At 42.5% G+C, this 259,108-nt stretch overlaps 7 protein-coding genes and 2 pseudogenes across 21 annotated transcripts; 5 read left to right on the top strand and 4 right to left on the bottom strand.

The window, feature by feature from the left end:
• Positions 1-6,382: 6,382 nt before the first annotated feature.
• Positions 6,383-10,535, bottom strand: LOC112228755 (transmembrane protein 79). Of its 2 annotated transcripts, none has more exons than XM_024394383.2 (5): positions 10,408-10,535; positions 8,979-9,853; positions 8,521-8,715; positions 8,184-8,400; positions 6,383-7,983 (listed from the first exon to the last, which is right to left on the bottom strand). In XM_024394383.2, exons 2-5 carry the CDS (start codon positions 9,679-9,681, stop codon positions 7,782-7,784), a joined length of 1,317 nt encoding a protein of 438 aa, XP_024250151.1. In that variant the 5' UTR covers positions 9,682-9,853; positions 10,408-10,535; the 3' UTR covers positions 6,383-7,781. The 2 variants fall into 2 exon arrangements, with proteins under 2 accessions (XP_024250151.1, XP_024250140.1); XM_024394372.2 differs by having other exon boundaries at positions 10,403-10,535.
• A 14,111-nt stretch (positions 10,536-24,646) lies between these two features.
• LOC112228771 (death-associated protein kinase 2) lies at positions 24,647-40,798 on the top strand. 2 transcript variants are annotated; one of them, XM_042310959.1, is made up of 12 exons: positions 24,648-25,089; positions 35,581-35,709; positions 35,993-36,214; positions 36,963-37,101; positions 37,274-37,403; positions 38,121-38,169; positions 38,286-38,312; positions 38,574-38,726; positions 38,834-38,879; positions 39,039-39,128; positions 39,355-39,441; positions 39,785-40,798. In XM_042310959.1, exons 2-12 carry the CDS (start codon positions 35,648-35,650, stop codon positions 39,863-39,865), a joined length of 1,086 nt encoding a protein of 361 aa, XP_042166893.1. In that variant the 5' UTR covers positions 24,648-25,089; positions 35,581-35,647; the 3' UTR covers positions 39,866-40,798. The 2 variants fall into 2 exon arrangements, with proteins under 2 accessions (XP_042166898.1, XP_042166893.1); XM_042310964.1 differs by lacking the exon at positions 38,574-38,726 and having other exon boundaries at positions 24,647-25,089.
• Positions 40,799-41,274: 476 nt separating this feature from the next.
• Positions 41,275-97,737, top strand: LOC112228789 (rho guanine nucleotide exchange factor 2-like). Of its 5 annotated transcripts, none has more exons than XM_042310932.1 (25): positions 41,275-41,378; positions 49,348-49,604; positions 51,764-51,953; positions 52,416-52,656; positions 53,677-53,716; positions 53,900-54,095; positions 84,207-84,369; positions 89,921-89,988; positions 90,122-90,185; positions 90,396-90,528; positions 90,643-90,896; positions 91,155-91,405; positions 91,650-91,775; positions 92,716-92,833; positions 93,054-93,302; positions 93,462-93,538; positions 93,751-93,923; positions 94,100-94,167; positions 94,337-94,528; positions 94,943-95,041; positions 95,147-95,205; positions 95,326-95,418; positions 95,551-95,937; positions 96,128-96,299; positions 97,363-97,737. In XM_042310932.1, exons 1-25 carry the CDS (start codon positions 41,325-41,327, stop codon positions 97,422-97,424), a joined length of 3,786 nt encoding a protein of 1,261 aa, XP_042166866.1. In that variant the 5' UTR covers positions 41,275-41,324; the 3' UTR covers positions 97,425-97,737. The 5 variants fall into 5 exon arrangements, with proteins under 5 accessions (XP_042166866.1, XP_042166872.1, XP_042166881.1 ...); XM_042310938.1 differs by having other exon boundaries at positions 52,422-52,656; XM_042310947.1 differs by lacking the exon at positions 41,275-41,378 and adding an exon at positions 41,582-41,842.
• Positions 97,738-99,679: 1,942 nt separating this feature from the next.
• Positions 99,680-108,543, top strand: LOC112228799 (annexin A2). 2 transcript variants are annotated; one of them, XM_024394446.2, is made up of 13 exons: positions 99,680-99,826; positions 104,323-104,389; positions 104,575-104,677; positions 104,854-104,948; positions 105,120-105,233; positions 105,793-105,883; positions 106,050-106,129; positions 106,586-106,645; positions 106,743-106,833; positions 106,934-107,029; positions 107,374-107,432; positions 107,659-107,769; positions 107,872-108,543. In XM_024394446.2, the coding sequence occupies exons 2-13, from the start codon at positions 104,342-104,344 to the stop codon at positions 107,932-107,934; spliced, it is 1,011 nt and encodes a 336-aa protein (XP_024250214.1). In that variant the 5' UTR covers positions 99,680-99,826; positions 104,323-104,341; the 3' UTR covers positions 107,935-108,543. The 2 variants fall into 2 exon arrangements, with proteins under 2 accessions (XP_024250214.1, XP_024250222.1); XM_024394454.2 differs by lacking the exon at positions 104,323-104,389 and having other exon boundaries at positions 99,707-99,826.
• Positions 108,544-110,528: 1,985 nt separating this feature from the next.
• Positions 110,529-136,238, top strand: LOC112228813 (tropomyosin alpha-3 chain). Of its 8 annotated transcripts, XM_024394488.2 has the most exons (10): positions 110,529-110,796; positions 112,022-112,147; positions 122,187-122,320; positions 122,847-122,964; positions 123,137-123,207; positions 124,644-124,719; positions 126,726-126,788; positions 126,901-126,970; positions 127,137-127,215; positions 128,318-128,687. In XM_024394488.2, the coding sequence occupies exons 1-10, from the start codon at positions 110,683-110,685 to the stop codon at positions 128,319-128,321; spliced, it is 855 nt and encodes a 284-aa protein (XP_024250256.1). In that variant the 5' UTR covers positions 110,529-110,682; the 3' UTR covers positions 128,322-128,687. The 8 variants fall into 8 exon arrangements, with proteins under 8 accessions (XP_024250256.1, XP_024250265.1, XP_024250246.1 ...); XM_024394497.2 differs by lacking the exons at positions 124,644-124,719; positions 128,318-128,687 and adding an exon at positions 123,875-123,950 and having other exon boundaries at positions 127,137-127,219; XM_024394478.2 differs by lacking the exons at positions 124,644-124,719; positions 127,137-127,215; positions 128,318-128,687 and adding exons at positions 123,875-123,950; positions 134,779-136,238 and having other exon boundaries at positions 110,530-110,796.
• On the bottom strand, positions 135,689-138,640 carry pmvk (phosphomevalonate kinase). The gene is made up of 5 exons (XM_024394541.2): positions 138,436-138,640; positions 138,261-138,324; positions 137,889-138,041; positions 137,507-137,636; positions 135,689-137,406 (listed from the first exon to the last, which is right to left on the bottom strand). Exons 1-5 carry the CDS (start codon positions 138,522-138,524, stop codon positions 137,258-137,260), a joined length of 585 nt encoding a protein of 194 aa, XP_024250309.1. The 5' UTR covers positions 138,525-138,640; the 3' UTR covers positions 135,689-137,257.
• Positions 138,641-139,111: 471 nt separating this feature from the next.
• On the top strand, positions 139,112-145,715 carry LOC112228853 (annotated as a pseudogene).
• An 8,000-nt stretch (positions 145,716-153,715) lies between these two features.
• LOC112244947 (calbindin) lies at positions 153,716-172,482 on the bottom strand. The gene is made up of 11 exons (XM_024412846.1): positions 172,188-172,482; positions 171,622-171,698; positions 166,432-166,506; positions 163,862-163,942; positions 163,668-163,724; positions 157,326-157,403; positions 157,118-157,173; positions 156,967-157,006; positions 156,796-156,849; positions 155,454-155,525; positions 153,716-154,690 (listed from the first exon to the last, which is right to left on the bottom strand). The coding sequence occupies exons 1-11, from the start codon at positions 172,264-172,266 to the stop codon at positions 154,559-154,561; spliced, it is 801 nt and encodes a 266-aa protein (XP_024268614.1). The 5' UTR covers positions 172,267-172,482; the 3' UTR covers positions 153,716-154,558.
• An 11,850-nt stretch (positions 172,483-184,332) lies between these two features.
• LOC112244954 lies at positions 184,333-203,569 on the bottom strand (annotated as a pseudogene).
• Positions 203,570-259,108: the final 55,539 nt, after the last annotated feature.

Raw genomic sequence — 259,108 nt, forward strand, 5'->3', positions numbered from 1 at the left:
TATCAGTTTTGCACATCGAGAGACTGACATTTTTTCCCATTCCTCCTTGCAAAACAGCTCGAGCTCAGTGAGGTTGGATGGAGAGCATTTGTGAACAGCAGTTTTCAGTTCTTTCCACAGATTCTCGATTGGATTCAGGTCTGGACTTTGACTTGGCCATTCTAACACCTGGATATGTTTATTTTTGAACCATTCCATTGTAGATTTTGCTTTATGTTTTGGATCATTGTCTTGTTGGAAGACAAATCTCCGTCCCAGTCTCAGGTCTTTTGCAGACGCCATCAGGTTTTCTTCCAGAATGGTCCTGTATTTGGCTCCATCCATCTTCCCATCAATTTTAACCATCTTCCCTGTCCCTGCTGAAGAAAAGCAGGCCCAAACCATGATGCTGCCACCACCATGTTTGACAGTGGGGATAGTGTGTTCAGAGTGAGGGGCTGTGTTGCTTTTACACCAAACATAACGTTTTGCATTGTTGCCAAAAAGTTCAATTTTGGTTTCATCTGACCAGAGGACCTTCTTTCACATGTTTGGTGTGTCTCCCAGGTGGCTTGTGGCAAACTTTAAACAACACTTTTTATGGATATCTTTAAGAAATGGCTTTCTTCTTGCCACTCTTCCATAAAGGCCAGATTTGTGCAATATACGACTGATTGTTGTCCTATGGACAGAGTCTCCCACTTCAGCTGTAGATCTCTGCAGTTCATCCAGAGTGATCATGGGCCTCTTGGCTGCATCTCTGATCAGTCTTCTCCTTGTATGAGCTGAAAGTTTAGAGGGACGGCCAGGTCTTGGTAGATTTGCAGTGGTCTGATACTCCTTCCATTTCAATATTATCGCTTGCACAGTGCTCCTTGGGATGTTTAAAGCTTGGGAATTCTTTTTGTATCCAAATCCGGCTTTAAACTTCTTCACAACAGTATCTCGGACCTGCCTGGTGTGTTCCTTGTTCTTCATGATGCTCTCTGCGCTTTTAACGGACCTCTGAGACTATCACAGTGCAGGTGCATTTATACGGAGACTTGATTACACACAGGTGGATTGTATTTATCATCATTAGTCATTTAGGTCAACATTGGATCATTCAGAGATCCTCACTGAACTTCTGGAGAGAGTTTGCTGCACTGAAAGTAAAGGGGCTGAATAATTTTGCACGCCCAATTTTTCAGTTTTTGATTTGTTAAAAAAGTTTGAAATATCCAATAAATGTCGTTCCACTTCATGATTGTGTCCCACTTGTTGTTGATTCTTCACAAAAAAATACAGTTTTATATCTTTATGTTTGAAGCCTGAAATGTGGCAAAAGGTCGCAAAGTTCAAGGGGGCCGAATACCTTCGCAAGGCACTGTATATATATATGAGATGAGTAATGCAAAATATGTAAACATTATTAAAGTGACTTGTGATCCATTATTAAAGTGGCCAGTGATTTCAAGTCTATGTATGTAGGCAGCAGCCTCTGATGTGCTAGTGATGGCTATTTAACAGTCTGATGGCCTTGAGATAGAAGCTGTTTTTCAATCTCTCGGTCCCAGCTTTGATGCACCTGTACTGACCTCGCCTTCTGGATGATAGCGGGGTGAACAGGCAGTGGCTTGGGTGGTTGTTGTCCTTAATGATCTTTTTGGCCTTATTGTGACATCGGGTGCTGTAGGTACCCTGGAGGGCAGGTAGTTTGCCCCCGGTGATGCGTTGGGCAGACCGCACCACCCTCCTGAAGTCCACGATCAGCTCCTTTGTTTTGTTGACGTTAAGTGAGAGGTTATTTTCCTGGCACCACACTCCCAGAGCCCTCACCACCTCCCTGTAGGCTGTCTCGCCATTGCTGGTAATCAAGCCTACTACTGTTGTGTCGTCTGCAAACTTTATGAACTTGATGATTGAGTTGGAGGTGTGCGTGGCCATGCAGTCATGGGTGAACAGTGAGTACAGGAGGAGGCTGAGCACGCATCCTTGTGGGGACCCTGTGTTGAGGATCAACACGGCGGCGGCCAATCAGGAAGTCCACGACCCAGTTGCACAGGGCGGGGTTCAGACCCAGGGCCTTGAGCTTAATGAGCTTGGAGGGTACTATGGTGTTGAATGCTGAGCTTTAGTCAATGAACAGCAATCTTGCATAGGTATTCCTCTTGTCCAGATGGGATAAGGCGGTGTGTAGTGCGATGGCGATAGCGATTGTATCGTCTGAGGATCTATTGGGGCGGTAAGCAAGGCGATATGATCCTTGACTAGTCTCTCAAAGCACTTCCTGATGACAGATGTCCCACCAGGGCGCAATAGTCATTTAGTTCAGTTACCTTTGCTTTCTTGGTTACAGGAGCAATGGTGGCCATCTTGAAGCATGTGGGGAGAGCGCACTGGGATAGGGAGAGATGAAATATGTTTGCCCAAATTTTCTGGGGCGGGGCTTTATTGAAGGTTCAATTAAATGAGAGATGCGTGTGGTAGTTTGTTGTAGGCTTTTGCTACTTCGGGAATATGAACCCATCATGGCCAGAAAAGGTGACACATTTATTCCACAATGGTTATGAAAATATGGATTGCGTATAAATGCAATATTGTCTCCTCGAGAAATGTGAAAGTACAGTATTCAGAAGTAACCTACAACCAACCGCCTGTTCCACCGTTAATAAACTGCGCTTCAGATCAGATGGCATAGAGCAAAATCCTTGAAATAGCTTATCTATTTACTACTATGAAGTGGGTTCAATTAAACCAGAGATGGGATGAATGGTATCCTTGTTGTAGGCCTATGCTTCCTCATGAGTATGTAAACATCACAGAAAAGGTGAGGAATATATTATGCAATGATCATGGAAATTAAATAAATAATAGCTTTGGAAATAAATGGCTATTTCTAATTATTTTCAAATGCAAAAACAAACTAAATAGATTTTCTCTCTTCTCACTAATGGCAAATGATTGTATCTTGTTATTAACCTGTTTAACCTGTTCATATCCTCCATTTGCAGAAAATACTAATCTACTTGCCTGCTTGCAATGCAGTACTTCAACCACTAGAAACTGTGCTTACGCATGGTCTAAGGTTTGTGGGAAGGTGCGCACATTTTCATGTCAAGTTCATTTTTTATAAATGCCAACTTTTGTGTGAAAACTGGCACACGCATGTTTCATTTCCAGAATCATTGCATAATAAATGTCACACCTTCTCTGTGATGGTTTCATACTCATGAGGTAACATAGGCCTTTTATTTATTATTATTTTTTTTTTACTTCAGTTTATTTTAGTAAATACTTAACAATTTTTTTTCTCAAAACTGCATTGTTGGTTAAGGGCTTGTAAGTAAGCATTTCACTGTAAGGTCTCCCTCCACCTGTTGTATTTGGCGCACGTGACAAATCAAATTTGATTTGTGGGGTCTTATTTTGTACATTCGCATGGTTTATAAATGATGCCCCTGGTCAGTCTGTAATGAAAAGAGCAGTTGTTCTTAATGTTTTGTATACTCAGTGTATGGCTCTGTGAAGCACTTCCCAATAGCATACATTCTTCCTTACTTCAACAAAACAATCACTGATCTGACAAGCTGCAGAGGTGAGAGCAATGTTCCCAAAATATTGCTCCCATTTATAATAAGATTATCAGAGAGATTGAGAGAGGTAACTTCTAATAATAACCAGTAACTACCATATCAAGGCTCCTGATAAAGGAGGTCAGTTAAATATGAGCCTTTGGAGACCATTCAACAAGACATTTGGAAAGATGGCCATACAAGTGTTTTAATGGTCTTACCAATGGGGTCCTGTGATTGGTGGGGACGGTAAATAGACTGATAGGAGGGAGGGAGGGGCTCTACATAGATGGTGCTGATAGGTCCGGTTTTGGATGCAGAAATGGGGTGCTTACTGAAGTCTCCCCAACACACCCCACCACCAGCCGAAGATGTGGCTGTAACATCTGCCAAAAGGAACATTTTAAAAGACAAGTATCAATACTCTGAAGTGATTTCCTCTCCTTATCTAATTTCCTTCATCTGCACTGATGTGAAATAACTGGACTGGTGAAAGCAATTTTCAGAAGTTAGCTTAAACGATTGTACTTCAAATTATTGTCAGATCAGTCCAGCTGAAGGAGAGCAGGAAGCATGCAGTAAGCCTTTTTTACACTGCTGACATGCACACAACCTGGGCACCCAGCTCTTGACAGCAAGTGCAACTAAAGTACTTGACATGAGGTGTTGAGGTGTAGGCGTAGACTAGTGCTGTTACTTTCGAACAGGTATGCCAATCCTGATGGACAAGTCTTGAGCAACCGCATGATAGGTTGGGACTAAATGTTGCCTTGCTACATTGGCCCCCAACTTCCTCAAAACTGTCGCAAATAATGGAGGAGCATCAGCATTGGCAGTTAAGAACACTGACTACTTATTTTAAAGCCACAGACAGATTTCCAGTCATTTCAACTAAGGCAATATAGCCTACCCCTTAATTTGGAAGAATATTACTTATTATTCATAATTTGATACAGTAGTCTTAAGTACAGTAGTCTTATCATAACAGGACATACTACTCCATTGTTTATGTTTATATTAACATAAAATGTATACTGGTAAACAAATGATGTAATGTTTATCTTCTATAATGTTATTCCTTCAGCACTATTATAAACGTGTTTGCCTGTGGAAAAATCGTTCCCTAGCAAAAAATTGCTCCCTTGATATACACATTTTATAGTATAGCTTTTACAGTAAATAAAACTTTAAAATGTAATATTATTTATAATAGGCCTACCCCTAATGTATTATCAGGCTATAGCATTTAGGCCTATAGAGCCCACCAAACAAATTCAATAGACATTTTACTGTCAAATTCACAGTGCAAGGCCGACAGGGATCTAACTTCCTGGGTGGTATAATTCGTCTATAGGTTAATTGTATGCATTTGTATAGGCTATATATTTGTATCCATCAATTCTTGAAAATAATCATGTTCTTACCGTAACACCTGTTTTTCCTAAATTTCCGCAATGGACAATTTTCTTTGATTCGAAGCAGACACGCTCCGTGTTTTCTTCTAGCTGGCGCAGCTGCCATATTTTACTCGTCTTGACCCTTCACCTTCGATAACTTTAGTGGTAAATACCCCTGGGGTACAGATAAGATAGGCCTACTTTGTTATAACTGACGTGCAAGGGGTTGCTTTCTTGTAATTCGGAACCCAGACTTCCCTGTGGCCAGACCAATAAATAAACGAGAAGTTTGGGTGGATGTGAACAATATTTGACCTCCGACAAAAAATGGGAGCCGTTAGTTCAGTCGAAAAGTGTAGTCCTATCTCATATGCTCGATGTTATGACGTCTTCAAAACAACTGGGAAGTCGGAAATCTCCGACTTCTGACCGTTCAAAACAACTCGGGAAAAAACGAGCTCCAACAGGGAAAACCTTTTTTTATCAGTCATCCAACTCGGGCCTCTTTAGAGCTGACTTTCTGAAGTGAAGATTCCTGAAGTCATGATCTAACCTCGTATTTTACAGAGTTCCCAGTTGTTTTGAACATGGCAATTTGCTCCATTCATAACCAAGTGGGAAGGTGGTAATTACCAGTTGTGGCGTTGTAAATACCAGTTGGATGCATTCACATGCTTTGAACTCGTTGACAAACGCCGGATGGCTAATGGCCAACAAGCTGCGTCAACCATAAACTAAAAGTACAGCGATCATGCATGCAAACAAATTATAGTTTTCAAAAAACATATCAATAGATAACTTTTTTATGTTTTGTTACATTTAACTGCCGAACATGCTGTTATCAATTTGGGTGATGTCTGTGATCAGGGGTGATAGAGGAGTTTCCCACAGAGATAGAGGCCTCTTGTGACCAAAAGCAAATTTTAGCATGGGCAGCGCCTTTTAGAATTTTTACCATTTTGAAGTAGTCAACTGGGTGGGACTTCCTACTGGTTAAGGAAAGATTATATATTTCCATCCAGGTCATCAGGAGGGATCAGCCAATGAGTTACATTTGTGAGCAAACATTTCATAACTGCAGGTGGACAGTAAATTGCCAACTTTGGCTTTAAACCTGTTCAAACAACACACTCCAGGTTGCATGAATTCACCCTTCAGTTTGTTAACCAGCTCGGAGTAGAAGAAAATGTACTACTTCAAAATGGAGATGGCCTCGAGGGCGCAGCCCATGCTGTCACAGATGCCATAATTGGACCGATACCATGTTGTGTCCTCTAACTATCTCTATGGTTTTCCACTAGTAATTACGAGTTGGATGGGTGTTCAAGTGGATTTCCCTGAGTTGTATGTGATAAATACCACCTTCCCACTTGGTCACAAACACAGCAATAACACAGTCCAAAAACAGGTGCCCATTCAGAACAACTGTAATGCACAAAGACCTTCCTTAAATGCTTGCTAATTTTTATTAGCCACTAAAAGGCTTTCATACCAATAAAAATGTGTCATCTTCACTAATGAAGCAAATGAAAACCCAATAAAAACATAACTTGTTACATATAAAAAAAATGTTTTAAAATATATAAAAAGTTAAAGAAAATCATAAGAAAAGACAATGATAGACATGAAATAGACTCTCCAATTTGTTTCCGCTTGATATTAGCTAAAGTTGACTTGGAAACGTTGAAAGAAATCAGCGTAGTTATACATTTCATAGTCTATGCCTACACTAAAAATCTGATTTCATACATTACATTTTAAAATAGGTCTATTTTAAAATACAATAACAACTCCATTCACAATCACTCTTACAGAGCTGTGCTGTATTGTGAAAGGATTCGTTTTCAGAGATGAAGGCATGGAGGTTGGGCCACCTGTGCAGGTAGGTTTTTTTTGTTGGACAGGTTTGATTTCTATAACAAGGTTGCCATTTTTGGGGGCACAAAAAGCCATGCAATCCACCTTCTCCAATAATGAAATGGTTCTCAATATCAAAATCTTTGTACTAAATCAATTATCTTTAAATGATTTGTTAGCTCTTATAATGACATGGCATTGCTCATGTGTGGACTTCCTTTTAAAAGGCAAATGAAATTATGAGACAAAATGTCCACTCAGTAGTCGATGACCTTATCACAGAACATGATTTTGTGTTTGGTTGTATTGAACATTTTCAATAGGAAATTGATTGACTAGAAGGTCTAGAGGAAGTCTTAGTTTTTCCTCTATAAACCTGATATTAGGTACCAAATGTCAATGCAATTAATGTTATTAGCCTGTAATACCAGATTCACAACCAAATGCAAAACAATAGATTACAGGATGCCTCAAGTACAGATAATTGTCAAACCAAACAGTACAGTTCAGCAAACTATTTGTGGGTGTGCAGGCCTAGCTAGATATTTCTGAGGAAGGCAATGGTTTGGTTATTGTAGACACTTCCCCAAGTGGCACAATTCTGTGTGGAACTACAAACTATTTTCATTAACTCTGCATTGAGCCGACAATTGTGATTTCAACATTATTCCATGGTACTTAACAGTCATTCTGTCGATTAGCAGATCTTTTACAGAATGCATTCTACTGTTTCACCAATGTGACGGTATAATGCCATGCAAGAAAATGAATTATAACATAGAAACTATCACCAATAACTGTTTTTATAAGCTCTATCACTGACTACCACTGCCCAGTCTATTCTACACATCATCAGTGTGGTTTAAAAATCACACTAGCACGATCCACTACAGTTTACATAGTAACCCTTTGAAAGTTAAATTCTACCAGTTGGTAAAACAGATCCTGTCCCTCTTCCCCATCCTTGCATTCCTTCAGCCTTTCCTCCATCCTCCTATCCCCAGAACCTCTGGCGGGAGGCTGAGGGTTGGTCTTGTTGGTGCATCACATCCTGGGCAAAGATGGTGCCCCCAGCGTCCATGGTGAAGATGAAGTAGAGATTGGCACCCAGCATGGCCACAGTGGGCAGGAAGGACAGGCCGAAGCCAAAGCCCCGAACACTGCTGCCCAGTGCAGCTGCCACCCAGTACATCAGCCTATTGGCACAGAGGAGAGATGGACATTAGGCAGATGCAGTCATTTCTATAGTCTTCCCAGACTGCCTTATATTGAGATCACATGCCATATAGGGATATGACTGACTGGGCACTGAAATTGGACAATAGATTTCACTGCATCTCTCTGGTGTATGTGATAATAAAATAAATATGTTTTTTTTGCATTGTTGTTTCTTTACCTGCCAAAGGCGAAGATGATGGTGAGCAGGGGCACTAGTTTGAGCAGGTCCTGGCTCAGGTAGGGCGCCATTACGGCCAGCTGCAGGAAGTAGAGCAGAAAGAGGGTGACGGAGTCATCCACATAGCGCCGGTGCACACCTACTTCCCTGGCCTCCAATTCACGCAGCGGCTTCACATCCCCCAACCGCATCCTGGAGACACCCAGCACCAACCAGCCTGGGAGGACAACACAAGTGTTAGCTTGTGATGTTAGTGTTGTTGTTCAATCCACCTTGCTGTTCACACCGGAGTAATTCTGGTAAAGAACATCTGCTGAATGACCAATGAGCCACTCACCCAGTATGATGGGCACCACAGCGAAGACAGAGCAGCGCAGTGTGTAGACCAGCCTGAGGGGGGCACTGTCCAGCAGTGGGGCATCAAAAGGCAGGAAGACATAGCCCCCCCACACTAGGAGGGGGAAAATCAGAGCTGCGGTGAACACAGACACCCCCACTTTGAGAGCATCCCTGTTGGCACAGTCACAACCACCTGGAGGGGAGAGGAAAGGAGAGACTTAGCTTTCTTTTTACTTCAGAGGGCAGAAAGACTAATGTAAACATTACCACTTATAGACCTGATTACCTCAAATAAGGGAGAAGGGGAAGGATGAATTTGCACTCGCAAAATTATTTGAGCTGAACCACAGTGGCTGAATGAACAGGGGAGAAACTAGCAAAGAGAAAGACAGACAATGAGAGAAAGAGGTTGGAGGCCAAAAGACAGAAAGATGAAATGTTGGTGCATTTCTTTACATTTTGAGGACCCCCGCTCCACTGGCCAGTCGTGGTAGTAGCCATCAGGTGGGGTTCCCTGGGGAATGAGGAGGCAGCTCTTCTCTGCGTCCACATCCCAGAATACCTCCCTTCCGCCGGGAGACGTCGGAGCACTAGAGGAGTGTAGGATGGTGACGGATGGGTTGAAGACCTGCGCTGCCTTCTCAGGCAAATAGTTCATATCATCTTCCACCTCTATCTGTACCCGCACCTTCTTCTCTATCTTACACAGCCCTGGGTCCTGCACCTCTCTCCCCATCCATTCTTCCTCTGTTCTCATTCTCTCTGCTCCCAAACCCAGCCCTCTCTCACTCTCCATATGCCTTTCTCCTTCTTGAAGAGAGGTGCACATGGAGTACACACTCTTCCTTTCTCCCTCAGAGTCATCCCCCTTTCCCCTTCCCTCATCTTCTTTCGCAGTCAATGCACTTCTGTTCTTTGTAGTTTTCTCTACATCCCTGTCACCTGGCCATTGCAGAGTGGTAGGCTCCAATTTAGCCGAACTAACCATATCATCTTCCTCCACCACTCCTTCCCTCCTCTTTTCCAAATCTTCCCCCAATTCTTTAATCACCTTCTCCTCTTCCCCCCATGTTGGGGGTTGGGGTTCAGCAGTCACCCCGCTGGTTTTGGAGGGGCTGTCTTCTAGCAGCTCCAGGTTTAATGGCAGGATCTCAGACATTGTTTTATTTTTAGGTGTTCAATGTCTCCAGACTTTGTCCGTTTGTCTTGGTGAATCTGTCAGTGAGTCTGTGCTTGATTGAGTGTTTTTACTTTGACTGAAGTCACATCACATTGTCTGTTTCTTTCTTTGTGTCCCAGCTCTATTGGTTTGATGGTAAACAGCTCTTCACCTACAAAGAAAAGTACATTTACAGAGTGCACATTCTGTAGGTCATACATGTCCTCCCACGCAAGAGCCGATGCCTCAAACCCGACAAGATGTAACTCCAGACAGCATTCTAGTATCATTAATCAAACAATAGTCTCTAAAGTTGAAAATTTTCCACGACAGGTAAGGTAAGCCAAGAACGATAAGACAAGTAGAATCCCTCCCTGCCCCTTGCCAACAAAGCTCCGCCCAATGCATCTCATTATGGCCTGTGCTGAGTAGTCGAAGAAAATAAAAGCCCTATTTACGCATGACTACCGAAGAAAATACTCTTGCAATAGAAAACCACTAAATAAAAATATTTGATATACAAATAGAGTTATAAAGTTGCCTGTGTTAACTGTCCAGACAAATGTTGAAAAGACCTTCAAAGCGCACTCCATATCACAACACGGAAGTTTCTCATACCAGCGAACTAGATAAAATGTTGGGCTTTCGGCCACGCAAGAAGACTGCTAGTTAAACAAAGCTAGAAAACACAACGGAAAATACATAAAAGTGTAATACTCACCTCACCTCAACGATTATCAAACAATGGATTTGGGAATTTTATGGAATGTCTCTTACATCGTTTTCCTACTTCTATTGTTATTGTGTAACAACTTTCAGTGGGTGGAAATTCAGGTGTGTCCAGGTAAATTATTAAAGGGTATGTTGCTAAAAAAAACATTAAAGGGAAAGTACGATAGGAACTGTCAGTAGGATAATATTTAGTTCCTATCGCACTTTCCCTTTAATGTATTTTAGAAACATACCATTTAATAATTTAATGTAATAATTTAATGTACAAAAAAACAGCAACGTGTGTATTTCAAGCAGTCTTATATGTGACTTTCTTGGGATGAAAATAATTAGTGAGAAAATGTGGCTATAGCCTACAGTAAAAGTTTTGTTTCATGTTACGTGTTTGTTATTGGATTGATGTGTACTATTTTACGTATTGGTGTGTACTATTCACCTTATGTTGATTACCCTTTTTGGGATCTAATTCCAAAAGCAATATTGGTTGAAACACAGCCCTGTCACTGACAGAATGAAGTACAGAGAACCGAGAAATCTAAATGTTGGTATAGGCTTCAAGAGGCCTATCTATTTAGTTGCCTAGCATTTAAAGGGATAGTTCACTCAAATTACAAATTTGCTCATTATTTTCCATAAGTAGTCTATGGACAAGGTATGACAGCAATCCATGCTTTGGTTAGTTAGTTTACCTGACATTGTTTCTAAATGCATTTGTGGCACAAATCCCATTCAAGTCATGGGACTATTAGCATTTTTTTGCGCATCATTGCTTAAATAATAAGTGACTTTGATAAGCTTCACGATACAATTTTTATACTTTGTATGATTTGTACATGATGCACATGTAATGGATGTGAAACGGCTAGCTTAGTTAGCGGTGCGCGCTAAATAGCGTTTCCCTCGCTCTGCAAGGGCCTCGGCTTTTGTGGAGCGATGGGGAACGATGCTTCGTGGGTGACTGTTGTTGATGTGTGCAGAGGGTCCCGGGTATGGGCGAGGGGACGGTCTAAAGTTATACTGTTACACACAGAACATGCTTATTATCGTCTCCATGATTTTAATGGGATTTGTGCCACAAATACTGAAACATTAGCATTTGGAAACCAGGGAAATAAAACCAAACACCGGAGGTTGGTGGTACCTTAACTGGGGAAGATGGGCTTGTGGTAATGGCTGGAGCGGAATAGGTGGAATGGTATCAAATACATCAAACACATGGTTTGTCCTCTCCTCTGCAGCCTCCACTGAAACCAAAGCACGGATTGCTGGCATACATTGTCCATAGACTGCTTACAGGGTAAGGAAACCAATGTGTCATTTTGTAATTTGTGTGGACCACACCTTTAAATAGGCCAATTAGGCAATATTCCCGCATATAATTTATATTTTCGGGAATACATTTTTCCTGTAACTTCTAGACTACTCTGTTTGATCAATTACTATTGAACACAACCTAGGTTTATGCATGGTAATACGATTTTATTGTGGATAGCTTCAAACTACTTTCTCTTCAGATGAATCAAATGCCCCAGCCAAACACTTTCCATACCCATCATTGATGATATACTAGAGGTATTATACATAAATGGATATATATAATGTATATAATGTATAATTATTATACATAATAATAATTATTATACATAATAATTCGTCCACCATGGTGTTATGACCTAATGAAACCAGTAGAGGTCGCAAGAGCGTTACCTGAACTTTACACACGGGGGGGGGGTTTCTACAGTATTTTCATTTCATTTTTCAAGGAAAGAATTCCATATATTTACATATTTTGTGTAGTGGGGGCTGTAACATTAGAACTTTCTAAAAATGATACTTTAAGGAAAATGTTTTTATATATTAAAAATATATATATTTAGCTCACATAATATTATTTAAAAGTATGCATTAATGTATATCCCGCTACACCCGCAATAACATCTGCTAAATATGTGTATGTGACCAATAAAATTTTATTTGATTTATATGGAATATAATAAACATGGCAAAATAAATGTAGACTTTAATAAATGGATTTCTATAGCTCCCCCCAAAAATGTACACAGTCATCTAGAATGTGTCAGTCATCTAGTGCATATTTAAATCATTGTCTGACATGTGACTGGACTTTTGACTGGTATGAGTGTTATGAAAGGTGAGATTAATTAATTAAATGCCATGCGCTTTGGATCAAATGTATAGGCTACACATAATAATAGTGCACTGAGGGGCCTGTTCCAAAATCGAGGTCATTTGGTTATATACTGGGAATACTAATGTTCATGTGTGTTGTGGAGTAGAAACCATACAGACTATTCTTCTGAATAGGTTATAATACCTGAAAGACTCACACAATTCCATTTGGGCACAGTGTCACTGATGAAATTTAATTCTCACAACTCGGGAAGCATATAGTCTACTCTTCCACAGTGCACATCCTCTTATGTTTGTCAAGCATTTCCATCCAGGGACGACACTTCCATAACAACTTTTGTTTATTTTCCTAGGGTTTCCTAGGGGAGGGTTGGCTTGTATATTTCATCTCTCCTCCTTCGCCTTATTTGGTGCAATGAAACGATTTCTGAGAGAATTGATTATAGACAGAGAGGAGGTCCTAGAGAACAGCCCAGGGATATTTTAGGCCTTGTCTACATGTAGGCAGGGTTGAGGAGTAACTGATTACAAAAAAACAGTAACTGTTATCAGTGACGTTAATCGCAAAAATAATGTAATTGTTTTTTATTAGGGTTGTACTATTTGAACTGTAGTTGTATAGGCAGAGCATCATGGGTAATGTGTGTTGAGATGAGCACGTTCATATAAATGGATGAACTGAATTCCTGTTTCCGTCTCATCATTATTGAGTTGTTATAAACACGTGGTTATGAAACCCACGAGACATAACAATAATCAGATTACAGATACCTTTGAAAAACTAGATTACTGTAACAATTGTCATCGGGAGAAGGAGAAGAGGACCAAAGTGTAGCGTGGTACGTATTCATAATAATTTTAATAAAGATGAATACTGAACAAAAACAACAAACCGACAAACAAACAGTTCTGTAAGGTGCAACAAAAACACTAAACAGAAACCAACTACCCACAAATCATAGTGGGAAAACAGGCTGCCTAAGTATGGTTCTCAATCAGAGACAACAAAAAACAGCTGCTTCTGATTGGGAACCATACCAGGCCAAACACAGAAATACAAAACATAGAACAACACATAGAATGCCCACCCCAACTCACGCCCTGACCAAACTAAAATAGAGACATAAAAAAGGAACTAAGGTCAGGACGTGACAATTACTCCTTGGTTAACTTTTCAATTCAGAAATGACGCACTAAGTTTAAGTTTGTTCCACCTAAGAATGTAAACAAATCCTGTATATAAACCCTGGATTGCTGATGCTATGTATTGGCCATTGAGAGGCCTTGAAGCCACCGGTCGGCCATATTGGCACTCCCCAGTAGGAGCAGTCCTCCATAGGAATGAATGGAATTCTACAGTATTTCAATGAAATGTTTTATTTTTTGTTATCATGTGGACATTATTCCATTTTCCAATTTTCCAATTTTATTTAACTGTTATTTTACCAGGTAAGTTGACTGAGAACATTTTACAGCAATGACCTGGGGAATAGTTTAAGGTAATTGAGGGGGGATTAATGAGCCAATTGGGAGCTGGGGTTGATTAGGTGGCCATGATGGTATGAGGGCCAGATAGTAACATTAGACATCTCTAAAAATTATACTTTAAAGATGTCCTCTAGTTTAAAAAAAATACTTTTACTGTTGAAAAGCAACATCCCAAATATAAATACAGTAAAGTGCACACAATAAAGGGCAAACAAATTAATTCGTGGCGCAGCGGTCTAAGGCACTGCATCGCAATTCCTGAGGCATCACTACAGACCCAGGTTTGATCCCGGGAATTGTCGCACAATTGGCCCAGTGTCGTCCAGGTTAGGGGAGGGTTTGGCTGGCCGGGATGTCCTTGTCCCATCGCGCTCTAGCGGACCATAAGATTTGTCTTTTGTTCAATAAATCAGGTGTGAAATGAAGTGAAAAGGAGATATATTCAAATATATATGTTTAGCTCACATAATATAATTGAAATCAAATCAAATGAAATTGTATTGATCACATACACATGGTTAGCAAATGTTATTGCAAGTGTAGCCAAATGCTTGTGCTTCTAGTTCTGACAGTACAGTAATATCTAACAAGTAATCTAACAGTCCCACAACAACTACCTAATACACACAAATCTAAGTCAATGAATGGAATAAGAATATATAAATATATGGATGAGCATCATAGGCTGAGATGTAATAGATAGAATACTGTATATACAGATGAGTAATGCCAGATATGTAAATGTTATTAAAGTGGCCTTTATTAATGCATTAAGGTGTGTGTAATAGAATAAATGAGGCAAAAACGAATGTAGACATTAATAAATGCATTTCTATAGTTTCCAAAATATTTTCCCAATGGTGGGGGGCCAAGATGGAGGCATGGTGGCTTCAACACAGAGCCCCTATCAGTCATATGGTGTATATGTGATCACCTGACCACAAGTCAGAGACACCACTATGATGACACACCAAATGTGTTTGATGGATCCTTTTGGTCTTCTTCTAATGCTTCTTTAAGGCCAGGCACCACAGGCTAATTGATTTTCTTTTCTTCTTTTCTCTCATCAGACTGAAACTTTACCAGTTGAAATTATACATAAATACAAGATATTGTATTACAAATATGTAAGTATAAAAAAGTAAGTATAAAATATGCAAATGAGTCAAACCGACCATAAATATGCACTAATTTGCATATTACGGGAATCTAATTTTAAACACATTGCTTCAAGGCAGAGTTTTTGTTTTGTTTTATTGTGATAAGACACTCAATGGTCAGACTTTTACAGATCAGTTTATCAAAATATTGTCATTTCATGGAATTATCAAAAAAACACTTCACATGAGGCATATTTTGGATATATATACCCATAAAATGGCACAATCAAAACGACACAGGATATTAAAAAAAGCTTCTGTAAAAGTCTTGACTATAAGACCTAAGAACCTGTGTGTAAAAAAATAAAAAATAAACCTGTGTGTGGAATAATGGGAATGTACGTCCTTTGAAGGCGGAGAAAAATGAATTGGCGAACAGGGAACATGTCATTTTAAGAAAATGTCCGATAAAGATGGGCTAATGCAATTCAAATGTACTTTCCATAAATATGACTAAGTATGTCACATTAATTAAACTCTTATTCATATATCACTTCTAAACTGACAAACATCAAATACATTATCACGTTTAATACATTTGTTTCAAGCAATAGAAAATATGCTTTGAATAATGGTCTGTTGGACAAATATGCAGTTTTGGGCAAATTCTCATATTACTTTGCTCAACTTGTCACATACAAGGATTTTGTAAGGCTGTTGAAATGTGCAGAACAGTAATCAGCTATGCCTGCCCGATATGTAAGGCCCTCGTTGAATTGTTGCTGGTGACGCTTTACTTTCTTGACTGTGTCATGGGACCAGGGCCTACGCTTGGCAAACTCCATTGAAGAAGCATCAGCTCTCACAACTCCTCTCTGATTGCTCCAGTGTCACCAAAGTGCTGCCAAGCCACAATTTGGTCATCACATTTGTTATAGCAGTGTCTCCCTCATTGAATGTGGCTACTGCCATAATGGTTGCTCCGTCAATGCGGCTTTTGCCCACGAAGACAGATTTGGGGCATCACAACCATATTACAGAGTTCAGACATTAATTTGCATCCTGGGTTCCTCCGTGCTACATTATTTTGAGGACGTTATCATTTGACATATTACATACAGGTGCCACTTTATGTGCAACCTCTATTAAAAAATGTATGGCCTCCAAGGTTTTTGTGACAGTGTGGATCTTCACCATTTTCTATGGCTCGCTGGTACCAGCACCAATGCACACACCTAACCCGTAGTTGAAAGTGAATCCTCTCGTTCCAAGTGCCATCGAAGGATAAGTCAATGTCTATGATTGTAACGATGTGCGCTGAGAGTCGGGAAGCAAGTTCAGGGAGTTTGTGTTTTAATAAATTAACGTAACATAATACAAACGCAGAAACCACGAACAACGCACAGACATGAAACAGAAACAATGACGACCGCCTGGGGAAGGAACCAAAGGGAGTGACATATGTAGGGAAGATAATCAGGGAAGTGATATAGTCCAGGTGAGCGTAACGATGGTGACAGGTGTGCGCCATAACGAGCAGCCTGGTGACCTAGAGGCCGGAGAGGGAGCACACGTGACAATGATCTCATCCTCCTTCAGCAACTCTGCTATGTCTGGGTCTATATCTGCGTATGCTCTTCTAATTATCTTTGCAGCACTCTCCATTGACTGTTGCCCTGTCTGAATCTCTGCAACTAAAGTGGGTGGGGTGGGGGGTACTTATTATGTTTGTCGATATTACAGACATAACTGCAGGACTAAATATCAGTATGTTACCCTATGTAAATATTAGCATATCAGTATGTATTTACTTTATGTAAAGCTAATTTCTCACTAATCACATTAGGCTTACAGCCCTATGACACTGTAGGCCCATTTTACAGTCTAATTGTATAGTTATGTTTTCCTACCAGTCTTTTTTTTTAACGTTGAATACATTTGCTGGAGCAAGGAAATAAATATTATTTATACACATTAAGTCACCTGATAATGATGGGCTACTCTCCCCTTTTATTTACCTGTCATTCTCCTCTCATGTCTCTGATATGAACTGAGACGCAAGGAAGGAATCCGTAGGACTTATTTTCTTTAGAGCTGCATAACCAAGTCCAAGTTCGTGGGCTAGAAGAACCATCCTCACAGTCATATCAAATGCCACATCTCCCCTGGAGCACTCCTGCAGCCTGGAGGAAGTGTAAACACTCCTCCTAAATGCATCACGACCACCTTCACAGTCTGCACATTCTATCATGACATAATTACCTAATCACTGGTTGGTCTATGGTGATTTTCTGTCCAGTGTTTAGACACTTAGGGCAAATCAGGTACAGGTTGATTTATTTGAGACATGTGAAATCAAATCAAATCAAATGTATTTATATAGCCCTTCGTACATCAACTGATATCTCAAAGTGCTGTACAGAAACCCAGCCTAAAACCCCAAACAGCAAGCAATGCAGGTGTAGAAGCACGGTGGCTAGGAAAAACACCCTAGAAAGGCCAAAACCTAGGAAGAAACCTAGAGAGGAACCAGGCTATGTGGGGTGGCCAGTCCTCTTCTGGCTGTGCCGGGTGGAGATTATAACAGAACATGGCCAAGATGTTCAAATGTTCATAAATGACCAGCATGGTCCAATAATAATAAGGCAGAACAGTTGAAACTGGAGCAGCAGCACGGCCAGGTGGACTGGGGACAGCAAGGAGTCATCATGTCAGGTAGTCCTGAGGCATGGTCCTAGGGCTCAGGTCCTCCGAGAGAGAGAAAGAAAGAAAGAGAGAAAAAGAGAATTAGAGAGAGCACACTTAAATTCACACAGGACACCGAATAGGACAGGAGAAGTACTCCAGATATAACAAACTGACCCTAGCTCCCCGACACATAAACTACTGCAGCATAAATACTGGAGGCTGAGACAGGAGGGGTCAGGAGACAATGTGGCCCCATCCGAGGACACCCCCGGACAGGGCCGAACAGGAAGGATATAACCCCACCCACTTTGCCAAAGCACAGCCCCCACACCACTAGAGGGATAACTTCAACCACCAACTTACCATCCTGAGACAAGGCCGAGTATAGCCTACAAAGATCTCCGCCACGGCACAACCCAAGGGGGGCCGCCAACTCAGACAGGAAGATCACATCAGTGACTCAACCCACTCAAGTGACACACCCCTCCTAGGGACGGTATGAAATAGCCCCAGTAAGCCAGTGACTCAGCCCCTGTAATAGGGTTAGAGGCAGAGAATCCCAGTGGAAAGAGGGGAACCGGCCAGGCAGAGACAGCATGGGCGGTTCGTTGCTCCAGAGCCTTTCCGTTCACCTTCCCACTCCTGGGCCAGACTACACTCAATCATATGACCCACTGAAGAGATGAGTCTTCAGTAAAGACTTAAAGGTTGAGACCGAGTTTGCGTCTCTTACATGGGTAGGCAGACCATTCCATAAAAATGGAGCTCTATAGGAGAAAGCCCTGCCTCCAGCTGTTTGCTTAGAAATTCTAGGGACAATTAGGAGGCCTGCGTCTTGTGACCGTAGCGTACGTGTAGGTATGTACGGCAGGACCAAATCAGAGAGATAGGTAGGAGCAAGCCCATGTAATGCTTTGTAGGTTAGCAGTAAAACCTTGAAATCAGCCCTTGCCTTGACAGGAAGCCAGTGTAGGGAGGCTAGCACTGGAGTAATATGATCAAATATTTTGGTTCTAGTCAGGATTCTAGCAGCCGTATTTAGCACTAACTGAAGTTTATTTAGTGCTTTATCCGGGTAGCCGGAAAGTAGAGCATTGCAGTAGTCTAACCTAGAAGGGACAAAAGCATGGATTAATTTTTCTGCATCATTTTTGGACAGAAAGATTCTGATTTTTGCAATGTTACGTAGATGGAAAAAAGCTGTCCTTGAAATGATCTTGATATGTTCTTCAAAAGAGAGATCAGGGTCCAGAGTAACGCCGAGGTCCTTCACAGTTTTATTTGAGACGACTGTACAACCATTAAGATTAATTGTCACATTCAACAGAAGATCTCTTTGTTTCTTGGGACCTAGAACAAGCATCTCTGTTTTGTCCGAGTTTAAAAGTAGAAAGTTTGCAGCCATCCACTTCCTTATGTCTGAAACACAAGCTTCTAGCAAGGGCAATTTTGGGGCTTCACCATGTTTCATTGAAATGTACAGCTTTGTGTCATCCGCATAGCAGTGAAAGTTAACATTATGTTTTCGAATGACATCACCAAGAGGTAAAATATATAGTGAAAACAATAGTGGTTCTAAAACGGAACCTTGAGGAACACAGAAATTTACAGTTGATTTGTCAGAGGACAAACCATTCACAGAGACGAACTGATATCTTTCCGACAGATAAGATCTAAACCAGGCCAGAACTTGTCCGTGTAGACCAATTTGGATTTCCAATCTCTCTAAAAGAATGTGGTGATCGATGGTATCAAAAGCAGCACTAAGGTCTAGGAGCACGAGGACAGATGCAGAGCCTCGGTCTGATGCAATTAAAAGGTCATTTACCACCTTCACAAGTGGAGTCTCAGTGCTATGATGGGGTCTAAAGCCAGACTGAAGCATTTGGTATACATTGTTTGTCTTCAGGAAGGCAGTGAGTTGCTGTGCAACAGCCTTTTCTAAAATTTTTGAGAGGAATGGAAGATTCGATATAGGCCGATTTTTAAAATATTTTCTGGGTCAAGGTTTGGCTTTTTCAAGAGAGGCTTTATTACTGCCACTTTTAGTGAGTTTGGTACACATCCGGTGGATAGGGAGCCGTTTGTTATGTTCAACATAGGAGGGCCAAGCACAGGAAGCAGCTCTTTCAGTAGTTTAGTTGGAATAGGGTCCAGTATGCAGCTTGAAGGTTTAGAGGCCATGATTATTTTCATCATTGTGTCAAGAGATATAGTACTAAAACACTTGAGCGTCTCTCTTGATCCTAGGTCCTGGCAGAGAAGTGCAGACTCAGGACAACTGAGCTTTGAAGGAATACGCAGATTTAAAGAGGAGTCCGTAATTTGCTTTCTAATAATCATGATCTTTTCCTCAACGAAGTTCATGAATTTATCACTGCTGAAGTGAAAGCCATCCTCTCTTGGGGAATGCTGCTTTTTAGTTAGCTTTGCGATAGTATCAAAAAGGAATTTCGGATTGTTCATATTTTCCTTAATTAAGTTAGAAAAATAGGATGATCGAGCAGCAGTAAGGGCTCTTCGGTACTGCACTGTATTGTCTTTCCAAGCTAGTCGGAAGACTTCCAGTTTGGTGTGGCGCCATTTCCGCTCCAATTTTCTGGAGAGCTAGCTTCAGAGCTCGGGTATTTTCTGTGTACCAGGGAGCTAGTTTCTTATGAGAAATGTTTTTAGGGGTGCAACTGCATCTAGGGTATTGCGCAAGGTTAAATTGAGTTCCTCAGTTAGGTGGTTAACTGATTTTTGTCCTCTGGCATCCTTGGGTAGACAGAGGGAATCTGGAAGGACATCAAGGAATCTTTGTGTTTTCTGTGAATTTATAGCACGACTTTTGATGTTCCTTGGAACAAACGTAATAAAATGGTGGTCCGATAGTCCAGGATTATGAGGAAAAACATTAAGATCCACAACATTTATTCCATGGGACAAAACTAGGTCCAGAGTATGACTGTGACAGTGAGTGGGTCCAGAGACATGTTGGACAAAACCCACTGAGTCGATGATGGCTCTGAAAGCCTTTTGGAGTGGGTCTGTGAACTTTTCCATGTGAATATTAAAGTCACCAAAGATTAGAATATTATCTGCTATGACTACAAGGTCCGATAGGAATTCAGGGAACTCAATGAGGAACGCTGTATATGGCCCAGGAGGCCTGTAAACAGTAGCTATAAAAAGTGATTGAGTACGCTGCATAGATTTCATGACTAGAAGCTCAAAAGACGAAAACGTCTTTTTTTTTTTGTAAATTGAAATTTGCTATCGTAAATGTTAGCAACACCTCCGCCTTTGCGGGATGCACGGGGGATATGGTCACTAGTGTAGCCAGGAGGTGAGGCCTCATTTAACACAGTAAATTCATCAGGCTTAAGCCATGTTTCAGTCAGGCCAATCACATCAAGGTTATGATCAGTGATTAGTTCATTGACTATAATTGCCTTTGAAGTAAGGGATCTAACATTAAGTAGCCCTATTTTAAGATGTGAGGTATCATGATCTCTTTCAATAATGACAGGAATGGAGGAGGTCTTTATCCTAGTGAGATTGCTAAGGCGAACACCGCCATGTTTAGTTTTGCCCAACCTAGGTCGAGGCACAGACACGGTCTCAATGGGGATAGCTGAGCTGCCTACACTGACTGTGCAAGTGGTAGACTCCACTATGCTGGCAGGCTGGCTAACAGCCTGCTGCCTGGCCTGCACCCTATTTCATTGTGGAGCTAGAGGAGTTAGAGCCCTGTCTATGTTGGTAGATAAGATGAGAGCACCCCTCCAGCTAGGATGGAGTCCGTCACTCCTCAGCAGGTCAGGCTTGGTCCTGTTTGTGGGTGAGTCCCAGAAAGAGGGCCAATTATCTACAAATTCTATCTTTTGGGAGGGGCAGAAAACAGTTTTTAACCAGCAATTGAGTTGTGAGACTCTGCTGTAGAGCTCATCACTCCCCCTAACTGGGAGGGGGCCAGAGACAATTATTCGATGCCGACACATCTTTCTAGCTGATTTACACGCTGAAGCTATGTTGGTGATCTTGGTGATATCTGACTGTTTCATCCTAACATCGTTGGTGCCGACGTGGATAACAATATCTCTATACTCTCTACACTAAAGCCACTGTTGTCTGGATTAGAGGTCGACCGCTTATGATTTTTTTTAACACCGATAGCGATTATTGGAGGACCAAAAAAGCCGATACCGATAAATCGGCCAATTTTTTATTTTTTATTTGTAATAATGACAATTACAACAATAATGAATGAACACTTATTTTAACTTAATATAATACATAAATAAAATCCATTTAACCTCAAATAAATAATGAAACATGTTCAATTTCGTTTAAATAATGCAAAAACAAAGTGTTGGAGAAGAAAGTAAAAGTGCAATATGTGCCATGTAAGAAAGCTAACGTTTGAATTCCTTGCTCAGAACATGAGAACATATGAAAGCTGGTGGTTCCTTTTAACATGAGTCTTCAATATTCCCAGGTAAGAAGTTTTAGGTTGTAGTTATTATAGGAATTATAGGACTATTTCTCACTATACCATTTGTATTTCATATACCTTTGACTATTGGATGTTCTTATAGGCACTTTAGTATTGCCAGTGTAACAGTATAGCTTCCGTCCCTCTCCTCGCCCCTACCTGGGCTCGAACCAGGAACACATCGACAACAGCCACCCTCGAAGCAGCTTTACCCATGCAGAGCAAGGGGAATAACTACTCCAAGTCTCAGAGCAAGTGACGTTTGAAACGCTATTAGCGCGCACCCCGATAACTAGCTAGCCATTTCACATCGGTTACACTAGCCTAATCTCGGGAGATGATAGGCTTGAAGTCATAAACAGCTGTGCTTGCGAAGAGCTGCTGGCAAAACGCACTAAAGTGCTGTTTGAATGAATGCTTACGAGCCTGTTGCTGCCTACCATCGCTCAGTCAGGCTGCTCTATCAAATCATAGATTTAATTATAACATATATAACATAACACACAGAAATACGAGCCTTTGGTCATTAATATGGTCGAATCCGGAAACTATCATTTTGAAAACAAAACGTTTATTTCAGTGAAATACGGAACCGTTCTGTATTTTATCTAACGGATGGCATCCCTAAGTCTAAATATTCCTGTTACATTGCACAACCTTCAATGTTATGTCAATATTACGTAAAATTCTGGCAAATTAGTTCGCAATGAGCCAGGCTGCCCAAACTGTTGCATATAACCTGACTCTGCGTGCAATGAATGCAAGAGAAGTGACACAATTTCACCTGGTTAATATTGCCTGCTAACCTGGATTTCTTTTAGCTAAATATGCAGGTTTAAAAATATATATACTTCTGTGTATTGATTTTAAGACAGGCATTGGTGTTTATGGTTAGGTACAGTCATCAAACGATTGTGCTTTTTTCGCAAATGCGCTTTGTTAAATCATCCCCCTGCGTTGCATCAATTATATGCAATGCAGGACACGCTAGATAAACTAGTAATATCATCAACCATGTGTAGTGAACTAGTGATTATGATTGATTGATTGTTTTTTATAAGATAAGTTTAATGCTAGCTAGCAACTTACCTTGGCTTCTACTGCATTCGCGTAACAGGCAGGCTCCTCATGCAGTGCAATGAGAGGCAGGTGGTTAGAGCGTTGGACTAGTTAACTGTAAGGTTGCAAGATTGAATCCCAGAGCTGACAAGGTGAAAATCTGTTGTTCTGCCCCTGAACAAGGCAGTTAACCCACCATTCCTAAGCCATCATTGAAAATAAGAATGTGTTCTTAACTGACTTGCCTAATTAAATAACGATTTCCGATTGTTATGAAAACTTGAAATCGGCCCTAATTAATCGGCCATTCCGATGAATCTGTCGACCTCTAGTCTGGATGCTGTCTGATTGATCGCTGCCAGTTGTCATCTTCATCTCAACTAATTTGAGTCTCAAAGCACTATTGCGGCCTACCTCCTTTTCCTCCTCAACCTGTACTGTCACTGCCTCGATCAGCGGATCAGGCACGTCTTTTCTTTCATTCACTGCTTTTCTTGCATTGGCTAACTGCGATCATCTACTTTATTCACATACTGTATGTATATATTCTATATTCTATCTTTATTCACATACTGTATGTATATATTCTTCTACATTTTCGAATTTAGTCTCTCTTTATGTTGATTCTTCGCGGGAGATGCTTTCAAACAAGAAAGTGCTGTGCGGCTCGAGGCATTTTAACCAATCAGGTTGCCGGAAGGGCCATTAAATGCCAGTAATCAGTCGCATGTCAGGGCATTTCTCCTCTTTCAGCACTACGTCTGCAAAGGCTATAGCAATGTATGGACTAGCTAATGATATGCTCCGGAAAACAAGCTTTTGAATTATATATGATTCAACATGGAGAGTTTTAAAAATAGCGATTGAAGTTCTACATGAAACATGCTATCAAGAACGATATTTATGGTAGGTGTAGTTGACGAAGTTAATATAAAATTATACAAATAAAGTATTTATATACATTATTGCCGATGTATTTGTACATTTTTTGAAAGTATATAAGTTATAGTTGCAAAATATCCCAATATCTGAAAATTGACAGATGAAGCAAAATCACAATTTTTGCGTATGGCCTTAATGGGAAAAGATAATCCAAAAGTAACTGAAAGTAGCCTAATCGGATTAAGTTACTGAGTTTGGGTAATACAAAATTACGTTGATTACAATGTTGGACAGGTAACTAGTAACTAACGGATTACATTTAGGGTTACCTACCCAACCCTGCCTTTAGGGTACTTTTTTACCACATCACACAGTAGGCTACAACTCCAGTGCACTGTGCAGTAGGCCTATTTGCAAATGGCACGCAACATATCCAATACATTTGATTGTAGTAGACTAATCAGTGGATTGATTCAGGGCCACCACAGGCACCTTTTATAGTCTACATGAATATTGAGGTTTAAAAAAAAAAGTATGCGAGGGCTTTCCTTGGTGTATGTCGCGTTTCTCTAGCTCCCCTGTAGGCTTGGGTAACCAAAGCGCATTGAAATAAAGGGAGCCGTCGAACCAGTCTGCCTACTACTCTCTCCGGCACGGAAACCGGTTGCTGTCGGGAATACGGCACAACCTAATTATTTCATTTCAAGGGAGACAAACTTACTTTAAATTCGGGCGTTCGTAAAGCCTACTACACCGTTGAAGAAGTAGAAAGTTGTGACACGCCTAACCCCACATCAAAACTGCGCCCGAGATGATCGTGAATTTATTTGGGTGAGTAGCTTTAACTATAACCACCGTCTACAGACGTTTTTCTCAAACGAAAGATGACCCAAAATCAATTTATTTGAGTAGGCTTGTTTATGAGGAGCCATTTCCCTCTGGTCTGTCTGTTGGTTCCATTTGATGAAAATCAAGCGGTGTTGGCCATTTAAAACATTATTTTTTAAATATTTTTTTTAGGGATGTGTAATGTCATACAAAACCCATGGACGCTGCTTTTACAATGTCACAAATTACGCATCAACTTTTCCATTGTCACTTGTTTCAGGCTTGAATGGATGATGCCACGTTAGACTCTATCCTTCACACACAAGTGGCCAAAGCATTCCCCTCCCATTCTTCATGTCAATTCTCACAATTGTTTGATATAAATAACTCACTTCTCATTCATGCACTCTCTCTCTGCTCTCTCTGTTTTATGGGACATAGCTGTGGTGATACCCTATATGTGTCCTAATCTCTGGGGCTATACAGATGCCATATCTTAATTTGATCATCCCGTTGCAGTAATGTTCCTCAACAACAGGAAATGCAAACTTGTAGTGTATTCAATGTTTAAAAGGGCTTTTAAAATTTGTAATTTCCACATAATCTCAGACTTGGTTTGCCTTAATGAAAAATGTATCAACCACAGGAGGTTGGTGGCACCTTAATTGGGGAGGATGGGCTTGTGGTAATGGCTTGTGCGGCATTAGTGGAATGGTATCAAACGCATGGATTCCATTTGTTTGATGCCATTCCATTTGCTTCGTTCCAGCCATTATTATGAGCCGTCCTCCCCTCAGCAGCCTCCTGTGGTATCAACCCCTACAAAAAATGTCCATTGATTATAACAATTAACATTTCCTGTTGCTCCAGGATTATATTCCTGTTGTGTGAAACTGGCTCAAATTAAGATACAGCATCTGTATATGTTTTTCCATTTGGACAGTCAGTCCTTGACAATGGATGTACTGGAGTAGACGTTTTACTAGTGTTACAGTAGTCTAGTAGTGGACCAGAATAGGTCATGCATATGACATGCAGTCAAATACACATGCACGTACACAGTCACATGCACACAGTCACAAGTTCACACACAAATTAACTTTCAGGCACACCTGTTTAATTGAAATGCATTCCAGATAACTATCTCAACTGTGAAAAGTGTAAAACAAATCAAAATATATTTTAAATTTGAGATGATACAAAGTAGCCACCTGTTGCCTTGACAGCTTTGCACACTTGAGGCATTCTCTCAACCAGCTTCATCTGGAAGGCTTTTCAAACAGTCTTGAAGGAGTTCCCACATGCTGAGCACTCGTTGGCTGCTTTTCCTCCACTCTGCGGTCCAACTCATCCCAAACGATCTCAATTGGGTTGAGATCGGGTGATTGTGGAGGCCAGGTCATCTGATGCAGCACTCCACCACTTTCCATCTTGGTCATATAGCCCTTACACCGCCTGGAGGTGTGTTGGGTAATTGTCTTGTTGAAAAACAAATGATAGTCCCACTAAGCACAAACCAGATGGTGTGGCATATCGCTGCAGAATGCCGTGGTAACCATGCTGGTTAAGTGAGCCTTGCATTCTAAATAAATCGCACAGTGTCAACAGCAAAGCACCATCACACCACCTCCATGCTTCACTGTGGGAACCACACATGTGGAGATCATCCGTTCACCTACTCTGCGTCTCACAAAGACACCGGTTGGAACTAGACATCTAAAATTTGGACGACTCAGACCAAAGGACAGATTTCCACTGGTCTTAATGTTCATTGCTTGTGTTTCTTGGCCAAAGCAAGTCTCTTCTTATTATTGGTGTCCTTTAGTAGTGGTTTCTTTGCAGCAATTGGACCATGAAGGCCTGACTCTCGCAGTCTCCTCTGAACAGTTGATGTTGAGATGTGTCTGTTACTTGAACTATGAAGTTTTTATTTGGGCTGAAATCTGAGGTGCATTTAACGCTAACTTATCCCTTGCAGCAGAAGTAACTCGGTCTTCCTTTCCTGTGACGGCCCTCATGAGAGCCAGTTATATCAAAGCGCTTGATGGTTTTTGCGACTGCACTTGAAGAAACTTTCAGTTCTTGAAATTTTCTGTATTGACTGACCTTCATGTCTTAAAGTAATGATGGACTGGTGTTTCTCTTTCCTTATTTGAGCTGTTCTTGCCATAATATGGACTTGGCCCTATTTGGTAAAATACCATCTTCCTTATACCATCCCTACCTTGTCACAACACAACTGATTGTAGCAAACCCATTAAGAGGCGGCAGGTAGCCTAATACTTAGTGTTGGACTAGTAACCGAAAGGTTGGAAGATCGAATCCCCGAGCTGACAAGGTAAAAATCTGACCTTCTGCCTGACTGACTTGCCCAGTTAAAAAAATAATAATAATAATTAACAAGGCACACCTGTTAATTGAAATCCATTCCAGGTGCCTACCTCATGGAGCTGGTTGAGAGAATGCCAAGCTGTCAAAGCAAAGGGTGGATACTTTGTAAAATCTCATATATTTTGATATGTTTAACACTTTTTGGGGGGGCTCCAGAGTGTGCAGCGGTCTAAGGCATTGCATCTCAGTTCTTGAGGCGTCACTATATACACCCTGGTTCGAATACAAGCTGTATCACAACCGGCCGTGATGGGGAGTCTCATAGGGCGGCTCACAATTGGCCCAGCGTTTGGCCGGTGTCGGCTGTCATTATAAATAAGAATTGGTTCTTTACTGACTTGCCTGGTTAAAGGTTTAAAAAAAATACAAATACATTATTACATGATTCCATATGTGTTATTTCATAGTTGTGATGTCTTCACTATTATTCTACAATTTGGAAAATAGTAAAACTAAAAAACCCTTGAATGAGTAGGTGTGTCTAAACTTTTGACAGGTTCTGTATACACGTCACATGTCCTGCCATTGTCTCCCAACAAAGGCATAGACACAAACACCCTGTCATCAGACTCTTCTCTTTTCAAACTAGCACACAGACACACTGTCATTTCACACATGCATGCATGCACACCACACAGACACACACATCCTGTTTTTTGTACCATATTTTTCCAGTTTGCATCAATGCATATTGTCAGACAAATGCACCGGTGTGAGCGAACACACGCACAGACAGAAAAATAATTGTGAGCCCATAGCCGCACGAAGGTGTTTGGGGGTGCGTAATTACAGGCAATATCCACACTGAGCTGAAGACCAGGGTTACGGCTTACAAGGAATGGACATGGACGCATACAAGAAAGCCCGATATGACCTCAGACGAGACATCAAACATGCAAAAGAACAATATAGTAGGAATCCTATTACATGGGCTCCAACTCTCATTTTATGTGGCAGGGCTCGCAGACGATAATCGATTACAAAGGGAAATCCAGCCGTTTAAACGTTTTTCTCACATTGGCCATGGAGAGCGAGATCACACAATAATCCTAAAAACAGGGGCTTTCACGAAGGGAGCATAAAAAGATTGTGTGATCTCGCTCTCCATGGCCAATGTGAGCAAAACGTTTAAACGGGTTAACAATCACAAGGCCGACCTGCCATACAGAATACCAGGGTTCGTTCTCAAAGCATGCGCAGACCAGCTGGTGGGTGTCTTCACAGACATTTTCAATATCTCCTTGTCCCAGTCTGTAATCCCAACATGTTTCAAGCTGACCAACATTGTCTAAATGACTATCGCCCTGTAGCACTCACATCTGTAATTATGACGTGCTTTGAAAGGCTGGTCATGACACACAACAACATCATCCCAGACTCCCTAGACCCACTCCAATTTGCATACTTCCCCAATAGATCCACAGATGATGCAATCTCAATTGCACTTCATTACTGCCCTCTCCCACCTGGGCAAGAGGGGAAATGACTGTGAGAATGCTGTTCCTAGACTACAGCTCAGTGTTCAACAGCATAGTCCCCACCAAGCTCATCACCAAGTTATGGACCCTGGGACTGAACCCATCCCTCTGCAACTGGACCCTGGACTTCCTGACAGGTCGAACCCAGGCGGTGAGGGTAGGCAAGAACACCTCCACCACGATGTCCCTCAACACGGGCCCCCCCCCATGGGTTTGTGTTTAATCCCCTCCTGTACTCCCTGTTCACCCACGACTGCGTGGCCACGCACAACTCAAACACCATCAAGTTTGCTGACGACACGACGGTGGTAGGCCTGATGATAGACGCCGATGAGTCAGCCTACAGGGAGGAGATCAGAGACTTACCAGTGTGATGCCAGGACATCAACCTCTCCCTCAACTTCAGTAAGACCAAGGAGCTGATCATGGACTATAGGAGAAAGAGGGGAGAGCACGCCCCCATCCACATCGACAGGGCTGTTGTGGAGCGGGTCAAGAGCTTCAAGTTCCTTGGCGGCCACATCATTAATGACTTAACATGGTCCACACCTGCACAGTCGTGAAGCAGGCATGGCAGCACCTCTTCCCCCTCCGGAGGCTGAAAAGATTTGGCATGGGCCCTCGGATCCTCAAAGTTCTACAGCTGCACCATCGAGAACATCTTGACTGGCTGCATCACCACTTGGTATGGTAAATGACAGCAAAGCACTACAGAGGCTGATGTGAACAGCCCAGTACATCCCTGGGGCTGAGCTCCCTGCCATCCAGGACCTTTTATATCAGGCAGCGTCAGAGGAAGGCCCGAATTGCCATATACTGTTCACTCTGCTACCATACAGTCGTGGCCAAAGGTTTTGAGAATGACACAAATATTAATTTTCACAGTCTGCTGCCTCAGTTTGTATGATGACAATTTGCATGTACTCCAGAATGTTACAAAGAGTGATCAGATGAATTGCAATTAATTGCAAAGTCCCTCTTTGCCATGCAAATTAACTGAATCCCCAAAAAACATTTCCACTGCATTTCAGCCCTGCCACAAAAGGACCAGCTGACATCATGTCAGTGATTCAATCGTTAACACAGGAGTGTTGACAAGGCTGGGGATCACTCTGTCATGCTGATTGAGTTCGAATAACAGACTGGAAGCTTCAAAAGGAGGGTGGTGCTTGGAGTCATTGTTCTTCCTCTGTCAACCATGGTTACCTGCATGGAAACACGTGCCGTCATCATTGCTGTGCACAAAAGGGCTTCACAGGCAAGGATATTCCTGCCAGTAAGATTGTCCATAAATTAACCATTTATCGGATCATCAAGAACTTCAAGGAAGAGCGGTGCAATTGTTGTGAAGAAGGCTTCAGGGCGCCCAAGAAAGTCCAGCAAGTGCCAGGACCATAACCTAAAGTTGATTCAGCTGCGGGATCGGGGCACCACCAGTACAGAGCTTGCTCAGGAATGGCAGCAGGCAGCTGTGAGTGCATCTGCAGGCACAGTGATGCGAAGACTTTTGGAGGATGGCCTGGTGTCAAGAAGGGCAGCAAAGAAGCCACTTCTCTCCAGGGAAAAACATCAGGGACAGACTGGTATTCTGCAAAAGGTACAGGGATTGGACTGCAGAGGACTGGGGTTAAGTCATTTTCTCTGATGAATCCACTTTCCGATTGTTTGGAGCATCCAGATAAAAGCTTGTCCGGAGAAGACAAGGTGAGCGCTACCATCAGTCATGTTGTCATGACAACAGTTAAGCATCCTGAGACCATTCATATGTGGGGGTTGCTTCTCAACCAAGGGAGTGGGCTCACTCACAATTTTGCCTAAGAACACAGCCATGAATAAAGAATGGTGCCAACACATCCTCAGAGAGCAACTTCTCCCAACCATCCAGGAACAGTTGGGTGACGAACAAAGCCTTTTCCAGCATGATGGAGCACCTTGGCATAAGGCAAAAGTGATAACTAAGTGGCTCGGGGAACAAAACATCGATATTTTGGGTCCATGGCCAGAACTTCCCAGACCTTAATCCCATTGAGAACTTGTGGTCAATCCTCAAGAGGTGGGTGGACAAACAAGAACCCACAAATTCTGATCAACTCCAAGCATTGATTATGCAAGAATGGGCTGCCATCAGTCAGGATGTGGCCCAGAAGTTAATTGACAGCATGCCAGGGCGTATTGCAGAGGTCTTGGAAAAAGAAGGGTCAACACTGCAAATATTGACTCTTTTTAAATCAACTTCATGTAACTGTCAATAAAAGCCTTAGACACTTATGAAATGCTTGTAATTATACTTCAGTATTCCATAGTAAAATCTGACAAAAATATCTAAAGACACTGAGGCAGCAGACTTTGTGAATTAATATTTGTCATTCTCAAAACTTTTGGCCACGACTGTACATTGATCTGGTACTCCCTATATATAGCTCCATTCTTGTGTATTTTCTTCCTCTTGTTACTACACTGCTCAAAAAAATAAAGGGAACACTTACAACACAATGTAACTCCAAGTCAATCACACTTCTGTGAAATCAAACTGTCCACTTAGGAAGCAACACTGATTGACAATAAATTTCACATGCTGTTGTGCAAATGGAATAGACAACAGGTGGAAATTATAGGCAATAAGCAAGACACCCCCAATAAAGGAGTGGTTCTGCAGGTGGTGACCACAGACCACTTCTCAGTTCCTATGCTTCCTGGCTGACGTTTTGGTCACTTTTGAATGCTGGTGGTGCTTTCACTCTAGTGGTAGCATGAGACGGAGTCTACAACCCACACAAGTGGCTCAGGTAGTGCAGCTCATCCAGGATGGCACATCAATGCGAGCTGTGGCAAGAAGGTTTGCTGTGTCTGTCAGTGTAGTGTCCAGAGCATGGAGGCGCTACCAGGAGACAGGCCAGTACATCAGGAGACGTGGAGGAGGCCGTAGGAGGGCAACAACCCAGCAGCAGGACCGCTACCTCTACCTTTGTGCAAGGAGGAGCAGGAGGAGCACTGCCAGAGCCCTGCAAAATGACCTCCAGCAGGCCACAAATGTGCATGTGTCTGCTCAAACGGTCAGAAATAGACTCCATGAGGGTGGTATGAGGGCCCGACGTCCACAGGTGGGGGTTGTGCTTACAGCCCAACACCGTGCAGGACGTTTGGCATTTGCCAGAGAACACCAAGATTGGCAAATTCGCCACTGGTGCCCTGTGCTCTTCACAGATGAAAGCTGGTTCACACTGAGCACATGTGACAGAGTCTGGAGACACCGTGGAGAACGTTCTGCTGCCTGCAACATCCTCCAGCATGACCGGTTTGGTGGTGGGTCAGTCTTGGTGTGTGGTGGCATTTCTTTGGGGGGCCGCACAGCCCTCCATGTGCTCGCCAGAGGTAACCTGACTGCCATTAGGTACCGAGATGAGATCCTCAGACCCCTTGTGAGACCATATGCTGGTGCGGTTGGCCCTGGGTTCCTCCTGGGTTCCTCCTAATGCAAGACAATGCTAGACCTCATGTGGCTGGAGTGTGTCAGCAGTTCCTGCAAGAGGAAGGCATTGATGCTATGGACTGGCCCGCCCGTTCCCCAGACCTGAATCCAATTGAGCACATCTGGGACATCATGTCTTTGTTCCATCCACCAACGCCACGTTGCACCACAGACTGTCCAGGAGTTGGCGGATGCTTTAGTCCAGGTCTGGGAGGAGATCCCTCAGGAGACCATCCGCCACTTCATCAGGAGCATGCCCAGGCGTTGTAGGGAGGTCATACAGGCACATGGAGGCCACACACACTACTGAGCCTCATTTGGACTTGTTTTAAGGACATTACATCAAAGTTGGATCAGCCTGTAGTGTGATTTTCCACTTTAATTTTGAGTGTGACTCCAAATCCAGACCTCCATGGGTTGATAAATTTGATTTCCAATGATAATTTTTGTGTGATTTTTGTTGTCAGCACATTCAACTATGTAAAGAAAAAAGTATTTAATAAGAATATTTCATTCATTCAGATCTAGGATGTGTTATTTTAGTGTTGCCTTTATTTTTTTGAGCAGTGTATTTAGTTATTAATATCTTTAAACTCTGCATCGTTGGGAAGGGCTCGTAAGTAAGCATTTCACGGTAAGGTCTACACCAGTTGTATTCAGCGCATGTGACAAAATGTTGCTTTGGTATGTAGTGATAGAACTTCCCATGACTGAGTGTGAGGAGTATGTTGACGTATTATCCGACTATTGATTGGAACTCATGCAGTAGAAACTCCCAGGCCCTGTAGACGGGCCACATAGGGGCATATGGACACACCTCTCTGTCTTTCTCTTTTCACAGAATGATTCTCATCTGTGTTGCGGTTAAGCAGAACACATTGGCCCGTGGTTAGTTAGTGTGTGCGTGCTGACAGCACATTGGGGTGTTCACTGATAAATTAAGGATTTTTCTGGGGATATGTAAATATTTACAGATCCAGAGCATGCCTTTGTGCTCCAGCATCAGCATGGAAGGATGTGTGTTGGTGGTTGTGCGTGAAGAATAATTATTTAGTTTTCGTTGCTAAATCAAAAAGCCATAATGGAACATTTGTTAAGCATTCATTAACGTGACGTAACATCTCTATTACCCATTTAACATTCATAAACAACTTCCATACCTCAGGCAAGGTGATGTCGAGACACACACACACACACACACACACACACACACACACACACACATATGTGTGTATATATATATATATATATATATATATATATATATATATGACACGCAGCAGAAAATGTCTGTTCTATATAAAACATCCGGATAAGGGCGCTGTCAGTGGCTGCCTTTGTTCAAGTTATCAGTGTTAGTCCAGGACTAACCATCAAACACACACATGAAATACAAGGAAGCTGTGTAGTTAAAAAAAAAACATTTTTAGGCTTTTCCAATCGCTTTGGTGATCTTTTCGTGGTGAATTTTCTAATCTCTTAGTACAAAACTCCAAACTGGTAAGACTTGTAAAACAGCAAATCTTATATTCAAAACCTTTTTTATTTTGTATTCATTTTGTTTGGAGACTTTCACCACACAAGCATTGATCCAAAATATATGTTTAGGGAAAGAGGGATACCAGTCAGTATTACAACTGAAGTGTGTCATCCCCACTGAATCAGAGGTGCGGGGGGGTCTGCCATAATCGACATCTATGTCTTCGGTGCCCGGGGAACAGTGGGTTAACTACCTTGCTCAGGGGAACAGTGGGTTAACTACCTTGCTCAGGGGAACAGTGGGTTAACTGCCTTGCTCAGGGGAACAGTGGGTTAACTGCCTTGCTCAGGGGAACTGTGGGTTAACTGCCTTGCTCAGGGGAACAGTGGGTTAACTGCCTTGCTCAGGGGTAGTTGTTTTTAATAACCTGCCCAGGGACTGCGGTTGAAAATTAGCCGGCTGGCTAAAACCGGCACTTTTACTGAAACGTTGATTAATGTGCACTGTCCCTATAAAAATAAACTCAAACTCAGGGGAACAGTGGGTTAACTACCTTGCTCAGGGGAACAGTGGGTTAACTACCTTGCTCAGGGGCAGAATGACAGATTTTTACCTTTGTCACTTCGGGGATTCGATCCCGCAAACTTTCAGTTATTGGCCCAATGTTCTAACCACTAGTTTACTGTGAAATACCATGAACATTGATTTCATCACCAAAATGCATCATGATATCTTCTCAATTTAGTTATTTTAACTAACAGTTAATCTAATAGCAGCAAAATTGCCCTTTGAATGTAATATATTATACATTATACATTATATATACAGCAATGTATATTACACTGTTTTCACATTAGGCAATAGACTGGCACTACCCATAAAAATAGACTGAAAATGTACTTAATTTCTATCCCATGCGTGATTTAAATTTAAAGGGACTGTTCCCACGTTCAGGGAGACTGCATTCACAGTAAATGCTGCATATGTCGCCTCAGTCAGAAATGACCTTTTAAATTTCAATCACGTTATAGCTCTGAACTTTCACAATACAAATTGAATTGGGGCCTAGATGCTACAGAGCAGATCTTCAGCATGAAGTATTGCATCGAGTCAATTGGAAATGTGCTTAGAGTTTTGAAACGACTGCCTTTTTGAGGATCTGTTTTGTACTAACCGTTGTGACATTCTTGTGAACATATCACCCAAGCGATTGAAAAAACTGTAATGTTATACAAATCATGGGGTTTGGCTGTTTTCTTGTGTTCGTAGCTACGCGAAGTAGGGATGATAAATACATTTGAAAAAATCCCCCCCCCCCCAAGCCAACCTAACACATCTGGAAAGGGAAAGGGGGATAGTTGGTCAGTTGTTCAAATGAAATGTGTCTTCCGCATTTAACCCAACTCCTCTGACTCTGCCAGCGAACACTGTTGTTTGCCTTTTTTCAATTTATGTCCACGTCTGTTTCCATTAGTTTATAGTTTATCTACTTTGGTCTTGCTGCTATACGCTTGTCATAATTCTATCTACACACAGAGTTCTGTTTATTGTCCCGGCATTCTTCCATGGTTCCTGACGCTGTCTGGTGCCTTTACTTGCTTCTGTCTTTGAAATACATTTTAGTTTACCTTCCACATCTGTTCTGTCATCCCTCTTTTCTTCCCTCACTTCTACAGAATGCAGTAGCTCTGGGAAACACAGAAAAAGAGTGTAGGGGGGGAAAGAGGGAAAAAGAGCAAGACCATGGCTCAGATTAAGCTGCAGAATGTGGAGGACTACTATGAGATTGGAGAGGTTCTTGGCAGGTGAGTGAAGGTTTGGAGTAAAGAATGAAATGGCGCTAGACTTGAATTTACATTCATCTGAATTGATTTGAATTTAACTTTACGTAATTTACTTATAAAGCTAGGGATACACTGCTAAGTAAATGGTACTAGAAAGGTGCAATGCCCCTCAGTTTCTCTCTCTCTCTCTCATCTCAAATTCAAACAAGCTTTTGGCCTATTAGCGTCACAGGAGTAGTTCAGTGTAATATCGAGCACAATGCAAAAGTTCTCTATGATAACATCCCTCTCTGCCCCCCTCTAGTGGTCACTTTGGGCAAGTGCGTGCGGTGCTGGAGCGTGCATCCGGGGTCCGCTGGGCGGGGAAGTTCCTGAAGCTGCGTCGCAGTGCCAGTAGTCGCCTGGGCCTGGAGAGGAAGAGTGTGGAGAGGGAGGTGGAGATACTGCAGAGCTTGCAACACGCCAACGTCATGGCCCTCAGGGACGTGTTTGAGAGTCGCGCTGAGGTGGTGCTCATCGTGGAGCTGTGAGTCAAGTGGGGACAGATGGAGGGAGGGGGAGACCTCTGCTGGTCTCTGTCTGTCTGTCATCCCCCCTCAGCCCACAGCAGGTGGGATGGAAATAGTTGCGTGGAGCACCTATCTCACTCCCACCCTGTTTAATGGGAACACAATGAGAAGCACTTGGTCCCGTCAGCCCATCTAATCCTCCTATCAATACTAGCACTAATCTAATAGTCCAGGCCAGACAGACCACTCAAAACTATTAATATAACTGAACAACCCACAGACACACACAACTGCAATCAACCTGGTGCTGTACTCCAAGAGGCAAGAGTGTGCATGAATAAAAGATCTTGAAGCAAATTTTTAGGCTGATTCGCTTTTGAGTAAGTTTAATAGGAATGACTGAGATGCCATTTTTATAAGTCGATAGATGTAAGATCTTAATTTGAGCCAGTTTGATACAGCAGGGAAACAATTCTGCAGCAACAATAAATTTTTATTATGTGGATTATCATTAATGGACATTTATGAAGGGGTTGATACATTATTCATAAAGGAAAATCAAGTCTGAAATTTCAAAGTGGAAATTAAACTTCAGAAGCCTTTTGAAGTCTCAAATATATTAATGGTTTTAAATGTTCTCCTGTAACAGGATGCTCAAAGATCCTACATCTGTATGTGAGAAAGATATTCTACTGACAAACTTACATCTATTTAATTATATTTATGTTTTTGCTCTCCTCCACTCCCCTTCCATCTCTGCTCTAGTATCAGTGGTGGGGAGCTGTTTGATTTCATAGCAGAGAAGGAGAGCTTGTCTGAGGAGGAGGCCATAGAGTTCCTGAAGCAGATCCTCAAGGGAGTTGGCTTTATGCACACTAAGAACATTGCCCACTTTGACCTCAAGGTGAGACACACAAGGATAGCAATAGTGCTGATAGAAAGCAGTGTTGCCCCGTTCCGTGAATTAGGTGGGACGGGCCCCTCCTTTCCTGACCCTTGACTAAATCCATTTGGGCTGTTTTTCATTCCGTCAGGATTTGGCATTGTTTGTGTAACGCTCTCTGTTTTCCATTTAGCCAGAGAACATCATGCTGGCAGACAAGATGATGCCACACCCCCACATCAAGATCATTGACTTTGGACTGGCCCATCGCCTCAAACAGGGGGAGGAGTACAGGAGCCTCTCTGGGACCCCACAGTACATCGGTAAGTGGAACATTCCACGTGTTTACTGTCTGTGTTTGGTGGTGGAAATTGTGTCAGACAGTATGTGTGAGCATTTTGTTAGTGTGTGATAATGGTGTGTGTCTTCCTGTCTGTTTTAGTTTTTATTTAGCCTGAGCCTCTAGAAAGGTGCTTTAGTTTCCATGGAGACAGTTTCCAAGGGGTAGTAGTGTGGCTGTGGACAGGATGTGACATCAGAGCACGTGGTGGGGCACTGGGGGTAGTGAGAGATGTGTGACTAGGTGAGAAGTTTCAACAGGCCTGAAGTACGTGATGCAACCTGAGTCGCCAACACAAAGAGTGTAACGGAATGATTACTTGCATGGGGATTATTGTAGGGCCATGGATTCTACCATAACCCACTCATTCCCCAACTAGTTGCCCATTTTCATGTGTTTTACTGTAAGAATTTAGAGCATTTAAAGTCAGTTAGAGAATACCATTCTACTGTGCAACAGCAGTCTTAACATCACCCAGTGTTTCCCTAACACAATGACACAGTGACTGTTGTGACAAAAGGAAGTGACACGCTCCTCTATTGTATTCTCAGGTCCTTACAAAATATGTCGCTCTATTTTTTTGACTATCTGTTCTTTTCATCTCTTACACATACTCTGTTTTTCTGGATAAGGCTGGATTGTGTTGTGTGTATCTCATGATTTCTCTCTTTCTCGCTCTCCCTTTCTGTTCTCCTCCCAGCCCCTGAGGTGATTAACTACGAACCCCTGAGCGAGGCAGCCGACATGTGGTAACTATTACTACAATGTTATTCATTAGAAAAACAAAATGTCCCAGCTGCCATGACTGCTGGGGTAAATAGTTTTGTGTACAAAGTCACTCATCTCTCTTCTCTTTCCTCTCCAGGAGTATTGGTGTGATAACCTACATATTGTGAGTATACAGAACAAGTGGACAATTTGAACTTGACATATCGTAGCTACCAGTGGAGGTTGGTGGGAGGAGCTATAGGATGACGGGCTAATTGTAATGTCTGGAATTAAATTTATGGAACAGTATCAAATATGAAACCACGTTTGACTCCCTTCCATTTATTACATTGCAGCCATTACAATGAGCCTGTCCTCCTATAGCTCCACCCACCAGCCTCCTCTGGTAGCTACACATATTCTCTAATACCCCCCTATTCTACAGGTTGAGTGGTTTGTCCCCCTTTCAAGGAGATAATGATGAAGAGACACTAAAGAACATCGTGGGGATGATCTATGAGTTTGAAGAGATCTATTTCAACCAGACCAGCGCCATGGCCAAAGACTTTATTGAGAAACTGCTGGTCAAAGACCCAATGTAAACAAATGGTCACGCATTCATTTATTAGTGTAATTGATATGGTTGTCTATAACGTCTGTATACTATGCAACAGTCTATTACTTAATGATGTGTCCCTCCTACAGAGAGAGAATGACAGCGAATGAATGTCTAGTACACCCTTGGATCAAGGTGAGATAGAATTGTGATTTGATTGGGGTAACTTTAATACATAAGCACATTATAAGGTTTGAGTAGGAAAGTTGTGAGTGATTCACACTGGAAAGCATGTCACTTTGGATAAAGGCTAAAGTGTCTATTAAAATATCACGTTAATTCCTTGTTTATCAGCCCCTCACGCGCAAACAGGCGGCTAACAGAAGTCGATCATCCATCAACATGAAAAGCTTCAAGAAGTTCAACGCCAAGAGGAAATGGAAGGTAAGTGCCAGTGGTGCATCTCAATACTCCAAAGTAGCTTCCTCTTCTTTTCTCTTACCCTGTATCTGCATTGGTGTGCAGTAGTCCTACAATACTGGTGAGAGGGGGACACCTGCTGGTCCAGACATTGTATTGCACCATATTTTCCTTCTTAATCTTTCAAAAGTACTGCTTTCCTATGGACACCTCTTTTCATACCCTTCTTAACACCCCCCCCTCTCTGTAGATGTCGTTTAACATGGTGTGGGCGTGTAACAGATTATTTCGCCTGCAGTTGCAGTGTAAAAGCAGGCCGCAGGAGGACCCGGAACTGGTAAGAGAGCAGAAAGGACTGGGTCTAGACCAGGAGAAATGCTGGCTTCTGCCCTTTTATTAAAGTCTGACTAAGACCTGTAGAACTAACTGTGTGTACTGTCTGGGCAATCAATAACGCCAATTTTAATCAATCGTAATATACTAATCAATTACATGCCATGGAAGGAACAAAAACAGGAAAACTACACCCCTAGCAGATAAATGTTGCACCCATATTTCATAATATTACTATACCTTTTATTTGAACTGTTATAAAGCCTTTATTATCCTCTCAATATCAACATATTGATGAGGCTGTTGATATGCTTATATCTGACTCTCTGCATTTGTCCCCTTGTCAGAGACAGTGTGAGAGCGACCAGGAGGACACGGAGACCAAGCCTGCTTCTCTCATTCGCCGTAGACTCAGCAGCAATTCCTAAATAAGACCCCTGGGGTCACTAACACAGCCTCAGACCACCTCTATCCATCCCACCATGGGGAAATGGAGAGAAGTCTTTTGTGAGTGATGCACCGGTCAACAATACTCTAAGTTACAGAATGACTGACTATGGCAGTGACGATACGCGTAACGAACACGTGATGTGCAGGTGCCTAAAGCCAGTGTTGGTCCACAGAGTTGAATCTTAATGTCCCAGACATGGTTCCTGATAAAAACCAGTGTAGTTTACAAACCGCTTCTGTTGCACCTCACCCCCATTTGACCTAAGGTGTAGCCATTTTCTGAAATGTATTTGTCCGTGCCTTTTAAGTTTGACATATTTATTTTCTGAAAATGCCAAAACCTTTGTTTTAGGTTTGATGGTTTACAGGATCGAGTTTGTCCCACTTATAGCTAACCTCAATTGCAATTATTCTGCCTTACAATATTATGTGGTTATTATTTAGCCTCTGATATTGTTGACTGCTGTGTGCCTATCAAAGGTCAAGATTTTTCCAAACTGATTTAATTGAATTTTCTTCGACATATGCATTTCATACAATTAACTAGAAAAAGTACTTGGTAACATACATTATTTGATTCTATCTTGATATAAGCTTATACAGAGCTACTGTACTATACACAGTTTTAGCCATGTTTGATATTAAGTGTTTGACACTGACACGTGTAATGTGGTCTTAGTGTGTAGAGCCCTTAAAAGCCAAACTTCATCTTAGATATACTTTGTTGAACATTTCAACTATCTTTGGCATGTCAAATTTACAGTTGTGTTTTTTTAAATGGAAAGCTTTTTTTATAACCTTGTGTAGGCTTGTTTTATATATATAATAATAATAAGAGTTTAATACTGACAACCATGTTTTGTGAATTGTGTGATGGTGAATAAACAATTGTTTGTCTGATGTTAAAGCTATTACAGTATATACGTTTGTTGCTTTGAAAACACACCATTTTTAAAAAGACAGCAGACTATTTGCACTGGGTTGAGTCATCAGTTTCTGTGGCACATGTTACCATATTAGAACCATGAGATCAAGATAGTCAGTGAACTGCAACCTGTATCTAGCTTGATCTCAGTGAACCTAAAGTGAACATCACAATCATTGTGAAAGTTCATTGTAACAGACTAACAGTTTAGAAGAAGTGAAGCCTACAAACTTCAGTCTTTCGGTTCTTGTTCTAAATTGGTTCGGGGCTGTCATCCTCATGTTCTTATCAAAGGGTGGGAAATTGTTGCCATTTTCCTCTGGGTTTATACAAGGGTATGGAGGTTTTGAAACTGGGGGTTGAATAGTTGGCACTTCCAAGATGAGCAGGATCCAAGGAGTCAGCAGCATTCTTGGAGAGAGGGGGCCAATGAAATAAAGAGCTTTCACACACTGTAAATTCCTGAATCTGCCCATGCCTTCTCTCCTTCCAATGTGCACCCTACAGAGCGCATGCCCGTTGCCATAGAAGACTCACAAACAGACGCACTCGAGTATGCAAGAGAGGTGAGTTTGGTATTAGGTTACCATTAAAACTGAATTAAAAGTGCATAATGTAATAGGTATACAGTATTTTGTCATTCGCACGAACACCCACACATACAGTTGAGAGGAGATGCGAAACTGAGTAACAGGATACACACTTACGACTAGCCAAGCATTATCGTGGGAGTGGCGACTCAAACACCGAGCAAGACAAACAAAACGTCAAACTGGTTTCCTCCTCGAGATCAAGTGACACATGACACGTTACCTGTAGACGTTAGGGCAATTCGGATGGTCTGTATTTCTTTTTATTAATTGGACAAAGTAAAATGTGTTTTTTTTAAATCAAGACTTATAATTAAACGGTTATTATGCTGTAGTTTTTCCTGATTAAACCGTGGAAGACGTGAAAAGCATAGGACAATCATTGCATCTGCGCGCTGATTGGAAAGTTGGCTATCGCAGCAGGTGCAGCCACCAAACCGGTGAGTCATTTGCAAGTAATTTATATATATTTTTTTACCTGACCATGAACTAAATGTCAGTTAAAAAGTCTAAAATGTAGGTTTAAATTAGACCTATTTGTTAAATGTATGTATACTGAACAAAAATATAAACTCAACATGCAACAATTTCAAAGATTTTACAGAGTTACAGTTCCTATAAGGAAATCAGTCAATTGAAATAAATTCATTAGGCCATAATCTATGGATTTCACATGACTGGGAATACAGATATGCATCTGGTGGTCACAGATATCTTTAAAAAAAGGGTGTGGATCAGACAGTATCTGGTGTGACCACCATTTTCCTCATGCAGCAAGACACATCTTCACATAGAGTTGATCAGGCTGTTGATTGTGGCATGTAGAATCTTGTCCAACTCTTCTTCAATGGAGGTACGAAGTTGCTGGATATTGGTAGGAACTGGAACACGCTGTTGGACACTTCGATCCAGAGCATCCCAAACACGCTCAATGGGTGACATGTCTGGTGAGTATGCAGGCCATGGAAAAACTGGGACATTTTCAGCTTCCAGGAAATGTGTATAGATCCTTGCGATATGTGGCTGGGCATTATCATGCTGAAACATGAGGTGATGGCGGCGGATGAATGGCATGACAATGGGCCTCGATCTTGTCACGGTATCTCTGTGCATTCAAATTGCCATTGATAAAAATGCAATTGTGTTTGTTGTCTGTAGCTTATGCCTGCCCATACCATAACCCAACCGCCAGCATGGGGCATTCTGTTCACAACGTTGACATCAGCAAACCACTCCCCCACACGACGCCATACACGTGGCAGCAGTTGGACTTACTGCCAAATTCTCTAAAACAATGTTGGAGGCGACGTATGGTAGAGAAATGAACATTCAATTGTCTGTCAACAGCTTGGGTGGACAGGCCTACAGTCAGCATCCCTGTCAACAGCTTGGGTGGACAGGCCTACAGTCAGCATCCCTGTCAACAGCTTGGGTGGACAGGCCTACAGTCAGCATGCCAATTGTGTGCTCCCTAAAAACTCGAGACATCTGTGGTATTGTGTTGTGTGATAAAACTGCACATTTTAGAGTGGCCTTTTATTGTCCCCAGCACAAGGTGTAATGTTCATGCTGTTTAATCAGCATCTTGATATGCCACATCTGCCAGGTGGATGGATTATCTTGGCAGAAGAAATGCTCACTAAAAGGGATGTAAACAAAATTGTGAACAACATTTTAGAGAAATGTTTTTTGTGCATATGGAATGTTTCTGGGATCTGTTATTTCAGCTCATGGAACCAACACTTTACATGTTTTGTTCAGTGTATTTTCAATGTGTGGCCTAGTTTATTTAGTCATGGGACATTCAAGGCATCTAGCCAGGTTCTGCAATAATTTTGTAGCAGCCTACCAAGGGGACCATACTTTTCTAAAATGGGTTGGAAATTATATTTATTTCATCACCATGGTTCGCTTGACACAATTTAAATATTCAAATGACACCATTATCAGACATGATAACATCTATCAGTACGACGACACATCTGTATCACAGGCAGCCTACTGTATTTACCGTATAACCAGGGAAGCATTGTTTTTAAACATCTCATATTGACTGAAATATATTTTAAAGAACAAATGAACTGGGACAATGTAGTTTGGTTTATTCAAGTTGTGTTAACATTGACAGAAACATGACGTGTTTCTCCCCATCCTTCCCAAAGGACTTCATGACTCAAACTCATGCCTGGTTGGTCTGTAAGAACTTAGGTAATGATTAAAGGTAGACATATCTCAGAGGTATATCAAGTGTGTTTGCATACTTTCAAGTTAAGTATTAGGTGGGTCACAGGAGTCATAAAAACGTCCCAATTGATGGCACTGATGGATGGGATGTTGGGGATGGGAGCTTTCTTCATGAGCCACAAATGTTTGAAGTTTTAAAAAAGGACAGTGAAAAGAGGAACAGGGCCAACAGGAAAGCTCAAGATATATATATGGTTATATGGACAAAAGGTCACAAACATTTTCAGCATGGTTGTACGTATGGTCCCAATAGGCCTATGTAACTCCAGTTAATAAGCTTAACCTTTTTAATTAGGCAGATAAAGTCATTGATACAATGACTTCAAAGGATGCTGGGTAGTACAACACATTGTGCATGTGAAGCAACTGTGTAAGAACATTGGAGTGCATCAGAGCACCCTGAATGTAAAGCTGGATGAAGAGACACAGTTGAAGTCGGAGGTTTACATACACTTAGGTTGGAGTCATTAAAATTCGTTTTTCAACCACTCCACAAATTTCTTGTTAAACTATAGTTTTGGCAAGTCGGTTAGGACATCTACTTTGTGCATGACGCAAGAAATTTTTCCAACAATTGTTTAGACAGATTATTTCACTTATAATTCACTGTATCACAATTCCAGTGGGTCAGAAGTTTACATACACTAAGTTGACTGTGCCTTTAAACAGCTTGGAAAATTTCAGAAACTGATGTCATGTCTTTAGAAGTTCCTGATAGGCTAATTGACATCATTTGAGTCAATTGGAGGTGTACCTGTGGATGTATTTCAAGGCCTACCTTCAAACTCAGTGCCTCTTTGCTTGACATCATGGGAAAATCAAAAGAAATCAGCTAAGACCTCTGAAAGAATTGTAGACCTCCACAAGTCTGGTTAATCCTTGGGAGCAATTTCCAAACGCCTGATGGTATCCCGTACAAACAATAGTACCCAAGTATAAACAGCATGGGACCACGCAGCTGTCTTAACGCTCAGGAAGGAGACTCGTTCTGTCTCCTAGAAATGAACGTACTTTGGTGCGAAAAGTGCAAATCAATCCCAGAACAACATCAAAGGACCTTGTGAAGATGCTGGAGGAAACGGGTACAAAAGTATCTACATCCACAGTAAAACGAGCCCTATATCGACATAACCTGAAAGGCCGCTCAGCAAGGAAGAAGCCACTGCTCCAAAACCGCCATAAAAAAGCCAGACTACAGTTTGCAACTGCACATGGGGACAAAGATCGTACTTTTTGGAGAAATGTCCTCTGGTCTGATGAAACAAAAATATAACTGTTTGGCCATAATGACCATGGTAATGTTTAGAGGGAAAAGGGTGAGGGTTGTAGGCCGAAGAACACCATCCCTACAGTGAAGCACGGGGGTGGCAGCATCATGTTGTGGGGGTGCTTTGCTGCAGGAGGGACTGGTGGACTTCACAAAATAGATGGCATCATGAGGTAGGAAAATTACGTGGAAATATTGAAGCAACATCTCAAGACATCAGTTAAAGCTTGGTCGCAAATGGGTCTTCCAAATGGACAATGACCCCAAGCATACTTCCAAAGTTGTGGCAAAATGGCTTAAGGACAACTAAGTCAAGGTATTGGAGTGGCCATCACAAAGCCTTAACCTCAATCCCATAGAAAATTTGTGGGCAGAACTGAAAAAGCTTGTGCGAGCAAAGAGACCTACAAACCTGACTGAGTTACACCAGCTCTGTCAGGAGGAATGGGCCAAAATTCACCTAACTTATTGTGGACGCTTGTGGAAGGCTACATGAAATGCTTGACCCAAGTTAAACAATTTAAATGCGATGCTACCAAATACTAATTGTGTTTGTAAACTTCTGACCCACTGGGAATGTGATGAAAGAAATCAAATCTGAAATAAATCATTCTCTACTATTATTCTGACATTTCACATTCTTAAAATAAAGTGGTGATCCTAACTGACCTAAGACAGGGAATTGTTACTAGGATTAAATGTCAGGAATTGTGAAAAACTGAGTTTAAATTTAGTTGGCTAAGGTGTAAGTAAACTTCCGACTTCAACTGTACATGTTTGAGGGCTTGAAGAGCGGATGACACGTTCTTTAGAAAGAAACTTGACATGCCTGTTGTTTCACCTCCAACTGTTTACATTCCTGGACAGAGTCCTCTCTGGTTAGAGATGAGGAATGTGAACAATGGAGGAAGGGGAGTAGAGATCTAAGGGGGAGGGAAGGAGAGAGATGGTATATGGAGAGGGGAGAGACAGTAGATGGCCAGTTATTCAATTCAGTCCTCATGTCTTAAAGCAGATATCCACAGACTTCCAGTCATCGTGCTAATGCTAGTTAGCATTGGCTCCTGAAACTACCTCTAACTTCCTTAATAATGGACAGAGACATAAAAATGGTATCCACAAGTTCATCTGACTCTGGGGAAGTAGATCTCAAAGTATCCCTTTAAGACCTTTTGGTTTGACGAAAGAAAAACAGTTTTCTCACACATTGTGGAAAAGGCAGATGAATTAAGAGGAATGTGAGAAATGGAAGAGAGCAAAAATATAACTGGGGAGAAGAAGACAAGGCAGCTAGGCACAGAGGTACAGTGACATTGTTACCTACCTTTAGCCCATGCAGAGGGAGGCACCTGTCTGTTAATGCACTCAATCACTTCATGGCACATGTATATTTAATCACTCTTGTTTTCAGTCTCTCAACTCATGCTCAAGCCAAATTTCTTCAGCCTCCTGAGGTTGAGGAGGCCCTGTTGCGGCTTCTCCACCACACTGTCTGTGTGGTTGGACCATTTCAGTTTGTCCGTGATGTGTACGCCAAGGAAGTTAACGTTCCACCTTCTCCACTGCTGTCCCGTCGGTGTGGATAGGGGGGTGCTCCCTCTGCTGTTTCCTGAAGTCCATGATCATCTCCTTTGTTTTGTTGACGTTAAGTGAGAGGTTGTTTTCCTGACACCACACTCCGAGTGTCCTCACCTCCTCCCTGTAGGCTGTCTTGTCGTTGTTGATAGTCAAGTCTACTACTGTTGTGTCATCTGCAGACTTGATAATTGAAGTTGCATGGCCACGTAGTCATGGGTGAACAGGTAGTACAGGAGGGGGCTGAGCATGCATCCTTGTGGGGCCCCAGTGTTGAGGATCAGCGAAGTGGAGATGTTGTTTCCTACCTTCACCACCTGGGGGTGTCCCGTCAGGAAGTCCAGGACCCAATTGCACAGGGCGGAGTTCAGACCCTGGGCCTCCAAACTTAATGATGAACTTGGAGGGTACTATGGTGTTGACGCGGCTAGGGATGCCATCTGGGCCGGCAGCCTTGCGAGGGTTAACACATTTAAATGCCTTACTCAAATCGGCCACAGAGAAATCAAATTTATTTATATAGCTCTTCTTACATCATCTGATATCTCAAAGTGCTGTACAGAAACCCAGCCTAAAACCCCAAACAGCAAGCAATGCAGGTGTAGAAGCACGGTGGCTAGGAAAAACTCCCTAGAAAGGCCAAAGCCTGGGAAGAAACCTAGAGAGGAACTGGGGTTGCCAGTCCTCTCCAGTCCTCTCATGGCTGTGCCGGGTGGAGATTATAACAGAACATGGCCAAGATGTTCAAATGTTCATAAATGACCAGCATGGTCAAATAATAGTAATCGCAGTAGTTGTCGAGGGTGCAGCAAGTCAGCACCTCAGGAGTAAATGTCACTTGGCTTTTCATAGCCGATCATTGAGAGTATCTCTACCGCTCCTGCTGTCTCTAGCGAGTTGAAAACAGCAGGTCTGGGACAAGTAGCACGTCCGGTGAACAGGCCAGGGTTCCATAGCCGCAGGCAGAACAGTTGAAGCTGGAGCAGCAGCACGGCCAGGAGAACTGGGGACAGCAAGGAGTCATCATGCCAGTAGCAGTGATCCAGTGTTTTTCCAGCGCGAGTGCTACAGTCAATATGCTGATAGAATTTAGATAGCCTTGTTCTCAAATTAGCTTTTTTAATATCACTAGTTCCAATAAATGCAACCTCAGGATATATGGTTTCCAGTTTGCATAAAGTCCAGTGAAGTTCCTTGAGGGCTGTTGTGGTATCTGCTTGAGGGGGATATACTAAACGGTCGGCATTGGATTGATGAGTCGTTAATCATGAAACATTCACCCCCACCCTCACGTGAGTGTGTCATTGAGGGTGGTCCTCAGTGTGGGGCAGTGGTGAAAAAGTACTCAATTGTCATACTTGACTAAAAGTAAAGATACCGTAATAGACAATGACTCAAGTAAAAGTGAAAGTCACCCAGTAAAATACTACTTGAGTAAAAGTCTACAACTATTGGGTTTTAAATATACTTAAGTTCCAAAAGTAAATGTAATTGCTAAAATATACTTAAGTATAAATAGTTTCAAATTCCCAAATCAAATTCCCAAAATTTACCAAACCAGAAGTCACAATAGATTTTGTATTTTTTTGTATTTAATAATAGCCATGGGCACGCTCCAACACTCAGACATCATTTACAAACTAAACGTTTGTGTTTAGTGAGTCCGTCAGATTAGAGGCAGAAGGAATGACCAGGAATGTTCTCTTGATAAGTGTTTGAATTGGACCATTTTCCTGTCCTGCTAAGCATTCAAATTGTAACCAGTAGTTTGGGGTGTCAAGGAAAATGCATGGAGTAAAATGTACAATATTTTCTTTAGGAATGTAGTGAAGTAAAAGTACAAGTTGTCAAAAATATAAATAGTAAAGTACAGATACCCCAAAAAGTACTTTACAGTACTTTACACCACTGGTGTTGGGGTGTGGTTCGGTACTGTACCATGCAGGGCTGGAGTCTGTATCAGTGTTATCTAAACCTCATTACATGAAGCATGATATACTACACATAGTTGAAGGAATTCATTAAGTATACCACCTCCCTACTACTCTCTTGTCTCTTGGCATGCAGCACACACACACACACACACACACACCACCCGGTAAGGATTACATTTTTAAATGTTTCATTTTTCTGTCGTCAAAAGGAGGCCGATAGATTGTGATGTCGATGACCTTGACAAGACATCACCTTTTAGAGGTTGCTGTGACTACATTATTCAATGGGCTCTGAGCACAGTCCTACTCTCATACATATGGTATGGATGCCATCTTGTATTTGTTCATGCTCAGCTAGAATAAAGAAGAAACAGACCAGGAAGTAGGCAACAATTTCAGGCGTTTGACACACTGCTGTTCATTTGGTTCCCAATGCAGATCATCTTAATGATTCTTCAGGTCTTTATCCTTCTTCATCTCATTCTAGGTGTTTAGGACAGTGATGTCAATGAGAGTGTGGCATCTATGAATCAAACTTTTCACATTGTTCTTGTAAAATACAGAAGGTTGAAACAGGATGTGGCTGCTTTTGTGCTTTCACCTTTTCTCTGAAGTGCTCTAGTTGCGGTATCTTTTTGCTTTGACGTGACCTCATCTTGTTTCCATGACAGCATAACAAGCCCAACATGCAAACCACCTAGAATGAGTTAACAATTTAGGAGCAACTTGAACTTTTGAACTCCTCCTCAAAATCTAACATGTACCAAATTGTCATTATAATCTAATAGTTGATTCTGTAGCTGCCATGAGGTGTATTTTGTAAATAATGAATTGCAGTGAAAGTATGAATAAAGGCCTTTACATAACATCTGTCCATTCTTTCTCACCCTTCCTCTCCCTCACCCTTCCTCCCCCTGTCTGCCAGATGATCGCGACACCTCCTCACTCCCCTCGTCTCCCAGGCTCCCCGTCATATCTGGGAGGACACTGCGTCCCCTGTCCGGCCCCCCCACCATCCTCCCCTTGCCCCTCCCCTCCCTCCTCTCCCTCCTCTGGAGGGGTCACACTACGTCGGACCCCCCCCTCCTCCTGTCTCACACACACTCTGGACCACCTCCGCAGGCACAGCTGGCAGCCTGGAGCCATGATGTATGGCTGCCCCCCACAGTACCAGCAACGCAGGTAGGGGGCGCACTAACGACCAATACTTACTAGTCCAGTGGTCAACAACCCGCTTTAGGTACAAGACTACAAGTTGCCCGTAGACACAGATCTAGGATCAGCTTACCTTTCCCAAATCCTAACCTTTATCATTAGGGCGGGGAAACCCAAGGCTGACGTCACATCAGTGTTGAGGGTAAAGGCTGACAAGATGGTGCCGACAGAGAAGGGCGACATATTACGAGTTCCAACTCAACTTTGCTATATAGTGACTTTCAAAGTGTTTATCTTGACCTTTTTTGTACAGAAAGTTCATACTATTATTACATATGACCGCCAACCACTTCTGGACATCAGTTACTCACACACACTACATTGACACTCCCACACACATTCACATACACTACACACACACACAAGCTCACACACACACGCAAACTCACACACACACACTTTTACACACATAATTTGCTGCTGCTACTCTCTTCTTTATTTTACTCTTATTATTATCTATCCCGATAACTAGTCATTTTACCCTGCCTTCATGTATATATTTACCTCAAATAACTCGTACCTTTAAACTGCATCGTTGGGAAGGGCTCGTAAACAAGTATTTCACGGTAAAGTCTACACCAGTTGTATTTGGCGCATGTGACAAACAAAATTGGATTTAGATTTTATTTGAGAGTGAGATAGTGATTTGAGGTAAATGCACAGCTTGCAACTCAACCATGTTCCTGGAGGGCTGCGGGAATCTGGGAGTGAACTGTGTAGGAGTATGCTTGCTATGTTCTAATATTTGTTTTAGGGATTGGCTGATCTAAGACCAGTGCTACCAGTATATAACTTCCCACACATATAGTCAATGCTGTTGTTATCTCTGGCATTCCTGCTCTAACTGCTGGTGTTCTTATCAGTGCTGTTTTAGCTGGCCCTCTCCTACTCTCTTATTTGCTCATCTCTTCTGCTTTTAATTCACTGAGCACGGCAATGTTCTTTCTCTTTTCCTGTAGCTTGTCCCTCTCTCTCTCTGTCTTTATCTATCTTTCTTTTTTTCCACCCATTTATCCAAGATGTTGGTTTCAATTTTTCAATTTTTCATAAAAATAAATAAATAAATTCACTAACCCTTCCACCCCTCCCCTAATTGGAGTAAACGAATGAACAACAACACTTAGGCTTCTACTTCCCGCTTATACATACTATATAAATGTTATGGACACAATCAATTTTACAATAGTTATCTTTTGATTGTTTTTACTCCTTTCTTTCCTCTTCTTTCCTCTACCCCTCCCATCTATTTCTGAACACCATCCAGTTTGATTTCTATTTGCCTTATATTTGTCACTGTGCTGTTTCACAAAAGTTTTGAACCTATATACACTACCGTTCAAAAGTTTGGGGTCACTTAGAAATGTCCTTGTTTTTTGATTGTTTTTACTCCTGTCTTTCTGCCAGTTTTATTGCTTCTTTAATCAGAACAACAGTTTTCAGCTGTGCTAACATAATTGCAAAAGGGTTTTCTCATGATCAATTAGCCTTTTAAAATGATAAACTTGGATTAGCTAACACAACGTGCCATTGGAACACAGGTGTGATGGTTGCTGATAATGGGTCTCTGTAAGCCTATGTAGATATTCCATTAAAAATCAGATGTTTCCAGCTACAATAGTTGTTTACAACATTAACACTGTATTTCTGATAAATTTGATGTTATTTTAATGGACAAAAAAATGTGCTTTTCTTTCAAAAACAAGGACATTTCTAAGTGACCCCAAACTTTTGAATGGCAGTGTACATTTTACGGACACAGGCTACAATTTGGTTTCCATGGTCTTTTTCCTGACATCTGACATGCAAATGGATTTTAACAATCTTTTGGAGAGAAAGCAGGAGAGGGGGAGGGAGACAAAGCAGAAGTATAAGTGCAGCCGCCAGCGAATAACGTCAGGTCATCAACACAACGTACTCTCAAAAACAAGAAGAGAGTGAAATCACTAAGCTACAGCCTCACACACACACACACACACACACACACACACACACACACACACACACACACACACAAGCAGGATGACTGACTGCTGCTTTCTCCACTAGACCTCTACTCCCCTCCTCTCTACTCAACTACTCTACTGTGACACTACCCTCTCTCTCCCCTCCCCCCCTCTCTCCCCCAGTGTGAGTCTGGAGGGTTTTGACCCAGAAGAGATGGAGCGGGTGCTCCTTGGAGCCCTGGAGGGGTCCAGCAGAGGGGGGCGGGACCCTCGCCGAGCCCCCATCACCTCCTTTGGCCAAGAGCTGGGCTCCCTGCTGTCACTCACGGAGGAGGAGGCGGGCTGCCAGACCCCGGTCTTCTCCCCATTGGAGGTGAAGCTAAGTCCAGACTAATGGGATTGAAGCATCATGTGTGTGTGTGCGCACGTGTTTGAGTGTGTGATAAATATAATTTGCTAACATGAATGAAGATGGAAGACTTGAGATAAAGTAACCTTATTTAGAGCACAGACAGTAACACACACACACAGTCACATGCACACATGTCTCCTGCAAGCAGTGGCAAGCACGTCTTGGGTTATTTTGTTGCAAATACACACAGCCTCTCACTGATGCTCTTGTCTTTGTTTATTATGGAAAGAGCCGTTTATACACTCAAGTCATACACTCTCTATCTCTCTCTCTCCTCTCTCTCTTGCTCTCTCCCCTCTATCTCTTCCTCTCTCTATCTCTCCCTCCTCTCTCTCTTGCTCTCTCCCCTCTATCTCTTCCTCTCTCTATCTCTCTCTCTCTCTGACACACTGTGGCCCTTGTCTCTTGTCTGTGGTGTGTTAGGAGCAGTCGTCTCAGCTGCAGGGCTTCAGTGCCTCCGCTCCCTCCCTGTGTGCCAGTCCCAGTCTGCGCCAGCTACCCAATGCCAACCTCCACCCTCCAACCCACACAAACACTGATATACACTCTCCGACACCTCACACACACCCCTACACACACTCACAAAACCACCAGCATCATCGTCATCAGCCTTGCCATCGCTCCTACTCAAACTCCAATTCCATCTCCCAATGCCACTACCAAGGTAGGACAGTAGGACTCTTCATTTGTGAGTGTGTGGAGACTCTCATTACTGTTTGAAGGGCAGATAGTGTGTGTGTGTGTGTGTGTTCCTATCTGTGTGCAGCTATGCGGAAGTCTTCTTCCTGTGTTTGTTCTCACTGGGGGCTGCTGCTGCCGTCGTTAGCCACGGAACAGAAAGCGCTGTGTTCTCAGGCTCTCCTATCTCCTCTCTCGCTCTCTCCATTTCACCTTTTGCATGTTCACTATTCATCCTTTCATTCCACGGCATCAGCAGAGATCGTTTTAATCACGCCTTGGTGTTAAATCAACTGTCTCGTGTTGTTTCATCCTTGTCTGTCTTCATGCATTTGTTAACTCTTGGTCACAGCCATCGTTTGGATTAAACTTGTTTGCCAAGAACCTGCAGAGCAGAGAGAGAGGTTTGTCACTTATCAGGCGATGCACTTCAATCTATCTGGGATCTTAGGTCTATGTATGTATGTATGTATGTATGTATGTATGTATGTATGTATGTATGTATGTATGTATGTATGTATGTATGTATGTATGTATGTATGTATGTATGTATGTATGTATGTATGTATGTATGTATGTATGTATGTATGTATGTATGTATGTATGTATGTATGTATGTATGTATGTATGTATGTATGTATGTATGTATGTATGTATGTATGTATGTATGTATGTATGTATGTATGTATGTATGTATGTATGTATGTATGTATGTATGTATGTATGTATGTATGTATGTATGTATGTATGTATGTATGTATGTATGTATGTATGTATGTATGTATGTATGTATGTATGTATGTATGTATGTATGTATGTATGTATGTATGTATGTATGTATGTATGTATGTATGGAGGGACGGTTTTGAGGTAATGGGATGACTAAGTTTGTTTCTGCTTTCTGTCTCTCTCTTCCTCTCTGTATCTATCTGTCTTTCACTTTCGCTCTCTTTGTCTATGTCTGTCTCTGTCTCTCTCTCTCTCTCTCTCTCTCTCTCTCTCACAGAGTCTTCCCTGGGCTCTGTATTTGGGGGTTCCACACAGAGGTGAGTTGTCTCTCTCTCTTCCTGATAACCTGTGTTCACTAACAACCCTATAGAGCACATGATCTCATCTGTGACTGACTGCTTTTTGACTCACATCCCCATAGTAACACACCTTTTCCTCTAAGCTAGGCTGAATGCAAACTCCGTCTTATGGAAGGATGTTTCTCTTCACCTCTTTCTCAGTGTGGATACGGAGCTTGGTGAGTTGTGGGGGCAAGAAGAGAGGCAGCGGCTGGGCGAAGAGAGAGAGAGGCGGAGGGAGGAGAGAAGGACGGAGGGACTGAGGGGTGCTCCCCCCGGGGAGGAGAGGGGGGAGAAGACGGGAAGCCCTTTGGGACGCACCTTCAGCTTCCTGCGCAAGATGGCTGGCCAACGCAAGGTGAGAGAGTGAGAAAGAGGAGAGTGTGGGTGTGTGTTTCAGCGTGTCTGTGTTTCTCTGTGGTTGTGGGTGCATGTGGATGTGACCCTGTCACAGCTGTCACTATGCAGTAGAGTACTTGAGTAGAGTGCAGGACCGTCGACCGTCTCTAAGGACAGAGAGTTGGAGTTTGGTAGTAGGCTAGCTTTCCCCTGCAGTGTCGAGTCCCAGAGAGGAAGTGACAGTATCTGCTTTATTTAGATTCACCTGTGAACCACCTCCGGTAACAGTTTTGGCAAACATATGCTGTTTGCCAAGAATAACACAATGTTACAGCACTGATACGCAGTTGAAGTCTGAAGTTTACATATACTTAGGTTGGAGTCATTAAAACTCATTTTTAAACCACTCCACAAATTTCTTGTTAACAAATTATAGTTTTGGTAAGTCGGTTAAGACATCTACTGTGTGCATGACAGAAATAATTTTTCCAGCAATTGTTTACAGACAGATTATTTCACTGTATCACAATTCCAGTGGGTCAGAAGTTTACATACACTAAGTTGACTGTGTCTTTAAACAGCTTGGAAAATTCCAGATTATTATGTCATGGCGTTAGAAGTTTCTCATAGGCTAATTGACATCATTTGAGTCAATTGGAGGTGTACCTGTGGATGTATTTCAAGGCCTACCTTCAAACTGCCTCTTTGCTTGACATCATGGGAAAATCAAAAGAAATCAGTCAAGACCTCAGAAAAAATTGTAGACCTCCATAAGTCTGGTTCATCCTTGTGAGCAATTTCCAAATGCCTGAAGGTACCACGTTCATCTGTACACACAATAGTACTTAAGTATAAACACCATGGGACCACGTAGCCATCATACCGCCCAGGAAGGAGACGCGTTCTGTCTCCTAGAGATTAATGTACTTTGGTGTGAAAAGTGCAAATCAATCCCAGAACAACAGCAAAGGACCTTGTGAGATGCTGGAGGAAACAAAAAGTATCTATATCCACAGTAAAACAAGTCCTATATCGACATAACCTGAAAGACCGCTCAGCAAGGAAGAAGCCACTGCTCCAAAACCGCCATAAAAAAGCCAGACTACAGTTTACAACTGCACATGGGGACAAAGATCGTATTTATTTGGAGAAATGTCCTCTGGTCTGATGAAACAAAAATAGAACTGTTTGGCCATGATGAACATGGTTATGTTTGGAGGAAAAGGGGGAGGCTTGCAAGCTGAAGAACACCATTCCAACCGTTATGCACAGGGGTGGCAGCATCATGTTGTGTGGGTGCTTTGCTGCAGGAGGGACTGATGTACTTCACAAAATAAATGGCATCATGAGTAAGGAAAATTATGTGGATATATTGAAGCAACATCTCAAGACATCAGTCAGGAAGTTTAAGCTTGGTCACAAATGGGTCTTCCAAATGGACAATGACCCCAAGCATACTTCCAAAGTTGTGGCAAAATGGCTTAAGGACAACTAAGTCAAGGTATTGGAGTGGCCATCACAAAGCACTGACCTCAATCCTATACTGAAAATGTGTGTGCGAGCAAGGAAGCCTACAAACCTGGTTCAGTTACACCAGCTCTGTCAGGAGGAATGAGCCAAAATTCACCTAACTTATTGTGAGAAGCTTGTGAAAGGCTACCCAAAACGTTTGACCCAATTTAAACAATTTAAAAGGCAAAGCTACCAAATACTAATTGAGTGTATGTAAACTTCTGACCCACTGGGAATGTGATGAAAGAAATAAAAGCTGAAATAAATCATTCTCTCTACTATTATTCTGACATTTCACATTCTTAAAATAAAGTGGTGATCCTAACTGACCTAAGATGGAATTTTTGCCCTTGATTAAATGTCAGGAATTGTGAAAAACTGAGTTTAAATGTTTTTGGCTAACGTGTATGTAAACTTCGGTCTTCAACTGTATGTACAACAATGTTGTCAAAGCAGTAACCACAACAGTATTATTCATTATGTTGGGCGAGGCGCTCTCTCTTGTGCTGCTTAGATTATTAATGACGATATCTGGCTGAATTACAACAGGATCTTTTTTTTCTTCTTTTTTTTCTTGAACCTTTTACTGAACGAGGCAAGTCAGTTAAAGAACACATTATTATTTACAATGACGGCCTAGGAACAGAGGGTTAATGACAGATTTGTACCTTGTCAGCTCAGAGATTCGATCTAGCAACTTTCGGTTACTGGCCCAACGCTCTAAACACTACCAGTCGCCACACCTCTTGATTTCTTGAAGAACATTTTTAAGTGTTTGTTCTAGTGGGTAGGCAGTGTTTACTGTGTGTGTGTGTGTTTGTCATTACAACAATCTTTAAACAGCAGGGGGAGACTCTGTTCTGTGAGTTGGATATGAGAAGTGAAGTGGAATAAGCAGCACTGTGGCCCTCAGCAGGATGATGTATGGCCAAGTTGATGATTTAGGCATTCCACACTTGAACTGAACTTGGGTACAGCTGGTATTCTTGTATGTGTGTTTTTTGTGTCCTACTAATCTCTGGTGGACAGACGGACGTCTCATAACTAGCATCAAGCTTCTGATGCAATTACGCAGGATTTAAATTCTGGGTTTCAGAGATTACTGTCCTACTAATAAGCCCGACCAAAGAGCAGTATGCACCATCACACTTTTTGGCAATTGTATATTTTCTTTTGACATGTAACACCCTCGTATACATCAAGTTGATGTATTCTTGTCTGTATATTGTTCAATAATTTAAAAAAACTAAAAACAAGGGAGACAAAAAAAAGTAATTCATAAAAGCCCTACCAGCCCCTCTGACCACTCTTGTGTGCGTCCCTGATTTAAGACCCACTGGGTTGCCAGATTCCTTAGAGGTCCTAATCATGGGGGTTGCCAGATTGTGCCCTCCATCTCAACTGATTAGAAGTCTCAGTGATGTCACAGGGGTGTGGCTGTGATTTTGATGATTATTAGTTCATTTACGCGATGACACCATCGCCTCCGACGGCCTGTTAGAGACCGATAGCTGCTGGCCCTGTTTGACGGAGCTATTTCTGAAACATCATCCAACCTCTCTCTCTGTGTGTGTGTGTGTGTGTGTGTGTGTGTGTGTGTGTGTGTGTGTGTGAGAGATGTGGTGTAACCAGGTATGTGGGGTTTGTCCACACCCTTGGTGCTGTATGTTTAGTGGCTCCTGGACTCCAGACCATAAGACAGAAAAGAGACAACAAGGGAGAAAACCCAGAAGAGTGAAAGAACAGCAGTCAGAAAGAAAGAGACTGAGCTCACTTTTCCAGACCTTTCCTCTCTACAGCAGTTATGAGCTCTCTCTCCCTCAGTCTCTCTGTCTCTCTCGCTATAACATGTGACGTCTCAAGAAGTCAGCATACTCTGGAATGTGAATCAGTCCTGTGTGCTTCTGCTGTGTGTCTACAGGACCGTCTGTATTTCTACTGACCTCAGTGTTGTATAGAGCTGGCTGATCTGGCTATGGATTTTAGACAGAGACATCTGGTGGCTTTAGATTAAGCCCAGTACTCTCATAATGATAATATGTCATGTCTTTCAGACTGGAGGGAGCTGAGAACAGAACACATTACAAGATCACAAGTCTGTTATTCATACACTCTTAGAAAAAAGGGTTCCTCGGCTGTCCACATAGGAGAACCCTTTTTTGGTTCAAGATTAAACCCACATTTGGTTCCTGGTTAAAATCATTTTTTGGTTCCAGGTATAACCCTTTTTTGGTTCCAGGTATAACCCTTTTTTGGTTCAAGGTTAAACCCTTTTTTTGGTTTCAGGTATAATCCATTTTGGCTCAAGGTTAACCCCTTTTTTTGGTTCCAGGTATAACCCTTTTTGGTTCAAGGTTAAACCCTTTTTTTGGTTTCAGGTATAATCCATTTTGGCTCAAGGTTAACCCCTTTTTTTGGTTCCAGGTTAAACCCTTTTTTGGTTCCAGGTATAACCCTTTTTTGGTTCCAGGTATAACCCTTTTTGGTTCAAGGTTAAACCCTTTTTTTGGTTTCAGGTATAATCCATTTTGGTTCCAGGTTAAACCCTTTTTTGGTTCCAGGTATAACCCTTTTTTGGTTCCAGGTTATAACCCTTTTTTGGTTCCAGGTTAAACCCTTTTTTTGGTTTCAGGTATAATCCATTTTGGCTCAAGGTTAAACCCTTTTTTTGGTTCCAGGTTAAACCCTTTTTGGGTTCTATGTAGAGGCCTCGGTGGAAAGGGTTCCACATGTATTTAGTTTAGCTTATTAATTTGACAATTTAAAAAAAAAACAGCACATAAAAGTGGGCTGTTATATAACCTAATAGAATCTGGGACTTATTTCAATTGTGGTCCTCTTGAGACAAGATGGCGAGGCAAGATCGTACACAGTTAAACACAGCATGGCAGTGAAATAATAAAACAAAAACAGACAAGAAGAACATCTATCTCATCATTGCTGTTACATCATAGGGGTTATTCATATGGTCACAGAAGACATCAAACACATTTTTACTTTATTTTTAAAGCTACCCAGGGAGGACGTTGTTTTTTATGGGCAGAGGCAACCCAAACGGGTTCTACATGGAACCAAAAGGGTTCTTCAAATGGTTCCCCTATGGGCACAGCCAAAGAACCTTTTCAGGTTCTAGATAGAACAAAAACGTTCTAAGAGTGTACCTGTACAAATATGTATTCTACTACTCTGAGCAAAAATATAAACGCAACATTCAACAATTTCAAAGATTTTACTGAGTTACAGTTCATATAAGGATATCAGTCAATTTAAATCAATTAATTAGGCCCTAATCTATGAATTTCACATGACATGGGTGGGCCTGGGAGGGCATAGGCCCCCACAAAAGGGCTTTATTAAAGAAATAAATCAGCTGTCCGGGTGGCTGGTCTCAGATGATCCCACAGGTGAAGAAGCCAGATGCGGAGTTCCTAGGCTGACGTTGTAACGGCTGTCATAGGTGGAAGAAGGTGAGGACCAAGGTGCAGTGTGGTACGTGTTCATACTTTTAATAGGTGCGGACTCCGGCCGCAAAACCTGGGGAGGGTCTGGGTGGGCGTCTGTCCGTGGTGGCGGCTCTGGCGCGGGACGTGGACCCCACTCCACCATAGTCTTGGCCCTCTTAAGTGATGCCTTGGGAGCGGCGACCCTCACCGCCGCCTCGTACTGGGGACCCTAACAGCGGGCCCGAATAGACGGGAGACTCCGGCAGCGCCGGACAGGCGGGAGTCTCCAGCAGCGGCGTAGTGAAGGGCGACTCCGGCAGCGCCTGACAGGCGGGAGTCTCAAGCAGCGCCGTAGTGAAGGGCGACTCCGGCAGCGCCTGACTGACGGGCCGCTCTGGCAGCTCAGGACAGACGGGCGGCTCTGGCCTGGAGAGAGAACTTGGAGGGAGGAGAAGGAGAGAAAGCCTGGTGGGTGGGGCTGCCACAGGACCCATCAGGCTGGGGAGACCTACAGGAGGCCTGGTGTGTGGAGGAGGCACCGGATGGACCAGGCTGTGGGGGAGCACTGGAGCCCTGGTGCGCAGCCTTGGCACCACTCCTCCAGGCTGGATGACCACTTTAGCCCTGACCATCCAGAGTGCAGGCACAGGTTGAACCGAGCTGTGGGTGAGCACTGGAGATCTGGTGCATACTACTCGCACCTCTCCCTTAGGCTCAATGCACACATTCGCCTGGCACGGGCCGGAGCGTAGGCATAGGGCGCACTGCACCCTCCCAGTAACCCGGAGACACAGCACGCAGAGCCGGCGCAGGATAAGCTGGGCCGAAACGGCGTACCGGAGACCAGACACTCTGAGCCGGCACAGCACGGTCTGGCTGGATGCCCACACTCGCATGGCACTTGCGTGGGGCTGGCCTATAGCACACCGGGCTATGAGCTCATACTGGCGACACTGTGCTCTTGACCGCATAACACGGTGCCTGACCAATACTGCGCTTCCTCCGGTAAGCACGAGGAGTGGGCTCAGGTCTACAACCTGATTCTGCCACACTCCCCGTGTGCCCCCAACATTTTTTGGGGGTGGGGACTGCCTCTCGTGTCTGTCGCGCTGCCGTGCTACCTCCTCATATCGCCGCCGCTCAGCATTAGCTGCCTCCAGTTCTTCCTTGGGGTGGCGATATTCCCCAGCCTGTGCCCAGGGTCCCTTGCCATCTAAAATCTCCTCCCATGTCCATGAGTCCAGAGAACGGAGCTGATCGATACCACACTGCTTGGTCCTTGGTTGGTGGGTAGTTCTGTAAGGGCTGTCGTAGGTGGAAGAAGGTGAGGACCAAGGTGCAGCGTGGTACATGTTCATACTTTTAATAATGGAACTGAACACTGATTAACAAAACACAGAGAACAACCAAAACAGTTCTGTCTGGTGCAGACACAAAAACAGAAAGCAAACACCCACAAACAAAATGGGGAAAACAGTATGATTCTCAATCGGAGACAACGAACGACACCTGCCTCTGATTGAGAACCATACCAGGCCAAACACATAGAAATATAACCACATAGAAAAAAATAACATAGACTACCCACCCCAACTCACACCCTGACCAAACTAACACAAAGACATAATTAAGGAACTAAGGTCAGAACGTGACAGACGTGGTTACAAGTAGTCTGCGATTGTGAGCCCGGTTGGACGTAATGCCAAATTGGAGGTGGCTTATGGTTGAGAAATTAACATTCAATTATCTGGAAACCGCTCTGGTGGACATTCCTGCAGTCAGCATGCCAATTGCACGCTCCCTCAAAACTTGAGACATCTGTGGCATTGTGTTGTGTAAAAAAAAAGCTCATTTTAGAGTGGCCTTTTATTGTCCCCTGTACAAGTTGCACCTGTGTAATGATCATGCTGTTTAATCAGTGTCTTGATATGCCACACCTGTCAGGTGGATGGATTGTCTTGGCAAAGGAGAAATGCTCACTAACAGGGATGTCAACAAATTTGTGCACAGAATTTGAGAGAAATGCTCTTTTTGTGCGTATAGAACATCGTATGGGATCTTTTATTTCAGCTCATGAAACATGGGAACAACATTTTACATGTTGCGTTTATATTTTTATAGTTGATATTTGTTGAGTAGGAGGAAGTTAGGAAGAAGTTATGTTTGTAGATTGACACGTACCTCGCTTAAGAGCAAACGCATCTGGGTAACATATATCTGGGTTTTGTTGGTGTGTGTCCACTGAGTCCCATAGAGAGAAAGAGGAAGTGTGTGTGTGCTCAGCATCATTTATTGGTGTTGTGTGTGTGTGTCTCTGTGTTTAACAGTGAATGTACTTAACAGTTTTACGTAAAAAAAAAAAAGGTATTTAATAGCTCATGGCCAAAGTCACACCTCTATTTTCCCTTCATTCCTCATTCCCCCTCTCTTTTCCCTGCTTTCTCTCTCTCCATTAGCTTAATCTCTCTCTCTTTCCCAGCTGGGCAGTTACTGCTTCGGGTGGCAGGATTGCATCAGCAAGCCGGCTTTTCTCCTCCGCTATCCCTCTCTCCCCAGCCCCCCCCCCTCTCTCCATCACTCCACCCCCACTCCTCCGTTCATTTGTCTCAATCCCACCCCATTTTCCTCCCTTGCTCTCAATGCCTCCCCTTCTCTGCGTATTCTCTCTCTTGCACCCCTTTCTGTTATTCTTCTCTGCCGTCCCTTCTACAGTCCCCACTCCATCTCTCTCCCTTTGCTTTTCTCTTCACCCTTTCATATATCCACTTCTTCCTCCATCTTTCCATCATTTTCTATTCTCCCTCTCCCTCCCATCTACAGTGTCTGATAATCTCTCTCTGCTTCATCTCTCTTCATCCCCCCTTCTACCCCCCTCATTCCATCTCGCTATCTCTCTCTTCACCTCTCTTTATCCCACCCCTTCTACCTCCCTCATTCCATCTCTCTATCTCTCTTCACCTCTCTTTATCCCCCTTCTACCTCCCTCATTCCATCTCTCTATCTCTCTCTTCACCTGTCTTTATCCCACCCCTTCTACCTCCCTCTTTCCATCTCTCTATCTCGTTCTTCACCTCTCTTTATCCCCCCTTCTACCTCCCTCTTTCCATCTCTCTATCTCACTCTTCACCTCTCTTTATCCCCCCTTCTACCTTCCTCTTTCCATCTCTCTCTCTATTTTCTACTTTTATCTCCCCTATTCCAAATGTCCATTCTGAGGTAGTAGGAGTTTAAACAAACTGAGGCAGGCAGAACAGCGGATATGAAACCCATAAAGAAGCCTGCGGAGGTCCAGAGAGTATTAGCCAAACAAATATACCCTTCCTGATTAAAGCTGTCCCCCTATCGCACCACATCCTTTCCATATCGTCTAATATCCTATCATACCAACATGTTTCCTACTAACTGCTCTTCGTCTCTCTCCTCTGTCCATTCCCCATCGTCACTCTCTTTATCCCTCGCTCTCTTTGTTTTCCATTCGTCATATCGGAAACTATGCGAAGGGGGATGTCATGTTATAGATGCTTATAACTGTTTATGAGGACTTTTTCGCTAAATGACGTGCTCCTTTTTTTGGTTTTGAAAGGGAATACTGTTGCCCTCATCACGCTGTTATACATTTTCTCATTATCTAACACACACACACACTTTTTCTCTCACTCACTCTGTAATGTGAGGCGTTGTTGTCTCCCTCACAATAACTCTTCAGAGGGTTAGTGTGTGACAGTGACACTTGGTGTGTGTGTGTGTGTGACAGTGACACTTGGTGTGTGTGTGTGTGTGTGTGTGTGTGTGTGTGTGTGAGAGAGTGATGTTGGGTGACTATGGTCAATAGAAGTATTGTACTGTATCCAACACCTGTGTGCTATCTCATATCATACCACCCAAGTGCTGCCAGGCATCGCACGCACTCACTCACGCTTGCATGCACACACACGTGTGTGTTTGGCCATGTCGGAAGGCAATTGGTATCAGATGAGGACTCATGAAGAGAAGATGATGACCTGAGAAGATGGAGAAGGAGCTGGAGAGGATCACAGTGGAGAAGGAAGGATGAAGATAGCCCTCAACTGAACCAGAGAAGAAGAAGAAAGAGAAACAGAGAGTGATCATACATTGTGCATGCTCAGAGAGGTGGAGACGGGGAACGTCCAGTAAAGTAGAAATTGTGTTGAAAGCAGAGCAAGAGACTGAAAACAAGTGGGAGGATGAAGAGGCAAGGTCACACAGGCACAGTCCTGTTAGAGAGAAGGAATGGTGTGATATTGCAGTTTGGAGGACAGAGTTGTACAGAGATCCATTGGCTGTGGGTGCACGGTTGGGCGTTTTCCTCTCTTGTTGCTCTCTAAATTTAGCCCCAGGTCACTCTTAAGTGCCTCCTTGATTAACCCGCCCTTCTCCCCTTCTCCCTCTTTTCCTCTCCATCATAACAGTCCATCTATTCCTTTACTATTCTTCTCTTTTCCTTGTTATATTCCCAAATACATGAACCATTTCCAGTCCACATTTTGCCTTCAAGGCATCACCTCCCAACAGATGGTTCCTCTTCCATGCATTGCCCAAATGGGAGGTTTTCACGATGATGTGTTTGCCACGTCAACAGGCCAACTCACATTATGTGGCTCAAGTTGCGCAGCTTAATAATGGAGATTTCACACAATCTGAAATGTGCTGTAAATGTACAGTAAACCATAGGGGGCAACCATAGACTGTACAGGGGCACAACTCATTTAGCGAACCCCTAAACATGAAGCCTAGGTTTACACACCAAGCAACCTTCACCTCTAGAGGTGTGGTTCAAAAATATAGCCACAATCTGATTATTGGCTTTTGATTACGTCTCTTTACCCAGTGGGCGGGTTAAGTACTCAATACTCATCTGTGGTTGGTGAAAAGAATGAAAGGGGGTGTTTTGCTCTGAATGTTCGCTCCTCCTCCTGAGTGCTGAGTTCGAGTTTCCTGCATGAAAAACTGTTCAGTTGTTCGTCGAGGCGCGTACTCCGACATATGGAGAAAAGTTAACGGATTCGCCCTCCATGCGCTATTATCTGACGCCGCCTGTTCCACTGGAAACATCTAACTGTCATTTTATCAACGTTTATGAAAATATTGTAATAAAGGGAAAGAGAAGGATAGGAGATCACCTTTGATTTAAATTGAGGATCATTCTCTGTTGATCCCGTCCTCGTTATGTCCCGTGTCACTGAACCGCTGCCAAAAACGCGTCAAGAGAGAATGAAAGAAATCAATTTACGGGTGAGTGAATAGTCATATGGCTAAATAACTGTTCAATAAAGTATTCAATAGCATAGATAATACATTTACATTTTCAATAGCAATTTGTTCAAATGTAGTAGGCCACTAGTAGCCTATATCAATAGTTCTGTAACATGGGTTATTCTAACATGTATAATAGCCTACATGTGTTTATTATTTAAATAGATCATGATGATGTCTTTACAGTAAAATACTGCAATTACTTGGAAATCCCCCATTTACTTATCCCGGGTATACCAAGATGAGTGGGGGAAACGAGAGCGCTCTCTCGGACTCCTGCTTTGTATGGTAGCAACTGGCAATGTAATGAAACAACCTTTTAATAATGATTTAGACTATTATTAAGGCTAATGCTTTTGTCTTCTTTGTCAATGTTTGTCCTTGCATATCATAGAAAACCATATCGCTTGGCAAAAGGGTTGCATAGTGCGGCACAGCAGCCAAAGCTTGAGACCCCGAACATGTTGTCGGTGATAGAGGAAATCGCTTGGGGGAGGGGGGAAAACCGCAAGTGTGTGTGTGTGTCATTGGTCTAGTCGTGGACTATACGGAATATTACGGATCAATAATATGTCGAACAGTAATTGCAATACGATGCAGTTATGCTATTAGACTCATGACACGTATTCAAAAATTGTAATATTGTTCAACTGTTTTCTGAGCGATACCGTTGCAAATGCTCTACAACGTTATACGTCAAAGAGATGCCTATTCTTATAATCATTGGATTTGTTATAAGTCTCCCGGCCTCTGTTGTCTGTCTTCGCCATGTGATTTGGTTGCTGCAGCATGATGATAACGATACATTGTCTCTGTTTCGCAGTAATTGTATCAAGCACTCTGAAAGTGACGAGTGGAATATAGCACAGTTGTGGATGTGTGTTGCCGTCATGTGCTGCATAGTACTAGGTCACACACAGATACTGACATATCCAAATTGAAAAAGTAGTTTCTCAAATACACTTATAAAAAAAAGGTGCTATCTAGAACCTAACAGGGTTATTTGACTGTCCCCGTAGGAGAACCCTTTGAAGAACAATTTTTGGTTCCAGGTAGAACCCTTCCCACAGAGGGGACAGTCGAAAAAACCCTTTTGAATGTCGTTTTTTCTGAGTGTATGGTATGGCTAAAAGATCAGAACGTTGAATGTGTTTGTGTTTACTGATCACTCCTTGTCTTGTGTGTCTGAGTTCTACTAAACACGTGTGGTCATGCTGTTTACTGTCCCTTCACACCTGTTTAAATCAGAAACATTTCTACAAGTTTAGCATCCGTTTAGTCCACATGATCTGTTCACTTCCCTTTCCCAGCCTTCTCTTCTGCTCCACTTTGGATCCAGATCTGGACCAGCTCTTATCTTCCACAAAGTCCCCATAGTATCATTTTAATGCATGAAATATTTTGGCTCTATTTTATAGTCTTAGAACATGGCAATAGTACATATCCCTCCTCTCTCCGCATTAGCCTGCCTACCCCCCCTGTATAACCTGTTGACTTGTGTACCTGGTCTTTGACAGGTTATGCAGGTGTAATATGCTCCTCTTGCTTTATGCCTATCATTATTGCAGCAGTTTTAATTCATCTTACTGCTTCCTGATCAGAAGGTAATGTGTGTGTGTGTGTGTGTGTGTGTGTGTGTGTGTGTGTGTGTGTGTGTGTGTGTGTGTACAGTGAATGTGTGCTACTATCTCTGTGTGATGTGTACTGTGAGCTTGGTCTGTGTGTATACTATGACACCTTATCTCACTGCTTTGTGTGTGATTGAAGTCAGAGCTCAGATGTTTACAGGTAAGTTCCTATGGAAACACAAGTGTCAATGTAGTTCTGTCTTGTGTAGCCTTTTGCTTGGTTAACCTTTAATGGGGAAGGCCACAACCTGACTGTGGGATTTCAGCCTTTTGGCCAAAGCTAATTTAGCATCTCGGTGTTGTGACCCCCACCCCCACTAGAACAAGCAGACCCAAACACATACATGCCAACAGATGTGACTGGCGGAAAGGCATGAGGGCTGGCATGCATAGTCACACGGAGCCACATGCCAATACAAACTCCTAGTGCCAGACAGTCACATATGAAATACCCCAGGGCTCAATGTCTACACATACACAGACAAATGCGCACACACACACACTTCTGGTCTGTGTGTATGTGTGAGAGAAAGAGATTTGGCATTGGCATACATTCAGATCAGCCAGAAATCCCATGTTTCATGCATTTCACAACCCAACCCTTTCTTTTCTCTTGGGGGTTTCATTGCTGTTCATTGGACCCTATGCACCCCAGCAAAGTTGCACATCATTGGGTAGAATGTGGGGCAGGACAGAGAAGGGATTGTGACATATACAGCCCTGGGGGAAGATGAGAGATGGGGTCTGAGTGAAAGAGATGGAATGAGAGGGAGAATCGGAGAGGTTGGGAAGGGATAGCGGACGATAGAGAATGATATTGTGCGTGTGTGAGAAAGAGGGAGGAAGCTCTCTTGTCAGTTGTCACAGGGTCTCCATTGTACCAGTTGGGGAATGGCTCTGACTGGTGGGCTTTAACCACATCATCTCTCCCTCATTGCTGTGCCAATAACTCACTTCACACCGAAGTTACTTTAGATATATTCTATATATTTAGGGCTTTGTTATTGCCATTTCGTATATCAGAGTTTTAAATCTACCTGGAAGACTAATATTATGAGATGTGAAGTTGGCTGAAAGTGTCTGGGTGAGTCAGAAAGACAGGAGGTGAGTCAGTCCTTACCCTTTTGGTAATCACATTTTGAGGGCGAGTGTTTCATTTGTGTGGGTTGCTCAATGGGTAGGCAGGCATTGGGCACTTGTGTTGTCGTATATCTGTTTGAGACAGGTGAGGAGTGTCTGTTTGATCAGCCTGTTGTAGTCTCATTATGTGCTCCAGTGGTCGGTGCCTCCAGGAACAATAGCCGGGAGTCTAAATGGAATACCTACACTCACTCTCACGCACAGAAATGCGTGCACGCACACACTCCAGTTGTCAGACTGACACACTGCGCTCTGTCCTTAAACCCAAGGCCATAAGCTCCCTAATCTTAACGAAGCCTTTGATCATGTGACCTCAGAAACCTGCAATCTAACCCTCACTCTTCACTCCCCCCGGTATGCCAATATGACTTATGACCTGTAACCTTTCCTTCTTCAGATCTGCAGCCCAATGAAGGGAGACAGACCGACACCATTGAATTACAATGGATAGAACATACCTTTTTTTTAGGGGTTGATGCAAAAACAATTGTTACAGCAAATCAAGTCTGACATTTGTTAAGTAGAACACATTAACTTTAGAAGCCTTTTTAAACCTTGAATACACGACAACTTTGCATTTCCTGTTGTGCAGAACAATTCTCAGCAACAAAAAAATTATCAAATTAAGATCCTACATCTGTGTGTGACATGCTGAAAGACCACCAGACAAGCAGGGAAACAAGTGAGCGGATGCCATTATTTAATCTTTAAACCAAATATATATTTAAAAAAAATAATGTTCTACCTAGTCAAAGTGGCATGTAGCCTTCCAAATGGTTATTTATTTAGGTTAAATGGTGACCTGTTGGTTCCATTCATGGTATTTTATATGGGCCCAGTACTAGATCAGCTTCCATTTCAGACAGTGCCGTAGAGGGGCCATTCTTCAGACTCATAAAGCGGGCATGCATCATATGTCTGCAGGCCCAGGAATAAGGAGTGCCCAGTTAATGGGCCTGAACCGCTCAGTCATGTGACAAAATGGAGAGGGAAGGTTAAGGGCAGAGGAAGAGAATGAAAGAGAAAATAGGAAATAAACATCAACATCTCGGGCCACGCTCCCTAGTGAGAGTGAGAAGTGGTGTTAAAGTCATTGAGAGGAAAGAGATGGAGAGCTGGTCCAAGGCTTACTGGATAATGGTTATGGTTCGGATTGGGCAAAGGTGTGTTTGGGAAGATAGACTGTAGGCTTGTAGGCCAAGGGAGGTCTGGGTAGAAAGGAGCAGCTGAAGGTTATTGATTGGTTATCAGATTTACTAGTTCAAATCCTATAACCTGAATTACCTCATAAAGAAGACAATTGGCCTGTATCAATGAACAAGGCCTTTCTTTGTGTTTGGTGGGGAACATGCTTGGTTTCAACTCTTCCAGCTTTTACAGACCAATGAGGATCAGGTAAATGTAGCATGTTTTTTTCACTCTATTTGTGCAAATAGAGTGATATAATAACTGGTGTGCTTTCAGAGCTCTAGGGACAGCAAGGATCCGGTTACAGGCTAGTGTGTGACTGATGCTGGCAAAGCACCTCACCTGTCCCCTCTGCCCCCCCTCTCGCTCTCTCACCCTATCTTGCTCTCTCCCTCCATACAGCACCTCCCTCTCTGCCCACCTCACCAACACACACATCTCCACAATGGCTTTCTCAAAGGTTGTAATATGAGAGGAATGAAAAGTAAATTAGAAAAAGGAACAGAGAGGGAGAGAGGTGATGTGGCAGAGGGAATTAGAGAGTGGGTGGTTTGGTTATAGTTGGGGTGGGTAGGGGGTCGGGGGGGTGGGTAGGGTGTCGGTGGGGTGAAAAGCCAGACAAACAGACCATACACTATACAACATGCATGCACGCACACAAACACTTGTGTTCATGGGTTACTACTACACACACACACTTTAACACCCAACAGAGACATAATCACAAACACATGGACACACCATCTCACCTTCTGTCGACAGATCACACACTGTCATTGTGGTCACCAGTGTGTGACTGCACCTGTGTCAACAGTGTTGCTTTTAGGGGGCTGTGAAAACGTTCTTCCAGTCAGCCTGGTAACAGACCATGGGTTCACCTCACAGCTGTTGACTAGACTGGCAGGGGAATGGACCAATCACATGTGGAGGGAGGAGAGAAAGTGAGAGAGAAGGAGGATTAGAGATTGAGGAAGAGGAGAGCGACAGGTTTGGCTGGCTACTCGGCCACAGGCTCCAGCCAAACGCCATGCTCGTTTCTTCTCGGCGGTCATAGAGCAGGGGGGAAGACTCAGTTGTCAGGCTAGCGAGTAGTTACAAAAGAGCTGGAGGAAAGAAAACATTTAGGAGAAATAAGGATAGGTGGAGGGGTGCTTAGTAGTCTGTAGGTAAAGGACTTTGTGTAGGGGGTTTGGGTGTTGCAATAGCTAGCATTTTATTACAGGTGTTTTCTTTGGAGTCTTAGCATTGCCTTTGTGAAACCCCCACTAGAGGTGACTGAGTGGGGGTCAGGCGTGGAACCCAAACTAACTAAAGCCAGAGTCACAGGAAGTGAACTCATCAGAGAGCTTCTTAAAACAAACAACACCCTGTGTGAACCTGATGACCAGTCAATAGCCCCAGTGCCCCCCTCACACTCCCCCTGAGTGGCTGCTACTGGGTTGAGTCTGCTACAGTAATTACCCAGCAGACTGAAATACTGTAGCTTCATCACATTATCCTGGCTTTCATAAGCACTGATCTGAATAGAAGCCGTGTGGTGCCAGGACAACAATCTCTCCCTCAATGTGATCAAGACAAAGGAGATGATTTTGGACAACAGGAAAAAGAGGACCGAGCACGCAGTGGAGCAGGTTGAGAGCTTCAAGTTCCTTGGTGTCCACATCACCAACAAACTATCATTGTCCAAGCACACCAAGAAAGTTGTGAAGAGGGCATGACAAAACCTATTCCCCCTTAGGAGACTGGAAAGATTTGTCATGGGTCCTCAGATCCTCAAAATGTTCTACAGCTGCACCAAGCTTCCTGCTATCCAAGGACCTCTATACCAGGCGGTGTCAGAGGAAAGGCCTAAAAGTGGTCAGACTCCAGCGGCTCTGCTACCGTACGGCAAGCGGTATCGGAGCGCCAAGTCTAGGTCCAAGAGGCTTCTAAACAGCTTCTACCCACAAGCCATAAGACTCCTGAACAGCTAATCAAATGGCTACCCAGACTATTTGCATCCCCCCCTCTTTTACACCTCTGCTACTCTCTGTTGTTATCATCTATGCATAGTCACTTTAATAACTCTACCTACATGTACATATTACCATATTACCTATCCGGTGCCCCCACACATTGACTCTGTACCGGTACCCCCCTGTATATAGTCTCGCTATTGTTATTTTACTGCTGCTCTTTAATTACTTGTTACTTTTATTTCTTATCCATATTTTTTTTAACTGCATTGTTGGTTAGGGGCTCGTAAGTAAACATTTCACTCTACTAATCAAATTTGATTTGATTTAGTTGATAGTTAGCAACATTTTTTAAGGATTAAATATGTTTATTGATTATGAAAACAGATTTCCCCAGATTAAGATGCTTCTGTTATTTTATGTTGTAGTGGTAGAAACAAGACCTAGGGGAAATAGTTGTAACCATAAAACACTGGTATGTGGACTCCTACTGGGCAACAACTCTCTCTCTCTACTGTTTATGAGTGCCGTACCTTTTGTAAGGAATTGTTCCATAAGTCAGTTTGTGTGTGTGTGTATAATATGTGTGTGTACAGATGTAGGATCTTAATTTGAGCCAGTTTGGTACAGCAGGAAAATAATCCTACAACAATAGGAAATGTGAGTTATTATGTAGATATAATGAATGGACATTTTTGTAGGGATTGATATGTTTTTCGCAAAGGGAAAATCAGGTCTGAAATTTCTAAGTGGAAATTACAAACTTCAGAAGCCTTTTAAACCTCAAATACATTTCAAGTTTTAAATGTTTAGCATTGCAGGAAAGTTCTCCTGCAACAGGGTGATCAAATTATGATCCTACACGTGTGTGTGTGTGTGTGTGGGGGGGGTGTAGCTGTACTTGTTATTAATTAATGTGCCCTTGGGACAGTCAGGTGCTAACTAGGGGGCAGACATTTGTTTTCCCACATAACTGTGTGGGCTCGCCTCACATCATCAAGGTCATAGTGTACTAAGCCTCATGATGGATGCCATCTGTCTCTGATACAGATGTAGGATCTTTATTTGATCACTCTTTTGTTGCTGCAAATTTTAAATGCAAACTTGTAGGTTATTCAAGGTTTAAAAGGCTTGATTTGCCCTACAAAATATTTCCATGAATTATGATCCACATTTTCTGTTCATGCAAGGTTATTTTCCTGGTGTAGCAAACTGGCTCAAATTAAGATCCTACGTCTGTAGTCTCCTCACCTACAGGAACATGCAAAGGATGGACACGTTCACGCTATTATAATCACCACCTTCCCCTGCTACCACACACATACAGCACAAAGATACTATATCCTTGCCTCCCCTTTGCTGCCACACAAACACACACACACATATGCATGCACGTACTGAATGCACACACATACACACTAAGATGAGAACTATGGATCCACACACTCAATGTATTTTTCCAATACATTTAGTAACCCTTAGGATAGAGTTCTAAACACATCCAGTAGTTCCCTTCCCCAGTGTCTCCAGTTTCTCCATTTCTCTTTGTGTTCTTTGTCTGCTCTCTATTTCTTTGTTCCTCCATCAATACACGCTGAAATCCAGTTACCTGCTAGGCTCTCTCGCTGTGTCAGGTATTCTCTTCTCCTCTTTTGTTTCCTCGCCACATCACTCTCTCTATCTCTCTACCTCTCTCTGGGGCTCTCTCTTCCCCCTGTATCCGTTTCTCCATCTGTCTGATTTTTCTCCCCCCCCTTCATCCCAGGCCCATTTATTTCTCACTTAGGTCTCTCTTTTTCTCCTTCACTCTTTTCAGCCTCCTGCTCTCGTGGGTTTTCCCCTCCAAGCCTCTCCCTCTTTCCTAGGTATCCCTGTTTCATTCTCTCTCTCCCTCGTACTCACTCTCTCTGTTAGATGACCTAAGAGGAGATGGAGGAGGACTTTTTGTATAGACAGTGAATACCTTTAAACCCCCCAAAAAAGGAGTGAAGTTAGGCAGAGACTCTCCATGTTGCTATTGACGATCTGATCAAGCTGTGACACTTCGTAGTGTAGCTATTCCATCACTCTTTTTACAAATCAAATCAAATCAAATTGTATTTGTCACATACACATGGTTAGCAGATGTTAATGCGAGTGTAGCGAAATGCTTGTGCTTCTAGTTCCGACAATGCAGTAATAACGAGCAAGTAATCTAACTAACAATTCCAAAAAAAACTACTGTCATACACAGTGTAAGGGGATAAAGAATATGTACATAAGGATATATGAATGAGTGATGGTACAGAGCAGCATAGGCAAGATACAGTAGATGATATCGAGTACAGTATATACATATGAGATAAGTATGTAAACCAGGTGGCATAGTTAAAGTGGCTAGTGATACATGTATTACATAAGGATGCAGTCGATGATATAGAGTACAGTATCAACGTATGCATATGAGATGAACAATGTAGGGTAAGTAACATTATATAAGGTAGCATTGTTTAAAGTGGCTAGTGATATATTTACATCATTTCCCATCAATTCCCATGATTAAAGTGGCTGGAGTAGAGTCAGTGTCATTGACAGTGTGTTGGCAGTAGCCACTCAATGTTAGTGGTGGCTGTTTAACAGTCTGATGGCCTTGAGATAGAAGCTGTTTTTCAGTCTCTCGGTCCCAGCTTTGATGCACCTGTACTGACCTCGCCTTCTGGATGGCAGCGGGGTGAACAGGCAGTGGCTCGGGTGGTTGATGTCCTTGATGATCTTTATGGCCTTCCTGTAGCATCGGGTGGTGTAGGTGTCCTGGAGGGCAGGTAGTTTGCCCCCGGTGATGCGTTGTGCAGACCTCACTACCCTCTGGAGAGCCTTACGGTTGAGGGCGGTGCAGTTGCCATACCAGGCGGTGATACAGCCCGCCAGGATGCTCTCGATTGTGCATCTGTAGAAGTTTGTGAGTGCTTTTGGTGACAAGCCGAATTTCTTCAGCCTCCTGAGGTTGAAGAGGCGCTGCTGCGCCTTCCTCACGATGCTGTCTGTGTGAGTGGACCAATTCAGTTTGTCTGTGATGTGTATGCCGAGGAACTTAAAACTTGCTACCCTCTCCACTACTGTTCCATCGATGTGGATGGGGGTGTTCCCTCTGCTGTTTCCTGAAGTCCACAATCATCTCCTTAGTTTTGTTGACGTTGAGTGTGAGGTTATTTTCCTGACACCACACTCCGAGGGCCCTCACCTCCTCCCTGTAGGCCGTCTCGTCGTTGTTGGTAATCAAGCCTACCACTGTTGTGTCGTCCGCAAACTTGATGATTGAGTTGGAGGCGTGCATGGCCACGCAGTCGTGGGTGAACAGGGAGTACAGGAGAGGGCTCAGAACGCACCCTTGTGGGGCCCCAGTGTTGAGTATCAGCGGGGAGGAGATGTTGTTGCCTACCCTCACCACCTGGGGGCGGCCCGTCAGGAAGTCCAGTACCCAGTTGCACAGGGCGGGGTCGAGACCCAGGGTCTCGAGCTTGATGACGAGCTTGGAGGGTACTATGGTGTTGAATGCCGAGCTGTAGTCGATGAACAGCATTCTCACATAGGTATTCCTCTTGTCCAGATGGGTTAGGGCAGTGTGCAGTGTGGTTGAGATTGCATCGTCTGTGGACCTATTTGGGTGGTAAGCAAATTGGAGTGGGTCAAGGGTGTCAGGTAGGGTGGAGGTGATATGGTCCTTGACTAGTCTCTCAAAGCACTTCATGATGACGGATGTGAGTGCTACGGGGCGGTAGTCGTTTAGCTCAGTTACCTTAGCTTTCTTGGGAACAGGAACAATGGTGGCCCTCTTGAAGCATGTGGGAACAGCAGACTGGTATAGGGATTGATTGAATATGTCCGTAAACACACCGGCCAGCTGGTCTGCGCATGCTCTGAGGGCGCGGCTGGGGATGCCGTCTGGGCCTGCAGCCTTGCGAGGGTTAACACGTTTAAATGTCTTACTCACTTCGGCTGCAGTGAAGGAGAGACCGCATGTTTCCGTTGCAGGCCGTGTCAGTGGCACTGTATTGTCCTCAAAGCGGGCAAAAAAGTTATTTAGTCTGTCTGGGAGCAAGACATCCTGGTCCGTGACTGGGCTGGGTTTCTTCCTGTAGTCCGTGATTGACTGTAGACCCTGCCACATACCTCTTGTGTCTGAGCCGTTGAATTGAGATTCTACTTTGTCTCTGTACTGGCGCTTAGCTTGTTTGATAGCCTTGCGGAGGGAATAGCTGCACTGTTTGTATTCAGTCATGTTACCAGACACCTTGCCCTGATTAAAAGCAGTGGTTCGTGCCTTCAGTTTCACACGAATGCTGCCATCAATCCACGGTTTCTGGTTAGGGAATGTTTTAATCGTTGCTATGGGAACGACATCTTCAACGCACGTTCTAATGAACTCGCACACCGAATCAGCGTATTCGTCAATGTTGTTGTCTGACGCAATACGAAACATCTCCCAGTCCACGTGATGGAAGCAGTCTTGGAGTGTGGAGTCAGCTTGGTCAGACCAGCGTTGGACAGACCTCAGCGTGGGAGCTTCTTGTTTTAGTTTCTGTCTGTAGGCAGGGATCAACAAAATGGAGTCGTGGTCAGCTTTTCCGAAAGGGGGGCGGGGCAGGGCCTTATATGCGTCGCGGAAGTTAGAGTAACAATGATCCAGGGTCTTTCCACCCCTGGTTGCGCAATCGATATGCTGATAAAATTTAGGGAGTCTTGTTTTCAGATTAGCCTTGTTAAAATCCCCAGCTACAATGAATGCAGCCTACTGTTACTCATACGTGCTATGGCAACTGGTGACCGTGCTTGTTCACAAAGGTCGTTCTGAGGATATTTAATTAATCATTAGATATAATTTTTTTTCACTCTAAGCTGTTGATGCCATCTGAAATGAGAAAGACAACAGACAAGCATTGTTTATGGCCCATTAACCAGGGCTCGTCTCTCTCAGCCTCTCTCTCTCTGCTACAGCGGACAGTAGCAAGCACACTCTCTCCCATAAGACCCCCTTCCTCCTCTCCTAGAACAGAGGCACTGCCATTAAGCCTCTGCTCTTCACGCACGACACAGGGTTAACTTGAAGGAGATCCTGGGCTTCCGCAGACCGATTGTGTCGCAAGCAAAGGCAAAAGGGCTTTGTTCTCCCAGTGTATGTCCACATGCTGACTACCACTAACTCTGTTATGGCATGCCAAGGGGACGTTCCTGTGATGTCGCAAGGACAGCCCTTCCTGCCCGACACACCTTGGTTTAGTTTGATGAACTCAAATAGAGGCCGACTGCACAATGGTTTTTGATTGTTTACATATGTAATTTGAGGAACATAATCTCATTGGGGACCACTGGCATATGTCCCCGTAAATTTCAAACTATATCAATAGTGTCACGTTTACATTTGTTTTCAGATTCAACTTAAGTTTCTGTATGCAGGTCATTCTAGTGTGGTATTCTGGGAATCCTTTGTGCACTAATGACTTTCTGTCTCATCATTAGTTAGTGATGTCATTCTGAGGTTACTTGACCACTTATTCACACCTCAGATTAGACTGCGCTGATCTCGCTTCAGTGAGCTGGCGTCACACGGTTGAACCCTTCTCTCCATCAGGTTTTATGCTCTCTCTACAACCCTCGGTTGAAAGTGTGTCGGCAAAAAGAATACATGACACATAAACAGAGGAGAGGACACAGCCGACGCTATTCAGTCAACCGGAACAAGGATCAGCCAAGCTTGTTATTGTCTGGCTGTAATAACGTATGACTACACTCTGTGGATAATGAGTTACTTAAGGGAGAGCAATAGTGGGCCTACACATCAAAACAAAGCTAGATCATTTATTTTAGCATTGATTCAGTGTTATGAGCAACATGATGTGCAATACATGATGAATGTATTTACAGTCTTAATGCATTTTTAAACATTGTTTTATTGAACTTTTTATTTGTTATAAGTTAATAAACATTTATGTTTACAGCATCCATGCTATAGTTACCAGTCATATAGTTAGTAGAAGGCCTATGGTTCAAATTCCTAGTTGATTAGAACTTCCCACTGGGCACAGACGTCATTTCAATGTCTTGTTTTGATTTACATTTGGTTGAGTTGTCAACTAACTTGAATTCAACGTGAAATCAACAAAAAATGTAACCATGTCTTTGGATTTATTTAAAAGTTGGGTGGAAAAAGCCGAAATTCTGTCACGCTGATGACTTTTTACAAATCCAATCAGTTTCCCATGTTGATTAAATGTCATTACATTGAATCTTAGTGTTAAAATGACATGGAAGCAATGTTGATTCAACCATTTCTTTGCCCAGTGGGTTGTCACTGTTCTTTACTTAACCTACATTCACTACATATCCAGTTATATGACAGAAAAAATGCCTAAAATGTCTGCTAAGTCAGTCAGACTGAACAAAATAGTTTAACAAGCTCAACTCTGGCTCCACTGCCTTATCCATGAAACAGGAAGTCGGTAATAATGAACTTCCGGTGTGTGATGTCAACACTGAAGCACTAGCATGGACATTTTGGCAGAATTACTGAGAAAAAAACTGCTTTTTACAAAAATGTCTGGACTGTGTATACAAACCCATTTCCAAACTATGTTTTTCAGGCACATTGTGAGTTTTGTTTCTCCCTTTCCTGTTTAGTTTTGTTGTGTCTGAGTCTCTGAGGCTGTTTGGTTCCAGGAAGGGGAGTGAATGACATGTCTTCATAGAAGCTTTTAATAGAGGGACCAAAAGTGAGCACATTCACATTCTCAGGCATCTGCACATGTGTTCAGTCCCCTGAAAACAACAGATGCCAGTATCGCAGTCTGAAAGGGAACAGAGACTTCCTGAGTCTTGTCGCTTCCAGATAGCACCCTTCATAGAAATAGAAAGGGAAGAATCTATATGGCTCTCTGTCCATCTCATCTGAAACTCCTCTGACCTCATCTGTCATGGCAGCCCAGTAAAGTGCATGCTAGACTTTGTAGAAGTGTCATGATAAATATGAAGTGTTTATTGTTGCTGCAGGAAAACTGGTTGCCGCTTGGAAACTGACTCATCAGAAATGGGCGTGTGGCATAAAAACATTTTGACAATTGCTTTAAATAGTAATGTCCATTGTATTTATTATATACTGAACAAAAATCTAAACGCAAAATGTAAAGTGTCCCGTGTTTCATGAGCTGAAAGATCCCTGAAATGTTCCATACGCACAAAAAGCTTTTTTGCCTGTAATAAAGCCCTTTTGTGGGGGAAAACTCATTCTGATTGGCTGGGCCTGGCTCCCCCAGTGGGTGGGCCTTGCTCCCAAGTCCAATGGCTGCACCCTTGCCCATGTGTTATAGTGGGGGTGCTGAGGAGTATTTCTGTCTGTAATAAAGCCCTTTTGTGGGGAAAAACTCATTCTGATTGGCTGAGCCTGGCTCTCCAGTGGGTGGGCCTATGCCCTCCAAGGTCCACCCATGGCTGTGCCCCTGCCCAGTCATGTGAAATCCATAAACTGGGGCCTAGTGAATTGTTGCAATTGACTGATTTCCTTCTATGAACTGTAACCCAGTAAAATCTTTGAAATTGTTGCATGTTGCATTTTTATATTTTTGCTCAGTATATGTCTTTGCATACACACAGAACTCCATGTTAACTGCCTAGCACTGTGTATCTGTATCTATTTGGCTAGATTCTTGGTCATGCCAACCTCTTGGTTAACCATTAGCATCAATAAAGCCAGATCCCAGCAGCATACCCAAGCTTCATTGCTTACAGTAAACCAATTACGTAACTTCCTTCCATCTAAAAAAAAAGTTATACATGCCACCTTATATAGACACCAGTGCCAGTCTAATACGAATTTACCAAACAAAGGATTAGCCATGCTACTGGCTGGCTGGCTGAATTTGGCCAAAGGTGCTCTTCGACCACTGAGAGACAAAGTCTACGATAGACTCCCCCATCCAAAATAACAAGGAACGTTGCCCTCATCATACATTTTTCTGATCACTCCCCTATAGCAGGTTTATTGACCTGCTGGTAGTTTGTGTTGTTCACCACAGCAGCATGTTAACAGCTCTTTTATCTCTGTCTCTTATCTGTCTGGGGTCAGAGTTCAGACTGGGATACTGTTAAATGGCATAGTGGTGGTTAGGGTAGAGGCTTGTGACCTAAGGGGATACTGGTTCATAATCCCCAGGTGAGATTTGTATACTGCTTTTATGGCCTTGTGCAGGATACTCATTCTCTGTAGACACACCTGACGCGCGTGTGTAAAGTATCTCATTTTAGATTGAAACATGGATGTAAAAATACAGGTATTATGATGTAATCTTGGTTCAATATCCTGTTTGGTGGTGATAGCCTTTTTTTCAGTGTACGAAGTTCAAAGGAGATATTTCTCCCAGTGCGGGTTTTCCGTAATACAATCAAACATTCCATAGTACATGTTTGATTGAATCCCTAGCCCTTCATCTGATCATCATTGAGAAGTTGATCCTATGACGCTTGTACAGCCAAATAGGGTGTTATCTCAGGGTCTTGTGGTTGGGGGTGAGATCTAACGGTGGTAGGGCCATGGACCCTAGAGGCCTCCTTAGGCTGATTAACTCAACACACTGTGATGTGGTCTCCTCTCAGACTGGCCAGGAGCACGGGAGAGGCAGTTTAATAAACAAGTCGACTACCGATTTTTACCAGTAGCTCTCCTCTGGCGTCCAGACAGTCTGAGGGTCAGCCAAGGACAGATATCTGATACAGGGGAATCCTATGAGAGAGGAGGAGGGGAGGGGGACTATACACTGTACATTGAGTGTACAAAACCTTAAGAACACCTGCTCTTTCTATGACACAGACTGACCAGGTGAAAGCTGTGACCACTTATTGATGTCACATTGATGTCAAATCCATGTAGATGAAGGGGAGGGAAGCGGTTAAAGAAGTATTTTTAAGCCTTGAAACAATTGAGACATGGATTGTGTATGTGTGCCATTCAGAGGGTGAATGGGCAAGACAAAATATTTAAGTGCCTGGCGCACCAGTTTGAGCGTGTCAAGAACTGCAACGCTACTAGGTTTTTCATGCTTAACAATTTCCTGTGTGTATCAAGAATGGTCCACCACCCAAAGGACATCCAGTCAACTTGACACAACTGTGGGAAGCATTGGAGTCAACATGGGCCAGCATCCATGTGGGACCCTTTCAACACATTGAGTTCATGTCCCGACTTGAGGCAGTTGTGAGGGCAAAAGGGGGATCAACTCAATATTAGGAAGGTGCTCCTAATGCACTCAGTGTATATCCTTTTTCAGAAATGTTGGTAAATTAGTTTTTATTGTTGTAAAGAAATTATGGAAGAGATTGGAGTGATTTTCTTCAGTCTGTGTTCATGGTATGGTGTTGTTCAATGATAGACATGTATTCGTTTAAAATCTATCACTTGATGGTTTCATTTCAGAAAGACAAATAATGCTACTTTTTTTGGCAGATTGCTACATATCCACCTCACTCTCAGAGAAATAAGTGCCACTGCTAGGTTAAAAGAACTGTACAAAGTATGCATTTGTGGCATCAATATAAAATGAATGAATGCATTTCCCACCCAATACAGTTACAGTGGCAGGAAACAGTAGGTGAACCCTTTGGAATTATCTGGATTTCTACATAAATTGGTCATAAAATTAGACATCATCTTCATCTAAATCACAGCAGACAAACACAGTCTGCTTAAACTAATAACACACAAATTATTGTATTTATATTGTCTATATTGAATGCATCATTTAAACATTCACAGTGTAGGTTGGAAAAAGAATGTGAACCCCTAGGCTAATGACTTCTCCAAAAGCTTATTGGAGTCAGGAGTCAGCTAACATGGAGTCCAATCAATGAGACGAGATTGAAGATGTTGGTTAAAGCTGCCCTGCCCTTTAAAAAACACTCACAAAATATGAGTTTGCTATTCACAAAAGCATTGCCTGATGTGAACCATGCCTCGAATAAAAGAGATCTCAGAAGACCCAAGATGAAGAATTCTTGACTTGCATAAAGGTGGAAAGGGTTACAAAAGTATCTCTAAAAGCGTTAATGTTCATCAGTAAGACATCGTCTATAAATGGAGACAGTTCAGCACTGTTGCTACTCTCCCTAGGAGTGGCCATCCTGCAAAGATGACTGCAAGAGCACAGCACAGAATGCTCAATGAGGCTAAGAAGAATCCTAGAGTGTCAGCTAAAGACTTACAGAAATCTCTGAACAATACTAACATCTCTGTTGACGAGTCTACGATACGTAAAACACTAAAGAAGAATGGTGTTCATGGGAGGACACCACAAAAGAAGCCACTGCTGTTCAATAAAACCATTGCTGCACATCTGAAGTTCGCAAAAGAGCATCTGGATGTTCCAAAATATTCTGTGGACAGATAAAACTTAAGTTGAGTTGTTTGGAAGGAACACACAACACTATGTGTGGAGAGAAAAAGGCACAGCACACCAACATCATAACCTCATCCCAACTGTAAAGTATGGTGGAGGGAGCATCATGGTTTGGGGCTGCTTTGCTGCCTCAGGGCCTGGACAGCTTGCTATCTTCGACGGAAAAGGGAATTCCCAAGTTTATCAAGACATTTTGCAGGCTAATGTAAGGCTATCTGTCCGCCAATTGAAGCACAACAGAAGTTGGGTGACGCAACAGGACAGTGACCCAAAACACAGAAGTAAATCAACAACATAATGGCTTCATCAAAATAAAATATGCCTTCTGGAGTGGCCCAGTCAGAGTCCTGACCTCAACCTGATTGAGATGCTATGGCATGACCTTAAGAGAGCGGTTCACACCAGATGTCCCAAGAATATTGTTAAACTGAAACAGTTTTGTAAATAGGAATGGTTCAAAATTCCTCCTGACCATTGTGCAGGTCTGATCCACAACTACAGAAAACTTTTGGTTGAGGTTATTGCTGCCAAAGGAGGGTAAACCAGTTATTAAATCCAAGGGTTCACATACATGCTTACACGGTGTGTTCAAAACAGACATGAAAACATATTGTTTGTGTGTTATTAGTTTAAGTAGACTGTGTTTGTCTATTGTTGTGACTTAGATGAAGATCAGATCAAATTTGATGACCATTTATGCAGAAGTTCAGGTAATTCCAAAGGGTTCACATACTTTTTCTTGCCACTGTATATGAGATCTGTCTGTAGAACATTCACCATTGACATTTTATTCATTTAGCAGGTGCTCTTAAGTGCATTCATTTATTTTAATGTTTTTATTTAACCTTTATTTAACAAGGCAAGTCACTTAGCTATTTTAAGATAGCTAGGTGAGACAACCACGTATCACAGTCAAATATACAGGATATGAACATTCCATTCCAGCTAAACACATGTTCATATAATTCTAAAATCTATGAATGAAAAATCTGAGAACAGTAATATTTTACACACACATGACGGTACCCAGAAGCAATCTTTTCTGATGAAAACATTTGTGGATATAGCGTCGTGGAAATGAACTCTTAATTTCTTCATAGTACACACTTTCCCAGTCTTACTTCCTAGCCTTTTCCTTGTGATATGTCTATTGTCATGCAATAAAGACATTTGAATTGAGTAGTGGGAGAGAGAGACCAAATAGAGAAAGAGCAAGAAGGCCTTGTCCTCTGCTCATCCACCAAACAGTGTAAATTCCTCAGTGGAGTAAGGTTCGATATCTGGAAGGCTTGGGCAGAGGTTAAGTCTGTTGCCTAATCTGCCCCTTAATAGTATCTTCTAATCCCTGGTCTATGACCGCAGCTTCTCTCTTCCTCCCCACTGCCCCACCCTCTTTTCATTAAAAAGTCATTACGCCCATTTGGTAACAATTTACCAGCAGCGCCGCTCTTCAAAAACTGCAATGTGGCATTCTTTCACTCAATTAAATGCTTTTAGCAATCTCACTCACTCTTCTCGCTCTCTCTTCCTATCGCTCACTATCTATCTTTCTCGTCTTTCACACCATCCCCTATCCGCCCTGAGTCAGAGGATTCTAATCCAGTCTGTTAATCCACTATAGAGGAGTGTGATAAGGAGGGTAGGATAGAGAGAGACAAGAAGAGAGGGAGAGGGAGAGAGAGAGAGAGGGAGTGAGTGTGTGAGAGCGATGGATAGGGGGAGGGGGGAAATTCAGTCAGTGTGCCAGATATCTAGCGTAAGAGTCAGTTCTATAGAAAAAGGTCTTAATAAGGTGGTCTTGACTGATGGAGCTGACTGTGCATTAATAATAGCGAGGGAGGCAGTTTGGTAACAGTCGACTAACCTACCTCTGCTCTGCGGGGGACAGAGTGGATTAGAGCATGCTGCCGCAGTGCTCATCCTACCGCCATTAAAGCCATCCCGCCTCAGACATACTGTACAGGAGTTGCTAGGCGATGGACGCTACATGGATGCAGTTAAACTCTATGGATTAATTCTTCCCGAGAAGCTTAGAAAGATTTACCAAGCATTGGCTTGGTACCCAGTGCCAAATTGTGCACCTGTTTTCATCCTCTTCAAACCGGAGTGAATGTAAATGTGGTTTACTTACTGTCCATACTGTGTGTGTTTAGACATGAGGGTCTGAAAGTGGACCCGGTGTCCTGGACCTAAGCTGTCTCCCTGCCCGTCTCACCTCATTCCACCGTCATTACAGCGTCACAACTGTAGCTAGTCATCACACCAGCATGGTGCATGTGTCAGTGTGTCCTATATGTCCTTACCCTTGAGTCTCTTTCCGCCACTTTCACCTCAGATCAAAATCTTGGCGGGTTGCCTTTTTAATTAGCTAATGTAAATGGATGGGTTTGAACTCCCCTCCCTTCTTCTTTCACTCCATCCATTCCTCCATACTCTGCTTTCTTTCCTTTGGGTGTGTTTTACATACCCCTGAGATGGTGCCATGGAGGACATGTCCTGAATGAGTTCCTCACATTGGGGCCCCCAGGCCTTTTGTTTAGGTTCTCAAAGGAACCCCTGACAAATCCCTCTTTTCGTTATTTCTCTTCCTCTTTCCGATAACATTATAGTTGTGTGGCACGTTCCGGTGAGTTTAACCCCTCTGCTGCCCATTATGATAAACCAACCGGGTTAGCTTTCCTTATGTGTACGTCAAGGGTCTGAAGTCTGCACTCTTAGAGAAAAGGGTTCCAAAAGGTTTCTTCAGTTAGAACGTTTTTTTGGGTTCAATCTCATCGTAACACCATAATTGATAATTAGCTGAGAGCATTTAGAAAAACAGAGAGTGACAAAGCCACTGAAGATGGACTACTTTGTCTGTGTTCACAACATCAGGAGATTAGTTTGTGACTAAAAGGCCACCGGCTGTGAAAGGCTGTTTGGTACCTGACCATTCTGCTTACTTAGCAGCACGGCCAGAGTCACAGCCAGCAGCATAGACTGGTGCTCTGGTCTGGACACAGATAGACAGGCTGCCATTAAAATGTGTGGTATAAAATAAGGCACCATGCTAGGAACAGCTGGATGTTACAGAGGCGAAGTAATACTGGAACATTCACATTTTAGTCACACCTACACAATTGCAAATGCACCTATACTAATTAGCGTAGTGCACACACACACACATTCTTAGATGCACAAGGACACATGCAGGCGCAATTGCTTAAATACAGACTCACACTGAATACACTTGAGTTATGCTGAGGCAGCATGGAGAGCCCTGTAGTGTAACAATGGGATTAAAGACAGTCCCCAGGCTGTCAATCTCCTTGAGTGGGAGGGAGAGAGATACTATTCCTGAAAACACCACATTTACAATTCCTCATGCACCAGCTGTCCTCATTCAGTGAAACTTACTCTATGAAACAAAGTGCATGCTGCATATACAGTATGAGGAGACCTGAGTACCAGACAAGCATCTCACAGCTGTAGAATATCCAGAACGGTTGACAGTGTCAGATGAGCGAGAGTTAAAACAGTTCATATCCACACAGATTGCATCGGTTGGCGCTGATTTGTGTGTTTGGTTACAGAACAAAGAGAAGGAGCGGATGAAGGAGAGGGAGAAGGAGGCGCGGGAGCGGGAGGCGCGCTATAGCAACGGCCACCTCTTCACTTCCCTCACCGTGTCTGCCACCACCCTCTGTTCCGCCTGCAACAAGAGCATCACCGCTAAAGAGGCCCTCAGCTGCCCCAGTGAGTACCACACACACACACACACTATTGTAGGCAGTACATACATTCACAAGGCCCAGACAAAAGCCTAATGTTATTAGCGACAACATTATTGGGGTATTGATGTATTGATGCATCACCAGATCAGGACCAACAGACATCTTGCCCCAGGGTTGTCATATTGAACTGTTAGGAAGATTACCTTTTTGTGTGTGTATGTGTGTCTGTGTGTGTGTCTGTGTGTGTGTGTGTGTGTGTGTGTGTGTGTGTGTGTGTGTGTGTGTGTGAGAGAGAGAGAGAGGTTAGTGACTGTCTAGTGTGACTGTCTCTCTTTCTTCTTGGGAAGAGAAAGGGTGAACAAAAGAACAGCAGGAGGAAGCAGGAGAGAGAGATTGGGGCTAGAAAAAAGGAGATTCAAACAATATGGGTGGAGAGAGAGAGGTGGGGTAGGACGTGTGGGTCAATAAAGATAAAGGTAGAAGAGACATATGAGCCAAAGAGATGGATCAAAAGAAGGAAACAACTGAGAAAAAGAGAGAAGGAAACAGAGAGAGTATTTTTCTTTGCTTCCCTTCGTTCTCCCCTTCCTTCCTTCCCTCCTTCCTTCCTTCCCTCCCTCCCTTTGAGAATCAATCAGCTGTTGCCTTCTAGGAGAACCCTCTCCCTTCCCCTGCCCGGCCCAGACAATAGTGTTAGTGTGTGGGGAGCACAGATCAGACGGCCTGCCCCTCTCTCCACTGGCCTGGAGGAACAGCTGGGGGAGAAAGAGAGAAAGAAAGAGGGAGAGAGGGTGGAGTGGGAGAAGGCAGACTCCAGGGCAAACGGGGCAAACAAATAGAGGAAGATCCAGAGAGAAGGGTGGACAGATAAAGAGGGGGAAAGACAGGTACAGGGTCGAGGTAGAGGAGAACATATTGAATAAAAAGACTCCTCAGGGGCCATCAGTTCTCAGGTCAAGGGAGACAGAGGGGAGGGAGAGATATTAGTTCACAAACAAGTGAGCCAGAAAGACAGAGTAGGAGACAAAGCTGTATAGAGTAGGAGACAAAGCTGTATAGAGTAGGAGACAAAGCTGTATAGAGTAGGAGACAAAGCTGTATAGAGTAGGAGACAAAGCTGTATAGAGTAGGAGACAAAGCTGTATAGAGTAGGAGACAAAGCTGTATAGAGTAGGAGACAAAGCTGTATAGAGTAGGAGACAAAGCTGTATAGGGTAGGAGACAAAGCTGTATAGAGTAGGAGACAAAGCTGTATAGATGATGCATGATGACATTGACAGACAGAGAGGAGTTTGCCTGAGATAGAGGAAGTCCATACTGTGAATTGTATTTTTGTTTTGCTTACCCCATTTTGAAATGAGCGTTATACAATGCAATAACACTACACTGCCCCCACAGCAGCAGCAAAGACAATTCAATTGACAGTCATAGTCGATTGACATTTGTATTTATCATTAAATCATTAAATCAATCCAAACGTACATTCCTAAAGGGAAAGAGGGATGCTTTTTGTCTTCTTATCAAGCCCTATTACCTATTTTGATTGAATATTGATGTATGGATGAAGTTTATTGTCCTTCAAGTTGAGGAAATAGTGGCTCCATCTTCGACCTCGTTACCTTGACCCCTACGGCTCTGAAGACCAGGTTCAAAGAGAGAAGAGAGAGAGAGAGACAGACAGACAGAGAAGGGGAGCACAGAGGGAGGGAAGGGGTACAGAGGGGCATGGGGGTGGGAGAGGGAAGGCTCTTGGCATGGGGTTTGATTACACATGTCTGCTGCCGAAGAGGGGGGGGTTGTGTGCACGTGTTTGTGTGTGTGAGAGAGAGAGAGTTCCGGTACTTGAGAATGAGAGAGACGGTGGGCACAGAGATTGCAGTGGGGGGTAAGAGGTACAACAGCTGTAGTTTAGATAGAACACCGATCATAGGCTATTGATTTGGGTTGGGGGCATAATTATATTCAGAGGGTCAGCTCTGGGTGTGTATTTGTGCGTATTGGGCTGAAGGGGGCATGAATTCATTATCATTGCAAATTACACTGGAGAGATGGAGAGAAAGGGGAAAGGAAAGAGAGCGGATGCCTAAGTAGGAGAGAGGACTGAGGTGTGAGACTATTTCAGGTTGGGAATACCATTGTTGGCTTCTCTGTTCATATATTTACATTCTGAGCCAGTTAAGATATTTTCAGTCGAGCGTCTATTTGATTTAGATTAGATAAGAATTTAAATTGGTTTAGGCAGCATGCCTTGGGTCAGTCATAGTCAGTTTGTCTTGGAGGTTTATGTGAAACTGAACTAATATTTTTCACAGTTTTTACCTTTTATTAATTCCTGTGTTATCGTGTCACTGTCATCTCAGTTTGCTAATATGTTATAATCAGATGCAACACAACCATTAGACCTGTAAGACTCACTATAGAGATGGAGAATGACAAAGTAGCTATAGTGTAAATACAGTACAGAATGCAGGCTCAGGAGATTATACAGTAGGTCTATGATGAAACCCACTGTCTGTTGAGAGAGGGGCTTTTCTCTTTGTTTGGTGGATGCCCCCCCCCCCTTGCCCCAATACACAGCTGCTACCTCGCTCCCCGACTGTAATCTGAATCTGGAAATAGTGCATCTGGCAGTTGGAGTGTGGGAGATTAACAAGCAATCTGCCACACTGACGTGTGTTAACACACACGTACACACACATATGCATGCACACATAGACGCACACACACTTGCGCACATGCACGCACACATAGACAAACACACATAGGCAGGCAGGTCTGCATGGACGCACACACACAGACACAGTCCCAATCCCTCTTCCTCTCTGTGTCCACAGACATTAGTGGTCCCTAACAGTAATAATGATGGATGAGCTGAGGGTAACACAGTTATCCCACTCCCGTTTAACACAGTGGTCTGATAGGGAGCCATATTGCCTCAGAGACCCAGAGACGTTTTAATACGGGGTCATAACATTGTCCTACATCGGGATTGCTATCTGAGGTCCCCTGTGAATTGGGGAGACATATGTTTAGGCTGGGTGCGGGGGAGTGTGTGTGTGTGTGTGTGTGTGTGCGTGTGCGTGCATGTGGAGTAGGTAGCACCGCCTGTTTTGGGAAAATCCATTGATTTCATGTCTGAGTGGATGTTTCCGGTTTGGAGTCACTAGGGAGGATTTCTCGTCAATGCTTTTACAATGTTGTCTATGTATTCAATCAATTAAGTACATCTTCTTGTTTTACATCAATGTTTGGCATGAAATTGAATGAAGTCCACAAATATCTTTTTATTTATTGTTATTTATTTCAAATTCATTTCAGGGACCCTTTATTCCATTACTGCAGAGAAAGACATTTTGTTTTTGTTTTCATCAACATTTGGACTCATATTTATTTCCTGCTTCACCTCTTATTGTTCTCTGCATGAACGGATAACTGACCAATAGGAGCCCTGCTTGGTGTCCAGCAGGGTGTAACTTAATGTGTGTAGCCTCTGTGTAGCTCTGTGTCAGTACATGTGAGATTACCTCCTCAGACACAGATAAAGACTCAGATTAAGACGAACAGGCCATTGTTGTTTGGCTCATTTTGACGTAATCTGAGGGCCCTAGATTACACAAAATATTAAGAACCTTCCGCCCTTTTGCCCTCACAACAGCCTCAAATTGTCAGGTCATGGACTCTACAAGATGTCAAAAGCGTTCCACAGGGATGTTGGCCCACGTTAACTCCAATTCTTCCCACAGCTGTGTTAAATTGGCTGTATGTCCTTTGGGTGGTGGACCATTCTTGATGCACACGGGAAACTTTTGAGTGTGAAACCCCAACAGCTCTGCAGTTCTTGACACAAACGGGTGTGCCTTAGTACCTACTGTTCCATACCCCATTCAAAGGCACTTAAATATTTTATCTTGCCCATTCACCCTCTGAATGGCACACCCCTACCCAATCTATGTCTCAATTGTCTCAGGGCTTAAAAATCCTTCATCTACACTGATTGAAGTGGATTTAACAAGTGACATCAATAAGGGATCATAGCTTTCACCTGGACTCATCTGGTCAGTCTATGTCATGGAAAGAGCAGGTGTTCATAATGTTTGTACCCTCAGTGTACAGTATCATCATACAAATAAATATGATAATTAGCTAAAGACAAGTGAGCTGTAAATAATATAGGGTCATATGGAAGGGGGGATTCTAGGCAGTATTTGAAACCCCCAAAGCATTTCTAGGTTGTAGATCCACTCTGTATGGACACATCTATAATAGTGTTCCATGACACTTGTTGGGTCTCCAGTCTAGTTTCCGAGCAGCAATGTTGAGCTTTAGGGGAAGGGTCTAACAGTACTTGGAGAAGGCAGCCATGTTGGTTTAGTGAGCAAGGGGCCTAGTCTGTTTGTTTTAGCATCGGGACATTATCTACTGGATGTGTTTGTCCTTCCGTAAGGAGTGGTGTGTGAGTAGCTTTGAGTATGTTTAAATAGTTTGTAGCGTGTGTGTGTGTGTGTGTGTGTGTGTGTAAGGGTCTGCATGTGTTGTGAGAGTTTGAGTGATGAATGAGCCACAGTGTGCCTCTCATTTTGAGGTTTAAGTAGAAAGCGTGTTAGCTGAGTCCATGCTCTGTAAAATGTTGGCTTTTATGGAGAACACACCCTGAAAAGAGTGTATTTTTAGCCCTGTGTTCCCTCTCATGTGCGTGGAAACTATTGGTTGAAAATAGGAACGGCACCAAGGAAATGCACCCCACCAAAGCAAAGCATACTTCTGACAAGTGTTTTGGCTGTATTTAGCCTGCTTTGGTAGCAAATGTGTAATCTGGGCAGAGACATGGGAAAGACTAAAGTAAAGGAATATGTAGAGTTTTGTAAGGGAGATTCTGCTTTCTCTCTCTCTGTGTGTGTGTGTGTGTGTGTGTGTGTGTGTGTGTGTGTGTGTGTGTGTGTGTGTGTGTGTGTGTGTGTGTAGCTTTGGGCTGCTCTTAGAACAAAGACAACCCTGTGTAGTGGGCAAGAACTCTCTTAAACACTTCTATGCCGTTTCATATTGACGCAACAACACTCCCAGGACTCAGAACACACACACACACACCGATAACCTGCCTCAGACATCCCTTCAACCTCCCAGCGCCATTCCAGGAGAGCTTCCTGTCAAGAAAACATGTACCAGGAAGTGGAGCCACTCTAACAATGAAGAGAGAGTAAAGCTGGGGGAAGAGAGGAGGGGAGAAGAGGTGTTTTGAAACATAGGAGTGATTTAATAACAGTGTTAACATTTTACTTGGTGTTGGAAAGCATAGGTTTCAAGGGTTATTTGTCACATGAAATTCAAGTCAGTGCCAGTATCAAATGTACAATGTGTCATTGATAACCCTATGTTGAACAGAAAGAGTTGGCACCTTTCATAACCTTTCACCAGTCATGTGTATCACTCTGTAAGCAACTCATCTTGACCGTAATGACAAGTGCCTCAAAAATAGTCTCGTGATTTCATGAAGTCAGTTACCATTCTTATCAACAGTGCATATGCAGATATTGTGGAGTGTCGGGGAAATTGATCTTTGTGTTTCTGTGTTGCAGCCTGCAATGTCACCATCCACAACCGCTGTCGAGACACACTGGCCAACTGTGTCAAGATGAAACAAAAGGTAAGAGAGGGGAGAGAGGGGAAAGGAAAAAAAAAATGTGCGTATGAAAAGCAAAGTTGGGCCTTTATTCTTTGAGAAGTTGATTGTTGGATGAGACATTGGTCTGAATGTGTTTTCTCTGTGTGTTTTGCAGCAACAGAAGCTAGCCCTGGTGAGGAACAACTCCGCGCTGCAGAACGTAGCTCTAAGGACCAAAAGTCAGTATCTTTTTTCCTCAACAACTTCTATCCTATTTCCTCTCCTTCTTTCACAATTAATGCCTCCTGTCTGCATGTGAATATAGTGGTGCTGCCACCTGTTGGCTGGTCTATGCCACTGCCATATGGATGAAGTACTGACTGCATCATATGGATTAAAATCCTTTTGGACAGGAAAAGTTCAATTGAACCCCTTGTCTCTTTCTCCAGCCCCTATGATGAAGGAGCGGCCCAGCTCAGCCATCTACCCGTCCGACAGTCTCCGTCAGTCCCTGCTGGGCTCCCGTCGTGTTCGCTCTGGCCTCTCCCTCTCCAAGAGTGTCTCCACACAAAACCTCGCAGGGTGAGCAGGCTGCTGTGTAGAGTCATCAGTTGGTTTACCTATATGCGAGTAGGGTGCTGATATGAAGTTGTTTGAAACGTTGTGTAACTGTTGTGTTTAAAAATGTGTTTCCAGGAATCTGAATGACGACTCACCGTTGGGGCTGCGGAGGATCCTGTCTCAGTCCACAGACTCCCTGAACTTCAGAAACAGAGCCATGTCAATGGAGTCCCTCAACGACGAGGGGGAGGTGTACTATGCTGCCATGTTGGAGGAGCTGGAGAGGGAGGGGAAGGACTTTGAGGCTGACTCGTGGAGCCGGGCCGTAGACCCCTCCTACCTGCAGACGCACCGCAAAGACGTCATCAAGAGACAGGACGTCATCTATGGTGAGAACACCTCTCTTCCTCACTCTTTCTCTCGCTTTCTCTCTCTCTCTCTTCTTCTCTCTCTATCTCGCTCTCGCTTTCTGTCACGCTCTCTCTCTCTCGCTTTCTGTCGCTCTCTCTCTCTCTCTCGCTATATTCCTTTCTATTCCTATCTCTTTCTCTTTCTCTATCCCTTTCTTCTCTCTGTCTCTGTGTGTGTGTTATGTAAAGGTACTGTGTCCATAACTCTGTCTGTTCTCCTCTCTGTGCCCCTCTCAGAGCTGATCCAGACAGAGTTCCACCACGTGAGGACCCTGCGGATCATGGAGGGGGTGTTCCGGCAGGGCATGCTGGACGAGGTGCTGCTGGAGCCGGGCGTGGCGCACGCTGTCTTCCCCTGTCTGGAGCAGCTGATGGCACTACACACGCACTTCCTTTCCCAGCTTATGACACGACGCACACACAGCCTGGCCGCCGGGAGCAGTACCAACTTTACTATCAACCAACTGGGGGATATACTGACTGAACAGGTAGGAAACACTGGGCACACACACTCAGACGTAAGGACAGACACCCACACACACACATCCACAATCACACACACACATCCACAATCACACACACAGAACCCTAGACGCATGTACCAACTTTGCCATCCATTAACATTAGAATGCATTCATACTAAACACCCAACGAACATATGCATAATCTAAACATATTATACACACATGCACAGACACACTGACTGAGTTGATACTCATTGTGTGTGTTCAGTTCTCAGGTCAGTGTGCAGATGAGATGAGGAAAGCCTATGCTGAGTTTTGCAGCCGCCACCCCAAAGCTGTGAAACTGTACAAGGAACTGCTGGCCAGAGACAAGAGGTTTCAGCACTTCATACGGGTGAGTGAGTGAGTGAGTGAGTGAGTGAGTGAGTGAGTGAGTGAGAGAGTGAGTGAGAGAGAGAGAGAGAGGGAGAGGGGGAGAGAGAGAGAGAGAGAGGGGGGGTCACAGGGAGGGAGAAGAGTCAGAGGTACAGAGAAGGGGAGAAGGCCCAAGAGCATGCTTAAAATGTGTGCTGTGTGTGTGTGAGCTCAGCAGTCCGTGTCAGGAGGTGCCAGCTGAGGGGTGTCTCATGTCTTAGCTAGGAGGAGTGCTGAACAGATAACACTGAATGGTAGAAACAACTATCACATTGTAGATGTTCTATTCAAAAAGGAGTCATGAACAAGTTATTCCTGCTTTAATTACCTAACTAACACTCGTCACAAGGACGTGTTTTGGCCTCAAAACCTTCATAAGTGTCCTAACTTTGTGGTCCAATCATGCTCCTATGGAATGCCCATGAATTAACATATCTTTACTGCCATTTACAGTGCCAGTCAAAAGTTTGGACACACCTACTCATTCAAGGGTTTTTCTTATTTAAAAAGAATACTATTTTCTACATTGTAGAATAAAAGTGAAGACATCAAAACTATGAAATAACACATATGGAATCATGTAGTAACCAAAAAAGTGTTAAACAAATCTAAATATATTTTATATTTGAGATTCTCTAAAATGGGATTTCTCCTGGGCTTCAGCCCCTATTGATGGATCTATACCTTTCTTTTACTTTACACATTCAAATTAGTAGTGTTATTACATTTAATGCCAAAATGGTAATTATAGTATATTATAAAACAAGGGTATGGAGCACAAATACTTGTTTAATGTCCAATTGAAGTTTATTATATCAGTAAGGCACCTTGGGGGTTTGTTGGCCATATACCACACCTCCTCGGGCCTTATTGCTTAATATATAATAAGTGGTATTAAATATCATCCATCCCATAATCAGAGGGTAAGCCGTGGGCCCCTGCTGCGTCGCCATGGCATCCAGGAGTGCATCCTGCTGGTGACTCAACGCATTACCAAATACCCTGTCCTCATCCAACGCATCCTGGACAACACCAAGGGTAAGACCTGACCCCAGAACAGCTATAGAAGCTTAGTGAGTATACTCACACAGCATAAAAGCTGAACACAGCACAGCCACTACAGCTCAGGGAGAAGACAAAAAAAAATACAAGAACTGAATAATCACTACATACACAGCAGTAGAATAACCATAAACAACTTAAATGCTTTTGAATACAACTGACCTCAAGACACTCCTCATCATCATCACCCCAACAGGCAGTGAAGAGGAAGCCCAGTCCCTAGCCCAGTCCCTGTCTCTGATCCGGGACTTGTTGAGCTCTGTGGACCAGCAGGTGGCAGAGCTGGAGCGGACCCAGAGGCTCCAGGAGATCAGGGCCAGATTGGACCCCCGGGCCCAGGCGGAGGTCAGGGGAGGAGGGGTGTTCAGGGGAGGGGAGCTGCTCCGCAGGACTCTCCTCCACGAGGGCACGCTGCTGTGGAAGACGCAAGGATCCAGACTCAAAGGTAGGGAGGGAGTGTGTGTGTGCGTATCTGAGAGAGAAAGAGGTAGAGGAAGAGAGATAAAGGGGGTATGATTGTTTGTGTATCTACAGAATACGTGTAGAGAAACGAGGGTGCACTCTATGTATCTTTAACAATGTTCCACTCTGTGTGTCTATGTAGACGTGCAGGTCCTGCTGATGACAGACATCCTGGTGTTCATGCAGGAGAAAGACCAGAAGTATTTCTTCCCATGCATAGTAAGTCTGCCCCTCTCCTTTCCACTCATCTGACTCATCCTCCTCTCCTCTCTACTCATCTCTTCTGATTTCTGACTTTTGTTCAGCAGGTCCTCCATTGCTTCTGTCTTTGCCTTTGCACACATCTAACTTTATTTAGTCTTCGTGTTATATCACAGAGCTAACCTCTTCCCCCCTTTCTGTCTCTTTATATCTATCTCTCTCTCTCTTAGGACAAGCCTGCAGTGTTGTCTCTGAAGAACCTGATCGTGAGGGACATAGCCAATCAGGAGCGAGGGATGTTCCTGATCAGTGACTCCACCCCCCCAGAGATGTACGAGCTGCATGGCGCCTCACGAGACGACAGGAACAACTGGATGAGACTCATACAGCAGACAGTCAGCAGGTCAGCTACTGTAATACTCACAAACCTACTCAACTCATTCAGACCACTGCCGATTTCAATTTTGAGAATTCTCCAATTATCCTTAATGGAATCCTAGGGGTCCTTCCTTATGCCCCGGCATTATCCTTATTCTGACCATACCTCACCTTTTCCTCACTCTCTCTCCCTCCCTTCAGCTGTCCGTCCAGAGAGGACTTCCCCCTGATAGAGACAGAGGACAAGGCCTTACTGCGCCGACTCAGAGGTACAACCTCTTCTCCTCTCCTCACACTCCTCCACCCTTCTCTTTCTATATCAGTCCTGTGCTACACTTGTCTATTTATCTACCCTTTATAGACAACATCCGCAACGTTCTGAATATTCAGTTGTTTTAGACCTGACGATGCATCTTACTGACTCGAATGTGTTTCTAGCTGACATCCAGCAGAAGGACAGGGAGGTGCTGGAGCTCCTCCAGGAGAGAGTGACTCTGTTCTCTGACCTGGCTGAGGTCACCGGTGGGGGTCAGGAGGTCACGCCCCCCACCAACTCTAGGAACATCTTCCGGGCCGACACCCCCTACGCACCCCAGGCGGAATACCTACTCACCGACGCCATCTCAGAGGGTAAGGGAATGTAAATTTACCATTTTAATTCCTGATCTATGGTCAGTTTGACTTTTCACCACCTAATAGTGAGGTGAGAGGCTGGTGTAGGGTTGGGTCATCCTAGGTCAGCGCCATAGAGGGTAAGGTGAGGGTTAATGCCGTCTTACAGAGAGGCAGGTATTAAATGAGGCCTAACCCAGAGCTTAGCACTGCAGATAGAGAGGTAGAACTAAATAATGAACACCCTATAAGAGTATGAGTATCAGCTAGTCATAGCCTCTCAGAAGTCAATCTGAGATCACCAACGAAACCTCCGTTATTAACCCCTGGGTGTAGTGTTGTTCAGTGACTAGGACGATGTTACATTGTGGTATTACTGCTGCTATGCCTCTTTTTCTTTTTTAATTCCCTCTCCTTCCCTCCTTTCATCAGTTGACAGGCTGAGTGAGTTGCTGCTGGGCTCCAACATAGAGCTTCCCAAGTCCAACGGTACCAATGATGACCAGAACCACAAAGGGGCGCCAGTGAGCAGTGAGTGGTTTTGCTTTGTCTTTTACCACTGGGAGATGGTGATGTTTCAGCTCTCACTTACCAATCAGCTCACTTTCTCTCTCCTTCTGTCCCACCCATTTACAGATGGAGATTCGATCTCCGTCAACGGGACTCATGAAATCAAAGGAAGTCCAGCGTCCAAGGTGAGAGAGGATGACTGTGCCTTAGGGTTGGATAACATATACATAAGCCACAACTGTGACTGTAATACATTATCAGTTTATAATGACTTCATGTTTTGTGGGTGTTTTTTATCCTCTCAGGACAGAAATGGTAACCAGCTACAGGACAAACCCCTAAATGAGGAGGTGTGTCAGAGGCTTGTGAACCTCAGTGCTCATCTCCACTCTCTACAGGTGAGGGTGAATGACCCACTGGAATCCATTTGAGGCATTTTGTATTGCATAGGTGGTCCTTCCCGTACACCCCAGCTCCAACCTAGATTCAAAACTCACTCTCTCCTTCCTCTCTCTCTCTCCCTCTCCCAGGCCGCCGTCATTCACCAAGACTCTGTCCTCGAGCTCCGCCTCCATGAGGGCACTGGCCCCGCCTCCTCAGGTTCCTCCACTCCCACCCCCACTCCTCCAAACTCCTTCCCCAGGCTGTGCCGTTCCATGTCACGTGACACAGGTCTGGATGCGGGCATGGTGGCAGCCATGGGGGAGATGGCCATGCTCCAGAAGCAGCATGATCTGCTGCAGGAGGAGGTGGTGAGGCTGCGCCCCCTGGAGGCCAGGCTGAGGGACAGCGAGAGGGCCAGGGCTCAGCTGGAGCAGCAGATCAGGGACAATAAGGGCAAGAGGGGCAGGAGGGGAAGGAGAGGCAGCAGAGGCAGCAACGAAGACATTGTGGTGGATGTTACAGCCTTAGAGCAGGTGAGAAAAGTAACATCTGGCAGAGGTGTGGGAATGTCAAGTGTGGGAGTTTGGGGTCAAGTGTGTTTGGGTTTAGGTAGACTTACAGTCCTCACCCCAAATGTCTGAATCACTAAGCCATTCAAGAAGCACTAGTGGTTGATCTGTAGGTGAGCTCAAACAGGATATGATGGCTTTTCTCCTTTACTAGGCTCCTGCTAAAAGAAGAGGAAGTGGTGATGGCGAGCCCAGCCCTGTCGCGCCATTGGCCTGTCAGGAACCAGTGGACCAATTGGACGGCGTACAGGAAGGCAGTGAGGAGGAGGAGTCGGAGGAAGAGGCGGATGTAGTGAAGGTTTCACCACGCTCTGACAGTCCAAGAGGTGAGTAATTGACCCACAGTGTGTATCTCTCCTGTATTGAGATTAATTGGAATATCTAAGGAAAGACAGTAATGCAGGCACTAGGGATGGAGGTGTGAGCATGCTGGTCTGGGCAGATGAGATGTAGTTGTTGTTTGTGTGCGTCTAAGTTGTTGTTTATATGTATACGTTTGTATTTATGTGGAGTAAAATATTCAGATGGAAGGAATGTCTAGGGCCACTAAGGTATTAGTCATTGGTAGGGTGTAATCAGTTGAATAAAGAGGTCTATGATTCGATAACTTTGGAATTGGCCAAATCCATGGAATCCCCCAAAAATCCCTATGGTGTCCATGACAACTAATCTTTACACATTTCTGACCTTTAACCGTATCACACCTAGTTTACCATGTCACACACACATACTTATGTTCTTTCAGCCCTGCCATATTTCTCACTCTCTACCTCTGCATGTTGAAGGTGTGTCTCCACGTCATATCTCGATCTATCAGTTTGGCACCGATTTCTCAGCTGTTTCTAGAGCAGACAGAGTTTTGTGCACCATGTCCTGCCCTTCCTCTATCTCTCTGCCCTCCCTCTATCTCTCTGCCCTCCCTCTATCTCTCTGCTCGCTCTTAATGGCTGCTTGTTGATAGTCAATAATAGCGCTCTGTCCTCTCCACTCTTTACTTTTCCACACTTTTCATACATTTTCATACAACTTTGATCATACAGTATATGGTAGGTTTAGAGGCGACATTTAGAGTGTTGAGAGACAGTCTGTTTTTGATGCCCTTCTTACTCACTTAATCAATGCACCTCTCCCCATTCTTTCTTTCTGTGTGCTTAAAGGGTGGATACCTCTGGCAATATTTAACTCCCTCTGTCCACAGTACTTACTGTATCAGTCACTGTCTGGTAACTCAGTGTACATAACAGTACTCCTCCAGTCGCATCTCGATTGGAACCTCTATTTACATTACTGAGCTAGCTAGTCCTGTTTTGATCAACACATTATTCAAACATGATCAAACATATTAATAACATGTTTATTCATATCAATAATCTTCAATGACCTCCTCAGATCTCCAGGATATCCCGGAGGAGAGCGAGTGCGGACCGGAAGCTCAGGAATCCAAAGGTTGATTCCCAGTTAACATTGACCTCAAACTGGATACGCAAACCAGAAAACAGGACTTGAGAGCTGGACCAACATATTCTCAACCTCCAACCAACCAGACCTGAAAGAACTTATCTTCAGTGATTCCATCTATTCCTCTTTCTTTGGCATAGAAAGCCTACCCAGGAATTGTGTATTGTATCATGGTATAAGTTAGTTCGGAGATGTTATATGTTTTTCTAATGTTATGTTAAAAGCTTCATCCTCGGGATTGAATCCCTTTTTCCAATCCCACTCTTCGTTTCTTCTTTCCCTTTTCAAAACAAGGATGACTAATAACAGAGAGGGATTGGGGGGTGAAGAGGAGGAGTTGTTCGTAACAACAATGGAATTCTAATGGTGGACTGTTGATCTATAGGTGTCTGCTGATACCAGTAGGAACTATTCTGTACTGTAACTGCCTGTCATTGTTGTACATTTAGTGTCACCTCTCTACAGACCTGGTTTGTCTGTGATGGTGGAGCTGACTGATTTGAAACTGAACTTAGACCAGTAAAGGAGGGCGGGACAGGGACAGGGAAAGGGGGAGGGTGGGACAGAAAAGGGGGAGGGTGGGACAGAAAAGGGGGAGGGCGGGACAGAAAAGGGGGAGGGTGGGACAGAAAAGGAGGGTGTACATATGCTCTATATCATTGTTTAAAATATGTGTGGGTATTAATCAACTCTCACCCCCACTCCTTCTTGAACACAAACACTTGAAAACTATTGTGCTTTTCATAAACCAAATTGTTTCTTTTTTTCTAGGAAGACATCAGTAGTGAGCCACCATGAGGGGTTTTATACTGAATATTTTATAAAAATGGGGAGGGGAGGTTACAATGAACTGTTCTGACTTTTGGAGGATACACACAGAAGAACCACACTGAACCAAAAAACAACATAATTGACATATTAATTAGGATAAAGAATTGCATCCTTAGAATAAGGATTGACTAATCTGACTGACTGTACCTGGAATATTTTCACCTCTATTATAATCTACAGTTGTATGTTTCATACATGAACTACTAAATTGAACTACTAAAACGTGGTTTACACTGTACTTAATCGTGGGTTCAGATTTGCCGGTGGAATTGACTTTGATCGTCTCTAATGTATTTCACCCATGTGGTTTTTAGGATGATAAACTGTTGCTACCAGCCAACTCCACCAGCAACACTGACACCAACCAAAACCTCCTTTAACAAAAAGTTCAACATTTTTCTGACTGTCTTTGAGCTCACCCCTTAACCATGAAGCGACTGTATTATGTAGGAATGTAAATTATTTGACTGGATTCAAAGGGTGTTTCCTTGTTTGAACTACATTTTTTTTTTAAACGTGTTTTCTTCTTTATATGTTACATATATTCTATAAGAAGTATTTGTATAAATATTTGATCTGTTCTGAAAAAAGAAAATGACTTTTTAACGTTAATATTGTAATTTTGTCTTTTTATTATTTTTTATTTGACTTACAATTATTTTAATTTTGTGTGCTGTTTATAAATCTTACAGAAATCTAGTGTCTTGGAAGTTGTTATTGGCGCGTGTGTGTGTTGGGAGAGGGTCGCCATCTGACAGGTGTGCAACATTCCGTGTGTGTGTGACAGTGTGTCTGATATCCAACTTTCCACTAGAAAGTACTGGATACACAAGTGATTTTATTATAGCTCCATGTATCTTACCATGTATTGGTTTTACTCCAGGTTTTATCCATTTCCTATCAGATCGGTGAACTGAACTAATGGCCAGGTAGGCTTATTGCACTTAAGGAAAAACCACAGAAATGTCACATGTGAACACATGAATGTGTTCCAAAAACACATGCTTTCATGTGATCTTATGTGAAGTTAATGTGATGACAACATGTGAAAACGTGATCATATGTGAAGTGTTCCAAAAACACATTTTCACATTTGAAATGGGAAATCATGTGATTTCCCACATGTGAAATCATGCGAGTTTTTTTGTAAGGGAGTCCATAGCCAGGAATTTCTACAGCCAAGATAGCCTACTTTTTTTATTTTTTATTTTATTTAACCAGGCAAGTCAGTTAAGAACAAATTCTTATTTTCAATGACGGCCTAGGAACAGTGGGTTAACTGCCTGTTCGGGGTAGAACGACAGATTTGTACCTTGTCAGCTCGGGGGTTTGAACTTGCAACCTTCCGGTTACTAGTCCAACGCTCTAACCACTTGGCTACCCTGCCGCTCTACCTATCAATAGAGACACGCCCATGGTTATAAAAGAAATGAGTGAGTGCTTCAAGTCCAGCATAGCCATATCCTATCTGTCCGGCAGCAGCCACACCCTGTTGTCTTAGAAATAGACTAAAACGTCAAGTCATTTCAGAGACCTCTCCTGTCAAGCGGAACGGGACTATCAGGTGCGTTTCATTTCATTATGCTGTATAATGGCATACATTGTTGGGGAAATATATATTTTTTAACAATATAAATCTTTGATTTATGCAGTTCGTAATTGTGTTTAATTTTGGAAAACGATATGGTGATAAGCCACACAAAAAAATATTTGGTTTCCCTGCGTTTTTTCACATGGAGAAATCTCAGGAATTAGTGGTGGGCTAGACTGTTGTGGGCAACATCACCAGAGACGAGAGGAATTTAGTCTGTAGAGTCAGGTCGGGGAACTATTTTCTTGCTCTGGCCAGATGTTGAGTTTTGTGATACGCAAGCAGAAATGACACAACGCCGACATTTCATTTGTATAGAAGAGTATTAGGTCCAAGTGAAGAAAACAAATAGCAAGGGGTGGCGTTACTTGGATTATATTTGTTTTGCAAGATAGAACTTTTTTTTTAAAGTAGTAAAAAATATTTATAGAATAAAGTGGCAAAATTTCGTGAATAAAGTGGCAATATTTATAGAATAACGTCGCAGTTGTATTTCAAGATGAATGTAGGGGATTTGGTTAAGTGCGGTGGGTTTGGTGTAGAGGCATGCAGGTGTGTGTGTGGGCGGTAAAAAGTCAGGGCAAAACAAACAAATGGCCATCAATTAAATTATAATGCACTGGTTCAAACAGGCGTCACTGTAACACTCGTATCAATCTAATGATCTAATAACTCGCACGAACAAGCACGCACACACACACACACCAAGTATCCCTCTGCCTCTTTCAGACTATGCATACACTTCAGAATCCATGGTGCGTTATGAGAAACAAAACAACTTTCTTGGCACTGTCACTAAACGCGAAGAGAACTGGGGTTGAGTCCCTATAATCTGCTCTCCGAATTCGCTACGTTCTGCTGCCTAGCCTAGGGGAAAACCTTGCAAAAATCTGTGCATAATGGGAACTATTAACGACTTTATCCATGGTGCTTTACTAATGGTACTATTTCCTCCTTATGACAACCATATTTCTAACGATAAGCTAGTAGGCTACAGTATCACACTCAATAAAACGAATTGTATTGGGATCCTGAGTACCGGGGGCTATGCGTGTGTCTGTGTCCAATATCAAACTGCTCTCCAAATTCGCTACAACACCGCTATTTCCAGCAAACTATAAATCTATAGCGGCCCATTAGAGTACCGTAATCTTATAATACAGTGGGCAAGTGAAAGTAAATGATAGGCCTATCCAACGGCTGCGGGAGGAATGGACAATGAAGCCAAGGTTTTACGCAAGTGTCTGTGGGAGGAGGCAACTCAAGGACATCTCATGCACGTGTAACGGATGTGAAACGGCTGGTGGTGCGCGGTGCGCGGTGGTGCGCGCTTAAATAGCGTTTCAAATCGGTGACGTCACTTGCTCAGAGACCTTGAAGTAGTGGTTCCCCTTGAGCGTTGGGAGCGATGCTTCGTGGGTGACTGCTGTTGATGAGTGCAGAGGGTCCCTGGTTCGCGCCCGGGTATGGGCCAGGGGACCGTCTAAAGTTATACTGTTAAACCAGCTAATCTGAGGCACTGTTTGAATATATTCATGGTTGGATTCTTCCTTTCTAGAAATAGTCATTTCTCTAAATATAGGCCTATTAGATACATTGTGATAGGCTATAAAGAAATAATCACTGATCTGACATTACTTGTTTCGTAGCCTAGCATAATCCTTTCACTATCCATCTATCCGTGATATTTTCAATGATGGGAGGAATGAAGAATGCATATCCCAAAACAGAGACATCATCTCCGTTATAGGCTATTTGTCTCAGCTATACCACCAATTTAGGCTACAACCTGTTCACTTTATAGAGGCTAGAGGCTAGACCTGTTGGTTGTTAGATTATAATAATGGAACGTAAAATTACTGTCGCAGACGGGGCTTTACCCAAAACTCTGCCCCGTTGCTATGCACGGTCCATGACAGGGGTTTGGCCTACTTATAATAATATGTTTTTTATGTGCTAAAAGAGAAAGGATTTCCTTGTTACTAAAGCCAATTCTAAAGTATAGTTTCACCAGGTCATCTAACTGCTGGCAATTCAATGGTGGCACGCACAGCAACAGGGAGTCACTGAGACTTTATTCTCAAAATATTGTCACTTTATTTTCAAAATATTGTCATTTTATTCTCGAAATATTCCACTTAAAAAAAAATACTATAGTAAAAAATAAAAATAATACAAGTATCACCAGTTCTCTTCACTTATTCCTAATACTCTTCCGTACGTTTGCGACACTAGAGGGCAATGAAGTAAAGTATATTGGATGGACTTCACCAACCATTGTGGCCCTGTTCAAAAACTCTTTCTATTTCCTCCCTCCTTTCCTTTGGTAATCATTGATTTGTTTGTGAATTGATACATGAAGACAATATTTCTATTGCATAAAGTATCTAATGTCTGTAGTTTGGGTACCTGATTTATCAATGGTAAATGTATCAATGCAGAGTTGGACTGCGGGACAGTGGATTCGCATTGATACATGAATCTGAATTTTGTTATCATGGTATCCGGGAATTATCATGAATAAATCCCTGCTAATGTGGCCGATGTGAAATGGCTAGCTATTTAGCGGTGGTGCACGCTAATAGTGTTTCAGTCGGTGATGTAGTTGTTCCGCTTCTTTTGTGGAGCGATGGGTAACGATGCTTCGTGAGTGACTGTGGTTGATGTGAGCAGAGAGTCCCTGGTTCGAGCCCGGGTATGGGCGAGGGGACGGACTAAAATTAAACTGTTACACTAACAACCAATCTGCATCCAGGATTCAAACAACCCGTTTTATTATATATAATTTCACATTTGAAATATTTGTATACATATTTTATATACAGTTGAAGTCGGAAGTTTACATACACTTAGGTTGGAGTCATTAGAACTCGTTTTTCACTCCACAAATTTCTTGTTAACAAACTATAGTTTGTCGGTTAGGACATCTACTTTGTGCATGACACATGTCATTTTTTCCAACAATTGTTTGCAGACAATTAGTTTACAGATGATTTACAGTTTACTGATTATTTCACTTATAATTCACTGTATCACAATTCCAGTGGGTCAGAAGTTTACATACACTAAGTTGACTGTGCCTTCAAACAGCTTGGAAAATTCCAGAAAATTATGTCATGGCTTTAGAAGCTACTGATAGGCTAATTGACAACATTTGAGTCAATTGGAGGTGTACCTGTGGATGTATTTCAAAGCCTACCTTCAAACTCAGTTCCTCTTTGCTTGACATCATGGGAAAATCAAAAGTAATCAGCCAAGACCTCAGAAAAACAATTGTAGACCTCCACAAGTCTGGTTCCTCCTTGGGAGCAATTTCCAAACGTCTGAAGGTACCACGTTCATCTGTACAAGCAATAGTACACAAGTATAAACACCATGAGACCACGCAGCCCTCGTACCGCTCAGGATGGAGACGAGTTCTGTCTTCTAGAGATGAACGTACTTTGGTGCGAAAAGTTCAAATCAATCCCAGAACAACAGCAAAGGACCTTGTGAAGATGCTGGAGGAAACAGGTACAAAGTATCTATATCCACAGTAAAACGAGTCCTATATCGACATAACCTGAAAGGCTGCTCAGCAAGGAAGAAGCCACTGCTCCAAAACCGCCATAAAAAAGCCAGACTACGTTTTGCACATGGGGACAAAGATTGTACTTTTTGGAGAAATGTCCTTTGGTCTGATGAAACAAAAATAGAACTGTTTGGCCATAATGACCATCGTTATGTTCAGAGGAAAAAGGGGGAGGCTTGCAAGCCGAAGAACACCATCCCAACCATGAAGCACGAGGGTGGCAGCATCATGTTGTGTGGGTGCTTTGCTGCAGGAGGGACTGATGCACTTCACAAAATAGATGGCATCATGAGGTAGGAAAATTATGTGGAAATATTGAAGCAACATCTCAAGACATCAGTCAGGAAGTTAAAGCTTGGTCGCAAATGGGACAACAAAGTCAAGGTATTGGAGTGGCCATCACAAAGCCCTGACCTCAATTCTATAGAAAATTTGTGGCCAGAACTGAAAAAGCATATGCGAGCAAGGAGGCCTACAAACCTGACTCAGTTACACTAGCTCTGTCAGGAGGAATGGGCCAAAATTCACCCAACTTATTGTGGGAAGCTTGTGGAAGGCTACACAAAAAAATTGACCCAAGTTAAACAATTTAAAAGGCCTTCTACCAAATACTAATTGAGTGTATGTCAACTTCTGACCCACTGGGAATGTGATGAAAGAAATAAAAGCTGAAATAAATAATTCTCTCTTCTATTATTCTGACATGTCACATTCTTAAAATAAAGTGGTGATCCTAACTGACCTAAGACAGGGAATTTTTACTGGGATTAAATGTCAGGAATTGTGAAAAACTGAGTTTAAATGTATTTCACTCAGGTGTATGTAAACTTCAGACTTCAACTGTATATATTACATGTCAAATAACCCCAACACTAATTATGCCTAATCTCAATTTTAGTTACTCTGTCACTCCCATCATGGAAGCTCTGCTGAAGTCTATGCATAATACCTCTCCCAAAGCAAATGTAAGTGAACCAACAACTGCTTAGTCTGAAGAAACCTTCTCCTCATCTCCTCTCCTTCATCTGGACTAAACTAAAAAGATAGAATGGCTAAACGCAACATGACGGAAGCTAGACAGTATATGTCAGTGATAGAGGTTTACTGTAGTGACTTAGTGACACCACCCCCTCTCCCCTGTCTTGTCCAGTCTCATGAGATGTGGTGGGGTACACTGGGCACTGTGCGACCCTTCCCCAACTTCAACTCAGAGAAGGATGCCCGCGAAATTCAAACTGCCTTGGAGAGCAAAGGTACTATTCAAGGATGGAATGTCCTCTAATGAAGTAAATCACTACCATAGCTCATTGAAAACAATTTGTTGCCTGAGAAATTCATCAATCTGATATTGTGAATGTTTGAAGTAGTTAGTATCATACATACATATTGGATGAGGTATTCAAAATATGTGTGTGTGTGAATGTATTAGCCAGTGACGTGAACACTCTGGTGAGAATCTTGACCAATCGAAACAATGCTCAGAGACAGAGCATCGCAGAGTCCTACCATAACCTCACACAGAAGGTAACTATAACTACCTGTTTGAAACACTATGTGGATCTGTCAGCCTAACACTTGTGGATCTGTCAGCCTACCTATTGACTACTTTTACATCTATAAGGGGACTGTGGGAAGGGATGTGATATATGGCATTGGAACCCAGCCCAACAGTCTCTATCTACCCCTCCTCTATAGGAGTTGTGTCCTGCCCTGAAGAAAGCTCTGTCAGGGGGGCTGGAGCAACTCATGCTGGGGCTGATGATGACCCCCTCTCAGTTTGACGCCCATCGCCTCAGACAGTCCATGGAGGTGAGAGCAGATCACCTGTTATTTCAATGATCATTGTAATAAGCATGTAATATATGTTAATTGTATTTTTAGGCGTGTAATTACTGTATGTACTGTAATGTGGTTTGAATGAATGTGTGGGTCTTTGTGTGTGGTGTGTGTGTCAATGAATCAGTGTTGTAGTACTCAAGCCCAGGACTCGGACTTGACTCAGACTCAAGTCACGATTTTCATGACTCGTGACTCAACTCGAACTCGACCAGTGGTGACTTGGACTTGGCCAGTTGTGACTTTGTTGTCAGAAAATCTCTCTTTTGCATAATTTAACAACATCAAATGTTAGATAACTGTATTATCTATTTGCCTTACCAATGTGCAACACTGTAATGATATTTAACTTAAAAAATGGTTTGACAGCTACTGTTAGCACACCAAGTGACTCGTGACTCGAGTATAAAGGACTTAGACTTCGACTCAGACTCGAACACTAGGGATTTGGGACTTCACTTGGACTCAAGATTTAGTGACTTGGCTACATCACTGGAACGAATCACTTTAAATGTGTAATTGTTTGCTTCAGGGTATTGGTACAGATGAAGAGAGTCTATTGGCTGTGTTGTGTACCAAATCACCACAGCAGCTTAAAGATGCCACTATTGCCTACAAACAGGGTGAGAATTACTGTATTTGGGTAACACATATGCACTCTTGCAAATATTTGCACAAACACACACACACACACACGCACGCATGCACGCACGCATGCACACACACACATACACACATACACACACACACAGAGTGCCCTACTGTAGTCTTTTTCTACTTTGTTAACAGAGTTTGGACGTTACTTGGAGAATGATCTTATCAGTGAGACTAGTAAAGACTTCACTAAGCTGGTACTGGCCATACTCAAGGTACTGCCACACTTCTTTTAGCAGATTCTCGTTCCGGTCTTAGACTTGGTTGTCTCAATATTGCAATCTACGTAGAGTTCACTAAGAAAAAAAAGGTGCTATCTAGAACCTAAATGGGTTCTTCGGCTGTCCCCATAGGAGAACCGTTTGAAGAACCCTTTTTGGTTCCATGTAGAGCACTTTCAGTTCCAGGTAGAACCCTTTCCACAGAGGGTTTTACATGGAACCCAAAAAGTGTTCTACCTAGAACCAAAAGGGTTCTCTTCTGGGGACAGCCGAAAAACCCCTTTGGAACCCTTTTTTCTAAGAGGGAATGCTATATAGGCATAGTAAGTTAGAGTGCCTTGTTAAGTTTTCACCCCCCTGCACAGAGTAAACTGTATAGTTCAGTCAGTGAAAAATAATGTCCTAATTTGAACTAATTGAAAGGTGCCATTTGTGCTTTAATACCAACAGAAGGAGGAGCTGAATTCAAAGGAGATGGTTGATTATCAGCTCATTGACCAGGATGTTAAGGTGAGTGTTCTTCTTCAAAGCCCCAAATTACCTCCAGAAAGTTCCTCCAATTAGGCAGTACTCTTGATATCCTTTGTGTGTGTGTTTGTGTGTGTAGGCTCTAAATGATGCTGTGAATGGTAAGAAAAAGGACCCAGTCCCCTGGATTCAGGTGTTAACCACGAGAGACTCAAACCATCTCAACAGAGGTAACAAACAAATCTCTCTTTTATCCGTTCGCTGTCTCTCTTCCTAGCCCTAGTATGGCTGTAGCCTCCATTACCACCCTCCACACTCTCTATCTCTCAGTGCTATCCAGGTTGGAGGATCTGAGAGGGGAGACTGTGGATAAAACAGTACAGAGTCACTTCTCTGGGGACCTGAGGCTTGGCTTCCGCACTCTGGGTAAGACATAGCCTCGTTCAATTATTTTGTTGTTTGTTTGTATTTTACCTTTATTTAACTAGGCAAGTCAGTTAAGAACAAATTCTTATTTTCAATGACGGCCTAGGAACAGTTGGTTAACTTCCTTGTTCAGTGGCAGAACGACAGATTTGTACCTTGTCAGCTCGGGGAGTCGATCTTGCAACCTTTCAGTTACTAGTCCAACTCTCTAACCATTAGGTTACCTGCCGCCCCACAATTGCTCTGTGCTAGACTAACTTTCAACTTCTTCAAATGCTCATGTGTGTTTGTGACAGTATGACAAACATTAATTAACAGTATTTATTGATTCTTTCCATCTGTAGTTGGCTCCATCCCAAGCATTCCTTTGTTCCTGGCCCAGCGGCTACACAGCAACATTAAGGTAAGTTAAATTTCATATGATGGTCTACTCCACATTCTGTTACTATGACTCTACTCCAGACTCACACTGGCTACATGACTATTCGTGTTGTGCTGTGAGGTGTAGTTGGCAAGTGTAGTGGGCATTGCAAATTTGTAAGACTATCGATTTCTGTGCCTTTGTGTCAGGTCTTGAGGCAGAGTCTTCTGTAAACCAGGTTCATTCAAATTGTGTATGTGTCCTGCAGAAAGGCAGTTTAGTGCAGGGGATTCTTATCAGCCACAGTGAAGAGGACCTCCTCTGTGTGAGAATCGAGTATCGCAAACTGACCAACATTTCACTCTACTCTACATTGCAGGTGAAAACATATGCACCCACACCAATACATTGAATATTCATTCTGGAAGGTTTGTAGTTTGTAACTCTGTAATAACTACGTCCCACTCTCTCACACCCACAGAAAGAATACAAAGGGGAGATGCAGCAGGCTCTCCTAGCCTTGTGTCGATCTGAAGACCTGTAAAGGAAGAATTCCTTTTAACCTACACACAGTATTGTCACACTGGTATAAAGGGATCGGGAGACAGGTGCAGGAATGCGTAATAGGGTTTTTTATTTATCCAAATTACAGCGTGCCATGCACGGCGACGGCGACCAAACAAACACTATACAAAACACAGGGTTGAGACCCAAACAAAAGAGCGAGGAGTACCTCGAATAAATACACAATCACACAATGATTATCATACGGGACGAGACCCGTAATCATCTGCACAATATACGTGGCACGAAATCCAAAACAACACAGCACAGGTACTCACACGACCAACGGACATTGGAACAATAAACGACAGGACAATGGTGAACAAAGGGCACACTTATACAATTACTAATCAACTGGGAATAGGGACCAGGTGTGCGTAATGACAGTTCTGGAGGGATCTGTGACAAGTACATATTATTTCCGTTGTTGTAACCTAATAACTGGTATTATGTCACTCCATTAAACAATTTACCTGTCTTTGATATTTCAGCACATTTTGCCATAATTTGACCAAGTCTATTTCACCCATAGTGCTAACTATTATGAAGGGGTAATTTGCCTTAAAGTAAACGAATTTCAAACATCTCACACCTTTGTTTCTACTTCTTTGAATATCATCTAGTGTGTGTGCGAGTTGGTGGGGAACAGGACCCAGGCGCTTTATATTCTAAGTGTCTCTCTCCCTCTGTTTGTCCTAATCCCAGGTCAATGTCAGCCAGGAAGTATTAATATCCCTCAAGCATCTCATAGTTAGCATCTCAGACTCCCCTCATCCCCTCCCCACCATTACCCACCCTCCCACCATGACCAAGGGCTGGCTGGGCCTATGGATTGTCAATCAGTAAAAATAGAAGCACTTTCATCCTATGGCAGTGTTTCCCCTACCATTATATAGACAAGGCACCCCGCCCCCCCAATTATGATGTTGCCACTCCGAAGCTCCACAAGAGGTGTCACCTGATTCAATCGGTTTAATCAGATGTGATTGTAACGTCTGCTTCCAACTCACACTCTCAAACACGTAGATCCCCTGAACGCAGCTCACTTTCCAACCCACTTTCCAGCTCACACTCTCAAACACATAGATCCCCTGAACGCAGCTCACTTTCCAACCCACTTTCCAGCTCACACTCTCAAACACGTAGATCCCCTGAACGCAGCTCACTTTCCAACCCACTTTCCAGCTCACACTCTCAAACACATAGATCCCCTGAATGCAGCTCACTCTACAGATCCCAATTACCTGAATTCTGATCACCTATTCACACACCTGTATGTCATTATCACACACTATTTAGTTCAGTTCTTTGCACCCTATTATTGAGAGGTATTGTTTGTTTTGTGACACTTCTATTCGGAGCTCTGTTTTCCCATAATGTAATCCTCCCGTGTATGATAGTTTTGGCCTGCCTCACTAACGACACTTTTTGCCTATTCCCTGCCTGTACCTTAGCCTATCGGATTTCCTGTTATCAACCTATTGCCCGATCTCCCGGACGACTTTACTAGCCTTTCCCCTGCCTGTACTGTTGCCCTTTTGGACCCCTGTGTATGACCTTCTGCCTGCCCCTGGATCCAGCCACCTGCCTCCTGTGGTATTTTACAATAAACACCTGCTGTGCCCTGCGTTTGAAACCAGCTCTCTGTCTCCTATCGTGTTCATTACAGTGATGTTGGCAGCCTTGGATTTTTGAGACGAAGAGTTTGGATCCTATGAAGAGATGCATCAAAAACCACATGTAACTGTTCCTTAATAATGCAACTTTGAACTTGTACAAAGTTGAAAACAATAAATAATAGAAGTTTAGAAGTTTAGTTTTAAACATAAAAGGTTTGACTGCTGACTGGAGCATGAAAAGAAACACTGGTTTGTTTCACGTGATGGGTCCCAGGCAAATTCCAAAAACTTAGTTGGGGTCACATCATTAAAAAGTTGATGAAACACTGGCTAATTTCTTGTGTGTGTGTGTGTGTGTGTGTGCAATGTCCAGCTATTGAAAAGGGACACCTTGACAGTGAATGAATGTCTGTCAGGATTTCAGCTTTGTCAACTGACAGTAAATTGTCTCCCCCCTCCACATTCAATGAGCTCACCTTTGAGACCATGTGCATTCTATATCAGGGACTGTCCTTCTACTTACGCCATTTGATTCTTGTCCATTTTTTGGTCTCACCTTCCTCCACATTTCTTTAATCTCCATTCCTCCGACTGATTTACAACTTACAATGACTGTGGTTTCTAAACTGGGAGACATTTATTAGTAGTAGTTCATATTTGGGGGTGGACTTTAAGAGGGGATGTTTCATGTCCATAGTAGCAATAACAGTGTGTGTGTGTTTGTGTGTGTTTGTGTAAGAGAGATAGTTAGAGTGGGAACACATTGTGCATGTGTGTGTCAGAGAGAAAATGTGTGTGAGCGTTTGAGATAGATTTTGACAGACACACAGAGTTGAATAATAGGTTTAGAGGCCTTGGTCAGTGGAGGAGTCTTAAAATAGGTTAGAGGAGCGGCATAGGAGGTGGGAGTTGCCAACCTTTCCATCAAGTATAAAACCACCCACCCTATGATAATCTGAGTTTGGCCTCTCTCTTTTCACCCCTTTCTCTGTCCGTCCATCTCTCTCCCTATCTCCTTCTGGGCTCCAACTCATCCTCCTTGAACCCTTCTCCAGAAAGACATCCAAGTTAATTTCTTTGCCTCGTGAGCCTACCCAAACACCGGCAATATGGAGGCCATCAAGAAGAAGATGCTGATGCTGAAGATGGATAAGGAGACTGCTCTGGAAGCGTCTGACCAGTCCGAGATTGACAAAAAGGCAGCTGAGGATAAGAGCAAGCAGGTGGGGACACCTAGCCTAGCTTAGCCTAGCCTAGTATTCTCTGTATAATTCTAGTTAGTAATTAATTAGGTGATGCTAACTCACACACAGTTGATTAACTTTGCTAACATAAGTAGGCCAACAATTGCTAAGATGCTAACCATACCTTGGTTAGGGGAGGTCAACTGAAGGTTAATCTTGAGGCCTTACAATAGAGCTCAAATTCAAAATTGGTCTGTTAATGCTGAATTGAATAATCATTACCTAGAGAAGGCAAGCAACCTATGCTCACACTAAATGTTATTAGCAATAAATAACATAAAATATGGCATATACCATATTTATTAACTATGAGTATGTTTTTTGTTTTTACTCAATGATAACAACATTCAGGGAGTTTAAGTTTGAGTTGTTTGAAGGATGTAAACAAATGATTTTGGTATTTCTACCGAAAAGTAGAAACAAATATCAAAATTACAAATCCAAGTTTGACAGCCAGGAGCCTTTATAAAGGCCTAAACTTAATTGGAAGATAGTCACAGGAAAAGACAAATGAAGACATTATATCCGGATCCTAAAGTGATCATCGTGTTCCAGAGCGCTCCATAAAACTATATTAAGACCTTGCGTGTGGGTATTCTTCTTGACAGTGACAGCTGTCCTCCTGTCCCCAAGTTGGAATCCAATAGTAGGGTTGGGAACAACGACAAGTACAAGCAATAGTTATACACAGCAGTTCAGGGACGAAGGCTGAGAGCCTGTGGATATTAATACCCACAATGCATTGACACTGTAACCCCTCAACACAGTCATTCGGCTACTCATACTTGTGGATGTTTGGGATCAATTGCTCATCAAAGGTGACCAATCATTATACATAACATTCAAAAATAGTTTTATTCACTAAGTAATGAACCAAAGCTGGAAATATGTGCCATATAACATGATTATTTGCTCTAATCTCTCCAATGACTTCAATGAATGTACTACAGAAATATGTTTTCGGAAACCTTGAGATGTTGACCTCTATTTCTCACATCTTACTGTGTGTGTTTCTTTCCACTCTATAGCTTGATCTTTACACATCTTGGATTGTCTGAGTTTCTTCCCTTTAACCATCCTCTCATATGGTATCTCTCCCTCGCTCTATTGTCCTCTCCTCACTCTCTCTCCATCTACTCTCATTCTGCCTGTTTGTCTCTCTCTTTCCCACTCCTCCCTGTCTGTTGTTCTTTCCCTCCGTCAGCATGACGATGCGTTGATCCAGATGCAGAAGAAGCTGAAGGGGACTGAGGATGAGCTGGACAAATATTCTGAGGCCTTGAAGGATGCCCAGGAGAAGCTGGAGGTTGCAGACAAGAAAGCTGCAGATGTAAGTTCCGTTGGCACACCAAACAGCACACCACACAAACTGCCCTCTCACACCTACACATACAAACAAGGCCTCTCTTCCCATCATATTAGTTTCCACACACACAGGTCAGGCCCACACCCTTTCTCTACCTTATTTAGATCCCTCTCTTCCTATCTGTCCCTTGATAATGATGAAATGGTTTTGTCAGGGAAGCCCTCCCCTGATATAGCACGTCCACCTGCCATACTAATAGCTTGCCTTCTTATGGCAAAGCCCTGAGAAGGCTCTCCCATGCCAAAATACCATGGGGTTTAAAACAGGAGAGGTCAGAATGGTGGGGGCGGAGGAAAGGGGGTGGGGGGCCGGGTGTGTGTAAAGGCCATGTCCACACAGACACTGTCATGGGGTGCGATCGTAAATTCCCTCAAAATAACTGATGAATTTACGAACGCCCAACACCTGTTCAATGTGGCCGGTGTCAGTAAACATCGGCAAAAAAGCTTAATTAAATTGTTGCCAGCAGCACACGTTACAGTCAGCAACTCTCTTGATAACAGCCAAACCAGCTCAAAAGCATTAAGAGACCTTGAGAGGAACCAGAATCCTCAGTGAGGATAAAGATAACACAACATCTATGCCCTGGCTCGTGTGGCATCTCATACAATCTAATGGCATAATGTCATGACTTGTGGTCTCAGTTGCCAGGACAGAATATCCCTTCAATCTTTAGTTCGTTTCGAGGGACAGAGTCACAACAAGACATAAGTGAGGCAGGAGACATTCACAGCCAGGTGGAGAGATCTACACGAACTGTGGGGGCTATTACAAACCCTGAATTGTGGCATTCTGTAACCACACAACACAAAGCAAAATGGCCATCCAGGGTCAGCCATAAAATATATACTGCTCCCCCTCCTCCCCCACCAACCGGCAAGCACCACCCCCTGCAGTGGCATTTCAGTGCAAAGCCTCTCGGCATCCAAGAGGGGGTGAAATTGATTTAGACAGGGTGTCACTCTGCATAGCCAGCTGGCTACAAGACCCCCTTCCCTTCTGCTCTGCACCCAATGGGGGATTAGTGCTAATAGTGTCGCCATGTCACTGCTGTTATTACTCCTGTCATCATTGTGTTCCTGGTGACTAGGGAGAGTGTAGTGGGAACGATTAATAACGTTACACCTTCAAACTACTCGGTTTCAAATGTCATTGACACTCCCAGACTGCTGTAATCCACTGTGGAGTTGTGGGGTGTCCACTGCTCCTTTATTTAGGATTAGGGACACGTTTTAAACGATTGGCTTGCTCTTTGTTGAGATAATCTTTCCTGGAACATTGTATTGGGAGATGTGTGGGTGGCACACATTACTTACTCTTCTAATGGAGCTGCTAGTGTTTCCTGACCCTTCATTAAATGACAAGATACATAAGAAACAGGGAAGAGATCAACTGCAGTCTTTTTAACATTGCACTGTCCGCTTAGAGTTACAAAGGCAGATCAGAAGAACTCATCCAGTATCCAATTATCATTTGACTATTTCATTGATTTAAATCATAACTTACATTTAAAATAAAATGCAACGCCACTTGTGATTCATATGTAGCCAAAAAAACTGAACCAGTACCTGGGCTTGATGAGATGATGAATATGACAAGATGTCCTCTGACGCCTAGGATCCTTTAATTCAAAGTCACATTAACCAGCTCCGCAAACTTTATAATGTCAAAATATGTTCAGTACTCACCAAAATATGGAGTTTTGCAGAGCAACTATCGTCATTACTGCCGTTGCGCACGGTATGTACTTCCAAAAAAGTTTAAAATAACAAATAAATAAATAAATATATATTGGGATACAGTGGCGCTGCTGGATCAGCCGACCTGCGCGTGGCAGCAATGAGTGATTTTATTGCAGGTGCCGAAAATGGATTTGGCACACGCGAACTTGGTAAAAAAACAATAGATACTTTTTATTCAGACCTTTTTCAGAAGCACATACCGTGCGTAACGGCAGAAATGACGATAGTTGCTCTCCAACTAGTTGTATTTTGACATTATAACGTTTGAAACGCTTGTTAATGGGAATTTGAATTTAAGGATCCTGGGCGAGAGGAGATATAATCTCCTCAAACCCAGGTACTGGTTCAGCCAAATACTGGCTAGTATGTGTAATCATGGGAATATCTCGTGCCATTCTCAAGTCCACATACATCTTCACATTTGTTCATGTCAATGAACATCACCCATGGACCATGGTGCACATTTCTGGATATATGGGGCGAAAAGAGTAGTAATACTCAATTTAAGCCATCTCACATCTATTGAATACCAGGGAATGAATCTTTACATACACTAAAACCATAACGTACAACATTTATATCCTTTAAGATGTGTCACCGGAGCATGGGCTAAAAGCAGGGGTCTCAAGCCAACACATTTCACAATTAGCCAGAGCATTACACGGCAGTATGCATCTTCTTTATGCTAAATAAAACCACTCACTGCCTTCCAGTCCAGATAATGGTCTGGCCAGCTGGCATATGCGGCTTGGACAGATGGCCCTGTGAGCTGAGGGCAGCCAGCCAAAAGTGCCTGGAAGAGTTGGGCCATGACAATACACTGCAGACAGGACCTAGACCTATGGTGACAAAAGTAAATCCTGAAGAGTAAATATATTGCTTCAGATGAACCGTATGACCCACTGGCCACATTGGTCGAATCAACGTTATTTCCATGTCATTTCAATGAAAGTACGTTCAACCAACGAGTAATAGATAGATGTTGAATTGATGTCTATGCCGTGTGTGGTTATAGCCTGGTCTCATAGACTAGACGTAACATACTAAAGTAAATCCAAGACAATTAGTATGATATGTTACATTTGGTCTGTTTACATAAGACAGATGGTTGCTTAAGGCAAAAACGAAATTAAGGTGGTTGTGAGATCAAATAACAGACAACTTTATAATTTTAGATAATTAGCAACTTTTCAACTACTTACTACTTTTGAACTACTTTGAAACTACTTAGCATGTTAGCTAACTCTTCCCCTAACCTTACCCCTTTTAGCTAACCCTTCCCCTAACCTTAACACCTTTAGATCATCCTTCCCCTACCCTTTACCCTTTAAACTAACTCCTAAACTTAACCCTAACCAGTAGCCTAGCTAACGTTAGCCAGCTACCTAACATTAGCCACCTAGCTAGACTTTGTAACATATCATATGTTTTGCAAATTCATAACATAGTGTAACGACCCTGGGTTTATAAGCGAGGAAATCGACTCTGCCGCACGAGCATGCTTTTGCGGCACAGTCGATAGCACGCCGGACCTCGGACTCGAAGGTCGAGGATTTGAGACCTGCTCCCTGCCAGTTTCATTACACTGGTGTCAGAAGTGGTCGGACCTTGCATCTACGACCGTGCGTGTGCTTGGCCGGTGAGCGCGTTCCTGTAAGACGTAGAGTCGCAAGCAAGCGCGAGGATGCGCTCTTTGAAAGGAGGGAGTAGTGTAACGACCCTGGGTTTATAAGCGCGGATATCGACTCTGCTGCACGACATCCTTTAGAGCATGCAGCACAGTCAATAGCGTGCCGGACCTCAGGCTCGAAGGTCAAGGGTTTGAGACCTGCTCCTTGCTGTTTCATTACAATATTGTACTTTCTGAAAATTCACAACATATTGTATGTTTTGCAAATTCGTAACATATTTTACATGTTGCTAATTCGTAACATATAATACAAATTGTAATTCATAACATATCATGCGAAATGGGTGACAGACATCCATAAATTGATACATACCATATGGAATTTAACATTTGATATTAAATGGAGTGTCTCTGATTTACGTACATAATTATACGAAATGTTCTGAGACCAGGTTGAGTTACTAGCTAGCTCTAAATATGACAATTTGTGTTTACTGTTTCATTGTCTTTGCGTTGGAGAACTTTAATTAATTATCATTTGGTTAAAAGTCTAAATTATCCAGGTGGCGGGAATATATAAGGCGTCAGTTCCCCTTTGACAGGGTGGAGTAGACCGGAAGCGTGCTGTCTGCTGAAATAAGGAAGAGAACAAGGCAACTGAGCAGTGGAGGGAGAGAGTAACCGTCTTGTTTTGCACAACTTTCCTCCAAATTCTTAGAAATTTGTTTATTCATCTTCAATAGACAACTGGAACCATCACCCATACATTTTGCTTAAAAGGAAAATCCTACTTGTATTCATCTTGTTGGAACTGCCTTTCGAACCTATAGCATTTACTTTAGCCGCTAGCTAGCTAACGACGCTGTCTCACTGTGTCCATTGACACATCGAGGTGAAAACTTTGATTTACAATTTTAGGCTAGTCTATGATTCATTCGGCATAGTTATCAATCGAACTACTTGACGTTGTTATGCACATTACATTTGTCTGCCGGTAAGAATTAATTTAGACTAAGCTGACAACAGTGTTGAGTAACGTTAGATTGAAAGAAACGAAGCTCTGTTCTAATTTCCAGTTTGGACTCGTTGGCGGGGCGTTGGTTTGTCTGTTCGGGAAAACATCGCATCGGGAACGACGTTTGCCAGCTTGCAACCAATCCAACTGGAACGACTAACGTTAGCATCCTGCACGAGCTAGTTATTAGAAACGCGTTTTCAATCTTTGTAAGTTAGCTAACAAATTAAGTCGACTGAAGAAAATGGCCAATAGCATCGAGGCAGTGAAGCGAAAAATTAAAGTTTTGCAGCAACAGGCGGATGAAGCCGAGGAAAGAGCTGAGACTTTGCAAAGACAGGTTGAAGAGGAGAAGCGGTCAAGGGAACAGGTAACGTTGCAATAACATTCCGGCATCTGCCAACGTTAGGCCTTGACTTATCCAGGTGCAAGTTACAGGTCTTAGATGCATTGATTTTTTTTACGCTATGGCAACTTTCCAGTACAGTTTGAACTGAACCCCCTACCCTAGTCAGTTGGCTGGATGGCTACGGTTAGCACCTATTGTCGGTTTCTTCCGCTGGCTCAGTCCAATAGCCTCATTGGAGCTGAAAAAGGTTTGACAAATTCGTGCTAAATCAGACACCCAGCTACCTGGAGTTGGGCGTCCTCAGAGAGAAGACATCATGGATATAACCAGTTTTAGCATGGCCATTGTCATTTTAAAGTAGTCAATTGGGTGGGGATTACTATGGATTGGGAGCAATCAACCAATGATCAGCACATTGTATTCAAATTGGGTGTGATGGTTTGTAAATGGATTGAAGATATAACAGCCATCAAGAGGCCACAATAAATGACTGAGACACTATTTGGTTCAGGACTCCAGCACTACAGGTGGCGGTAAACCACCAATATTGGCTTTCCAATTGTTTTTAAACACAAGAAGAAAAGTGACTACTTTTTAAAATGGATATGTGTAACCAATGTGAAATGGCTAGCTAGTTAGTGGGGTGCGCGCTAATAGAGTTTCAATCGGTGACGTTACTCGCTCAGATACCTTGTCGTTGTTCCCCTTGCTCTGCAAGGGACTTGGCTTTTGTGGAGCGATGGGTAACGATGCTTCGAGGGTGGCTGTTGTCGATGTGTGCAGAGGTTCCCTGGTTTGAGCCCAGTTAAGGGTGAGGAGAGGGACAGAAGCTATACTGTTACATTGGTGCCGTGACCTGGACCACTGGTTGCTGCGAAAAAGGAGGTCAAAAGGTGTTGAGTGTAACGGATGTGGAATCGAGTCCAGGTAGGGGCGAGGAGAGGGACAGAAGCTATACTGTTACATATGGTTTCAAGAGAATACATGTAAAAAAATTAAAAAACTTTTAAACATATTGAACCTTTATTTATCTAGACAAGTCAGTTAAGAACAAATTCTTATTTACAATTATGGCATATCGGGGAACAGTGGTTAACTGCCTTGTTCAGGGGCAGAACTGCAGACTTGTACCTCTTCAGCTCAGGGATTCGATCCTGCAACCTTTCAGTTACTGGCCTGATGCTCGAACAACTTAGCTGACCACTTTACGAACAACGTGCACCTCGTTGGGGCAGAAGTTGGCTTGTTGTTCTGGATGGCCAAATTGCTGACAAGAATGACAAACTGCCATGTGGGGAATCGTAAGTGGCTTGTTTCATGTTCTTGATACCATGTCTTGTTTTGAGGTGTTCATGTCAGTGCTAATATGTCTGAAATTAGCTAGCTAACCAAAAATCTATAACGATGTATTTGAGACAAGTTCTCATTGTGCACATGTATTTGTTTTCAAAAATCATTGGAGACCAAATATAGCTTACATGTTGTCAACAATCTAAGCCAACCCAGTCTGTTTTGTCCCATAGTTGTGCATTTTTGTTGGTAAACAACCAACCCGTCTATGGCGCAGCCCATGCTGTTGCAGACACTATAATGGCACAGATACAAAGATGGGTCCTCGATCCATCTCTATGGGTGTCCTGCATTTCCAATTATCTTAAGAATAATTGTACCCAAAGGTCTTTGCGTCTTTCATTGATTTGGTGTTTTATTTGTGCAATGCTAATTCCAAGATGAAAGTTGGTCAAATGCTTTGAATAGTTTGTATTTCAGTTGTCCCTGCATTTCCCCACTCACTAGAATTTCAAATGCTTGGCCCTCAACAACTTGCCAAATTCCTCTAAGCTCACTAGTAGCTAGTGATGTAAGCGCCTGGGTTGCCACACAGTGCAACATTTATTGCGGTTTTATGGCGCACTACTTTGGCTCAGGCCCCAGTTGTAATTCTGTGGTTAAATTCGAGGGTAACTTGGTCAAACGCAGATGATACAAAGCCGTATGGTTTTCTCCTTTCATCTCATGATAAAACTCTTATAAGACATGAATGCTGTCACATATGCGCTCAGCGTCTTTTTCAAGGAGGTACACAAGTGCTACTGTTATTTGGAGCAAAACAAATGCAACACAATAATTGGATATATATGGCCATTCCATAGCATTTGACTGCAATAAATAGCCTACACAGTGGACAGTCAGTTTTTAAATTGAGGGTCTCTTGGTCAACAGTTATACTCTAGCACAGAGGCCTGCTTTGGAAGCGGGTGAGACAGAACGCAAGGCTCCCGTGGAGTCATTCTACTATTGTGCACAGGAAGTGTGGTTGCCAACTGATTGTGATGGGGCTTTTTTTGTCAGAGGAAATGACAACTAAAATTGTGTGTGTTACCTAAGTGGATGACAACCTGACAATGAATGTTTGGCCCTTTTCCCACAGAATAAATCAGGCCTAGTCTGAAGGAGTTGTATCATTCCACCTGTCTGACTCAGCCTTCTGGAAGTCTACAGTATTCAGAAATGCCACTACTCTATTACATAAGCTCCTCTGAAGACTCAGATCATGTTGCATCTTGGTCATAAGGTGTGTACAAACACTAAACACCACCAAGCTAACTAGACGCCTCATTCTCAAGTCTAGAGCTGAAGTGTTTCTGCGCTACAGTGCTCTCCATAGAGGAATTTGAAGATGCATACACATGCTCCTCAATTCCAATAGTCTGGAATAGTTTATTAATTAGAGGTCGATTTAATTAGGACCGATTGTTATGTTAACCTGAAATCAGCCTTTTTGGATGCCGATTACATTGCAATCCACAAGGAGACTGTGTGGCAGGCTGATCAGCTGTTATGTGAGTTTTGGCATAAAAAGGACCTTGTGGCTGCAAGGATCCAAGGTAAGTTGCTAGCTAGCATTAAACTTATCTTATAAAAAATCTTCATAGTCCCTAGTTAACTACACATGGTTGATGATATTACTAGGTTAACTAGCTTGTTCTGCATTGCATATAATTCATTAATTTATCGAATCACAGCCTACTTCACCAAACGGGTGATTTAACAAAATCAGTCGCAAAAAAAGCACAATCGTTGCACAAATGTACCTAACCAACTACATCAATGCCTTTCTTAAAATCAATACACAAGTCTATTTTTTTAAACCTGCATATGTAATCAAAATAAATTAATGTCAGCAGCCAATATTAACTAAGGAAAATGTCACTTCTCTTGCGTTCAGTGCAAGCAGAGTCGGGGTATATGCAGCAGTTTGGGCCGCCTGGCTCGTTGCAAACTTTACATAATTATGACATAACATTAATTAAAGGTTGTGCAATGTAACAGCAATATTTAGACTTAGGGTTGCCACCCGTTCGATAATATACGGAACGGCTCCATATTTCACTGGAAGAATAAACGTTTTGTTTTCAAGATGATAGTTTCTGGATTTGACCATATTAATGACCTACGGCTTGTATTTCTGTGTTTATTATAATTAAGTATATGATTTGATAGAGCAGTCTGACTGGTGGTAGGCAGCAGCAGGCTCGTAAGCATTCATTCAAACAGCACTTTCCTGCGTTTGCCAGCAGCTCTTAGCAATGCTTGAAGCACAGTGCTGTTTATGACTTCAAGCCTATCAACTCCTGAGATTAGGCTGGCAATGCTAAAGTGCCTATAAGAACATCCAATAGTCAAAGGTCTATGAAATACAAACGGTGTGGAAAGAAATAGTCCTATGACTGCAACCTAAAACTTCTTAACTGGGAATATTGAAGACTCAGCTTAAAAGGAACCACCAAGCTTTTTTACATGGCACATATTGCACTTTTACTTCTCCAACACTGCTTTTACATTATTTAAAGCAAATTGAACATGTTTCATTATTTATTTGAGACTAAATTGATTTTATGTATCAACTTAAAATAAGTGTTCATTATTCATTCAGGATTGTTGTAATTGTCATTATTACAAATCTATATCGGGATCAGCTTTTTTGGTCCTCCAATAATCGGTATCGGCGTTGAAAAATCATAATCGGTCGACCTAATATTAATTCATACATCCACCACCATGGCTGCAAAATACCACCTCCAGAATGTGCTTGGTCAGACAGGAAGTAGATAACTAATAGCACTCTTTTCATTTAGTGGCCGAGGAATATTTCAAGGGTGCGAGGGATCCGGAGGGGCCAGGGCTGTTGAGGGGGTGCTGATTTGCATATCTCTCTGGCGCTGGCCTACGTTGGTGAGAGGGCCATTCTTCGTAAAGGCTGTCAAACACTTGCATGCCAGTGCTATGGCAACCGGGGTTTGTCTGTGCTCCGAAGTCGTTCTTTCATGCAGCCACAGCAGGTTGTGTTTGTGTGTAGTAGGGGTAGTTAATCAAGTGTTGCTGTATACATCTACATCTGAAAGGTGCTGTCATTGCTTATGCACCCCTTCTGTTTTTAGTTTGGTGTTCTATGTGTCTCAATATGGCCATCATGCTAGTGTCTCCTGGGCAGTATTTGAAAACATAGTGGCAGCAGCATACAATGCAGCAACTGACCATGGAGGTATTACAAGTAAGACAGTCCTAATCCTCAATGTGCTTTGCAGTATATACTGAGCTGTGTCAGTGTTGGCCTCCTTCTGGTCCATCTTCTGATCTGCTCATCTGGTTGTGGCTATCTAAGGCTTAATACGCCTCATATCCTTCTCTCACTGCTCTTTGTCTTCCGCTTTCTCTGACACTGCATTACTCCTCTGCTCCAAGGCATGGAGAGAGAACAGCCAGGCTACTCTCTACAAGGCACTAAAACATTTATTCACTAAGTGCTTTAACCTTCCCCTCATCCGTCTCAGTGCATTCTCTCTCTTCCTTGCTTTTCCATACCCAGGGTAGGCAGCACAGTCATCTAGGGTGGTGTGGCCACATCAATTGGAGAGATTTGCTGTGTGCATTAGTGTATCCAACTCTTATGGTGATGAAATGTGATGGGTTGGTGTCCATTACAAAGACTCTGAGAGCACACTCCCACTTTCCCAGCTCTGTTCCAGTTCAGTGGAGAGTGCTGCTTTTCTCTCACCCATGCATACAGGCTGAGGGAGAGGTGTGTCCTTTAACAGGCCTGTGTGTGTGAGTATAACTGCTGGTTGTTATGTCATAGTAACTCTCACTCTACCCGTGTTGTGGGATTGTAGGCTACTTCACTCTGTAATCCTTCTCTATATCAAAGGTTGAGGTGGTGTGCTTATGGTGTACATTACTTCTCAATAACTTCTGTCCCCATCCAGGCTGAGGCTGAGGTGGCCTCTCTGAACAGGCGTATCCAGCTGGTTGAGGAGGAGTTGGACAGGGCCCAGGAGAGACTGGCCACCGCTCTGCAGAAACTGGAGGAAGCAGAGAAAGCTGCAGATGAGAGCGAGAGGTGTGTGTTTTTTGAATGGGTGAAGGTGGGGCGGTGTTCAGTCCTCACCGGGTCAACTCACTTCCTCTGATGCCACTTCCTGTTTCTCTAAGCGGGAGACTTTTGACTTCCTGTCAGGGTTTTAAAGCAGATGGGATGTGGGAGAAGGTCATTGGTGGATGTGAGCTGGAAGTAGCCTATTTGAGGGTGTACCCTGTGGGTAATGAACAGGTTTGTGTGTATAGGCTAGGACTCTCTCTCTCACACACACACACACTGCCCCCTGACCTCCTTGTATCAGTGCCCCTCCGATCTGGCCTGCATTATAAGGTCCTGACACCACATATCAGCAGAGAAGAGCAGCTGTAGAGTTTGCCACCAGACTATACAGAGATTATATATATAATCAGCTTATGGTTTCTTTCCTACAGAATTTCCTGTTTAGAAAGCTAAGGCCTGCAATACACTGTCATGTGGTTATTAAGGCCTAAACACTTTTTTGACACTCATGCCTGTCTTTCTCTCTCTCTACCTCCCTTTCTCTCAGGGGTATGAAGGTGATTGAGAACAGGGCCTCCAAGGATGAGGAGAAGATGGAGATGCAGGAGATCCAGCTGAAGGAGGCCAAGCACATTGCTGAGGAGGCTGACCGCAAGTATGAGGAGGTAAGCTCATCAGACCCCCCCCCAAACACACACGTCACACATCTAGGACAAGGCTCTGATGTGGCTTCTGAAGAAGTCTTGGACCATGCATCACCACTTTTGTTCTCTCATTCTCTTGCTCTTTTCAAATGTTTTACTTCCTTTGCTCTCTGCCTCCTCTCTACCCCTACAGGTGGCTCGTAAGCTGGTGATCATTGAGGGTGATCTGGAGCGTACAGAGGAGAGGGCGGAGCTGGCCGAGGGGTGAGTCGCTATCTCACATTGATGATTTTCTATATATCAGTGTACCTCTCACCTACAGTCATACACTGCATCTGCTTAAGCTTGTAGCAGAACACACACCCACCAGTTCCCTCACTCTTACACTGCAGAAGTAAGTTTAAAGCCACAGTGGGTTTCAGCCATATGTTTGCATGGCGTTACTTAACTGGCCCCAACACGGCTTTGCCTGACTGCATGACGCATTCACTCTAGCTACTTTAGTAGGAACTGCACATCCACTTTTATGTTACTTTTACATGTTTTGAAGATTTGTTACCTAACGATGAACTGGCGGTGCTTATGTTTATCTGCTGCATTCACTATGCAACAGAACGATACTGTTACTTTTGTAATTACCTGTAGTATAGCTGAAATATGTATTCAAATGTCTGTTAGCACTACACTGGACTAGCACATTATCATTAGCATAAAAGTGGGAATGCCTTAACAGTACCATGACGATATCCAATCTGTCCTCTCCCGGTGTGTGTGCGTGCATGTGTCGTGGGTTTACCATACCGACATGTCCCTTTGTCGGTTACCATCTTCTCTTTCCCTCTATATTTTTCTGTCCATTTTCTCTCATTCTTTCGCTCTTTCTGCATGCGCTTCTGCGTCATGTGACCCCCCCCCCCACACTCACTAACAGCAACGCCCGGAGGTTGGAGGAGCAGCTGAGGGGTTTCGACCAATCACTGAAGAGCCTGCAGGCCTCTGAGGACAAGGTACTTTCTCCCTGTTCTTACCAACTACAGGACAGAATGGTGCCTTATGGGGACCCTCGACGGGTCTGATTACAGACGTCCATAACCACGACCCTCTGAACCTGGTTTGTGAGAACCAGGAATGCTCACAGGGATTTTCAGTCCTCCTACCCTCGCTAACATAAATTCCTGCGTTCATCTGGCTGCATGACTGACCGCTGTAATTGTATAGCTGCTGCCTCCGCGATCCTTTCCCCTTCTCGTGTGTTCATTTTCACTTCTCAAACTCTCTGCATATCATCCGCATGAATTTATCCAGCTTTATCGAGACCTACAGGCGGTCCATATTCCAAGTTTACTAAGAGTATTTGACCACAAACATTTTCCCTTGGTTTATCAGGGATTTGTATGATAAGTCTATGCTTTGTATTGTTGGGATATTATTTAGTTTGTAGCAGAATGGCCATGCTCTGGGTCCCATTCCTCCGAGGTTAAAGTTCATGCCTTTCTCTCCTTGTTTTTCTCTTTGTAAATCTGTCTCTCTACCCCCACCCTCTAATTCCCCTGTTCATTGTCACATCTTTTCTTTACCCCCCCACCTTATCCATTGACCTTTGTCCTCACGCCCTCTCCTACCCACCCTCTTCCTCATCCCCCTATTCCTACACCCTGTTAAAACCCCAAATGAACCGCAAAAAAAACGAAATACTGCAGCAAATGCGCCGAGTTGGAGGAGGAGCTGAAAAATGTCAGCAATAACTTAAAGTCCCTGGAAGCCCAAGCTGAGAAGGTAGGAGGGAGGGAGGGAGGGAAAACCCCTGCATGTTGTTTGGAACTGAACGTAACTGCACCCAGGCCAGTCCTGGAGACAACTACAGGTCCATTGACCACCTAAAACCCTCCAAAGCCTTATTGAACTGAAATGAGGGGAATGGAAAATGAGTGTTGCTGGTGAATGTCTTTAACTATAATATGATGACCATAACCCTGGATGTTGTGCATAACCTGAATTTGAAATGTTTGGTTTCCTTTGAGAAGGGATAAGTATTCTCTAATGTTTTAATAAGCATGTGTACTGGTATATGCTATAGAATGCTTGTCTTTAGTCTATAATGCCATGTGTAATCAACTTAATTCATCAAAGTAGAGGCAGACCTGTTTGTCTTGTAATGGTGTCTGGCATTGTGTCATGCCCACAGCCTCAGCAAGTCGGTTGTTTCAGACATCCCCCAGAACCGGTTTGGTTCCTGCTCCCGTAACCGCATGCATCTGCACCATAAGCTGATCTCTGTTTGAATGAACCAACCTTTTTAAAAAAACAATTTTTTAACTGCCAGCATCACAAATTCCCAGTCAACAACAAAGTCAGACTTTAGATTGCCTGGAATGTAGACAAGTACTCTAACAGCTCTAGAAGGCTCGCCAACCCGGAGGAAAATCCAGACACACAGATGTTCTCTCCTGTTGCCATTAAAGTGGAACGAGGAAGTACATATGAGCAGGCATCAAAACCAGCTCACCGGGGACTCTTCAAACCTGAACATCCATTTCTTTCTCCCATCTGAAGGGGCCCAGGACTGGTTCTAACTAAGGTGTTTCAGGGCAGGGAGGGAGTCTGCATGGTGGTTGTCTGCTGTGGTGTAATCCTTAAGGTCTTCTGGATAAGAGGCCACACCCTGACTTTGCAGCTGCAAGAATGCAAACTCACATCTGGCCTACCCCCCAGGGTGATGACACTGTACTGCACAACACCAGTGCTCTGTAGCTCAGAGAAAGAGGCCTTTTCAGCAAACTCCCATTGCCAAACAAGTGTCTGTCAATGATGTCATCTGATGAGAGAAGCCTGTTTTTGTTTCCATTCTTTGTTTTCTCCCACCCAAACTCTAGCTGCATTGAAAGCTGCACAGATAGAAAAAACGGTCCATCTCTAACTCCTCAGGCATGTTGAGTCACACTCAGTCTACACACCTTCTCTCAAAAGCTTCACAGCTTGATGAGCCCATGCCTTCCCACTCGGTCCGCACAAAGGTGGTAGAAAATATATTTATAACTAACCAAAGAGTTTATCTGTGTCGTTTAGTGGGAGCAAATTAAGCATAGTGGGCAGAACAAGCAAGGAGGTGGGCCAACATGAACTTGTGAGATCCTATTGGTGCATTGTAGCATATTTCCATTAGGGAATGCTCCCTCTGAAGTGCGCGTGTGCACAAACTCAATTTGACCTTGCACTCCCAACAATACAAGTTTTTAACTTTAGCAAAGCGTCGGGTCTCTAAAACGTTGTGCACTGTGTCCATAACAGATTCTAGTTTTGGGTACAAATGTCGGCCCAGCGTCACCTAGTTCCATCCTCTCACTAACCTTGACTGGACTTCCTCTCGCTACCATATTTGGTGGTGAACATTCTAAACGGATAGCCCCGCGACTTGTCTGGGTTATCCCTTCTGTCTGTGGTGGTAGTTGCCACTGGCAACCTGTTTCAACTCAAATCCTCATAGTACAGCAGCCACAGTCAAAAGCTTATGAGCAGGCTGAGTACTCAAAAGGAATGAGGAATAAGAATCTGTTTCTCCTAATTGTAGGCCAACCCCCTTCCCAGGGGGTTTCTTTGCAGGTCAGTATCTGTTCCTAATTAGTCGCAGATGTCCAGCCATGTTACTACTACATGACAGAAGAATCATGGCTGTTCTATGCGAACGCGCTGATGTTGTGCTGTCCTGAATAAGCCCGAGGACTCCCTAGTGTCCCAAACATGTGGTTCTCTGATTAGCTTTTCTCTTCCTTTGTCCCCTACAGTACTCCCAGAAAGAGGACAAGTATGAGGAGGAGATCAAGATCCTGACCGACAAACTCAAAGAGGTGAGATTCCCCGGAAACGTCTATCATGAAGCTCTGAATGGATGACTGATGCTGTGGTAGGTGCCTGTATTGCTGTGGTGGGGGGTTTAATAAACTTGTTACTTACCCATAGGCTGAAACCCGTGCTGAGTTTGCTGAGAGATCAGTGGCCAAACTGGAAAAGACCATTGATGACCTGGAAGGTAGGACTCTCACTCTCCACATTGTTGTAATTCACAGTACTGTTATGAGGTGTTATAAACTGTACTCTCCCTCCTGTGCCCTCTCTCTGGCTTTGTCTTTCTCTCATCCTTCTTGCCGTATATCTCTCCTCATCCCTTTCTCATCTCCCCCTCTGTGCTCCCACAGATGAGCTCTATGCACAGAAATTGAAGTACAAAGCCATTAGTGAGGAGTTGGACCATGCCCTCAATGACATGACCTCCATGTAAATACTCATTTAGATGCCTGTTGTGGTGTGCGTTGAACTGGAGTGTGTTAATAACAGTATGATTCAGTAACAGTATGCAGACTGTCATAAGAGGATGGTTCAAGTTGAGTTGCTAGGGAACTATTGTAGTGGAATGTGCTCTGGTAGCGTTTGGCTGTTTGTGCTGGAAAATGTATCGCACTAAACAATATATTGAGGCATAGTCTACCATGTACACACTTCCATGCACACATACCATTTATATTCTGACTCTAGGGATAGACACATTGTAGATGGATACAAGCATATGGTAGCTACAAGTACGTCTCCAGAGACCTTGAGCTTTCCTCTTTCTCGTATCACTCACTTCTGCAAAGTAACGGATGTGAGCTGTCACAAGACACAAACACTGAGACGATGTAGCTATAGCTCGCACACTATCACATGGAACCGTCGACATGATATTTGTATGGAAATCGATGCCTTTCAGACTCTAGTCTAGGTCAGGGATTCCATTTGGAACTATTGATTTGCAGCTTGTGTGTGTTATCTGCTTGTTTAGTTTGGCAATTTATTTCAGTCTAATTCATTACAAGTTTGAGTATCCCAGTCTTCTACTGTAATACACTTAAAGGGCAATTCCGCCACTTTAACCTTATTCATCTCCAGCACCAAACCAGTGTCGAAATATGTGAAAATGGCACAATTCTCTGATCTGTGGTTAAGGTCCTAAAACAAATGATGCTTCTCATCACAGGATTAATAAAAGTAAAACACACCAGTGAGTTTCTAGCCCACAGGAGAGTATTTTCTTGCTTTCCACGTCACCATACATCTCATTGGACAATCACTTAACTTTTGATATCATCGGGTAGAACTAACATTTTGAACAACTTAAATGCGCTGTTTTCACATGTTGACACTGGTGTTGTGCTGGAGATGATGAAAACGAGGCTGAAAAATTGGTGGAGTTGCCCTTAAACTCCGGTCATGCATGGTGTGTTTTGGAGTCTCATGGATTACAGGCTTGCTGTGAGTTTACTCCCCCATGACAACAATAACCATTGTGTGTCAGTATTATTTGACGTGTTAAATTTCCATTGCTCCGTCTCTATTTCAGATAAATTGGACTCGTTAGATTTCTGGAAAACCCAGTACACTCTGAATTCGGTCTGCCTGAACTGCCACAACGGTTGCGTGCTCCCCCCACCTTTTCCTTTCTAGAGAGAAAGAACCAACCCCTCCTCGTAGTCACCAGTGCCTGTCTCTTCCGTTCTCTTTGGACTGTTTTCTCATCTCCCTTCGTCATTGGCCCAGTTGCGGCCAGCACGCTGGCTGAGTTTCTGTGTTACTGTCTTTTTATTGTCCATCTGTCTGAACTCCTTTCCGATCTGTACTGCACTGCTCAGTCTCTGACAAACTCATGTTCACACACTCTGTATTTGTGACTGTCTCTCTGTACCTAATGAAGAGGGGGGAAAAAGAATGCCTCTGCTGTTGTCTGTGCTCTTTATGTTCACTGGTTTTTGGCTGTCCACACTGTCTGGGTTTCATTGGTTTCGCTCCACTATGCATTTTGGCATGGATATGCATCACCAAAGGTGGGTCACTGTTGTCTGATGCAACAGTGGGTCAGTGTTGTCTGATGCAACAGTGAATGTTAGGCTAGATTTTGCTGCACTTCTTGAATTGGCACCAAAGGCATAACATCCTCAGACACACATACATTTTGGAAATATGTCCTGGTGATCACTCAAAGACGATCCAGTGTTGCGGACCAGGTTTGTGTAATCCTAGATTACAGGTGGAACACACCCTTACCTTTCTCTCATGTTCACCCTTCTGAGTCTTATGAAGTGACCCAAAAGAGGAAAGCTCAAAACAGATTTTCAGGTGAATTATTACATTGTCAGAGAACTAAGTATAGAAACTTGCAAATATAGCATTTTTTTCATTTGTAAAATAACCTAAAAGATATGCTGGAAGCACATTAACCTGGTCAGGGCACTAATTATTGAAGTTGTGCAATTATTGTATTTTTAATGTGACCTGGTGTCAGGAATGTTTATTATATGTAGATAAATTGACTCTTCCTTGTTACTGAAGCAGAAAAGCCTGAAATAGTGACAAGCTCAGTCAGCGTTGGTATTCCAAACACTGTCAGTACACACAGCATTGTCATTGTACAGCTAACTGAGCTAGCTACAGTAAGTAGTTTGACAAGATGCCTAAAATTGACTATTCAATGACATCAAAATGACATGCCTGTAGTTGCACAAAATGAATCGAATGAGCAATGACTGTCATAATGCAAGATATTAACTTGGTAATTATTGACTTAAATCAACAGAATTCATTACACACCCATAACTAAATACACAACTTTTTATTACAGTCTTATGTTTGCTATCTTGGCATAAATGCATTAGGGGTGGGATAATATTACCATAGCATAATTATAGCCAATCACAATATTCAATGGTACCATTTTGTATAAAGTTATTGCTGAGATTTTTGCAACAGTTTGGTTTTGAAATGAAGACCAAAGATTTTTTTTTTAAAGTTCTTAACATCTGCAGTTCCAACAATTAGTCACCCAACCACTGTTTTGGTCAAGGCATGAGGCTGGGCCTCCCGAGTGGCACAGTGGTCTAAGGCTAGAGATCCTGGTTCGAGTCCAGGCTCTGTCGCAGCGACCGGGAGACCCATGGGGCGGCGTGCAATTGGCCCAGCATCGTCCGGGTTAGGGGAGGGTTTGGCCGGCCGGGATGTCCTTGTCCCATCTCGCTCTAGCGACTCCAGTGGCGGGATGGGCGCATGAACGCTCGCCAGGTGTACGGCGTTTCCTCTGACATATTGGTGCGACTGGCTTCCGGGTTAAGCGGGTATTGTGTTAAGAAGCAGTGCGGCTGGCTTGTGTTTTGGAGGGCTCACGACCTTCGCCTCTCCCGAGTCCGTACGGGAGTTGCAGCGATGAGACAAGGCTAACTTACCACTTGGATACCACGAAAAAGGGGTAATAAAATAAAGGGATGAGGTTGGAGAAATGCAACCACTTTCAAAATCCTAAGAACGAGCGATGGACGTCAGGACTGACCGGCCATGATATAAAAATCATAGTTTTAACCATGTTTTGGGGCTTTACAGTGGCTATTTACAATTACATTGTTTGTAAACAATGGAGTAAAACAAGCTTATATTTTGGGTTATGATGAGGTACACCAGCTATAGTAAGATCATGAGGCATTCATAAGTTATATTCTTCAAGAATCAATAGGTTTAGCCTTTCAATTTTAAAAGTCCGAAAAGTGTATATAGAAATCGCAGATTGACAGAATAAGCATTACTAACATTGCCATAAAGTCTTGGCATATCAATATCATTCAGCCATTTCATAAAGAAATCACAAGACCCACAACTAAAATAAAGTTGTATCAAATTTCCCCCACAAGGCAGGTTACCTACATTTCCTTGAATTTCTTTTAATTGCTCACAACAACATAAGTTAGTTCTAATGGCAGCCTACAGTACCCCGGTCGGCCTTCAACTTGAGTTACTCGATGAGGAGGGCAGCACTGAGCTAGCCTCTCTTCCTGGACTAGCACAAATTGCGCGTGCTATGTCTCAATGAGATGCCATCTTAACCGACTTCATTTGACTTCGATGCACTCTTGAGTCTTCACATAGAAATCAATGTTGTCAAGTGATTGATGGCTTTGTACGTACATATACAGTACCAGTCAAAAGTTTGGACACCTACTCATTCCATGATTTTCTTTATTTGTACTATTTTCTACATTGTAGAGTAATAGTGAAGACAAACTATGAAATAACACACATGGAATCATGTAGTAACCAAAAAGTGTTTGAAAATATATATTTGAGATTCCTCAAAGTAGCCACCCGTTGCCTTGACAGCTTTGCGAACTCTTTGCATTCTCTCAACCAGCTTCACCTGGAATGATTTTCCAACTGTCTTGAAGGACTTCCCACACATGCTAAACACTTGTTGGCTGCTTTTCCTCCACTCTGCTGTCCAACTCATCCCAAACCATCTGAATTGGATTTAGGTCGGTTGATTGTGGAGGCCAGGTCATCTGACGCAGCACTCCCATCAGTCTCCTTGGTCAAATAGCCCTTCAACAGCCTGGAGGTGTGTTGGGTCATTTGTCCTGTCTGCGCATCACTGCAGAATGTGGTAGCTGTGCTGGTTAATTGTGCCTTGAATTCTAAATCACTGACTGTTACTAGCAAAGCACCCCCACATGATCTCACCACCTCCATGTTTCACGGTGGAAACCACATATGTGCAGATCTGTTCAGCTACTCTACGTCTAACAAAGACATGGCGGTTGGAACCAAAAATAACATTTGGACTCATCAGACCAAAGGACAGATTTCCACCTGTCAAATGTCCATTGCTTGTTTTTTTGTTGGCCCAAGCAAGTCTTATTGGTGTCCTTTTAGTAGTGGTTTCTTTGCAGCAATTTGACCATGAAGGCTTGTTCCACGCCGTCTCCTCTGAACAGTTGATGTTGAGATGTGTCTGTTGCTTGAACTCTGAAGAATTTTTGGGCTGCAATTTGTGCCTGTTAACTCTAATGAACTTCTCCTCTGCAGCAGAGGTAACTCTGTCTTCCTTTCCTGTGATGGTCCTCATGAGTCAGTTTCATCATAGGGCTTGATGGTTTTTGCGACTGCACTTCAACTTGAAAAGTTCTTAATTTTGCGCATTGACTGACCTTCCCGTCTTAAAATAAGAGCTGTGTCTTAAAGCTTGAGCTGTTCTTGCCGTAATATGAATGTGGTATTTTACAAAATGGGGCTATCTTCTGTATACCACAAATTCTTTTAACAAGGCTAACCTGTTAATTGAAACTCATTCCAGGTGACTACCTCATGAAACTGGTTGAGAGAGCTTTGCACACTCTTGGCAGTGATCAAGGGAAAGGGTGGCTACTTTGAAGAATCTTTGGTTACTACATGATTCCATGTGTTATTTCATAGTTTTGATGTCTTAACTATTCTACAATGTGAAAATAGAAAAATAAAGAGAAACCCTTGAATGAGTAGATGTGTCAACTTTTGACTGGTATGTATGCATGTAGTCATTGTTTCCATCTAGTGCACCATGACTGTGTGCTACTGCAATTTAAAAAAAAAATATATATATAATATATTAAATAAATAATATATTAAATAAATAATTAATTACGCTGGCTACAAATTTAAGCAGAAGCTGGCTGAGTGAATACATTACTAGTTAACTTTGCTAGTATGCCTTTAAAAATATTGTTCTTGTTCAAGCCAGCCAAGATTTCATGGAGGGTCTCTTTCCAGTTTAATAAAAAAAGTTTAGCCAACAGGTCGGTAATTTACTAGCCAAAGGTTGTGATGAATACCAAATAACGCTACGTGTTGAGAAACCTGGCGACGATAGCCATACTAGTATATCAACCAATATGCTGTGAATTAAAGTCATATAAATATAACACTTGCTGTCCCATGCAGGCAGTACAAAACGTGTTCATAGCAAGCAGAATAAAACCCCACTACTGTTACTTTCTTACTCTAGCACTTGGACTTGTTTCCTTACTAGCACGGACCTGATGGCTGCTTTGAGGAATGTTTTTACTGACGTGGTTGTCTTACTTCACTACCTTAAGTTGACAAGTCTGACTACTGTATTGCTTTCCTGTCTGGTCTACCCAAGAAAGCCATTGGTCAACTGCAAAACATACAGAATACTGCAGCACGGGTACTGACCAAGACCAGATGGAGAGCACACATTACCCCGGTTTTAAGGTCTTTGCACTGGCTGCCTGTGAGTTTTGGAATACATTTTTAAGATTCTATTGTTTGTAAATCAATCTGTGATTGTGCACCCCAATGCATGTCAGACATGCTTTAAAGTTATGTACCCAGTAGGTCCCTCAGGTCCTCTGGCACTGGCCTTTTTTAATTATACCAAAGCCTAGGACCAAGAGGCATGGAGAGACGGCCTCTAGTTATTATGCCCCCAGCCTTTGGAATAGCCTGCCAGAGAAACTGTGGACGTATCTAATATCTGTCGTAAAATATTCAGTACTGAGAGAGTCTTGGTCATTTCGTCAAACAATCATCTTTTATTTAATATTGATTTAATTATTGCAGTGAGACCGTCAGCCCACCACTGTTAGGCTGAGAGTCTAGCCTTTACAGACGTTGCAGTTTTTTATATAGCTGATACCAAGATTGCTTAGTCAGTCACTTCTAACCTTCCCATAAGCCACCTTGGTTATCTACACAGGATGGTATTTTACTTTGTCTCATCTTCCTGGCATCTGAGAAACTGAGGCATTGTTAACTCTTTCAGGCACACCACATCTTGTCTATAGAATGCTAGCTTTTAGGTTATCACCAACCCAAGTCAATTGTCAGCTTCAAGCTATCTCTAGTAGAACCCATGTCCTCAACACACAGACTAGCTACAGGGTGCTAGAGCATTAGCAGGACATATCTTACTGATCGTTAAGTAAACAATTGTTACATAGCCAACAAATAAGGTGAATACATTTTTCCCTCATCTTTAACACATTTTTAGCTTTTCCTTAGGTTGCTTTTTAGTTTCTTTTTTAAATTTTTTTATCTTGTTTTTATGTAGTAAATATTTCAGCTTTTATTTATATATATATATTTTTCTGTAAAGCACATTGCGTTGCATTCCAAGTCTGAAATGTGCTGAAGTAAATACTTTGATTTTGAAGTTGAATGTAAGTCGCTCTGGATAAAGGTGTCTGCTAAAGGCTTAAATTGTAAATGTAGCTGACAGGTCAGACCTTTTCAATTAAATGTTCTAATGTTAGTGTGAGTAGATCTCGTTTTCTGCCATGATCTCGCTCTGTCAGAGCTAAATAAGGCCATGCAGTAGCTCGGGCTGTGTTCGTTTTCAAGGTGACTTATACTGTAGTTAAATAGGGAATTATTCTCTGGTGATACCAAACCTCCATAATGTATAGCATACAACACGGCTCTCTTTGCTCTATGGAGACCTTGTGAATTATGAAGCTATGTCATAGAATTTACCTTAGTCACCCCGGGTTTTGTTTTACAGATTAAGGCTTACATATTTGGTTCTGTCACTATATAGAGAAGTTGTTTTCAAATATTATGGTTTGGTCTAAGTTCCCATTTTGAGGTACTGCTAGAATTACCAGGAAGTACTTCTGATATTTGTTGACCCTTGGTATTAAGGGGGATCTCCAACTTCAACATCTGACCAGGTGCTATACCATCTTTTGGAGTTGTAGAAATGGATGTCTTACTACTTCTGTCAGCTACAGCTGACTCATTCCTTGAGTTTTTTTAATGTATGTGATTTATTGTTTTCAAAGTAGTCATGTATTGATTTGACGCTATCAGGAGGTTTTGTCATGTGGATTGACATGGTTTAGCCCTTGGTGTTGCTCCACTATAGTGTAGTAGACCTCTTAGTAAACTCAAACACCACTTTAACGTCTAAATGTCTTGCCTCCTACGTCCTCATCTCACCACCAGGAGGACCCTTGTCTTACATTCATTCTTTCTTTGTGTGATTTACAGATGCGCTAGCCAACGCCAAGGAGGAGAATGTCAACATCCACGCCACCCTGGACAAGACCCTGGAGGACCTCAACAGCTTCTGAGTGGCTCCTGGCCTCTCCACCACCACCTCTTACTGCTCCACCCCCTCACCTCTGGCCCTGTCTCTCTGTCTGTGCTGGCTGACTGTTTAGCGTGGGGGGTGTTCATTGTTTTTGGTGAAGGTAGCACTTTCTTCAGTCCACACCTAGCCAAATGTTTCTCCCCAGTAGACCAAAATGGCTGACCGCCCCTCCCACATTCCACCCCAGTATCTGGATGCTCTCCGGATGAGCACCCCCCTTTATAGCCTCTTCATAGCTTTCTTTTAGTCTTAAAAGGGCAACATTTACTCAAGCACCCACATCTTAAGTGTCTCACAGGTTTCTAATATTCACATTCCAGCTTAGGTGTGTGATTTGTGTTTTGAGGCCATTCCTATGATCTTTCTTTGGCTGCTAGCTGTTTTAGCCGTTAGCGTTTTAAATACATTGAGGCTTTTCTCTCTTTCTGATAACCCTTGTTACGGGGATATTTGGTGTCCACTGGGACACATATGAAGGTGGCGAGGGTAATAACTCTTACCTAATTATGTCTCCCTTTTGGTATGGGACCACCATTTTGATCATCAACTCTCCCTCTGTTATCCCCATCTGAACCACTTGCCCTACCATCTCGCCTCAAACTCTTGTCCCCCTCTAACCACTCACCTTCTGCTGGAACATCCTTACACAAGCACTGCTTTTCTACTGTGCCAATGCCCAGAGGGTCCACAACTGTGCTACCTTTTCAAGTATTTTGTGTTAATTTACAAGTAAGGGTTGGGGGGTGACATGTTTATTTCTTATAAGGGAGAAGTGTTTTGTTTAGTTGCATGACATTTGTATTTTTGTTATCTGGAGTCATTTTCCAAAAAGGGCCAATGTCTCAAGTTACTGTAAACTGAATGTTCCCCCCCAGTTAACTTCCCCTTCAAGATCAGGAAATGTAATTGTGAATGAGTTGTAGGTCATTGAAGGGATATAAATGTTGTATAGCTTCAGACAGAATTGAATGCAGATATTCTAGCCAATTGCAGCTGTAGTCCTCTAAACTAATTGTTATTTTTCCCGATAAGATGTGGGGGAGGGGAGTGATCAGCTAATCACTACGCATTCCACTGCCAAAATGGAAGCATAGGGGCCAATGAATAGGGAGAAGGGACACAAGGGTATTATCTAAACTTTATCAGTATAGGCTAAACTTTTTTTTTTCTGCAAATGAAGTGAACTGCAAACCTTATAAAATTTAAAGAAATAAAAAGTAAAATATTGCATCAAGTTTAACTGGACATTTTCACTCGACGCCAAGGGTGTAAACATTGTGTTACCAGTAATGTTTTCATTGTAATAATTATGACACACAAATGGACACCATTTAAAAAATAAAATAAAGAACCACGATTTGTATTGACATTCCAAAATATTTTTTTCCCATTTATTTTCTTCAGTTTGACACAACTCCAATAAACTCTTAATTTAGAAATTGAGTGCTATGGAGTTGCTCTTTCAAAATGTGAACATTGATTCCCTCATGTCTACTTTAAATGTTTTACGAACTAACACTTACCCTGCTATTAGAACATTGATCATGTCTGTCTAGTACATTTAATCCTGTTGAATGGGTGTGTAATGCAGTATTGTGCTAATTTTTACCATGGGTCAACATATGTGCACTTTCCAGGTTTCCAGTTAATCTTCTAGCTATTTACAACTAAAATTCTTATTTTCTAGTAGCCTATTTTACAATCTAAGACTATTAAATGGCACAATGACACTTATACAAGTACAGATTAAGTCATCTGCACATTAGGTCTTGATGACATTTGCCTCCTGCATGGAGGACATCACTAAGTACAGGTAAACACCAAAATAAAGGAAACTCCAACGTACATCAATTAATAGGGCACCAGAAAAGTTTCAATGCACCATGGCAGCTATTAAAGTGTTGAACTTTATTGGATGAATGTGACAGTCACATCTCTTCTAGCCTTGGTAGCCAAAATGATGGGCTACTGGGCATTTTTATACATCACCCTAAGCATGATGGGATGTTTTAATTGCTTAACTCAAACCACACCTGTGTGGAAGCACCAGCTTTCAATATACTTTATTTTCTCAAGTGTTTAATTTTGGCAGTTGTGTGTGTGATCCATGTAAATTCATATCGGTCAGTGCTAATATACACACCTTTCATGTTTGGGTTTTTGATCAGATTTTAGTATTCTTGCCCTGCTACTTAGTTGATAGTACAGAACACTGTAGAGAAATAAATACTACATATTCCCACTTTCTGCTGCTCCTCAGTGTGACAAAGATGTTCTAGGATTTTCACAGAAAATAGTGTAATGTATACCCAACTACACTTTCCAACAATAAGAGCCTTCAGCAAGTTCCTACATCTGTGTAATGGCCCCTCTAATTCAGTCTTCTTTCACCTTTTCTTTGGCTATTGAGAGCAGCCCAGTAGCAAGCTGCTCCTCCAGTTGGGATCCATCGCCCTCATTTTTGATTATCCAATCAAAATCCACTCCTTGGTCGAGCCCACATTCAGACTCTGCATCATCTATTCCTGCAGAGAGAGAGGGTGTGGTGTTGATTGTCGTTGAAGAGGTATTGTATTTCTCTCAAAAGTAAATAACATTATTACCCTATCAGAGTAGGTATTGCACCTGTTGTGAACTCCCAGCCCCTCTCCCTCCGTGTCTCTTCTGAGGCCTCCACCCGAACACAGCGAGACTGACTAGGATACTCCCTCCAGAACCACTGCAGGTCTGACAGACGCCGCGTATCACTCACAATCTGGGGCACAATAGAGATTAGAGAAAGTATAATGGTAGAGGACAATATATGATGCTTCAACTGCTCATCAGGCAGTGTCTGGAAAAGTTATTTGGTCAGGTTCACCAACACTAAATATGCAGATGGTCAGTTTCTAATAGCAAGTAAGACCTGACTCAAAAGACTTGCGTTTGACAAATTGTACATGGCAGGACTTGGTTTGTAGTGTGTTGCCCCATAACAGTGGATCAATTGAGAATTTTGTTATCTTACCCAGATAGGCTGCTGGGCCTCCTTGATGGCCACACGACAGAAGAACCCTGGGTCCTTCTCCCTCTGCTTCTCACCCCACTGGATCATGTCAGCACGGTACTTCTCCTTGTACTCACCTGCTCCCAACAGCTCATCAAAGTCCAATCCATGGTCCTATAGGCATAGTGGGTAATATAAGGAGAGACAGTGGTAGTGTTCCTCCATTCACTAGTAGTGGGTATTGTAGACCCAACTGGGCATGCAGGCTTTTGTTCCTGCCCAGCGCTTAATGTCTGATCGATTATCTGAATTCGTGTTGTATTAGATGGAACACAAGCCTGCACACCGAGGATCGGCCAGGATGATGTAGCACAACTGTACACAAGTACCAACCTGTGCGTATTGCTGTTTAAGAGGACCCGAGAGACGCAAGATACAGCATACATCTGGACCTAGTCTGATAGAAAATAAACATAAATCACATTGTTAAACGAATATAACATGTGATAGAGCATTCAATTCAGCGATAATAGCTTTGATAGGTTTGTAAACAGTATGTCAATAGTACCTTTGGTGAATCAAATCCGTCACGTAATCTTTTCCAGATTTGCGTTTCCCGCTAAATAAAAGGATGAGTTTGGGTTCTACTGTCGCCATCGAAAAAACGTTGCAGCAACCAATTTATGTGTTTTATTTTTCATACAGTGTAGCTAGCCTCTTCGTGTACAAATTAACCGTACTTGCATGCATTATGGTTGGTTGGGCTACAGTAATATACATATAACAGGCGCCATTAAATATAAAATGTGCTCATTTGATCGAATTTCTTCGAGAAAATATATATTTCAATACTTTTACTATATTAATTTATTTATTTAAAGATGTAGTCATTCTTATAATTGATACACTTTAAAAAAAATATGGACAAACGTTGGTTAAAAAAACTGTCATGCGAGGTTTACGGTAACAGATCGCCATCATATCATGGACCTTACCATTGACATGCGGAAATAGGGTGATCATATGAAATATAAAATATGTAATGGTTTCTTTAATGACGACAACATCAAATTGAATATGTGAATGCAAAATTAATAGGGATATTGTGCTGATATTGAAAGAAAAAGTATTATAAATACGTAAAATGACTCAAGACAGTCTGACTAAGATCATGGGACCACCTACTTTATACTCAATAACCCTCTCCCCTTCTATACCCTACTGAAATCAGGGCACAAGTCAAATCAAATTTAGAAAACATGGCATCCACTTTACTGGGACGGGTGTCATCAATATTTAAAATTGATTTAACCTTGCTATTGAAGAGTCTTGTCTACAGACGGGTAAACATTGCCACCGAGATGAATGCAATAACTACCAAATCACATAAAAAACGTATTTGTTGTGTAAGTTAGCTAGCTAGCTGCTAGTTTAGCAGCAGGTTGTTGTTAGTTGGCTAGCTAACTGTTAGGTGTGCTTCTATGGGAAAGCTGTGCAGCAGCTTACACATTATTTCCGATGTTGACAGACATGAGTGCATTTTGCAATATTTCTGGCATAGCTATCTACATTTGTTCCAGTGTTCTGCTACAGGTACATTGCTGAGAAGTGTAGGGGCAGTTGACGATATGACTACTTTTGTGATGTTCATGCAAGAGCACATACTAAAGTAAATACTAAACCTGTGTAGGCAGCTTGCTGTGTGTTCTCACAGCCAGACATGTAAGCATCTCAACCTTTCCCCCAGCCCCCTCTCCACTGGGAATGTGAGCACCCCCACTGTTGGAGGAGTAGAGTGCGTCACAGTGGTGTTTATTAATATAAGTAATTGCTCTTACTAATGCATTTGTTTGATAGGAAAGACAATTAGTTTTTAATTCAATGGCCTCTATGCTACTTGTAGATGTGCAAGTTCAAATATAGCACAAGTACGAGTTCTTATATAGTGCAGGAGAACAGCAAGCCCGGTTTAAAAAACCCCACATAAAGCAGCATCTCATGGCACAACACCTCTCCCCATGTGACCGAACAGTACTTGTGTGTATTTACTGACATTTATGTGTAACTGATAGATGCACACACACACACTACATGTTAAGTATTTTTTTTTTGTCTGTGATGTCTTTTTCTTTATGTGTCGGACCCCAGTTGGCGTCCGCTAATGGGCGTCCTAATGAATCAAATCAAAATCTGTGACTCACAACATCCCTTTTCAGCTGGTTCAGTAATACACGTTTTTGTGTGTTATCCCATTTACTCGCCTTAAACAGCTGTTCAGCAGTGGGACTAGGTCATTGAGTGAGACTGGACCCCCCCCCGGCTAAATTCTTTCCTGCAAATGAGGGATCAATGCTGGTCCCTGGGACTTACAAAGACAAAGTGGCCTTTATCACAGGAGGAGGAATGGGGTTGGAAAAGGCATGACCACAACACTGTCAGCACTAGGGGCAGAGTGTGTCATCGCTAGTAGGTGAGTGGAAACTCGGTAGTCAGTCGGGCTATAAATCCCAACTTTAGGTCAACACTACTGCTGCTGCCTTGCTCTCAAATGAGAAAATCACACATTTTTTGTGTAATTTCTAGAAAACTGGACGTTTTGAAAAAGACTGCAGAGGAAATTACAGCCCAGACAGGAAATAAGGTACTACTAATACTGATCAATTTCCCACATTGAATGCATTCATTATCCAAGAGTTCTAGATACTGATAAATCAGTATGATATCTGCTTTAAGTAGTGTTTGATACTTCAAGACTATCTGCAGGTCCATGCTGTGCAGTGTGATGTTAGAGACCCCAAGTCAATTGAAGCTGCTGTGGACCAACTGGTGGAGGTTGCTGGTCTCCCTGATGTACATAGGTACAGATCAGAGACGATTTTCTCTAAAATGTGGTACGCTTCGCTGTTCTAGATGTACTGGTCAATAATACTCCATTTGCTTGGTAAATATCATCCTCCTTTCTCGTTCCTCTAGGTGGTGATCAACAACGCTGCAGGGAACTTCATCTCCCCGTCAGAGAAGCTGTCTGCCAACGCATAGAGGACCATCACAGACATTGTCCTGAACGGCCGGCCTTCATCACCCTGGAGCTGGGCAAGAGGCTGATACTGGCCGAGAAGGGTAAGCACCAGAGCTATCTGATGGAGCCCATAAGCACAGATCTAGGATCAGCTTTACCGTCCCCATTTATTTGTGTTGTAATGTATTATGTAGTGCTGCCACCAGGGGGCAGTAAAGATTCACAATTTGCCTACAACTCCTGGACATTTGATCCTCAGTAGTATAACAAGTGATGAACAACCCAGAACATTGGTGTGGATGTAAGTGTAACATGAATCTCTGTTTTCTATTTAAGTGTGTAATATTGACAGTGATTGAGCCTCAATATGAAATGCTTGAGCACTTTTCCATTCTCTTGGTCATAGTCTAGCATCACTCCTGTTATCTACTGCCCTTGTGCCCTAAGCTCCTCTTGGCTTTGCGTGCATGCACCCTCCCATTCATTCTCAGCCTCTTTTTTGTCTCCTCTCTCAGCTGTCCCTGGATAAAGGGGCAATGATATGTAAGGGGAGGATCGGAGAAGCCTTGGCTCTCATGCATTGTTGTGCCTATTTATATGTGTGTGTGTGTGGATAAGCTTTATTATTCATTTGAATATCCCAGCCCTTCTCTATTACTGTGGCTTTTCCATCTGCCCTCAGCACTGCAATTAGGCAAATCACAATTAAGCAATTATCTTGGAGTACAAAGAAAAAAACATGCCATCACACTAGAGGCCCTATTCAATCTGATCTGATGTTTTTCCAAAACAGCCATTCTTCCAACAGTGCAAGAAAGCATATTTGAATTGATACCCAGGTGTCTGTTCTTCTTTCATACTATTAGGATTATTCTATTGCAGGGGTGGATAAACGTTTTGGCTTGAGGGCCACATCAGGATTTTGAAATTGAACGGAGGGTCACACATTTTTTATTTGATCGATTTGTTCGTCAAAATCAATTTGCGAGCCAAAAATAATAATTTCCCTCCCTGTTCTATCGGCTACATAAGTCTAAATGTGCTTTTATCACAGTACAAGAAAGTTGCTTTGTATCTTTACCTGGCAGCTTGACTCCAGGCTTTGATTAAATAGTCTCCCAGACAAACAATCTCCTTCCACTACCCCATGTCATTTGTTTATTGATTCAGAAATTACTCTTGACTCGTGTTAAATCTATTGCAGTGTAATCTGGCCACCCCACATAGCCTGGTTCCTCTCTAGGTTTCTTCCTAGGTTTTGGCCTTTCTAGGGAGTTTTTCCTAGCCACCGTGCTTCTACACCTGCATTGCTTGCTGTTTGGGGTTTTTAGGCTGGGTTTCTGTACAGCACTTTGAGATATCAGCTGATGTACGAAGGGCTATATAAATAAATACATTTGATTTGATTAATCTGGCCCACAACAGCCACCATGTTTTATGAAAGGGAAAGGGGGATACCTAGTCAGTACAACTGAATGCATTCAACTGAAATGTGTCTTCCGCATTTAACCCAACCCCTCTGAATCAGAGAGGTGCGGGGGGCTACCATAATCATCATCCGTGTCTTTGGCGCTCGGGGAACAGTTGGTTAAATGCCTTGCTCGGGGGCAGAACGACAGATTTATACCTTGTCAGTTCAGGGATTCGATCTACAGTAGCAACCTGTCAGTTACTGGCCCTACGCGCTAACCACTAGGCTACCTACCGCCCCCTGAGCTGTGCAGGATATAAAAGCCTATTGAAATGTACAATGACTAACTGCAGCTCTCAGGTCATTGGAGGATCAAGTCAGCCTATGACTGTCTAATGAAGAGAATAATTAATTGGTTTGAACTGGGATCAGTTGTAAATTATAGGGATGTACATGATGACACATTGACACATTGCTGGGCATATACTGCACATATTTTTGTTTCTTTGTGGTATTTACACACATTGTGTTTGTAGGTGCTGCGTTTCTGGCCATCACCACCATCTACGCAGAGAACGTCTCTGGATTTGTGATTCCCAGCGCGGCTGCTAAGTCAGGAGTGGAAACTCTGTGCATGTAAGTATTTCCAAAGAGGCACTACCAAAAACCTATCACCGGTTTAGGACCTGTTTCCCTGTCCTAAACCAACTTGTAACCCCTATCACTAGTCTTCTTAACAGAGGCAGAATTGCACCCACCACACGTAGACATCCACACTGGCCTCATTTGAAAAGATTTGGCTCTCTCACTTATCAAACGCCTTATGAACACTAATGCATTTTTAAAGAGAAGCAGTCATTAGCATAACGAAGGTCCAGGAACATTTAATTAACACTAAAGTGTGTCTCTCTCTCCCGATCCCCCTCCAGTAGGATTTAGACAATAATGAAGACGGATGGGGTGTGTGTGTATGTACCTTGTTCGTTCACACACGTGTGAATCCATTAGTGGGTGTGAGAACCCAATAAAATCCTAAATGGGACCGACACCTTTCATGTGAAGACAGGGATGCTCTTATCAAATTAAGAATACACCTTCTTAATGAACCTCTGAGGGCTTTTACCGAAAGAAAGATCCCGCTCAATATTAGTCCGTATCAATCCCGTTGAAAGAGTTAATGACACTGAAAGGTTTCCCCATAAACCCAGGGGCCTGGGATTGATAAATGGGGGAACTATTCGTGTCTCTCACAATCACGTCCCTTTTGTACCTTGATATGTTTGACGTCCTATACAAGTGACCGCAGTGTGTGTGCGGGTTCCAGACTAGCTGGAATGCCATTTAAGGTTACGCTTGAATCCAAAATAAAGGAAACACTTGAGTAAATGAGGGATAAAGTCTATTGAAAGCAGGTTGTTCCACCCATGTGTGGTTAATTAAGCAGTTAACATCCCATCATGCTTGGGTGTCATGCATAAAAATGCCTGGTTGCCCAGTAACATTAAAAGAGGGGTCTTAAAGGAGCATATGGGGTTTGTGTAGTGGCATACTGGAGAGTTACCTGGTCGGTCCATTCATGCAGTCTTTTTTTCCTGTGTGAAGGAGCGCTATTATCCGATAAAGGACCCCCCCATATGAATTCACTCACACCAAAAAAGTGACCCCTCTATTTTGTGAAGGCAGCAGCAGCCAAATTCCATGCTCATTTATTGCGCCAGGCATCTCAGGGGAGAGCTAGCCTATTTTTAGATCCTACTCTTTCATTACAGTTTTTTGTGCGGAGGGTTTCAAGAAACTAGAGGGAATGAATCAATTCAACAAGCACCACCCTCGGCGCCTCTCACTATAATGTTCCCAGAATGACATGGAATGACTAAAGCACTCCTGGCATCTACTTTTTGGCACCCCAGCTTTTTCTGCTTGAATAGTCGAGATGTATTTTGTTTTTAGGTGCAGCTAGTTACCCTCCAATCATATTAGACTTAGACTGAAGGCCCCATTTGTGAGTGATTACCTATGAGAATATTTAGCAGGTAGTGCCTCACTCCTAGGCCCAAGTCTAAACTGATTCCTTGAGCCTACACTAGACCCTCTTTATTAGTACATGCAGTAGTGGTAGTTCTTGATGTCTTTTTCTTCCTTTTTTCCCTGTGTGTGTTATTGTATGTGCATATGTAAACAAACTACTGTTTGTTTCTCAGGTCTTTGGCTGCGGTGTGGGTGAGGTACGGCTTGAGGTTTAATGTCATCCAGCCAGGACCAATCAGAACCAAGGTAACAGACACAACTCTGGCATGAATCTTTACAAATATACTGTGTTGACATTTCAAAAAATAAATAATAATAAATAAATATCATCTTTAAATCTTTCCCTTTCTAGTCTTATCTTGGCTTATGAATGTGTAATTAGCTATGTCTTGTGACCTCTTCTCTTTGTGTAGGGGGCCTTCAGTCGTCTCGATCCTGCGGGCATGTTTGAGAAGGCCATGATCGGCAGGATACCCGTGGGCAGGCTGGGCACGCCCGGAGAGATTGCCAACCTGGCAGCCTACCTGTGCAGTGACTATGCCTGCTGGGTGTCTGGAGCGGTAAGAGAATGTGTGTCTGTCTGTCTTGATAAGCTAAGCAGGCAGTAGAGACCAATCACTATGTTAGCTGAATGCCTGCCTTGCAGAATGGGTATCTGGAAATTGCAGATGTCAGTAAGTCCTTCACTGTAAATGACATTCAAAGTGCACTAGGATTAACCAATGCAGGTATAGGGATGGACTATGGCTAAGGGAAAAATGATGAGTCAACATTCACATAAATCGTGTTCTTCTCTTTAGTTGTGCCCATTCTCTTATATTTACAGATCTTACGAATGGAGGTTGGAGATTATGTCTCCATGGCAGGAGAATTCAATGATCTGAGGAGGGTGTGTGCTGGAACTAACTTAGTAAACCCTGTTCCACTGTCAGGACCGGAACTTTAACACTAAAAAGTCATATGAACATAGAATGATAATTTGAAGGCATTGCTACCTTTTGCATAATCTCTGTTCTGTTATGCGATTAACTATTGATTCAGTAACAAGATTGCAAGTGAGCTGTTGGGGAAATCAGCCTAATTTTATGACAGATGTTAGTTTATGGATATGTGGGTCAGGTTGTGCTAGTTTTAACTTGCTGTGTTGTGTGTGTCAGGTCACTAAGGAGCAGTGGGCTATGATGGAGACCATGATCAGGGGCACCAAGGGATCCTAAAAAGTCAAGATGGGAACATGATACTAACTCTAACCACTGTTAATGCTCCAGGGAAACACAGGCACACAGGTACTGTACACACAGACAATCTTTCCCTCTGTTTCTGACCGACAGTTGAAGTCGGAAGTTTACATACACTTAGGTTGGAGTCATTAAAACTCGTTTTTCAACCACTCCACGAATTTCTAATTAACAAATTATAGTTTTGGCAAGTCGGTTAGGACATCTACTTTGTGCATGACAATTGTTTACAGACAGAAATCACAATTCCAATGGGTCAGAAGTTTACATACACTAAGTTGACTGCTTTTAAACAGCTTGGGGAAAAAATCCAGGAAATGATGTCATGGCTTTAGAAGCTTCTGATAGGCTAATTGACATCATTTGAGTCAATTGGAGGTGTACCTGTGGATGTATTTCAAGGCCTACCTTCAAACTCAGTGCCTCTGCCCGACATCATGGGAAAATCAAAAGGAATCAACCAAGACCTCAGAAAAACAATTGTAGACCTCCACAAGTCTGGTTCATCCTTGGGAGCAATTTCCAAATGCCTGAAGGTACCACATTCATCTGTACAAACAATTGTACCCAAGTATAAACACAATGGGACCACGCAGCCCTCGTACCGCTCAGGATGGAGACGAGTTCTGTCTTCTAGAGATGAACGTACTTTGGTGCGAAAATTGCAAATCAATCCCAGAACAACAACAAAGGACCTTGTGAAGATGCTGGAGGAAACAGGTACAAAACTATCTGTATCCACAGTAAAACGAGTCCTATATCGACATAACCTGAAAGGCTGCTCAGCAAGGAAGAAGCCACTGCTCCAAAACCGCCATAAAAGAGTCAGATTACGGTTTGCAACGGCACATGGGGACAAAGATCATACTTTCTGGAGAAATGTCCTCTGGTCTGATGAAACAAAAATAGAACTGTTTGGCCATAATGACCATCGTTAAGTTTGGAGGAAAAAGTGGGAGGCTTACAAGCCTAAGAACACCATTCCAACCGTGAAGCACGGGGGTGGTAGCATCATGTTGTGGGGGTGCTTTGCTGCAGGAGGGACTGGTGCACTCCACAAAATAGATGGCATCATGAGGTAGGAAAATAATGTGGATATATTGAAGCAACATCTCAAGACATCAGTCAGGAAGTTAAAGTTTGGTCGCAAATGGGTCTTCCAAATGGACAATGACCCTAAGCATACTTCCAAATGTGTGGCCAAATGGTTTATGGACAACAAAGTCAAGGTATTGGAGTGGCCATCACAAATCCCTGACCTCAATCCTATACAAAATTTGTGGGCAGAACTGAAAAGGCATGTGCGAGCAAGGAGGCCTACAAACCTGATTCAGTTACACCAGCTCTGTCAGGAGGAATGGGCCGAAATTCCCCAACTTATTGTGGGAAGCTTGTGGAAGGCTACCCAAAACGTTTGACCCAAGTTAAACCATCTAAAGGCAATGCTACCAAATACTAATTGAGTGTATGTAAACTTCTGACCCACTGGGAATGTGATGAAAGAAATAAAAGCTGAAATAAATAATTCTCTCTACTATTATTCTGATTTTTCACATTCTTAAAATAAAGTGGTGATCCTAACTGAACTAAGACAGGGAATGTTTACGAGGATTAAATGTCAGGAATTGTGAAAAACTGAATTCAAATGTATTTGGCTAAGGTGCATGTAAACTTCCGTCTTCAACTGTAGAACAGAGATTATACCATGTCAGGGAATATGGCTACAGGATCGACACACACACACACACACACACACCCCACCACCACCACCTCACTCTGAGATTCTACAGTTGTGGCCAAAAGTTTTCAGAATGACACAAATATAAATTTTCACCAAGTCTGCTGCCTCAGTGTCTTTAGATATTTTTGTCAGATGTTACTATGGAATACTGAAGTATAATTACAAGTATTTCATAAGTGTCTAAGGCTTTTATTGACAATTACACAAAGTTGATGCAAAGAGTCAATATTTGCAGTGTTGACCCTTCTTTTTCAAGACCCCTGCAATCCGCCCTGTCAATTAACTTCTGGGCCATATCCTGACTGATGGCAGCCCATTCTTGCATAATCAATGCTTGGAGTTTATCAGAATTTGTGGGTTTTTGTTTGTCCACAAGGATTGACCACAAGTTCTCAATGGGATTAAGGTCTGGGGAGTTTCCTGGCCATGGACCCAAAATATCAATGTTTTGCTCCCCGAGCCACTTAGTTATCACTTTTGCCCTATGGCAAGGCACTCCATCATGCTGGAAAAGGCATTGTTCATCACCAAACTGTTCCTGGATGGTTGGGAGAAGTTGTTCTCGGGGGATGTGTTGGTACCATTCTTTATTCATGGCCGTGTTCTTAGGCAAAATTGTGAGTGAGCCCACTCCCTTGACTGAGAAGTAACCCCACACATGAATGGTCTCAGGATGCTTTATTCCTGAGCAAGCTCTGTACTGGTGGTTCCCCGATCCCGCAGCTAAATCAACTTTAGGATATGATCCTGGCGCTTGCTGCTTTTCTTGGGCGCCCTGAAGCCTTCTTCACAACAATTGAACCGCTCTCCTTGAAGTTCTTGATGATCCGATAAATAGTTGATTTAGGTGCAATCTTACTGGCAGCAATATCCTTGCCTGTGAAGCCTATTTTGTGCAAAGCAATGATGACGGCTTGTGTTTCCGTGCAGGTAACCATGGTTGATAAAGGAAGAACAATGATTCCATGCACCATGCACCACCCTCCTTTTGAAGCTTCCAGTCTGTCCAGTCTGTTACAGAGTGATCTCCAGTCTTGTCCTCGTCAACACTCACACCTGTGTTAACGAGAGAATCACTGACATGATGTCAGCTGGTCCTTTTGTGGCAGGGCTGAAATGCAGTGGAAATGTTTTTTGGGGATTCACTTTTTGCATGGCAAAATGGGACTTTGCAATTAATTGCAATTCATCTGATCACTCTTCATAACATGCTGGGGTATATGCAAATTGCCATTGAGGCAGCAGACTTTTTGAAAATTCATATTTGTGTCATTCTCAACACTTTTGCCCACACCTGTACTGGCTACAGCACTCCCTGGATGAAACTGGCTTGTCATTGGTTGAAAAACCTGTCCGTTCCTACAATTGACTTGGTATTTTGCCAGTAACGTATATCATTTGTTTTTACAGTGATGCCTTGAAAATAATGAATTCTGTTCTTTAAAAAAAACATGTTTCAATGGCCTATTTAAGTTGGACACCAGTAATGCTATTCATTGCTGTTAAGTGATTGTCTTGTGCTCTGTGTGTACAATACGTGAGCTTTACATGGATTTGTATGGAGTATGTTGAATAAAAGACAGGAGACATTTTATATGTCTCTGATGCATTCTTATATAATTCTCAGCCACCTAATGTGACAGAGCGTTCGATGGATTGACACTATTCATTTACTCCCAAGCTGCTCTATCATTATTTTAGTTACTCTGACAAATCAATAGTCTAAATGCTGACATAGGCTTGTATGGATCTAATACACTGCTAAGCTGTTATAAATAAATAACCAAAATAAGATGTTCTTGGTCAGAAGTGGGATTTGTAGCAAGTTGAAAAGCTTGTCGAATGCATAATCATTGATGAACCGTTTAAATGCTTCGTAAATGTGTTTTTAATATTCTTTGAAGTAATCACTGATGTGCCAAGGCTTCATTGGTGAAAGTAAAAGGATGGAAACACAGCCTTCACGCATCCAATCACATACCGATTTGTTACCTCAAGAAAGGATGTGATACATTTTGACAACCTTGGAATTGGGCCTAAGCCTTTTATCGGTGCACCATACGTGACGCTAAATGAAAATGTCGCCAAACGTGAAGTAGCCCATGTCTCATTGTCAGGCATAGCGGGGAGCTGTCTTACTGTGATGTGTAGGCATTGTGCCAGTGAGATACTCTACAGAGGCACAGGGAGAACCCCACTCCCTCCCATCTCTATTTGTATTGTGCAAGTCACACTACTGTTATCTTTCAAACTCTCCATTTCCTTCCTGTTCTACTTCCCCCTCCTTCTTTACCTCCTTTAACTCTTTCCCTTTCATTCCTCTTCCCCCTGTCTGTCTGAACCCCCTCCCCCACTCATCCTTACATTTTCTATTTCATTTTCCTCCCTTCCTGTATTCAAAGCCTTCTCTTACAGTTGGAGCGTGGTGGATTGTCAGGTCATATTTTCTCCTTTCCGCCAGCAGACCTTGTCCTCCCCCACTGAACAGAGGGTGCTTGACTGTGTCTGATGCCATAGGACAACACCAAACAACCACAACGGAGGAAACGTCCTTTCAATCCAACACAAAGCACCAGTTCACTGACCCTCCTGCTAAAGCTGTGTGTATGTGTCTCACAGTGTTGGAATATCTCCAGGATAAACACTATTACTCTGATTGTGGTGTCAGCAACACTTAGCTGAGAAAATGAAATGTGGTGGAGTTTTATTTACCTATCCTATGAGGTTTGTGGAAATGTCCAATTGAAAAAACTACAATTCCATCTGGTTATTCCTATGTCATCTTTAATTGTGTTCAACCATTGTCCAATTTGTTTGCAGAATCTCCATTGACCATGCTTTTAAGGTCAGGGGTATGCCTGTTCTGTGTCGAGGGAAACAGGCATCAATATATAGAGTGGAACAGTACCTTGCTTTGATTAAGTACAATTAGCTCTCCCATAATGCAGCGTGTTCCCCTCTTCCTACTTCATACCCCTACCCTTTCACGTACCAGAGTTCCATTAGGTACAGTCACACACTTCACACCTGCTACATTTAACCTTTATTTAACTAGGCAAGAACATAATGCAGCTAAACTCAGATAAGCCATCGCTATACATTTACCAACTCTCAAATCTGGACCCCTACAAATAAGCCGGGCTAGACAATCTGGACCCTTTCTTTCAAAAAATTATCTGCCGAAATTGTTGCCACCCCTATTACTAGCCTGTTCAACCTCTCTTTCGTGTCATCTGAGATTCCCAAAGATTGGAAAGCAGCTGCAGTCATCCCCCTCTTCAAAGGGGGGGACACTCTTGACCCAAACTGCTACAGACCTATATCTGTCCTACCAAGGTCTTCGAAAGCCAAGTCAACAAACAGATTACCAACCATTTCGAATCTCACCATACCTTCTCTGCTATGCAATCTGGTTTCGGAGCTGGTCATGGGTGCACCTCCGCCACGCTCAAGGTCCTAAACGATATCTTAACCGCCATCGATAAGAAACATTACTGTGTAGCCGTATTCATTGATCTGGCCAAGGCTTTCGACTCTGTCAATCACCACATCCTCATCGGCAGACTCGACAGCCTTGGTTTCTCAAATGATTGCCTCGCCTGGTTCACCAACTACTACTCTGATAGAGTTCAGTGTGTCAAATCGGAGGGTCTGCTGTCCGGACCTCTGGCAGTCTCTATGGGGGTGCCACAGGGTTCAATTCTTGGACCGACTCTCTTCTCTGTATACATCAATGAGGTCGCTCTTGCTGCTGGTGAGTCTCTGATCCACCTTTACGCAGACGACACCATTCTGTATACTTCTGGCCCTTCTTTGGACACTGTGTTAACAACCCTCCAGGCAAGCTTCAATGCCATACAACTCTCCTTCCGTTGCCTCCAATTGCTCTTAAATACAAGTAAAACTAAATGCATTCTCTTCAACCGATCGCTACCTGCACCTACCCGCCTGTCCAACATCACTACTCTGGACGGCTCTGATTTAGAATACGTGGACAACTACAAATACTTAGGTGTCTGGTTAGACTGTAAACTCTCCTTCCAGACCCATATCAAACATCTCCAATCCAAAGTTAAATCTAGAATTGGCTTCCTATTTCGCAACAAAGCATCCTTCACTCATGCTGCCAAACATACCCTTGTAAAACTGACCATCCTACCAATCCTCGACTTTGGCGATGTCATTTACAAAATAGCCTCCAATACCCTACTCAACAAATTGGATGCAGTCTATCACAGTGCAATCCGTTTTGTCACCAAAGCCCCATATACTACCCACCATTGCGACCTGTACGCTCTCGTTGGCTGGCCCTCGCTTCATACTCGTCGCCAAACCCACTGGCTCCATGTCATCTACAAGACCCTGCTAGGTAGAATCCCCCCTTATCTCAGCTCGCTGGTCACCATAGCATCTCCGACCTGTAGCACACGCTCCAGCAGGTATATCTCTCTAGTCACCCCCAAAACCAATTCTTTCTTTGGCCGCCTCTCCTTCCAGTTCTCTGCTGCCAATGACTGGAACGAACTACAAAAATCTCTGAAACTGGAAACACTTATCTCCCTCACTAGCTTTAAGCACCAACTGTCAGAGCAGCAGATTACTGCACCTGTACATAGCCCACCTATAATTTAGCCCAAACAACTACCTCTTTCCCTACTGTATTTAATTTATTTATTTATTTTGCTCCTTTGCACCCCATTATTTTTATTTCTACTTTGCACATTCTTCCATTGCAAATCTACCATTCCAGTGTTTTACTTGCTATATTGTATTTTCTTTGCCAATATGTCCTTTTTTTGCCTTTACCTCCCTTATCTCACCTCATTTGCTCACATTGTATATAGACTTGTTTATACTCTATTATTGACTGTATGTTTGTTTTACTCCATGTGTAACTCTGTGTCGTTGTATGTGTCAAACTGCTTTGCTTTATCTTGGCCAGGTCGCAATTGTAAATGAGAACTTGTTCTCAACTTGCCTACCTGGTTAAATAAAGGTGAAATAAAAAAATAAAAAATAAAAACTCGGAGAGAGATGCCAGCAGCTGCCCAATTAGGAGATAAAATCATCCTGCTGTCTAAACTCTCACCGCATAGTGCGAGGGGGACAGAGCACTGAGCAATGCCTCCACTCAATGCAGGGATTTCTAAGGTTAAGGCTTCCCCCTGTCTGTCATAAAGCAGCGGTTAGCTTTTGACCTTCAAGTGCTCCTTTGTCTACAGAAAGCTCCTGTCCTGGGACCAGACTGTTTCTGCATTCAGCAACGCTGCATTGTTGCAACAAGTTGGCCAAAGCAGAAACAGATTGGCACACAGGTTAAGGAAGTTCCACCTGAAGTGTCCTCACCTCCCCCTGTAAGCACATCCCTCCAGTGCTGTTCAACCTCCACTGGCTCCCAATATGCTCACGCATTGACTTTAAAATCCTGGTTCACACCTACCAAGCTATCCACAACTCTGGAGCCAAGTGCCTGTCTGACCTCATTCTACCATCCTACTTCACATACACCCTTCGCTCCTCCAGGTAAGTCTCCGTTCAGCATCCCCACTGCAGACAAACATTTATAGGGTGACAGGGTCTTTCAGTTTTGCGGCTCCTCGACTGTGGAACTTCCAGTCAATATCAGGGCTGTAGAGTCTCTGACTTCGTTTAAGGCACAGCTTAATTGTGCTGTTCAGAATAGTTTTCAAATACCTATGTTAATTCTGTTCTCCTGTCCACCAGATCTGACGATACCTGTATATAGCTTATATATATATACACACACACTGAGTATGCCAAACATTAGGAACACCTTCCTAATATTAAGTTGCAACTTGTACCAATCTCTTTAACCCTCAGAACAGCCTCAATTCGTCAGGGCATGAACTTTACAAGGGATGCTGGCCCATGTTGACTCCAATGCTTCCCACAGTTGTGTAAAGTTGGCTGGATGTCCTTTGGGTGGAGAACCATTCTTGATACACACATTAAACTTGAGTGAGAAATCCAGCAGCGTTGCAGTTATTGACACAAACTGGCATGCCTGGCACCTACTAACATACTCTGTTCAAAGGCACTTAAATCTTTTGTCTTGCCCATTCTCCCTCTGAATGGCACACATACACAATCCATGTCTCAAGGATTAAAAATCCTTATTTAACCCGTCTCCTCCCTTCATCTACACCGATTGAAGTGGATTTAACAAGTGACATCAATAAGGGATCATAGCTTTCACCTGGACAGTCTCTCATGGAAGGAGCAGGTGTTAACATTTTGTACACTCAGTGTATATATTACATTTTTTATTTGTTATTTTGAAATTAAATTAATTATTATTTTGTGTCATCCATATCATTCTTGACATTGTCAATTCCCCTTTTGTCAGTCAAGTAGCAACACAGCGATGCACACAGTTGGGGTGTAAGGTAGTTGTTGAATTGAGTTTTTATTACATCTTACAGTGTTTCTGGTGCCCAGCATGGTGGGGCATGGCATTGTTAACAGTGCAAAAAAAGGTCCATGTAGCACATCAGAGACTGGCACCATCGTTATACACAGGGCAGGTCAGGGGTCACGGGGGTTAGGCTACACAACTCCGAGATATGTGCTTGTCCATTCAGTAGTACCTCCACACAAGGCTAGCCTTCAGTAACTAACATGCACTGCAAAACGATATATAGCTTAAAATTGTCTCACATCACAGAACTGTTCTTCCGCTATTTATTATATTTAGTTTCCATGCACAACATTACAGAAACATTTTAGTAACATATTGCTTAGGCTAATGGAGGGATATAATTCTAATAGTATAAGTTATTGTTACTACTAGTTTGACTACTTGGTGTAGAGATATTAATTAACAATACGGTAAACATTGTTGTCATTGGTCAGTAGGGGACACACCCTCTCTTTCAGCCAATGAGAGGCTACAGTCCTGGAGTATGTAGTATAGAGAGGACAAAGTACAGGGACTTTCAATGGTGGTATCAATCTCATTGTTACAAAAATCTGTACATTTACAAAGAGTATAGAAACAAAAGATTTGAAAAGTATGTGACACCCTATGTCTCTGATAATGTGCCCTAGCTATGCACACACTGTCACTGGCAAATTGACAGATTTATTGAAAGAAAAGCAAAAACAGAAACAAAAATACACCCTACATCCTTGGAGTTTCAAGCGACAGTATCTTTACACAATTCATGAGTGAGGGGAAGGGAGGCGGGTTAGAAGGGGATGGAGGGGGTGTGGTTAGGTGGAAAGAGGAGTGGTTTATAAGGGGGCAGGGGCTGAAATGTCCTCAGCACAGAGCACCAGTGCTAGCTCTGTCCTGTACAGCTTGCCCCCGTCTGATAGCGCCATAATGGCGGTCTTATATGTGGGGATTTTGTTGACTTCCAGCACCTGTCGGAGACAAGAAACAGATGAAGATATCCAACTTGTCATTTGTTTCCCTTGACTTTTACAGATTTGACATTGACCCTACTTTTTCCATTTCAAAATCCCCCGCGGCTTTGAGATGGTCGCTGGCCCAAAGCTTAGCTCATAAAGATGACACAAAATATTTGCACAAAAAAAAAAGAGTAGGCTCTACATGCAGGTCACATATGGCTTTGATATATGGACATCCAGATTTTTTTTAAGTCAGCTGCGAGAGAGAGTGTGAAAGAGAGAGAAAGAGTCAGAGAGAGACACACACAGAGAGAGAGACAGAGAGATTGGATATCTGTCCAGTTCTAAGCATGCTCTTATGAGTTTGTTTGAAGAGCCAATCATATCACCACAGGCAACAAACGAGGCCCTCTGTGATATTTGAAGTCTCAAGATGAAAAACTAAAATATTTCTTTGGACTGTTTAGACCTAGATTCAATCAGATCCCGCGTTAACCAGCGGAAGCAGACACCCGCATAGCTGGTGTTTCAGCGGTGTGGGTTTATTACTAATTCGACTTGGCGCATCCAATGACAATGTCCACGATAAGTATAACGCCGGGAGCCGCTTGCTGATTTGACAGCTCCAGCGCAGTTACACCTCAGACATCGCCTACATAAAAACAATGAGACTGCTATGCAGTTCTTCTCGATTATCGCGGGTTAAGGCGGAACTGATTGAATCTTGCCCTTAGTCTCCGCTCTTCTCCATCAATTAAACAGAATGGAAACACACCTTCTTGTTCTTCTCACACAAATCTTTGAGGAGGGCATCCAGCTCATTCTCATCCATATAGCCATTCTCATCCTGAGAGAGAGAGAGACAGAGAGAGGGACGGAGAGAGAGAGAGAGAGAAAAGGACAGAGAGAGACACAAGAAACACCATTTAGGCCGCTTTTGGGTTTGCTTTGGTATGCAGTGACAACATGATGCCACGTTGCATCTCACAAGCCTAATCTCAGTAAACAAACAAAACAATAGGCTTAATGAACAGATGTGTATATTTGAACAGCCTGTTCATGGGCCCTTCTGATATTTTCTATTCATGAATTTGAACTGTTTGTTTTTGGTCCTCTGTGTACTTACTGGCTTGTGTGCACTGAAAGCAATATTATAACCACATCGCTGATACCTTTACAAGGATATCCCTATCCACTTTAGGGGACTTCTCTGTGTGTCCAACTCCATTCAGAGCAATAGAAATACTGTACCACAGAGTCAAGCAATCAATCCTCTGTGTTGGCAACAAGAGCGCCATCATCAGTAACCATGTGGAACAGTTAGTGCCAACATGGCACTTCTAAAATTCTCAATCTTTAAACCAGGTTCTACTGTATGGTTGAAGACTAAAACAAATGTAAAAGCATGATCAGCCAGCCACTCAGATTAATTGTCCTGTAATGCTCTACAGGCAAACTAAATAATGTGTTGTCATTTGCTGCCCCAATTACCTGTCTGGATGTCACATAACAGCAAGGCCCAGAACTCCTCCCCGCCCACCTTGTCTGTTTGTCTGCCCGCCTCCCTGTCTGTTTGCCGGTCAGCCTCCCTGCCTGTCTGCCTGCCTGCCCGCCTTCCTGCCTGCCTTCCTCAACATGAACCTGCGAGTCAATATGAATCGTAGGTGCTGCCACGAGAGAGAATGGGCCGACCTGCTGACCTACTCCAGGGACAGTCATACATTATAGGGGAGAGAGAGAGGAAAGAGGGAGAGGGTGGGGGAAATGAGGATGGGGAAGAGAGAGAGCAAGAGAGGAAGAGTGATGGGGACAGGGGGGGCATGTAATGTATCCATTGTGCATACAAATAAGGGCAATAGGAAGATAAATGGGTAGATAGACAGGGAAAGAACGAGAACAAGAAAGAGAAGGAGAAATAGATAGAGGATAAGAGAGAAAGATTGAGGGAGTGCATCCCTAGAGAGCAGCAATTGCCTAGACTAGCACTGTCTGAAGCACTTTCTGTCCTTGTTCATACTGTGTCTTGAGATGCATTGAATCATTCAAAAAGCCATAACAGCAAGTGATTCTTCTTTTTTTGAGAGGGTGCATAATGACAATGTATTATTGGAATGTACCTGATCGTATAACTCAAAGATCTTGTTGAACTCTCTCCTCACCATCTTCACATTCTGTGACAGAAAGACGAGCGAGAGGGGGAGGAAATTAGAGGGAGAGGAGACAATGGAGTCAAGGTCAATCTGATTTTCCGATTCCCTCTTGGATTTACTCTGGGAATAACCACCAACCTGAAACTTGAGTAGAAAATTCTCCTCGTCCGGTAGCAGCCTGTTAAAAAAAAACACACACATTGGAAGAATTGTGTTCAGGTAATATACAGCACGATGTGGAGACAGATATATCATTCATATCACACAGGAGAAAACTTCATAAGCAGACCTCGCCATTTCTGCCAAACACAACTTCCCATCGTGGTTTGAGTCGAATATTTTGAGCTGGAAGATAAAAATAAACAAACAAATTAAATCTCTACAAAACAGAAAATGAAGGACTATACTGTACGGAGCTATTTGTTATAGCCATTTAGCTACAGTGTTCTCAATGTTGTTGCGGAGGCTAGCTGCACAAGTATAAACTATATTCTTACTGTGGTATGTGTATACTCGTCTAACTTCTTTTCGTCATATGGTTTCTTAGCCTTCTGAAGCAGATCTTTCAAAAAGTTCTGGAAATGAAGCAAAGGCAGAAAGATCAGTTTGACAACAACGCCTGCTATAGCAGACACATTTGAAATGCAATGCTGTCTGGGAGGTACAGTCAGGTCCAGAAATATTGGCACCCTTGATAAAGATGAGCAAACAAAGACTGTATAAAATAAATAATGCAAATACTGAGCTACGGTGTCTTCATAAAGTATTCCTACCCCTTGACTTATTCCACATTGTGTTGTGTTACAGCCTGAATTCAAAATGGATTAAATGGAGAAAATGTTCTCACCCTTCTACACACAATACCCCATAACGACAAAGTGAAAACATGTTTTTAGAAAGTTTAGCAAATGTATTGAAAATGAAATACACAAATAACTAATTGACATAAGTATTAACAACCCTTTGCTATGACACTCTAAATTGAGCTCAGGTGCTTCCAATTTCCTTTGATCGTCCTTGAGATGTAGCTACAACTTGATTGGAGTACACCCGTGGCCAATTCAATGGTTTGGACATGATTTAGAAAGAACCACACCTGTCTATATAAGGTCCCACAGTTGACAGAGCACGTCAGAGCAAAAACTATACCATGAACTCCAAGGAACTGTCTGTAGATCTCTGGGCTATAATTGTGATGAGGCATATACCTGGGGAAGGATTAAAAAAAACATTTCTAAAGTGTTGAAAGTTTCCAAGAGCACAGTAGTCTCCATCATTGGGAAACTGAAAAAATATGGACCTACCCAGACTCTGCCTAGAGTCTGACCAAACTGACCAACCGGACAAGAAGTACCTTAGTCAGGGAGATGACCAAGAAATCAATGGCCATGACACAACTACAGAGTTCTTTGGCTGAGGTGGGAGAACCTGCCAGAAGGACAACCGTCTCTGCAGCACTTCACCAATCTGGGCTTTATGGTAGAGTGGCCAGACTGAAGCCATTCCTGAGAAAAATACACATGACCACACGCTTGGGAGTTTGCTAAAAGCCACATGAAAGACTTGAATCTCATTGAAAATCTGTGGAAAGACTTGAAGATTGCTGTTAGCCGCCGCTCCCTATCTAATTTAACAGAGCTTGAGAAAATCTGCAAGGAAGAATGGGAGAATATCTCCAAATCCAGATGTGCAAAGCTGATACAGACATACCCAAGACGACTCAAAGCTGATACAGACATACCCAAGACGACTCAAAGCTGATACAGACATACCCAAGACGACTCAAAACTGTCATCACCGCCAAAGGTGCTTCTACAAAGTATTGACTTGGGGTGTGAATACTTATGTAAATTAGATATTTCTGTATTTCATTTTCAATAAATTTGCAAAAATGTCTAAACATTATCACTTTGTCATTATGGGGTGTTGTGTGTCGATGGGTGAGGAAAACAACATATATGTAATCAATTTTGAATTCAGGCTGTAACCCCCCTTTGGCATTCTTCCTATTTTGTTGACTTACAACCTGAAATTAAATTATATATTTTTTTAGGGGTTTGTATCATCCGATTTACACAACATGCCTACCACTTTGAAGATGCAACATATTTTTGTGAAACAAACAAGGAATAAGAGAAAACAGAACTTGAGCGTGCATAACTATTCACCCCCAAAGTCAAAACTTTTTAGAGCCACCTTTTCAGCAATGTCAGCTGCAAGTCTCTTGGGGTATGTTTCTATAAGCTTGGCACATCGAGCCACTGGGATTTTTGCCCATTCTTCAAGGCAAAACTGCTCCTTCAAGTTGAATGGGTTCCACTGGTGTACAGCAATCTTTAAGTCATACCACAGATTCTCAATTGGATTGAGGTCTGGGCTTTGACTAGGCCATTCCAAGACATTTAAATGTTTCCCCTTAAACCACTTGAGTGTTGCTTTAGCAGTATGCGTAGGGTTTGTTGTGCTGGAAGGTCAACCTCCCAGTCTCAGTCTCAAATCTCTGGAAGACGGAAACAGGTTTCATTCCTTCAGTTCTGACCAGTTTCCTAGTCCCTGTCGATGAAAAACATCCCCACAGCATGATGCTGCTGGTGATGAGAGGCCAAAAAGCTACATTTTTGACTCATCTGACCAGATCTTCTACCTTCTTCTATATTTTTGGGGAGCCTCCATTTGGTGAAAACCAAATGTGTTTGCTTATTTTTTTCTTTGAGCAATGGCTTTTTTTCTGGCCACTCTTCCGTAAAGCCCAGCTCTGTGGAGTGTACGGCTTAAAGTGGTCCTATGGACAGATACTCCAGTCTCCACTGTGGAGCTTTGCAGCTCCTTCAGGTTTATCTTTGGTCTCTTTGTTGCCTCTCTGATTAATGCCCTCCTTGCCTGGTCTGTGAGTTTTGGTGGACAGCCCTCTCTTGGCAAGTTTGTTGTGGTGCCATATTCTTTCCATTTTTTAATAACGGATATAATGGTGCTCCGTCAGATGTTCAAAGTTACAGATATTTTTTGATAACCCAACCCTGATCTGTACTTCTCCGCAACTTTATCCCTGACCTGTTTGGAGAGCTCCTTGGTCGTCATGGTGCCGCTTGCTTGGTTGTGCCCCTTGCTTGGTGGCGTTGCAGACTCTGGGGCTTTTCAGAACAGGTGTATATATACTGAGATCATATGACAGATCATGTGACGCTTAGATTGCACACAGGAAGACTTTATTTAACTAATTATGTGACTTCTGAAGGTAATTAGTTGCACCAGATCTTATTGAGGGGCTTCATAACAAAGGGGGTGAATACATATACACGCACCACTTTTCCATTTAAAAAAATATGTATTTTTTTGAAACAAGTTCTTTTTTTCATTTTACTTCACCAAATTGGACTATTTTGTGTTTGTCCATTACATGAAATCCAAATAAAAATCTATTTAAATTACAGGTTGTATTGCAACAAAATAAGAAAAACACCCAGGGGGATGAATACATTTGCAAGGCACTGTATATTGTACGCTCAACATACTGAAAAATGTAATTATTTTATACTAACATAGTTGCTCAGAGAGAGATTTTGTTTAACGAGTAATACTTTTTTTCACAAGAAGATAGGGGTCAAAATGATTGGCACCCCTGTTTTCAATACCTCACCTTGCGAGGATAATGGTACTGAGCCTTTTTCAAAAATGTTTTATGGATTGGAGAACACATTGGAAAGCATCTTAGACACTTTCTTCATACAGATCCATGGTATCCTTTATTTGTCCGTATGGACCTCTTCAATTCAAACCAAAGGTTTTGAATGGGGTTCAAGTCCGGAGACTGTGATGGCCATTGCAAGATGTAGATTTTTGTGGTCAACTAACCATATCTTTGTGGATTTTGATGTGTGCTTGGGGTTATTGTCTTGCTGGAAGATCCGCTTGCTGCAAGGTTTCAGCCTCCAGGCAGAGACAACCAGGTTTTTGGCTAAAATGTCTTGGTACTGGGTAAAGTTCATGATGACATTGACCTTAAAAAGGGCCCCAGGACCAGTGGAAGCTAAATAGCCTAATAACATCAAAGATCCACCTGCATATTTTACAGTAGGTATGGGGATTTTTTGTGCATATTCATATTTTTTGTGACGCCAAACCCACCACTGGCGTGAGTGGCCAAAGAGCTCTATTTTCATGTCATCAGATAAATGTTAACACCTGGAGTTTGCTTTTTTTTTAGTTCCAGGTTAAACTATTTTGGGTTCCATATAGAACCAAAAGGGTTCTACTTGGAACCAAAAAGGGTTATTCAAAGGGTTATCCTATGGAGAGCCAAATAACCCTTTTAGGTTCTAGATAGAGTGTATAGCTCAATATTTGTATTTATTTTATACAGAATTTTTTCTCATCTTTATCAAGGATGCCAATAATTTTGGACCTGACTGTATGACACAAAGTACAACTAAATTCTTAAATGGTTTGTGTTTTCTAAATCATTCAGTTTCATGCATACTGTAAAAAAAACCCTGCTAACTATGATACACCTTCCAAACTACCTCTTAGGTCTTGCAGTAAAGTGCTTGACTGTTGACAGTGTTATCGTTATCAAAACACTCACGGGCAAAGCTAACCCTGTAATGTCTTTTAACTATTCATTTAGGTTATTGAGGTTTGAAGGAGGTTTGTGGTGTGCACCTGTGTGGAGGGGGGTGGATGTGTGGGTCTCGGTGCCTATGTGTACCTAATGGTTCAAGGTAATGAAAAAACATTATAATACATGTGGGTGTATATTGGCATGCATACTAATGTGACATGATTCAGTTAATAAAGAGTTTGAGCACGACTCGGTGTGAAATATACTCTAGGTTGTCTGATCTCTGACCCCACATTAACCTCGGACCCCTAGAACCTCAAGCATACGTGTGGAATTCTGATCCCCCCCCTTTCTTATCACACATCAATCCAACTTAATTATTCCACGACTTTCTTGACACTAGTCTAGGGAAGGTTAAAGCCAACGTACAGTACCAGTCAAAAGTTTGGACACACCTGCTCATTCCAGGGTTTTTCTTTATTTTTTACTATGTTCTATATTGTAGAATAATAGTGAAGACATCAAAACTATGAAATAACACATGGAATCGTGTAGTAACCAAAAAAGTGTTAAACAAATCAAAATATATTTTATATTTGAGATTCTTCAAAGTAGCCACCCTTGGCCTTGATGGCGGTGTTGCACACTCTTGGCATTCTCTCAACAAGCTTCATGAGGTAGTCACCTGGAATGCATTTCAATTAATAGGTGTGCAATGTTAAAAGTTAATTTGTGGAATTTCTTTCCTTCTTAATGTGTTTGAGCTAATCAGTTGTATTGTGACAAGGTAGGGGTGGTATACAGAAGATAGCCCTATTTGGTAAAAGACCAAGTCCATATTATGGCAAGAACAGCTCAAATAAGCAAAGAGACACGACAGTCCATCATTACTTTAAGACATGAATGTCAATCAATCTGGAAAATTTCAAGAACTTTGAAAGTTTCTTCAAGTGCAGTCGTAAAAACCATTACGCACTATGATGAAACTGTCTCTCATGAGGAAAACCACAGGAAAGGGAGACCCAGCTAACCTCTGCTGCAGAGGATAAGTTCATTAGAGTTACCAGCCTCAGAAATCGGCAATTAACTGCATCTCAGATTGCTGCCCAAATAAATGCTTCACAGAGTTCAAGTAACAGACATCTCAACATCAACTGTTCAGAGGAGACTGTGTGATCGAATTGCTGCAAAGAAACCACTACTAAAGGACACCAATAAGAAAAAAAGACTTGCTAGGGCCAAGAAATACGAGCAATGGACATTAGACCGGTGGAAATCTGTACTTTGGTCTGATGAGTCCAAATGTAAGATTTTTGGTATCAACCGCCATGTCTTTGTGAGATGCGGAGTAGGTGAATGGATGACCTCCGCATGTGTGGTTCCCACCGTGAAGCATGGAGGAGGAGGTGGGAGTGATGGTGAGGGGGTGCTTTGCTGGTGACACGGTCAGTGATTTATTTAGAATTCAAGGCACACAAAACCAGCATGGCTACCACAGCATTCTGCAGCGATACGCCATCCCATCTGCTTTGCGGTTAGTGGGACTATCATTTGGTTTTCAAAAGGACAATGAACTAAAACACACAACCAGGCTGTGTAAGGGCTATTTGACCAATAAGGAAAGTGATAGAGTGCTGCATCAGATGACCTGGCCTCCACAATCACCTGACTTCAACTCAAGTGAGATGGTTTGGGATGAGTTGGACTGCAGAGTGAAGGAAAAGCAGCCAACAAGTGCTCAGCATATGTGGGAACTCCTTCAAGACGGTTGGAAAAGCATTCCAGGTGACTACTTTCATGAAGCTGGTTTAGGGAATGCCAATAGTGTGCAAAGCTGTCATCAAGGCAAAGAGTGGCTACTTTGAAGAATCTAAAATATATTTAGATTTTTTGTAACACTTTTTTGGTTACTACATGATTCCATATGTGTTATTTCATAGTTTTGATGTCTTCACTATTATTCTACAATGCAGACAATAGTACAACTAAAGAAAAACCCTTGAATGAATAGGTGTGTACAAACCTTTGACTGGTACTGTACATGAGTGAAACTTTGGTATACGGGTTAAGAAAAACAAAACTCCCCCCGGGATTCCTACAAAACGCTCAATTACCAAAATGATTTACAATACAAAGTGATTCCAAGTTACAGTCCAGATGGGCATTGACCTCAGAGGCTCCTTGTGAGCCTATATCCCCATAATGAAATAGAGAGGACAGTGAGACAGTTCATCAAGACACAAATTAGGACGCACTAAACACACCGGCAGGCATTGCTCACCTTTAGCTCATCTGCTTCAATGTAGCCACTATGGTCTGCATCATAACATCGCCAAGCCTGGAATGAGACAATGAGTGAAAGAGGGGTTTGTATCATCAATGAGGAGAGAATAGTTAAATCAGTTAAAAATGATGTTTATGTCATGAGTCACTTGAAAACATTTAAATAGATAATCTTGGTTAATAGAAAAATACCTGCATAAATTCCGCACAAGACTTCAACTGTTGCCGGAAAAATAACAAGAAGTTCTCCTCTGTGGGCAATATTTGTACTAGCTGTGACACAGAGAAAAGAGGAAAATATATGAGATCATACTGTATTGTCCTGAAACATGGTAACATTGGTTGAACATCCCATTTATTTTTAACAGTTGATCAGTGGCAAACACTGGCACCCAATGACAGTTTAGCCACCACCCACTAGGCACAGATGTCATTTAAATGTCTAGTTTCAATTTACATTTGGTTGAGTTGGGTGAAAAAAATACAAAATTCCCTTATGTTGATTACTTTTTGCAAATCCAATCAGTTTTTCATGTTGATTCAACGCCATCATTGTGGCGTACCGCAGACATGCCACGAGGGGGAGTCTCGTTGAGGTGACAGACAGAGGGGCTGATTGCTCACCAGCCATACTGGGCCCATAAAGCTGCCAGGTGGGCAGCACATGGGAGGGTTGCTACCGGACAGGGCAAGTCTAAGAACTTGGTCAGACCAGGGTTGACGTTTACTCACTATCAACGGAGGATGACGACATCGAGACCTACCTCTGCACGTTTGAACGGACAATACTCCGGGAAGGTTGAAGGGGGCGAGTCTGCTGGCCCCGTTCCTGTCCGGAGACGCCCAAACGGCATATTATGAACTCAACACAGAACAGGCGGCTAACTATGACTGTCTCAAGAGGGAGGTACTCAGCCACTACGGATACAGCCTGGCCCGTCGGGCCCAACTGGTCCACGACTGGAGGTTTGTGGCCGAAGCTTCCCCCACGAGCCCAGATGAGCGACCTTCACCAGGGCATGGCTCCTAACCGACATAGCCATCCTCCTTGTTATCAACAATGTGGTCATGGACCGCTTCTTAATGGCGTGGTACTCAGGGAGGTACTCAGCCACTACGGATACAGCCTGGCCCTCTACGGAGGAGACCAAGCGGCCTACTGGATCTCGCCATGGAGGTGTGGGAAGCCTAGCCAACCCCCTTACGCAGCGTGGTGGAACACGTAGAGACGATGAGGGAGTGGAAGACAGGCATATGGCCTGTGGTAAGGGAACATATGGCGAAGGCCCAGTGCGCCCAAGCCAAGGTCTGCAATTGGGGTACCCAGCCCAGAGAGTTCCATGTGGGTGAGAAGGTGCTAGTTTTAATCCCTAATGCAGAAAGTAAGTTCCTGGCAACATGGCACGGACCATACGAGGTGACAGAGAAGCTGGGACCCATAAATTACTGCGTACGGCAGCCAGGGAGACGGAAACACCAACAGATTTACCACGTGAACCTATTGAAGAGGTGACACGTGATGACAGCCTTGGCCGTGTTGTGGTCAAAACCCAGGACGTTGACGGGACCAGTGGTGGTCTCGAGCAATGCGGACCTCGGACCGACCCAGAAGCAAGCACTCCGAGAGCTCATCGATCGGAACACCGCCGTGTTTTCCAAGGGTGGACGAGTTCATCGACCGGTTGGGAAAGGTCCAGTACATCAGCATCCTGGACCTGACCAAGGGATATTGGCAGGTACCCTTGGCAGCCTCCTCCTGGGAAAAGACAGCATTCTCAACACCGGACAGCTTATACCAATACCGGGTCCTCCGGTTTGGTCTCCATGGAGCCCCGCCCACGTTCCAGCGCCTGATGGACCGAGTCCTCAGACCCCACCAACAGTACGCAGCGGCCTATTTGGATGACATCATCATCCACAGCCAAGGTTGGGAAGAACACCTGACGCGCTTCTAGGCGGTGCTGGATGTGCTCATGCAGGCCGGATTGACATCGAATCCCAGGAGGTGAAGTACCTGGGTTATTTGATCGGACATGGGAACGTCAAACCCAAAGAGAGGAAGGTCCAGGCGGTTCGTGATTGGCCCGTTCCCCAAGGCACAGGTCAAGTCCTTCCTGCTGCTGGTGGGATACTATAGCTGGTTAATCCCCAACTTTGCGGCTATTGCCCTTATCGATCTGATCAGCACCCGCCTCCCAAAAACACACAGCTGGCTGCTGAGAAATGCATTGTAAATCCGGTTTGAGACCCAGCCTAAACTTTCAGACTATTCCCGCTAGACTAGCCAACAGACAGCTGCAACATAACCATTCCGGGGGCATTGAAACACCCCACGCCAACAAAAAAAATTCAAACAGGACTCCTGTTCTTCCATCATGCTGCTGAGGAATCTAATTTAAACGGCAATCTCGTATTCCAAACACAATAGATGTTATTTCCACTTTCAAATTATGTGTATTACCTCTATTTTTGTGTAATCATTGTGTGTTTTTGTGTGTGATGGTGCGTGGGTGCATTTGTGTACAGCTGAATGATCCTGTCTGTCAGCTAAAGCTTCAGAGTATCCATCTATAGCAGAGATATGAATCCCCTTGACCCTGCACGGCTAAATTGACTGTCTTTAAAAATTATATTTGAACACCTTTCATAGAGGGAGAAGCCCCCTCTAAACCTGGCAGTGTTTCAAGATCCGGTGTCCCTGAAAGTCCCAAATTCTAGGTGGGCCTTAACCTACTGCATCATGAGGTTATGTAGACTCTTACCTCAACAATTCCAATTTTGGCATCTGTATTTTTCTCATATTCCTGTACAAAAGCCTTCATTTGGTCTGTAAGCTCCTATGAGAGAGAAAAAATTTCATTGTCAATTAATTGCAGTAGCTTTTAGCTTGAAGAATTACATATAAATCTCAACATATAAACATATAATTAGTTAACATCGAAACTAAATAGGGATACACACATCCTTATAACAAGTAATTATGTTTTATGCAGGGAAGATTTTAGTTGTTTGAAATACAAGCACGGATAGCATGAGGGCTCAGTAATCTGCTCAATTATCTAGAAAGGCTATTTAGTAGGCACCTGGTGCCGTGAAAGACCTTGTATACCTTGTGTCCTCACAAACACCATTTAACATGCCAAGCAGATTAGGAGCGAGTGTTGTAATCTTCACCCACCAGAGCACAATTCTAATAGAGTCTTGACACTGGTCAGTCCATGTCGCTGCACACATACAGATGGCCAAGCGATGCATGGATTATGCATGTACGAAGGGGCCCAACCAGCTCTCAAAGTCTCATGTCAGAATTAGACATTGATCCATGTTTCTCAAATGGCAAATTTAGAAGTTGTTCCAAATGTAAAGTTTCAAAGTGTTTAAGGTTAAGTTTAGGCATTAACTCTGAATTGTTATGGTTAGGGTTAAGTTCAGGCATTTATTCAAAATTCTTAAGGTTAGGCATCAACTCTGAATGGTTAAGGTACGGGTTAAGGTTTGGGATAGGTTTAAAACAAATATAAAAACGACATTCTATTGCTAGCTTAAAACTTGCAACATTTTAAATCAGATGCTTACGCCCATCTGCCATTCCCGTTCACAACGCCCTAGCAAAACCTCAACCTACTTGAAGGTAACAGCTCTCACTGTTGCCCCTAGAGGCCGGTTCCACGTCATCTCCCAACGTCCTCAGACATTGATGGATGTGGAATACTGACTTGTATCACAGTTGACCTGGCTGCACAGCCAGCCAGCTACTGATGTAATGCCTGGTGGGGAGGGATGGAGATCTCCACTGACATGTTCAGTGTAATTGATTCGAGTTGACGAGGCACTGATAGTGTCAGGTACTTTCATAGAAGCATATGAAGTGCCTCGAGAGAATGCTACAATAAGTTCCAAGGTCAAATGCAGTCATTTTTATCTCAATATCAAATCATTTATGGGTAACAAGTAGCTTACTGTGATTGTTTTCCATTAAAATTGTCAAAAAAATAAACAAAAACAGCTTCTTAGCAATTTTCACAGTATTATTACAACCCCATAGTGTGGAAATATATCTAAAACATAGGTAAATCACGTTTTTGACTACACACTGGGCCTTTAAAGGCAGCCATTTGAGGTTGTCTATGTTGGGACTGGGAAGTGTTTACATGTGACAATGTGATACTGTAGGGTAGCACTTATCTGCTACATGGCCTTGCAGTAGGCCTGTTGAAGTGGGCTTTATTGCATGCGTAGTTAATTGCGTTCTTGTGTTGCATACTTGTGTAAGGTATATATTAGGCTTTAAGCTGCAAATTGAGCATTTCTATAAAAGATGGACATGGCCTTTACCATGATCACTCACTCCCATTGTATCGATGGTAAAAGTAAATGAGTTGAAAGATAGAAAAAAAACTAGATTACATTTGATATCCAAGGATAAAAGATCAATATTAGTGTATCTTACACCTCGATCACACCTATACAATCAATGAGCAAAATGGTACGCAGCACCATCTGGATATGTGTTCAACAAAAGTTCAACATTCACCCCCTGCTACCATTTCTGTCAAGTCGTCCACGCATACAGTTTAACACATACGTTCTATAAATCCAACGTATGCACCACACAGAACGCACTGCAACTGCCTCTACAACGCAATGCTGCAAGGCTCACGCAGCGTTCCATTGGAAATGAATGTACTTCTGCTGTACCAAAATGCAATGACGCTGTTGGTGTGATCGATGCGTTAGTACTATATGTTTTTATGAGAACATCAAGGTACCTTAGTAATGACTAATGTCTGTTTTATAGAGCCTTTCTATAATAGGAATATAAACACAGTAGGACTCAGATTTTTACATTTGCATTTCACCTCCAAAACACAATCAATAAAAGCAATGCATTGCTTCAAGAACAATGTGAGCCATATCCTGAGATGCTATAAATAAATATCTGTAAATCCCAGTGTCACACCAGCACTGACCAAATATGTTCCAAATATATGACCATTATCATTTCATAATTTTCCTTTCAGAGAAACTGGCACAAGAGGTTAACTCTAGCGAAGAAGATCCTCTTGCATTCTCACTGGAGAACAAGTGTACTGGTAGAACGTAGGCAATATTCTAACATTGGCCTTGTCTTTCGGGTTAAAATGATTCTGTTGTATGAAAGGAAGATGTACTATGAGTGAGCTCTTCGTCTAGTCCATGTGTGTGTCCACTGAGTAGATGCATGACGGCCATCTTTGGAAGCCATCTTTATAGCTGTATGACATAATCAAAATCATGTCCACTTCCAACACCAAGTGACTCTGCAAATGTTAAAGTGCATGTTTGATTGAATTCAATGGAATTTCTAAGTAAGAGGACCCTGAGCCAATCTACACACTGCATGCGCTATGCAGTCAAAACCAATCATTGATCTCTGTATCTGTCTGGTGATGATGCCCATGCTAAATGTGGAAACCATCTTTGGCATCTCTCTGGATAAGGTGGTGTCAGATATGCTAGTAACTCCAATCCTACTTCAAATTGCAATTCAATGGTGTTTTCTCACTGGGCATTGATTGGGCAGTTGTAAATGGGCACTTCATTTGATGGTAAATGCTGCGATTTTCCATAATCAACTCCCCAACGTGCTCTCTCCCCATAGAGTAAATTAAAAGGTGTTTTCAGTGTCTGGCAAAAGTTGAGCTATTACTCCTGTTTAAAGGAGTTGAGTGCCAATTGACTTGCTCTATAGAGGCTTGGCTAATTGCTTGTATACAGAATGGGAAATAAGTGTTTAACCTTTCCAAAATGCAAAGCAGGAGAGTGCACTGCAGTGCTGTTTGTCACTGAGCAATGGGTGACTCAATCCAATTCAGACCCCAAAACGCTGAGTAGAGACACAAATAAACCACCGCCGATCCACTTTTCATTTTCCATTTGTTTTGTCTTAGTATTACACACCTGGTTTCACTCACCCAATTACCTGTTTATTATTTAACCCTCTGTTCCCCATGTTTGTTTGTGAGTGATTGTTCTTTGTAAATCGGCCCATTATTGTGGGCTCGTATATTTGCCTTGTATTTTTGTATTTTGAGTAAAGTACGTTGATTACTCATTTCTGCTGTCCTGCACCTGACTCTCTACACCAGCTACACACAGGACCCCAAAACTGCTTTTCCCCATCGGGGCTTACAGTTGAGCATTCATATATACATTCATCAACCCATCAATCTGACGCAACAGGAATATGAGGTTGTTCCATAAGTCGTTCAGGCATGGAAAGACATATGAAATATTGGTAGATCAGACAAGTACTTGACACCTCATAACTAGTCATAATGTATTAATCAATGTCAATTGACCCTTCGCTAAGCCCCGCACCTGAATTCTGGGCAACTAATCACAGCACTCCAATGGATAGCAACTGTCTCGAGTACTTCACCTCGGAGAAGCTCATGTTTGAAACACATAAAAGTCCATGAGGGCAGTGAGAAAACGTGAGTTTTCTTTAAGAAATACATGTTTTAAATGGCTAAATAATGGAATAGTGCACGAGGGTTCCAGAACCTGTTCATGGAGTATTTTTAGAATCCAAAATTATACATTAGTTACATTGTTTGCTAGTTCATCTGGTTAGCTATTTTTCATGGTCATTGACCACCGAACGTTGCTAATGCTAGCAAGCTTGCCACTAAATATAACTTGTTTTCTCAAAATGTATGTTAGCTAATGTTATTAATACAACTCCAATCTGCAGTCGACATCAGGAAATTATTTGAGAGCACTAGTTAGCTCCAAAAGAGGTTTGTACGCGTTGACTGAGCCATAGACATAAGTTTACCAGGTTTCAGTGAAGCGATTGTAATAGCAGTCCACTACAACATACCAGAGAGTTTCTTGATTAGCAAGGGGTAGTCAGTGTATAATTTCAAGTAATATACTTGCTCACATTTATTTTAACTAGGCAAGTTAGTTAAGAACAAATTCTTATTTTCAATGATGGCCTAGGAACAGTGGATTAACTGCCTGTTCAGGGGCAGAACGACAGACAGTACCTTGTCAGCTCGGGGGTTTGAACTTGCAAACTACCGGTTACTAGTCCACCGCTCTAACCACTTGGCTACCCTGCCACCCCAAAAACACAGTTTGAGATCATTGTGAGGGGATTTCGCCAGTGGTTGGAAGGGAGAATTGTGCTTCCAGGGAAAATGTTGTCCGTGGCTGCAACAGTAACCAAGGGAGGTGGTGCTTAGTGAAGGGTCAATTAAGAACGACCAGTTTCACAATATCATGACAGTACTTTAAAATGGAAGCTCATTGAAGCATTATATGAAATGCACCATTTCCATCTCTTGAGAAAACCCTATGTTCATTGAACCAACAAGAAATCTAAAATGTGCATTTAGTCTCTTCTGTAAATTAAATGTTCTCAATGACATGCCCTGTACTGCATTTTATAATCCAACCTTTTGATTATTCTAGTAAAAAAAACATTAAAGATGACTGATTATTATTACACAGCAAATAGCACTAATATGAGTGATGAGGATGTTGACAAGACAACATTATGTCACGGCTGAAACAGACACAAAACTTGTAGGGTGTGCACATAATACCAGCATCAGTGTTAAAACTGCTTGGTGCCTGTAATGTCTGGTGCACTGAGTTCTCTTTCTCCCCACCACACTTACCCCAATCTCTCTCTCTCGCTCTCTCACACATTCACACACAATGTTTTAACTTGAAAGCTTTCAACTGTGGCACCACCAGTAGCCTAATCAACCCCCCATTGGTTTCACAATGTCTATATGTCTAGCCTACTGTATGGCCTATCTGATGAAGGTAATTCGAATGAGGGTCATACCTAATGCATTTAAAAACTAGATAACAGTTCATTCTGAGAAGACAATAAGTTGTCAGGCGACTGTCGATACATTCAAGTTTTAAAGTTTTAAATAATTCAGTTTACTTACAAGTCCTGCCTGTTTTCGAGCTTGCTGAAGTTCTTTTATAAAACTCTGCAACTCCTTCCCTTCAATATATCCATTACCTGCAAGAAGTAAGCACCAAATCAATCAAAGACATGCGTAAAGTAGCCTACATTAAGTTTAAGAATATAACGCACAGGATCAAATCCATCATTTGCCGTTTCATGACAGCTGTATGACTGAATCATACTTTGACTGAATCATATTTTTAGTGCCTAAACCTATCACAATATTATAATCATATTTTCCAGTCATTTATAGTTATGTAAATATTGATATTTCGCTATAAAATGGTGGTTAATGGTTCTAAATCAATTATTTGTCAATCCAATTTGTCAATGGATAAAGTTGAGAGAAAAAATGTCACACAAATATCAGTCTTGACAGCTAAATCGACTGTTTCATTCAATATAGATAGGCTACTACATATTTCGAAAACCCGCTAAAAAGCGCAAATGGTCTATGAGGGTCTTTGGCGCAACACTTCCCAAAAATCGTTTTACTTCAGTGCCATCCCCACGAATAATCCACAATCTTAAGGAATAAGTTACCATCGTTATCATAATGGTGAAAAATATCCAGGAACTGTGATGCAGAGATCTCTACTCCTTGCAGGTACGCGTTTGCCATCTCGGGTTAGGTTTGGGGACGGGAGCGAGTACCAGATAGCTGCACTGGCCGAGGATCTGCAATGAATTGGACGCTTTGATCAGTCGGTGCCCGGTATTTAAAGGAAGCACTATCACGCTAATCTTTAACTGTCGCACCTCCGTCCCCGACGTTGGGAAACTAGCCAAACGCGCAAGTCACCTCCTCTCTTCCCGCCGCAGGAATAGAGCGTGCTCAGCAGCACGTTGACGCGCGCCAGGGGGCACGGAGACGTGAGATCCATTTAAATGAGCACCCGCTCTTCGTGCTTTTCATTTCCCCCTCCAGATAAACGCTCTATCCGACAAAAGTGTAGAAGTTGTTCAACCAAATACTATCTCACCCCCCCTCTTCTTTATTCTGGCATTTAAGGGCCATCCTAGGGCTCTATATGAAATAAAACCCATAAGTGGATTATGGAGTAGCAAAATGACATAATCTTCAAATAAGAAAACAAGGACAGAAAGGATGCTTTGAAATGCGAATTGCTGGCTTGGACCCTCCATGATAGTTGGGCTGACTCAACTCCCTGTCTAACTATGGAGATTTAGGATTTGGTTTCTTACTTTTACATTTCATTTAGATTTTTTGTTGTACTGGGTGGTGCCACTCATTAGAGAAGACTGTTGACTGCTGCCTCGTAATGTGTGTTTACAGGGAAATGGGACACATAGTCCACACAATCAATAACAATTCAATGCATGAGGTGGCTTTGGGAGATGGGGAAATGGAATAGAATAAAGTGAAGATATTACCTTCAATATGTTGTTACTTGTGAGTGTAAGTGAGTGTGAGTGAGCAACAACAGAAAGATGGAACTTCAATATTTATTTATTTATTTTATTTTACCTTTATTTAACCAGGTAGGCAAGTTGAGAACAAGTTCTCATTTACAATTGCGACCTGGCCGAGATAAAGCAAAGCAGTTCGACAGATACAACGACACAGAGTTACACATGGAGTAAAACAAACATACAGTCAATAATACAGTATAAACAAGTCTATATACAATATGAGCAAATGAGGTGAGAAGGGAGGTAAAGGCAAAAAAGGCCATGGTGGCAAAGTAAATACAATATAGCAAGTAAAACACTGGAATGGTAGTTTTGCAATGGAAGAATGTGCAAAGTAGAAATAAAAATAATGGGGTGCAAAGGAGCAAAATAAATAAATAAATAAAAATTAAATACAGTTGGGAAAGAGGTAGTTGTTTGGGCTAAATTATAGGTGGGCTATGTACAGGTGCAGTAATCTGTGAGCTGCTCTGACAGTTGGTGCTTAAAGCTAGTGAGGGAGATAAGTGTTTCCAGTTTCAGAGATTTTTGTAGTTCGTTCCAGTCATTGGCAGCAGAGAACTGGAAGGAGAGGCAGCCAAAGAAAGAATTGGTTTTGGGGGTGACTAGAGAGATATACCTGCTGGAGCGTGTGCTACAGGTGGGAGATGCTATGGTGACCAGCGAGCTGAGATAAGGGGGGACTTTACCTAGCAGGGTCTTGTAGATGACATAGAGCCAGTGGGTTTGGCGACGAGTATGAAGCGAGGGCCAGCCAACGAGAACGTACAGGTCGCAATGGTGGGTAGTATATGGGGCTTTGGTGACAAAACGGATTGCACTGTGATAGACTGCATCCAATTTGTTGAGTAAGGTATTGGAGGCTATTTTGTAAATGACATCGCCAAAGTCGAGGATTGGTAGGATGGTCAGTTTTACAAGGGTATGTTTGGCAGCATGAGTGAAGGATGCTTTGTTGCGAAATAGGAAGCCAATTCTAGATTTAACTTTGGATTGGAGATGTTTGATATGGGTCTGGAAGGAGAGTTTACAGTCTAACCAGACACCTAAGTATTTGTAGTTGTCCACGTATTCTAAGTCAGAGCCGTCCAGAGTAGTGATATGGATGGCGGTGGTCAATGAATGCTATGGAGAGTCATTGTACCCCAGCGTATAAATGCAGCACAGGTCTATGACTTGTATGGCTTCATACAGCATTGTATCACAAAGTTACTTCTATATGAATGCATTGTGAAGAGGGTTATGTCTCTTTTTCAGATTGTCCATAGCTTGAATGGGATAGATGTACACTATAGTACAGTGCCTTCAGAAAGTATTCCTATCCCTTGACTTATTCCACTTTTTGTTACAGCCTGAATTTAACATTGATTAAATATACATTTTTCTCACCCATCTACACAAAAATACCCCAAAATGACAAAGTGAAAACATGTTTTTTTTATTGTTGCAAATTATATTGAAAATGAAATACAGAACTATCTAAGTTACATAAGTAATCACATCCCTGAGTCAATGCTTTGTAGAAGCACCCTTGGCAGCGATTACAGCTGTGAGTCTTTCTGGGCAAGACTCTAAGAGCTTTCCACACCTGAATTTTGCCCATTATTCTTTTCAAAATTATTCAAGCTCTGTAAAATTGGTTGTTGATCATTGCTAGACAACCATTTTCAGGTCTTGCCATAGATTTTCAAGTAGATTTAAGTCAAAACTGTAACTCGGCCACTCAGGAACATTCACTGCCTTCTTGGTAAGCAACTCCCGTGTAGATTTGGCCTTCTGTTTCAGGTTATTGTCCTGCTGAAAGGTGAATTCATCTTCCAGTGTTAAAGTTTTAAAGTCACCATTGGCCTCATGGGGAAATCCCTGAGCGGTTTCATCCTCTCAGGCAACCGAGTTAGAAAGGACACCTGTATCTTTGTAGTGACTGGGTGTATTGATACACCATCCAAAGTGTAATTAATAACTTCAGCATGCTCAAATTCAATGTCTGTTAAAAACATTTTTTTAATGAAATCAAATTTGATTTATTAGCAGATATTATTACAGGTGTAGCAAAATGCTTGTGTTCTATCAATAGGTGCCCTTCTTTGCGAGGCATTGGAAAACCTCACTGGTCTTTGTGGTTGAATCTGTGTTTGAAATTCACTGCTTGACTGAGGAACCTTACAGATAATTGTATGTGTGGAGTATAGAGATGAGTTAGTCATTCAAAAATCTTTTTAAACACTTTATTTCACACAGAGTGAGTGCATGCAACTTATTATGGGACTTGTTAAGCACATTTTTAATCCTGATCTTATTTAGGCTTGCCATAACAAAGGAGTTGGATACTTAATGACTCAACACATTTCAGCTTTTCATTTTTAATTAATTTGTAAAAAAAAATTTTTTTTTAACTAATTCCATTTTGACATTATGGGGTATTGTGTGTAGGTCAGTGACAAAATAATCGCATTTTAATATATTTTTTAATTCAGGCTGTAATAGAACAGAATGTGAAAGAAGTCAAAGGGTATGAATACTTTCTGCCAGTTGCTTCAAAGTCCTTTCTGTAAATGAGCAAAATTAATAAAAGGTGTTATGATGATGATGATGATGATGATGATGCTTATCATCATTGACGTGGTTCAGCTTGTTCCTGTTCCTGGGCCTCCACTCTCATCACACTGTCTCTTCCCTTTCCCAGGATATGACATTGTCATTCATCATTACAAACTAGGTGGTTCGAGCCCTGAATGCTGACTGGCTGAAGCCATGATATATCAGACTGTATACCATGGGTACGACAAAACATTTATTATTACTGCTCTAATTATGTTGGTAACCAGTTTATAAAAGCAATAATGCACCTCGGTGGTTTGTGATATATGGCCAATATACCACAGCTAAGGGCTGTGTCCAGGCACTCCGCGATGCGTCGTGCATAAGAACAGCCCTTAGTCGTGGTATATTGGCCATGTACCACACCTCCTCGGGCCTTATTGCTTAATTATAACACCTCTTGTCCATGTGCCTTAACACAGCCTTATGACAGGGCCACACTTTTGGGTAGAAAGATTGTAGATACTTTCGTTAGTTCGAACAAACAGGCATGCACACACACACGTGCACACTCACACTCAAAATGTTCTTCTCCCGTTCCCTTGTAAAATGTACTCTTAGCTCTGCCTGCGGTCAGTCTCCAGAGATATGGTCCAGTCTAATCACCCTGTGCTGCGGGTTCCCAGTGTGGGGTCGAGAATCCGCAGGCAGCCAAGGTCGGCGTGTAATAGCACTGCATGGGAACTGGCATAGCTTTTTAAGGAGTGCTTTTACAACAACCCCACCACCTATCATAAATGGACCCTATAATGGCACCATGCAGGGTTCCCATTCTGAGGCATCATGAGTGGAGTAATGGGGAAACAGCTCTCCCCTTGGTTCATGGAACAGAGAGCACAGACATGAAGGATGAGGAGGGAGTTCATGTATCATTTAGGTTTTGTCCCCTCCCCCACCCACACCATGGCAGTGAAAGTAAATGTATTTCTAACATTTAAGCAGGAGTAGGAACCCTGGCTAGCAACTCATTTGCATTTTAAGAAGGAAGCTATAGGAATATGAACATTTCAGCCAATTTCATATTGTTTTTAAATGATAAGAATGGATTACATATTCTTGTAATCTAAATTCCATTACTCCACAAGAGTGTGGAAATGTTCATATAATTTTGCTGTGAAGTTTAGAGCTTGCCTAGGACAACCCATATTTTCTTCGAGCTGTAGTGTACAACCATTTAGAAATATTATGAATTGCTTCTACTGTATGTCAATTGTATTGCTTTGATTTGTTGGCATTTCCCCCACATTTAATCATTTGTGGAAACAAAACAATAACAGCATTTCCTTTCTCATTATTGGTTCAGGGCCAGAGCTTCTGTCTTGTCTGCTCATGGTTCTCACACTGTATTTGCTTTGTGTTGATATTTGCTCCTATCTTGTTATTACAACACATTCCAGCTACTTACTGCTACTTAGTGTAGCCACATGCACTCTGTCACCCGAGAGTGTAATTGTGCTCCATCTGTTTCTGATGACACCTTGTACCAGACAAACAGAGGACCTGGCTTCAGCCCCACCGCGACCTCTCACCCCTACGGCTCTTCCTCAGATGGTCAACTAATGGGTGTCCAACTATTCTGCTTGACAGTCATGATGTCATAGGTTTGGGCTTTGACTTGATTGGAGGGTTTGGATTCGCTTTCCATTTGTAATCTCTCTCTCCTGTAATATTCCTACTGTTGACTTCAATATATTACAACATGGAACTGTTGTTTATGAGACATGGCTCGAATGGAACATCTACTGTTTTTTTCACTATGAGTTTTAATAGGAATTATGTGTTCACCCTGCCTAAGCTTCTAATTGAACACATGCAATAAAGCATAGCCTTTCTCAGAGAAGGGAGTGAATAGACTTCATGGTGTAGAAATTTTAATTAAAGTATCAAACTGATATTCATGGTAGATTTTCAATTCCCATCATACCACAATGAAAAAAAAAACGATTTAATTAACATAGGCCTACTAGAGCTACCAGTTACTGGTGCTGACCTCATACATTTTCAATGGTCCTACACACTACGTAAAACCTACCACCCATTTTCAAAACATTTCACAGTTCAGAGCAGTTTGTCACGGGAAATGATTACACAAATGACTCAATTGTCAAAAATAATGCTATACAATTATAATAGATCTGCATTGTAACGAGGTTGACATTGTAACAAGCCAACATATGCAGCGTTTACAATGAATGCTGTCTCCGCGAGAACCGCTCTAATATGATGACCCGAGTATGGGCGTGTGGAAAAGAGTGGGTGTGTCGAAAGGGTGGTGAATTGCGTGTTTTGAAAGTTAAAAAAATATATACTATTTTATATTGAAAAAATGTAAGTGTTAACAAAGTGGTAATAACAGGAAAATGTTACAACATGTTAAGGAGGAGAGGATGGGTGGGGGGTGCGCTGGTGGGTGCGCTGGCAGTATGTGTGTGTTGTTTGTGTATATGTGTGTGACTGCAGCACATTGGCAATATGGTACATGCCCGTAGCAGTCTGTCTCGAGCGTCGCCACATTTCACACAGGGTCATCTGTTGAGACGACATGTAGCTAGGGCTAATTATGAACAATGAATAGCCAGTGAAATGTCACATGTAAACAAACGATCTACATTAAAGAAGCCCCATGTAGCAAGAACATTAGCCGAGTGATTTATCATTATAAAATGGGGATTTAATGCAAGAATACCCAGAATCATAGCATGATATCCAATGTTTAAATGTTACCCAAATAATATAATGAAATTACTTTGTATGTCAGAGTAGCGATGACGAGTCAGTGCTTTCATAAGGTTGTCGCACACTATGCTGCATACACTTACATGGATAATAAATGGAAATTGGTCAAATGGTCTGATTTACCTAAAGTGTGTGCTCTACATAAGCTTGTATATTGACAGAGACCTCACAGATTTTGTGGAGAGTGTCATCTGGTGTTAAATGCAGTTTGTGCTGATGAGATGCTGTATTCTACAGACCCGCAGTGACACGCCATTACCTCCACACCCTCACCACAACGTGTTCTGCATTCTAAACAAGCATTTTGCTACACCAGCAATAACATCTGCTAAACACGTGTGTGAGACCAATACAATTGGATTTGATTTGAATACATTCCTCGGTATAATAACAAATACATCATTCTGTATCAATGTACTCATTTGTAGAGCAAAGCTTTTACTTCTAATTACTCTGAAAAAGTACTTCACTTGAGATATGCACTTGTTAACGAATACTTCATTGACTTGATTGGGATGTGTTATAGGGCTGTTTTACAAAAACTGTAACTGTCTTTTTATGCTGAGCTCAGAGAAATTTACACAATCTTGAGGTTCATTCATAGACAACTTCTTTACGTCCCAGTACATATCCCAGTCCACAGTTTATGCAGACAATAAAACACCTGTACTTGTGCCTGCCAACACATTTTGCAGCAGCTGGGGAGTTTGCCAGACTAATCTGTAATTCAACAGTTTTCTAGTTATTGTTCAACTCAGAGAGAGACCTAATCTAGTGTCTGGATGGAGTGGAGTGCACTGGCTGTCCAGAAATCCTGACTAACTGTCCCCTTTGAGAATTTTATTTTACACACGGTATAAATCCTCAAGATGCAAAATGCAGAGACTGCGCTGTAAAGTCGAGGCCGCTGAACAGCATTTAGGGCTGCCTGTGACATTCAGTTCCCGTTGGCTCCTCCAGACAATTTGGCACAGACTCCAACCAGAGTAACCAATCCCTCTAGGGGTAACGAAGAAATGGTGGCAACAGCACATTAGAGTCTTAGGGCTCGATTCAATCCGTATCGCAGAAGAGCTGCATTGTAACGTGGTTGACATTTAAAGGTAATTTCCGTTTCAGCCTACATATGCTGCGTTTACCACAAATGCTGTCTAAGCGAAAACACAGTAACATGATATTTGATAACAGCTGAGGAGCTGTTTACAGGAGAAATAAAGTCCTAGTTCGCAAATTTAGTTTAAAAATAAATATATATTTTAAATTAAAATTGAGATTTTTCAGCACTCCTAGTTCCCACGGCTATGGTAACATTGCCTTTAAATGTCAATCGAGTTACAAGGCAGATCTTCCACGCTATGGATTGAACCAAGCCCTTATTCATCCCTCCATGCACCATCCAGCGTTTTTCTTTCTCTTAGAGTACGAGAGGCTTTTTGCTTGACTAAGATTGACTAGCGTCAGGATGCCCTTGGCCTTGGGGGTTAAAGGTCATTCAATGTTTAACCTCGGCCCATAGATTGGGTTAGCTCAGAGGAGGTGCGAGAGCCCCAGGGAGCTTTGACAAAGTGGCAGCATTTTCCTGTGGAGTCGCACTGGTGAGATGCATTTTCTATTTTGCATAAATCTGGTTGGCCCGTACTGTGGCTTCACTTGCTGTATGACACTCAGAGGAAACTGTGGAGGTTACAGCATCTGACACACTTGTTAATATGGCATCATCATGTGGTGTTACTTAAGGGTAGGCTCAAACTTCTATTGACAAGATAGGTGACTGGCCATACTAGCAATGGGAATCGTTGTCAGCCATATTGCTTTCCATTTAATGAATCATGACTTCTGCATAATCTTTATAGACCATTATAATATATACAGTACATATATATGCAATTTAGCAGATGCTTTTATCCAAAGCAACTTAGTCATGCATGCATATGGTTCACATGTGGGTGGTCCTGGGAATCAAACCCACTACCCTGGTGTTACAAGAGCCCTGCTCTACTAACTGAGCTACAAAGGACCATTGAATGAAATGTAGGGATTTAATCTGATCATAGGCATTGTGGCTTTTAAAGGCAATTTTCCCGCGTTTACAGGGAACCCATTCACGGTAAACACTGCGTATGTTGGTTCAATCGGAAATTGCCTTTCCAAACTCGCAATTGTATTGAATCCCTGCCTAAATGGGATGGCTATAGATACCTAACTAACAGACAGACGTTTGGTTTAAGTTGGCTTTTTAGGCTTTGCCTTCTCTAGCACAAATTAGGAAGAGCCTATTTGATACATTTTATTGATCTGAATGTATTTTGTTGATGTCTGTAAACAGAAAGTCCCCATTGTTTATTTTATTTAACTTGGCAAGTCAGTTAAGAACAAATTCTTATTTACCATGACGGCCTACCCCGGCCAAACCCTAACCTGGACGACACTGGGCCAATTGTGCGGCGCCCTATGGGACTCCCAATCACGGCCAGTTGTGATACATCCTGGAATCAATTCAGGGTCTGTAGTGACTCCTCTCGCACTGAGATGCAGTGCCTTAGACTGCTGCACCACTCAGGAGCCCCTGTATGATTATGTCTCTGTAACGAAATTCGTCCTCCTCTAACGAGGAATATGAGAGATCGGACCAATGTGCAGCGTGGTAAGTGTACGTAATTTTTAATGGAAAATCACTGAACACGAAACAGTTCTGTATGGAGAAAACACAGACACAGAAAACAATCACCCACAACTAAAATGGGGAAAACAGGCTATCTAAGTATGATTCTCAATCAGAGACAACGAACGACACCTGCCTCTGATTGAGAACCATACTAGGCCAAACACATAAATACTACATAGAAAAAAGAACATAGACTACCCACCCCAACTCACGCCCTGACCAAACTAACACAAAGACATAAATAAAGACACTAAGATCAGAACGTGACAGACTCCTTGTGGAGTCCCTTTTTAACGTTGAACTGGAAAATTTCACAACTAATTTGAAATGAGGTTGAACCGAGTGCACAACAAAATAATAACAAACTTGTGATTAGTCAATTAGTCAATGTAATGTATTCTCTGTGAATTTGTTGTTTTTTCCCCCCACACCAAACGCGATCACGACACACAGGTTAAAATATCAAAACAAACTCTGAACCAATGACATTAACTTGGGGACAGGTCGAAAAACATTACACATGTATGGCAATTTAGCTAGTTAGCTTGCACTTGCTAGCTAATTCGTCCTATTTAGCTAGCTTGCTGTTGCTAGCTAATTTGTCCTGGGATATAAACATTTAGTTGTTACTTTACCTAAAATGCACTAGCTCCTCTACTCCACCAATTAATCCACACATAAAATGGCTAACCGAATCGCTTCTAGTCATCTCTCCTCCTTCCAGGCTTTTTCATCTTTGAACTTATATGGTGATTGGCATCTAAACTTTCATAGTATTACCACGACTACCGGCAAAACATTTCGTCTTTCAATCACCCACGTGGGTATAACCAATGAGGAGATGGCACGTGGGTACCTGCTTCTATAAACCAATGAGGAGATGGGAGAGGCAGGACTTTCAGCGTGATCTGCGCCAGAAATAGAAAGGAGTTCTATTTTAGCCCTTAGCATGTTAGCGCACGTGAGCAGTGTGGGTGTAAGAATTGAATAACATGGATTTCTACATTTATTTTGCGACGCTCACACACGCGACGTGTCCGGTCTGGTCAGCATGTTAGGACATGTCCCATTCTACATACTGATATTACCAGGTTTTGACCACTAGATAGTACTGTTCCTGCTGTTAGGAACAGCACCATCCTACTCTTAGGAAGTGCACCCCCCTAAACAACAAAATACCCTGTAAGGGGTTTATGGACAAGGAATGATTGCCACATTAGCCTGTTAATAAATTCACTTTCCCTTTGGATTTTAAGGTAATAGTTCTGGTGTAATTACAATAATTTGCTAATTATTCATGTTGCCGATTTTAATGGGGTCTTTTGTAATACTGGAGAACATTTGTATTCCTTGGTAATGACTGGAAGGCAAGGAGGAACCTGGCACTATTCATTCTCATGAGAGGATGACAATCGAAAGGGAAGATTTAGATTTAAAGTCTTGTCCCCCCGGCCTTGTTTTGGCCTGCCAGGTTAGCATGAATGATTTCTGTGGGGAGTTTATAACAGAGTTTCTAAATGAACAGGGTGTGAAAAGCCACTGATGTATCTTAATGATGTCTTAAGGATGACAGGAGATTCATATTATGATTAGTTTACTAATAGTGTATTAGCTACTTCATAGTACACTCAGCTAAGCAGGTCCCAGGACTAAATAGTCAACCATACTGCTTCAATATTGTACACTATTGCTCTGCATACAAATTTAAATACTCAGAAATAAGGTGGAGATATGTATTTTAGTTTCCTCTCACAACAAAGATTAGATCAATCAGATGTGTTAGTTCAGCCGTATACACAAAGCCACCTGGCCATATAATCTTGTTATTTGTGATCAAAAAGGTCTAAACTGATCCTAGATCACAATCCTACACTTTGTGGATATGGGCCCTGGACTGACTGTAACAACAGAGGCCCTGCATGACCAGAATCAGCCACCCTGGTCTTGTCTATTGTACACAATGAGCGATGATTGTCTCTTCAAGCTGAGCACTGTCTCAGGGGAGGGCTACTTTTCTTCTACTGTCTCCTCTATTACTAGCCAATGTACAAGGTCAGAACTCCTGAATATCCAATGTGATTATATCCACGACCCTGAGTAGGTTTAACCTTGGTTTACCCCATTTTTACACACACAAGTGCACTACATTTTAGTTATTTAGCAGACACTCTTATTCAGAACAATTTACAGGAGCAATTAGGATGAATTGCCTTGCTCAAGTGCACGTCGGCAGATTTTTCACCTTGTCGGCTCGGGTACTCGAACCAGCTGCCTTTCAGTTACTGGCCCAATGCTATTATCCCCTAGTCTACCTGCCGCCCCACTATTCACACGCATGCACTGACGAACACACACAGACACAAATAAACACACTAAAAGTCTGTCTATGATCTATATCTACTGTATGTTTATTTATATATGTATCTATATATTTACAATGGGAAAACCTTGTTATGAACAGGGTTCTCCGAACTTATCGCTACAGTGCAGAAGTTACCACTGCGCCATATTGGCAGAGGAGCCCTGTGAAAGATGGCAGTGTTTTCTTATAGATGAATGCACTTCGATTTACTGTAAGGCAAGGCAGTGAACAGAGCGTTTGTTTTGGCAAGATACCAGGTTTTCCTTTACATTTTTTCTGTTGCTGTGTAAATTCTTACAACAAACATATTATTTCTACATGAGCTCTCACTGTTTTTGCAGTCATACTAACTCGCAACACAGTAGTTGTCAAGCATGATAAGTCATTTTTCATCAACTCTATGAAACAGACTCGTGTTATGTGGTAAACACAATGAAGCACAGAAATAATAGTTTGATTCTCGTTCTAAACAGTGAGGGGATAACAGAAGAAAACACTGTATAATTATATTAATCTAGGACGTGGTTTTTCTGTCACTAGCTCTGAATAGCAGGAGGAATTTGAAGAGAAAATAACCATCACCTGTATATTTGTTCAGTTGCATGTCTTTTTGCCCAGTATTTGTCAGGAAATGATATTTTCTGATTGGAGGCTTTTCACACTTATTTTTGGGAGAAAAACATTTTGTGGAATTAATGTATAATCTCTCTCTCTCTGAATATCCTTAGGTAAGGAAAGGGAAAGGGGGATACCTAGGTTGGGTTAAATGCAGAAGATATTCATGCGTTCAGTTGTACAACTGGTAGTGGCACCTCTTCAGCTGATGTTAAAAAGGAGCATTACATATTCTCATGTCAGTGCCCTATCATCAAATAAGCATTTACATTTAACAGGCTGGTTCTTGTGTAAAAAAACAACAACTTTAGGACATTTTATTAAACTATTGACTTAACTCTTTCGTCATGGGTGGTTGATTTTTGTAAAGATTCACAGTGAATGATATGTACGTGTGTATGTGTGCACATGTCAGTGTACATTTCTGTGTGTGTCTGTGTGTGAGAGAGAGTGTGCTTCAACATTAGAGTATGTCTCTCTATCTCCATCCCACTCCCCCTTCAGTTGACGTTGATGCCCTCGTCCAGCTGGTGGGAGCGGGCGATAAGTGTGTTAAGCATCATCTGCAGATGTTCCGCCCTCATCTTGCTGATCTCCAGGACCTCCTAATGGTTCACCTTCTCCTCACGGCTGTAGTCCAGGGAAACCTTCACAAGGATATTAAGAATACATTAAGATTCTCCTGTAGCATACTTAATAACTAGTCAACAGAAGACAGAATAGATACGCTGAGCTGTTCACAGTGTGTGCAGATAAGGTACATAAAACGATATACAGCAATAAGATGAGTGAGAGACCAAAGACCCTCAGGCCACAGTGCTTGGCCCCTGCTACCTCTAGGACCGTACTCATGCCTAAGGGGGTAGAGGAAAGGGGATGGGGAGAGCAGACAGGGACATGAGGGTGAGGGGAGGGGCAGAGAGAAAGAAATAGGCAAAATATCCAATATGGTTGTGGGTGGAACTGGGTCATGGTTGTGTGTATGTGTGTGTGTGGAGAAGTGGTTATACTATTCTGCATCATTAATAACCCCCTCTGTGTACTGCCCCCTGAGCTTTGGTCCCATTCCCTGAGCTTTGGTCCCATTCCCTGAGCTTTGGTCCCATTCCCTGAGCTTTGGTCCCATTCCCACTGTTAGTATTTAATGGGAACACGGGCCAGATCTCACACATCATTAAAACAATAATAAAAACATGGATACAATTTACACAGGTATATACCGTACGAATACAACGACAAAACATGTTTTACAGGCATAACCAGAATGAATTCAAATGTCTTATTAAACCAACAGATTCAATAACTCAAACAGAGCCTCCACTAAACTGAAACTCAAGCAAGGTAAAGAAAAAACACCATATAGAAAATGATGGATTGGCAGACCTGAACTGGACTAAGAACACACTCACAGGAGTAATAACTCAATAGGTCACCAAAACAAGGAACCAAAATCTCTTTTCTTTGTCATCGCTTGGCTACAACATCAACAACAACAAGCTCTTAAGGTAACAAGTCATCAAAATACATGTTCTTAGGGGGAGTGGATAACGAAAGAGGTCATGCGTTAGTTCTGCCCACTGTCCATTGTTACGGATATTTGTTTGTGTTGTATTTTGATCTGGGATCAAATCATCAGACCAATTAGCGTCACAGCATGTAGCAGCCTGTTGGTCTATCTGTTGACCTAATCGCTAAGTTAATTAGCATGCGGCGGCTCTGTTAGCAGAGCTAGCGCCATCATTTATTAATGAGCTCAGCAGGGTTTTTTTTACGAGGGAGGTCCAATTAGAGCAGTGTTAATGAACTAGAAAGGGGAAAAGGAGAGTGAGCAAGCCTCGTCTGTGTTTATATCGTTGTTAAACCATGTTGTGGGCTGGTGGTAACTTGGCTCTGATAAAATATCCCCTTCCTGAAAAGATGCTTGATCTTGATCCAGCATTTTGAACCACAAGTTATATTAAATATCTAGCTATTGTCTCTTTAAACTTTAATTGAACATTTCCTAACATTAATTGTAATTTTTCGTTCATGTCATAGCCAGTTCTGGTGATGAAAATCTGTTTGTAATTGTACCTCGTAGGCCTGTGTTGTCTCCACTCACCCACAGAGTCGCACCCCAAAACCTGCAACATGCGTGTCTCAGCGATGGTCTCGAAGTTGGGCCCGCTCACCATGCAGTACACCCCTTCCCGCACGAAGTTGGTATAGTCCAGCTCATGACTGATATCCAGAGCTAGCTTCCTCAGGTCCTTACTGTAGGCATCTGACATGCAGGGGATCCGGATCCCAAACCTGGAGCAGAGCACAGCCCAAACAATACTGGCTTATCGATGGGACAAATGGAGTGAATACTATTGCAATGCATCTCTCCTAATCTACCAATAATCTGCTACTATTAATAATATGAATAATACTGTAATATAATACAGTAATATGATAATATACAGAGAATACTGGCAACTGCCAACATAAAGATCAAATCAAATCAAATTTATTTATATAGCCCTTCGTACATCAGCTGATATCTCAAAGTGCTGTACAGAAACCCAGCCTAAAACCCCAAACAGCAAGCAATGCAGGTGTAGAAGCACGGTGGCTAGGAAAAACTCCCTAGAAAGGCCAAAACCTAGGAAGAAACCTAGAGAGGAACCAGGCTATGTGGGGTGGCCAGTCCTCTTCTGGCTGTGCCGGGTGGAGATTATAACAGAACATGGCCAAGATGTTCAAATGTTCATAAATGACCAGCATGGTCGAATAATAATAAGGCAGAACAGTTGAAACTGGAGCAGCAGCACAGTCAGGTGGAAGTTGAAACTGGAGCAGCAGCATGGCCAGGTGGACTGGGGACAGCAAGGAGTCATCATGTCAGGTAGTCCTGGGGCATGGTCCTAGGGCTCAGGTCAGTTGAAACTGGAACAGCAGCATGGCCAGGTGGACTGGGGACAGCAAGGAGTCATCATGTCAGGTAGTCCTGGAGCTCAGGTCCTAGGGCTCGGGTCCTCCGAGAGAGAGAAAGAAAGAGAGAAGGAGAGAATTAGAGAACGCACACTTAGATTCACACAGGACACCGAATAGGACAGGAGAAGTACTCCAGATATAACAAACTGACCCCAGCCCCCGATACATAAACTACTGCAGCATAAATACTGGAGGCTGAGACAGGAGGGGTCAGGAGACACTGTGGCCCCATCCGAGGTCACCCCGGACAGGGCCAAACAGGAAGGATATAACCCCACCCACTTTGCCAAAGCACAGCCCCCACACCACTAGAGGGATATCTTCAACCACCAACTTACCATCCTGAGACAAGGCTGAGTATAGCCCACAAAGATCTCCGCCACGGCACAACCCAAGGGGGGCGCCACCCAGACAGGATGACCACAACAGTGAATCAACCCACTCAGGTGACGCACCCCCTCCAGGGACGGCATGAGAGAGCCCCAGTAAGCCAGTGACCCAGCCCCTGTAATAGGGTTAGAGGCAGAGAATCCCAGTGGAAAGAGGGGAACCGGCCAGGCAGAGACAGCAAGGGCGGTTCGTTGCTCCAGAGCCTTTCCGTTCACCTTCCCACTCCTGGGCCAGACTACACTCAATCATATGACCCACTGAAGAGATGAGTCTTCAGTAAAGACTTAAAGGTTGAGACCGAGTTTGCGTCTCTGACATGGGTAGGCAGACCGTTCCATAAAAATGGAGCTCTATAGGAGAAAGCCCTGCCTCCAGCTGTTTGCTTAGAAATTCTAGGGACAATTAGGAGGCCTGCGTCTTGTGACCGTAGCGTACGTGTAGGTATGTACGGCAGGACCAAATCAGAGAGATAGGTAGGAGCAAGCCCATGTAATGCTTTGTAGGTTAGCAGTAAAACCTTGAAATCAGCCCTTGCTTTGACAGGAAGCCAGTGTAGAGAGGCTAGCACTGGAGTAATATGATCAAATTTTTGGTTCTAGTCAGGATTCTAGCAGCCGTATTTAGCACTAACTGAAGTTTATTTAGTGCTTTATCCGGGTAGCCGGAAAATAGAGCATTGCAGTAGTCTAACCTAGAAGTGACAAAAGCATGGATTAATTTTTCTGCATCATTTTTGGACAGAAAGTTTCTGATTTTTGCAATGTTACGTAGATGGAAAAAAGATGTCCTTGAAATGGTCTTGATATGTTCTTCAAAAGAGAGATCAGGGTCCAGAGTAACGCCGAGGTCCTTCACAGTTTTATTTGAGACGACTGTACAACCATTAAGATTAATTGTCAGATTCAACAGAATATCTCTTTGTTTCTTGGGACCTAGAACAAGCATCTCTGTTTTGTCCGAGTTTAATAGTAGAAAGTTTGCAGCCATCCACTTCCTTAGGTCTGAAACACATGCTTCTAGCGAGGGCAATTTTGGGGCTTCACCATGTTTCATTGAAATGTACAGCTGTGTGTCATCCGCATAGCAGTGAAAGTTTACATTATGTTTTCGAATAACATCCCCAAGAGGTAAAATATATAGTGAGAACAATAGTGGTCCTAAAACGGAACCTTGAGGAACACCGAAATTTACAGTTGATTTGTCAGAGGACAAACCATTCACAGAGACAAACTGATATCTTTCCGACAGATAAGATCTAAACCAGGCCAGAACTTGTCCGTGTAGACCAATTTGGGTTTCCAATCTCTCCAAAAGAATGTGGTGATCGATGGTATCAAAAGCGGCACTAAGGTCTAGGAGCACGAGGACAGATGCAGAGCCTCGGTCCGATGCCATAAAAATGTAATTTACCACCTTCACAAGTGCCGTCTCAGTGCTATGATGGGGTCTAAAACCAGACTGAAGCATTTCGTATACATTGTTTGTCTTCAGGAAGGCAGTGAGTTGCTGAGCAACAGCCTTCTCTAAAATTTTTGAGAGGAATGGAAGATTCGATATAGGCCGATAGTTTTTATATTTTCTGGGTCAAGGTTTGGCTTTTTCAAGAGAGGCTTTATTACTGCCACTTTTAGTGAGTTTGGTACACATCCAGTGGATAGAGAGCCGTTTATTATGTTCAACATAGGAGGGCCAAGCACAGGAAGCAGCTCTTTCAGTAGTTTAGTTGGAATAGGGTCCAGTATGCAGCTTGAAGGTTTAGAGGCCATGATTATTTTCATCATTGTGTCAAGAGATATAGTACTAAAACACTTGAGCGTCTCTCTTGATCCTAGGTCCTGGCAGAGTTGTGCAGACTCAGGACAACTGAGGTTTGGAGGAATACGCAGGTTTAAAGAAGAGTCCGTAATTTGCTTTCTAATAATCATAATCTTTTTCTCAAAGAAGTTCATGAATTTATCACTGCTAAAGTGAAAGTCATCCTCTCTTGGAGAATGCTGCTTTTTAGTTAGCTTTGCGACAGTATCAAAAGGAATTTCGGATTGTTCTTATTTTCCTCAATTAAGTTAGAAAAATAGGATGATCGAGCAGCAGTAAGGGCTCTTCGGTACTGCACGGTACTGTCTTTCCAAGCTAGTCGGAAGACTTCCAGTTTGGTGGGGCGCCATTTCCGTTCCAATTTTCTGGAAGCTTGCTTCAGAGCTCGGGTATTTTCTGTGTACCAGGGAGCTAGTTTCTTATGAGAATTTTTTTTTAGTTTTTAGGGGTGCAACTGCATCTAGGGTATTGCGCAAGGTTAAATTGAGATCCTCAGTTAGGTGGTTAACTGATTTTTGTCCTCTGGCGTCCTTGGGTAGGCAGAGGGAGTCTGGAAGGGCATCAAGGAATCTTTGTGTTGTCTGTGAATTTATAGCACGACTTTTGATGTTCCTTGGTTGGGGTCTGAGCAGATTATTTGTTGCAATTGCAAACGTAATAAAATGGTGGTCCGATAGTCCGGATTATGAGGAAAAACATTAAGATCCACCACATTTATTCCATGGGACAAAACTAGGTCCAGCGTATGACTGTGACAGTGAGTGGGTCCAGAGACATGTTGGACAAAACCCACTGAGTCGATGATGGCTCCGAAAGCCTTTTGGAGTGGGTCTGTGGACTTTTCCATGTGAATATTAAAGTCACCAAAGATTAGAATATTATCTGCTATGACTACAAGGTCCGATAGGAATTCAGGGAACTCAGTGAGAAACGCTGTATATGGCCCAGGAGGCCTGTAAACAGTAGCTATAAAAAGTGATTGAGTAGGCTGCATAGATTTCATGACTAGAAGCTCAAAAGACGAAAACGTCATTTTTTTTTTTTGTAAATTGAAATTTGCTATCGTAAATGTTAGCAACCCCTCCGCCTTTGCGGAGACAACATAAAGTGTCTTAATAGGGTTTTGGGCCACCACGAGCAGGAACAGCTTCAATGCACCTTGGCATAGATTCTACAAGTGTCTGAAACTTTATTGGAGGGATGCGACACCATTCTTCCACGAGAAATTCCATCATTTGGTGTTTTGTTGATGGTGGTGGAAAACGCTGTCTCAGGCACTGCTACAGAATTCCCCTTAAGTGTTTTATTGGGTTGAGATCTGGTGACTGAGAACGTCATGACACGCGGTTTACATCGTTTTCATGCTAATCAAACTATCCAGTGACCGACCACTCGTGTCCTGTGGATGGGGGCCATGTCATTCTATTGGGACAGAGCTACGGTATCCAAAATAATAGTCTGAAAGCATTTTTCTACGTGACCCTAAGCATGATTGGATGTTAATTGCTTAATTAACTCAGAAACCACACCTGTGTAGAAGCACTTGCTTTCAATATACTTTGTATCCCCCATTTACTCAAGAGTTTCCATTATTTTGGCAGTTACTTGTAGCTCTCTGAGCACAATGCTTGGAAATCACTTTACTAGTCAACATACAGTATATTTGCCATGAATCTACAACCTCCGAGCTGTAAAGGAAACATGTATTAAAGGTTCCATGTAATACATGCGGGTAGCAGGTAGCCTGGTGGTTGCAGCGCTGAGCCAGTAACTGAAAGGTTGCTAGATTGAATCTCAGAGTTGACACGGTATAAATCTGTTGTTCTGTCCATGAACAAGGCAGTTAACCCACTGTTCCTTGGCAGTCATTGTAAATAAGAATTTGTTCTTAACTGACTTGCCTAGTTAAAATAAATGTGAGCAAGTAGATTACTTGAAGGCGATGTATTGCTTCCTCTTCCTGGGATTATTTCAGTTCTCTCACTGACTGCAACCCTCTCTCTTTCCCATCTCTCCTCCCACCTTTGTGCTTCAGACTGTACTACATTTTTCACTCTCCCCCGCCCATTCCACCCACCCCTCTCCCTGTCCCTCTTCCCTGCCTCTCTCCATCTCTCTGCCTGTATCGTTCATCATTGTAGCAGCACAGTGGGTGCTGTGCCCTCCCACAACCCTCTCCCTCTCTCCTTACCTCCCCTCTCTACCCCTATCTTTCTGTCTCGCTGTCTCTGGTTGTACCGTTCATCATTGGGGCCGCACAGAGGGTGCTGGCCGGCGAAGCCTGGCACGTTAATGTGGTCCTTAATGAGCATGATGTCGCCCACTTTGAAGTCCTGACACAGGCCTCCTGAGGCGTTAGTCACAATGAGCGTCTCCACGCCCAACAGCTTGAAGATCCCCACCGGGAATGTGACCTGGTGAAGAAGAGGAGGGGGATGGAGAATGAGAGGAGAGAAATATAGGTGGGGAGAGAGTCAGAGAGAGAACTCAAGAGAAAGATATGAGTATACAGGAGGGGAGGAGAAAGGAACGGACAAGTCAACAGGAAGGGAGTTAGAGATAAAGGGAGGGAGAGAAATAGAGAAGAGAGGAAATGACGTGAGAGGTGAAGAGAATGCTACCAACACTTTATTGTACCATTGCTACCAACACTTTATTGTACCATTAAGGGGAAGAGGAGAAATGAGACATAAAACGTTTGTATTATTCTCAGACAACTCTTGGACCATTCTTGGTCATCTCCAGCACCAGTAATACACAAGATGTGTATACAATCTGCCACAAGCATGCAGCCACGACTTGTAACTCTGTCTCACACACACTTCTCTTTGGGGGGTTTATGAATTCAGGAGCTTGATATAGAAATGCCCAATAAGGTACAGATTTGGATCTTAATTGGATCACTCTGTTGCAGGAGAACTTTCCTGAAATGCAGGAAATTAAAAACTTGTAGTGTATTTCAGTGCGGCAATAAACATATGTTCATTTAAGTTTATTCACCAGAGAGCTGTCCTATTTTTGCTCTTTGCATTCATTATAATCCACATAAGAATTCACATTTCCTGTTGCTGCAGATCCAACATCTGTAAGTCAGACCATTGAGAGACACACACGGCACCACTAGTGCAACATCCATAAACAGGGTTTGCGTGTGTGTGAGTGTACAGTGACTCATGAAAATGCACATTTTTGTCAGTTTAGGAGTGTATACATGTTTACCTGAATTAAACATGCATCCCAATAACACTCAGTATGCTCCAATAACAGCCACTATACAATACAGAACTAGCGCCAAGGCTAACTCCAGCTGCATGCTAGCAGTTTGTATGAAAGGCATCACTCACAGAGGGAGAGGAGGTCAGGGAGGGCTAACAAAGCAAGCCAGCTAATTAACCTTGCCATGCATCTCCTACGGACACACTGAGATGAGAGAGATAACAGCTCACACCCTGATTGAAAAACAGGGGGAGAGAGAGAGGGAGAGAGTGCTTGTGTGAATGTGAGTGCAATTTAACAAAACAAAACCATATTGCTTTTCTGCTATGTACTTGATGTCAAAACCCACGGATAAAAGTGTATCATAAAAGAATGTGTACGAAAAGGGAGATGTAAAATTGGTAGAAAACGAGTAGCATCACCAGCCTTGTAGATATTGACTGAGTTCTCGCTGCAACATGTCTGCATTTGTTTTGTCTTTACGTAAAGTCTTGTGAGAGTGGTGCGATGTTGGTGTCGGAGGTGTCAGATACAATGACTCATGGATGTGTCCCTGGGCTGATGGAGTGTATGGACACCCTGGTGTCCCTGTCACACATACTGGACTGCTGTCCGGTAATGTTGGGAAAGAAAGGGAGCAGAACAGGGAAGACATGGAGAGGTGTGCGGAGATGAGAGTATAGTGTGTGAGATTGTGTGGTTGTGGTGGGGGGAAGAGAAATTAAGAGAGAGAGAGAAAAGAAGGGAGAGAATGAGGGGGCAGATGGCAGGCTGAAACCACAGCTGTATCGGTTGCATGTGCCCGGGTAAATTTAGCAGAAATCGATTTGTCGCCTTGTCTGGTGTACTGAGCCATAGGAAAGCGGTCCAACATCCACTTTAATCACACCTGTTCTTCTCTAACACCTTACACGTTTTGCTGCATGCTCAGTCAGCCCTCAAGATAGGAAACCTATCTACCATGAGTAGGGTTGCAAAGCTACCGAAATGTTCTGTCATTTTGTTAATAATTAGCAGCGAATCTATAGCAATCTATTGTAAACTTTGGTAATTTATACATTAATAACAAAAAAAATGTATTCATATAAACAATTCATTTATTGTATCTGTGCCGATATTGTTCATGAGTGTCTAGTAGATAGACCATATGGTTCAAGAGAAAATAGCTGAATGAAAAAAGCATCTAATCAACAATGGCATTATTTTCAATGAACTCTTCCAACTATTGACTTTTTTCACAACTGCAGCCAGCTTGATGGCAAAACATTGACAAGTCTTATAGCAACTTACAGTAGTGAGTGGATACATTTTAATACTTTTTCGTACTGGTCCCCCATGGGAATCGAATCCACAACCCATGCTCTTCCAATTGAAACACACGGGACACTAAATTCATGGTTTATAGGATAGTGTTTTACAGATTTGTCATTCAATTTTTTTTTTTACAATTGTAAAATGATACGTGTTAAGGCCACACAGGGGCCAGATATTGTTACAGACACCTGTGATAATCTTAAGTACCCAAAAGTGCCACTAGATTTCTTGTGACAGATTACATAAAATCATTAAAAGATACCAAAATTCTGGTAGTTTAATGGTAAACTTCTAAAGTTTCCAATAATATCCCGTCCCTTTGCAACCCTAACTGTGACAAGAGTGTAAAGTTATTTCCTCTCCTTTGGCTCCTCACCTACATCTACTCTGATCTGAACAGAATTGACAGGTGAAAACAATATTGTGGATGTCAGAATAGAGAAACAGCCCATAGGTGATAAGACATTGATCTAGAGGGCATCATTTGGTCTGTTGTTCTTTCTGTCTCCCTATAAACTGTCACCAAAGCCTCTTGCAGTGTAAGATATTTCTGTATGTCCAATGGTGAGGCTGTAACCTTGCGGTGTAAGATACTTCTGTATGTCCAATGGTGAGGCTGTAACCTTGCGGTGTAAGATACTTCTGTATGTCCAATGGTGAGGCTGTAACCTTGCGGTGTAAGATACTTCTGTATGTCCAATGGTGAGGCTGTAACCTTGCGGTGTAAGATACTTCTGTATGTCCAATGGTGAGGCTGTAACCTAAGCCCTCCTCTATGGTCACATTCAATTGCATTTATGTTCTCTTAACCAAAACAGTGGAAGGAAAGGACTCATGTAACTCTGGAGTGCCATAAATACGCAGTGTTACAACTGATTCACTGGTTGATTGGGGCTGTAAGTCGTGACCAAGCAAAAACCTACATATAGGAAGTTGCTACATTGAAATACTTTTATATACAAATAAGACAAGCGTCACAACACAGGTGAACGGCTGTTGGTACATACCTCTCATCCACTCAACATTTGGTCCAACATCCTTACAAGCTGTTTGAGAAAATGGCTTCATTCTTAAATTACATTCATTTGTACTAGTTTCTGAAAAATAGTACATTTCATTGACATTTTTTTCAATTCACACCGAATGACCCAACAATGACCTCATTGCTGCCAGGGATATTTTTAAGAAAAAAGGCCCAGATCAATGGCGACCCTGTCCTAAACTTTGTTAAAATATTCAGCCTTCTGCAGAGTCAGCAGTTCCCAGGCTGGTTTCAGCTATCGTCTTCCTGCCTACCACTTTCCTGATTGTGACAGAAAGTTAATGGGCCAAGGCCGGAGATGCCAGCCACTCTCTGTTATACAAATAGGAGGAGTGCTCCTTCAGTTAACATGACCTTGTTGAGCCACAATGGAGAGTTTTTAGCATAGCACTCCAAAAGAAAGGACCCATTTCATTTCACTCTTTTCCTTCTTTATGATGGCTAATATAAGCAAAGCTCACACACTGGTGATGAATATTTCAAAACATCCGGTGTCACCGTAGTGGAAATGTGTAAGGGTTATAGATGAGCAGGGACTGGGTTGAATCCATGGAGGCTATGGATATTGATGGTTAAAATAATCTGATGTTTCCCTGATCTCAAAGGAAAGGGTAGAGCAGCAAGGTAAAAGAGTAGAAAGACTAGTAGTGTATAGCAAATGTCTTAATGTTGGATGTTTAAAATGTAGCTTATATAAACTAATATAGATAGATAACATATGGGGCCTTTCGTAGCTCAGTTTGTAGGTCAGTTGATAGAGCGTGCATCCTGTAATATCAGGGTAGTGGGTTTGATTCCTGGGGCCACCCATATACGTAAAATGTATGCCTGCAAGTCACTTTGAATAAAAGAATCTGCTAAATGACATAGATTACCTGTTCATTGGTCAGATACTCTACTCGGACTTACCTTACAGAGTGAATAGCCCTCGTAGAGATGGAATCTTCCTTGCATGAAGACGCAGGACTTGCCTTTTAGAATACCAGACACCCCTCATGACCCAGGACTGCGAAAGACACAGAACACAAGTATATTCTGTCACGGGAGGTTAGTGATACAGCATGTCTCATGTAGGGTTAGAAAATACAAACTGTGAATTCATGTTTTATTGATGTTTAATTTCACAGAAGATGTCCAATTTGTGTTGTTCATACTCCACGCATGAGAGAGTCCTATAGAAGTCAAATACTACTGCTGTATTGAAATATACTCTGCATGGACCACTGTTGTAATGATGGGGCAGTGAGTTGGAAGCAGGTGAAACATTTGAATAAAACAACATAACCAAGAATATGCCACTAACATAAGACAGTACGCCGATACACAAGAACAATACCAACTGGTGAGAGAAAATGGGAGAGTGACATATAAAGGGGAGGAGATGATGAATGTAATGGAGTCCAGGTGTGAATCATAATGATTCGCAGGTGTGTGTAATGATGAGTGTCAGGTGTGCGTAATGATGAATCCCGGGACCGGTGGTTAGTATTCTGGCGACGTCGTACAGGAGCAGGAGCAGACGTGACAACTGTGTACTTACATACAATGGGACCTATCCTCCATGTGCTGTAGTAGATATTCAAAATGCATGGGTTATGGAATATGAATAAGGTAAGTATGTTTGCATTTGAAAATAAATAATAGAACAGATCCCAAAGCCTATATTTTATCAATAAGGCCAGAGGAAGTGTGCTATATGACCAATATACCACGGCTAAGGGCTGTTCTAAAGCACGACACAATGTGGCGTGCCTGGAAACAGCCATTTGCCATGGTGTATTGGCCATAACCCACCAATCCCTGAGGTGCCTTATTGCTATTATAAACTGGTTACCAATGTAATTAGAACAGTAAAAACAAATGTTTTTGCCATACCAGTGTGTGGTTTGAGCTCTGAATGTTGATTGGCTGACAGCCATGGTATATCAGACTGTATCCCTCGGGGATGACAAAACATTTACTTTTACTGCTCTAATTACATTGGTAACCAGTTTATAATAGCGATAAGGCACGAGGGGGTATGGTATATGGCCAATATACCACAGCTAAGGGCTGTGTCCATTTACTCTGTAATGCGTTGTGCCTAAGAACAGTCCTTAGCCGTGGTATATTGGCCATATACCATACCCCCTCGTGCCTTATTGCTTAAAAATACCACGGCTTTCAGCCAATCAGCATTCATGGCTTGAACCACTCGGTTTATAATCTCACATAGATCACACATAGGCTATATAAAGTCATTCGGGAAAGTATTCAGACCCCTTGACCTTTTCCACACTTTGTTACATTACAGCCTTATTCTAAAATGTATTAAATTGTTTCCCCCCCTCATTAATCAACACACAATACCCCATAATAACAAATCCAAAACATGTTTTGAAATTTTTGCAAATTCATTACGAATAAAAAAATGTAAATATCACATTTACGTCAGTAGTCAGTAGTCGCTATAAGCTTGGCACACCTGTATTTGGGGAGTTTCTCCCATTTATCTCTGCAGATCCTGTCAAGCTCTGTCAGGTTGGATGGGGAGCGTCACTGCACAGCTATTTTCAGATCTCTCCAGAGATGTTCTATCGGGTTCAAGTCCGGGTTCTGGCTGGGCCACACAAGGACATTCAGAGACTTGTCCTGAAGCCACTCCTGCATTGTCTTGGCTGTGTGCTTAGAATCGTTGTCTTGTTGGAAGGTGAAGTTTTACCCCAGTCTGAAGTCCTGAATGCTCTTGAGCAGGTTTTCATCAAGGATCTCACTGTACTTTGCACCGTTCATCTTTACCTCAATCCTGGCTAGTCACCCTGTCCCTGCCGCTGAAAAACATCCCTGCAGCATGATGCTGCCACCACTGTGCTTCACCGTAGGGATGGTGTCAGGTTTCATCCAGACGTGACGCTTGGCATTCAGGACAAAAAATTCAAACTTGGTTTCATCAGACCAGAGAGTTCTTTAGGTGCCTCTTTAGGTGCCTCTTGGCAACTCCAAGCGGGCTGTCATGTGCCTTTTAGTGAGGAGTGGCTTCCGTCTGGCCGCTCTACCATAAAGGCCTGATTGATGGAGTGCTGCAGAGATGGTTGTCCTTCTGGAAGGTTCTCCCATCTCCACATAGGACCTCTGGAACTCTGCCAGAGTGACCATTGGGTTCTTGGTCACCTCGCTGACCAAGGCCCTTCTCCCCCAATTTCTCAGTTTGGCCAGGCGGCCAGCTCTAGGAAGAGTCTTGATGGAGGCCACTGTGTTCTTGGGGGATCTTCAATGCTGCAGACATTTTTTGGTACCATTCCCCAGATAGCTTCAACCTCATGGCTTGGTTTTTGCTCTGACATGCGCTGTCAACTGTGGGACCTTATATAGACCAGTGTGTGCCTTTCCAAATCATGTCCAATCAATTCAATTTACCACAGATGGACTCCAATCAAGTTGTAGAAACATCTCAAGGATGATCAATGGAAACAGGATGCACCTGAGCTCAATTTCGAATCTCATAGCAATCAGTATTTATGTAAATAAGGTATCTGTCTTTTATTCTGAATAAATTTGCAAAAATGGCTAAAAACCCGTTTTTGCTTTGTCATGATGGAGTATTGTGTATAGATTGATGAGGAAAACATTTAATTTAATCCATTTTAGAATAAGGCCTTAACGTAACAAAATGTGGATAAAGTCAAGGGTTCTGAATGCTACCCGAATGCACTGTAGTACTCAGTAGAGCATGCAGTGTAGGAACAGTATCTGTGCTATTGAAATAAAAGTGTAAGTCATCCGCTGACAAATGTCAACTGTCATTGTCTGTTTAGTACCCTTCTTTATAGTGGTGATGATGGCTGAGACTACAGCAGAGTTGTGTTCGGTGGTATGGAGATTATGTTAATTTGATCCTGAGTTAAATCAGAGGCAATTTGTGGAAAAGTGCTGCGTAGTGAGATAGGACCTGAATAATTACAACATTGTTTAGAGAAGTGACTTTCTTCTCCTCCGTCAGAGGTTGACGGATGGCCGAGGGAAGTTTAGGTGGAGGATGGTGTCAGTTATTACTCTGTCCATTGAAGTTACTTCAGAATCCATTCCATTGCTGCATTAACTTGGTTATGTCAGCCTTTATTTGGAAACTGCTATGTATTATGTTGTGTGGATTTGATTCCATCTGACCCTATGTTTTTACAGGTTATTGGATAGGCACATTTTATTTTATTTGTTTGCTGTTACAGGTTCACACAGCATAGCACCTGTTCACAGGCAAACACCAATATTTGTATTGTCTAAAATCACACTCATTTAGAATGTTTACAAATCATTTTGCTCTCCATTTAATTTACCTAAAAACAAGAAGTCTAGTGCTGCACTGAACATCGATTAGTGTTTTCAATGGGCTTCTTCTCTCTGACAAGCTTAAATTAACCAGAAGACAATTGGAAAGACTGCAACACAAACCAAACCTGAAGTGAAGATAATTTAAAAAATGTCAGCTCTGTCTAATGATGATTGTCAAATAATGTTATTTCTAGGCTTCTCATTTGTTTATTTATGATGCTATTGTTGTCCAAAACACTAGAAAAACTTTTCTGCAAAGCCAAAGACCCACCTTCCTCTCATAATAATAGGAAACTGAACATTTGAGCGCTTATGCAGACATTTTATATTCACCTCCACATGATGAATATTTAAATATGTCCATGAGATCCTAATAAGAATTCCACGTGGAATATATTAGGTCCTATTTTTACTCCAGTTATAATATTTTATTCATGGGGCGTAGTTATTCATTCTTGGTTCATATTCCCGATAGCTGGTTATGATTTGTTAAGCCAAGCAACATTTTGACAAACACACACAGAAATCCCAAATGCATTTCAGCAAGTAAACAATAAACTACTTAGCTGCAATGGTGTGTCAACGGAATCATTGAGGGAACATGTAAATTCCTCTGCTGTGCAGGCATAATTAAGAGCACTACTCAGGTTCACCTGATGTTTGGGAGAATCCATGAACAAGCTAATTGGGGTGAAGTGATGTTTACAGAGAGGCGTTGCCTATTAAATTTGTCAAAGGGTGGGGGGGTGTATAGATTTTAAAAACAGTGGATTTAAACCAAATTAAGACTCCATTGGAACATTCACTGTTTGCTGGGTTGAGACTACATTATACTATCATGAGTCTCATATCAATATTATCATGACACATTATATGTTCGTGACAGTGACGTCCTCTCACCTGTGCTGACCGGGAAATAGGGGATATCTGCGTAAGGGAAGATCTGTTTGTTGGTAACACCATCAGCGAGCAGCCCAGGCTGGAGCCACACACCACTGCGATCTTAGGCCTGTGTCTCGTCCGGCTCAGAAGCCATTCTGTCATCTGATTGTAGTCTTCCAAAGAGCAACAGCTAGGAGAGATGACACTCAGGTAATTATTTCTAAATAGACTGCCTGACTACACACCATGCAGAGCAAAACAGGCCTGCAAATGTGTGTTTTTTGGGGGGATTTAAACTTTTTCGTTAAAAAAAGAGTGTAAAATCACCAGGAATTAAGCTAAAAATGTGTTTAATTTAGGAAATCTGTTCCCAAGCATTCCCACAAATAAAAAAAGAGACGTGATCGTGTCTCCATGCAATCAAGGCATGAAATGATTGTTATTCTCAAATAAACATTTATTTTTGGGCTTAGTTGTGGTTCATTTGCAGTGTATAAATTATTATAATTATGTCCTGGCCCCCCAACCATCCACTCCGATAAAAATCGGAGTCACCCGGCTGAATCTGGTTGCCTAACCCTGATGTAGAGACACATTCTTAGTACCAAATTAACCCCTTGTCCCTTCCACTCAATATTTAATGTGGATAGGAAAGGATTAGGTATGAGCAATATCGTAATACTTCCACCTTACCTTCTGATAGGCTATGTGCATTTGTTTTGCCATATTGTCTAACACCTTCTATATCCTTTTCAGAACAAGTCCCTAGGTGGTAGTGACAAGCAGTCAATTCTGAATTGGGCAATTAACTGAATTAGGTAATGGAGTTAGGTATTACTGAACTTTATAATTGGTTAGATAGAAATAAAACACACTTGCAATAGATGAAGAAGATACTGAGTGTATCCTTCTAGGAACAATATTCTTTATCATCAAAAAGGATGCAAGGAAGACGAGAACATATGTACTCAGATCTTTGTTTACAGTGCCTTCAGAAAGTATTCACACCCCTTGACTTATTCCACATTTTGTTGTGTTAGAGCCTAAATTCAAAATGGATTCAATAGATGTTTTTCTCACCCATCTGCACACAATACCCCATAATGACATAGTGAAAACACGTATTAAGAAATGTTTGCACATTTATTGAAAATTACATACAGAAATATCTCATTTACATAAATATTCACACCCCTGAGTAAAATACTTTATAGAAGCACTGTTGGCAGCAATTGGTTGATGATCATTGCTAAACAACCATTTTCAGGTCTTGCCATAGATTTTCAAGAGGATTAAACTTAAAACTATAACTCAGCCACTCAGGGACATTCACTGTCTTCTTGGTAAGCAGCTCCAGTGTAGATTTGACCTTGTGTTTTAGATTATTGTCCTGCTGAAAGGTGAATTAATCTCCCAGTGCCTGGTGGAAAGCAGACTGAACCAGGTTTCCATCTAGGATTTTGTCAGTGCTTAGCTCCATTCCATTTTTTAAATCAGGAAATCTCCCATCATTAATGATTAAAAGCATACCCATAACATGATGCAGTCATCACTATGCTTGAAAATATGGAGAATGGTACTCAGTAATGTGCTGTATTGGATTTGCCTCAAACATAACACTTTGTATTCAGGACAATAAGTGAATTGCTTTGCAATATTTTTTGCAGTATTTCTTTAGTGCCTTGTTGCAAACAGGATGCATGTTTTGGAATATTCTTATTATGTACAGACTTCCTTATTTTCCCTCTGTCATTTAGGTTAGTATTGTGGAGTAACTACAATGTTGATGATCCATCCTCAGTTTTCTCCTATCACAGTTATTAAACTTTGGAATTGTTTTAAAGTCACCACTGGCCTCATGGGGAAATCCCTGAACGGTTTCCTTCCTCTCCGGCAACTTAGGAAGTACGATTGTATCTTTGTAGTGACTGGGTGTATTGATACAGCGTCCAAAGTGCCATTAATAACTTCACCATGCTCAAAGGGATACTCAATGTCTGCTTTTTTTACACATCTACCAATAGGTGACCTTCTTTGTGAGAAATCGGAAAATCTTCCTGGTCTTTGTGGTTGAATCTGTGTTTGAAATTCTTGATTGAGGGACCCTACAGATAATTGTATGTGTCGGGTACAGAGAGGAGGTAGTCATTGAAAAATCATATTAAACACTATTATTGCACACAGAGTGAGTCCATGCAACTTATTTGTGACTTGCTAAGCAAATGTTTACTCCTGAACATATTTAGGCTTGCCATAACATAGCGGTTGAATACTTATTGACTCAAGACATTTCAGCTTTTCATTTTTAATGGATTTGTAAAAATGTCTAAAAACACTATTCCACATTGACATTTTGGGGTATTGTGTGTAGACCAGTGACACAAACACTCAATTTAATCCACTTTAAATTTCTGAAGGCACTGTATATCCAAAGTATATACATGTTTTATTGTGTAAGACAACTTGTAGGAAGTCTTGGTAAAGATTGTATAGTGTTAAAAAATATTATCTTTTGACATGGGACATCACATCTAAATAAGAGAAAGTACCTATTACATTTCACACAAACGTTATGGATGCTGAAGTTTATATAAAAATAGAAATTCAAATTCAACTTAGCCTCTTGTATTCACTGAGCGCACAGCATGTGACCTGACTTGTAAGTTGTTCTGATATAGGCCCCCTCTGAATGTATGAACAAAACAGTGTATTTATTGAAAAGCAAGAATGAATACTATAATACCCTGCTAACCTGCAGTCTATGACTCTGTGCCTGTTTATTCCTCTCAGATTCACATAAAGCCTTTGTAACTGCTAGTTTGTTTGTTTGAAACAAACATATTGAATGTATGTGTCACGACTTCCGCAGAAGTCCGCCCCTTTCCTTGTTCGGGCAGCGTTCGGCGGTCGACGTCACCGACCTTCTAGCCATCGCTGATCCATTTTTCATTTTCCATAGGTTTTGTCTTGTTTTCCATCACACCTGGTTCCAATCCCATCAATTACATGTTGTGTATTTAACCCTCTGTTTCCCCTCATGTCCTCGTCGGTGATTGTTTGTTGTATGTATTGGTGCTATTATGTTCTGGTGTACGACGGGTTTTGCACCCCCTTATTTTATTTAGTATATTTTGGTTTTCAGAGTTTTTGTATATTCATTAAACTGCTCCGTTTATACCAAGTTCACTCTCCTGCGCCTGACTTCTCTGCCACCAGCACGCACCCATTACATTTACACAGCACTCTCCTGCGCCTGACTTCTCTGCCACCAGCACGCACCCATTACATTTACACAGCACTCTCCTGCGCCTGACTTCTCTGCCACCAGCACGCACCCATTACATTTACACAGCACTCTCCTGCGCCTGACTTCTCTGCCACCAGCACGCGCCCATCACAGTATGTAACAAATCCATTTTTCTTTCATCATTTATGGGAAACAAATTGAGACGTGTGTATTCACTGTCATCCCTGGATCAAAGTTGTGCTTATGCTAAACCAATCCATTTAATTGGAAATATTGTCTGATGTGTGAAATATGATGAAGAAAGTAACATTTACCATTTTGTACTTACTTTGGTATGCATGACCCATAAACAGGTATGGCAGGTGCAGTCTGGTGGGGAGTTTAGAGTTAATCAAAGCTGGCGACGATAGAGTTAAGAGATAGTGCCACTCAACCTAGTGTGTGGAAACTTTTCATTGAGGTGGGAGATAGTGTGGGGTATATTCTTTTGGGATTCCTGGAGAGAAAAAAACATGCCGAGTCACATGGAGATGTCTCCCACATCCTCGTGGGATGCAAAGGTCCGATGTGACAAGGGTGCATGCAAATAATTACAGGGTTTCCTTTGAAGTCACGTTCATAGTGAAAGTCAATTTGTTTAAATCGGAAATTACCTTACTACAATATTCATTAACAAATATTAAGTATATATCTCTAACTTATTTGATATCAGTTTAAGCAATATCACTAATTGGTTATTTATTACAGCATAGGGTTATGAATTGTTATTTGTGAAATGGGGCAAAACCATATTAATTCAGGTGGCCAAAGGTGGTTTGGTGGGGCCTCTCTGGTTAAATGTCTAGTGTCTGTCACCATATGCCACTATCATCCTAGTCAGCTGTTGTCTGTGACCCTTGACCTTTCATTCTGCTAACACTTCCATGTCTTCAGACACATCCGGCTCCCATCCACACATAGCATGGACTTTTCAAGAGAGAGAGAGAGGTGTGCACATAGCACTCAACCATTTTTTGACTAGATAGTGTTGATGCCCTGAGTTCAAGGTAAAACCAGTCAATGAGTAACATTAGCTTACATAATGTTATTTGATGCACTTTTACATGAGGGATACAAAGGAAGTGTACAAATCTACAGCATTCCAAGGTACAGACACATTTTCAAAACGTTAAGATGTTTAATTATTGAGTAGAAAGGTATGGGTTCAGCAAAAACGTGTGTAAAGTATTTAGTAAATCATTAGTTATAAAGAATGCTAAACAGGTAGTGGCAGGAGTAGGTATTGTAGGGGATTTATATCGATCAGGACGTATCATCTAGAGACATTGAATTAGACAGTTTGACTTGCTGGGATATGAAAGGAGTACACTGATATGGTTATTACTGTCATTAACATACCTTTAATTATTTCTCCCTGTAGGTTGAGGTCAACTTTAGTACTGTGCCAGATGTGGTCTATGGAGGGGAATACAGATAGCTGATTATCCTGATGAAAACCCAACAGATGCTGTGTGTGTGTGTGTATTTGCGTGTGTGTGCATGCCTTGTTGTGCGTTGTGTATGATTTTTGGATGAGCCGTGGGATAACCTAACTCTACTCTCAAGGACGATTGCGTTGTCACAATGTGTTCTCTACCCAGCTCACTCTAAGCTTCTCTCTAAGCTCTCTCAAATAGTTTTGGGGGAGGACATTTGTTTCATCTTCATGGAATTTCATACTATGCTTTATTTGAATTAAAGTTAGATGTGCAGAAATCTGACAATTTTTTTTCCTCATCCCTAATCTCAAACGCAGAACAAAATCTTGTGTAATTGTGTCAGATGCCCTTTGATTGGTCTACATGGACAAGTTCTGGCCTAGTTTAGATCTTATCTGTCAGAAAGATATCAGTTTCTCTGTGGATGGTTTGTCCTCTGACAATTCAACTGTAAATTTCGGTGTTCCTCAAAGCTCCGTTTTAGGACCACTATTGTTTTCACTATATATTTGACATCTTGGTGATGTCATTCGGAAACATAATGTTAACTTTCACTGCTATGCGGATGACACAGCTGTACATCTTGATGAAACATGGTGAAGCCCCAAAATTGCCCTCCTTGGAAGCCTGTTTCAGACATAAGGAAGTGGATGGCTGCGAAAGAGATGCTTGTTCTAGGTCCAATAAAACAAAGATCTTCTGTTGAATCTGACAATTAATCTTGATGGTTGTACAGTCGTCTCAAATAAAACTGAAGGACCTTGGCATTACTCTGGACCATGATCTCTCTTGACGAACATATCAAGACTGTTTCAAGGACAGCGTTTTTCCATCTAAGTAACATTGCAAAAATCAGAAGCATTCTGTCCAATAATTATGCAGAAAAATTAATCCATGCTTTTGTCACTTCTAGGTTAGACTACTGCAATGCTCTACTTTCCGGCGACCCGGATAAAGCACTAAATAAACTTCAGTTAGTGCTAAATACGGCTGATAGAATCTTGACAAGAACCAAAACATTTGATTATATTACCCCAGTGCTAGCACTCTCTACACTTCCTATTAAGGCAAGGGCTGATTTCAAGGTTTTACTGCTAACCTTCAAAGTATTACATGGGCTTGCTCCTACCCATCTTTCCGATTTGGCGTACCTACATGTACGCTATGGTCACAAGACGCAGGCCTCCTTACTGTCTCTAGAATATCTAAACAAACAGCTGGAAGCAGGGCTTTCTCCTGTAGAGCTCCATTTTTATGGAATGGTCTGCCTACCCATGTGAGACGCTGCCTACCCATGTGAGACGCAGACTCGGTCTCAACCTTTAATTCTTTATTGAAGACTCTCTTTAGTAGGTCCTATGATTGAGTGTAGTCTGGCCCAGGAGTGTGAAGGTGAACGGAAAGGCACTGGCGCAATGAACCGCCCTTGCTGTCTCTGCCTGGCCGGTTCCCCTCTCTCCGCTGGGATTCTCTGCCTCTAACCCTATTACAGTGGCTGAGTCACTGACTTACTGGTGCTCTTCCATGCCTTCCCTAGGAGGTGCGCGTCACTTGAGAGGGTTGAGTCACTGACATGATCTTCCTGTCCGGATTGGCGCCCCCCTTTGGGTTGTGCCGTGGCGGAGATCTTTGTGGGCTATACTCGGCCTTGTCTCAGGATGGTAAGTTGGTGGTTGAAGATATCCTTCTAGTGGTGTGGGGGCTGTGCTTTGGCAAAGTGGGTGGTGTTATATCCTGCCTGTTTGGCCTTGTCCGGGGGTATCGTCGGATGGGGCCACAGTGTCTCCCGCCCCCTCCTGCCTCAGCCTCCAGTATTTATGCTGCAGTAGTTTGTGTCGGGGGGGCTAGGATCAGTCTGTTATATCTGGAGTATTTCTCCTGTCTTATCCGGTGTCCTGTGTGAATTTAAGTATATTCTCCCTCTCTCCCTCCCTCAGCCCTAGGACCATGCCTCAGGACTACCTGGCCGTGCTGCCGCTCCAGTTTCAACTGTTCTGCCTGCGGCTATTGAACCCTGACCTGTTCACCGGATGTCTTACCTGTCACAGACCTGGCTGTTTTCAACTCTGAATGAATGAGACAGCAAGAGCGGTAGAGATACTCTGAATGATTGGCTATGAAAAGCCTACTGACATTTACTCCTGAGGTGCTGACCTGTTGCACCCTCGACAACCACTGTGATTGTTATTATTATTATTTGACCCTGCTGGTCATCTGAACATTTGAACAGCTTGGCCATGTTGTTATCTCCACCCGGCACAGCCAGAAGAGGACTGGCCACCCCTCACCATGCTTCTACACCTGCATTGCTTGCTGTTTGGGGTTTTAGGCTGGGTTTCTGTACAGCACTTTGTGACAGCTGATGTAAGAAGGACTTAATAAATACATTTGTTTGATTGATTTCTTGAAATCCCCACCCCCAAATTAAGCACCACCCAAAACTGATACGTCCAAATAACTAGTGCCAGAAAACCAAAGCACCGGAACTACTGTTGCTCGTTATTCATCTCATCCTTCCTTTTGATAAATGTTATGTCACATAGTCTGTCCACGAGAGATTGCTTCTTCCCTAATTTGTTGAACTATGGAAAATTCTAGGCGAAAACCCTGGCATCTCGCCCAGTAAAATATTTAGTGCTCCTAATGATGATCAACCCAAGTTCTCAATTGAAGAGTGTTAGGCTGCGTTTACACATGCAGACCAATTCTGATCTTTTGCCCAATTATGGTCTAAATGGTCAAAATACTAATTTGTGACAAAAATATCAATTTGTCTGCCTGTGTAAGGCTGCGTTTACATAGGCAGCTCAATTCTGATCCATTTATCACCAATTGGTCTTTTGACCTATCAGATCAGCTCTGAAAAATATTTGATGTGAAAAGATCTAATGTGATTGGTCAAAAGACCAAATAGTGGAGAAGAAAATATCAGAATTGGGCTGCCTGTGTAAACACAGCCTATATGCAGATCTAGGTGAAAGAGTACTGTATATCATGACAAGCAAAAACAAGAGGATTACATGATGGAAGACCACAGATTCACGTCTTAGGTCATTGTGGACCGATAGGCTACGTTTCTCATTCAATTTGTATTATAACCTATTTTCCACTACTGGTCAACTCAATTGTGCTGATTGCAGATTAATTGATTAGATAAGAGTAGTATCCTCTTAATGGGCGATGATGACACAAGTTGGTACTGGTTACTGTGGTGGTAATACAGGGACATAATCTGTCATTTGCTCAGTCAGTGGGTTTAATGGGTAATGGGTTTAAACTAAAGCCTATGAAACCATCACATTACACTTGGCAGGACAATGTCCAATCCTGGAGTCACCTCCGTGTGAGACAGGAGACCAGACAACAAATAGCTGTCCTGTTCCTAGAGACACCTCCAAGGCTGGGTGGTTGGGGAGAGGTAGGGGCGTCTCAGGGAACTCCCACTTAATGGGCGCCATTTTACCAAAACACACATGGCATGCTTGGGGATGAGATTGGCGTAGCCTTTAGCCGGGGAGTCTGGGTAGCCAGGCAAAGTCGAATCCTGGATCTTCAATCAGACAATATTCTTGACAAAGCCAAAGAACACAATGATGTTACGTGATACCACCAATGTTCATAACGCTAAACAAACCATATCTACATAGCAATAATTATTATTGCAAAATAACTTTGGAAAAACTTTCAAATATTGTCAAATATTGTAGTGCTTTAAACAGGGTAGATGGAATTCCTTGATTATTGTGGTTTGGGTAGAGCAGGTAACCTAGTGGTTAGAGCATTAGGCCAGTCACCGAAAGGTCACTAGTTTGCGTCCCTGAGCTGACAAGGTGAAAAATCTGTCTGTGGCCTTGAGTAAGGCACTTAACGCTAATTGCTTCAGGGTCGCCATTGATAATGACCAACTCTGGCTTTGACCTTACTCTCAGGGGGAGTTGAGATAAGCAAAAAACACATTTCCAATACACAATTGTACATCTGTGAAATAGGACAACTATAAGCACCCACCAAATTATTATTCTAGTCAGTCTTTCCAAATCCCACCATCACACAGATCAAATCTAACCTTGCTACTGCCAACAACCCCTTAGTCTTGGACCTTATCTTAGTATCAGCTTTACTGCCAAGGAGAAGGACATGGACATCCTTATGTCTACAGTACAAAATGAACTCCTGCCAACTTTTATATTGCCAGCATTTACAATTGGACTGAAAGTAACTGTCCAGTGAAAACCTCACATTAAAAAGCTCATAATCTGCTAACCCATACCCAAATAATGTTATTGACTTGTCAACAACTGGCCAAAAGCATAAATTAGAGGAAAAAAAACACTTAACAAATCCTTCCTTAAACTCTGTTTAATAAATGCTTGCCATTTCCTCATAGAGGATGATATCATGCTTTTGGCTAAGCCACTCATTGGCTCATTAGCTGAGCCGGCCAATCATCTGTTTACTTGTCATGAATATTTGATTGACCGGTATATGGTCACACAATTCTGTTGTTGGGTTATGCCCACACCACACACTGAAAAGCTGCTTTTTAACATATTTAACTATGATTTTTTGGAAGGAATACTATTTCACAAATATTGTAATTAATTATAGATTATATTTCATAGAGATCTGGAAACACTGGACAGCTACTCGAAGAGCCAGTTTTATGGCACCAATATCTCTTCTATTTGTTTCTTTAGCTCTCTCCACTCTACACCAGTCAGTAGTGACTGAGTGCCCAGTTAAAGCTAATTAGACAAGGCAGATTGATCCTCGCCAGCATGGTGAACTCATCTCAAACCATAATTAGTGACTTGACCTATGCCATTACGCAGAGGGCAAAGGTTAATGATGCATTCAAAAGTGGGCGACTCGATGAGGAATCCATACTCTAAGTAAAAGGCCATACCTGTCGCCATGAGGGTGGCTCGATAGAGATGCAGGTGTGCAAAATGCCACTGACGGAGTACTTTTCTGCATTAAAGACAAAAGTAAACACTGCCAATTTGGTCATAGGTAATGAAATCAATATGTAATCATGGTTGTGAGGTAGGGGGTTTCACAGTAGTACATACAGTAAACTGGTGAGGCAACTGCCTTATGATTTGGACAAAAGCTGCTACAGAAAGAAGCAGAACACCTGAAATGGAGAGAGTTAGCTGCTTTCTTCAGTTGCTTATTCTAAATGTCTAAGTATAATATACTGGAACAAAAAAATTTACATGCAACAATTTAAACGATTTTACTGAGTTACAGTTCATATAAGGAAATCAGTCAATTGAAATTAATTCATTAGGCCCTAATCTATGGATTTCACATGACTGGGCTGGGGCAGAGCCATGGGTAGGCCTAGGAGGGAATATGCCCACCCACTGGGGAGCCAGTCCCAGCCAATCAGAATTACTTTTTCCCCACAAAAGGGCTTTATTGGACGTACAGCCGAATTCTCTTAAACAATTTTGGAGGCGGCTTAAGCTAGAGATACAGTTGAAGTCGGAAGTTTACATACACCTTAGCCAAATACATTTAAACTCAGTTTTTCACAATTCCTGAAATTGAATCCTAGTAAAAATTCCCTGCCTTAGGTCAGCTAGGATAACCACTTTATTTTAAGAATGTGAAATGTCAGAATAATAGCAGAGAAAACAATTTATTTCAGCTTTTATTTCTTTCGTCACATTCCCAGTGGGTCAGAAGTTTACATGCACTCAATTAGTATTTGGTAGCCAGCTCCTGACAGAGCTGGTGTAACTGAGTCAGGTTTGTAGGCCTCCTTGCTCGCATATGCTTTTTCAGTTCTGCCCACAAATTTTGTATAGGATTGAGGTCAGGGCTTTGTGATGGCCACTCCAATACCTTGGCTTTGTTGTCTTCAAGCCTTAAGCCAACTTCAGAAGTATGCTTGGGGTCATTGTCCATTTGGAAGACCCATTTGCAAACAAGCTCTAACTTCCTGACTGATGTCTTGAGATGTTACTTCAATATATCCACATAATTCTCCTACCTCATGATGCCATCTTTTTTGTGAAGTGCATCAGTCCCTCCTGTAGCAATGCACCCCCACAACATGATGCGGCGACCCCCATGCTTCACGGTTGGGATGGGGTTCTTCGGCTTGCAGGCCTCCCCCTTTTCCTCCAAACATAACGATGGTCATTATGGCCAAACAGTTCTATTTTTGTTTCAGCAGACCAGAGGACATTTCTCCAAAAAGTATGATCTTTGTCCCCATGTGTAGTTGCAAATCGTAGTCTGGCTTTTTATGGCGGTTTTGGAGCAGTGGCTTCTTCCTTGCGGAGGGCCTTTCAGGTTATGTAGATATAAGACTCGTTTTACTGTGGATATAGATGCTTTTGTACCTGTTTCCTCCAGCATCTCACAAGGTCCTTTGCTGTTATTCTGGGATTGATTTGCACTTTTCGCACCAAAGTACATTCATCTCTAGGAGACAGAACGCATCTCCTTCCTGAGCGGTATGACGGCTGCATGGTCTGATGGTGTTTATACTTGGTAACTATTGTTTGTACAGATGAACGTGGTATCTTCAGGCATTTGGAAATTGCTCCCAAAAATGAACCAGACTTGTGGAGGGATACAATTTTTTTGTTCTGAGGTCTCTGCTATTTTTTTTTAATTTTCCCATGATGTCAAGCAAAGAGGCAATGAGTTTGAAGGTAGGCCTTGAAATACATCCACAGGTACACCTCCAATTGACTCAAATTATATTAATTAGCCTATCAGAAGCCATGACATAATTTTCTGGAATTTTCCAAGCTGTTTAAAGGCACAGTCAACTTAATGTATGTAAACTTCTGACCCACTAGAATTGTGATACAGTGAATTATAAGTGAAATAATCTGTCTGTAAACTATTTTTGGAAAAATTACTTGTGTCATGCACACAGTAGATGTCTAAACCGACTTGCCAAAACTATAGTTTGTTAACATGAAACTGTACAGTCAGCATACAATTAATCAATCGGTGTGTGTGTGATGTGGGGTTGAAGCTACGAACCCATAGGCTTGTCTCTCTCATCCCTTCCAAGCTTCTGGGAGTGAGGGTGGACAATGAGCCTGTCATAGTCCTAATCGACTTGCCAAAACTACAGTTTGTTAATAAGACATTTGTGGAGTGGTTGAAAAACTAGTTTTAACGACTCCAACCTAAGTGTATTTAAACTTCCGACTTAAACTGTATGTTTAGAGGGAGCGTGAAATTGGCATTGCTGATGTCACGACTTCCGCCGAAGTTGGCTCCCCTGCCTGTTCGGGCGGTGCTCGGCGTTCGTCGTCACCGGCCTACTAGCCACCACCGATCCCTTTTTCGTTTGTCTGTTTGTTTTGTCTTATTAGTTTCACCTGTGTCCTGTTGTATGTGCTTAATGAGCTTCCTTATTTAAAGTACGTGTACCCGCCCTTGTTTTGTGCGGGATTGTCTTTGTGTTACGTGTGTGCGTTTAGGTAGAGGTGTGTAATTTTCTGGACTTGGCACCCTGTGTTTTCGGGTAGTCACATTTACTGTCCGCGCCCTGTGTTGTTGGGCTTGTCTATTTTTGTGCCATATTAAAGAGCACTTTTTCCCAGTGGAACTCTCTGCGCCTGATTCCTTCCTCATCCACCTAGTCCCGCATGACAGTTGACTGCAGGAATGAGGTTCCGTGAACCATCGCCGGAAGCTCCGGACCGTGAACCGTCGCCAGAAGCTCCGGACCGTGAACCGTCGCCAGAAGCTCCGGACCGTGAACCGTCGCCAGAAGCTCCGGACCGCGAACTGTCGCCAGAAGCTCCGGACCGTGAACTGTCGCCAGAAGCTCCGGACCGTGAACTGTCGCCAGAAGCTCTGGACCGGGGACCGTCGCCAGAAGCTCTGGACTGGGGACCGTCGCCGGAAGCTCTGGACTGGGGACCCTCGCCAGAAGCTCTGGACTGGGGACTGTCGCCAGAAGCTCTGGACTGGGGACCGTCGCCAGAAGCTCTGGACTGGGGATCGTCGCCGGAAGCTCTGGACTGGGGACCGTCGCCGGAAGCTCTGGACTGGGGACCGTCGCCGGAAGCTCTGGACTGGGGACCGTCGCCGGAAGCTCTGGACTGGGGACCGTCGCCGGAAGCTCTGGACTGGGGACCGTGGCCGGAAGCTCTGGACTGGGGACCGTCGTTGGAAGCTCTGGACTGGGGACCGTCGCCGGAAGCTCTGGACTCGGGACCGTCGGCGGAAGCTCTGGACTGGGGAGGCGCACTGGAGGCCTGATGCGTGGGGCCGGCACAGGTGGCACCGGACTGGTGACACGCACCTCAGGGCGAGTGCGGGGAGCAGGCACAGGACGCACCGGACTGGGAAGGTGCACTGGAGGCCTAGTGCGTGGAGCCGGCACAGATGGCGCCAGGCTGGTGATGCACTTCAGGGCAAGTGCGGGAGCAGGCACAGGACGTACCTGACTGTGGACACGCACTTCAGGGAGAGTGCGAGGGGCAGGCACAGGACGTACCTGATTGGGAAGGTGCACTTGAGGGAGAGTGTGAGGAGCAGGCACAGGACATACCGGACTGGGAAGGTGCACTTGAGGGAGAGTGCGAGGAGCAGGCACAGGACGTACCGGACTGGAGACATGCACTTCAGGGAGAGTGCGAGGAGCAGGCACAGGACATACCAGACTGGAGACACGCACTTCAGGTAGAGTGCGGGGAGCAGGCACAGGACGTACCTGACCACGCACTTCAGGGAGAGTGCGAGGAGGAGACACATGACGTACCGGACTGGAGAGGCGCACTTGAGGCCAGAAGCGTGGAACCGGCACAGGTTGCACCAGACTGCTAACCGGATCCTCTGGTCGGATGTTGAGCAGAACACACTTGCACAACATCCCTCTCATCTCACTCTCTCCCAACTTCACCATTGCCTCCCTGACAGTCTCTGGCTCTTCCCTCTGCTCAGCCGCCAGCTCCATGTGCCCCCCCCCAAAAAACTTGGGGTTGTCCTTGAGCTTTCTGTAGCCGCGAAACCTGTAGTCATCGCTGTCCTCCATAATCTCCTTCCATCTGTCGCCAAGGAAGGGTTTCGCATCTCCCCATCACTTCTTCCCATGTCCAGAAATCCTTTCCTCTTTGGGCACGCTGCTTGGTCCTAGTTTGATGGGATATTCTGTCATGTTCACTGGAATAATTATCGGACCAAGCTGCAGCGCGATATGGTTTCCACATATTATTTATTAGAAACGCACAAAACAACAAAGACAGAACGAAACAAACAACGAACCGTAACTAAGAGGTGTAACATACATGAACTCAAAACAATATCCCATAAAACACAGGTGGAAAAAATGCTACTTAAATATGATCCCCAATTAGAGACAACGATAGCCAGCTGCCTCTAATTGGAAATCATACCAAACACCAACATAGAGAAACTAAACTAGTATCCCACATAGAAAATAATAACTAGAAAACCCCCCAGTCACGCCCTGAACTACTATACCATAGAAAAACAAAGGCTCTCTATGGTCAGGGCGTGACATATCCAAACCTCGGTAGGAAGATTCTTTTACCCCACTCATGCATCAGTTTCCTGGTATGGCCATACACTCCTCATCTTTCATCACTCGTTAGGGTTCTGTTAGTCTCTTTCAGCCTCATGAGCTCTGAGATGACTGGATCCTCTCATAATAACACAAAAATGGACCACATACTGTACATAGGTTATACCATATTTACGCATGATGCCTTACAATGTCCTGTAATGTATAAAACACTATTTATCAAATGACAGAGACCTGCTAAGCCATATTGTGGAGGGTACAGTAACAAATGATCTTGTGTTCAGAGAAAGGTGACTCAGACTCATATTGAGCATATCTAGGGTGAAATATCTATAACCATTGATTTCCTTGCTGAGGGAGACAGATTGGAAACCCAGATACTAGACTCTGAAGTGATATCGCAATAAAAAGTTATTTACAAGAAGAGAGATTTAGCTGAATATGTTGGCCGAGTTTTTCTCTCTTCAAGTTGTATGCTGTGACAAATGTGCTTGAATGTGTTTGTCACAGCGACTTCACTCTTCAATCAGTAATGCAAGAGTGAAAATAGGATTAATTTCAGTCCAGTAATTCTACAGACAAAAAACAATCAGATACGGAATATCTGGTTTAATGTCATAGAATGAAAATTGTGAGTGTGTAGGTTTGTGTGTGTATGTGTGTGTGTGTGTGTGTGTGTGTGTGCTTGAGAAATACATTTTTCTTGGAAGTTGTTTAATGTCATAGAATGAGAATTTCCTCCGAAACAGCTTAATGATCCTTGAATGGAATTTTCTGCTGGTATATCACTTAACTTTTTGTCTCAACGAAATGTCTATGTCTCAGGGGAAATTGCCTCTTTATATCAGAAATAAAAGGAATGCTTGAAATGAGAGACTCTCTAACTCAAGATGGGATTATATATAATACTCCAGATGGATCTGCTGGGAATCACTTTGGATTGCTAGAGTTTATACTTCTTAACAGGTATTATAAATGTATTTGTTTTGAACAAGTAACACATCATTTTTGCAGCTTCACCAACGAATAGTTCTAATGAATGCAACAATACATAACATGCCAAGTTAGACTAAACAAGGAAAGCTGAACCTCAAGGAAGTGTGTTGATTTAGCTGATAATGACATTGTGACGGTCTGTAGTATTCAAGTCTACAATGTCCCTTCCAACATGACACCATCCAATCAACAGGAGCTGATTGGGCAGCAGAAGGGAATTAATCTGGACCACATTCTCACGTGAGAGACGCGTTCTGATGTCATTGATGATGGTTGTGACACACTCACAAGGGCTCCAAGGGCTCCACTTGAAGAGCTAAATAAACAAAGAGGGAGCTTGAAAGAGCCATAAAAGAGACAACAATGTGTGGAATTGAAATGGTTAAATAATGAATCACACACTTCTGTAATTGTATCCATAAAGCAAGGGCGTTCAGTAGCACTTTTTGTAATCAATCACTTTTTTCACAACTTTGGTAACCATGTGTCCATTTTGGTCATGTATCCATCTTGTGAACAGAAGACAAGACAATATACGAGGTACAGTATGATTTACTCTCAACATAAGGTACATGTACGATATGTTAACATTAGGTCATGACAATAATGGTATATACTGTTCCTCAGGGTGTAACAATTAGTACTGCAAACAGCGGCAGCCCCCAAGCAGGCGGGGTTATTGATCACTACGGTGTCAAGGGGCATTGTTGCTATCGCCCCGGGGCACTCACTTCTGTTAAGAAGTGCTTTGAGAGGCTAGTTAAGGATCACACCCTAGACCCACTACAATTTGCCTTAACAGATCCACGGACGACGCAATTGCCATTGCACTGCACACTGCCCTATCCTACCTGGACAAGAGGAATACCTATGTGAGAATGCTGTTCATCAACTACGGCCTTCAACACCATAGTGACCTCCAAGCTCATCTCTAAGATCAGGGCCCAGGGTCTTAAGCCCTCCCTGTGCAACTGGGTCCTAGACTTACTGACAGGCTGACTTCAGGTGGTGAATATAGGCAACAACACCTCCACCACGCTGATCCTCAATACGGGGGCCACACAAGGGTGCGTGCTCAGCCCTCTTCTGTACTCTCTGTTCACTCATGACTGTGTGGCTATGCACGTCCCCAGCTCAATCCTCAAGTTTGCTGAAGACAACAGTGCTAGGCCTGATTACCAGCAATGACGCTACAGCCTACAGGGATCAATCAATTGAGTGACCTGGTGGTGTGGTGCCAGGAAAATAACCTTTCCCCCAATGTCAACAAAATGAAGGAGCTGATTGTGGTCTATAGGAAACCCCCATCCAGATCAAAAGGTTCAAGTTCACTGAGGACCTGAAATGGCGCAACAGTGTCTCTTCAACCTCAGGAGGCTGAAGAAATTTGGCTTGGCCCCTAAGACCTTCTACATCTACCATCGAGAGTATTCTATTGTGCTGTATAGCCGCCTGGTACAGCAACTACACCGCCCGCAACCGCAGAGCTCTCCAACGGGTGCTGCGGTCAGCCCAACATATCACCAGGAGCACATTGCCTGCCCTCCAGGACAACTACAGCACCCAGTGTCACAGAAAAGCCAAGAAGATAATCAAGGACCTCAGCCACCCGAGCCACGGCCTTCTCACCTTGCTTCCATCTAGAAGCCTGCATCAAAGCTGGGACTGAAAGACTGATGAACATCTTCCAGGCCATCAGACTGATAAACAGTCATCACCTGATGTCCTCCGTCCAGTACCTTACCCTGAACCTTAGATCGTGTCACTAGCCAGCTACCACCCAGTACTCTACCCTGTACCTTAGAGACTGCTGCCCTATGTAAAAGTGCATTCGGAAAGACCCATTCCCGTGTTCGGCCCTCCTTTTCCTGTTGTCCTCGATCATCTCCTTTGTCTTGTTACATTGAGGGAGAGATTGTTGCCCTGGCACCACACTGCCGGGTCTCTGATCCCCTCCCTATAGCCTGTCTCATCGTTGTCGGTGATCAGGCCTACCACCGTTGTGTAATCAGTAAACTTAATGGTGTTGGAGGCGTGCTTGGCCACGCAGTCGTGTGTGAACAGGGATTACAGGAGGGGAATCACGACACCCCGAGGGGGACCCGTGTTGAGGATCAGCGTGGCAGATGTGTTGTTTTCTACCCTTACCACCTGGGGGCGGCCTGTCAGGAAGTCCAGGATCCAGTTGCAGAGGAAGGTGTTTAGTCCCAGGGTCCTTAGCTTAGTGATGAACTTTGTGGGCACTATGGTGTTGAACATATCCTTCCTGTTTGGCCCTGTCCGGGGGTATCATCGGATGGGGCCACAGTGTCTCCTGACCCCTCCTGTCTTAGCCTCCAGTATTTATGCTGCAGTAGTTTATGTGTCGGGGGGCTAGGGTCAGTTTGTTATATCTGGAGTACTTCTCCTGTCTTATCCAGTGTCCTGTGTGAATTTAAGTATGCTCTCTCTAATTCTCTCTTTCTTTCTCTCTCTCGGAGGACCTGAGCCCTAGGACCATGCCTCAGGACTACCTGACATGATGATTCCTTGCTGTCCCCAGTCCACCTGGCTGTGCTGCTGCTCCAGTTTCAACTGTTCTGCCTACGGCTATGGAACCCTGACCTGTTCACCGGACGTGCTACCTGTCCCAGACATGCTGTTTTCAACTCTCTAGAGACAGCAGGAGCGGTAGAGATACTCTTAATGATCGGCTATGAAAAGCCAACTGACATTTACTCCTGAGATGCTGACTTGCTGCACCATAGACAACTACTGTGATTATTAGTATTTGACCATGCTGGTCATTTCTGAACATTTGAACATCTTGGCCATGTTCTGTTATAATCTCCACCCGGCACAGCCAGAAGAGGACTGGCCACCCGTCATAGCCTGGTTCCTCTAGGTTTCTTCCTAGGTTTTGGCCTTTCTAGGGAGTTTTTCCTAGCCACCGTGCTTCTACACCTGCACTGCTTGCTATTTGGGGTTTTAGGCTGGGTTTCTGTACAGCACTTTGAGATATCAGCTGATGTAAGAAGGGCTATATAAATACATTTGATTTGATTTGAACGCTGTAGTTAATGAACAGCATTCTCACATAGGTGTTCCTTTTGTCCAGGTGGGAAAGGGCAGTGTGGAGTGCGATTGAGATTGCTTCATCTGTGAGTCTGTTGGGGCGGTATGCGAATTGGAGTGGGTCTAGGGTTTCCAGGATGATGGTGTTGATGTGAGCCATGACCTGCCTTTCAAAGCACTTCATGGCTACAGACGTAAGTGTCAAGGGGTGGTAGTCATTTACGTAGGTTACCTTTACTTTCTTGGGCACAGGGACTATGGTGGTCTGCTTGAAACATATAGATGTTACAGACTCAATCAGGGAAAGTTAGAAAACATTAGTGAAGACTCTTGCCAGTTGGTCCGCGCATGCTCTGAGTCCATGTCCTGGTAATCTGTCTGGCACCGTGGCCTTGTGCATGTTGACTTGTTTAAAGGTCTTGCTCACATCGGCTACTGAGAGCGTGATCACACAGTCGTCCAGAGCAGCTGATGCTCTCATGCATGCTTCAGTGTTGCTTGCCTCGAAGCAAGCATTAAAGCCATTAAGCCCATCTGGTAGGCTCCCATCACAGGGTAGCTTGCAGCTGAGTTTCCATTTGTATTCAGCAATAGTTTTCAAGCCCTGCCACATCCGACGAGCATCAGTGCCGGTGTAGTAGGATTCAATCTTAGCCCTGTATTTACGCTTTGCCTGTTTGATGGTTCGTCGGAGGGCATAGCGGGATTTCTTATAAGCATCCGGATTCGTTTAGGGTTGTTGTCCTGTTGGAAGGTGAACCTTGAACCTTGAAAGTGGCAATGGTTAGTTCTAGTCTGGCAGCTTAGTCTCCTATTTAGAGGCCCCTCACTTTTGTTAGTGTCTTATTGGTCTAGGTCACGCCAAATACTTATTACCACATCTCGTTCAGCCTATCAGCAGCCTTGATTCCCGGGACTTACGTTTCAGTTGGTCTATGACCCAAGCTCGCTGTGTGGTCAGAAACGTGCTTACCCCAGCCTGATGAGCACTTCCACAGTTTTCCCTCATGCTGAACTTTTATTGTATGTCTGATATTTTATTTATTTATTTATTTATTTTACCTTTATTTAACCAGGTAGGCAAGTTGAGAACAAGTTCTCATTTACAATTGCGACCTGGCCAAGATAAAGCAAAGCAGTTCGACAGATACAACGACACAGAGTTACACATGGAGTAAAACAAACATACAGTCAATAATACAGTATAAACAAGTCTATATACAATGTGAGCAAATGAGGTGAGAAGGGAGGTAAAGGCAAAAAAGGCCATGGTGGCAAAGTAAATACAATATAGCAAGTAAAACACTGGAATGGTAGTTTTGCAATGGAAGAATGTGCAAAGTAGAAATAAAAATAATGGGGTGCAAAGGAGCAAAATAAATAAATAAATAAAAATTAAATACAGTTGGGAAAGAGGTAGTTGTTTGGGCTAAATTATAGGTGGGCTATGTACAGGTGCAGTAATCTGTGAGCTGCTCTGACAGTTGGTGCTTAAAGCTAGTGAGGGAGATAAGTGTTTCCAGTTTCAGAGATTTTTGTAGTTCGTTCCAGTCATTGGCAGCAGAGAACTGGAAGGAGAGGCGGCCAAAGAAAGAATTGGTTTTGGGGGTGACTAGAGAGATATACCTGCTGGAGCGTGTGCTACAGGTGGGAGATGCTATGGTGACCAGCGAGCTGAGATAAGGGGGACTTTACCTAGCAGGGTCTTGTAGATGACATGGAGCCAGTGGGTTTGGCGACGAGTATGAAGCGAGGGCCAGCCAACGAGAGCGTACAGGTCGCAATGGTGGGTAGTATATGGGGCTTTGGTGATAAAACGGATTGCACTGTGATAGACTGCATCCAATTTGTTGAGTAGGGTATTGGAGGCTATTTTGTAAATGACATCGCCAAAGTCGAGGACTGGTAGGATGGTCAGTTTTACAAGGGTATGTTTGGCAGCATGAGTGAAGGATGCTTTGTTGCGAAATAGGAAGCCAATTCTAGATTTAACTTTGGATTGGAGATGTTTGATATGGGTCTGGAAGGAGAGTTTACAGTCTAACCAGACACCTAAGTATTTGTAGTTGTCCACGTATTCTAAGTCAGAGCCGTCCAGAATAGTGATGTTGGACAGGCTGGTAGGTGCAGGTAGCGATCGGTTGAAGAGCATGCATTTAGTTTTACTTGTATTTAAGAGCAATTGGAGGCCACGGAAGGAGAGTTGTATGGCATTGAAGCTTGCCTGGAGGGTTGTTAACACAGTGTCCAAAGAAGGGCCGGAAGTATACAGAATGGTGTCGTCTGCGTAGAGGTGGATCAGGGATTCACCAGCAGCAAGAGCGACCTCATTGATGTATACAGAGAAGAGAGTCGGTCCAAGAATTGAACCCTGTGGCACCCCCATAGAGACTGCCAGAGGTCCGGACAGCAGACCCTCCGATTTGACACACTGAACTCTATCAGAGAAGTAGTTGGTGAACCAGGCGAGGGAATTATTTGAGAAACCAAGGCTGTCGAGTCTGCCGATGAGGATGTGGTGATTGACAGAGTCGAAAGCCTTGGCCAGATCAATGAATACGGCTGCACAGTAATGTTTTTTAATTGTGCATGCATCAAAACGAACACATAGTCAATGTCAGTTCTCACTGGACATGATTCTCAGTTATCTGAACCATGAGTGGTTAGATGTGTGTGTGTAAATGTGGACATCGACATCCGCCTCATCCTTGTTCTGACTGGACATTGTTGTGGTTGCTATCGGCCTTAAGCTGTAGCAGGCTACTAAATGTGAATTAATAGAGAGGGGTTAGTTTGACAATAGATGGTCTTAGGTCTCAGCTCTTACTCCATGTAAACACACTACATCATTTCATTGGAACTTGAAGAAAACGAAATAAAACTAAATGGAATGTTAATACATGGCTCCTATTAATAGGGTTTGTGTTTGTTCAAAATCATTTCTGACTTAATGGACGACTAAATTCTAAGACTAAGTTGATAAATGATTCCAATTCCAGTATTTCATCTGTAATTGAAGTCTGAAGTGATTTATACTCAGGAAGCTCATAATATTGCTACATAAACGCATGAGAGGATATTTCTAAGGACCAAATTGAGTGTCTATAAATACAGTCTTGCAGGACTAAAATAATACATTACTAATTAGGAAATAATTACTGTTAATTGGAAAATTAACAAGCTATCAGTCTCACTGCAAAATTAGACGTTTGTCCACATTTCTCCAAATGTCAAATTTCGATGTTGCTCCAAATGTCAAATTTCAAAGTGTTTTTGACACCCTGGGTTGCTTCTCCTGCTCAGCAACATTCTGTTTCTCCAAATGTCAAATTTCAAAGTTAAGGGGTAAGGTTTTGGATAGGGTTAAGTTTGGGCATTCATTCTTAATGGTTAAGGTAAGGGTTAAATAAAAAGCAAGTGTCTACCACAGGGATTGAACACGTGAACTTCAGATGCGGAGTCAAGCCTACTTGATGGTAATAACGCTCACTGTTGCCCCTAGTGGAAGGTTTTGAAGGCATTTCCTGACATCCTCAGGACATGGACAGACATCCAATTTCTGAAGACCAGAGTGATCTGGCTGAAATAAAATACAAGACAACAATGTTGGGCGCAACAGGTGCTAAACTTATAGCCTTCATTTTTACATTTCTTCTCACTTCTGACTCAAAGGATAAGGTCCCTCTACAGCCAGATATGGAGGGGTACAGAGAGATTGATTGAGCTTGATGTAACATTAATGCATTTGTAATAGCAGCAATCATCCTTAAGAGTCTATCCCCAAGACAGTGGACCTCTGTGTTTACATCACATACATTATCAATCATTTTACACATATTATTTAGATACTCACATACATTATCAATCATTTTACACGTATTATTTAGATACTGACCGTTCACATTTGGTGGCCTATAGCAACACCCCAAAATAAAAGGCTTTAGATGTGCCAAGAAAACCTGCAACCACAACACTTCAATAACACTTGACAGGAGATCTTATCTGAGCATGACAAGTATATAGCTCTGAATATATACAGCAACACCTCCCCCATAAGCATTTCTGTCTCTATAGTTGTTATATCCTTGTATCGCTACTGCTGTATCATCAAATGAATTATCTAAGTGAGTCTCAGAAATGGCTAATATATGAATGTTTGATGTTAGCAACTTATTGATTTCATTAACCATATTTCTAAAGCTACATATATTAAGAGATATACGTAATGCTGAAAGGAGCAAACAAATCAAGAGAACAAATATATACAGTTGAGGTCGGAAGTTTACATACACCTTAGCCAAATACATTTAAACTCAGTTTTTCACAATTCCTGACAGTTAATCCTAGTAAAAAAGCTATTTCTTAGGTCAGTTAGAATCACTACTTTATTTTAAGAATGTAAAATGTCAGAATAATAGTAGAGATAATGATTATTTCAGATTTTATTTATTTTATCACATTCCCAGTGGGTCAGAAGTTTACATACACTCAATTAGTATTTGGTAGCATTTCCTTTAAATTGTTTAACTTGGGTCACATGTTTTGGGTAGCCTTCCACAAGCTTCCCACAATGAGATGGATGAATTTTGGCCCATTCCTCCTGACAGAGCTGGTGTAACTGAGTCAGGTTTGTAAGCCTCCTTGCTCACGCACACTTTTTCAGTTCTGCCCACACATTTTCTATAGGATTGAGGTCAAAGCTTTGTGATGGCCTTGACTTTGTTGTCCTTAAGCCATTTTGCCACAACTTTGGAAGTATGCTTGGGGTCATTGTCCATTTGGAAAACCCATTTGTGAGCAAGCTTTAACTTCCTGACTGATGTCTTGAGATGTTGCTTCAATATATCCACATTATTTTCCTACCTCATGATGCCATCTATTTTGTGAAGTGCACCAGTCCCTCCTGCAGCAAAGCACCCCCTGAACATGATGCTGCCACATCCGTGCTTCACAGTTGGGATGGTGTTCTTCGGCTTGCAAGCGTCCCCCTTTTTACTCCGAACATAACAATGGTCATTATGGCCAAACAGTTCTATTTTTGTTTCATCAGACCAGAGGACATTTCTCCAAAAAGTATGATCTTTGTCCCCATGTGCAGTTGCAAATCGTAGTCTGGCTTTTGTATGGCGGTTATGGGGCAGTGGCTTCTTCCTTGCTGAGCGGCCTTTCAGGTTATGTCGATATAGGACTCGTTTTACTGTGGATGTAGATACTTTTGTACCCGTTTCCTACAGCATCTCACAAGGTCCTTTGCTGTTGTTCTGGGATTGATTTCCACTTTTCGCACCAAAGTATATTCATCTCTTCCTGAGCGGTATGACGACTGCGTGATCCTATGGGGTTTATACTTGCGTACTATTGTTTGTACAGATTAACGTTCAGGCGTTTGGAAATTGCTCCCAAGGATGAACCAGACTTGTGGAGGTCTTACATTTCTTTTGATTTTCCCCATGATGTCATGCAAAGAGGCACTGAGGTTGAAGGTAGGCCTTGAATTACATCCACAGGTAAACCTCCAATTGACTCAAATGATGTCAATATGCCTATCAGAAGCTTCTAAAGCCATGACATAATTTTCTGGAATTTTCCAAGCTGTTTAAAGGCACAGTCAACTTAGTGTATGTAAACTTCTGACCCACTGGAATTGTGATACAGTGAAGTATAAGTGAAATAATTTGTCTGTAAACAATTATTGGAAAAATGACTTGTGTCATGCACAAAGTAGATGTCCTAACCGACTTGTCAAAACTATAGTTTGTTTCCAAGAAATTCGTGGAGTGGTTGAAAAACGAGTTTTAATGACTCCAACTTAAGTGTTTGTAAACTTCAAACTTCAACTGTACATTCAGCAAACCATAAATCAATTGGTGTGTGTGTGTGCTGTGGGGTTGAAGCTACGAACCCATAGGCTTGTCTCTCTCATCCCTTCCAAGCTTCTGGGAGGGAGGGTGGACAATGAGCCTGTCATAGCGGATGTAAGCAATGTCCCCATGCACTCTGGCAACTTTCATGGCTGGGATAAGTTCTTTCCTCTTCTAGTACCCTCCCCCCCAACAGATTAGACTTTTAAAGGTCTTAAACACATACGTTTCATATCCGCTAGCGGCATGTGAATTTATAATTGACGGATGGGCAGGATTAATTTGGTTTTGGTCAGCCTTATTAGTAATTCATATGGTTAATCAATCAGTCAAGTCTAATGAGTTTTTATGTAGTATAATGTGTCAGATTCCAGTTCATGTTTTATGTTCACAGCATACTACAGTATAATCTGATGTCACCTGCTATACACAGGTCACATACAGTGCCTTGCGAAAGTATTCGCCCCCCTTGAACTTTGCGACCTTTTGCCACATTTCAGGCTTCAAACATAAAGATATAAAACTGTATTTTTTTGTGAAGAATCAACAACAAGTGGGACACAATCATGAAGTGGAACGACATTTATTGGATATTTCAAACTTTTTTAACAAATCAAAAACTGAAAAATTGGGCGTGCAAAATTATTCAGCCCCTTTACTTTCAGTGCAGCAAACTCTCTCCAGAAGTTCAGTGAGGATCTCTGAATGATCCAATGTTGACCTAAATGACTAATGATGATAAATACAATCCACCTGTGTGTAATCAAGTCTCTGTATAAATGCACCTGCACTGTGATAGTCTCAGAGGTCCGTTAAAAGCGCAGAGAGCATCATGAAGAACAAGGAACACACCAGGCAGGTCCGAGATACTGTTGTGAAGAAGTTTAAAGCCGGATTTGGACACAAAAAGATTTCCCAAGCTTTAAACATCCCAAGGAGCACTGTGCAAGCGATAATATTGAAATGGAAGGAGTATCAGACCACTGCAAATCTACCAAGACCTGGCCGTCCCTCTAAACTTTCAGCTCATACAAGGAGAAGACTGATCAGAGATGCAGCCAAGAGGCCCATAATCACTCTGGATGAACTGCAGAGATCTACAGCTGAGGTGGGAGACTCTGTCCATAGGACAACAATCAGTTGTATATTGCACAAATCTGGCCTTTATGGAAGAGTGGCAAGAAGAAAGCCATTTCTTAAAGATATCCATAAAAAGTGTCGTTTAAAGTTTGCCACAAGCCACCTGGGAGACACACCAAACATGTGGAAGAAGGTGCTCTGGTCAGATGAAACCAAAATTGAACTTTTTGGCAACAATGCAAAACGTTATGTTTGGCGTAAAAGCAACACAGCTCATCCCCACTGTCAAACATGGTGGTGGCAGCATCATGGTTTGGGCCTGCTTTTCTTCAGCAGGGACAGGGAAGATGGTTAAAATTGATGGGAAGATGGATGGAGCCAAATACAGGACCATTCTGGAAGAAAACCTGATGGAGTCTGCAAAAGACCTGAGACTGGGATGGAGATTTGTCTTCCAACAAGACAATGATCCAAAACATAAAGCAAAATCTACAATGGAATGGTTCAAAAATAAACATATCCAGGTGTTAGAATGGCCAAGTCAAAGTCCAGACCTGAATCCAATCGAGAATCTGTGGAAAGAACTGAAAACTGCTGTTCACAAATGCTCTCCATCCAACCTCACTGAGCTCGAGCTGTTTTGCAAGGAGGAATGGAAAAAAATTTCAGTCTCTCGATGTGCAAAACTGATAGAGACATACCCCAAGCGACTTACAGCTGTAATCGCAGCAAAAGGTGGCGCTACAAAGTATTAACCTAAGGGGGCTGAATAATTTTGCACGCCCAATTTTTCAGTTTTTGATTTGTTAAAAAAGTTTGAAATATCCAATAAATGTCGTTCCACTTCATGATTGTGTCCCACTTGTTGTTGATTCTTCACAAAAAAATACAGTTTTACATCTTTATGTTTGAAGCCTGAAATGTGGCAAAAGGTCGCAAAGTTCAAGGGGGCCGAATACTTTCGCAAGGCACTGTAAATGTGCATATAGCAGAACATGCATTTCAGTGTGTCATTCTATAAACCTCCAGTACCATAATGTTTGGGATGATGCGAATTTTCGCAGCTTTTTGTTAAAAATCGCGCAACATTTCAGCGCCCTGCTACTCATTCCAGGAATATAGTATATGCATATGATTAGTATGTGTGGATAGAAAACACTCAGACGTTTCTAAAACTGTTTAAATCACGGCTGTGACTATAACAGAACGTCTGTTTCATCGAAAGCGCAGGAAAATCTGATCACTGGAGATGGAAAAAAAAATATCCATGCGCCACTCCCATGAATTGTTAAAGGTGAACCGTAATATATGGGGCCGAGCTTGCAGTACCTACAGCTTCCACAGGATCTATAGAGTCTCCTCATTTGAATCTGAATTGATTCTTGGTAGATCCGACCAAAGGGAACCGATTCTCTCCGACCACCGACCCGAGGCATTGTCTGTCTTTTTTTCCGGACATTTTTCCACACGGCAGGCTATCGAATTTACATCGCCCACTGATGATTTTTATAGCTTATTGACGTGTAGTAATACCTAAAGTTGCATTAGAAAGGTATTTCGAAGTGTTTTGTGAAAGTTTATCGTCGACTTTTTAACTTTTAAAAAATGACGTTACGTTATGAAACGCTATTTTTTTCCGTTTATCACACAGTCTTCATAGATCGATATCTAGGCTATATATGGACCGATTTAATCCAAAAAAAGACCCAGTATTGATTATGGGACATCAAGGAGTGCCAAGAAAGAAGATGGTCAAAGGTAATGAATGTTTTATATTTTATTGTGCGGTTTGTGTAGCGCCGACTATGCTAATTATTTTTGTTTACATCCTCTACGGGTCTTTTGGGGTGTTACATGCTATCAGATAATAGCTTCTCATGCTTTCGCCGAAAAGCATTTTACAAATCTGACTCGGTGGCTAGATTCACAACGAGTGTAGCTTTAATTCAATACCTTGTTTGTGTGTTTTCATGAAAGTTTGAATTTTAACGAAAAACGATCAGTGACGCTCTAAAATATCCGCTGATTTGATCCCCACAAGGGAACATCCTCCCTAACAAGATAACCTCTGGAAGCATGATCAGTGCCTCATGTCGTAACCCATCGATTACATGATACAGAATGGACCTATTCTCTGTCTTGTCAAAAACTGTATAACTTGGTGCATATACAGTACAATTGTGTCAAGGCCAGGAGTCAGGTTCCCCAAAAGCATGAACTTTTTTCAATTTAAATTCCAAAGTAAAAAGTAGCTGTAGAAGTTACTGTAGAAATTACAGCATTTCATTTGTGCTCTTTAGAAGTCACATGATGGCACTTCCCATTCACTCTTTATATTGTTGTAAATATACCCGAAGGACATCATGTCAATAAATCTACCCTGGATTTAAATGAATTATCCCACCACAGAAGCACCTTATGGCATTTTGTGACTACGTAGGGGTCATTGATGAATTCCCAAAGTTCCAGAGGCAGGTTTTCAGCTCAAGCCCACAAAATTGTGCCTGGCAAACACCTGTTAGCAACTTCTGAAAAAAAATAAACCAACCAACAGATAAACAGATTAATGTCTACGTCTGACAAGCAGTCAAAGGTTAATAGTGGTGGTGTACATTGGCAAAGCATTGCGTAATTCATGCAGGGATTATTTTACCTTATCTGGATGGGAGCTTTGCATGCCTTTCCATATTTTTGGAACTCATTACATGCCCATTAGTGGGCAAACCCGTCGGGAGGAGAGACATCAGGGCCCATTCAGTGTGGGTGTCTTTTGTTCCTCCAAATGTCAAGCACTTAAACCAGCAAGCTGTCACCGCTGTGGATCCTTTCCATGGGAGGATAGGCGGAGGTCAGATAGTAACTTAAAAACGAGGGAGACAGGAGCCAGACAAGATCACATAGGAGGTGAAGACACTCAGGAGGTCTCAGGCAATCTTTCTTAACGTGACGAGGAAATTGGCAACGGTAAATAGATGAATGAATCTACTTCCCCTCCACCTCATACCCTCCCAAGCCATTCTCTGTCCGATGTGCATGCAAGAGGCTGCACATAGGAAAGTCCTGTAGACCTACTTTGTCATACAAACTACAGTTAAAGGTAGACTCGGCTAAATGGCGTTGCCACGAGCTGCACCACATATCATATTGAGATGCAAGACTTCGCTCACACAGTCACTCAAAAGAAATGGGTGGCAGGCGTTGGGTCACTTAGTTATATAGCCCGTGTACTGTATATAATCAAGTTATCATTCCTCATTGTGTATTTATTCCTTACAATTTTTTCCCCTCTCTGCATTGTTGGGAAGGGCCTGTAAGTAAGCATTTTACTAAGCATGTGACAAATAACATTTGATTTGATTGATTTAGTTGGATTGTTTTCTTTAAAAACTGCTGGGTTATTGATGCTGCGTCAAATCAAAACAAATGAAATTGTATATGTCACATGCTTCATTAACAACAGGTGTAGACCAATAGTGAAATGCTTACTTACGGGTCCTTCCCCAACAATGCTGGGTTATTGAGATATGACTCACTGGGTCAGTTCAGAAGACTGGTGGCTTGACTTAGTAGGGGTGTGGCTTTCAGCTAGTTAAATTTTTGTTACCCATGAGAGTAAAGGTCATTCCTGTTCATATGTCTGCTGTATATTTCTGACATTGACTTTTTGTAACTTCAATGAAGCTTACTAAAGTGTATGAGTTCCCCAAAAGCCTATGTAAATCCCATTGTTGAGATACAGTAAGGCTGGTATACCTTATTATAATATGTAATAAATAATATTAATATTACAGAACAGGGTTCCCTAACTGGAGGCCCGTGGGCTGAATTTGTCCCATGGGTGGTTTTATTTGGCCCCTCAAGTTTTCAGAGCAAAAAATAAATGTCACACCCTGACCATAGTTTGCTTTGTATGTTTCTATGTTTTGGTTGGTCAGGGTGTGATCTGGTTGGGCATTCTATGTTTATTGTCTAGTTTGTCTAGTTCTATGTTTGGCCTGATATGGTTCTCAATCAGAGGCAGGTGTTCGTCATTGTCTCTGATTGGGAACCATATTTAGGTAGCCTGTTTGGTGTTGGGTTTTGTGGGTGATTGTTCCTGTCTCTGTGTTTGCACCAGATAGGACTGTTTAGTTGTCTTTATTAAAAACATGAATAACCACCACGCTGCATTTTGGTCCGCCTCCTTCAGATGAAGAAAACCGTTACAATAAATAAATAAAATGTTTTCTTTTTTTGCATTTTCATTGTTGGACATGAGGCTAACACAAGGAAATCGGCTCCAAATGATTGTCATTTTGGAAATTTGTTCCTAAGTATTTCCACATGCTATAGAGAGACGTGATCGTATATACCAACGTAAGCAAGATTTTAAATAATGCTTTAGTCAAATATTATATCTGTTTGGGCTTATTGCAGTCAATTTGCAGTCTACAAATTACTTGTAATTATGTTCCACCCAACTGCTCAATACATTTTTTTTGCCCGTGGCTGAATCTATAGTAGTTGATGATACCTGTTATAGAAGAATATGTAAAATACAACAGAATTATTTGAATTTGTAGTACTGTATGTAAACTACACATGAACAGGAATTACATTTACTCACACGGGTAGCCAATAAGATATATCTGAAAGCAATGCCCCTAATAACTCACGCCTCCTGAAAATAACCTAAGGATTACATTAAAATGACCCAGCTCCTAGGTCAACCCAGCATGAGCATAAAAAAAAATCTAATCAATAACAAAGTTGTACACTGCCTCAGGAGCTTCATCTTTGTTTCTGCCAGCATGTATTTGGAATGACAACATGTACCACATTTCAGCAGAAAGAAATCCACTGACCTTCGTCCCTCGATGTCCACCTGCCTGGTCATAGCCTCCCATCCGGTGATTTGTCCTTCACTTTGGTCTGACGCACAGAAACAACACAATATGAAGTATGTTTAAATCACAATCCAGAAAAGCCCTGACACATAAACACAGTGCCTAACAAATTGATTAAATGGTCCTTTTCAATTAACAAATCTTTAGTTTTTGAAGGAAAAGCTATAGAAAATGGTTTCCGTATGTTTATTAATGCCTGGAGTGCAGATGATAGTGGTATGGCTTCTATTTTATTGCCCTGGAGCGCTTATTTAAATGAGGCTCTGGAGTATCATTAAAGTTGTGTGTGTATTTCTGTGTGTGTATTTCTGTGTGTGTGTGTGTGTGTTAGAGGAATGTGTGTGTGTAACAGAGAGGGAGAAAGAAAGAGTGAGAGCCTCTGATGTCATCACATTATTGCCTTCGGAAAATAAAACCTTTCACTGAGAGCCTCCGGCTGTAAAATGATTCAGTTGTTTCATCAGATGAGGGGGAGCTTGACAGGCTGACAGGACATAGCAGAAGCCCCATGGTTTACTATCAGAATGGAAACATGCCACGAACATATTAGGTTACACAATAGAACTTAAAAACATAGAATTTCATATCAGGAGAATTGTATTCAAAAACTAGTAGGTTGGCCCTGAGGACCTAAATGTATTTGCTGGAATTCATTTCTGTCATTTTTGGTGTGGTTTAGTTGATTGCTGAAAAATGTCACAATGAAATCCATTAATTTTTTTTTACATTATTCAACTCAATTCAACAAACCATTAAGGTCATGTCCAATATCAAACCCTCACACTCACCCCCCAAAAAACAAGGTTGGATCTGAGAACATTATGATAGCAGGATTGTGTAACAGTAGCAAAATGTCCACGAACCACAAATGTAATCTTGTAGTTCCTGTGGTGTAGACGCTTTAATAGATAGTATGTAGTAATACCCTGCAATTGCATGACACACAGCCAGTCTGATGCCTACATATGATGACTGCATCACATCACAAACCATGCCTATGAAACCACCCACTGTGAGACAGTTGACCTTCCTGTCCTCTCCCTGCACCGCACTAAAGTATACGACATCCTGTCATTGACATGGCTGTATTTCATCACATATCCCATATTTGTGTGAATCACATTCCATTTAACAGGCTTGACCATCTATAGGATACTCCCTTCCATTCAGGAGGCAGGAATATGGGCCGAAGTTAGGTCAGGTTTGGCTAGTTCTATTTCCTCAGCTTTCTTTAGTTTTAAAGGGTGATTGCATGAATTCATGTTGTAAATCTTGGAAGATTGTAAAAGCTGACAATCACTCACTGCCTGCCTGCCTGCCTCTCTCTCTCCCTCTGTAGTTTGTAATGTGCTGGCATTGAGGAGTAAATGAAAACAGCAAACACAATGGGAGGAACGTCATCGAGTAAAACGAGTCGGTAATTACCTTCTCTGTTCACCAGCGGGATGCTGTTTTGAGGGACATAAATTATCCCAACTATGCTTCAGCTTTCATTTACCACTCATTGTTAAAGGAAGAGAATGGTTTACTACAGTGTTAAGGACATTCTGCTGATTTCCAATATAGAACTCAGCAGAGAGTGAATTAAAGAGTAATCTATGATGGTGATGATAATGCTTTACTGGCAGGGTAGTACTAATGCCTACTTAGGGCCATGAACAAAACAATACAACCTTAGACTTACTTTGCATTTCTCTCAATAAGATTAAATAAGACATTGACAAACAATAGTACATTTATTTTAATTCAAATTAGATGTTCAATGCCAGTGGACTTTATTTTAATTAAACAAACATCCCATTGAAAAAGCATGGTGCATAGTTATTCCCCCTGCTTGAACAAAAGGCACATCTCCAATCGGTATTCTCATCTAGTTCAACAGAATCAGATTAAAAATATTTAAAAATGATTGGTCTCTTGCCAAATTTCCTTACCATTTTGCTGTTCTACTTAGCCGTGAACTCCTAAAACAGTGGCCAAGGTCAAAAAGTTCCATCCCCAAAACCACGTGTTGAATTTTCATCAGGCAAATAAAACAGCTGCCGAACAAAGTCCCTGCAGACCAATGATGTGTATAAAGCTGGATTGGTTATAGTATGTATTGGCCATGCTATGTACTAGCCAGTGAGAGGCTTTGAAGCCACCTGTCGGACATATTGGTACTCCCAAGAAGGAGCAGTCCTCCATAGGAATGACTGTAATTCTAAAGTATTTCAATTAAATGTTTGACATGTATTTAAGTAATTTTTTGTGGTAGTGGAGACAGTAACATCAGAACATTTATAAAAATAATACTTTAAGAAATTTTAAAATATATGTTTTCCTTTTATTTTTAGCTCACATAATATAATTCATACACTATGGTGTCTGTAATAGAATAAACATGGTAAAAGCAAATGTAGACAAGCTGTGTTTCCATGAACTTGTCCATTGATTTATTTTTTTACATTTAGAAAGTATACATTGAAATAAGATGCAACAATTGCCTGCAGGGGTACATGTCCATTTAGCTATCTTGTGTTGATAAAAAGATCTGGACATAATGACATCACACACACAAAAAAAAGGGGGTTTAGTGTTTCCAATACCCTTTTAGGCAAATCCCACCTCAATCACTTTGGCTCACAGTCTTAACATTCTCTAAACTAAGTGTAATTGTCACAACTGTTTTATGGGACGTCACAACTCAATTGCATGTCTGAAAAAATGTAGTAACTCAAAACATTTAATTCATGCATCCTGCAAAACCTAGGTATTGTGTCAGTAAATTGGCCTATGCCAACAAAATGAATTCCTTTGTCATCTGGTCAAAATGTTGAGATGTTTTTTCACCATGGCAGTCAACCGTGGAAATGTTTGCTATATATAAATGCCAGTTTTGTTCTACTTTTTTGTTGACACTGACTGCACTATACTAGAAGGCCAGTTTTGTCTAGCTGAATGCTATTGTGTATCACAATGAATTAAGATACCGATTTGAACAGTAGGTAAAAGTTTACTGGGAAAAGTCAATACTGTAGTACACAGAAAAGGGATATGCATATTTGTATGTATACAGTACATTTAATTTTGTAGCAATGTGTTACATGTAAACAGAAAATTTGCATGTCCATTTTATACATATTTCTTACATGTAAAGTCATATAGTGAACAGAAAATTGCCACAAAATGACATGCAAAAACTTTAAAAAATGCAACAATGGTAAAACCTGTGGCAATTCTATAAAAAACAAACTATAACTCTTCACAGTACGTAACACTAAAAATTCCCATCTTCTTGGGGGACATCCTGTCGCTCTTGTTGGACTGGCCAGAGATTTGTCAACATCAAATCTGATGTTTTCCCTTGCGATGCAACGGGGGAGAAATCTCCTTGAGTGATGCAACCATCTCCTGCAATGATCGCCTGTGATGGCGTGGAATGCATACATTTTTTATTTAACGAATGAACACTGAACAAAATAATTAAGCTAATATGAGTAGTGAAGACAAGCAACTAAACATAGAACAAGAACCCACAAACACAAAAGGGAAAATGGGCACCTAAATATAATCCCCAATCAGAGACAACGATAAACAGCTGTCTCTGATTGGGAACCATATCAGGCCACCAGAGACATAAATACCTAGACCTACAAAACCCTAGACAATACAAAAACTAGCATACTCACCCTCGTCACACCCTGACCTAACCAAAATATAAAGAAAACATAGATATTAAAGGTCAGAGTGTGACAGTACCCCCCGGGCGCATACCTGAACCTATAGGGGAGGGTCCGGGTGGGCATCTACCCTCGGTGGCGGCTCCGGTTCTGGACGTAGCCACCCCTCCTTATTCTGATCCCTCCGCCTTTGTAAAACCGGACAGTGGAGCATCGTCGGAAGTGGTACCGTCGCCGGAAGCTCTGGACTGCGGAAGCGCACTGGAGGCCTGGTGCCGGCACTGTTGGTACCGGGCTGGGGACTAACACCTCGGGCGAGTGCGGGGAACAGGCACAGAACGTACTGGACTGTGGAGGCGCACTGGAGATCTGGAGCGTAGAGCTGGACAATGCATCCTGGCTGGATGCTCACTTGAGTCCGGCAAGTTCGGGGCGCTAGCACAGGATGCACTGGGCTGTGCAGACACACCGGAGACACAGTACGCAGAGCCGGCGCAGGATATCCTGGTCTAAGGAGGTGTACTAGAGACCAGGAGCGCTGAGCAGGCACTATCCGTTCTGGCTGGATGCCCAGTCTAGCCCAGCAAATGCGAGGAGCTGGAATAGAGCGCACCGGGCTATGAATGTGAACTGGAAACACCGTGTGCATCTCTACATAACACGGTGCCTGACCAGTCACACGCTCTCCACAGTAAGCACGAGGAGTTGGCTCAGGTCTCCAACCTGACTCAACCAATCTCCTCATGTGCCCCCCCCCAAAAAATGTATTGGGGTTGCCACTCGCGCTTGCCTCGTTTGTATTTCTCCTCGTAATATCGCAGTTCCACTTTCGCTGCCTCTATTTCTTCCTTCGGAAGGCGACACAGCCCAGCCTGCATCCAGAATCTCCTCCCATGTCTATTTCTCCATAAAACACTGCTCCTCCTTACCACTCTGCTTGGTCCTTTTGTGGTGGGTTCTTCTGTCACGTTCATCATACGAATGAGACCAAGGTGCAGTGTAGAATGCGTACATTCTTCTTTATTTAATGAACGCTGAACAAACAAAATGTGAAGATAATATGAGTAGTGAAGACAAGCAACTAAACATAGAACAAGAACCCACAAACGCAAAAGGGAAAATGGCCACCTAAATATAATCCCCAATCAGAGACAACGATAAACAGCTGCCTCTGATTGGGAACCATATCAGGCCACCATAGACATATAAATACCTAGACCTACAAAACACCTAGACCTACAAAACCCCTAGACATACAAAAACCCTAGACAATATAAAAACTAGCCTACCCACCCTCATCACACCCTGACCTAACCAAAATATAAAGAAAACAGAGATATTAAAGTTCAGAGCGTGACAGATGTCCTCACAAGCAGCATTCATGGCATCTAACAGAGACACCTGATCTTGTGCCCAATAGTCATATACCTTCACCTCTATGCTGAAAAAAAACTATTCTATCAGATTCAGGAATGGGGAGGCTGGTGGAAGGAACTCCATTGTTATCCTTTCATGCACAGCAAACCATTCCCTAACAATGTTGGTTCGGTGGAAGCTGTCATTATCCCACACAATTACATCATTTGGCAAATCTGGTCTAACTAAACCTCTTTTGTGTTCTGGTATTAGGTCTCCATAAAGTGTATTTAGGAAGGCCAGGAGAAGTTGGGTGTTATAGGGCCCAATTTGTGGAATATGTGTGCTCACACCATTCTCAGAAATGGCAGCACACATTGTAATATTGTCCCCATGTTGGCCTGGTGTGGCAATTGTGGCTCGGTGTCCAATGAGATTGCGGCCACGTCTTCTGTCTTTGGCCGGACTGAACCCAGCCTCGTCCACAAAAACAGGAATGTGGGTCTTTTCATGTCCTTTCAGCTCCATTATTCTCTATATAGTAACACAGAAACAAAATATAAAGTTACTTTTACATAGCCTATTCTAGAATCAGACAGTTTAGTAAAGTAGAAATGTTTTCTGTTCTTATGGGTATCTAAAACTTCAAGAAGTATATACAGGCCTCATTGAAGTACAGTAAATCTCCCTGTACAAAAACCATGTGCACACCAATGGTTTACCTGGACATACTGGTACCACAGCTCCTTCACTCTGCCACTATTCCTCTCAAATGGCACCTTGTCGAGTTGTTACATAGTCTTACATTTAAAAAAAAACCTCTGTCTATAGTAGAAATGCTGACAATTGATATTTGCAAAGATATTGTTGTCATTTATGATGTCTCCTATATCTTCCATTTCCATAATTTTGCAACATTGCTTTTGTCAAATAAACCTGAGTCAATGGAAACCTGACTAGCAGTAAAATAATTTCTATAGCTTCCAAAATATTTTTTACAACGGTGGGGAAGTGTCAAGATGGAAGCGCAGTGGCTTCAAAACCAGATCCCCAGTCAGTCATCTAGTGTATATATAAATCATTGCTGCAGATGGTTGCAGTTGTTTTTCGAAGAACCACAGGAGTATAGACCTGTCCTTCAATGGGTGCGTTCTAGTGGATCACTTTTGTCACTTTTTGCCATCATTGGTCACCGACTTCCAAAGTGTGTTGCATTATGAAGATAAATATTGTCCAACTTGCGCCTACATGACGGTGGCATGAACTTTACAAACAAAACATGTGATCAAAGGTCATGAAGTTTTGATTGCAGTTGACTGCAAGTTTCTGCAGTTGCTCTTCACCAACTTCATCCTGCAGCCATCGCCTGCATTGTGGGAGGCTCAATTGTCAAACCAATAATTAGGGTGTTTTTGTTTGACCAAAGAAGTGACTGAAACAGGAACCAACTATGTGCGACTCATGTATACAATCAACAAATTAATGTGATATTTGAGGCTCTCTCTAACCAATTAATAGTATATATATATATATATATATATATATATATATATATATATATATATATATATATATATATACACACACATGCATACATACATACATATATATAAATAGTACAATACAATTACAGTTTGTGAGTGTGCGATATGGGTTTTGGAAACATGTTTATTTTGACATTACACTGAGCCATGTTCCACTCAGCCTTTCTGTTGGAAAACCACATCAGTGTCCGACTTTCAGCAGTTGCAGATGCACCTCACTCGATTTCACTCCTCGACTTGCGTCTGCAGTCGGTTGCTTCAGCCGTACCCCTCAAACGAGCCCATTAGCATTAGCTGAGTCTGCACGTAAATGACTTACTGGCATCTTTCTCAAAGTCAAAGGGTCTTGAGCTATTAGCAAAACTCCAGGTGGCTGAGTTGATGCCTGAGACTGCAGTTTGAATTGTTATTGTTCCGTGATGTTAAAGTAGCAAACCGACCCCAAGGCAGAAGTACTTGGTGGAAACATTTTAATCAAGAAGAATGTTGTGATTTTGATTCCTGCTGCATATTTTGCTGTTATGCCAAGGATTTTTCAGACAAGTAAAGTATGTTGACCTTTTTAAAGTGCATATGAGGTTGGTTCACTGTTTGGCTCCAAATGAATGATTGGAATACTTGACTTGTGGAATGTGGAAAGAATGTGGAATATTCATGAAAGGTCACTGGTTCAAACACCTGAGCTAACAAATCTGTTTATGTGCTCTTGAGCAAGGCACTTAAGCCTAATTTGCTCCAGAGGTGCTGTACTACTATGGCTGACCCTGTAAAACAACACTTTTCCCTGCAACTATCTGGTGTAGGAGACAATAAAACATCTTTAGGCAATGGCTTGACTGTGAGGTTCTCTGAGGGGATTTGGACTTTGGGCGACTTTAACTTTGAGAATCTTAAAGATTTGGCAGCCATGTTGTAGACACAGACACACACAAAAACACAGTAACACACAAACACACATAGAAATGTCATTATGTCAACATGTGCTTCACACACTCAAAGTGTCATCTGTGAATTAAAGCGCTCTTCCAAGGCAAGTCTGTCCATCTCTACATCCTTTCCCGTCTCTGTCTCATTGATGGCATGTCAGCTCGAGCAGGATGAGAGGCTACCAAACTCTCAATCACAGACATAGGGCCCAATTTAATCAAAGCTGACTCAGCATTGTGTGTGGGATATCTTTGTTGACACAACTAATTTATCTGCAAGGGGAGTCTACTGGCTATGTTTACAAAGGCAAAACCCTTCTAATATTGTGGCACAAACTGGTTGAATCAACTTTGTTTCAACGTAATTTGTCATCGTATTGTGACGGGGTATCTACGTGGAAAATACATTTGATTTGAAAAAAGTAATCAGCGTAAACTGTTTTTTGATGGTATAATTTCAACCATAGGATTATGTCACCATGGTAACCAATAATAGACAAACCTTGTCTAAATGATGTTGAATTTGTACCATCTGTAACGCTCGTCTGTGGTGGAAGAAGGTGAGGACCAATGCGCAGCGTGGTAAGTGTTCATGTTTTTTAATAAAGTAAGGAACACTGAACAAAACAATAAACGTGAAGTAATCAAACCGAAACAGTCCCGTGTGGCACCAACACTAACACGGAAAATAAACACCCACAACTCAAAAGTGAAACCAGGCTCCCTAAGTATGATACTCAATCAGGGACAACGATTGACAGCTGCCTCTGATTGAGAACCATGCCAGGCCGAACACAGCAATCCCAAATCAATAGAAAAAAGAACATAGACAACCCACCCAACTCACGCCCTGACCATACTAAAACAAAGACATAATAAAAGAACTAAGGTCAGAATGTGACACCATCCAAATGGAATCTACAAGTTAATAGTAATATGTTGGATTAATGTCTCCATCTCTACCAAAAATAAAAGTTAAAGAATAGGATTAAATCAAACAAAACTATATTTAAAGATTTGATTTAGTCCTGTTCTTTAACTTAGATTTTTTGGTTGAAATGGAGATGTGAATCCAACATATCAGTTATTAATTTGTAGACAAACTGTAATTAAAGCCAGACTCAGAGGCAGATGGAGCAATCCAAGCAGAAGATAATCTCCTTCAAAAGTTTATATTTGGTTGCGTTGACAACCAAAAACAATTCAATATTGCTTTTGCAACATGGTTAATAGCCTATTAAAGATCGACTCTCAAACTTTGGTATAATTTCAGCCAGTAGTTTTGAAAGTGGTGCTCACGAGCCAAAAATGGTCCCCGTTTTTTGTGTCCTACGTCATCCAATTGTGTACTGTGTCATCCATTTTCTGTGATATGTAAGGAATTTTGTAACTTGTGTGATATCATACGATTTTTGCCATTCATATGATATATGCTACAAATTTTGTTTGTGCAATATGTAAAAAAATGTTTTGCTCAAGATCCCGGAGTGCACCTTTAATTTGAGGACAAGTTAAAAAATGACATGTTAGATTCATGTCTCCATCTCAACTAAGATGGAATTATTCAAGCAGTAGATACATCGCCTTTAAATGTTTATATTTTGTTGTGTTGTCAACCAAACACAATTCAATATTACTTCTGTAAAATTGTAAATAGCCTAAAGTTAAGGCTAATTTACAAACAAATGTAACAGTATTTATTCGACCTTAAAATGAGTAACACATCCATGACCACATTTTAGGTTACTGTAACAATAAATGTCTTCTTATGTAATCATAGAAAGTATGCATGTGCAGGGTCGCATGTCTGTGGAAATCTTCACAATTTCTATAACAATCTGCACATAATCTCAAATGGCATTGTAGACTTGCACCATGTACTTTAATGTAATCTCAACTAACTGCAATCCAGGTCATTTGGTTGTGCTATTAGATGAAGCACAGTGATAACATATTAAATTGTGGTATAAATAAACAAAATATCTGACATTATATTCCAATTTTAACTTTGGTGTGCTTTTAAATAGTTGAATGCATAGTTGTAACACATTGGGAATTCAACAAACTTTTGGCTGTCTTTGAGTGGGTGAAAATAGGGAGGAATGTCATTTGTTTTTAATTATTATTTAACCTTTATTTAACTAGGCAAGTCAACTAAGAACAAATTATTATTTACAATGACAGCGTATTGGGGAACAGTGGGTTAACTGTCTTGTTCAGGGGCAGAATAACAGATTTGTACTTTGTCAGCTTGGGGATTCAATCCAGCAACCTTTCAGTTACTGGCCCAACGCTCTAACCACTAGGCTACCTGCCACCCCATTGTCCAAAGTATCTACCAAATATTACCCAATTCTCCACATTGAAATTACTCAAATGACACAGTACTACTATATAAATGCTGCAGTACAGGATTTACAGCAACAGGGAGACACAACCCTGAATAGAGCCTAGGACTGAATGCTCATCAGTGAGAGAAATAATTGACTTGCATTTACACGAGAGAGGAAAATTAGACACTCACTTGTACACCTGAAAAGCAGCATCCCTTAAAAAAATTCATTATCAATTGATGTCAAATCAAATTTTAAAGGTTGCGTACACAGTTTTGCATGTCTTGAATGCAATGTTATATTTGACCTCTCTGTATCGCATCCCTTGCATGTCATTGGAACTGCCAACTCGAGTCCTTGGATTTTTGTATGGTAACGTTATGCAGGAGGGCACCATTTATTTGTCATCCAGCCTTTTTGCATAAATATAACATTTTAAATGTCCTAAGTCAGCTGTTTTAGTGTAAATGTGAATGGATCCATCATTGTTGCTGTTCCATTAACAATCAGTGATTATAACATAGCTCTTGGGTTTAACTCATAACAATCAGTGATTATAACATAGCTATTGGGTTTAACTCATAACACTCAGTGATTATAACATAGCTATTGGGTTTAACTCATAACAATCAGTGATTATAACATAGCTATTGGGTTTAACTCATAACAATCAGTGATTATAACATAGCTATTGGGTTTAACTCATAACACTCAGTGATTATAACATAGCTATTGGGTTTAACTCATAACAATCAGTGATTATAACATAGCTATTGGGTTTAACTCATAACAATCAGTGATTATAACATAGCTCTTGGGTTTAACTCATAACAATCAGTGATTATAACATAGCTATTGGGTTTAACTCATAACAATCAGTGATTATAACATAGCTATTGGGTTTAACTCATAACAATCAGTGATTATAACATAGCTATTGGGTTTAACTCATAACAATCAGTGATTATAACATAGCTCTTGGGTTTAACTCATAACAATCAGTGATTATAACATAGCTCTTGGGTTTAACTCATAACAATCAGTGATTATAACATAGCTATTGGGTTTAACTCATAACAATCAGTGATTATAACATAGCTCTTGGGTTTAACTAAAACCCTGCGATGTAGTCATTGTTGCTTTTTATTCTGTATCCATTTCAGCACTGTGTTCAGCAAGCCGTCTCCCTCAGGCCACACGTCACTGAGGCCAAACTCAAGGAGAAATCCATTGTTCTCCCTCTCTTTCTCTCTCTACCCCTCTCTGACACAGTCAAGGTCTTTATTTAGAAACTGAATTACTGTGAGGAATCAGTGCCAAACGGCAGGACGCAATGGTGTGTCGATACTAGCACTGGGAAGTAGAAACACAGAGGTAGTGTGTGCGTGTGTGTGTGTGTGTGTGTGTGTGTGTATTAGAGTAATGTTAGAGATGGTGACATCAACAAATGAAGAGAGTGTGCCATGCTGCATATAGAGTGGGGCAGAGTATAATTAGGGAAGAAATAGAAAATAGAAAGGGGAGCATATGGAGACTGATAGGAAATAGAAAGGGGAGCATATGGAGACTGATATAAAATAGAAAGGGGAGCATATGGAGACTGATAGGAAATAGAAAGGGGAGCATATGGAGACTGATAGGAAATAGAAAGGGGAGCATATGGAGACTGATAGGAAATAGAAAGGGGAGCATATGGAGACTGATATAAAATAGAAAGGGGAGCATATGGAGACTAATAGGAAATCTCCACCATATATAAAGGAAAAAAAGAGGGTTGAGAAGTTCAGGTAACTATTTAATCTAATGTAATGTAAAAGTGAGATCAGAGGTCATAGGTGAGGTATGGGAGTGGGTTTGATGAAAAGGTGGAAGACGATTGTGTGTGTGTGTGTGTGTGTGTGCTTGGGAGAGTGGTAAATAGAAATTAAATTGGTGTATGTGTGAGAGAGTTTCCGTGTTTCTTTGTGTGTTTGCGCCTGCCTGCGTGCTAGTGCGTGTCTACGTGCATGCATTTGTATGTGTGTGCATTTGTGGATATGCGTGCGCAAGTCTGCATTATGTGTGTGTGTTTGTGTTCTGTCTTTGTGGTGTATGTGCATCTGTCTGTGTATGTAGTGTGTATGACTCTTTCTCCAATACCTGGGACTGGAGCATGTCAGCAATGCTCCATCAAATCAAATTGTATTCGTCACATGCCGAGTACAACAAGTATAGACTTTACCGTGAAATGCTTACTTACGAGCCCTTTCTTAGCAATGCAGTTAAAAAGTAAGAAAACTAACAAATACATCAAAAGAAAATAGTAACACAATAAAATAACAATAACAAGGTTATTTACAGGTTATATACAAAGAGTACTGGTACCGAGTTAATGTATTGGGGTACGAGGTAGTTGGGGTGATTGAGGTAATATGTACATGTAGGTTTGGTTAGGTTAGGTGATTGATTGAGGTAATATGTACATATAGGTTTGGTTAGGTTAGGTGATTGATTGAGGTAATATGTACATGTAGGTAGGGGCTGAAAAGCAGAAAGTCCTGGTAGTCGTTTACTGTGACTTAGGGCCTTCCTCTGACACCACCTATTATAGAGGTCTTGGATAGCAGGGAGCTCGGCCCCAGTGATGTACTGGGCCGTACACACTCCATGTGGTGTCACCCACCTCGTGTCACACTGTCCCCTTCCCCCCACCTCAACGGGTGTCGCTATGCATTGATCCAACTCCGCCTGTCAGAAGGCTGAGAGAACTATGGACAGGTGAGTCCTTGACCACTGACAGGTTTATATAGTCACTGGTGTCCATTATCGATAGGATCTGTTCAGTAGAGGGTCTGTGACAGCTGTTGATGGGGACAAACTGATAGGTGAATCAATGGAGAGATTGGGCTATAATCACTATCTGGAGTGGGAAATATTCATACACACACACACCCACACTGGCAGGCAGGCATACAAAGACACATTTTATCTGATAACAACTGTGCATCCTACAGTGAATCTCCATGATTGCACAACCATACATATACTAACACAAAAAAACAACACTAATGTACATTCAAATATATTCATAATGTGTACCAACCCATGGACACACACACACACACACACACACACACACACACACACACACACACACACACACACACACACACACACACACACACACACACACACACACACACACACACACACACACACACACACACACACACACACTGTGCTGTTTAGCAGTGCTGTTTAAATCTTAACTACAAGGCTGGCTAGAATTATTTTATTGTCCTGGGTGAGATTCATCCAGGAGAGGGCTGTTTGCATTGATTCCTTATTCTGCACAGCCATTCTCCATCTGATCAGCAGCTCTGATACAGAGGCTATGAATGAATGCCCATCACTACTGAACATTCATCCTGAACACTGGGAGGGGAAAGCCAGAGGAGAACCACTGAGAGCCAGATGAAACCAATGAGAACCATTAATGGGCTAAATAGTACTAGAACCTTTCAGCTAAGGAGCAAATGGAGAAATGTTTTAAAAGAGATAATGCATAGGCAGCAATAGGAGTTTGCAAATAGGAAAGACCCATTCACAGAATATGTGAATTTATCTGTTCAAGGGTCATGTTCAATAATCATCTTATTTTTGCAGCACACGTGAAATCAAACTGCAATTTGCTTTGCAGAAACGGTAAACAATAGGAGGTCCCTCCAAGAACCAAATAATCAAATCAGTGTTGTGTCTCGCCGTGGCTCTAAAAACAGTCTCACAGAGCCTGGATGTCGTTTCACAGTGCCTCAATAAGGTAAAAGATTAAAGCCTGTGATAATGATGATGATAATAACTAGATACATCTTTTAGCCAGCCGCTTTCCAGGAGCAATCCTGCCTCCTGGCCAAATATAATACAGGTACACTGGGAAAGAGGGGAATAGGCAGGGCGGGGTGACAAATCACGAAAACAATTCCTGGCCAGGAAATGAGCGTTTAGCCTTGCCAGTCATCCCACTGGAGGAATGGATGCATGTGGATATTCACAGGAGGATGCGATGCAGTTATAGCAGGAGAATCTGTCCAAATTCCTCAAACTGTTTCGTTTGTGTAGTTGACTAGATCATTTGATCGATAAGAACTGAGGGATGTTAGTATGACTGATATAATGACTGCAGAATCTCATCTCAAAGAAGAGACACATGGGAACATTTTCCCTGTTTGCATTTTATAATATCGAGGACAGTATGCTGTGCAGGTCTTTTCAAATGTTTCTTCAACAGTAATCTAGACAGTGAGTTGGAGGTGCCACCAGTGTCAACCAGCCAGACAGTCACCATGGCGCATGCATCTGGTGAACATCACGAGTCACGCCGTCGGCAGCTGGAAATGCCAGGGGGGCATTGGTCATGGGAAGACCCCATGGTGGTGGTGTTCAGCAACCGTGTCCCAACCCCCGACACAAGCCTGAGGCAGAACCAACCAACAGAGATTAGAGGGAGGGGAACGGGTCTCAACCGGATCTCATATGGTTCTGCTCACTGTCGGAATCTATAGCAGAACCCCTAACCAGGGTTTCCAAACGGCATTACAGTGTGACACAAATAGTAAAAGCTCCAATACATTTCCTCAATAATTACCCTCAAACAGCCAACAACATCTCCCATCTCCAACATCTGATTGACATGTATTTGCCTGTGTAGTCATGAGGAATGACAGGATGAAAGATGCAGCAAAGCTGTAATTACCGATGATCAGGCATCAGAGGAAAGAGACACAGGAGTCTCAACTGAACCATCAGGTTTTAGATTTGTGTTTGGCCCTGTCAGGCGTGATAAATTACCCAACTGACAAACTCAATCAGAAACCTATTCAATCACAAGCCTGTTACCTTACTGATTAAACATCATAAGATCCTCTGTGTGGTGACGCCTGTGATTTAAGAATAAAGAAACAGATGTACTGAATGACAGGAGATGTTCCTGAAATGAATGTTTTGGCGGAAAACATTATGGTAGATGGGGCCTCAACAGAGACTGGAAGGAGAGAAAAAACAGATTGATTTGTACTTTTTTTTTGCAGATGATGGTTTGGTTTTGTGTGGGGAGATTAGTGTGATTAAGTTTGACTATTAAAGGTTATGATCAAAGCACAACCAGATCCCTCCTTGAAAGTGAAATTAAATTGAGCCATTAGGGTTACTTGAGTGCAATAAAGTTAATAAATATAGTTAAACGTTGTCATTTAGTTCACAAGAAAATGTGAGAGCAAAAAGGGAAGTAGATGAAGGCTATATGGAATGTTTGTTAGCCTTGCATCTCTGTGTATCAAGGTGACATCATATTAAAGAGGCACTCCGGGAAGGCACTCCGGGAACTTAAGCACAACAACTTTGTTACACACTACAAGAATTAGATTTTTTAACATATCACACAAATTGCTAAATGTACATGATATCATATGAATTGCAAAATTCGGGACAAATCACACAAATTGGATGACGTGGTACACAAAAAACAGGGACCCATTTTGGCTGAAATTACATAACCGTTTGAGAGTGCATCTTTAACAGCAGTATACCACCCTGCATCCCACTGCTGGCTTCCTTCTGAAGCTAAGCAGGGTTGGTCCCTGAATGGGAGACTTGGATGCTGCTGGAGGGGGTGTTGGAGGGCCAGTAGGGGGTACTCCTCCCTCTGGTCTAAGGAGATCCCAGGGCAGTGAATGAGACATTGCCCTGGGCAGGGAGCGGCCTTTTAAAATGGGTGTCCTGACTCTCTCTGATTAAAAATCCCATGGCGCTGATAGTAAGATCATGGCCACCTAATTATTCCCTTCATTCCTTCAATTGGCACGTCACTCCTCTCCTCCTGACATGCGGTGAGTGTTATGGCACAAAATGGTTGCCATGCATCACCCAGGTGGGTGTTACACGTTGGTGGTGGATACGAAACAATATACTTTATTGTGTGACGTCAGCATACAAATACACAAACACAACACACTGAGCGTAGAGGGCATTTAGGACACATTCTCTTTCCATGACATAAACTGACCAGGTGAATCCAGGTGAAAGCTATGATATCTTATTGATGTCACTTGTTAAATCCACTTCAATCAGTATAGATGAAGGGGAGGAGACGAGTTAAATAAGGATTTTTTTGCCTTGAAACCATTGAGACATGGATTGTGTATGTGTGTCATTCAGAGGGTGAGCAAGGCAAAATATTTAAGTGGTTTGTGTCAATAACTACAATGCTGCTGGGTTGGTCAAGCTCAACTGTTCCCTGTGTGTATCAAGAATGGTCCACCACCCAAAGGACATCCAGCCAACTTGACACAACTGTGAGAAGCATTGGAGTCAACATGGGCCAGCATCCCTTTGGAACGCTTTCGACACCTTGTAGAGTTCATTCTAGAGGCATGGCCGATTAATTAGGGCCGGTTTCAAGTTTTCATAACAATCGGTAATCACCATTTTTGGATGCCGATTATGGCCGATTACATTGCATTCCATGAGGAGACTGCGTGGCAGGCAGCAAGGAGCCAAGGTAAGTTGCTATTCGCAAAAAAAAGCACTGTCGCTGCACCAATGTACCTAACAATAAACATCAATGCCTTTTTTAAAATCCTTACACAAGTATATTTTTTAAACCTGCATATTTAGTTACAAGAAATTCATTTTAGCAGGCAATATTAACTAGGGAAATTGTGTCACTTCTCTTGCGTTCTGTGCAAGCAGAGTCAGGTTATATGCAGCAGTTTGGGCAGCCTGAATTTGCCAGAATTGTACATAATGACATAACATTGAAGGTTGTGCAATGTAACAGCAATATTTAAACACCCGTTCGATAAAATACAGAATGGTTTTGTTTTCGAAATGATAGCTTTCAGATTTGACAATGTTAATGACTGTATTTCTGTGTGTCTGTTATATATTATAATTAAGTCTGTGATTTGATAGAGCAATCTGTGGTAGGCAGCAGCAGGCTCGTAAGCATTCATTCAGCACTTTCCTGCGTTTGCCAGCAGCTCTTCACAATGCATGAAGCACAGCTCTGTTTATGACTTCAAGCCTATCAACTCTCAAGATTAGGCTGGCAATACTATAGTGCCTATTTTTTTAACCTTTATTTAACTAGGCAAGTCAGTTAAGAACAAATCCTTATTTTCATTGATGGCCTAACAGTGGGTTAGCTGCCTGTTCAGGGGCAGAATGACAGATCCGTACCTTTTCAACTCGGGGATTTGAACTTGCAATCTTTCGGTTACTAGTCCAATGCTACTAGTCCAATGCTCTAACCACTAGGCTACCCTGCCGCCCCTATAAGAACATCCAATAGTCAACGGTAAATTAAATACAAATGGTATAGAGAGAAATAATCCTATAACTTCCTATAATAACTACAACCTAAAACTTCTTAACTGGGAATATTGAAGACTGTTACGGCTTTCTAGGTGTGGTGAAGGAGAGTCGGACCAAACTGCAGCGTGTAGATTGCGATCCATGTTTAATAACGAACGTAAAACACAAATCAATAACAAACACTACAAAAACAATAAACGTAACGAAAACCGAAACAGCCTATACTTGTGTAACCTAACACATAGACAGGAACAAGGACACTAAGGACAATCACCCACGACAAACTCAAAGAATATGGCTGCCTAAATATGGTCCCCAATCAGAGACAACGATAAACACCTGCCTCTGATTGAGAACCACTCCAGACAGCCATAGACTTTGCTAGATAACCCCACTAGCTACAATCCCAATACATACACACCAGAACCCCAAGACAAAACACACCACAATACAAAAACCCCATGCCACACTCTGGCCTGACCCAATACATGAAGAAAAACACAAAGTACTTAGACCAGGGCGTGACAGAACCCCCCTCTCCCTCCCCTAAGGTGCGGACTCCCGAACGCACCTCAAAACAATAGGGAGGGTCCGGGTGGGCGTCTGTCCATGGTGGCGGCTCCGGCGCGGGACGTGGAACCCACTCAGTCAATGTCTTAGTCCCCTCTCCTCGCTTCCCTGGATAGTCCAACCTCGCCGCCGACCATGGCCTAGTAGTCCTCACCCAGAACCCCACTGGACTCCAGAACCCCACTGGACTGAGGAGCAGATCGGGACTGAAGGACAGCTCGGGAGTGAGAGGAAGCTCAGGAGTGAGAGGAAGCTCAGGAGTGAGAGAAAGCTCAGGAGTGAGAGAAAGCTCAGGAGTGAGAGAAAGCTCAGGCAGGTAGGTAGATCTACCAGATCCTGGCCGATCCTGGCCGATCCTGGCCGATCCTGGCCGACTGGCGGATCCTGGCCGACTGGCGGATCCTGGCCGACTGGCGGATCTGGAAGAGTCTGGTTGACTGGCGGATCCTGGCCGACTGGCGGATCTGGAAGAGTCTGGCTGACTGGCGGATCTGGAAGAGTCTGGCTGACTGGCAGATCTGGAAGAGTCTGGCTGACTGGCAGATCTGGAAGAGTCTGGCTGACTGGCGGATCCTGGCAGACTCTGGCTGACTGGCGGATCCTGGCAGACTGAAAGATCTGGCTGCTCCATGCTGACTGGCGGCTCTGGCTGCTCCACGCTGACTGGCGGCTCTGGCTGCTCCATGTAGGCTGACAGCTCTGGCAGCTTCTTACAGACTGGCAGCTCTGGCGGCTCCGTGCAGACTGGCAGCTCCTTGCAGACTAGCAGCTCCTTGCAGACTGACAGCTCCTTGCAGACTGACAGCTCCGTGCAGACTGACAGCTCCGTGCAGACTGACAGCTCCGTGCAGACTGACAGCTCCGTGCAGACTGGCAGCTCCGTGCAGACTGGCTGCTCCATGTAGACTGACAGCTCTGGCTGCTCCATGCAGACTGACAGCTCTGGCTGCTCCATGCAGACTGACATCTCTGGCTGCTCCATGCAGACTGACAGCTCTGGCTGCTCCATGCAGACTGACAGCTCTGGCTGCTCCATGCAGACTGACAGCTCTGGCTGCTCCATGCAGACTGACAGCTCTGGCTGCTCCATGCAGACTGACAGCTCTGGCTGCTCCATGCAGGCTGGCAGCTCTGGCTGCTCCATGCAGGCTGGCAGCTCTGGCTGCGCTGAACAGGCGGGAGACTCCGGCAGCGCAGGAGAGGAGAAAGGCTCTGGCTGCGCTAAACAGGCGGGAGACTCCAGCAGCGCAGGAGAGGAGAAAGGCTCTGGCTGCGCTAAACAGGCGGGAGACTCCAGCAGCGCTGTAGAGGAGAAAGGCTCTGGCAGCGCTGGAGAGGAGGGAGCCCCCGTAAGGATGGGCCAGAGAGACAGCCTGGTGCGGGGGCTGCCACCGGAGGACTGGTGCGTGGAGGTGGTGACGGATAGACCGGGCCGTGCAGGCGCACTGGAGCTCTTGAGCACCGAGCCCGTCCAACCTTACCTGGTTGAATGCTCTCGGTCGCCCTGCCAGTGCGGCGAGGTGGAATAGCCCACACTGGGCTATGCAGGCGAACCGGAGACACCGAGCGCAAGGCTGGTACCATGTAAGCCGGCCCAAGGAGACGCACTGGGGACCAGATGCGTAGAGCCGGCTTCATGGCATTTGGCTCGACGCTCAATCTAGCCCGGCCGATACGCGGAGCTGGAATATACCGCACCGGGCTGTGCACCCGCACTGGGGACGCCGTGCGCTCCACAGCATAACACGGTGCCTGCCCGGTCTCTCCAGCCCCCCGGTAAGCACAGGGAGTTTGCGCAGGTCTCCTACCTGGCGTAGCCATACTCCCTGTGAGCCGCCCCCCCAAGAAATTTTTGGGGCTGACTCCCGGGCTTCCTTGCCAACCGTGTTCCCTCGTATCGCCGGCTCCTCTCTCCGGCTGCATCTGCTCTCCTAAGTGCCTCCACCTGTTCCCATGGAAGGCGATCCCTTCCCGCCAGGATCTCCTCCCATGTGTAGCAACCCTTGCCATCCAATATATCGTCCCATATCCAATCCTCATTGCACCGCTGTTGCTGCCTTTGTTGCCTCTCCTCTTTCGGCTGCTCCTGCCTGTTGACACGCTGCTTGGTCCGTTGGTGGTGGGTGATTCTGTTACGGCTTTCTAGGTGTGGTGAAGGAGAGTCGGACCAAACTGCAGCGTGTAGATTGCGATCCATGTTTAATAACGAACGTAAAACACAAATCAATAACAAACACTACAAAAACAATAAACGTAACGAAAACCGAAACAGCCTATACTTGTGTAACCTAACACATAGGCACGAACAAGGACACTAAGGACAATCACCCACGACAAACTCAAAGAATATGGCTGCCTAAATATGGTTCCCAATCAGAGACAACGATAAACACCTGCCTCTGATTGAGAACCACTCCAGACAGCCATAGACTTTGCTAGATAACCCCACTAGCTACAATCCCAATACATACACACCAGAACCCCAAGACAAAACACACCACAATACAAAAACCCCATGCCACACTCTGGCCTGACCCAATACATGAAGAAAAACACAAAATACTTAGACCAGGGCGTGACAAGACTCATGTTAAAAGGAACCACCAGCTTTCATATGTTCTCATGTTCTGAGCAAGGAACATAAACGTTATATTTTTTTACATGGCACATATTGCACTTTTACTTTCTTCTCCAACACTGTTTTTGCAGTATTTAAACCAAATTGAACATGTTTCATTACTTATTTGAGACTAAAATAGATTTGATTTATATATTATATTAAGTTAAAATAAAAGTGTGTCAGTATTGTTCAGTATTGTTGTAATTATCATTATTACAAATATATATATATATATATATATATATATATATATAACAAATTTAAATAATAGTAAAATAAAATAGAAATAAAATAAATCTTGACTGATTCATCGGTGTCTGATTTTTTTGGGTCCTCCAATAATCGGTATCAGTGTTGAAAAATCATTATCGGTCGACCTCTAGTTCATTCCCCAACAAATTGAGGTTGTTCTGAGGGCAAAAGGGTGTGCAACTCAATATAAGGTGTTCTTCATGTTTTGTACACTCAGTGTATATTTCATGCAGTCCAGAAAACTGAAAAGTTACCACACAAGTCACACATTTACATTTACACATATTCAATGTCTCTGCAGCCTACTGCCCGACTGTGTTTTGGTCCGCGGTGTGTTAAGGCGTGTTTCCCCATACTATGTAAAGCACTTTGAGTACCTTAGTTGGTGGAAAATCCCTATATAAATCCAATTAATTCATTAATTCTTTAACACTTTACAGAATATGTTGTCTTTTTATGCTCTTAGAAAGAACCCAATCCTTCTGAAGTGAATATAATGCAAATGGAATCTGTCTTAACTGCTGTCCTGTGTAGTACTGTACATACTGACGGAGATCTGTTGTCACATACAGTAGTTGCTGGTACTGTTGATCCTGCACAAGACAGCAGACAAACAGAATCAGTCTCATGTTGATGCTGCAGATACAAAGCACCACAGCCCCACTACATGCTCTGGCTGGATTCCTGCTCTTAGCTAACCTCGTCTCCAGACTAACGAGGAAGTGTCTAGTGCGTGGGACTATTTCCTGGCTGATGTAGCCCAGAGAGGAGTACTTTGGAAAAGCATACAATTGCATACCTTGGGGTCAGTGGAGGCTGCTGAGGGGAGGACAGCTCATAATAATGGCTGTAACGTAGCAAATGGAATGGCGTCAAACACGTGTTTGATACAATTCCAGTCATTCCGCTCCAGCCATTACCACGAGCCCGTCCCCAATTAAGGTGCCACCACCCTCCTGAGCTTGGGGTGTAATATTAGTCCTTTAATGTATTATTTTTCTTTGATTTTGGAATTAAATCTTAATTGAGTTCATACTTGTAAGAGACAAAGAAAAAGAAAATGTGCAAAGTAATTTGATTTGTTACAGCGCAACATATTTCACGTGTATCATGTAAGTGCTTAGCTTATCTTTTCACTTTCATTGCCTACATAGTAATATGTAGATGACAGAATCTTGAGCACTCACTTGTCCTCTATGTCAGGCACAGGAGGTTGGTGGCACCTTAATTGTGGAGTATGGGATCGTGGTAATGGCTGGAGTGGAATAGGTGGAATGGTATTAAATACATCAAACACATGTTTTCCATGTGGTTGATGCTATTCCATTCGTACAATTTCGGTCATTATTATGAGCCGTCCTCCCCTCAGCAGCGTCCTGTGAAGTCAGAGTTTTTCAAACTGGGATCCACGGAGGTACTGCAAGGGTCCACGATTATTATAATTTCATTTTTTTGTGGATTTTTGTTATGTAAAAAATAAGCATTTCAAGGTCCTGGAGTGGCCTAGCCAGGCTCCAGATCTCAACCCCATAGAAAATCTTTGGAGGGAGTTGAAAGTCCGTGTTGCCCAGAAACAGCCCCAAAACATCACTGCTCTAGAGGAGATCTGCATGGAGGAATGGGCCAAAATACCAGCAACAGTGTGTGAAAACCTTGTGAAGACTTACAGAAAACATTTGACCTCTGTCATTGCCAACAAAGGGTATATAAGGGTATATATAAGGGTATATATAAGTATTGAGATAAACTTTTGTTATTGACCAAATATTTATTTTCCACCATAATTTGCAAATAAATTCATAAAAAATCCTACAATGTGATTTTCTGGATTTTTTTTTCTCATTTTGTCTGTCATAGTTGAAGTGTACCTATGATAAAAATTGCAGACCTCTCTCATCTTTTTAAGTGGGAGAACTTGCACAATTGGTGGCTGACTAAATACTTTTTTGCCCCACTGTATATACCATAGGCTGTCATTGTAAATAAGAATTTGTTCTTAACTGACTTGCCTAGTTAAATAAAATAAAAATATATACTTCAATTCTCTACTTCATGAGTGAATTCAATAATTGAATTGGAATTCCATATTAAAGTTGAATTGACCCCAACCCTGCTCAGCTTCAAAATGGCACATTTTCTCTCAGCTCATGGAAATATGTGTAGAATTGCAGAAAATATGCCTTACGACAGCAACATGTTTTCTACACCGCCAAGAAACCTTTCTTCCAATGAACTATGGGGAGGTCAAAATAATTAAACTGTACCAAATGTTTTTATGTTGATTACTTCTATTTATCAGTCATGTGATAAGACACCCCTGCTCTTTGTGAACCCCATACACCAGTTATTTTAGTCACAGTTACATTGATTTCGGAAGCCAATGATGCTAAATTGTAGCCTTGAGTCTGAACTCCAGTGCCTTTTTGCCGTATTAAAATAACCACATAAAGATTGTGCCTGGTGTGAGGGTACTTCAGTGTACTGCTTTGTCTGACTAATTTGTCTAACTAATCTAGCTAACGATTGGTCCAATGGTCCAATTTATAGAAGGGGTAGAAGTTAGGAAGGAAGGACACTTTTAAACTTTTTTTTATGACGTCGTAAACCAGGCCTCATTCCTGAATAATCCAGTATAAATCAGTAAATATTAGGCCTGTTAAGCTATAGCCGACTCCATGATTTACGATGGAGCTGAGAGGCGACTAGTGTGGGCGGACTGGAGCTCCGACGTCACATGAAATGAAAAAAAAGGATGGATGTCAGCACACAAAGAATAGCCCTCAATTACAAACATCATCGTTCATTTTTGATAAAATGTTGTGTGACGTAGGTGCTCCAGTCCGCCCACAGTAGTTGCCACTCAACTCCATCATAAATCGTGGAGTTGAGTTTAATTGGCTAGTTATACCGTGCATTTTGCAAATAGTAAAATCTCATTAATCAAATGTTCAGGGCAGAACAATATGACAGCTGTTGCCTCTGTCATCATTAGTTCAGGAATTAACAGAGGTCCCTCAAGGACAGAGCCATATAAATATAAATCCTAGGTTTCTCTTCTGTTATCCTGCTCTCCTCTACCTCTTCTTTCCCCTCAGTTCTTCACTCCTTTATCACCTATCTCTTCATCCTCTTTCTTTCCTCTGCTCTCCTCATGGCTCTCGTGTTCTCTCCTATTTTCTCCCCTTTCTTCTAGACTCTCTCTTCCCATTCTCACTCAGGCAGTTCAGCTAACACTGTCCATGGTGCTGAAATCAACCTTGCCACCCATCTCAATGCACTGCTCCCTAAGTGTGTGCGTGTGTGCAAGTGTACTCTCTGTCTGTGTCTGTACTGATGAAAAAAACAAGTCAATGGCCATGTCTTCTTGACTATACTTATGCTACTATAATATACAACATGGGATAATAACACAATTAAGTTAATGATAATGACAAGAACACAGTTTACTCTGTTAGCTAAATGTTCAGATTAGGAAAACATTTTATACACATTTTGGTGGGACATAGAAGAGCTCAAATGTATGGCTCTGTATTGTTGCATGGTTGTACAGTCAGCAAGATCTCACTTAAGAATATACTCTTATATGCTCTTCATTTTAAAGGGACTTCCTGGATAAAGAATCAAATAAATCCAATCAAATACTGTTTAATACAGTAGGAGGTTGAATACAGTGTACTTCAGCTAAGGGATGTGTCTATTGTCCCTGTTCTCAGCGTTTATGGAAGGTGAACATCGCCTGACAAACCATCAGGAACTCATTATCATTGACACCCCAAATACATTTACATAATGTGTCGCTAAACTAGGGCAATCTCATTTTAAGCTGGATTGCATAATCTTACCCATTATACTGTCCACCCTAATCTAACGATCTTGTACCTGGGCCATCTGGATTAGCTCAAATCAAAACGCAACATGATGTCCAGAGAGGTATCCTTAATGTCCCCAGAGGGTCAGACTGTTTCCCAACTCAGGCCACATACTGGAATACCCTGTACAAGAAAACAGGTGACTGTCTTTGCAATCATGGCCATTTAATCATTCTTATCTTGAAATGGACTAAATCACTTCTCACCTGACCTCTGTCTTTACTGTTTAAACCAATGTGTAGTGAGCATTTAGTTCAAAATTGAAGTCTAACTTACTTATGGAGCTCAATCCATTCATTTCAAAATGAGCCCACCATGTCAAACAAATACCACTATTTATTCAAGATAGTTGAATGTTTTATTTAATGATGATAGCCTTGGTAATGACATCGGACTTGATGATAGGTAGATGGTTCAGTGGCATTATATGACAAATCGTTTTCATTTATGGTAATTTGCCATTTTCAAAAATAAGGAAATATGGGCAGCCATTTGTCTACGGTACATTTGGCTGCTGGTGCCATTGGCTACCAGCATGGGTCTGATATTAAGCTATCCAATGTAAGGACCACAATGGAAATAAGTTGCAAACTTGTTCGTGGTGATCTTAAATGTTGTATATCCACTTACACGGCTCAATTGTGTTTTTATATTGTCAAATGAATAAAACCAAATCAAAGAAATTTGCTGCCTTATAGCCAAGTTTTAGCTAGCTGAGAACTACAACTAAAGTAATGACACTGCCCTGTACTGAGTAGTTGCTTATCTGTCTACGACTAGCTGACCTCTGCTACACCTTTGACACAGAGAGAGATGAAATACCAACTATAGGCATCTTAGGGGGAAGGATTAAATCCAATCCCACATTTCATATAAAATCCTAAGCTTTAGAGTGTGTGTGTTGCAATTCTATCTACTTTCTGATCTTTCAGTCCGTCCTAAACCTCCTCTATTCAAAGTTGTTATCTTGGCACCTCTAAACGATTATCCTTATTGACAGGTCCTGCTTATCAGGCCAAAATATGTCAGCTGGAAGATTAGACCTGCCTTCAACAGCTGATGTTGGGCAAATGTGGAAGGATCTACTGGGTATGTCTTAACATGTCAAGGTAGGCAGGACAAGGAAGGGTAGGCAAGCAAGCCCCAACAATAAGACAGATATGTACGGTAGACTGAGGATAACATCAAAGGGGCCAGCTACCACAACAAAAAGCCTTTAAACTAGGAAGTGGGGCCTCTCTGAAATGAGATGTGTGTGTGTGAAGTCGTTTCAGCATTTCTGCTGCTGGCAACAATTTGCCCTTTGTTGATCCTTCTAGCTCTGATCACTCACACACACCTACAGTTCCAAAACATTTCCTCCCCCATTCCGCCAGTGTTTTGCCACTGCCACACCACCATGGCAGAGGGAAAAGCAAGGCCACTGTTCCTTCTGCAGCTAGCCAGTGGTGCAATCTAATACGACCCCTTTATGACCCCAGTTCATTTTACACATATGCTCGCTGACACAGACTGAGCTCCAACAGGGGGGTTGAAAAGTCCCTTAATAACCTCTTAGGGTCTTCTATCATCTCTTTTGAAACCAAAATGTGATTACTATCGATCAGATACTTTTACACAGCATTCCCCTGAGAACAATATTACAGTCCTATTAGTATGATTGACTGTGCATTAAAACAGGTCACAGAAGGTTACACTATCTTCCAGTGTGCCCTAGGGCCATTACCTTCTGATTGCAGCCTAGACTGGATGGATTGACTCAATTGTACTGTACAGTAAGAACAGTATGTCACCTCTTCTCATGTCTATGTTTCCAAATAAAACTCAGAATACATCACAACTGTATCTGTTTCTCGAGTCCAAAAACACATCAGACATATTTATTGACACTTGTTAGCTTTAAGGGTACAGAAATGTGCTCTACATGCACCCACTGAATGAGAGGCTGCCAGTGGTAGGAGAGGAAGTGCTTATGTAGCCCCTTCCTATGTACCCTTCCTGTGAATCAGCTACCCCCGGCCAAATCAGTTGGCTGGGTCAGAGAGGTTAATCAATGGGGCGCCAAGCTGCTGAGACAGGCACTTGAAAAAAAAAATGATTTCACAGGATCGGTGGAAGGGGACAGAGGGGAGGTTATGGTTTGCTGTTACTGTAGAGCATGGGATTGGGGGCGATTGATTATGAAAATCAGTTGAAGCAAGGGGGAGAAAAGAGAAAACGGGAGCGAGGAGGAAGAGGATGTGGACGACGATGAAAGGACAAAGAGGTGGTGATAGAGACATACAGTGCCTTGCGAAAGTATTCGGCCCCCTTGAACTTTGCGACCTTTTGCCACATTTCAGGCTTCAAACATAAAGATATAAAACTGTATTTTTTTGTGAAGAATCAACAACAAGTGGGACACAATCATGAAGTGGAACGACATTTATTGGATATTTCAAACTTTTTTAACAAATCAAAAACTGAAAAATTGGGCGTGCAAAATTATTCAGCCCCTTTACTTTCAGTGCAGCAAACTCTCTCCAGAAGTTCAGTGAGGATCTCTGAATGATCCAATGTTGACCTAAATGACGAATGATGATAAATACAATCCACCTGTGTGTAATCAAGTCTCCCTATAAATGCACCTGCACTGTGATAGTCTCAGAGGTCCGTTAAAAGCGCAGAGAGCATCATGAAGAACAAGGAACACACCAGGCAGGTCCGAGATACTGTTGTGAAGAAGTTTAAAGCCGGATTTGGATACAAAAAGATTTCCTAAGCTTTAAACATCCCAAGGAGCACTGTGCAAGCGATAATATTGAAATGGAAGGAGTATCAGACCACTGCAAATCTACCAAGACCTGGCGGTCCCTCTAAACTTTCAGCTCATACAAGGAGAAGACTGATCAGAGATGCAGCCAAGAGGCCCATGATCACTCTGGATGAACTGCAGAGATCTACAGCTGAGGTGGGAGACTCTGTCCATAGGACAACAATCAGTCGTATATTGCACAAATCTGGCCTTTATGGAAGAGTGGCAAGAAGAAAGCAATTTCTTAAAGATATCCATAAAAAGTGTTGTTTAAAGTTTGCCACAAGCCACCTGGGAGACACACCAAACATGTGGAAGAAGGTGCTCTGGTCAGATGAAACCAAAATTGAACTTTTTGGCAACAATGCAAAATGTTATGTTTGGCGTAAAAGCAACACAGCTCATCACCCTGAACACACCATCCCCACTGTCAAACATGGTGGTGGCAGCATCATGGTTTGGGCCTGCTTTTCTTCAGCAGGGACAGGGAAGATGGTTAGAATTGATGGGAAGATGGATGGAGCCAAATACAGGACCATTCTGGAAGAAAACCTGATGGAGTCTGCAAAGGACCTGAGACTGGGACGGAGATTTGTCTTCCAACAAGACAATGATCCAAAACATAAGGCAAAATCTACAATGGAATGGTTCAAAAATAAACATATCCAGGTGTTAGAATGGCCATGTCAAAGTCCAGACCTGAATCCAATCGAGAATCTGTGGAAAGAACTGAAAACTGCTGTTCACAAATGCTCTCCATCCAACCTCACTGAGCTCAAGCTGTTTTGCAAGGAGGAATGGGAAATAATTTCAGTCTCTCGATGTGCAAAACTGATATAGACATACCCCAAGCGACTTACAGCTGTAATCGCAGCAAAAGGTGGTGCTACAAAGTATTAACTTAAGGGGGCTGAATAATTTTGCACGCTCAATTTTTCAGTTTTTGATTTGTTAAAAAAGTTTGAAATATCCAATAAATGTCGTTCCACTTCATGATTGTGTCCCACTTGTTGTTGATTCTTCACAAAAAAATACAGTTTTATATCTGTATGTTTGAAGCCTGAAATGTGGCAAAAGGTCGCAAAGTTCAAGGGGGCCGAATACTTTCGCAAGGCACTGTATTACAGGCATTTGTTTCTTCATTAGAGGCCTGTCTTTAGACTGCTGCAGTGGACAGGAATTAGAACTACATTTGTCCTCAGCACTACATGAAGGAGGGAGGGACTGCTGAGTCCTGAAAGGAACAATCCAGACAGTGCCTCATGAGACTGACCTTGAGAATGATGTTAAAGTAGCAGCAAATATCAATTTATGATAACATATGACCAATATTAACCATTGTAAGGCCCTAATCTCTGATACAGTAGAAAAGCAAATTTACTATGTTTTTGCTTTGTTGTTTGACCCCCTATTTTAATATTCAGCAAGAGGATTGCATGATAATTAATATGTGAATCATATTCCACACTATGTTTAATTGTAAGTAGATAGAAAGTGGACATAGATATTTTTATGGATAAATGTGTTAACTGCATGATTCATGACACTTTCAAAAATGATAATTGGGTGTTCTACTATAGGCAGGGATGCAAACTGGTGAGGGACCAAAAAGGTGACACTTTTTTTTTGCACTGAAACATGCAAAAAATCCCTGCTAGGGGGAAATGCAGGTTTGAACTATTTAAACAAAGAATATGATTTAAACACAGCAAAAAAAGA

Source organism: Oncorhynchus tshawytscha, linkage group LG03 (genome assembly GCF_018296145.1).
Source record: "Oncorhynchus tshawytscha isolate Ot180627B linkage group LG03, Otsh_v2.0, whole genome shotgun sequence".
In the NCBI taxonomy this organism is placed as follows: domain Eukaryota; kingdom Metazoa; phylum Chordata; class Actinopteri; order Salmoniformes; family Salmonidae; genus Oncorhynchus; species Oncorhynchus tshawytscha.

What these genes read in the sequence shown, in the direction of transcription:
- LOC112228755 (XM_024394383.2), bottom strand. Translation starts at nt 9,681, where the DNA reads ATGTCTGAGATCCTGCCATTAAACCTGGAGCTGCTAGAAGACAGCCCC. An exon ending in GGAGCGGGGGTCCTCAAAAT is followed by an intron (nt 8,716 to 8,978) that starts GTAAAGAAATGC and finishes TCTCCCCTCCAG; the next exon opens with GTGGTTGTGACTGTGCCAAC. An exon ending in ATCATCTTCGCCTTTGGCAG is followed by an intron (nt 7,984 to 8,183) that starts GTAAAGAAACAA and finishes CTGTGCCAATAG; the next exon opens with GCTGATGTACTGGGTGGCAG.
- LOC112228771 (XM_042310959.1), top strand. Translation starts at nt 35,648, where the DNA reads ATGGCTCAGATTAAGCTGCAGAATGTGGAGGACTACTATGAGATTGGA. An exon ending in TTGCCCACTTTGACCTCAAG is followed by an intron (nt 37,102 to 37,273) that starts GTGAGACACACA and finishes TTTTCCATTTAG; the next exon opens with CCAGAGAACATCATGCTGGC. An exon ending in ACGCCAAGAGGAAATGGAAG is followed by an intron (nt 39,129 to 39,354) that starts GTAAGTGCCAGT and finishes CCCTCTCTGTAG; the next exon opens with ATGTCGTTTAACATGGTGTG.
- LOC112228789 (XM_042310932.1), top strand. Translation starts at nt 41,325, where the DNA reads ATGCCCGTTGCCATAGAAGACTCACAAACAGACGCACTCGAGTATGCA. An exon ending in CCACAGTACCAGCAACGCAG is followed by an intron (nt 49,605 to 51,763) that starts GTAGGGGGCGCA and finishes TCTCTCCCCCAG; the next exon opens with TGTGAGTCTGGAGGGTTTTG. An exon ending in TCCACACAAAACCTCGCAGG is followed by an intron (nt 90,529 to 90,642) that starts GTGAGCAGGCTG and finishes ATGTGTTTCCAG; the next exon opens with GAATCTGAATGACGACTCAC.
- LOC112228799 (XM_024394446.2), top strand. Translation starts at nt 104,342, where the DNA reads ATGGAAGCTCTGCTGAAGTCTATGCATAATACCTCTCCCAAAGCAAAT. An exon ending in ACCATAACCTCACACAGAAG is followed by an intron (nt 104,949 to 105,119) that starts GTAACTATAACT and finishes CCTCCTCTATAG; the next exon opens with GAGTTGTGTCCTGCCCTGAA. An exon ending in TGGTACTGGCCATACTCAAG is followed by an intron (nt 106,130 to 106,585) that starts GTACTGCCACAC and finishes TAATACCAACAG; the next exon opens with AAGGAGGAGCTGAATTCAAA.
- LOC112228813 (XM_024394488.2), top strand. Translation starts at nt 110,683, where the DNA reads ATGGAGGCCATCAAGAAGAAGATGCTGATGCTGAAGATGGATAAGGAG. An exon ending in CAGACAAGAAAGCTGCAGAT is followed by an intron (nt 112,148 to 122,186) that starts GTAAGTTCCGTT and finishes GTCCCCATCCAG; the next exon opens with GCTGAGGCTGAGGTGGCCTC. An exon ending in AGGGCGGAGCTGGCCGAGGG is followed by an intron (nt 123,208 to 124,643) that starts GTGAGTCGCTAT and finishes GAAATACTGCAG; the next exon opens with CAAATGCGCCGAGTTGGAGG.
- pmvk (XM_024394541.2), bottom strand. Translation starts at nt 138,524, where the DNA reads ATGGCGACAGTAGAACCCAAACTCATCCTTTTATTTAGCGGGAAACGC. An exon ending in TTAAACAGCAATACGCACAG is followed by an intron (nt 138,042 to 138,260) that starts GTTGGTACTTGT and finishes CTATGCCTATAG; the next exon opens with GACCATGGATTGGACTTTGA. An exon ending in GGGCTGGGAGTTCACAACAG is followed by an intron (nt 137,407 to 137,506) that starts GTGCAATACCTA and finishes CTCTCTCTGCAG; the next exon opens with GAATAGATGATGCAGAGTCT.
- LOC112244947 (XM_024412846.1), bottom strand. Translation starts at nt 172,266, where the DNA reads ATGGCAAACGCGTACCTGCAAGGAGTAGAGATCTCTGCATCACAGTTC. An exon ending in CTCGAAAACAGGCAGGACTT is followed by an intron (nt 166,507 to 171,621) that starts GTAAGTAAACTG and finishes TCTCTCTCATAG; the next exon opens with GAGCTTACAGACCAAATGAA. An exon ending in CCAAAATTGGAATTGTTGAG is followed by an intron (nt 163,943 to 166,431) that starts GTAAGAGTCTAC and finishes TCTGTGTCACAG; the next exon opens with CTAGTACAAATATTGCCCAC.